Source organism: Anoplophora glabripennis, unplaced genomic scaffold (assembly GCF_000390285.2).
Source record: "Anoplophora glabripennis isolate ALB-LARVAE unplaced genomic scaffold, Agla_2.0 scaffold118, whole genome shotgun sequence".
Classification (NCBI taxonomy): Eukaryota; Metazoa; Arthropoda; class Insecta; order Coleoptera; family Cerambycidae; genus Anoplophora; species Anoplophora glabripennis.
The window spans coordinates 607829-896186 of record NW_019416233.1 but is presented as its reverse complement, the minus strand read 5'-3'; the positions used below and the strand labels follow the sequence as shown (position 1 = coordinate 896186).

The window sequence follows — 288358 nt, the reverse complement described above, 5'->3', positions numbered from 1 at the left end:
CTGGACCAGAGTCGTGGTGGCGGCGCTCCTTGTGGACGATGCCCATGAGCTTCATCCACGCATTGTTCTTGCCCCCGTGGCCCCCCATCCCACTCTGCCACATCGTCATGTCTGCAGATCATCACCAAGAATCCCCCCTGTTGAAAACACTGCTGGTGATTGTCACCAGTAGTCACAACACTCCACTCTCCAAGAAACACTGTAGAAAGACGATCAAGAATGCATTGCTGTACCTCGCAACACACTAATTATTTTATACAATCACTACGTACGGCTATATAGGTAGGTATATTAAATGATGGCTGCGGAAGATACGCTAAATATTTTTGCACTCTAAATCGAACTATTGTAAATGGTAAAACTTTAGCTCTTTATTTAAAACTTTCTACAAACTATTGTAAAATGGAAGATAACTGGATAAAATGTAGCGAAAAAATTTGCGAAACTACCTAACTATCTAAAAAACTACATTGAGCAAGAATTTAAACTTTGTTAAAATTGACCTTTACTATTGTTAACAGTTCTTGTGTGAGCACTACTTGCGCGCGGAACGAATAACTCCCTCTTTTTTCCTGCACTGGATGTTAACTAGAACATCGCGGACCCCCAGAGTCTCCTTCATGAGTTGGTAACTCTTCATCTTCCAGCGCGATCGGTAATTGTTCGTCGCGTCGTTCCAACAGGTGCAAGCGGGTAGTCGTCGAGTTGGGATCAACGAGAGACGCGTCGCGACGCGTTTTGTACACTGAGGTCCGGGCCGGAGGCACGGAGCACGCAGGATAGGGCGCAGGCGCCGCCCACTGCGGACCACCTGGGCCACTGTGATGTTAGATCGCACTGCAGCGGCAACGCATCTCGCCGTTCATTCATCCTGCGGCAATCGGCGTCCACCACTGCCTGCACTAAACGGGATCGTCTTCGGCATCGCCGCCGACGCTTTGCATAACGAGGCGCACGGCGGTCTTCCCCGTTGACACCCGTCGTTTGTATTGGTCCCGTAAGGGACGTTGGAATTAGAGTGCTAAATGCTCAACCAGAACAGCGGCAATTAGCGTACTGCGGATGAAATTAGCGCGCGAAAAATTATCGGAGGAGACAGCGTGACAGGAAACTTTCAAACTGATCGTTAGACAGCTAATACCGACGAGGAAAGATTCGAAACTAAAGGTAGTCAACGTGATTTGGATTGGCATCTAACATCTACCTTCAGATCCGTGAAAATTTAAATATATACACTGTGTCCCAAAATTGAAATTGAAAAAAATAATTTTTGTTCCAATTGGGATTTTAAAAAACCGCTGAAACAGGTCAATTAGTAAAGAAAAATATACTGTGTGTCCCGGTACTTAATATAAATAGATGAGGTCAAAATAATATCAGTTCTTCATATAAATTTTTTTCAAACGGGCCTTCGTTAACAAGTTACGGGCCCGTAAAGGTAAAAATTAAAAAGTTTTATTTACCTACAGTCTCTAAACTATTAACTTCAGCATGATGCAAATTTGGTGATCGATAACACATGCGTATAGCTTGTTTTTAATGTTGTAAGTGAAACTTCATTATGCCCAGAACGCCAGGGACGGACTATGCCCAATAGTTAAAAACGCAGAATTTTCGCATAGATGACGATCACAATCTGCCTGCACCAAAAATATGTTCCCTGAAGAATTTGCCAACGATAACACCGTCTAGATTCAACTCGGTAAAATTAAAAGTTTAAGAAATATTTGTGATTTATGTCACAGTGCACATCAAGCGGCGCCTCCACAATTTTTTGTTGTCCATTTTTAATTGGAAATAATTACTATGATAGAACCGTACATATTTTTAAAATAAGATCCTAGAAAATCTTATTGTCTGCTAATGTAATTTTCACTAACAAAATTTGACAAACACACTTTACGCATAACACAAAATAGAAAAATAAACAAGACTAAGTTAAAGTTAAGTATTCAACTCCAAATATCGATGTCCATTCAGACGTTCCTCAAAAACGTATGCATATACATTAAATTATTACCCACTATTCCTGCCCATACATTAATAGTGGATATTATTACCCACATCGATATTTGGAATTTTTGCAAAATACTTTGCAGCCACTATTAGACGATATTCCATTAGACACCCGAAGAAACGTCGTTTGGTTCATCCACGATAGAGCTCCTCCCCATTTCAATATTGATGTACGAAATTATTTATCCAGTGTGTGTTTAATAATAAATGGATTGGGAGAAGAGGCTGCGGGGATACATGAAAAGTTTAGTGTACTCAACACCAGTACAAATAAGGGATGAATTGCTACAAAGAATTAATTTCCATTATGATAATATTAGAAATACCCCAGAAGTGAATTTTCGTGTACAAACAAGTAACATTCGTAGACCCAGGAAATGTGTAGAGGTAGAAGATGTTCATATTGAAAATGTATTTTGATAGTTTTCTTTCTTTTAAATTATTATTTTTTTAATTTACATTAACTTAATTCTTGTTTTCTTTTTCTATTTTGTATTATGTGTAAAGTCTGTTTGTAAAATTTTGTTAGTGACAATTACATTAGCAGGCAGTAAGAGTTTGTAGGCTCTTATTTTAAAAGTATGTACGGTTTTATAATAGCAATTATGTTCAATTAAAAATTTGAAATGGTGGAGGCGCCTCTCGATGTGCACTTGTGATATGAAATCACAAATATTTTCTAAACTGTTAATTTTACCGAGTTGAACCAACATGGTATTATCGTTGGCAATTTCTCCAGGGAACTTATTTTTTATACAGGCAGATTGCGATCGTCATCTATGCAAAAATCCTGGGTTATTAACCACTGGGCATAGTCCGTCCCTGGCGTTCATTAAAAACAAGCTGTGCGCATGTGTTATCGATCACCAAATTTGCATCATGCTGAAGTTAATAGTTTAGAGACTAAATAAAAATAACTTTTTAATTTTTACCTTTTGAGGGCCCGTAACTTGTTAACGAAGGCCCGTATGAAAAAAAATGTATATGAAGAACTGACATTCTCAAATCTTGAAAGATTATGGTCTCATGTTAAGTCAACATCCAGATCTACTTCTATACTAATCGCGAATGCAGCTAAGAGCTCGCCCTCTGACGGTGACAAGTGATACTAGCGAAACAAGGTAAACATTTCTTCTGTGTGTGACATTTCGTTTTGTATTTTATTTAAAACTGTGTTTAGTGTTCGTTTTTTGAACANATATACATTAAATTATTACCCACTATTCCTGCCCATACATTAATAGTGGATATTATTACTCACATCGATATTTGGAATTTTTGCAAAATACTTTGCAGCCACTATTAGACGATATTCCATTAGACACCCGAAGAAACGTCGTTTGGTTCATCCACGATAGGGCTCCTCCCCATTTCAATATTGATGTACGAAATTATTTATCCAGTGTGTGTTTAATAATAAATGGATTGGGAGAAGAGGCTGCGGGGATACCTGAAAAGTTTAGTGTACTCAACCCCAGTACAAATAAGGGATGAATTGCTACAAAGAATTAATTTCCATTATGATAATATTAGGCATACCCCAGAAGTGCTTTTTCGTGTACAAACAAGTAAAATTCGTAGATTCACGAAATGTGTAGAGGTAGAAAATGTCCATATTGAAAATGTATTTTGATAGTTTTCTTTCTTTTAAATTATTTTTTTTAATTTACATTAACTTAATTCTTGTTTTCTTTTTCAATTTTGTGTTATGTGTAAAGTCTTTTTGTAAAATTTTGTTAGTGACAATTACATTAGCAGGCAGTAAAATTTTGTAGGCTCTTATTTTAAAAATATGTACGGTTTTATAATAGTAATTTTGTTCAATTAATAATTAAAAATGGTGGAGGCGCCTGTCGATGTGCACTTGTGATATGAAATCACAAATAATTTTACCGAGTTGAACCAAGATGGTATTAGCGTTGACAAATTCTTCAGGAAACTTATTTTGGATACAGGCAGATTGCGATCGTCATCTATGCAAAAATCCTGGGTTATTAACCACTGGGCATAGTCCGTCCCAGGCGTTCATCAAAAACAAGCTGTGCGCATGCGTTATCGATCACCAAATTTGCATCATGCTGAAGTTATTAGTTTAGAGACTAAATAAAAATAACTTTTTAATTTTTACCTTTAAGGGCCCTTAACTTGTTAACGAAGGCCCGTATGAAAAAAAATGTATATGAAGAACTGACATTATTTTGACCTCATCTATTTGTACTCGACTTTTTATCAATGTATGTATCAAGTACCAGGACACCCTGTATATACAACATTACAGACCTTTTCTTTGAATAGGATGATCTATCTCAGCCAACTTCAACTTGTCGAAGTCCTCAATTCACAGAACTCTGAAGTCTCAAAAGTGCCATCCTTACAAAGCTAACGTCTTACAAGAACTATGGGCAGATGACACAGACAGAAGATTACAGTTTTGCGATTAGTTTATTTGAAAGACAACCCAACTTAAAAAATCATTATTTCTTTGAGGGCAATTTGACAGGCGACATTTATTTGGATTTTTTGCGTTTTCAGCTGATTCCAGACCTGGAATTAATTTTTCCTAACCCTAATGACCACAATATGCCTGCTGGTGATGTCTGGTTCCAACAAGATGGTGCCCCTCCACATTTTCTCCTCGATGTAAGAAATTACCTTATTGAAGTTTTCCTAAATCGATGGATGGGCAGAAGAGGGTCGCTTTAAGCTCACCACGCTCTCCTGACTTAACCCCACCAGATTTTTTTTGTGGGGTTATCTAAAAAGCAAAGTGTATGTGAACAGACCAGATACTATCAAAGGATTGAAAAATCGTATCTGAGAAACGTAACACCAAATGTTATTCAAAATGTAATTGATAACTCTGAACACTAAATAACAAAATTGTGTCCTGAAGTTACGGACCGTATTTAGGAAAAACACTGTATAGTTTAGAAACGAAGTACATCTGCAAAATGGCTGTTTTATAGAAATAAGGACTAAAATTAAATCTTGACTTCAAAAACCATTTAAAATCAAGTGAGAATGATCTGTACTCAAATCCCAAAAGATTATGGTCTCATGTTAAGTCAACATCCAGATCTACTTCTATACTATATGAGTAATAATGATATATAGGTAAATAATCCTTCTGATATTGATGCTTTTGCTAATTATTTTTCTGTAACTTTTACCCTTTCATACTACAAAGGTGTTAATTCAAACAAATTCAAGAAAAAAAAATCTAAAAAATTTTATCAACTGAGGTGAAACAATTTTCTTCGATATCAATTAATGCAAAATATATGTACAAACAATTTCACTAATAACCTCTTATATAGGTTTTCACTTGATGTTAAAAATTTCTGTTCATATCAACCTTATAACGTACTAAACTATGGATACTATGTTATTAGTAGAAATCGGAAATGTTAGGGCGGCAATAATGTGGTACAGGGTTGGCTGCAGTCCGGTTGAAGTTTTTAATATAGATGCTATTTTTACTAATGGTGGCGAAACATCAACTACTTTACATTTTAGTAATCCCACTATGTGCGTCATTGTACAATAACATGTACATGTCTGCCTCTGATCTGAAGCTTCGCATCGATCACTTTATTCGATATGTATCTAGCGCCAGCCTAATCCCTGCCCTGTCTGCCTGGTCGGTGAATAATCCAGGTTTTTTGCTGAGGGACGTTGGCCGTAGATTTCATTGTCGTTTGTGTATGTGTGAGTGAGTTTAGTTTATTTTNTCTTCAAATTATATCGAAAACTATTCGCGAATGCAGCTAAGAGCTCGCCCTCTGACGGTGACAAGTGATACTAGCGAAACAAGGTAAACATTTCTTCTGTGTGTGACATTTCGTTTTGTATTTTATTTAAAACTGTGTTTAGTGTTCGTTTTTTGAACAACGTTATTTTAAGAAAATAGTGTGAGGAAAACTTCAGCAATTATGGATAGAAAGAAGAAATTATCAAACTGCAGAATTAAGTTTTCATTGAACCATTGAAGAAATTTTCAAAATATTATTGCCGATAGATAATACTCCTTGAATTTCATGAGGGTTGTTAATAAGGGCACTAGTTTGCAGACATAATATAAATTTCTAAATTTAAATTAACTTTGTCCAATTTTCCCATATAGTACCACATGATCAGCGTTCAAAACTGCCCCTCCTTCTGATATACAAAGAGAGTTTTCGTTAGCAATATATGTAAATAGGAAATGTATTCCACAACGGATAAGTTCATAGTTATAACCTAATAAAATGTATATTAAATTGTGATGCTAGAAACAAATAAAGTAGACATAAATATTTGCCTTAAAATTTATTTATAAAATATTTGAAACCTATACTTAAAATAACACAAAAGTCAAATAACCGCAGATTGATAACAAAATTACTAATAATAATGGCAAATAAGACAAATGTTCAAATGAATGTGTAAACACGAATGGCAATGTCAAAATTACCTTGTCTCGGAGCTTACTGCTTTCGCCGCTTGGTGCGCTTGCATCTTAAAAATTATCGCGGATATGAGTAATAATGATATATAGGTAAATAATCCTTCTGATATTGATGCTTTTGCTAATTATTTTTCTGTAACTTTTACCCTTTCATACTACAAAGGTGTTAATTCAAACAAATTCAAGAAAAAAAAATCTAAAAAATTTTATCAACTGAGGTGAAACAATTTTCTTCGATATCAATTAATGCAAAATATATGTACAAACAATTTCACTAATAACCTCTTATATAGGTTTTCACTTGATGTTAAAAATTTCTGTTCATATCAACCTTATAACGTACTAAACTATGGATACTATGTTATTAGTAGAAATCGGAAATGTTAGGGCGGCAATAATGTGGTACAGGGTTGGCTGCAGTCCGGTTGAAGTTTTTAATATAGATGCTATTTTTACTAATGGTGGCGAAACATCAACTACTTTACATTTTAGTAATCCCACTATGTGCGTCATTGTACAATAACATGTACATGTCTGCCTCTGATCTGAAGCTTCGCATCGATCACTTTATTCGATATGTATCTAGCGCCAGCCTAATCCCTGCCCTGTCTGCCTGGTCGGTGAATAATCCAGGTTTTTTGCTGAGGGACGTTGGCCGTAGATTTCATTGTCGTTTGTGTATGTGTGAGTGAGTTTGATGCTTCGCTTGGTCATCTTTTTATGGCAGTAAATAGAATTGTGTATTGCGAGCATAAAACGGCACACAGCTTGACCACAGATTTAGTTTATTTTTGCTATTTATTTAATTGTCGCCACAAAGTTTCCGATGCCTAGTTATTAGAGAAAATGTCTTATTAATAAAAATTTTACGGTAAATGTGGGGAAAGGTGACAAACACCCCATCGTCAATATTTTTGTTTGTTTTGGTTATTTATACAAACAATGTTAATTTGTGTACACAAGCTTGGCGAATGTTTGTTACAATTTGTATTAACAATATTTACATTTCAGTGAACGTAAATAAATATTGAATTAGCTTTATACTTAGTGACCAAAAATTAATTAAATGACAAGTAGATATATGATATGATTTGAATCTGAACAACTATCTAAACGTCTAAAATATGTATTAAAACCATTTTCACTTACATTTAACGTTTTAATAAAAGTATTTGACATATACCTATACCGTCACATGAAAAGAATATATGTAGACTAGACTATTTGTTCATATCTACCTCATCGTTACAACTTTCTTACAACAAAGCATTTATCAAACACTATTCAAGTACATAAAAATCACTTACCAAAATGTGGATTGACGAAGAAATCACAGTCATGTAAATTGTCACAGGCAACTTCATTCTGGTTCATTCCTAAAAAAATAGGTATTAACCATTCTGTGATAATAATAATACATAAAAAGTCTTAGTATGGGATAATGTTTCAGAATGTAGTTTATTATACAAGCAGTACGTATTAGAGAAATATTATTTGGGCAATTGAACATATTTGAAGACGTATGACGTCTGAAAAGTAGAAAAATATTAATATAAAAAACATAAAATTATTAATAATCTGAATGACCTATTCGCAACATTTTTTCTTTCATATTATTTACTCCACACACATATACATACACTGCACTAAAAACTTTTTACTTTCCATATTGACCTATATTTAACACCTAATTTTATTAAATCGTTTGTGTTTGTATAGTCTTTCCGAAGTCAGTTGAACATGTATAAAAACGCCTAGCAATAAAATTTAATGAGTTTAATAGTCGCCTCTAAAAAGTTTTGTGCTGAAGGTAAAAAATTATAATAATTTGTATATTATAATCTGTAGAAAATTTTTGTTATATGTTCATTTGGCCAACAACATATTTTAATTACTTACGCCCTCAAACAATTTTATTATGTATATTGATTGTAAATTTCGTTTTGTTCCATTTCAAAAGGTCTCCAAAATGCCATGTTGTAATAATAGTAAACAAAATATCCCTCCTATTTCTTTTGTAATACGAATGATTAATAGGAGCTGCCTATAATAAATTAAAATTACCTGAATCACACCATATTGCGCATTGCTGCACTGCACTGCTAGGCAATTTGTCAACCACTTGCCAACAACTGAAATTTATTGCCCAGTCGCCCAGTGCGGCTGTGTTATACGCCGTTTGTCCGCGCGCGTATTCTTCAACTGCGCGTAAACATTTCTACCGTTTCCACGTTTAGTTCGATCAGACCTGTATATGGGTACGGCTAAATAAATATGTGAAGTTTTTCAAATATTTCAATTCCGAGTTGCTGCGTTAGCGACCGAACCTGGTACATACTGCCATCCTCTTGGTTCTTCAATTGAGATCGGAAAGACTATACTACAGACTCATAAATAAACAGAATCCTGGAATTATCTGAATATCTCAGTGTAGAGACAAAGTAGAGGCACTAGAAATTATTCCGGTATTTTTTTTAGTAACTTAATCATCCAGGAAATTTGCGAAATAACAAGACATAATTTTAACGTTTAAGTTCAGCTGTTTCACTTTCAGAGGTACTTTAGTTACATAATTTTTACTGGTGTGTTGGATGAAAGATAATTATTGTAATACCAAACCATGTTCCTAAATTTGTTAGTTTTAATTAAAACTTATGCCTTGTGAAATTTTTTTGTAAACAACAAACTCGAAATTAGACGTTAATTTTTGACCAGCATTTTGTAATTCCTATTAGGTACGAAAACAATAATATTATATATAAGATTTATAGCGAAATACAATCTTGACAATTGAAAATGAAGCTGTAGGTATATAAAACGTTTTCCCATTATTTATTACTGTTGCTTTGAATCTACTAATTTTCTTTTTCCATTTTTCCACTTTTGTATTATTATTTGTTCGTAAAGCTGATTCAAATACTTTCAAAAAATTTTAATAAGTCAAAAATATGCTCTTTGGTTGAAAAAGGAAGTCGATTAATTGATATAGGGGAGTTATTTACTTATTTATTGTAAAAGGAAGTCGATTAATTGAAATAGGGGAGTTATTTACTTATTTATTGTTGTTGTATGTAGTGTTGATTCATTTGCTCTATATTTTTTGCTGTGAATATTTTCAATAAATGTGAAAATCTTAGTGAAATCTGTTTAAAAGTTTCAACGGCAAATTTTTATTACCATTTACATAAAAAAGTGGTCGAGAATTGACATGCTTTATAAAACAGAAAAGTTAACGAAAAAGCTTATCTTACTTTAATAGCGTTTAGTTAATGGTTACGTAAAAAGTACAAAAATTGACAGTATAGTATTAACTTTCAAATGCTAAAGTCACTAATATACAGGGTGTATCATAATACAATCCATAACACTCCGGGCATTTTCGAACGGGTACGTCAGTCACTCAGACCAGGAAACTGGAAGCTTGCTTGCAATACCGTAGCTGGAGGCTAGTTTCAACAACTGTTGTGATTTTTTTTACGATGTTACCACTTTCTTTCAGCATAAAACGCCATTTATCTTGAAACGGTTCGTGTTAGAGCTTTTGAAGACGGGTACCTTTTTGTGTTGAAAACATTGCTTTCAAAATGCCAGTTTTCCCAGTGTATAAATTAGAAGCAAAAGAACCTCAAGCAATCCTAAAATCTCCGCCACTGTCATATGAATAAAAATTGAATTAGCGCTCAATCTCATTTTTATTTTACGATGCAAAATCAAATTCATATAATAATTGCTTTCCATGTAATTATTTCGTGCTAAACATTATTGTGGCCTAGTAAATGAAGATGCGGTATATTGAAAATTTATTAAAGTTGAAAGTAATTGCGCCATTTGTTAAACATTTCAAAGGTACCTATTTGAATACGTTCTGAAGGTAATCGTTTCAGCAGAAGGTTTAGAAATAAAAATATTTATATTTTCTTTAACCACTGTTTATACTAAAAGAGTGCGTTGATTTTTATATTTAAAACATTACTTCGTAGTATAGGTTAAATATTTCTGCATTACTAATGCCACAACTAGCTGATAACGAGGAATCAGGTTAGGTTTTCCGGAAAGTGTGAGTGTTCTACATCAAATGACGAATAATGCATCACGAGGAACTTACTTTAAAGTGACTATAGCAGTTCTATTTTTAGTACCTTTAAGCTTGTGTCCAGTAGATACCATTTGTTTTATATAAACCCCATTGCGCATATAAATTACATAACATCCTGGTAGCGTGTTGTCAACTAAACTCAAAACCGCAGGAAACCCTTCTAAAACGCTAATGAATCAGATGAAAGCTGTGCCGAAGGTATACGAAGTGAAAATAAACGAACGACGAACGTTTGGCCAAGTTGGCTGCCACGAGCTACCTACGCGAAATACCCTGATATCGTGTTTGTAACATGCATTGCCTGGAACCCCTTTTATACTAATTACCTCACAGACCCTCCTGATTATCACACATCAAATATTATGTTTTACTTTCCAATTCATAGTATTTTTTGAACCGCAACATATTTTTATAGTATTCCAGTTGCAACCCCATAAATCATAAATCGTTTTAGAGATTTTTCCTTTTCTTCTAATGAGGTAAAAAGTCAATATAGCGTCCGTAAGAAAAACAAAAGTTAACTAAGTAATACTGAGAGCAAAAATCAATTCATCAAATCGTTTAATATCAGACTACACATTTTTGTTCCAAAATTTTGAAAAATAAGTGAAATGCGACCAAAAAATCGATTTTCATCGAATATCTTCGGAACTATTTGGAATTTTCTTAAAAACGAATCCGTAATAGCCATAAAATTCTGCACATTTGTGCCTATTTAATCATTTCTGTAACTCTTAAAATAAGAAAGATACTTGTACAGGACAATTAAAAAGTTATAAGCCTACATACGGGATTTGTACTAAAATAAGATTACGTCCCTAAGGCCTTAACCTAGCAATTTTGAAAGTTTTTCTCAAAAACATTTTGGTGTGATGCACGATGGGTAACACAAGACGGTTATCATTATTTCCAATTAAAGAAATTGTTACTTGTTCCAAGTTCTTGCCGAAAGGCTTTTCTTGAGGAGGTTATTATGCAGATATAATTTATTCTACTTTTATTTTGACTTTCTCTTTGCTTCTTATGACCAAAATTTATTTTAGAGTTACTAGATAAAAGTAAACGACGAATTGACGATGTGCAAAATTTTCAAAATATAAAAAATAGTTGATATTAAATAAATAAGGAACCCAACCTTTGGTTTATGAAGAACATAAATACCTAGTAATATAATTTATAGAGAAAACACAATTCTTTGGCAAATTAATTCGAATGCTCTTTGTGTAGAATAAACCAACTAATGCAGACGGTATTTAACCTAACTTATCCATGCCAAGTCGAGTGATTTGCATGAACGTGTGTAACAAGCTTTAGGTTTTACAGCGCGCGGAATAATCACCTGATTTGTGAACAAAACTGAACAGTTGCAATTCATAAATAAAGCTTGTTTAAAATATAATGTAACGTTAAATAATACTGACAGAAATACTATTACAAATAACTTTTTAATAATGAAAGAACAGACAAATATCCATCCATATACAAAAGTTAAAAATCGTTAAAACTGCCTTGTTTTCACCAGCAGTAATATACAGAGTGTCCCTTTACTAATGGTACATGGAGCAGCAGCGGATTCTACACACTAAAATATTAGGATTTAACCAAACTTAGGATTTAACCAAACTTATTTTAGTCCAAAAGTTGATACTTTAAAAGATACAGTGCGTCACAGCAATAAATTTGTTATTTGTTTTCATTATGTTTAAATGTTGCACAAATTTTGGGAACCGCAGGTTTTCTTGGGGGAGACGAATTAGAGTGCGTCATTTGCGACACTTTGCATGTTTTTAAAATGTCTTAACTTTTTTACTCCTCGGTGTATCTGCCTGAATACTAAATTATGCTTGTTACATACTTGTGGCAACAAATCACAGTATTTGAATTTGTTATTTGATTGGTGTTAAACTAAATACTTTACATAAAATTCTATATCTGATTTCAATTTACTAATTTCTACTTCTCCCTGTAATATGAAGCTCCCAAAGGCGTTAGCAATGTACCTACCTACCTATAATTGATTTTATGGATTGTGGTATTGTGTACATTTCAAATTATTCAAGTCGGTTAACTAATTTTACTGCCTAATTATACCCCTCTGTTGTTCGTTAAACTTCAGAATTAATTCGAAATATCTAAGGATTGCTACTTTTGGAATGTAACTAGCTGTTTCAGTAACCAAGCGAGTTGAACTTATTCATTGTAGTTACTCCAATGAAAAGTTAACTTCTTTGTAACTCTGAAAGGAATGACAAAAAAAACGGCGATATAGGTCAATTGTCGATGTCGGGAAGAAATCATTTCAAATGTTTTTTTTCCTCTAGAGACAACTGTGTTTTAAAAATTATTTAATTTTTCAATGAGGCAAATTGGAAGAAATCAATGGCTTCAAATTAATTTACGTAATAAATAAAGGGGGAGTTATGCATGCTGTTTTATCTCATGGACGATGAAACGAAATTCTCTCAATAAGTCTTTCGATATCCGTATTTATATAAAAGTCGTATAAGAAACCAATTGCTAAACAATATACTTAGTTAATATTCAGAAATTTTAAGTACACACAGTTATTTTCAATATCACTATCACGTCCAGTCGTCAAAAGATTTCGAAATATAATCAGAAAAACATTACGAACAATCTGTAATAAAAAAACTGACAGGTTAGCGGAGTAAGCTACTTCTACTTACCTACCTTTATGAAAAATACAATTCCCAGTAGACTGCATCAGTTATGGTAACAAATTAAATTTCACTTGTCCCTTTTCAATTAGAAATGTTTCTCTAAACTTCAATAATATCTATTCACTGCACACACAAGCTTTTTTAAAAAACATTCACAATAGAAACAGGTTGCAGATTCCGTTGATATTTGTAGGTACGTTCTGTACAAAGTTGCTTGTGATGCTGACATCTATATTCGAAATATCTAATTTAATATAAAGTTTGCTTCTGTTGGTTCGGTTACTGCAATAAAATCTTTGCCTGTTTTATCGTCAACGATGATGTCACTGTTTTTGGCGTGTAAGGCAGCCATCTTTGATCACACGCGTGCGCGCAACTTGTCAGAAAGTGCAGTATAACCGGGATCTGTCACTAACAGAATTGTGTAAAAAAATTGAGTTTGTGGTTGTCTTTCATCAGTATTCAAGTGTTAGGTTAAAATAATGTCTAAGCCGGAGCAAGTGCTTCAAATTGAACCTCAAAATGAACTCAGATTCAGAGGTGAGACTCTTGGAAATATATATATTGACGTATTCCATACCCACCAATAATAAATACTGGCCTTCCAAGCACACACCAAGAAATCTATTTCAAGATTTTTGACGTTTCAGGAAAGGGTTCGTCCAAAACTACAGTATCTACCCAGTCTACATGATATAAAAATCATTAGAGACTTCATAAGTGCAACAAGATTTTTTTCTAGATTGATGCACATTTTGAATAGTAACGTCGGTTTCCATAATTTAGATTTTTGCTATTTTACTAGTATAATAACTTACAACTGGGTTATTGTAATATTTGGAAGCAAAGTCCTTTAATTATTTATATGTCTTACCTTGAAACATAACAATTACGAGTCATCTATAAGTTATAAGTATGAACATAACTAAACACACTAGTGAAGCGATTAACCTCAATACTTATCAGTCCAATTGTACTATCATGGTTTTTTCAGAGGTATTAGTAAAAAATATTAGGATTTTACTTTCCAGCTTTGTAAATATGAATTGATAATAAAGTTAAAATCTTTAAAGGGTATTGCTTTAACGATATGTTTTGAGAATTAATTATTAGAATTAATAAAAATGAAAGTAAACGACTACTAGGTATTATACTATTAAAATTTTTCATGTTACATAAAATTAGAGTATGTGGGTATCGTATATAAATAGATTCAATGTGAACGGACACTGTGAAATCTAATTTTATTAATAGTATTTTAAAATTATTTATGCTTTATAAATATTTCAAATAATGTAAAACACAATTACCCCATTTACTTTTTTATTTTATGATTTAATTTTAACTATCGTTTAGTAGTCACATTCTGAGTGATTTGTTTAACTACTTGTCTCAATGTCTTGAATTTTTTAATGAAATGTGTACATAGCCACTGAAGTGAAGTAATGATTTATGAATTTAAGTTTGTACATGTGAGTTTCATGGAAGATATGTTCCCTCAAAAACAATCTAATTAGAAACTCACTGCAGTACTAAATTATTTGCAAATAAATTGTTGGGTATATGTTTTAATATGATTTGCATGAATTGTTGAATATCTCAAAGTATTTTTAAAATATCGAAGAAAAGTACCTATGTACTAATGGTAAACTATTTACAAAAATTGTGTCACTTTTATAAACTCCAACAATATCTACACTTGTTTTAAAATAATACACATTATACCCTAAATTTCACAAGCAGAGAAATAAAAAATATATACATCGCTATACAGTACCACAGATTTCAATTGCATAACATTTTCATCTGTTTTCGTATTCAAAACTGTAGTTGATATTTATTTTTCGAAGAGATTTAACAGATTGAGTCTGTATTTTTTCTCTTGTCAATGTAAAATTTTAGGCAAAAATAGTTTCATACGATAATAACCCTGATCCTTTTGTCACAACCTTGTTTAATTTTTCTATTATTTTGCAAGTGGTAAAACATCGAAATAACCAGAGGAAAAGCTAAAACTAGCAATATTCAGTTATCTTTATGCTTAATAGGAATTTCAATTGTAATAATAATCTAATTGTTTCATAATTATTATTAACAGCTGTGATTGTTATTAATAAAGCTGTTTTATTATTACTTTGCAATAGTAGGAACAAATATGTTCTTATCTATTTAATAACGATTATAATTTAACGTAAATTCCATGTTATCTTCTTTTTTTATTCATATTAATTGTAAAAATTTTGATTTGTTTAATTTGTTTATTTTTGTTTTTACTCAATTTTTACAAGATATTTTCTTGCCTGAATATTACAGCAAATTTTCATGAGCTGTATGGGTCTTTAAATATGTAGACTTTATATTTGAGGGATATATACGTAAAAGATAATGATTTCTATTTTCAGGTCCATTTAACGCTCCCGTCACTTCGTATATGAAACTGACAAATCCATCGGACAAGAGGGTTATGTTTAAAATTAAAACCACAGCTCCGAAAAAGTACTGTGTACGTCCTAACTCGGGTGTTTTAGAACCCAACAGTAATATAGAAATAGCAAGTAAGTTACGGTTTATTAAACGTAATTTTGTCTTTATTTTATCGAAGTTCCTGTTTCATATATCGACAAATTATTCATTATTTTAGGATCCAATTAAATCAAATGGAACTATACATATATTTCAAATTACAGCTTCACGAAGCGTAGGTATAAATGTTTACTAGCATTCGCTTGTTCCAGTTTGCCTACAACCATTCTTATTTGATCCTGCAGAGAAGAATAAACATAAATTTATGGTGCAGACTGTGTTTGCGCCAGACGGCGAGATCAATCTAGAACAGCTATGGAAGGTTCTTAGCCCAGAACAACTCATGGATTCAAAGTTGAAGTGTGTGTTTGAGATGCCAGTAGAACAGAACGAATCTCAAGAAGATGCCACTAAATCTAGTCCTAAATTCACAACTACTACTGAGGCCAATAATTCTGTGGTCACGGAACTACAGAAGGCCGCCCAGGAGGTTAGTCTCGACGAATTTTTTAATTAACCGTGTTTTTTATGTGCTTATTAGATTATTCACTTTCTGCAGAGTTTGGCTGTCATTACAATAATTTATCGGTATATAGAAAAAATATGAAGCAATTTAATTTAATTTATATTCATGACATAGTCTGTTATTTTTATGAAAAATTCTTGAAATCTAAAAAAAGTAAAACCTCAAAAAGTTGCAACTTTAACCCTAACAGTAAATGTTCTGGAAAATTCAGATTAATTTTACACTTTTACAGTTTCATTAAAAAAAAATTAAGGTGTTCTATTTCAAATAAAAAAGCTTTTGCATTTTGAAATTATAAACAAAAAATTGAACTGTACATAATTTTTTTTATATATATTAATTATGAAAGACAAAGCATCTATTGATCTAATTACGCCAAAAATGGGGTTTGCTTCTACCATATGAAAAAGTTATTAAAATTCTTGTAGGCAATTTTTTCTTGTAAAATGTCGAATAATTCCGAACCAACTGTTTCTAGACGTAGGATATTGAAATTTTGTACTTTTAAAAAAAATCATATAGGTCTAGACTGTTCCATTTAAAAAGTTGATATCAACTTCCACTCTACGGGAAATTGAAAAAAAGTTGAGAATAGTTTAGTTAAAATCATCAAAAACCCAGGCCTACTAACTGTTTCATTTCTATTATCATTGGTTCTCTACAAGGTGTTTTGAAGAAGTATGTCTCAAATTCAAGAGATGACACATCAGAAATTATGATTTACTGATATTGACTATGACCCTTTTGTCATTTCATTTTTATATATAGAGTAAAAAAGTTCACACTAATTAGGTCCATTAAAAAGTGGCCTCCGTCAAAATTGAAAATTGCTGTGAATATGTTTTGACCGGTTTGGGGGTGGGATTAAGGGTGTGAATGGTGTGACAGTATGTTCATGGGATTCTCCTTCTTTTTCTTCTTCATCTAGTGGTTGGTCCTTCAAATAAAAAGTCCCATAGCACTGCGGCCTAATTAGGCCTATTGTGCTTCCCACTACTAGTCCTATTCAGCAAGTAGATTTGTCCTTTTTACAAAGTCATGGGATTACTTTCCTTGCAAATGTGTGACATTGCTGTCTACATTGCGTTTTTACACGTGCCTGATATGCTAAAAAATGGAGTAATAGTGGCCAAAAACAGACAAAGTAACCATCTGACGGGGTTTTTATGGTTGGAACTTATACTCGTATCCACAGCAATTCAGTTCAGATTTGATGGAAACCACTTTTTAATGTAATATCACGGTCCCTTGAATGTTGTTATAACCAAACTTCGTCTAGAACAAGGGTCAATTTACGACATATCTTGTATGAGTTTTTTTCCTAGAATGACTTGAGAAATCAGCCCTTCAAGATATATTTGATTATTATTCTACTTTACTTACAGCAAACTGCATTTTTCCAGAAAACAGTGTATTTTCAGTCATTCAAAAACTAACCATAACAAAATATTTTCTAAAATAACAATGAGAAAGATTGTAATTAGTGATCTTCATCAAACAAGTTAAAATTAACAATATTGACTTATTTAACATGACAACTTTTAAATCACGCTGTTTGTAGAGAGTGACCCAGAACTGATGATTGGCCGACATTACGGGAAAATATATATATATATTAAAAGTACCTTGTTTTCCGCAATTCTGATAAAATCAGTAACAGACTTGATCAAACCAGTGTTTTACTCCTTTTCTATTTTAGTGCTTTTGAACGGGAAGAGATATCAAAAAACTGTTTTAATATATGTTGTTGAGAAAAATGAGAACTTTCATATGGTGTAAAAAAAAATGTAAGAAAATTATTTCGATGACATCACAGCCCTTAGAAATGAAGTTTTAAGTTAAATACAGAGCTTTCTTAAATGTTTACAAGCCTCGTGACCAACAAACTTAGGCAACCAACTTTGTAAAGCCGGTACTGGTAGCGAAAAATCCGTAAATAATACTAATGATTCGTTTACATTGAACAATGACAAACTGTTACGTTTACGCTCGAGATAATGCGATTGCTGATTGGTTGAATAGAATCTCGTGAAAAATTACACAAATCACAGCCGGTGAAACTAAATGTTTTATTTTACTGTAATCTTGATCGTATTGTTTTAATAATTTTTAATTCTACCGCAATTTAATTGCCAGCATACAGGAAAAAAATTACGATTCAAAACAAAATTTCTGGTCACGTGGCTTATAATCATCATGATCATAATGATGCTACAAGAATCCCCGCTTGCTGTTTCGTATTTGTTACTTCCGTTTTCCTGTAATGGCGGTCGACCATCTGCTCTGGGTCGCTCGATCTTCGTGCCGTACACAGTACAAATCATGTAAAATCGGTGTCGCTTCAGGTACAACAACTAAGAGAAGAGGAAAGTCAGCTGAGGCAGGAGAATTTACAGCTGAAAGAGGAAATTTTACAGTTAAAACAGCACGTGGCCTCTGGCACGACTGCCAACAGATATGCGCCGCCGGTACAGGAGGAAACTATCCCGATGTTATTTATTGCTTTCTCTGTAATTGTGGGCTTTATAGGCATTATACTGGGCAAATTCGTACTCTGAGAACGTCCACAAAGTCTTGGCACTCAGACATGTACCATGCCCAAAACTCCACTATATTGTATATTTATTACAGTTAATTCAGTATAATTATCTACTGTAACATAAATAAAATTTTTGTGGCCCATTCTTCAACCAACCCAGTATGATTTTAAGTGGTTGTTCCCAACCACCGGCACGAATTTATTTATGGTCTTATAACTGTGGCATTTTAATTTCTTCTTATAAATATCGAGGTAATACACTAAAGACTAGGTTGGCCTTTCTACAGAGTGTTTCATATAATATTATTTCGAGGTTATTCGTTTAAAATAAGGAATGTAGTAGATGTGTTTTGTTAGGGTTTTTCTGGGTTTTGTTTATTGTATATAAAAATCTGATGTACGAAAGTGTGAGAAATATTGTTATTTGAAACATCCTGTACATATTTTTAAAATTTCTTTAGAAATACAAACTGATAACTTCTATGGCAGTTTTACTTACTATTACCTGTTTTAAATATTTCAAGCGCCATGTTTCTTTTGTATTTCATGTGTATACAGTGACGGTTTAGATTTATGATAGAGGTTGTTGTAACTGTAGGAAAATATATATATTTGAAGCTGGGTGGAGTTTTTAAAATTTGTGTATATCTTCGAACTATCTCTGTATACCTCTCCGTGTTAATCAACTTTCTGGATCTTTCGTCCTACTAAAGGATCGCTATATACAGGGCATCCCAAAAGTATGAAAACCCTAGAATAACTCGGAAGTAAAGGGCTATACAGAAAAACGTTTTATACAAAAGTTTCAAGATTTTTTCTGAGCTATTCAATGATGACCTTGAATTTGAAGGTCATTTCAAGGTCAAGGCCATTTTTTTCAAATGTGAACCCCTACTTTTTATCACCATTCGAAAGAGTGCAGAATTTTACGTCTGAATATGGCTTTGATCATGACCTTGAGATCATGGTTATTTCAAAGTAGAGGTCAATCTTTGTGAGGGTAACCCATATTTTTTATTGTGGGGTTGGCTTCATGACTTTTATTTTTTAAACCACTTCAGAGGTAATGACCTTGAAATGACCGTCAAGACCAAGGTCAAATTCAAGGTCATCATTGAATAGCCCGGAAAAAAAATGCGTTTTTCCGTATAACCCTTTACTTCCAAGTTATTCTGACGTTTCCATACTTTTGGGATACCCTGTATAACTATGTAATGGCTAAGGAGTACCGTTTAATTTCATATCATAGGAAAGTAGGTTAACAGAGCATTTTTTAAGTTGATATATGTGGTAAAAGTGATCATATTTTATAACTGTTAGTAAGGGTAAAGCACTTGCCAAGGTTCATCGATAATGTACGACACACTTGAGTGACAGTAATGATGCATTTTGTTTTTTAAATCTAGTTTTAGGTACATATTCATGATAGTGTGGTGCTGTTACTCGATCATCCTGCATATTCCGTTGATATTGAAGATAAGGCCCATTTTAACACATGTTTTTCTACATTTAGTACGACCGTTGTTTTACTTCATTTTTTAATGTGGTTAGATTTAGGGAAAGGAAAGACAATGAATAACAATGTAGTAAAAACAACTTGGCTTGGTGCAAATTGTTCATATGTATTATATTTTAACACTTGTAATGTTTTATGCTGTTAGCCTGGTAAGTGTAACTTCATTAAATAAACTATACTTCAATAATTTCTTCTATATTGCCTCCTGTTTTCGTGCGCTAAAGTAGAGGAACAGGGAAAATTGGGGAGTACAGGAAAACCACTTCTCGAGCGATCAATAACAGCCCCACAACAAAAAGTGGAAGTTTTGAAAGACAAGACATATTTACATTTTTAGGGTAACTGAATCCGAATCCAGGGTCCGTTTGTTCTGATCAGGTCTGCTAAACGCTCAAATTATAAACTCAAAATATTGAAACCGAGAAAACAAAAGAAATCCATTTCGCAAATCTTTTGACAACAAAATAGTTCAATACCACACAAGTGAGTAATAATCGTTATTACATGTGATAATGTACACGAAATATACAGGGTAGGCCATTTTAATCCCTCCACCGGGATATCTCTGCCCGGTAAAATTTAGCGAAAAATGTTTCGTACAAAAATTACTGGCTCCGAGAGGGACATGACCTATGAAGGTCGTTTTCAAGGTCAACTTTGTTTTTTTAGATAGGATCCCCTATTTTTGACCCCGGATTCGGAAAGAGAGAAATTCTATGTACAGATGATGTACTCGTATCATATGTGGATCATGTAAAGGTCAATTTTATTTTTTCCTCAATCTTTGCACCCAAATGCCGTACCAAAGGTAAATTTTAGCAAAAAATGTTTCAAATAAAAGTTGCTCAACTCAGGAAGACGTGTAATGGTGACCTTCTGATCTTGGGCGTGACTCTGTCATTTCAAGGTCAACTTTAGTTTTTTTACAGGAAGCACATAGTTTTGACCTCGGACCAAATCTGCATAATTATTTATGTTTGGTGTTCAAAAGAACATTTTTTTGTATACGTGGGTACACATGTACACATTTTAAGTATTACATCAAAAGTGCCAGCCTGACACCGGACGGCCTAACCGTTGCAAGCAACAAAAAAACAATGTGCAATGCGGGATATGGTTCCCGGAAGAGGACCACGGCAGATTGGCTCCAAGGACCAGATACCTGCAAACGACTCCACACCAAAAAGACTCCAGTGAACGCTCGCCCCGAAAACATATCTTTTTTTCTACACTTAGTTTTCAATAAAAATACCACTGAGAGAGAATTTTGTTTTGCTGTACACCAAAAGCAATCCTCATATATTTAAAATTTCAACGTCAAGTGTCGCAAATACAGGAATTTCCAATTCACTGCGAGATTGCAAGCCCTACCGCTAGCCAATATTTTGTGTTAATGCAGGCAATAGCTCTACTGGAATCATAGTGTTTACATGTAGTGTTTATCTCTCTACACAGTTTACAAACTTAGAAGGGATATTTGAAGAGTTAAATTGTGTGGAAACTTAGTTGGCAGAAATTTTTTTTGCAAATATACTATTAAGTAATATTTTCTAAACACCTATTGACTTTTCATATTAGGACGAAAACTGTTTTGGAACCCCCGACTCCACCGATAGCTTTGCCTCTGTTTTCAAGTGTTGGTTCATGTCTATTTGGAAATCACTGTACAAAAGATTAGCTTCTATTTCATCAGCTTATCCATACATTACCATATCCATTAATTCATCGTTACTGTAATTGCGGGCCATTTTTTGCGAATACACAGCATTTGTTGATACACCACAAGCACAATATCCATTCACAAAAAAAAAAAGAAAACAAAGGTTAAAGTTAAAGAATCTAGAAAAAATAAATGACTTCTTAAATATTTAGGACAAAAAGCAGACAATGTCCCTTTTCGGACCAGAATTATTTAGTTCTTTTTATGCAGTATGTGAGCCAGGGATGATTCCAGAGGTTCTCAATAAGTTTTAACAATTCTAACGTATTCTGCAGTTTCAACGATTTTGATTATAGAAAATGCTTTTTTTTGTGAATTCTATCCTCTAAAATTATACTTATTTGTCTTAAGTAAATAATTTTCTTTAGTTTACGAAAAATTTCAGAAAAATGTTATATTTTTTTTTCTATTTTAAAATTTCTTGATCAAAATAATCTAAGATTATTATCAGATTATCGAAAATAAAATTTCGTTTCATATTTACTATAATATTTCATATTTACTATATAAATAAAAAAAAATGTAATGTAATAGATTAGATATTAAATATTTTTCAAAAATTTGATACACAATAATTTTATTTAAGAATTGACCAGAAATAAAAAAAAAATTGTATATTTCCCGTATTTAGTTGTGGAATAAAAGGGCAAATACAGCAAAATATTAATCACTAGTAGTAATAGAGAGAAGGAACAAATACATTTTTACAGGCATGTTTTTATTATTATTATATACTTTAGCTCTTTACACTTCTTTAGTTAAATGCTTGCATCTGTGAGATTCCTGGATTAAATAATGTACAATTTTATACACATGAAATAATTATTTATACAAACACGGCACAGCCACATTTTTGGAAAAAACGCATTTTCTGCGAACTTACAAAAAGAAAATTTTTAATTGCAAAAAAAATACTTAAATGCTAACTGAATCATGGAACATTGAATATACCTTAATTAATCTAATAAATAATATCTGTTTTATGCTACATTGGGTGGAGCTTGGTTTTGTTGTTGATGCTGTTGCTGGTTAATTTGTTGTTGCTGATTAATTTGCTGTGGCTGTTGATTGTTCTGCTGTGGCTGCTGATATGTCTGTCCTGGTTGTTGGACCATAGGCGGTTGATTCTGTACGGGTTGCTGTACGTTTTGCTGAGGCTGTTGTGTATTTTGCTGCTGATTAGCGGCCTGCTGGTGATTTACTTGTTGATTTTGCCCACCAGGTGGCGGCTGGTTTACTTGTTGATTTTGGTAATTTATTTGGCCACCAGGTGGCGGTTGGTTGACTTGTTGATTTTGGTAATTTGTTTGACCACCAGGTGGCGGTTGATTGACTTGTTGATTTTGGTAATTGGCTTGACCCTGCTGTGGGCGTACCTCATTTGTGTTCAAATCGTGCTGAGAAATTGGCCCCTTACAAAAAAAAACACATTCTTTAAAATATTGATACATCAGACCTCGGCACCTTGGAAACATGACAGAGGATTTGAGGTGTTACACACTTGGTGTAAACGCCGCGTTCCAACTGATATCGCAACGACTATACCATCAAGATTGTGTTGTAAAGAAAATATGTTTTTTATATTTTTATCCAGTTAAATAAAAACATTCCTTATAATTTTTTAAAAATATTTTTACTCCATTTTTTATTATGAAGTGTATAAAACGATTTGATAAATATGAACCTACTTGATAAATTTGCCTTTATTATTTGTCATGTGTCCCAAATTTGCCGACATCTACCTATTATTAATAATTTTTATATCATAGACTAGGAAAGGAAACATTTTGAAATTTATTAATTACTGGGTGTGATTTTAATGTTGAAAAGTCTTGGGAATGATAATACAAGAGGCGTCTCATCAGGTGGGTCATGAAAAAAGTATAGCGTCATTGTTTTTTATCAACAAATATGTCAAAAATTCGTCATTTTTCGTTCTACGCGTTATTATAGAAAAACTATTAATCTTAGCAAAAAATGTTCAATAGACGATTTGATCTAGAGAAATTCATCTTTAAAATGAGACTTTATAAGTTAAAATTGCTTTATAAACAGAAAAGTTATTGCAAAATGAAACGGAAAAAGTGCTTTTTCTTTAATTGTTAATAACTTTTTAAATAATTAATAAAATCTTACCAAACTTTCCCAAAATGTAAGTTTTTATATCCTTAAGAGATGTGCAAACGATGGGCTCAATCGGTCAAATAGTTTTTGCAAAATACCATTTATTTATCCCATTTTTGCAAAAAAGGCCCATTTTCAAATGACTATTCCGGGAGCAGGGTTATGACTAAAACATTATTTTTAGGCTCATTTTCTTCGAAGGGACACCAAGTATCCTCTAGTTAAAAAAAAACTATATAACTTCTTTCAAAAGTTAAAAACTGTTGTTATTTTATTTGTTTATTGGGGAAAAAAGTGCCTTTTATTTGTTAACAATTATATACAACTAAATTTGAAAAAAAAAAAATTTTAACTAGAGTAGACTTGGTATCCCTTCGAAGAAAATGAGCCCAAAAATAATGTTTTAGTCATAACCCTGCCCCCGGAATAGTCATTTGAAAATGGGCCTTTTTTGCAAAAATAGGATAAATGGAAGTTTGCAAAATTGACCGATCGAGCCCATCTTTTGCACATCTCTTAAGGATATAAAAACTCACATTTTGGGAAAGTTTGGTAAGATTTTGTTAATTATTTAAAAAGTTATTAACAATTAAAGAAAAAGCACTTTTTCCGTTTAATTTTGCAATAAATTTTTTGTTTATAAAGCAATTTTAACTTATTATCTCATTTTAAAGATGAGTTTCTCTAGATCAAATCGTCAGTTGAACATTTTTTGCTAAGATTAAGTAATAGTTTTTTTACAATAACGCGTAGAACGAAAAATGACGAATTTTTGACGTATTTGTTGATAAAAAAACAATGACGCTATACTTTTTTCATGACCCACGAGATGAGACGCCTCTTGTCCCCAAGACTTTCCAACAATAAAACCACGCCCGGTAATTTTCACAATATCTCAATGATTTTCCACCTTTCTATCAACTGATTTATCAATTAAATTTATTTTTGTTCCTTTTTCTCTTTCATATTTCCTATATCGTATTATTGCAAAGAAATACTTCGAAACCGACGATTTCAGGCGTCGAAGAGGAAACAAAATTTTATTTCATTTATAGGCAGAACCTTATTTTCTTCACTTGCTCTTTCTCACCCGCAAACTTATTCCCGTTGACCTATACTTTCATTAGACGCCATGACATACAGAGTAACGGTTAATGCAGTACAAAAGAAAATAATTAAAAAAATAAATATGAACTCTATGAAAACGTAACTAATTCTACATTTTTTGTTGGACTTTCTACAAATTTTAAAAACTTTTCTGCTATTTTTAAGATAAAGAAAAACTGTTATTTCAAAAATCTGTTTACTTTGCTCTATATCGGATTAAAAACAAAATCCCAACTTAAAAAACAACCTACAGAATCAAAATAAGATTAACGATGAGCGATTTGGAGAAAACTGAATTACTGGACAATAACGGCTGAAAATATAAAAAAAAAGTTTCACTTACGGTCTGTGGAGGACTTTGCGGAACTCGTCCGTCGTTAACCTGTCCTTGAGGAGGAACAGCATTAGGGTGATATCCACCCGAAGGGACCTGCTGGTATCCGCCAGGAACTTGCTGATTTGGAGGAGCTTGTTGATGGCCTCCTGGAGGAACCGGCTGATATCCTGCTGGAGGGGGAGGTTGATACCCTTGGGGAGCTTGATAACCCCCTGGTGGTGGTTGTTGGTACCCTCCATGTGGTACTTGTTGGTAACCTCCAGGCGGTACCTGTTGGTATCCTCCAGGTGGCACTTGTTGATATCCGCCTGGCGGTACCTGTTGGTATCCACCTGGGGGTACTTGTTGGTACCCACCTGGCGGAATCTGATAAGCTCCGGGGTGACCTTGATATATTTGATTGGCTGCTTCGTGTTGCCTTATATATTCGGCCAATTCCTCGTCGGTATATGGCTTTTGTTCGTCGAGGGATTGCCATCCATTATCTTGATTGAAATCTCTTGAATGCGTTTGAGACCAGAATTCGTTGTAATCGATGAATCCATCATGGTTTGTATCCATCTCCTTAAATACACTTTCTCTCATACGTTCCATTTCTTCAATACGTTCTCTCATATCGTCTTCTGGTGCTCCTTGTTGATACATCTTGTCGAGTTCCTTTATAAAAAGGGATTTGACTTCGTCTTGATCCCATAGGCCGTTTCCATCGAGGTCATGTAACATGAAAAAGGTTTTGGGGTCGAAGTCTTGTTGCATTTGATCCTGTTCCTCCCAAACTTCTTCCAGTTGAGCTTTATGTCCAGGTTGGTGTAATTTTTCGTGCTTCTTATGTTTTTGTTCCATTTCCTTCAGTTTAAGAAATATTTAAAAAAAAATGATAGTTTCTACAAATTTAACTCAAGATGTGCTATGTACAAGCTGAACTTATTAATTTTGACAAAAAAATAAGGCGATTCAAATGATTGTAGAACGAAAAGGTTTAATGCGTGGCTCAAAATTTTACGTCAATTTATAGATGATAAAACATAAATAATAAATTAAATAACACATGGTAACTGGTGTTTTCATACCTGATATTCTTTTTCCAATTTTTCCCTTTCTGCACCATTAGTATGATTGAGTTTTTCCTGTTTCTTATACTCTTTTTCTAGCTCGTACTGCTTGAATTGCTCCTTTCGTTTCTTATCAACTTCAGCCAAATCAGCAGTGGTTTTAGCAATAAGTTTTTTTAAATCCTCGATTTCAAATGTATGTGGATTGTCATGATCTAAATGGTGATGAACAGGATCTTCATCGATAGAGTTGGGGTCTTCCAATTTTTTCTTCTGCTCGGCAAGCTCTTTCAACCGCTCCAATTCTATTCTTTTAATTTCATCTAATCTAGTTCTCACATGATGTGACACAAATTCAAGTTCTTCGGCAATCTTACCAGATTTAATTTCGTTTTCATCAGCCTTTTCAAGTTTCTGTCTAAAATCGGGGTCAGATTCCAGAGCATTAACTACTTCTTTGAGATATCTGTGATATTCCATGTAGTCTTCTAGACCATTTATGTTGGAATCTTCTTCATTTGCATCAGCCTCTTTTTTATTTTGTGTTACTGGTGGAGCAAAACATGTCTGCAGAATAGCCAATAATAAAGTAAATCCAATAAATTTCTGCATGTTAAACCTAAAATATGTTAAAAATAGAAATGGATGCCTTTTATTATTATCGTATATATCAAACAGTTACAAGAACGAATGTAGAACTAAGTTTTAACAAAATTTACCTACCTAGTAGAAAATATCACGTACATTCGCGAACATTTATCTAATAAACTGAATTACGTGGTGAAAACCAGCGGTCAAAGAGTTCAAAGAAATACGGGGAATTTCCTTGTTGACAATTAGGAAATATAAACAATTTCTGAATTAGGTAGATACTTGCCTGATAAATATGTATTACGGTTTTGTTCGGTTTTCCCACTTGTTCTTATATTACGTATCTATTAATTTTGCAAAATATAAATTTTTACACTAACACCATTACAAATTACAAATCGTAGTAAAAAAATTTAAATTTATTTTATTTACTAATTTTGATAAAATGATATCTTTCAAGTCAAGGAACACGTCAACTTTGTCACAGCACGGAATACAAATCTTTTTTAAACAGATTAGAAGGAGACAAAAAATGACACGTTTGTTTAAAATAAACTCCATTTCCATAGGGTTTTTTTCACAGGGTTTTTTTTTCACGAGTGAAGTCGTATGTTGTTCTTGTAGTAATCTATGGTTTTTTTGTAGTATGTTTAGTGTGAGAGAATGGAAAGATTTGGAATAGAAAACTACCATATGACAATTAAGATCAAAAGTGATACAAATAGTAATTACAAGTCAGATATTCACCAATATTCAGTCGTAAAAAAAGACTTCTATAATTTTAATATTCTAAATAAATAGCATTGTTTAAATATTGTATATATTTAAACAATGTAAATAGTAAGGAAAGTTAAATTTGAATTGGGGTGAAGGCTAATAAAAGAAGAAGAAGAAACGCTTGTTTCCTGTGGTTTAGGTCAGGGATTAGAGATCGATTCAAACATAGATAAGCGAGATAACTAGATTCAAACATAGATAAAATATTCAAAGTTGAAGATAANTGTGAGAGAATGGAAAGATTTGGAATAGAAAACTACCATATGACAATTAAGATCAAAAGTGATACAAATAGTAATTACAAGTCAGATATTCACCAATATTCAGTCGTAAAAAAAGACTTCTATAATTTTAATATTCTAAATAAATAGCATTGTTTAAATATTGTATATATTTAAACAATGTAAATAGTAAGGAAAGTTAAATTTGAATTGGGGTGAAGGCTAATAAAAGAAGAAGAAGAAACGCTTGTTTCCTGTGGTTTAGGTCAGGGATTAGAGATCGATTCAAACATAGATAAGCGAGATAACTAGATTCAAACATAGATAAAATATTCAAAATTGAAGATAAAATAATACGTTGACATCCATAAAAACTATGAAAAACATACAATTAATAAGAAATATGGATATTCTTCTAGGGATATACGAAATTAATTTTTAAATGATCTAAACATGAGCCACAAGTTGTAAAAAAGTTCAAGTTTAGGAAAAAACTGTATTTAGTTTTTTTAAATTGTCGTGTGGACTCCTTAGTATAATAAACAAGGACAGCTACAATGGTATTGAAATAAAGCAACGAATACGCTTGATTTTGGGTGGTATACACACTACACACACTAGCCAATCACTCGACTGTTTATGGAATATGAAACTGAGTCGACGTTCGATCTCGATCTTTGAATTTGAAACATCGATTCAAAACATAGGTGAAAATTTCGATATCCGCACAGTGTCTTTTGCTTCACAGAAATGACCCGTTAGATGCCCTATTCGAGCATCGGCAACTATGTTTGTTTGAGTTATCGCGCATAGAAACGGCGTAAATCAGATTGGAAAGTTAATTACTCAACTTCGTATTTCAAAAATTAATATGTGCGAATTGAAATAAAATAATATATTATAAAAAGACACCTTTTTATTTCATTAAGAACGACTCTACAGATAATAATTTCAAGTACTAATATTCAAATTGATTCAAGACGTGTTCGAAGTAATTGGAAGAGAACACAGCTTAAAAAATTTTGCGGTTTTGCCATTTGCGGCAAACTGTTTACAGTACAACAAAAATAAAAAATATGTTTTTTTACTTATTTATTTACGAACAACATACCACTAAATTGTACTTAAAAAAATCATAAAAATCATATCCTACAGAATTACGAAATTAAATGTAATATCACAAATGTACGTAAAATACTCAAAGTACTTTATGTCTAATTACAACGTTAAGTGTATGCTATTTTTTCCCTAGCTTATTGTTAGCATGTCTTCTAGGGGTCCATCTAAGGGCACTGCTGTCTACGCAAAGTCTGGGCCTCTTGTACTGGCTGGACTTTATATGCTCGTCCACCAGTTTTGGGGTAACGCAAATTACATGCTGCCCTTTCCAGTACTTCACCATATTCATACTTTGCAAAGTGGATATTATGTCTGTCTGTGTGATACTGGTCATTTGACTGAAAATGTAAATAATAATTTTACCGTAGACGCGATTTGTTACATTTTCCTTACCTTAAATCTTTAATGGACAAAGTTCCCCTGAAGTCCCTCAAAATTTCTAAAAGAACCCAACTCCAATAACTGCGATAACTCAGTTTGCCCAGATCACTTAGTGGTTGTTCGGGACTACCGACGGTGCCCTCGAGCCTGGATAATTCGTAACTAAATGCGATTAGTAGCTTCCCATAACCTTGCCTCTGATACGGCGGAAGAGTTAAAATGCATGCTACATTGTTTCCATCGGGGGATTCTTTTTCCTAAAATATGGTGCAAATTCAGTCGTAACCAACACGAAATGGAAATATAATGCAATACCTTGGAGAAATAACCAACAATATGAGCCCCTTGTTTGTCTACTTCACACAGTATGTAGAATAGAAAAGGTTCCACATCAAAGTACAAGGTTTTGTGATCTAGGAATAACTTGGCCAATAGACAAAGGTTCTGACAATAAACCTAAAAATATTACCAAAAAATGTTATTTTGTACACCAGACTTAGAATTATCCTTCCGAGATCAGAAGGTGTCCCAGAAATACCAGATTTGACAGTATATTAAGTCAAATCTACGATTTTACTAAAACCGTAACTTGCGAAGGCAAAAGATGTTGCTTCTGATGGGTGTTAAAATGTTGGCACCTATTTCTGGGGCACCCTACATATCTATACTGTACCAAATTCACATTAATTCTGCCAGACACTAATTTTTTAGTTATTTATTTCATTGACCTTAATTTGATTTGACAAAAACCTATTTATTCAGTATTACTGTGGCCTTTAGTGTTCTTATTATGGTGGTTTATTCTTTACGTGTTCTTACAAGTATTCAAAATGGCCTAAATGCATAGTAATGCAGAATTAATGATTATTTTAATTTATGGGGAAGCGAGGCAGTGGTTCAACAAGGCTGTGAAATGAATGAGACTGGAGTCACGAGCATTCATATTACGTTGTAGCAAACGAGGAATAAATTTTTAAATATTGTGGAAGAAAATCGAGGCATATCGATAAATCCTTTGGTGTACCAATTAACAAGTGTGGCACATGTTATGCAAAACAGAGAATTTATTATCCAATTGTTTACAATTTCAAGTAGTATACAGTTTAATTTAACACATTAACCCAATATTAACCTCTACGTATACAACAGGTAAAAGTGCGAACATCAAATGGTTATCGATTAAACATGGCGGAGTCTACACTCAAACAATCAAATGTAAGTAATATTTACTCATTTTATCGACAAATACAATAAAACTATGGAACACTGGGTCAATGACACTTATTGGTACATATTAAGACTAATAACTTATTAATCATGAAAACATGACCTTTTAACATTTTATGTATAATTCTGGATTATTGTTTATTTGATTTGTATTTACTTACCTTATGATCTTTTCCATCTACTTCATATACTGACAATGTTCCCTTTCTATAAATTTCTTTTCCGACAGGTTGTCTCTGGGTACACTCGCTCTAAAATAATAATTGATTTAAAACAACTCTACCTTTACTTTATTCTAGGTAATTTACCATATGATACCGGTAACTTTTCTCCAAACGCATGTATTTCAGGCAATATTCGCAAATCCAAAGTTTACTTTGCCTCCCATAATCTTCAGGATACGGACTAAAATACCAAGTGTCAATTTCAAACCGTCCAATTTGTATCTTATCAATGTATTTTACTTTAGTAATTTGTTCATGTTCTTTTTCTAGCGCTGCTGTTGTTGGGTCCATTTCAGCATAAGTTTTTTGAATGTGGTTAATTTCATCATGTCTACGTTTCTGGTTGCGTGTTATTTTTCTATCGGAATTGTCGGCGAGAAGGTCTGTTATTACGGGTCTGTCTCTCCAAACTTTCATATCCACAGCTCCTTTCTGACCACTCTCCGACATGTTAAATCTGGAAGACATAATGCGGCCTCTGGGAACCTGCCAAAAATAAATAATGATAGACTTAATAAAGCTTAGTTTAAACTTCTAAAAATTAAAAAGTGGTTGTTGACAACAAACCCATTCATCCAATCTACGGTTATAACCTTCATAATGCACATAATACTCATATTGACGTTCCAAATCATTATATCTTGACTGTATGATCTCGGCAGGATCTGAAAATAAAAAAAGTGTTATGAAAGTAACAAAATAAACAAACGTTTGAGGTTATGCTAAACTTACGCCAAGAATCATCGGATCTTCGTACTAAATAATGCTCCCCAATATCTAGGGGCTGTTCTTCTGCACTTTCACTGTCCTCGTCTTGCTGCAAACTAGGTTTGCTCTCACTTTCTGACTTTTTACGCATTATTTCAGGAGAAGCTTCTTCACTTTTATCAAAGTCGGCCATGTTAAAATTATAATTTTGCGTCACTGGTCACTGATCTAAACAATAGGAGCAGAGCAGTCAGAGCACCATAGATTAAGACATAAGAGAGCATAAGCTAAACCACCCTTCGACTATACAATAGAAAATAGAACAGAATACAAAACTGATAAGGCGTATTCATTGGAACTGCACGCTAAGAAACACGCGCCATTATTCCATGGCTAGAAATTGACCTCAATGATTTGGGATCGAGGGGGATTATCCCTCTTTATCCTGCCTCATCTCGTGAAGGCCTGGACAGCCTTCGTAGGTGCCGGTGTAGGCGCTTTGTGGGACCTCCTTTTGTCCTGGCTGGGCCCCGCCGGCTAGGGCCCTTTCTTCTGGCGCTCTTCTTGCTTCGCCGGCTCGTCTGTGTAAACCCCGGGGGTGGTGTCATGTTTATGGTTGGGTAGGGTGGTGCGGCTATGCAGCCTGGGCTAAGAAACAGAAGTCGGTGAAAGCAATGTCCAGCTCGTTTGAAGTTAGTATTTAGTAAATATCAGTTCTTTCAGGGATATAAATCATACATTACAGGTATCGGAATATTTTTTCGTGAAATTTGCCTTCAAATTTAACTTAAGAACTAAATATCCTTGATATTTAGTTTTTAAACAATTTTTTAGATGCAGTTGTTATTCTTTTCTACATATAATAAATATATTAAATATTTTGAAATATTTAATTTGAATATACCGTAACTATAGTAAGTATTTCTTGAATATTTAAGGTTCTGGAAAATTTGAACGGAAAAGCATACGATTTGATTAATTAAGTTTATTTAGTTGATAATATATATTTATAAATAGTTAAATGTAAAGAGTTATACAAATAATCAATAAGTTTCGTTGTACTTTAAACTAAAAATCATAAAGAGGAACGAACTAAATACCTAATTATTCAATTATTAATTTTAGTTATGGTGTTTCTTGCACGAGGGTATAGAGTAATGTGTGATAATCTTAGGTCATCCTTTTCTCCTTTCTGTTTCGCATTAACCGGCTTAAACGTAGTTCCAATTGTAACTGGATATGTCGATGCATTTATTAGACGAGGTGGTACAGGTTTTAACTGTTTTTCTGGAAATACATGAGCCTTATTCGATTTTATTGCATTGGATTTCCCTTTCCTTCTGTAGTAAAATACTTCACCTACTAAGGTTATCATTGCCAGAGCCAGTCCAAATAAAGTTGCGATGAAGACTCCACCTGAAATAAATATTTTGCACTTTATTGTACTTCATTATGTTAAATAATATTGCTTAAAGATATGTTGATTACCAACAAAAATAGTTATAAAGTTCTAAAAGAATGATTTACCTAAACTCTCAAGAGTAATACCCTCGTTGTCATCAGTGCTAGGACATTGGCCTTTAGAAGAATGATTCCAATATTTTGTACGTAGATCCTCAAAAAACCTTTGTTTCTGTAAAATTAGTATCCTAAAAAATGTTAAATTAATTTTGTGTTCATTTTTGTCATTATTATTTTTATTAGTTTTATTCTTATCAAATGAAGGCACGCGCATGTTCTTAGATACCAGATATCTAATGCTAAAAAATAACTCCATAGATAAACTAGTAATCCATCATAATTATTGTAGATTATTATTTATTGCTAGTTTGTTTATGCAATTATTTCTTTAGCATACCTACGTAGATATTTGGTGCCACCTCATTTGATATGAATCTGAAATAGTAGTAGCTGATAATTTTACTTTTAAAGTAAAGTTAATTTTATAATTATAATAAATAATAATAATAATAATAATATCTCTACTCCTCATTCTAACTACGAGAATTAGCCCATAAGTCGGAGACTTGTGCGGGAGAGGAGGCGGCATATTATTATTATGCAGGCCGCATTTGCGCCCAGGAACGACTTATGTTGGTAGGCCCCAACCACCATTCAGTGCAGGAATGAGGGAAACCTGGAAAACCTCATTAATTAGGGGGGTGGTCAAATGCCAACCGGTATCAATCTCTCACATTGACCCAACCCAACATTCTTCCACCCTACCATACCTGCACAGAGGGTGCCAATCCTACGTACAAGCATAGCTAATCTACAGTCTACCAGCCGCGGGAATCGAACCCGGGCAGAAATTTGCACACGATTTAAGTACTGACGCCTTAACCCGTGCGGCTATCGACCGATTATAGTTAATAATGTTACTTAATAGTATGATTATATATCAATAAGTTCTGGATTCTTAAAACTATTATAAATAATACCTATGTAATTTATGTGTGAAAGTCTTTATCCACTTTTATATGAATTTTAATTCTAGAAGCCTTAGTTAAGTTTTTTCTGCATTGATCTGAATACATTTTTATTTTCCATATTCTTAAAATTTGCAAGCTTAATGTTTGATATATTCTTCTAAAATCTCTTCAAGCTTACTAGGAGAGTCTATCTTGGAATTCACTGACTTATTGTGCATGTCGTTAGTAACAGTTCTGTTGGGGTTTCTTCAATATCCTGAGGTGACAAAAGTGTTGCTTTCACATATTTCTATCTTTTCTCCATTGGAAAAGCACAGTAACATAGTTTTCTATCTGCATAACTTGCACCTCACATTGGTACTTCTATTGCGGTGCTTGTTAAAATATTGGATGAATGTACCAGCATATTCAAATTTGCAGAGATAGTTACAAGGGCCATGGGCGTAGCTGGGGGGGGGGGGGCAGGAGTGTTCACGGCCCACCCCACAAAGCCCAGTGCCCACCCCACAAAGCCCAGTGCCCACCCCAGAAAAAAAAGATCTAATATGTATTACCATATTTGTCATATCGACAACTGCGTGACTTTTTTTAGAATCAAATCAAATTTTATATCGGTTAAGTGGTTGATTGCGAGATTTCTTTTTAGGGGCCTCCATAGAACTTGCAGCCCTGGGCCCACCCCAAACAAAAATTGTAGCTACGCCCATGACAAGGGCTTATACACGCTTTTTCCCATCAGGATAACTTTTGCGGGATTCTAGATTGTGTCAATGCCTTGTTGGAGTGGAATAAAAGGATGAATTTGATCTGAAGTTTGGTCACAGTAATGTGATGGCTAAAGAATGTACGTTGGCCATATGTACTACGACACAAGACATGTCTCTCAGCTGCCTTCTGCTAGGAGCCTTAAGAAGTGTCATCAACTCCAGCTATATTCTAATGTAATGGCGTTTCAAGATTATAAAATGTATTCCACAACTTATTTGGAAAGCCTACCTTAAAGCCAAGTTTTTTCATCACAAAGCTTATTTTAAAGTACAGTAAATAAATAAACAATATGTACTTTTTGCAATTGTTAAACTGACAATTAATAATATTAATAACAAACTTTCTAATAAATAGTCTTACGTTTTGCTTAAGTCATCCTGTAAGTGACTGCCCTGCTGTACCGCCACTGCATAAGGTTTTTCAGCGAATACCTCTCCAACTTCCGTAAGGTTGCAGTTCCTGCTGATCTCGTACTTGATCTCGCTTGAATCGTGTATAAAGGCGTAATCGGCGTCTAAATGCTCATTTACATTTCGAAATCCTGCCTCAGGCGTTGCCACAGGATTCGAGTCGTTTATAGCTAGCAAAATGTGACCGTACTGTTCCTTTATGGGATAATCCCATACGCGGTATCTAGTGTCATCTGTTGATGCGTTTAATGTTAACTCTTTCCACATCCTAAAAAAGTATTGTTTTTTTAAGAATATCGTAATTATTTGTGATTAAGTCGATCCCTACGTATCCAAAGGGATACAAAATAAATCAATTTTGATCGAATTAACTTTTAGTGCAATCAAATTTTGGTATTTTTTATCTTTTTGGTAGCTGAAGAATATAGAAGAATATAGACTTACTTTTTTACTCTCTTTCTGGATATTTTGCTACACTATGAATTACAAAAATTAGAAAATCTCTATATCTACACAGGGATGAATCGAGGGGTTGTTTGTAACAAATTTGTATACTCATTAGCTTTGTTTGTATAAATGCCTTGCTTTGATCCAAAAGTAATGTCAGTTTTTCCAGCACGTACTATACAAAGAAAATAATTTTCTCACCTATAAAGCGTGTCTTCCGCAAATTTCATATTGATAAAGTATTGATGTGTATTCGAATTTTTAACGACGGTGTAATTTATTCTCGACTGACGGGCTAGTTGTTCCAGTGACTGGACAGGAGCCTTAAAATGCATAAATAAAGATACATTAAAATGGAAATACTTAATTATTTCAAGGATATGTTTTTTGAAGTAACAATTAGATATACCTTACTTATTAATAAATGAATATTTAACGTGATATACATTTATTATCGAGAACACTGTAATTATTTTATAAAACTTTAGAGATAGTACATTTTACAGATAATGTAAAGTGACATATTTTTGCAAATATTATATTTCCGAAGTAGCTGTGCGATTTTTCAGTGTGACCCATTTTTCAAAAATACATCACTGGCCAAACATAAATTTACAAATGGTTTACATATTTTCTTTTATAAAGTTAACATATACCTACCTAGGAAAATGTTGGTTAAAATATAAAAGATTTATAAAGCAGAAAAGGTAAGCTTCTGCCCCGTTAAAAAGAATTACACCTTCCTCTACCATTCCTCAATACCGTTCTATGTATAAAGATGCTCTAAATGATGCGGTCACTCATAAAACATAAATAGCCATCCATGTATAGACATACACATGATGTACAGACGTGAAATATCCACATATTCCTTAATCTTCGACACACGACGCACGCATATATTTATCTTTTCATATTAAATAAGATTCATTTGTTGAGAAATCTAAACAAAGTGCCGTTTGTTTAATTTTTGATGAATATCTGATGACAAGTTAAGACATGTTTACGAATCTACTGATATGCACATCCACATGATACGACATTTCACTGTAGATTACTTCACATAATACTGCATTTGTTTGCATCATATGACAAGTATTTGGCAAGTAACCACATCATTTTGAATTGGCTTAAGATGGTAAATTTGATTTGTCCGGGGGACCGCAAGTGCTCTATTTCTTAACTTTGGGATAAGTTGAGAAATATGCCAGTTCCTGATCTATGAACTTATTCATTTTTAAAATAATTTGTATGTTTTCAATCGTAGTCCTGATTAATTTAAAAGCATCTGATTCAGCTCTACGTACCTGCATGCGTTCTACTGTCAAAAACGCAGCCAAGTTTGCGGTGAATGTCGCCAACATGAGGACCACGAACAGCCAGTAAGCGGCTACCAAAGTTCTACCAGAAAGAGCTTTTGGAGCTTCACCCCCACCTTGAGGTGTGAAGGAAGTTAAAGCGAACCAAAAACTTTCTTTTAGTGTAAATTCTCTGAAAAACAATTGAAAGGATAATCCAAAAGCATCTACGTTAAAAAATGTTGCAATTTACTTAAATGTCAATGACCTGCATGACTTTTAGAAGAGAACATTTTTACTTTTAATCGAAAATATCGAAAATTTTATGTTATACAAATTTTATAGCTGGATTGAAACTGGAATTAAAAGATTTATTAAACGTTCTGAATCTTCAAAACTTATTATTATTATTGGAAAAGAGTAAAAAATTGCTCCTATTAAAATTACATCTTTCATAGTTATTCTTCCATCATTTCAAATTTCCGTACCAAGGTACATTTTCTGGTTTATTTGGTAAAAAAAGTTACTACCTGCAAGGGTATGGATAAGCCTTCTTGTTGTTCCTGGCACTATAGGGAGAATATTTATCCAGAAACCATACCATAAATCCTGTCACAATAAGAGCAGCTACAATGCTCAACCAAACTTCTAACTTAAGTACGGTCATAAACTTAAACAGAGAAGTTTTCCTGACTGGTTTTCTTATGACTGAAATAATATAATCTAAATATAAAATGCAGAGTTTAATTTCTTGAACTTCTACCTATTGTAATTCCAGTTTGTTCATAATAAGGTGCTACAAAATCTACAACTTCTTCTCTGTCTGCCGTCATGATTATTGCAGCCACTGCCAAATCTGTTTGCTAAAATTAAGAAAATATAGAATGTTCATATTTGTAATAACTTGATACATTTGCTTGCTAGAAATCAGAGTAGCTAAAAGTTTTTGTGTTTCTTTTCCCAAATATGTAAAGTTTAAATGAAATATTGTTTACTAAATGTCACTTTTAACATTTGTAACCGATATCAACAGAAATGGAAAAAATAGCCCCACACTAAACAAATATGCTCATTTTTTTACAGGTGAATTTACAATATTAGTTCTTGTTTTATTGTGAGAGAGCCTTCCCAGATTTTTCTCTTTGTGTTCATTTTTAATAGTCTTTAAGTATTGTTGAAATGCGAATTTGATATAGTCACAATTTACAGAATGAAATAAATGAGTACCATTCATTTTTTTCTCTGAATTGTATGTTAAGTATGAAAAATCAGATTCACATCGAAAATGCATTCAAGATGAAACTGCCAACAAAAATAAAGACAATTACTTCTTTTAGAACAAGACTACAAGAAACAAATTATACGCGATGGTTAGGTTCTCTACCAAATAATGAAATGCTGTAGATTAAAATAAAATACTTTTTTGTCAAATTTGTTTAGTTGGTTCGACATGTAGTCTAATCAAAACAAGATCCATCAGTTTCATTGAAATATGTCTTTTATAAAGAACATGGTCAGCAAATACATCGCAAATTGTGACTCGTGCATGAAAATATGAATAGAAATTTAAGAAACTAACTGATTAATTTTTTTAGTAGTTAAAGTGCATTCGTACACAGCAAGAAATACCAATGTCGTTATAAGAAACACATTTTGTTTCACAGAACCATCCAAAGTTGTATTCTTAACTTAGTTTTAAATAAATTCAGAATTATTCATATCAAAATTAATGGATTTTTTAGTTTACAAAGTTTTTTGCTTACCCCTGAAGCCAAGTCTCCAATAACTCCATTCCACGTACCATTAACTTTTTTGCCGAAATCGCCATTTTTCGGTTCAACAAATTCAAAATCAAAATCTAACTCTTCGGCTATTTTCTTGGCAAAATCTACACAGTACCCAGTCCAATACCACTCTTCAGTCTCTGGGTCTTGTTCCTTGTACGACCACGGTATGGCCTAAAAAACTTTCACATTTGAATTTACCAACCTCCTAAGACATCTTTGATATCGCGACTTAGTTTACAATTCTATCAATTTCCGCAAACCACCAAAAAAGCAACATCAACTATGCAGAGACTTCATTAGAACATATTTTCAGCAAAACCATACGAGTTCTAAATAGTACTTACATGCGTTATTCCAATTCTATAAAATGGCCTTATCGGATTCACAGTCTTGCCTTGCTGAAGTTCCATAACATCATTTAAATATCTTAGTACTACCTCATAGCTTTCGTTACGACCAATTTTGATAGTTCCTTCAACTTTAACACTTACAATAGAATTATTTTTATATAGCTGGTTTCTCGAAATTTTGTTCTCAAAAATTTCTTCAAAGCTCAACTTTGTCTGATTGTCATAGGCGGTAGCATTGCACCTAATATCATTAGTATGTTTCTGTCCATCTTTGACTAACGCCTCCAAACTTTTAACTATTACAGACAGAACTTTCTTAAAAAATTCTTCTTGTAAATTAAAGCTGTCTGGACAGTAACAAAAATCTTTCCTATTCAGTAAATTGCAGCACATGTTTTTGTCTAAAGTTAGTAAATTTATTGATTTGTTGTACATCAGTTTCTCTTCAAAATTATCATAGTTGAAATCGAGAAAAACTAAATTCCATCTGTCCGGTCGCGTTACTAACTCTTCATCTAGTACCTAAAAGAACAGAGTGTTTAGCGAGCACTAGAGGGTAAGGAGTATTTATTACAATTTTCAAAAGTCTATTCATATTTTGGGTATTGGCCACCAAGGCAAAATTGTTTGGATATGGTCGGATTTCTCTCAGCTTTTTCGCAGTAATCTTGTCAAGTGTTTCTAAAATCATCATCCTCAGTCTCGTAGAATCAATCCAATAGTAAAGCGCTTGATCTACATCTAAAAAATTGCTAAGGTAACAATTGGTACTCCAAATCTTGTGTCAAAAAAATATAGTCATAGGTAAACAATCCAGTCGTAGTAGGAGACTATATTGAATATAATTTTAATAGTACCTACTTTGTGCTTTATTTATTTATCTTATCTGGACTTAGGAACCGTACCACGATGAAGAATTTGTGAATTATATTATTATCATTTACGTTATAATTTTTATCAAAACCATACAGTAGTACAATGACCTATGTATATATATTATTGCATATGCATTTGGGACTAATTTAGATAAGGGCAGCTAATAAACAACAGGGTCTGGTTAACAAAATGCGTTTTACATATTTTTCGACACTTCATTTTTGTGCTTTATTACTTCACTTAAAAGGTACTAAGCTAATTTAAATCAAATCAAAAAGTCTTCCTAAATTTTTTATCTGGTGAAGTCATATTATATGCTCTTTCATATCACGTTTACAAAACTTAAATTATGTGTAAAATAGCAGTCATTTACAAAAACTTTTTAAATTTATTTTCGTGAAGGAAATAATCTTCATTTTTCGAGATTAAACAAGTTCAAAATTTTTTTGTCATCTGTGGATATCATTGCAAGTCCATAAAATTTTATTTGGAGATAGCATGGATATTTTAATAGATAATATTTAAGTAATATCGATTATATAAAACCGTATAGTAGGCGAGCAATTTTCTTACATTGTGGGTTATCAAATATGAGAGACACATCAGTGGAATTCCTAAAGTCTAAATATTTATCAAGTAACAATAGAGCAGGACTTATTGAAACATCAACTTCGACGTATGGTATTCCAACATCTGATGCTAAGTTCCTAGCCACGTCATTCGAAGACCATGTTATGTCCAAAATCAATGTTACTCCAATGGAAATTGCGTTGCAAACTGGAAAGGAGAAAATGAGTAAATTTTATTTATTTGAATCAAAAACTCGATAAAATACAACATATTGGTCAAGAGTTTTTCTTGTAGGTGCTATCTTACACTTGTCGGAACCGATAGCAAGCAGCAATAGCGTTATTATTAAAGAATGGATACTTTACCAGGGCAAGAAAGTGAAGAATAAGAAAATAAATGTACCGTTAACAAAATAACATGGTTCATTAACACATACTGTGCTATGAAAAAGTTAACTTCAAATATTTATTTTATCATATTCGTGTACAGATTTTTTCAGAATTTGTTATCTCTCATTGTAGAAATTTTCTATTGAATTTTAAAAAAACTAATCCTAGTATTTTTCATTATGTAATACCAATATTGTCATGGTAACTGCTAGTGAATATTTTAAAGCTTACTCATTTCCGACTATTTAAAGCGTACCTAATTTTGTTTATGATGAATGTTTACTATGAATATTTTTTTTAACACTGCTATATTATACAATTTAAATATAACAAAAATAATTAAGAACATTTCTATAATAACCTGAGTGTTAGTTCGGAAATTTATCTGATTTGATAGCCAATACTTTCTCCTTTGCTTGTCCCCGTTGTTTTTATTCTCGGCAAATGAGACCGCAGCAGTATTAGACTGAGGTTTTTAATAATTTTACATTGATGGTTTTTAATAACATTCATGGTTTAACTGTTTTTAGTTCTTCAGTAATGACCTACATTTAAATCAGCAATTTCTCTTCTGGCAATTGTTTGGCAATCCGCTTGAATTCAAGGAGTACTTTTTTAAAACTGAAGCTGTGACTTTTTACTGTCAAATTTTTCATGTTTTAACTAGATATTGTTTGGATCTGCAATTTTATTAGGACAGCTCATTACTAAACCGGAGACAACTGAATGTCGCAACCTCTTTTTCGTTTTTGCCTCTCTATTGTCGAAAACCGCTACTATTACTACTACCAAAAATGGGAAGGTATAATTAGAATAGCTACAGGCAACCATGTATTATTTAATTAATAGAACTGATAATTCATCCACGTATAAAGTTTGCAACAAGACTTTTTTTACTATTTAATTTTATGAGCAAATATAATTTTTTATAAAATTCTACAATAAATAACTAGGTATCCGTAAAAAAGAAAAAGAAAACTACCACTGAGCAATTATTAGAGATATTGTAACAAACCCAAACTACTTTAGGACAAATATTCATTAAATTTCTTTGCACAGGAGAGATTATTTATTGAAACAGGTTTATGTTAATTGTACTACCATATCCTCATATTGCCTGTATGTTCTTGTAAAGTTTCTCTTATTTATATTCAGTACATTTTTCTAAGTTCTTAGTAAAACAAAATATTCCGACGCTATACAGTTCTAAGGAACTCTTATTTTATAATTAGCGATCTCGTTAAATGTATCTAGACATATAGGAATATTATTTTACATAATAAATGAAAAATTAAGTATATTTACACGTTCCTACATACTAATTATTACCAATATATTGCAGTCGTAAATAAAAACAATTAACATTTACATAGGTATGTGTGCTTAATGCAGACCAACAAAACTAATTACAGTTTATTTCATGGTATTTTTACTTGCATAAAATAGGATGCGGTAACGCATGAATTACGAAACAAAATAGTTATATCGTTCATATTTCACTTTCAATTCCAATTTTTTTTTTAATTGGTACTTACTGTTATCGACGTCTGCCTTCTCATCAATTATATCGATAAAGGTAGTTTCAAACCTTAGGTTGGTGTTCAAAGTACTAATACCTTTGTTATACCACTCTACTATCCTCTCTTGCCCTTCTTCTTTCAACAGAACTGGAAATGATAATCATAATTATTGTATGGAATTTAAGATACAGGTAGTACTCCAAAGATAATTGAATATGTAGAAAATCGGGTTTAGTTTTTAATTTCGGCCTTCAACCGAAGTTATATTAATTTAAAAAAATACCTACTTAATAAGGCGACATTTCAGGTCATTACCTGTTGAAGGAAAACAAGCTATATCGATGTATTTAAGAAATGTATTTTGTTTTGTTTTTGTGACGGAAAGGAAAAGAGCTTTAAAAGACAAGTGGCAGGTATGCCAGTATTTGTATACTTTATAATTTGGATTTAGTAGTTTCAATAAATTAAGAATAGGCATTAGACAATTACTCGTGTATTTCTATTAGATAATGGTGTTAGGAGAAACACTGCGGTCACTTCGTCAAGCATACTCGTATATTATTTTAACAGTGGTTTCGAGATATATCGCTCTCTTCTTCAGATGAGAAACTGGAGCTTTCTGGTCGATATTTATATTTGTCTGTGTTTTTCGGTTTATGGAATTCTGGTGCATGGTACTGAAGTTACTGGTACTGTAGTATACCAGACCTAGATTCTTAGGATTGAATCGATTTCCAATTCCTAGTACTTCTAAGTCTTCGTCTCGGTTGAAACTATCTGGATGTTTCTGATTTTCTGTTGTTTCTCTGTAGTCTTGGCAAACATCTTCTCTCTCATTAGAATTCTGATATTACTTGCAATTAGATTCACTATTTTTGTACGTTGTTATTCTTTAAATGTGCTTCTTTAACCTCGTACAAGTATGTCTACAATGTTTTGATGCATGTAAGAGGAATTGTGTATACACCAGATCCTTGGATTTGTATATAAAAATCCATGTTTAAATAACTCAAAAATCTGATAATTCTCTTTTATAACTTGTAAATAAGCGAGTTAATAATTATACAGAGACAAAAACCATAGCTTTTTTAAATGCAGGTTTGTAATTAAAAATTTTTTATATCATTCATTGATTGCTTCTCACTCTTAACAAATTATTCAGAACATTAATATAATATTATCAATCTATTTATTATACAGGATGGAACTGTCATAGATGTGATTTAACTAAGCTTATTTCAGTTTAAAGTTGCTTCGTTAGCATAAAAAGCGTTATAATTCGCAAAGGATTTAAGACCTATGAAATAACGCTTTATCCGATTTAAATAAAATTTAGTATAACAATATGCCTTTAACATTGCAACTGAAGTAATTGCATATAGAGAAATAGCAAAAATTTGCTATTTCTAAAGAAATATAATCATATTTTGTAGAAAGGCAATCATTTTCGATATTAATTTGACGAAACATGGAAATTATATAGGTACCTACGTTTAGTCACCACAATCTGTAAAATGCGACTATCAAATTTCGAACTATGTGATTATTCTTATTCGATGAAGTTACAAGAAACAAATTTTACGTATTTTTATAGTACACAGGTTGCTCATTGTTATTTACCCTTCACCATCAGTATTTATCATAAATTACAAATAATTAATTACAGTTTTCAGAACTGGGACACGTTTTTGTTTAATCCTAAAAAATTGTCGATTGCCGATTTTATTGCCACTTAGCAATAAAGTTACTTAAGTAAGCAATAATTATTAAATATTATATCTGAATTATATCTGAACTTAGAATCATATATTCTGTAGGTAATACTTCATTTTGTCAGATCTGATTGTTTTATAACAATCCGAATATTATATTCGGAATATACAGGGTGATTCAGAACTTATCCAAAAAAAAAAAATTCTGGATGTACAGGGGACCCTTACAAATACAATTTTGTAAAGAAATAATAAAATCATTTGACATACCCGATGTTACAACAATTGTTCAAAATTTTATCCACTAACGTGTAAACACATTTGGGTCCGTCTTACTTTCTACGAACTATCACAAATGATGTCTTGCTTCACCATAGCACAAATGCTTCACCATAATACAAATGTTGTCTTGCTTCACCATAAATTAAAACGATATTCATCAACTCTGAGTTGCTATACACGCAAACCATGTTTGACATTAACTACTAAAAAACTGTTGTAAACACCACAGATAACAGGTAAAAACTACCGCAACGACGGATTTCAGTATTAGGAGTCACATGGCTCTCCATTGTATTGTGAATGACGCTAGAGATTACAGTTGTCCAGCTATGTAGTGGTTGAATGTACTATAACTTCAATATTTTTTTTCTCGGAAACTATAAGGATTTTACAAAAATTTTTTTTACGTTATTAACTCCATTTCTCATGCCGCATCTAATCCCAATTTTTTTTGGATAAGTTGTGAATCACCCTGTAGATGTATGTATGTTAGTACTTTTTTTTAATCGCCAGCAATTTCTAGGTAGCTACAACAAATATTAGGTCAAATTAGGTAAACATTTTTCTGCCACTTTACTTCTTATTACAACAATATTGTAAAAGAAAATGTTTACGATTACTATGGTTGGCAATACCTATACTGTAGTATCCATTATTTACTTGATGTTTTATAAATGTTGCGACCACCAATGAAATTAACCTGGTGACCTGAGCCTTACAAAAGTTTTATATTTGAGGTCGACAGTTTATTGAAAATATTGTGAAAAGTTACTTTCTTTCAGAGAAAATCGTATTGTGTATCTCTATGCTGAAAGTACTTACATGTATATTAATTATAAATGAGAATAGTACGAGAAAAATTAATTAATATGTATTTATTTATAGTAGTTATAGTGTTAATGATTATACTAATTTTAATTTTATTTTAAGTGCAAAGTTGAGATAGGAAAAAAAGAAAAGTGAATATACCCATATACATATATTATCATATCTTGTAAAACAGAATAGGCACATAATAAGACTGAGAACAAATCTGATGATAGAAATAGTTTCATGAGACGACTAAGAACTTCCTAAGATTGAAACATCAAATCTTTTTTCATGGTTTTTGTCAAACATGAATATCTCAAAAACTTGTTCTATGCTGTGTTTACTAATCTAATATAGATAGTGAGGACGCCATAGAGTTGTAACCTTTTCAATTTTTTTAAAGTAGCTCAAGCTACTGCATATGAAACAATGTACTGTATATGCGTTTTATGTAGATATGTAATCATACTGCACTCCCAAATCTTTTTCCTTTTTAATTTAATTCTAAGTAACATTTTATCATCCATTTTTTAACTATAAATATTTTTATCTCTCCCGTTGCAAAGCATAATCAAACATTTAACAGTATTAAAATGCTATTAGTACTGCATCGATATATAGCGTCTTTATGGACAACATCAACAACAAAGGACCTAAATCTGAGCCTTGTGGAACTCTAAACTTAGTATTACATTCTGACTATTCTATGATAGACTTCCTAATATGGTGTATCTAATTTCCATCTCTATAATGTAAATATGGCCCGGAAAATTTTAATTAATTTTTGTTAAACCCAAGTGAAATAACATCTAATCTATCGACAGCGTTTTTACAGTCTGTATATACATATAACTTTCAGTTTACAGCTCGTTTTCCATATTATTTGACATATCGTCAGAAATTGTAAATAGTTTGGTATTGACCATTGGTACTGACCATGACTGGTAATAATGACCAAATGAGTAGATATTCTGTCTAAATTAAAAATATTGTAATTATTCTTTTAATACAATGAAGCGGAAGCTGTATCTAGTCTGTCATATGGAAATATATAAGTCACCTTTAACTTGCTATTAAAGTACTTACATTATTATCTGTATAAACATGAGATTTTGAATAGGATAAAAATAAAGTAATTAATATTTCAATTTTAGTAACAACTTCCTTTGAATTCATTGCTTGAACAATTTTAATGATTGGCAGAGTGTTTCACAAAATAATTATGTATTACATAAATAAGTTAGATGTTTATATATATGCACGTAAAATTAGTGAAGGATGAAGCTATGCAAATAATTATAGGTATAAATAATATAATTTCATATAAAAATTATGTTCTATGTGAAACGAAATTATTAAAAATTATTTGCTCTCTATTTCAACTATTAGCTGAACTCGCTGCTTTTACAATGTATTTAGTCGTCCCAAGATTTACATGATAATTATAATGTAATACTTTTACTTTAAAATAGTGTCTAATACCAAAACCATACTACTAAATTAAATGACAGATAAAAAAAGCGAAGCAAAATTAACGAATTCCATGACGAGGGTTTATTTATTTCTCCCGATTCCCATTTTTTCATAACGATCCAGCTATTTGAGCAAAATGAAAACGATTTTCAGAGTCGGGCGTAAAGTCCGAGTCCGACTAGTGACTAGTTGGGTTCAAACAGATGTAGGAATTCGATTCAGTGACCCCAAAAGTATAAAGATATGTTAGTTACACTTCATTACTAAACGTAGAAAAGTGTAATCTTAGCAATTTGCGCTACTTTTTTGAGGTTAGGCACGAATTCTGAGTAGTTGAAGTTATATTGGTATCAGAATTGGTTTCAGCGATCCCAAAAACATAAATTTTGGTGGTTAGAGTGTGTTATTCATCGTAGAATCGTATTATTTCAACGATTTGAAGTATTTTTAAGGTTAGGGATGAACAGTGACCAGATGGGGTTTAACGAATATTGAATTCGAAATCAGCAACCCCAAAAACGTATAGATATGGCGTTTCAGTCTACAATATTGCTCATTAAACAGAATTTTCCATGATTGCGGACGCCATATTGAAACTGCCATGATGTTTTTTTTAAATGACCAGACGGCATTCGATAGAATTTTTAAATACGAAGCTTTTGACACGTCGAACGTCAATCTTGATGCATTTTTATTCTGGGCAGCCCACTGTGCCCGTTGACGTGAAACACCCGAGTATTTTACAAATACTAGTGAGTATAGTAAAACAGCAAAGGTAATAATACATAACTGATAGTGTAGGTATGTTAATATATCATACTATTGTCAATTATCGCTAGTACTATCATTACTAATGTTGTCATTAAATTCGTTGATATTATTTATACCTTTTTTAAACATTAAAAATATGTTTTCTCGATTATTTCTTATGTTCCGTGGATAAACAGTAGACCAATGACAAAAAGACAAAAAATATGTTGTTTTTAAAAAAATCTATTTTTCTTAACAATTCGCAGCCTCAAGATATGTAAAGTTTCAATCGGGCACTTTTCTGTACCTAGTTTTTATGAAACTATGTTTGACTAACCAAAAATCTCGCACTGAAATAGCAGACAAATAATAAAAATAAAAAAAATATACACTAAGATGACGTTTCAAAAATGAAACTGTCTTGGTTTTTAAGATTTTTGGTTATGCTGAAACAGTTTCATAAAAACAACTGTTGATAGGTCTTCTTGCTTTTGCTGCAAGAGTTTGTTTAATTAGTTTTTTACATTTTTTCACTGTGCAAAATTCCAAAAAGAGAAATAATGGCGCCGTGTGCTTCTGTGAACGATGGGTAAATATAATTATTGTAAAGCCGACTTTGTAATTAGTAGGAAATTTTGCGTAGATCTTATTAGGAAGTATTTTCAACATTTTTTACATGTGAATAAATATCATATTATTCAAATATGTAAGTATTATTTTACATTTACATACAGTTTCGTACGTTTAGAGAGCTTCCCAATCCTATGCTTCTCTGTTATTTCGAATTATGCAAAACCTTTTCCAGTAAATTTTTTACGTTACATCGCGATGTTGACTGGGATATCTGAGGGTCCTGTACCTTCTTATATATCCATCAAAGAAAGAGAGTTTGTTAATAGATAGCGTTTTTTTTTAAAGTTCATCATCACGTTCAGTTCTCGAGGTCATTAAAGTCAAAAGTGGGATCACCACGCGCTTACATGCGTTTCAAACTAAAAATTGCATCACTCTGGCAAGCAAAATAGTTCTTAGGATATACAATTTTTACAGCACATTTTTTGTTCCGTTGCATTTAAACGGTAGGGAATGAAAGTGTATTATTTTTAATTTCGTGCAAGAACCTTGTCCGACGATTGATTGTGTACAAGCCTCAGAGATAAATACAACACCGCCAGGAAAACGTTCTAGTTTGCCACTCGGTAAATGAAACGGCATTTTACAATAATATACTGTTGATAGGTATGCTGCCGAATAGTGGTAACCATAACTTTTAATGAGATGGTGCGTTGATTTTCGCGCAATGTGTGGTGGCTTTATTAAACATCAGGAATATTATGGAATTGTCGTCACTTGAAATACTGTAAGTGCATCAATAAACATACTTAACATTACTTTTTCTATATGATCAAAGTGTTTTCGACTTTTTTTGCTAATATTGGCTCCAGTAAATTTAAATTGCGGGGAAATAATTTTTAATATAACTTTCAAAAATATTTTGTCTCTACTACAGTCTATTATTTTTAAGTGATTGTGATTCCATTTTAAATATTAATAATAGAAAAATATGGAGAAGCATCAAATTTTGCGGTCAAATAAGTGTGGATATTGCTGTATAGTGATTCTATTTTATTTATTAAATTTCAAAATAGGTAAAATTAAATAAGTTAAAATATCCCCTTTAATGTGCAGTGTGACAAGATACAAAAAAAACTATTTTTAGCATATTTTCAAATAATCTCAAATTTAATTTTCAACAATTATACTCAATTAAATACAAAATTATACATTTGCTGTGTGATTTATTGTAATATCCATCCAAATGTAATAATGTACTTAATTAAATTTAAAAAGATACAGGGTGTTAATTTCCAAAAAATATTTTTATTTTTTTTTTAAATAATTTCACAATTAGTAAGTGAAATAATTTGAAATTGGGCACATATATTTACGTAAACGTTGTACAAAATCTGAGGCTTTTTCCTAAAATTTACATGTTCCAGTAGGGTATCTGTGGCATATTTTTCTAAATAAAATAGTACGCCACTGCTTTACAGTAACAACCATGATATTTTCAGATTCATCTTCCAATTGTCTACAAATTACTACTCTTTATGTTTTTCGAAAAAATCCCGATTTTCGAGTAAAACTTAAAAAACCAACTGAAATCACTTTTACTTAAATGACATGACAAGCACTCATTCGGTTATTTATTCGAATAAAGAAATTTATAACATTAGTCATCATTTTAATGATTTTATTTGAGTAAATGCTCAAAAATACCTCCATTTGCAAGAACACAGGCCCGACATCTGTTTAGTAACGAAAATGTAATTTGTTCGAAATTTATTGTTGCTTGAATCTGATGAAAAGCATTATTTATTCTTTCTTCTAACTGCTCAGAATGTCGAAGTTGTTATCGCAGCAGCCCACTATGTAATTTTAAAAAGCATTATAGGTACTCGAATATCGAAGTGTGTTCTTAGTTCGTTTTTTAAGTTTTACTCGAAAATCTGGCTTTTGTAGAAAATTGAAAGACGAATCCAAAATTATCATGATTGTTACCGTATATCAGTGTCGTACTATTTTATTTAGAAAAATATGCCACTAATATCCTGTATTTCCGCCACTGGAGCATGCAGATTTTAGGAAAAGCCTTCAGATTTTGGACAATGTTTACATAAATACATGTGTCAAATTTCAAATTATTTCACTTACTAGTTTTGAAATTATTAAAAAAAAATTAAAATATTTAACACCCTATATCTTTTTAACGAAACGTCCTAGATAAAAACTTTATAGGAGAGACTCCCCTTAAAATTCACGAAAGAATACGAAGATTCATTTTTGGCCACCGTGAATCACCCTGTATATGAGAAAAGTATTTGCTAGTACAGAAATTGAAATCATGTCAAGGTTTTTATTAAAATAATATTTCAAATTTAATAATTTTAGCGCTAAATTGCTAGAACAGTTTCTTGTACGTTGTATTTAGCTGTAAGTTAAAGGGGTTAAGTTTTCCTGGAATACTTAATACCTAAAGCACGCTTAAAAACAGGTAATTATACTAATTATAATTCTGAAAACAATTTAAATACGTACCTAATTGGATAGCTGGATGTAATTCATGCGTCCATTTGAGTTAATTTTTATTTTTTTAGTCACTATAACAATTGCGAACATATATCACATTTCAAATATCATGTTACAGATAACGTCACAGCACCAGCAGCGGTAAGATTAACTAGATTTTATCTACAAAATGTGTACCCACTTTGTATCTGTTTTTGAATGTTAGTTGAAAGGGAAATTTCTATTGTAAAAATTTGTTGTTTTTTTTTTCGATTTTTAAAAGATCTAAATTTAAAATAAGGCGCATAACATTTTTATGGAAAAGATAATAGTTTGGACTTGTCATTGGAATCCATATCTTTAAGGATTTTTGAGATATTTGCTTTTAAAAATTGAATGCAAACGCTACTTCTTGATATTGTGCCAATTTATATTACAATTTGGAAAATAATTTTGTATTAATACAACACCCAACAACTTTTTTCAAATTGTCGAATGTCAATAATTCGTGAACAAGTGTTTTCTAAATCGTCGGATAGGGAGGATGATGTGCGTTAACCACAACGCCTTGCAGACCTGAATCCTCTGTTTCTCGAAACGCATTAGATCATTATGATAAACAATTCAAAAAGCAGCAGAGGACTTAAAACGATGTCCCATTTTTTAGATTATACAAACTTTTAAAGTTTCAAATGAAATGGTAATCATGCTGAAAACTAATTATCATGTGTCTTCAGTATATCAAGAGGATTTAGGTCGGAGGAACGTTTAGTAAGGTTTTAGATACACACTAATTTTATATATATAAAATCAGTGTAATTTGTAAAGTTATATTTTTGAAAATTATCCTTAAATATACTTTTGTGTAGGTACAGAATCAAATAAATTTTACACAAGATTTTACCATTGGATATGAAACACGTTATTGACCTTGTCACAGCAGAATTGAATTAACTAATCCGCTTGAACTTGTCTATGACATCAGTAGACAACAGCAGTTGACACTTTTTTACAAATAGCCTAAATAGGTGCAATCATCGAACAAAAAACAAATTGGTTGTTCATGGTCTAGATGAAACCATTTAATATTTTGTTTAGAGAAACTAACGTATGATTTCTATAGTTTACTTCTGCTATGGAATATCTCGATGGTTCATTACATACATCTTTTAAAATTTTATAAGATTTAATTTTGTCCGAGTGTCAGATGAATTGATGCTTAGAAAAAATATACAAGACCGCACAAAACACTCCATTTGAATGGAAAACTGGTACAGGGTAGTCCTCTGTATTTTTACTAAAAATAAGGGTGTCCTTTTATATAACTCTATCTGAAATGAATAATAATAAATGAATTTGATCTAGTATAGTATTTTTTGCGATATCTTGAAAGTCTTTCGAGATACTTTATTCATATTTTAAACTTAGAATCAGAGTATCACTAATTTATTATTCGAATTCCATGCCGCAAAAGGGGTGACTATTACTGTTTCATTCTTATTTAAAATTTTGCAAAATATTGACCACTATTATACTATTAGAGGATAAAAGGTACATCTTATTTTAATTTTGATTAATGGAGCATTTTTCGAGAAAAAGTTTGGAGTACAATAATAAATTTTACAATACCGATGATGCGTTGAAATGTAATACATTTAAAATAATTTCCATAAAACAAATACTTTGATTCTGTTGTCGTTTAAAAATATTTAGAATATTCACAAGATAACGTATTTCAATTTTCAAATATTTTCATGAAAGTTCCACTTCGTTTATTTCCTTCACCTAAAACAACATTAAAACTATTTCTTTTGATAACACTGTTGATAATAGCACTACTTATTTTGTGCAAAATGTTTCGAAATGTATGTATGGCATTTCAACGCATAGGTGGTCGATGTTATAAAATTTTTAAAATTCACACTCAAAATTAAGAACAAATATGTTTTTTTTTCAATAATCTATAGATTAACATTTTTCAAACATTTTTTGGAGTAAAAATAAACAATATGTACATGATACAATGAAACAATGATAGCAACATGTGGGATTTGATTAATACACAAAAAAAGCAAAAGTGGTGTTCCTCTCTTAAATACAGAAAATATGGAAAATTCTATTTTTCAAAACTAGAGGGAGTGCAACATCATATTTCATCCCTGTTTCTTATGTCTATGGCATAGTATAGACAAAAAGAATCACTATGAACCTTCAGTTGATCTTTCACAAATATTCTGCTTCCACCTCTACAAATCAAACTTGGTCTCATGAAACAGTTTGTTAAAGCTTTGGACAAAGATGGTGACTTTGGATATTTAGGAGAGAATATTCCTCAAACCCGTACCGTGTTCAAAGACAAAAAATTTATCACAAACATGAATGATACTGAAAGAGCAGCATGGTTAAGTTTCAAGAAAGTCACTCAACATTTTTTGGGAATCAGAAGGGTGAGGATTACGAGAATTTAGTTGAGGAATTGTTGGAAAACTTCAAACAGTTGGGTTGTCTAATGAACTTGATATTGCATTTATTACACCCTTATCTTGACCACTTCCGGATAACCTCGGGTATTTCAGCGAAGAACAGGGTGAATGGTTTCATCAAGATATCAAGGAAATGGGACATCGATACCAAGGAAGGTGGGATGTTAATATATCAGATTGGTTTACAAGGGAAAACGAGTCTAAAACAGAAAAGAAAAATAAATCCATTGCATAGATCGTTTAAAGATAAAACAGTTCATTACAAAAGGAAGAAGGAGTAAAACAAACATCATTTCTTATCAGGAAACGATGGTCACATCTTTGAATATCCTAATTTCTCTTCGGGCATCAAATGGTGGAAGGACTATCTATCTTGGGGAAGGAATTTCCCAGATTTTAAAGTTACTTTGCACAATATAAAAGTACTGGAGGGTGATTGACTGATTTTAACTTCGGATTCGGCTTTAGCACGTCAAAAACTTTTATCAAGAATACCTTTTTTTCGTATCTTTCACTTTTTGATCCATTTGTCCTCTTGTAAACTCAATCCGCTGACATACTGTAGATATGGTCTTGCTATAACTTCCATTCCTTTTTTTACAATTGCTCCAAATGCTATACCTCCCTAGTGTGGGATTTTTCGTGTTTAAGGGTGGTTTTTCGGTGATTTAAAAAAAACTGAGATGGGGGGGGGGAGTGATGGGCACTTATTTTCAATTTTCCGAAAAAAGTCTATAAAATTTATTGTTTTTTTATGTACAAGACATTCTACCGGAAAAATACCGGAAGACGATATATTACCCCCTTACATATTTATGTATTTGAGAAAGAAAGTTCCTTTGTTCTTCAGATTAATTTCTTAATAAATTGTTAATTATTGATAGTAAGTAAATTGCTGTGAAAATATTTGAAGTAAATGTTCGAATAACCTTGTGGCATTTGCGTATTAATTTGTTCTATTTCATGAACGCTGCCAATTTTTTAAACCTTAATGAAACAGTTTCTCTTACTGCAAATGCAATTCTGCTACTACTGTTGTTAATAAATTAACACTATCCAAAGCCAAATTTATTAGACTGGAAAAATATACTTTCCTGCTGTATAAATTTTTATGTAGGTACATGGAAGGACTTTTGGTACAATTGTGATTTTTACATTATTTATTTTATTATTATTAGTATTCTTTTCACTCTGCACCTACTTAATGAATGTACATATGTCCAGTTGTTTAAGAAATTCTGTCAGCTATTATTATTATTATTATTATTATTATTATTATTATTATTATTGTTATCATCATCATTAATGTCTTCTTTTTATTAGAATTATTGAATAAAGGAATAGGAAAGTCTGTACTGCCATAATAAGGCTCTGGTTTTATTCATTACCACTATGGTAATAAAAAGGAAATTTTAATAAGTCAATAGTTATATAATTACATTTTTTGTTCTACTTTTAAAATATTTTTTATTCTTATGTAAGACTGATTCAGTCTGTACAAGCCAAATCACTGTAACGACAGTCGAGCCTATTTAGCTTTCCCTACTTTCCTCCTCTCTGTTAGTAGAGCAAAATCAAAGTGTTGTCTAGGAAATTACTTTCATATTATATTCTATTTACAGAAACAAATTAAATAGTTTGTACCTGGTGGTAGTGGAATTCCTATGGCATTTTGATGTAACGTATATACAGGGTGATTCAGTTTTAAATGAGCAAACTTCGAGGGTCAGCAGAACAAAAAATAACGCCAGTTTGTTATATAAATTCTTTTATTTTGGGGCTTCGTAAGGTAGATACAAGGTATTTCCAGTTTTCAAAAATATATAAACTTAAGTCAAAAGTACTGGTTTGGTACATGGTTCAGTTATTTTAGTACGTTCTCCGATTGGTGATAATCAAGATCCCACTCCTGAATAAACATAGTATCATATTATTATTATTTATCTGTTGCAGGTAAAATGAGGACACTGATAATTATGGCTCTCTTTGGAGTTCTCGAGGCCCTGCACTGCGACAAGGAATTCAATTATTACGATAGCTACGGGAACGGTTTCGAAGTCATCTGTCAAGGTTTAACCAAAGAATACATTCATCTTCTTGAAAATATCACCATCACCAACGAAATCAGCCTGACCATAGGAAATGCTACATTAACCAACGTATCTGCAAATATTTTCGACAACGTCCACAACATCCGGTATCTTCACTTGGAAAACTCAACTTTCACATTTTCCAGAATGGAACCGGTTTTCAACTATCTCAGGAGACTGGAGCACCTTATTATAATAAATACGCAGTTTTATATAAATAAATATACGTTTATAGGTCTATCACGATTGAAGGAGTTGATACTGGATAACAATAAGCTGGAAGAGGTTGAGGAGGGGTCTTTCCAAAACTTACCTAGTGTAAATTATTTACAAATCACTAATAACAGGATAAGTGACATGAAGAATCTGCCCCTGTGCGAGCTTCGAGATTTACGAGGCCTAAATTTATCGAGAAACATTATATCCGATTTAAGGGAAGTGCATTTTTATTGCAGGAAGTCGGAAAAAACTGTGGATTTCAATTTGAATAACGCAGATTATATCCTAGACGTGAAGAAAAGAGACTATTTTAGTGTATCAGATAATTCTTTTAAACTCACAGTTTTGGATTTAAGTCATAATAACATTTCCAGAATTGAGTTTGCACTGGCAGATTTATCAAATTTGAAGGTGTTAAATTTGGAAGGGAATAGGTTGGTTGGGATTAAACAGAAAGAATTAAATTCGCTTCATAATATAGAGAAAATACATCTTAATGATAACGCATTAAGTGATATCGAAGATAAAGTATTTAGCAACAAAAAAAATTTAAAATATTTAGATTTATGTAGTAATAAGTTAAATTATTTTAGTTTAAACAACACACCTATGTTGGAATACTTAAATTTAGCCAATAATTTGTTAGACGCTGGTAGTTTATACAACATCAATAATACAAAATCGTTGAAGGAGTTAGTTTTAGCTAATAACAAAATTGGAAATATCCATCTACACACATTTAAAAAAATTTCTGCCCTAGAGGTGTTAAATCTGGAGAGCAATAACGTTATTTTAATAGATTATTTATTTGAGTGTCTTATAAATTTAACGCATCTTTCTTTAAGGAATAACAGCATCGAAAGATTACCGCCTCTTCTTTTCAAAAACTTAACTCATCTAAAAGATCTGGACTTATCCTCCAACAGAATTAAATACTTCACGTCAAATTATACATTCAAAGGATTGGGCAATTTAGAAACTCTGAATATTTCCTACAACTTGCTGCAAGAGTTGAATTATGCCGTACTTGAACCTTTAAAAAAATTGAGCGTACTTGATATAGCAGGAAATCAATTGCATTATATTCAATACGATCTAATTATATCCGACCTGCCGCTACTTACGGTTTTAAACATAAAAGAGAACATTTTATCCTGCGACATCCTGTATAAGATTATTAAATTCCTGCGACACAAAGATATTACTTACACGATAAACGAACAATTCGATTATGAGCAGGAAAATGTAGAAGGAATATATTGCAGCACGGAAAAGAGTGTCGTTTCGGAGGGTTTAAGAAACAAGGGCTTATCTGGTGAAAGTTACGCGCTTTTAGTGTTAGGCGTAGCCGTAAGTGTCGTATTAGGAGTTATAGTCATAATTGTCGCCTTGTTCAAAATTCATTTGTTTTTGAGACGGCGAAACTACAGGGTTGACGAATTTGAACTAATAGACGAATAAAATAGACAATTGTAAAAAGTATTGAATGCACTTTTGTGATTTTTGTTTTTAATAAAGTTTTTGTTATAACTGGTATTATTACTTTTTACATTCAGTGAAACCAGAGTTTGATAACCTTTTTCCATCATTTAAAAGTGACATGGAACGTAAAAGTACCTAATAAATAAATAATAATTGCAAGCAACTGAAAGTTGAATACTATATTTTTATTTTACTAATATGAAATACAATATGAATAAAAGACAATACTCAAGGACAATGCAAACATTTTTCAAGAGTGAAAACTAAAGATTGTAATCTCCATTTTCAATGGGATTGGGAATTGACAGAGACGACTAATGACATCATCAATTATATTTTTTTCCAGAAACATACCTACATTTTTTTCCTCTTTTTTCTAATAACCTTTTATTAGAGAAATTTCTCTGTATTACCTCTCGTTTAAATATAAAATGCATAAATGTCACAAAGTACTTGTCATTACTCAATACGAACGTCAAACGTATAACTTTTGTGCTTACAAAATGTTTTCTTATTCAGAAAAAGTTGATGTTTCTAATTTACATCGAGTCACAAAAAAATTCAAAAGGAGCTGTAGAGTTATATCGAGAAAGGTATCCAGAGCGTCCCATTCCTGATCATAGAACCACAGACAATATAGCGCATGACGATAGCTATTTTGTCTGTCATAGAACCTTTACAAGATTGGAGGCGACCTTGCGACGAAATGAAGATGCATTTTCTATACGGAAAAAATCAAGTAATTGACCGAAAGGTAAGAAACAATGTTAATACAGCTAGACTGTTACAGTATTTCGAACAAAATACACGAAATGACTCAGGCGAAGATTGGACATGTTTCTTGAAATGAGAGGAAGTCATATAAATAATAGATTGTAATATGTATGCAGTATGAAAGCGTTTGCCTCATTTTTTAAATTTAGTTATTGTTATCATCATCTTTTGTTTTAACTGTGTTAAAGAATTATCGAGTTTAATCCTTTTATTTATTCTTAATGACATTTATGCACTTTAAACAACAAACATTCAATTACTTTTCAACGATTACTTGATCCTTCCCCCGCTAATCTGATTTTTAGGTGGAATTTCTTTTGAGACTCTTTAGGACCAACTTTTAAATGGGAAGTAATACAGAAAAATTTATCTAATAAAAGTTTATTAGAAAAAATAGAGCTTTTTCTGACCTTGCGAATTTGAATTAAATTGAATTTGAAGTTGTTTTATGCAAAATTAAGAATACATGTCAAAAAGTAAGTGCTAATCTCGATCTCCGGTTTAAAATTGTAGCAAAAATAAGTCAACACTTTCCAAAGCTCACTTATTCCTAAGAATACGATAATACAGGCTTGGTAAATTTTAACTGATAGTTATAAAAAGTGATTATGATTTTTGTTTCTTATTAAGTTTTTGTCATGTTTGTACTTATTACCCTTTTACATTCACTCAGCCAATAAGCCAAACCATTTACTTAAGTTTAATTACGTTTTTCCACTGTTTAAAAGTGATATGGGAAATAAAACTGAAATAATGATAATGATATAGAAGTCAGTGTTGCTTAATTATGTATTTTTTTTGGTAAAACAACAAATCAAAACTGTAAGTATCTAATTGTAGTTATGGAGATAAAGTGTTCAGAGTTTGAATCTATACAATATTTATCAAATTGTTTGATAAGTTTGTATAATTCGTTAAATTGTCTTGGAGATACGATAAAATTTATTAGATATTAAATTCACCCCTTCCCTGAAAACGGACATATAAATGCCTAAATTTCAGGAGAAACAGTTCGATCGTCTCAAAGCAACATTAGATTCCTATTTAGTCCTGCAGGCTGTGCCATGATTGTTTCTACCTTCAACCATTCTTGTATTTCAGACACTAAAAGGATTTGAATCCTTCTAGGAAAAAATGTTTGATTTACCTACATTGAAGACATTTGAAGTCAATCTTTAAAGTTTGTAACCTCTCTACTTTATTCTGCACGTTAAAAGTAAATATGGTATTTTATAACAATTTTTGTTACTTTGCTATAATCTAAAAGGTAAATTATTATTATTTAGAAGTACCCATAATAACTAAATATCATAAATATGTAGGTGTATAAGTATAAAAAACTCTATTCTGTCAGTGAGTAATAGTGTAAGAAAATAAACTGGTAACTTACCTATTTTAACTGGATTCTGAGAAACTACACAAGTAACGGAAATTAAAAAGAACAGGCGATCCATATCTTAAAAAATCAGTATGAACACTAACGTCTTTCTTGGGCACAACTATGTCATTTCGAATAAATAATAATATGTACCTACCTACCTTGCAGGCTTCATGCCATCACGAAACATTGAATAATACATGAGCCCTCATATAACTTCAGCCCTAATGTGGTGTAATTTAGAGTCGGCATTGCTTGCTCATTCATAAACAATGTTTATGAAGCATTGATTTCAATAGATTTTCCTCGAGTGATTTATGATATTTAAATATATGTTACCATCGGGTTTTTTAGTTCGAAGAGTTATAATTTAGACATACAACTTTCATGAAATTGGTTGTTTGTATCGAATATAAATTTGTTTATCACTCTATCAAGAGAAATAAGTGTTTAATGTTTTGTTAACTAGAAATTAAGTGAAATTTATTGATTGGCATAATTTTACATATAAGGTAAAGAGAATAAGGTTTGTAAGATCAATATTTTCGACCAATGAATAAATTACTATTTAATTAAATACATACATACATTTGTTAAACAAGTGATAAGAAGAATAAATAGACTATTTTTATAATAAAATGAAGAAGGAACGTGACACGTTTGGTATACATACCATAATAAAAAGGGTTCTACAAATATATCCCAGTCTATGCATTGTAATGGGCGTCATGTTGATAATGCAATTGATATTATTGATGCATTTGCAGATTTCTTCTCTAAATCTTATTTACCGTCATCTTCTAACAGCAATAATTCATATTCCAGCAATAACATTAATAATATCGTACATATTATTAAATCCATTTAATTAAACCCAAAAAGACTACTGGTCCGGCGTTTCTGATAAGAGACTGTGCTCAGATTTTTTCTCGACCCTTAAAAAAATTATTCAACTTATGCCTAACTGAGTGTCGGTTACCTGATTTGTGGAAGCGTTCAAAAGTGTGTACAATTTTTAAAAAGGGTTGAGGGTTGCTTTCGCTTTACAGCAAGAATACCACGCTCTCTCAACGGTACAAATAAACTATTTTTATTGAAAACTAAGCTTGTGTAGAAAAAGTGATGTTGACGGTTTGAGGGTTTGCTGGAGAGTGCCCTGTGGTTGAAGTCGGTCGTAGGTATCTTAGTAGTCGGTGGCAGAAGTCCCTGGTCCTGGCGCCACTTTGCAGGGGTCGGCTTCCGGGAACCCAGTGGTGGGGTTTAATTTAGCATTACTAATTTTCGTCCTACATCCATTATATGTAATTTTTGGAAAGTTTTTATAATATTACTTCATGACTGTATTTATTATAACATCTCTAATATGTTGACACCCTGTCAGCATGGTTTTATGAGAGAACGTTATACTGTCACTAACTTGATCAGCATTACGCAATTTATAGCCGATTTTATAGACAATAATTTACAAATTGATGTCATATATACGGACTTCAGCAAGGCGTTTGATAGGCTTGATCACTCAATTTTAATCCAGAAGCTTGATATGTTTGGCATATCAGGGGCCTTAAGGAATTTCTTCAAATCTTATTTAGACAACAGAGAACAGTATATAGTTAATGGGTATATGGGTATAAATCGATTGAGTATGTCGCTACATCAGGAGTTCCTCAAGGTTCCATTCTGGATCTTTACTATTCCTTATATTCATTAACGATTTAGTTAACAACTTAGATCTAAATTTTCTTCCTTATGCCGATGATGTGAATATATACAGCTCAGTTCGCAACATTAATGACTGTATTCAGCTTCAACGAAACCTTCTTAATATAAAATCTTGGTGTAATAATAACAGACTAATGTTAAATACGGAAAAATGTAATGTCGTGTCTTTCTCCAACAAGTTCAATCGCATTATGTTTAATTACAGCATTGATAATGACGTTTTGTCAAGATCGAGAACATTTGGAAACCTGGGCGTTGGATTTGATGAAAAACTATCATTTAATAATCATATTGATACTGTTGTTTGCGAAGCTAATAGAGGATATGGATCTATAGTTCGCAACTATCGTGATTTTTTAAGCTTGGATGTCATAAAGCTTCTTTACTTTAGCTACGTTCGACTAGTTCGACTTCTGTAATCTCTTCAACGTTCTATGCAACTACAAATCACACAACGCGAGTATTTGGGAGTCATTCGATCCGAAATTTCTCCAGTTTGACACTCTTTACCCCAAAAAGATGGGTATTTAAAATAAATAATCTCTTGCAGCAAAAAAATTGCCAAAAGGGTTACTGTCAAGAATTCTGAAAGCAAAAAAGAACTGTTTGATTCTTGCGGTAAACAAAGTGTTTTTTCGCGATTATTGTAATTTATTTATTTTCTATACCACATATTCTTCTATCTCTACCACTTGGAATAAATAAACAAATTGTAGTTGTAACAACTTATCTCTTAATATCTTGTTATTAATTATTCTCACATCCAAATTACTGTAGTTGTGTTGCCAGTTATAGAAATGAACTAGTGAGTTTTGTTTGTTTGCCCAAATTTTTATTATATTTGCAATACCAATTGCTTATTATTTTTTAATTATGTTATTACATTTTACTAATAAATATAGATACATCCGTTCTGTCGTATGCAATAATAAACTGATTGATCATCAGCAGAGCTTTTGTTGCCAAGATTGATATTAAAAACGCAAAGACGCATTTGATCTCTTGATTTACATATGCATGTGCACCGGATTCATTAGCATTGCATATACAATATTTTTCAGAGGCGATGTGGGTAATTGGTATCACTTATTTGATATTGGACATAATAAAAAATAAATCATTTTTAGATAAATCATTCAATTACGAACAAACAATTTTTTTGTAAGTGTGGACAAACAAAAGCAGATCTGGAGTAGGAAAAAGAGTATCTTTATTACCTAAACTAATCTTAAAACTTATTTTACACTTCTACCAATAAACTATAAGTTCATTGTAATATAAAAATATTGAATTTCAATTAAACATACAATTATAACAATAAATAATCAACACTGCTAGGATTTCTAGCGATATGTTTGTTGTACCATTTAATTATTTCAACGAAGTCATTTGTGACCGTCTGGAGTGCGAGTCTCATACTGGTGCTGTTTACCACCGCTGTTTCCCCCTTTCTTCCCTGAACTTGCTGCCTTGCTATGCTGGCCTTTAGATCCTTTGATCTGCTGATGTCCTTTCTTCTCCACTACACTGTGGCCTCCAACTTTTTTGGCTGATTTCGCGTGAGCTCTTTCAGACTTCCCTTTCTACAAAAGAAAATTGTACATCAGTGAAGATACTTTCACGATTTTCATAGACGGACACAAAACAAAGCATTAGAAACATTAATTATTAATAACAAAATAATATTGAATAAAAAAACTGTTTCAATGATAAATAATCAGGTTTGGCAGTATACAAAGTTGGTTGAAAATATCAAGAAAATTAATGTAGATGACTAATTCAATAGTTGCATATGATCTCGTCACTATTTCTTGTCTATCTTCATCAGTTTTTGAGACACCTTGAAATTTCATCATTACACAGATTTAGAAAAAATTGTGAAAATTACAAATAGATGAAAAAGCGTGGTAAACGTAAACCATTCACTCGATATTTTCGTGAAGCGACGGCGGAATCAATAATAAATATACCAAAAATAAAATCATTTCAAACTCTTTGTTTATTTACTTTGTATAGTCAGTCATACTGTCTCAGTGGCTACAGCTCATTCAGTCTACTCGCTAAAATTTATTTATAACTTACTTCACATACTCCGGATATTTTTAACTTTATGAGTTTCCAGGATTTATGGTACAATAAAAAGTAAAATACATATCAGTGCTTCTGTTTCAAATTTAGAACAAATATTTGAGCAAGGTTTCGATATATCTTTAATGATTCATATTTAAGTCAAAAGAAAATAAATACGTGTCCCTATCAGAAAATTAACACTTCTTAAACATTTCTGTGTTTTTCTAAGAGCGAGTTAAAGAGAAAATATGATTTTATTTACATTTTTTGAAGACTTTAGTTAGTAATATCGATATTGTGGAGGATAGATCACAGAACAAAATTAAACTACTTTGAGATGCCGACAAAATATTCCCATTGCACAAATTAATAGAATGAGACAGAGATCATGACAAAAAAGGAGTTAGTCATGATTGCTAAAAGTTAGTTGCAAACAGCAAAAAATGTCACAATACTGTGAAATATCAGTTCTAGTTTTTGGATGACTATATCATTTCCGTTCAATGGTAGCTAAATAAGCGAAAACAATATATGAAGTAAAGGTTCAATAGCTTAAAACAATATCGAAAGTAGAAAAGTGGCATATAATGTACTATGTGAATTAATAGAATTTCATGTATGTTGCAATTGTGCTGATAATATAGGTAAGGAAAGCACGTTTTAAGTTTATAATTTTCTAAGATTTTTAATTAGTTTAACTAAAATATGAACGAAACGAAACCATATACAAAACAAAGACAAATTAAAGACTCCTTTTTAATTTTTTTTTTCAATTTTTGGCAAAATTAACTAAGACTAAGACTTTTTAAATCGTGACAGTTATCCAAAAATTTGAGGAAGTGATTATGGTCCAAGAATTTAGTTATGTCAATTTTGATTCTTGCATCGTTATAATTAATTCTCAAAATATTGAGAGAGCGAGAATAATTTATTTTTAATTGAAATTGTAGTAATGAGGTTTTAATTATTTTTTAATAGGATATTACTGCCGTGGAAGATTTTGAAGAATTTTGCATAGATGCCTGTTATTTTATTTTTGGCCATTCTGTACGCCATTGCCAGCTGGGAAACATGTTTTGGGGCATCCTGTATAAACACTTACCTTACGGCTACTGCCTTGTTTCTTCGCTGAGGTTTTAGCTGAGTGTTTTTCGTGTCCCTTACCAAATACTTTATATTCACCGCTCTTGTGGGAATTGCTGAAAAAACTGTCGTGATTTTTCTTTTCGTCTTTGTGATATTTTTCCCTGAATCCCTAAAACAAGAGAAATTTAGTTATCGGAACGTATGTCAGGAAGGTCGAATATTATGATTTTAAATTTTATACTTCTGTGTTAATTTTATTTTAACATTATTGGATATATTAATTTGACCTAAAACAGTTTTTACAGAAAAATGACCAAAAATTGAAACATGTATGTATTTTAATAACAAGCTTATTTTTATTTAAATTTGTCAGTGTAATTTTTATACGACTTTAATTATGTTGTAATTATTGCAAATTGCAAGCTCTTGATCAATCAATGAAAGATAGGAAGTCTGTAACAAATTTGGATTGCTTTTATTCGAATTAATTATCTAGAATTTATTCAAAACTAAGGGTGTGTTAAAAACTATTTTTTTTTACATAAATGAATGTTTAAATATGTACAGAATGATTTTAAAATATGTAGCCAAATCGAAATAAAATATACATGTACATACTTAAGAATAGAGTTTCCTACTAAAATTATATCCAACACAACACAAAAAAGTAAGATATTTACCTTCTTAAGATTATTTTTCTTGTGATCGGAGCTCTCTTCATATTTAAGACCCTGAGCGGAACCACCACCAGACTTTTTATATGATTTGTGGGTACCCTGAGTGTGAAATTTTGTTTTCTTGCCGCCTCCTTCCTCATCTTCTACACTTTGAAGTTCTTTATAGTCAATCCCTTTTCTTCCCTTTACCTCATTATGTTTCGATCTCTTTCCGGATTTTTTGGTGTGTTTATGGTCACTGTACTTTTTCCCTATAAATTAAATTATACATTTTAATACACGATTTCGATTTCGAAGCTAAAATGGGTAAATAGATATTTTAAGTAAAACTCTAAATACCAAATCAATCCAGGCAAGACTACAGGGATATAAACGAAACAAATTTTAATAAAACCAAAAGTTGGTGAATGTAATGGTTTCTTTCTTAGTGGTTAGTTTGTAAAGAATGAGCAAAACTTTTGCAAACTAGGTACTTATTTAATGACCGTAGCAGGTTCCCTATGAATTTTAGTTTATTGAAAAACATATTCAGATATTTGTATTAGTTTCTGACAGAAACATTTTCACGTGAAATATTTTTAGTGAAAGTAAAGCAATGAGGAAGTATCTGTTTTATATGAAAATAGGAACTGTAAGTTTAAGGCTAAGGATAAAAGAAAAAGTTTATATAGGCACTGGGAGAAGAAATCTCTTCTATGCAGATTACAATGGATCCTAGGAAGTAGCTTTTTCTTCAAATATCTCTCAAAATCGTTCGAGATTGCACAATAAATTGTTCTTTGTAATTGGAAAGTGAAAAACACAATTTACTTATTTATACTCTGTCTTAAATTCTTCGTTTATGGGTTTTATCAAGTATTATTATTTTAATTAGTATAATAAATTATCAAATTCAGTATTTTTCTAAAAATGTTTTTAAATAATTAATACTCCTGGCATGTAACATGTTTCTATAAATTTTACTCCCAAACAGTGTAATCTATAAAATCAACCAAGAGCATATTTTTTATTACATAATTGTCTATAAAATTTTAAGTTGTTGCGTCAATTAGTGGAAAAGTTTTAATATAAAAGAGTTAAAGTAAAATTTAGCCACGAGTCTTTCATTTCGGGACGCTCTTAACCAAAATAGAATGCGATGTCAAAAAAAGCTCGCATAGGTATTTTAATTTTTACGAGTGATATCTACTTCCAGTAATTCCACCACTGGTTGAAGAATTTGCAAGTTTTGTGTTTCCAAAGCGAAGTGCTCTGATCAAGTTTTTCCTTAAAATAATGTGTTCTCTCACCAGGTGAAGTTTCCGGATGAAAACCTGAAACATCCTGTATATTACACTAGATTTACCAATAGAATACTGCATTTATCTAGGAGCAAAAAATTCCGCAAACAAGTACCTATTCATACAAGCTAACTGAATCGTGTAAGTCGTTCCAAAAGATCTAATTAAAATGCGATAAAAATATTAATAATTGCGTATCGAAAAAAGAGCCTCACTGCTCTAAACAATTTTTTCTTCAGATTCCTCGAATCCACTATACCGACAGTGATGTAATATTTTCAATTCGCCACATTTTCATTTTAAAGAAAAAACTGTGTGATGCAAAACTGATTTTGAAGCAATACAATACCAGCTGTAATCAATTCAGATTTCTACGGTTTAGTAAAATTAAAGCGATACGTTTGTGTAATGCGACATTTACTCACCACTTTTGTTGTCTACCCCACCCCCGCTGGATTGGTGGGAATCTGCTTCAAAATCTAAGTGGTGCGTGTCTGCATCTGCAGTACATATTACTGCCAGTACCACGGCTAGAAACTGGAACAGAAAAATAAAAATTAATAGTAGGTCTACATCAGGGTACACATGACATAAGTTTTCTTTGGTTATTCAATATACAGGCCTGGAGTACAGGTCTGAGAGATAGTACGAACATTTTTACGATCATGTCGCCAATACTTTTGAATGGGTACTAATGTGGTTTGAAACTTTTTAAAGTGTGCGGTATATAGTGATGTGTTTTTTTATTTTGCATTTGTCTGATCCTTTTGGTGCAACGGTTTGTTTAATTAATTTTTAAATTTTTTTCACAGGTCTCAAAGAAGCTTTTTGATGTACCTTCTAACGGACTCTGGTAATTCTTTTACTAAGAAAAAACTTATCTTTGTAAGAATAAAAATCGAAGCAGAACCTTGACTCCATGTTAAGATAAAATGCTCGATTTCACGTGAATAAAATCAAGCATCTACTCACACAAAGCAACTGCTTCAACATTTTGGAAGTGGTACTCGAGCAGACTCTAATCGTATGTAAATATTCAGTGATACGACTGTCTGTTAATTATAGAGATTATGCTGCGATTTTTATGTAAATACCTGCAAGAAATTATAAAGAACACAAGGAGACAAATCCATAACAACAAAAATGTGGAATGGATGGCATCTTACTGTTTGGGAGATCAGGAGATAACATGGGGAACATAGGTGTAGGGCCTTAAGTCCAGTATGGATAAAAACCTATTTAATAGGTCCCAATGTGTCTCAATCAATCACTCTACGTCATATTTTGTTCACGTTACGTCAGGTATACCGCAGGGCTCTCATCTGAGACCATTGCTCTTTTCTTTGTTTATTAATGATATTGGCTCCTGTTTTCGCTAAATTCTCAAGAATTTATCTATTGCTGATTGTCTCAATATTCAATCTTATGTCAACCGTTTCGCCAATTATTGTAACTATAACAAATTGTTCTTGAATATTAATAAATGTCATATTGTATTATATAATTCCATGGTCCGATCTCATATTGAGTTTGTAACTTTAGTGTGGAATCCTCAATTTCTTAAATATATCGAACGTTTAGAAAATATCCAACAAAAGTTTGACACCTGCTAGCAATGCTAGCAAACCAATATGAAGTTTCATTGATCCATAGCAATTTGGACCAAAAACTTATTGCTGTTTAGTTGCTTTGAGAAAATTAAGAATGTGATTCTAAGTAAAAGTTTTGCTTTTACTCCTACCTTTTCCTAAAAGTAAATGCTTCTATCACCTATTTTGAGCAAATGCTCAATTTTTTTTTCATATTAGTAATTATTGTTTCATTATCATCGGTAAAACTTTAATGAATTGAATGAATCTTGAACAGTTTTGGTAAAATTCTTATTCAGTTTTTAGTTAGGAAACAGTATATATAAGTAACTCACGACTCGTATTCAGTTTGAAAGAACATTCGCGATGTTGACGATGTTGAAGGTTTCTGTAGAAAATAGTAATAAAGACGGTTGAAAAATATAACAACATTAAACAATTCCTATTATTTAATGATGTAGAAATAATTTGAATACTTATTTCCTCCTACTGTGTCTCTATCGGATTATTTATCATTAAATGTCCAAATTAAAATTGATAGCAGCGTTAGAAACAAATCGTTTTTGACTTCCCGTAAAATATCTTGTATATAATACGAAAACAGGATCAGGCTTTTTAATTAATGGGAATACACATTCATTAAGTTTGATCGATATTGGAGATGAAATCTGTAGCAAGACCAGAAGCTAAAATGTTTCCTGTTGATTACCCATCTGGTACGCGTGGGATTGCCATTTAAATAGCTTTATGTTTTATTTTTCCCTTCACACCACAGTGTCGCCTCTTGGTTTAAAATGTTAAAAGAAATATATAATATAGATAATAAATTCCTAAAATGACACATTGACAACATATAATTATGAAAGATTACTTGAAATGCAGATTAATTAGACATTATTAAAAATCACTAGTTTATTAGTACGAACAAAAGAAATAGTTTTCATTTCTCCATCACCTTTTGTTAAAACAATAATACGGAAAAGTGCACATTGTATCTAAGAAAGAAAGTATGTATTGGGTTTATTGATTATAACATACAATTATTGTACTTTACAAATAAATTCTACTTGAAGATATATTTACATATATTTATAGTTAACTGTATATATTTGCTGGTAGATATACGTAGTTTCTAGGCAGCTATCTACAAGATTTGTCAATATACATAGCAGAACTGTGTACTATACACAGAACACAAACACAAGGACCTTGTTAGGCACATTAAATTTGCAAAATTAACTCATCGTAGTGCACGGGGATATTTCCTTAAAAAATTTTCCTTTCCAGTGTGGAAGAAAGTCCTTATATAAAAACAGTACACAAAACTTAAACAATTTTTTCTTATCCGATCATTCTTTAATGAAAAAAATGGCATACTGTTTATAAACTTCGAATTTCCATTAACAGATTAATTCACTCACATACTTTTCGTATGAAGATTTCGTGAGTTAGTAAAATATCTCTAAACAGTTCCAAATGCCATTGAGTTTTTACATTCCTAGAGTGTCCTTATTTAACCCTTTAGGCGCGAAACATGAAAAGTAAACATTGTTTACAATTATTGTGAAGGTCAACATAAATTTAATTTCAGGTTAACAAAACTGAGCCCGCAAAATTAAGTTTTTCCAATTCTTCCAATATTTAATAATATTTAGAATCTTACCGTATTCCGTTAATGAAAAATCCGGACACGACTTCGTTGAACATTACATGTTAAGTTGGCGTCATGTATTTGAATTAAATCCACACCGATTGTTAATAAAAAGTTTGGAGAAACCTGTTTGCCAAAGCTAATGTTATTAATAGTTTATTGAATATTTTAGTCAGGTTTCTTAAATAATTTCATTCTCGTACAAACATTCCTATTTTAAGTCCTATATATTGTATTTAACAAATGAAACCATTTTATTTGGGCTACTTTCAAAAAGTCATTCTTATATTAATATTGCCGTCTATATATTATTATTAAACGAATATCAATTTACATAAAACTGTTCAAATGTGATGAGCATTTTTGATATATTTGAAAGAAACAAGTATAAGATAAATCAAACAGTATCTAATATTATTAAAATACTTTTATTTTATATAATTTCAAATATTTTTGCTCAGCAATTTCGCAGAAATAAATCTAATTTCAAGTAAAGAAGCAGATAATAATAAAATTTAAATTAATAAGAAGCCGCTTGAATTTCACGAGATCATGTAGCATAAGATTAAAGATTAAGGTTTGAAAAAGAAATATACGGGTAATCACTTATTCGTGATAATTAATTATAGTTTTAATTTTTTTTCCTTCTCAAGAATATTTGTCGCATGAAAAGATGCTGGTGAAATTATGAAGTATGTCATCATCGTTTGCGAAAACAAAGAAACATTATAAGGTATTTCACACTTTACTGTGTTCACGGATTACAGTTTACACTCCAACTTTTTTTCGTGTATTCCAAATTAAATATTCACCTTATCCGGAAATCATTCTTGCAACAACATTGTTTGTAAGTAGGACAATTTTTTACAAGTCGGATTTCCTGCGATTACAGTCAGTTATCGTGAGTAATTTCTGCTTAAGACCAAGAGATTTGCAGAGGTAGGTTTCCTGACATAAAATCAGCTAATTAGTTTAGAAAAACATGTTTTTGTATCGTACAAGTTACATACATTTTTAGAGGAAATATATTGAAGTTTAAACTTAAACATATTGTAATACAAGAGAAAGCAGGAATGTGAAATAATTGAGATCACACAAAGTACCTATAAAAATCCGTACAGTTTTTTTGTAACGCCAACACACCAAAGCTTATATGTATATACGTATATATATCAAAGACAAAAATTGTTATACATATTACACATAAATTATATTTTAAAATTACTGCAACTGAGGTTAGAGGTGTGCACTGACCTTTAATTCGCAATCTCTACCAATCGCAGTATGCTGTACTCTATGTGTGAAGCCTTTAATTTTTAGTCCACTGCTCATCTCGCTTCTAAATTGAGTTTAAAAATATCTTTAAATCATAGAAATTGCTTCTAGCCTTTTTTTTATAAAAGGATGAAAGTAACTTACGGTATATTATATAGAAATTTTGAAAAAAATACACAGATTTTATTTTTTCCATAATAATTCATCCATTATTATCACCTGAAAATGAGTTCCGATGCAATGTGGTTATCTGATACGACTACAAATTTCGAAATATAACAGGTGTATGATTAATGCGTCCATTTAATTAAAATGTTTTGCCGTTAACGAATTTAAGAGAAAATTGGCAAATCCAGCTGTTATACGATCAACATATCATATCAAAGCATATACATAGGAATTAAATGTTAACTCATCGTAACGATACTTTAACATCAAACACGAAACAAACCAATTGAATCTAATATTCAAACGGTGAAAACAAAAATCAGTAGTTGAATAATCGTTATTTTATGATGTCCGTTAAGTGAACATTAAGCATTTTCAGTTTTTTCGACTTTTTTCGGTTAAATATCGCTTTGATAAAAAGCTAGGAATTTGTAAGTGTTATTGGATCAACTTGAAAGTATTGGAGCGAAAGTTAAAATTTAATAATTATTTGCTTTAAACAGTTTCTTTTAGTAGTAGGTACCTTATAAAGTAAATGAATATTAAATACTACAGCTACGCTTTATATTAACTCAATATTACAGTTTTTTTATTGAACTAAATTGCGGATAAATATTTTTAAGACACTTACAACATACCTCATGGAATTCTTCAGCAATAAAACACTTTTTCTTTTAATTTTAATATTAGTTAAAATGAATGTAACTATGAGATAATTTCCTAATTTTTAAATTATGTTGCTACGATGCTTTGATTTAATAATTTCCTTCTGTGCCAAGTAAAAATATCTTTTTCACATTATATATTTTGTTTTGCTGCCAGCGTACATAGCCTCTAGTTCAACTGTTGCATTTTAATCATGAATTTTTAATATTGAGAAAAAATGCTCGGTTTTTACGACATCATGGTAAAATAAAGTACGGACCTGTAATGTACGATTTACTTTCGAACATTAGAACAAAATATGCTTTTTGTGTATATACTGATATAAAAAAATATTAGTTAATTAATAAACATCTCTAATGAAAAAAATGCTATTTCCGAGATGAAATCTGAGTTTTTTTTCGTCTGGTCTAATAGCGTCCTGCTGTATTTAAAAAAATAATAGATCTTTTAATTTATTTTTTTCTCTAATATGTTTAGAAAATAACTGTCTAATTACTTACTGAAATGACTCTGTTTTTTGTTGTACAACCTGTTAATTCTGTGTCTACTGTTTCGCCTTTAGTTAACCATCACCCAACTTCTTTATAATAACTGCCCCCCCCCCCCCGGTCATCTTCCCCCTCTCCCCACGAACGGCGCTCATGCTTATAAGCCAGTGGCAGACTTTTTTATTTACGTAAAGGATTTTTATAACTAAATATAAAGGCATGGCGTTGAAATAGAAATGCTTCTTTCTCTATGATAAAACGTTCAATTCGCTATAGAAATAATCCAAGTAGGCAATTTATTAGACTCAAAAATTAATTTGCCGTGGAAATGAGATCAGAAGGAGTATATACTTTTTCCATTTATTCAAAACATATAGTATTTTGCAATAATAAACAGTAATCGACAGAGCTGTTTATATTATTAATCGTTTATTTATGTTATACGTAACATCAAACAGGTGTAGATGTAGATCACAAACACAAATATTATTATTTATGAAACCTATTTAATGAGATGCAATATTTTATTGAAGAAATAAGGTAGTTAATAACTAAATGGTACCTAATTCAAGATACATTTTTAGCATTATCTTAGGTTTTTCATATAGACGATATTTTTAAAAATATATTTAGGAATATTATGACAGTTTGTACAAAATCCAGCTAATTAATCATTCTAGAAGCTGTAATGTCAGTTGTATGTTGGTGGCCATAGTATATGTAGTCAGTAATACAATTATAAAGGAAGTTTTTGGCCTATGATGACAATTTTTGGTCGTCAGTGAACTTGTACTGCACAAATCGTGCACACACTTTTCGGTAGCACAAATGTTCGCCCAAAAGTGATAAATTTATGTTTTTGTGATGTTCAATCCCAATTCAATGAATTTCAATGAAGATTTTGACTGATCTTTGATGAACTCACGCACATTTTTTATGGAATCTGCAGTGATCACGGATTTCGGTTGGGCAACATGATGTCCATCATGTATGTCCTCCTGACCGTTTTTAATCCGCGAAAACTATATTTTCGGAAGCCGACAGACTAATTTTCTGATAACGGAAAAGAACGATATACGAATTATGTGAAGTTAAAAGAATGGATCAAAAACATAAATAGAAACATTATTTAACAGTCCGTTAATGAATAATTTTATAAAGAGCTTGTACCCATAATTACATCATACTAACTCCAATTTTTCGTGTTTTCTTTTAATTTAATCGTTTTTGTGTATCAACGGCAGCTTAGTATCTTTTTATTAAAGACACTGATCTTATTTTTGATTAAATTCAAATATTTTCCATGTTTAAATTTATATTAACATATATTATTCATCTTTGTTTAACATGATTCATATTTAATTTAATTGTATTTAGGCTTTACTAGAAACACATCTTATAAAAAAAGACTGATATCTATTTTGGTTTCTATATACTCTAGTAATAAGTCTAGCAATATTAATTATGTAACTTCTTATTCTTTTATTTTTTTTTAATAAATTGCTACTCAAATTCATTGCATCAATGTAGTTCTTAAACAGACAGTTATACCTGCAATTTGCAATGAGGAATTCTACCGAAAAGGTTGGAAAAACACGTTATTTAAACCTTGTTTTCCAGATTTAAATTGGTTTCACTAAAAACCTTATCAAACATGATTTTGAAACGTAAAAGTTAAAGAACAATAAATATTAAAAACGATCGTTTCACATTACTAATATTAAACTTTTGTTCTTTCATTATCTGAAGCGTGTAAAACTGCGACATTTTTAAGTTGATTGTATGTAAAAACGACACGCTTTTTTCAAATGGTGTTTGGACATCCTAAATTATGTGTTTATACACATTTTCAGCTAAAAATTTTATGATATTTCAAAATATGGTAGATAACCTGTATATGCCATTCCATTTAAACATTTACCTCAAATAACAGTCTTTCATATCAGAAAAGTTACCTATCCATACATACAGGTAATTTGGATTCATCCTTCAACATTAAACTATCAAAAATGATGCTGAAAATATTCTCGTCTGCTTTTTTTAATTAGACTGACATCACCTATGTCTGTCACTTACAATAATGAATTTAAAATATTGCGTGATATTTGAGAAATTTTATTAATCTAGGTGTGTTATCGCCTCTGAAAAACACAGCCATGCCATTTGATTAATTGCAAGCCAGTACGCTATAAGAATATCAAATGACATGTAAAAAACATGCTTTTAGTTTAATTGTAGGCGGGTACGTGACAATAGTATCAAATTGCATGTATTATTCTCCTTTTGACATAGATCAGATGAAATGGTATAGTCCAGAATAGTCAAGTTGGTCATATTACACTAAGAAACAGTTTTGTTAGTGAGTTTAATATACAAATATATTTCAAAAAACACAACAAATGCAATTTTTTGTTTATTTGGAAGTCATGAATTTCTAATTGCATTGTTAATAAACAAAAAAGTATTTTCTATTTTTTAGACTTGAAATCATTAAATGTTCCAAATTGTTACCAAATCTCATTCATTTTACAGAATGTAAAAATGGTGGTCAGAGCTTTTGAGAGAATACAAAATTTTGACAATCAATAAAACAATATTGTTAATAAAAGTAATGAATAAATCGCAAATCATCAGCTACACTAGCAATAGATTATTCTGGTTCCATGATGCTGACTATTAATTTAGCTATTTATTATACCATTCTTTTTTTGTTTGTTATTTATTTAATTATAATTCTTGCACCAAATGTATATAATAAGACGTAATTATTGATTTATACTTTGGGGAAGCAAAAACAAAAATCTGTAACGTTGCAAATGGCAAATATTCAATTGATGTCAATTATACATTTAGTGTAATGTGTTTTATTTATTTATTAATTTTTAAAAAACAGTTAAAACTTATTTTAAGTTCCCATTCCAGATACTAAACATTTTAAAACGTATTGTGGAAGTAATTTATTGAGACCGTCGTTTCGAGTTTTTAAATAAACAAACCTGTGTACTGAAAAAAAGTTTAGTTGTAGAAATAAATAATGAAAATAGTTTAAAAAAGTGAATAACTTTACGTTTTTGTATGGTCAACTTTTACTGAATTGCTGTATTCGTGTATTGTTATTATTTACATGTTTTAATAATATAAAATTTATAATTATTTAAAATACCAGAAGAAAATATTACGCTGCAATATGCGTTCTGCTTGGGATACTAAACTGTGTTATATACCATTTAAAACAAATCATAAACTGTAATTGAAGAAAAAGGTTGGTATGTTTATAATAAAAGGAATACAGGTAAAAGCCTATTTAAAATTTCTCTACAGTTGGTATTTTACAGAATATGCTATTTTATATTGATATACATATTTTATTTTTAACTTTTTGTTTGTTGTAACGTTTCCGGTTTTCTTTACGTTGTAACAAATGTCTCAAATCGTTAAGTTATTAAAATAATTGTCTTAATTATTAGCTTTATTTCTGTATTTTATTGTTTACTTTAAAAAAAATTGCATATGCTTTTAAAACATAAATATTTTTTGACAAGTAGATAGAGCAACAATAGTTAACGTGTCACATGTTAAATGTTTCGAAATCTGTTAAATACACAAATACCTTGTGTATATTTCCGCACCTCTGCCAAAATTGTGTCAATATAAAATTTACAGATGTCACAAATATGCAAACATATGGTGTTCTAAAAATAAATGTAATTAATTTAGACATATTCGGTAACATTATTTCTTATAAAACGGGAACCAAGAGTAAATATAACTGTACTATTAAAAACTACGAGCAATTAAATATATAATTTTAAAATTAAATTGTAACAAGACAACTACAGAGTCTATAATAAAAATAATTATAGTTTTTATGTAATAAGCATTGCTGTAGTTCAAAAGTACGAGGTACTGTTATACAGGAAATAGAATAGGATATTTAAGTACTATTTCTTATTATGGTACAACATTCACAAAGTACTAGATACCTCAACAAACACAGACAGTGACAAATGCCAGTCAAAGTCCTATACCTATAGTTTGGATTTATTTAGAGAATAAGACTATGAGTACTTCATTGAACGAAAAAGTATTTTGAACCAGACTCAGTAGAACGTAAAATTATTTTAAATTCAAAATCATACAAAGTTCTCCTCAATTCGGAAGTTGTCTTTATTATATTTAATCTGTTGCTTTGACATTTTTTTTCTGAGAATAAAGTTTTCCATAGTTTTGTCAGTAAAGTGCAATGCATTTGAAAATTTACACTGAAAACGACATTAAATGTGCTACCTTAAAGTAACAAAAGGAATTCATGAATACAGCTTTATCTAGATAAGCTTCTTATTTGCCGCCAATGTCGTTAGTTTAAATCTTCAGTTATCAAAAACTTATTTCCCATTTTGGTGAATAAACCGTAATAAGTTGGTTTCTTGGTAGTACCAATTATTGGAGTCCAAACATTTGCTTGCACCGCTTTGATAGTTGCGATTATGTTAATGCGGTGATTTGGGGACTTAATTTTAGCACGAACTTTGTTGTATCACATATATGTCGATTAAAACACGTCCCAAATAAATTAAATAAATTGTTAGTTACATAACATAACTGAGTAGTGTAAATATAGAAAATGACTGACTTTTGATTGTAGACACTTAGATGGTGCGGAATAGTAATACAACTGTCGTCGTTGTATTAATTATATTGAGGGTCATTGAATATATGACGTATTGTTGTAAAAATACGTAGTTGCTTCTGATTAATGACAAAATGAAGAAGATATTACATTTTCTGCAGTGAATTATGACATTTAACCAAATGTAGGGCTTTATCTTTTAATAGGTACACAAATATAAATTGCACCCGTTTTTGAAAGTATGAATAATGTATGTTGGCAAAAATAGTCATGACATTTAGTGAAGATTAATCAAAGATTCAAAATTATTAGTGTAGTTAACCTCATCTGTATGCAATTCGAAAAAGTCGATTAAGAATTTTAGATCTTCCATAGCAATTTAGAAAAAGTTCATTTAATTGTTTGTAAGGTTGGTCTACTACTTTGATAAGCGCCAGTGTATTTTTATCAACAATACAGGAACAAGATAAAACAAACCACGAAACATTTGCAACTTGGGGCTAATTAGGAAATAATACTTAATACTTTTACTAGTGGTGGAAATATCTATTTTCAGAATGATTGATTATAGTTGAAGTTAAAATATGAAATTATCAATTATTGCATGGTTACTGTTTAATATAGAGCAATAAATGCCATACAAGTTATTAAATAATTAAGGACAAATAATATTTGTTTTTAATACGTATGTAATACATATAATATTATTGCCGAACATTTCATAAAACAATAATTAAAATATTGTTTGTCTATTACTTTATTGAAATTACGTGAAGCTAAGTTTGTTGTTTATCAAATTGTATAGCTTCATAACTTTTTTAAATTGTATCTAAATGACCACCACTATTGAAACTCCAAATTCAAGCAATTAAAAACAAAACCTTTTTTACATTATGGACCTTTAATCACAAAAGAGTATAGAGCCAACATCGAATGTGATTACATACATTTTCAAGATGTGAAGCAACATAATTCTTCAAAAAAGAGCTTGGTTTACTCATTCCTAATATAAAAATAAATATTCAGGAACACCAAACTAAATAATCCTTAATTCAGAATTCTTCAGACATCAACTCTTTCAATTAAACGAAAAACCGTTTATTTACTTACATGAAGGTGGATATTCTTGTAATAAACCGTTAGGACGCTTTTGCATAAACAATGAAATTTTGATAAGATGTTTATAAAAGTCTGGATATGTAAATGGTGTTTACATTACATCCGTTATTTTTGTACTTGTTTATTTGTACGACATAAACAATAAGAGCATAAAATTTCTTTTCGGAAATTTCGAATCAATCAATAAAATAAAATAAACATATAACTATGAGAAAGGGTTTTGTTCAAGGTTAGAAATTATTTTCTTGCCACAGTTTATCGCAATATTAAAATATTGTTTGTAGTACCTAGTTAGTAATAATTATGTTATGAAATAAATAACAATGAGTTATATTAGATAAACAAGTAAATATTTTGCTTTTAATGACAATGACTGAAAATAAAATATATTGTACAATAAGGTCGCAGGTTTTAAGCAAAATATTATGTTTCAATGTTTACTAAAGAAACATTTTTCTCCCGGTATAATGTATTTTTAGCACGTACTTACTATTTAGGTATTGCTTAGAAGGAATAAACAAAAAATTGACAATCAAAGTAAACTTTGGAATGCTGGAATATGTGACTTGCACCTGTTGAAATAAAATTCTCTCATACATTTACATTCTAAAATGTTACGAACAAATCAGCCCAAAAATATTAAATAGCCACATCTGCGCATGCTATTACATTATTATCATATTATTACTTTAATTTTTAAAAGCAAATATGTGGATAAAACACATTTCTATTGAATAAAACTTATCCTTTAGTTACTACAAGTTGATATTAATCAAAACCAACTTGTTTGATGTAATTTGATAACAATGAACGATAAATTGATTTAAATGCCCAGTAATTAATACAGTTTGCGTTAAAGCAAGTTAAAAGTAATGGGTTAATAGTGCGCAATTATACAATTTTTCGTGAACGGAACTAAATCTTCTTTAAACCATGAAACTGGGAAGCGTCACAATAATTAAAAGTGATGAAACGAAATTGCGATCGCGATTGTAGCAACGGACGTTTTGAAATCGGAGAGGAATAGGAAAAATATTGTAACTCACCAAAATAACCACAAGCTTCATATCGCGCTATGTTACAAGCTCGCGCTCTTGTTTCTTACTGGAGTTATTTCCTCTTCTTCGGTCTGTTGAACGGTGGGGTACAGGTAGAAGCACGTCATCCCAAAACTAGTCTTGCTTTGAAACTGTTAAGGTTAACGATACAATATATAAAGCCCCTTTTACAAGTTATGGTACAATGTATTCCCCTCGGGATCAACAGAAATAGTAAACGAAAATTTGTCCGTCGCAATAAATAATTAGTGTAAATTTTATCGGTAGTACATAATAGAGAAAGCTTTATGGATTTACTTTGCTTTACGGTATTAGGTGTCGAAAAAAATGGGGGCAAAAATTTGCATTCGGAATATGCTACTTATGGGTCGAAACTGATCTGATTTGGTATTTTGCAATATCCTTTTAAAATTATATGGTTTCCTTTATGGTGAAGTAATGAGTTAGAGGAGGTGGTGGCAATATGCAACCCCACTGATAAGTTGCAACAAAAAAGTATTTTAAACGATCGACGGATTCAATAAACAAACCATTTTAAAATAATATTAGGGGTTTATGCGAATAAGAATTTGCAGGTATTAACAAAGTGTCAAAATTGCATAATCAAACTATATAAATGTATTTATTTATTTTTCAAGAAACTAATTGTAGGACAGGATAAAGTAGGTATATAAAATACAATACAATTGTTGTACTTGAGAATATGAAACATATAAAAAAGTAATTTATTTAAAAAACTATGTTTATTTGCCTATCCAAAACAGAGTTGTTGGAGTTATCTTCCTGTTATTTTTCAAAGTTAGTTTTTTTATATGTCAATATTTCTGTAGGTTTCAGTTTATTCAAGTGTTATAGCTGAGAATTTTGAAGAATATATTGCATATTTTTAATGTGAACCACCTAATATATAACCAAACAAAGATTTATCTATTGGGATTTGATAATGCACTATTGTTAATACATAAAGTCGTATCTGTGTCACCTAAATTTTGAAACAATTTGACATAAACTTTTGTATTGTTTCTATTCATATCAACTTAACTGTAAGATTTGTAATAAGCTTTATATGTCCACATCGATTTCCCATTGCAACTCTATAGTGATTACACAATTTTTAACTATTTAAAATTTGGTATTTTTACTAGTTCGTAATTTAATGGGAAGTTTCTTGTTAACAGAACTGCATATCTACTCTAAATGTTGAAGTGTTGAGTTAATTTATTTATATATCATTATTAATAACAAATTTTTAGCTACCGATACATACAGGGTAGCCCATCGAAAACGTACCGCAAGGCATTACAGGGTAGGAAAGAATTTTTCGGCAAAATCCAAAAACAGGTCAAATTTGTTTCTGAGGGGGACAACTTTTGGCTCAAAAAGCATACCAAAATCTTCAACCCCCTAAGTGGGGGTGCTATCCCCTAAATTTTTTCAAATGGGAATGGGGGTCAAGTGGGGGGTCATTAGAAAGGGCTTTTAATTCTCTATACATCGATTCTTACTTTTTGAAAATCGATTCATTATTTTAGAAAATATGCAGCTTTGAAAATACGAACAATATTTTTGACGAGAAATGCGAAAATCGATTTAATTTTACTTCAAAACTTACGGTATTAGTCAAGTAAATGCTGAAAATGTTGTCCGCCAACTTGCATACAATGATACAGGTTGTCTTCAAACCGTTGTCGAACATTCTGGAGCACTTGCGGTGTTACTTCGCGACATACATTAATGATTCGTCCTCGCAGATCTTCCAAGGTATCAGGTGGAGTGCTGTAAACTTTGCTTTTAATGTGCCCCCAGAGAAAGAAATCTAAAGGATTTAAGTCGGGTGACCGAGGGGGCCACTCAATTGCACCTCTTCGTCCTATCCAGCGTCCTGGAAACGTCTCATTTAGGTAATTGCGCACATTGAGCGAGTAATGTGGAGGAGCTCCGTCTTGCTGGAAAATCAGTTCGTGTTCATTGTAAGCAGGGTCGTCCTCTATGATATTTGTTAGAGCTGGGTCGATGACATTTTGTAGTAAATCCAAGTACATATCGCCTGTCAAATTTCCAGGAAGGAAAAAAGGACCTACAATGGAATTTCCAAAAATACCTGCCCATACATTCAACTTCTGGGGGTGTTGGGAGTGTGTCTCATGGAAAATCCTTGGATTGGTATCAGCCCAGTAACGACAATTATGGCGATTCACTAAACCATTCAAGAAGAACGTACACTCGTCCGAAAAACACACATTAAAGAGGAAATTATCGTTTATCGCTCGTTCAGTCATTATTTCGCAAAATTGCAAACGACGATCAAAATCGTCTTCATTTAGCTCTTGCACTAGCCGAATCTTATAAGGATGGAATTTGTATTTTTTTAATATTCGTTGGACACTTGTACGACTCACTCCTGTCGCAGTAGCCAATTGCATTGTACTCAGCGTACTATCCATTGCCACTTGCCCCAATACCGCTATTTCCGTAGGTTCATTTAGTACCGGATTTTCAACCTGCCTCTTTTTGTTATGAACGGAGCCAGTTTCGCGAAATTTGGCCACCAATTCGCGAACAATTTTTCCAGACGCATGTTTCTCAGGATGCCGTTGGTTGAACAGTTCGGCGACCCGATTTCCGCATTCATTGTTTTTGAAAAAAAGCTCAATAATTTCTACTCTTTCTGGAATTGAGTACACCATAATTAATCAATTTAAAAGACTCGGCAGTATTGGTACTCTTCAACTACAAGTCACAAGACAGTTATCTAGCAACTTCTTGTGGCCTATCTAAATACGAAACAAAAAGCGGACAATTTTTTGCTCACCAAAATCAGGCTAAAGAATTCGCAAATCAGAAAAAAAAAAACAGCGAATTCTTTTGAAGGAATTTACCAAGCTAATACCGTAAGTTTTGAAGTAAAATTAAATCGATTTTCGCATTTCTCGTCAAAAATATTGTTCGTATTTTCAAAGCTGCATATTTTCTAAAATAATGGATCGATTTTCAAAAAGTAAGAATCGATGTATAGAGAATTAAAAGCCCTTTCTAATGACCCCCCACTTGACCCCCATTCCCATTTAAAAAAATTTGGGGGATGGCACCCCCACTTAGGGGGTTGAAGATTTTGCTATGCTTTTTGCGCCAAAAGTTGTCCCCCTCAGAAGCAAACTTTACCTGTTTTTGGATTTTGCCGAAAAGTTCATTACTACCCTGTAATGCCTTGCGGTACGTTTTCGATGGGCACAGGGTAGCCCATTTCCAAATAATGTTAATGAACTTTCATCAACTTTGTTGTAGGTTGGTCAATGATAGCTCTACCTGTAGATGCCTGGGCGAAAGCCAAATCGTAACTGATTTACGTCATATTATTCAAGCCTCAACTTCTGTTTATACATGCACGACTGGAAAAAGTTAAAGGAAGTGAAAAATCGAGATAAAAAAACCGTTATGAAGCTTTATCTGTCTACTTTTAAGATCTTTTGACAAAAAATTTTTTAGGGCTGTAATTATCGAGGAATCAAATGAAATAACTCAAAAAAAAATTTTTTCAAATTTTCTTTGGCCCGAGTCCATGGCTCAGGAAAATTACGTAATGATTATTATCAAAATAAAAAGGAGTTTTTCTTACTTTTCGCACAATTTTACAATAGATATCGTTTAAATTTAATTAAACCAACCTTTTTTTAATAGTATTAAATGCAAAGTTGATACCCCAAGCTGAATTTCGTTCTCTATTCACACATTCATAATCATAACATTTATTTTCGTTTTTTTTTAAACTACTTTTTTTGGTAAAAAAGAATTAATCAAAAGTATTTGTAAACAATAATTTTTTTTGTGAGAAACGATAATATATTATTTTCTCAAATGTCCAGCAACTTTTCCAAAAGAAAAAAAACAATCTTTGAACATTTTTTTGGAAATTTTTTTAATTATTCGTTTTTTCTTAAATTTAAACGGTATATAGTGTAAAATTATGGGAAAACCAGAGAAAATTTCCTTTTGATTTTATAAATAAACGTATTCCTTTTCTTCCCAAAACTTTGATCACTTGGAACAGAAAAACAGTTTGATGCAACAACTTGTCAATTTACAAGATTATTGTGGATACATTGCGCTATAAAAATTACTCTCGACATCAGTATTTTCATCAATATTTGTAAATTAGCGGTAGATTTTCTAAAAACGGGCCGTGATAGGTCTTCTTCGTCTTGGATTTACTGTGTAATAATTTATCTATACTAATATTATAAAGAGGAAAGATTTGTATTTTTTATGTATGTATGTTTGGTATGAATAAACTCAAAAACTACTGGACGAATTTCGATAATTCTTTCACCATTAGAATGCTACATTATCCCTGAGTAACATAGGCTATATTTTTTATATCCCAAAATGTTTAAAGTAAATGTCCACCCGTGCGAAGCCGGGACGGGCCGCTAGTTACTGATATATTGATAATTAAAGACAGAATTGTACATTTTTATTGAACCATAAATATTTCGGTAATCAACAGTCGTACGGAGACTTTTCAAAAAGCAAATTGAAGCTGATTAAACATGCTAACTGACTTCTACGTTGAGTTCGAAAAAAACTTGTCGTGGACAGTCCAAAAAAATATTGAAATTTTTTTTCTTTTGATTCCTCGATAACAAGAACGTTTTGTCAAAAGATCTTAAAACTAGAGATTTCACTAACATATAGGCTTTCAAAAATCACCAAAAAATTTATAAAACATTTTTGTTCCCTTAATTTTTTCAAGTACTGTACATGATATTGTTAATCGACATTTTGTTTCTCTAGTTTAATTATTTGATATTGGCAGCATACTTGAATCCGCTTATTATTATTTGAATTAGTAGATGTAATAAAACTTAAGGCATCCTTTTTATATAGCCGATGCAGACGCATAAAACTTTATTTAAGAGACGGAAATATAGTTCATATCAATTATTTATTATTGGATTCATAACTTTCCATTCGTAAAAATTAGGACATTTCCTGAAAAAAATTTCTTTCTAAAATATAAAGAGAACGCTAATGTTATCACGGGCAATTAATTTAAAGTAAATTTTAAATTGCAACAGAAAAACTTTGAAGATTTAAGGAAAAAGGAAGTACCTAATAACCACCGACAAAAATTTGGTTTAAAAACATCATTTAACTAAACGATAATATATCGGTAAACGACGATAACTTTCTGCATTTCCTTTTGGTATCTACGTATTAAAAAATTAAAATATTTACAGTAAATAATATAATTAAATAAACAGAACCTATCATTAGTTGTTGGTCGTTAAGTTTTGAGTAGTTTAATGACCTTGTACTAGTTTTAATAATAACGGTATACAAAATTATTATTACCAGTCTAATTATTTACTGGAATTTTTCATTGAGTTATCGAAAACCGCACATCATTTCATTATAAAAGAAGTAATAGGTAGGTATAATTGCTCTGATGAATTTCATATGCTATACACATACCTATCAAGGTTCATCTTAACGTTCATATACAATACAGTGTGTCCAATTAAGTCGGCACCATATGGGAAACTTTTTATTATTGGTTTTATAAAAAAAAGTTAGTTTAGTATAAAAAGTTCTGCATGGCCTAAAATCCAAAATTAAATAATCAGATTTCAATTGTTTGCAGTCGTATACGAGGTTTGTCGAAAAATGTAAATTTATGTATTTACTTAAGACCTTGTCCGCTATATTTGATAAAGGCACTATTGTTTTTCTCGTTTCCAACAATATCCGTGTGAAGTTTGTTTGTTACCTTCATAATATATGAAAAGCTTAGAACTATCAAATAATATTCTGATGAATATTTTCCAAGAATGATTTATAGTATAGTAATTCCTGCTTAGAACTGTTTTACATCTTCTAGATGTTCAGAATATGGGAGAACCCATATAACTAACTTGAAATAACGATTGAGCTATTGAGAATATTATCACAGAAGCTGTTAGGATATATCTAAAACTTTTATCCCCTTTTAAATAATGGTTGGTTCTAATAATGACATATATCTCTAAACAGTTTATTGTCATGAATTAGGATGTTACAGATTAATTAAAAAAATTGATTTGGTTTTGCGGCTACATAAGGCTTTTGTAATTTAAAATGTGTGAAAATTGTCTGCCAATACTAACTGTACTGTCAAGTTTTAAAAGGATTAAAATGGATAAATGCCAGTCATAAATGACCGAGTAGATGGATTTTCCAGGAAGGAAAAGGTTTTTAAAAGCATCTATCATCAACCCTTATACTGTAGTCAAACACAATTCTGTGAAATGGACTGACTTAAAGCTTTGTGGACGCTCGTGTGTTTCAAAATACCAAAAAGACTCGCGAGAAGTAAATAATTGCTATAATAGCAATTTTTCTAAAATTCTTATCATGCTAGTTTTCATAAATTTTTTATTTACTGACTCGATTGCAAAGCAGCTTTTCTTGATTCAAAGAAATTTACGTATAGAACAGTGAAAACCATACCCTTTGTGAATAAATTGATGAATTAATTGATTAATGCAGGACTTCTTGAATTTATTCATGAATACAAAACAGCTATTTTATACAAATTCAAAACATCCGCAAATGTATGAGATGTTCTATCTAAATTATGCAACCAGTATTTCAAGTAGGAGACTAGATACTGACTGGCTTGGATATGTCTACTTAATTTTCTTATTTGATAACCCAGCAGATTTAATTTTTTTTTTAATTTATCTCCTGATTCCGTTTTTTTTAATTCTGTTATTATGCCCTGATATTGTTTTCATTTTGAAGCATATTTTTTTACCACATATTACATTGATTTTTTTATTGAAATTCAGAGTCTAAGTCTAAAATCGGAATATATAAAAAAATTTTAACTTTGCTTTAAGGTATTACTAGAAAGCATTTCAGTTGACAAATTGTGCACAAGAAATGTGTTAAATATGCAATTAATTTCTGATACAAAATTAAGTAAATATTCCGCAATCATATGCAGCAGTCTTATTTATTTACTATTTCACAACTTCAAAACACCTACTAAATAATTTATTGCAGAACATTTGCAAATAGTGAAAATTAACATTCCAAAACAATTACTAGATGTGCAATTAATTAGGCAACACGTTAAATTGCAATGGTTATAGACATTTATCACGGTATATAAATGTTATACACAGAGACGCTAGTCCAAATCGAAGTGCTTTCGGTATTTTTCTATTTCTGGAGGTGCACAAAATTTGTCCATTCAATCTCTGCGTTGTAACATTGTAGCACAAACACTCATGAGCACTTATCATTATTTTAAGTATTGACTCCATTAAATATGTGCTATGGTGAACCAATCATACACTCTGGCTCTTTTATTTCATGTACAATTTCTTTCCATTATTGCGTAAACTGTACTCATTCTTTCCTACATACCTATTGATAGTTTTCATTTCAATCCATCATCGTTTTTTCTTGTTTATACGCATGCTTATATCTTGCTACATTTTCTTTCTTTACTATCTCATTTACATATTTCATGTACCGAGTTTTTTTCTTTCTCATTTAGGTGATACATTTTTCTTGTCACTTTATTGAACTGCTTTACACTTATGAACTGCTATCGTCTTAGGGTGCTATTTATACAGAATGTATGTGACGTTGAGACAAAAATATATTGAAAGTGACACCTAGTTTTCGCTTAATTGAATAAAAAAAAAACGTCAAAGATATAGACTTTAGATTTCAGTCAGTGTAACTAGGAGCAACCAGTGGCACCGGAATCATGAGAACTCTGAGGAATTTTAACTGCCCATGTTTATTTGACATTAAAGAGATTTTCCGATTTACAGATTTGTATAGGCTATTTCCAGTTAAATCATTTATTGTTCTAGAAATTCCTTTGTATAAAACACCATTCACCGAAAAGGTTCCAAAAACCATTGCAAAGCAACACAATTCGCTTTGCGAGCAGCACGAAAATATGTGAAATCATCGGGGGGTAAAAGAAATATTTGCACCCTACGAATTATACCAATCCCGAACGTTGGTGGAGTTTTACCCCTAATTCCAATATTTGCAGGACTATCGGCGTTGGGAACTATCAACGAAGTGAGAAATGCCAATCAACGAATATATGAAAAGACAAATAATAAATAATTTGAATCTGTATCCCTGGGAAAGAAGGGCGAAGGATTATATTTAAAACCATATCGAACAGGTTTAGGACTTTATTTGAACCCAAGCAATTCAAAAAACTTCTAAAGTCTCTACACCTGTTAGAAGGGGAATCATAAACAAAAATCAATTATTGACTTCAATAATCAGAGATAGGTACCTAATTATGGAAAGGCTAAGGACCTTTCATTTAATTATATATCTGGTTGCTCACAATGCTCATTGTTTCGTTATACTTTAATTGTAGCAAAAAAACTCGAGTGACACAAAGACTAACCGGCAATAGTCTATCCAAATCTGGAAGAGTCTCTTTGAGTTAAAACTCTTCAAATTCATTATAACCACCTTATGTTGTTTCAAACTTCTTCACCTTTCTGAAGATATATAGTTCTTCTTCAGAAGAAACTGTGAAATTGAAGATCAATTTGTCTGGCTGGTGTTTATATAGGATGTGTAACCTGATCCATAACATTGTGGTATATTAGGTACCTTGTAATCTTGATTGTAATTATTACACACAAAGTTAATACCATCTGCAACACTTCATAAGGATGATAGAATAATAATCTACTCCAAGACTCTGGTATATAACATTTCTTAAAAATCAAAGAGCAGAATGACACAGATCAGTGACTATATCACCACTCGCAACCAATATAAAAACCAGTCAGAGGTCATAATCTCCAGTTTTAAGAGTTTTCTATGAAGAAGCAAGCGAGAAGTCTGATCCGACATGAGGCAAATAGCTCGAAAATTTTCGACCTATTACATTGTTTCTTTGACTGTTCTGACGAGAGGAACATATAGCTATTAGATTCTGTACAGACATATATCTTTAATTTGCTGGTGATTGGTGAACCGATTTTTCCAGTATATCTTTGTGATACAATAAATTCTATTTCTCATTTATTTCCCTTCCTATATACTAACACTATCAACTGGTTTTCAAAAATGTTAAACTTTCTTTTGTGGTTACATTTTCCTATTCGTTGCTTCCCATTCCCCTTTATTCTTTCTTACTTCTTAAGTTTGGTTGCCTTATTTTCTTTTGTTATTTGCTAGTACTGAATTAGGCTAAGTATTGGTAATCATCAACAAATATATGTTTAGGTGTCGAAATTCAGTATTTAATTTAAAAAATGTGGTTTGTAATCATGTAAATATACGAGATAATTATTTATTAAATGGCTGGTACACATTTGTTTTCACTAGTTTTTCGGTCCTTTTTTAATAAGAACATTTTTAATTAAATTTATTAGTCGCTACCTTCCCTGACATGAAACAATGTGTTCAGGAACTACCGCAGCTATCACAAAAACTGTCACGTTAATTTCATGTAATTTCACAGTGTTATGTAGCCTAAAAGAAGTAATGAAAAGAAAGGCAATTAATAAAACAACAAAATTTACTACCCAGTGAAAGCTCATTACTGTAGTAAAGTAATTTGCATGGCTTGCTACATTTCATTTGCTATCAGGAATGTGTAATAGATCGCTGTTACTACAATTTTTTATCCCATTTAATAGAAGGGAACGCAATAAATTTTCCCTGTTACATGGACTTTGTTAAACGTTGAAATTTTATTGTAATAAGTACTTGAAGTGGATTCGATAATTTAGATTTACTTATAAGTATGTCAGATAGAACCAGTTTCAATAATTTACATGAAAAAGGAAGAAGAATATTATTCAATAAATCAGTACTTAGTATTATTCTTGCATAATTCTCAGAGTATTTATAATATTTTCAAAAGTTTCCTCATATTTGAAATGAAACTGTCAAAAAGAGTGAATCAACATTGTATTAAAACTAAAATATAATTTATAGTGTGTTTATCTAATTCTAGAGGTGATAAGGTAAATTTTAGACTGAGTAAATAAATTCGTCTAGTTTGCGTGATATCATTGGTACTAATTTCAAAATTATCTGTATCTGCTTCTTCTTATATTAAAATATTAAAAACAAGAGAATAGGGGTAAAGTGGTAAGAAAGAAGTTAGTCCTTTTATTATGGATTATAAATTAAAACGAGTAATTTCCTTTAAATGATTACTAAAACGAATTTGCGCCATCTGTTGGTACACTGTTCACTGAAATTATTTGTTAACAGAAATCTCTTTCGAAGGAGAAATTTCTTGCTAATATTAATATCCTGATGTTAAAATCAATATTGAATTGAAGAATACTTTCACCACAGTGTATGAATTTACCCGTAGATTTAGACGCTGTCGGTTTATAAACTGAAATGTTTCGAAAGGCAAGCTGGTTAAAAGGTAAGTACTGTAAAACTAAAGATTAATCTGTCGAGACTCTATTTATATTCCTGGAGTAGACTGATCACTGATGGTTATAACGTTCCGGTAGGTGTTTTTGTGTAATGACTCGTTAGTGGTTATCGCATAATATACAATTCCACTTGCAATTTAAAATTCAATTCCTTAAAATACAATTTTTAATCAAAAATGGTAAGAATACTTAGTGACCAGAGAACAAAATATACCTAGTTTTTTCAAGTCAGATCTAATGTAATGTTGTTAGTTTGAAGCTGTTGCTTTTTATAATTGGGATATCATTGATTTAAATGTTTATGAGAAAATAAAGTCATGTATAAAAAATATATAACCATGCTATTTGACAAATATTCATATTTAAATTGATTCTTTAAAAGTTGTACAGTAAACAATAATAATTAGTTTTATATTGTTCTATAGGTGGAACGTGAAAGTTTAACAAAAAGACACATTCAGGATAATTTATTAAATTGTTAAACAATACTGCGTATTATACAGTTTTTAAATAATTTATAACTATCTTTCGATAACTGTGATACGAAATCAGATGGACTAGTGACTGTTGTTCTTGGATTTTAAGAAAATATTTACTGCAACAATTTAAAAAATTATCAATAAAATTTTACTGCTTTGCTACATTTGATAAAGTTATGTCGACATAAAATTATATTAATATAGGTTATAATATGTCAACTTACGACTGCTAGAATATTATTAAATTAATTCAAAATTTTTTCAATATGTGCTAAGTTTGTAAGAAAATGATATAAAATTTTAAATTAAACTACTACTCCTATTGCTTGTATATTGTTTAATTAGGGACTAGCATCTATATCTGGTGATTCTTCTGAAGAATCATTTTAACTATTTACTAGATGTTTGGGATGTAAAACAATGATAGACTGAACATGTGACTTGCATAGTAGTTATTTCTCTTAGTATGATGACTTAAAATATATAGGATGTCGATGGAAATACAATAATAGCTTTCTCCGAGTAGGATCAGAATCTAATGAACCCGGCGGCTTTCAGGATAATTTTAACATTCACCGAATTAATATTCAAACAATATTGAAGATCGTTGAAGCTAACAATTGGATTTATATGATCGTAGTGTCCGAAAAACCCGATCTCTCATCAACTATACCATTTAAAGAGAAAGGTATAAATAAAGTTTAACTGTGAAAAATAACGTAGGATAAAGTTGACACCTGTAATTTGCTATATTGTGGATAAATAAAATAAAATAAAACCTCTGTCGAATATTCTGTACATTTGTTGAATAGTTTTTCACATCGTAAATATTTTCTTCCATTTGTCATTGCCTCTATTCATAATAAAATGCTTTTTGGAATACAGATTATAAAATGAATGTTCTAAATCAACTTTTGTAATTTGCATTTATTTCTCAAAATACCGCAAACAACTGTGAAAAATCAGTCGAATCTGCTAAACTGACATCGTTTGGGCAATAACAGCTATTTTGTTGTTTTATAACCAAACTGTGTAATTGTTTGTTTTTTCCTACTTCATAAATTTTATGGTAAATTATGTGCATCTAAAAAACTGTTAAACAAATAGATACAATTCCTGTTTCACTCAAAGAAAGTAACGCAGTCGTAAAAGAGGTCTTTTATTAGATTAATTGATGGGGGAAGTACGAAAAGTTGTGTAATATTTTTTTATGGCCGGTAAAATGTCTTTCTGGAATTGAATTATGTCTCGAGAAAGATGTATAAAGGTTTGTAATTCATTGAAGAGGAAATAAACCTAACTGGTCTTCCTTATGCTAGTGAACTGATTGTCCATCTCATTCTATTGCATACTAATATTTGATATTGAATTTATTAACTTAAAATGATGCTTTAAAATCTTTGATTCTTCATCTTTATGTAATTTAAATTTGTTGCTATCTCTTCTCCTAAGGAAAATGCCGTCGTTGGTTTGATTCTATAGGTGCATTTACATAGTTTTAGTATTGCTTTAATTGTGGGTAGTATATTTTCTGCAAGACCATTGAGACCATTTGACTCATCACGTTTGTACGAGATATCTTTGTAAAACTGATTGGACGATGATTCAATACGTATTGATTCCTAGCATTGGTAACCAGATAGAATAAACTGTTTATCTGTAAATTTAAGATTCATATAATAGAAGATGTTATGTCTGTTAATTCGCTATTTTGCAGATTGTAATAAAATATCACACATTTAATATTTATTCAACCTGTTATTTAAGATACCGAAATTAAGTTCAATTAAAGCTCTAGGTAGACTAAAAGCTCCCTAGAATAGATAATATAAAACAGACGGGATTTTGGAATATTTACTTTTAGGCATAATTTCAACTTTGGCGGAAAACAGAGAAGCAAAAAATTTTGCAACTATACCCATAAGTTTTGTTTTCTTATAATGAAATTAACATAACATCCATTGAATGAAACATATCATATTTGTATTCGGCCTCACCACAGCATAATACGTGATTGTATTGAATGTCTAGCAATGAATTTTCACTGAATACAGGCATATATTAACATTTTGGGATTTAGCCTTTCTATATATATTAATTCATGAAATGTAAAGCAAAACTAAATTTTCGATTCGTAATATTTTACCACGCTTTTCATTGTGCTGCATCAACATTTGCTACAGCTTCAATACGATTAATGTAGAAACATTTCTAAACAATTTAATATGAATGGATACATACATAATTCAGAATTATGCCAAATAAGTAACATATTCTTTTAAAGCAAATATTGTCATAATGAAATAAAATAATTCTCTTGATTAAACCAATAAGTATTTTTCAAATTTGCTATAAATAAAGATAACAACAAATTAAAACACTGGTAAAAACAGCGAAAAGGAACTGCAAATTTTTATTTTTGTAGGTTTATATGCTACTACCATTTAATAATAAAACGAAAATTTTATTCCATTTACCTGAAAATAAATATAACTTTCTTATTTCATATTGCAATCAATTTACTTTTTACTATTTTTTCTGTGGTGGAGGTGTTTTGTAAGAACAATTTCTTAACAAAATATTCTCAATATATTGTCTATTCTGCCCATCATTGGTTGGCTTTAAAAACGTTTATTTACAATTGTGTTAAACTTTGTGACTCATTATCTTTTGAATATAAAGATTATAATATTAGCTATTAATACAGATCCCACATTATTCACATAAAAAGTAGTAATAGACATTTTTTTAATTTTGCTTACTTTCATATCAATATTTTATATCCACTTTCCTTCTTAAAGTACTATGTTTATTCTTATACCAATAATATTGACCATGGGGTCAAAACAAATTGGGGATTCCAAATAGTGTCAATCTATTCAATCCTAAAATAATTTCCAATCTCTTACATGAAGATAGGCAAGTCAAATTTAGGTTTATCAAAATAAATGTGGACAATCGATCGTAATTTACGACTATTACTATTTTCCTGTGCAAAACAAAAGAACCTGCTGGTATTTGTAATAGATATAATTCATAGTACGAACCTTTCAATGAATAGATTCTTTTACAAGGCCTTTATTAAAATATTACAAATATAACATTTCTGTCCCAATTATCACTCAATCCATGAAATTGGCCATTGACATGTAAAGAACACTGTTTATTGTGAAAATTTATGAAGAAATCTTTAATGACTTGGAAAGTGTCCGAAACTATTAGCAATTAGTTATAATGGAATTTGTAATTGCAGCAATGGAATATTTGAGATTATTTAAAAAAGTACAGTATATTTATTTCAATGTAATAAACTCAATAATAACTTTCTATATTTCTTCTAAAACATAATTTAATTTCAGTATTTAATTTTTACATTATAAGTAAATATTTGACTAACTGGGACTGAGATGAGTTACCATTAAAAGAAATGTTTTTTAGTACGTAACTATTTTTTGCCTTCTTCTTCCAGCCCTTATTTTATTATTTTCTAAATACACAGAAAATAACACTGTGTCAGAATGCCTGTCAATGCACTTCTAAAGAAATATTTACATAGAAGTGGCGCAATTAGTTTATTTTGGGCTAACCACAAAAACTTATCCTTTTATTATCCGAACAGCAAACATGGCATTTCTGCTAATTTACACAAGTCCGGTGTTTATGAATGGAAGTATGTATAAACAACTATTTACTATATTACTAGAATAGACACAGAGCACTGAAGTGTAAAGTTCTGACATTGCGACACATTAAATGAAATTGCCCAGAAATGCATGAACACCCCTGGAAATAAACGGTAATTTTAGTTCAACAAACAAAATTAACAGTGGAAAAACTTCTTTGTGGTGCTTACAACCAATTAATATTTACATATTTGATGTTTAAAATTCGTTCATTGAACTTACTTTCATCTGTGAAAACCCAAGATAATAGTACCGAATTTACTATTTAACGTACTAAAGGACAAATTACTTAGATCAAATAGCAAATACGCAGAACGATTGCACAATTGATATTTTTGTATAAGCTATTAATTGACTGCAATTTTTTACTTAAATTTTCATATACCTAGATTATCATCTCGTTTTTCTTCATTGTTTTATCTCTGAAGCTTGGTAGAAAAAGGGCCAATGTCCAAAATTACATTTAACAGCCAATGAGTCTCCTGGACTACCCATGTTACATATTTGCATCGCAAAAAGGGCCAATGTCTTTAAATTATAAAATGGCCTAAGTTCATCTTAGTTTAATAGAAAAAGGGCCAATGTATGGACTTTGGTCCTTGAAATACTTTTAAAACGTTTGACAAACGACCAATGTCTACTGCAATGGACATTGGCCCTTTTTCTACCAAGCTCCAAATTTTAATCTACCTGTGTCACGAATTAATATTCAAAATTAATATTCTCCTCTGTTCCAAATGTGTGATAAATATAATTTATTTCAAAATTGGTTTGATATTTTTCATTGCAAATTGAATTATATTTGTTCTATATTTATCTACTGTTTTGTCTAATGCAATGACATGTATTGTTACTGTTTAATATACATATTTAGGTATCTCATATGATGTAATTTTCGGTTTATACCTACCCTGCAACTGGAGTTTCTGTAGGGTAGTGTATAGTCTAAATAATATAAAGCAAACAACATTTGAAGCAGTAGATCATTTCTCCATGAATCTCTATGATGATATGTCATGTCCCTAACGGACAAATTGCCGCATACATAGACATGTCAAAGAACTTAGCGATGTTACATATTATTATAGCAATGAATGAATCTATATAGGATTTGATAACACTTAACATATCGTCCACCATACTATACTGCCTGACCGTCAATTTTCTTATTATTTCCTTCATTGCTACCATTGCTACTATATGTAATAATTTCCTTCATTGCTAACATAACGTTAAGCTCTGTGAACCAATTTTTAATATTCTTAACTACATATTAGAAACTTATTAAGTGTTGTACTTGGTGCTACTAGTTAAGTAAGAATCGTCTGATAAAATTTCGATTTATTAAACAGCATGAGTTTAAAAAATAAGTTCGGTGGGTGGAAAAAAATAAGGGAACCGTAAGAATGGGAAGTTTATCGAGCGCGTTAAACAAGTCTCCATCAACTGTTTATTTACATTTTTTATGAGTCTGTAAACAGTCAATAATCTGCATGAGCGACCGACGGTATAACCTTCATTAACACATTTGATATAATGTTTTTATTTCAGTTATAAACCATGAAGTTTCACGATTTGAGTATGGATTTAATAGGAATAGGAAATTAAATTTGTTAGATAACATATACAAAAATAAAAATTCAGTATTTAAACCCGGCACGCAAAGTAAGTGTCAGTGCGGTGAAAATGGTTTAACAGTTACAGATCTGAGACTATATGTTTTATTATAAAAATAGTAATACCATTCATACATATTAATATTTTGGTTTAAATATTATTAAATATTATAACGTAGGTACGTATAAGAGTGTATTCCACTGAATGGATGAGAATAAATGTAAGTTAGTGACTAGTGAAAATGGGCAAGTGATCACTTATTTGCACAGTAAACAAGTACTTATAAGAAACTGTTGTGAAATGGACATGTCCGTAAATAAAAGAAATGTGTTTATTTTGGATTCTACTTCATTTCTTCATGGCACAATATAAACAAACGAAGCATATTGAGAAATTCTTTCTCTTAACCAATAAAATTATACAATTATGAATCCAGCCAGGATAGCACAATAGGTTACCTAAACATTACAGAAATTATTGATGCATTCATTTATCTCCAGTCTTAATAGTACGTGTAAAAACAATCAATCATAAGTTATATATATTTTAAATTGTATTGAAAAACGGTTTTTTACGCTTGAGTTGACGTATCCAATCATTTTCGGTTGAATGGATTGTGTTTTTAAGAAATATTGGAATTTAAAGCGAGACAATTCGCTTTCAAGTTACGTGGATTACTGTTCGTTTGTAGTGGGAAACCTTTATATAAATAGTTAGTAAGGGAATTTGCATTAATTTTATTAATTTTTGTGACTCGTGGACTGCAAAATGCTTCTGCAGAGAAGCATTTTATCACAGGTTAGTGACCTAACATGACGTAAACGTAAATTGTGTTATAATGGATGGTGTTTGCAGTGCAGTGAATTTTCTTTTAAAAAAGTGAAAGTTTTAATTCGCATAATTCACTAGTAAGTAATTTTTTATGATTTTAGGTTTGCATTTTACTGGTATTATGCCTAGTAAAAGCGCAATATGACTATGACAAAGAGGAGAAGAAAGAAGTAAAAGAAGAGGAGGAAGATGATCGTGATTACGCAAAAATTTTTGCTGAAGAAACGTCAGCTGCTCTCACTGCAGCAACATCAGACGAGCCTGAAAGTCCCAAACAAGCCGACTTTGTAACTCCAACAGAGTTTGAAACTTTTTTCAAACCAGCTCATAGTTAGTTTGTACCATTAAAATTAATACAATTTAACCGATTATTTATTTGTTTTAGTTTTTGGTGAATCAAATGATAAACCTGTAAAATCCGCCCCTGAGAACAAGAAGAAGGAACACTTACAATCCTATGAAAGTAAAAGAGAGGATTATCCTTCCTATCTGGATGATGGACCTTTGAAAGATTTCTTTGAGGAGTCGGAGAGGAGACAACAAAAACTACAGAAGCAACAATCCAACAAGGATGAGGAAGTAATCCCTCCAGGTCCTAGCTATGTTTCTCAACAGGTACCTGCCAAATACAGTAGTTATGAAGATGATGAAGAAGACAAATCAGCAAGTGCATCTGAAGACGTAAATAATAAGCAGAAAAGCAGTGATGAACCAGATATCGAAGAAGGAATAGTAGAAAAGAACGAAGAAGACTACAAACTGCCGATCCCATTCGCTTTCACTTTTAAATCGAATAAACCTAAAGTGAACTATGATACTGGCAAATCAAGTTCCACTGTGTCGCAGTACCCAACAGCTTCGGGATATGACAAACCAGCTGCGAGTTCTCAAGAAAGAACTAACAAAAAGCAAGAAAGTGCCCCTTATGATGAACAAGAAAGTTCTCCTTACGAAGATATAGTAAATCCTTACGAAAAGGAAGGACCTAATCCTTACGAGGAGCAGGCAAGTACTCCTTATGGAGCCAAAATAGCTACTCCTTATGAGAAGCAAGAAAAATCTAATAAAAAGCAAGTAAATACTCCTTATGATGAGCAAGAAAGTGTTCCTTACGAAGACAGAGTAAATCCTTATGAAAAGGATGGACCCAATCCTTACGAGGAGCTGGCAAGTACTCCTTATGGAAAGCAAGTAAATGCACCTTATGAGAAGCAAGAAAAAACTGATAAAAAACAAGAAAGTGCTCCTTACGACGAGCAGGCCAGTACTCCTTATGGGAAGCAAGTAGATAATGATTATGAAAAGAAAAAAAGCTCTCCCTATGAAAAGTACAGCTTCAAGCCATCGGAAGAATATGCAGCTCAAAACTCGAAATATTATGATTCCAAAGTTAAACCTTATAATCCCACATATAAGAAAAACAGTGAACCAAAACATGAGGGCCAGTCCTCTGAAAATAGCTTCAAGCCATCGGAAGAATATGCAGCTCAAAACTCGAAATATTATGATTCCAAAGTTAAACCTTATAATCCCACATATAAGAAAAGCAGTGAACCAAAACATGAGGGCCAGTCCTCTGAAAATACCCCCAGTCACTTACAGGGAAAAGGTTGCAGAAAAGTAGCATCTAACAACAAAGACGACATGAACTGTTTTATATGCGAAAATCCAAAAACAAATGCAAAATACACCCAGTGTTCGTTCAGCACACAACAGAAACCAGTAGACTATTATGAAGGAAATTCTGCTCAATATTCCATGCAGAATAAACCAGAGCCAAACTCATACAGGTACAAACGAAGCGCTGAAAACGCGGAAAACGATCCCTACACTTATGTAAGGAACAGGGCGAGGAAAGACTCTCACGATGGAGGGATTCCATCAGATTATAGTGCCGGCTTCCAATATGAACCGGAACATTATGATGAAAGTAAACCTGAACTAACATATTCAGAACAACATTCTGAGGAACTTAAGAAGAATCCCGACAATTGTAAGAAAGTTGACAAAGACGGTATGACATGTACTATATGCAAAGACCCCAAATCAGGTGGCAATTTTGAACAATGTTCTTACGCTTCCAAACCAAAAGAAAAGAAATTCGCTTATGTAACGGAAAAGAAGTTTGATAACGATGAACCTGCGGAATCCCAGATTATACCACAGAGCCAAGCAGCAGAAGCAAATGCAAAAGAAAACGCAGATGTAGCTTCCAAAAAAAATGCTGAATTCCTTGAACAGTTTCAAAGCCGTGTAAATGAGGAGAAAGCTCCCAAGAAAGGTAACGAAGAAGGTCGTGAAGACCATCATGCCAAGTCGTCAGAAAAGAAAGAAAAAAAGAATGAGGAGGGCTATGAATTCCCAAGCCATTTCGTTAAAAATGTAGGTTCACCCAATTACGACCACTCTGCTGCTTACAAAGGCGCCAGTTCAGACAATGTAGACACAAAGAAGAAATCGGATTATTTCACAGACTTTGATGAGTACCACTTCAAATATTTCCCCGAATTTTCGAAACAGCAACAAGCCAAACAAGAATCCAGGCAGCAACCCGTACGCGATAAGTATGAAGTCCCAGTTCCTGAAGCGACTAAACAGAACGTAGAATCCGTCTTGGCTGAATTCACCAAAAAAGACCGTTCAAACTGCAAGAAAGCAGAGAAGAAAGGCATGACCTGTTACCTGTGTGTAGATAAAAACAATATTCAGAACGAGGAATGTATGTACGTTCAAGAATCTAAACCTGAAACCAAACACATAGCTTATCACGAAGCTAAAGCAACGGAAAAGGCGAAACCAGCCGAGCCCGAACAAAACGTAACGGAGGCACCCAAACAAGAAACCAAACTAGAACCAGTTGTTACGGAAACCAAAAATAAATACTTCTTTAAAAATGTCCCCAATCCCCCAGCTCCGCTAGGATTAGAAGCAGCTGCTTCCGAACAAGTTAGTACGTTCGTCCGTTACGATCCCGATCGGGAGAAGAGAAGTGCAAATAAAAAAGAAAAGAAGGTGAAGGAAGATAAAGAACCTAAACCCGACGAAAGCGCTTATGAATCAGAAAGGATAGACGATAAGGCAGACCCAACTATAAAGACTCCAGAAGAATTCAACGTCGCCCCTGGAGAAGGAGCTTTTAGCGACGAGACTAAGGCCGTATATAGTAAAGAACTTGGAGTACAATTACCTAAATACATGTTAGAAAAGTCAGAATTCGAAAAAGAGTTTGATGCCTTTTCCGGAGCATTTTAAATTAGACTAAATATTTTTCACTGTGTGATAGTACCAGTAGTAATGATCAACTATCATTGTAATATATTATTATATAATATGTTTCGTTGTTGTTATGTTGTTAAAAAATAAAGTTTTTAAATTTGTTTCCTTTAACGTATAATTGATTAACTTACGTAACAAAATTGCATTCAGTGGAGCAATGACTCCTATTAAGACTACTATTGCAATAAGTTTTTGTGGTAAAATAGAAATCAAAAATTTACGCTATCCTAAGCAGAACTTTTTAATCGCTTTTTGTTTAAGTCGTGTTGTATCAACATATCCACATCTACGATTAGCTGAATAAATTCACCTTACAAGAAAAACTGTTTTTAAATCTTTACATACCATTTTTTTTAAATATATTTCACGTATTTCACGTAATATACTCTAATCATGAAGTGTGGATTGTTAGTACATCAATACGTAGCAAAAAAATTAAAAGAGAAAAGTAGTATCTTCAAATGACTCCGAAACTAGCCTGTTATTGATCAGCGATCTACGTAGAATTCAGAATACTTCATTATGCATTAATGTTAATCATAAACTGATTTTTTTTTCTGTTTTTGTAGACTGTATAATAACGTAACAGTGAATATTTTCTTGTAATAATGAAAAGCTTATTAAACAAATATTCTCAATTTTAACTCTTAACTTTATCCTTTACAAATCCTCCCTAAAAGAAATTCTTACATTTATTAGACTAGGTTTTGTAGGTATAAATATTTACTGAAGCCCAACGAACTTGTATACCTATTGACACAGAGCTGGTATAATAGAAAAATACATAATCTTCTCTGTAGATATACTCGGACTATTTGAAGTTTTCTAAAACATATTGTTTAGGAATTTGTTAATTGAGTCCTCTAGTATCAAAACCCCTTAAATCCGTTTTTGATGAAAAATGAGATATACGCTTCAAAATATTCCTACTAAAATTCCCTATGGATGTGTTCATTCGAATGATTGCAAAAGTCACCTATTATAATATTAGGTGACTTTTCCAATCTTTTTTCACTTTTTCCAAATTATAAAGCAAATGGAAAAAATTCTAAAATTCTAGTACTTACTGATTTAATAACAACTTAATAATTATTTACCTAAACAACAATGATGTGTATTAGAGCAGGATATAGATAAATGTAGAGACAACGCAGTAAATCTTGACTGTGTAAATTCATTGTCTAGTTTCTATGCTGGAATTACCTTTAACTTTATTAACAATTAATTTTATTATACTTATTACTCATGTTCCTTATTTAATAAAGAGAAATTAAATAGTTTTGTTTTGTTTTATATTGCCTAATTCACAGCTACTCGTAATATATCCACGGTTTATTATTAGTGTCATTGTCACATTATATTATTAAAAACTTATTAGTAATTTTATTGGCGTATTATTAATGTTAAATAATTAAGAAATTTTAAAAAATGACCAGTTATCCATAGTTAATTACTTTGTTGTACATTTTGCAGACATCTAATTAGACATCCAGTCAATGCAAAATACACATCATCGGTATATGCGATCAAATATCTTCTTCTCCAACCGCCACAAAACTATGACATTTTTTGACTGTCAGAAATCTCTAAGGTTGACATTTTCTTTACTGAGAAAAAAAATGGTATTTTAGAAACAATAGTTATTTATGGTACTAGTCTGTACGGTATATACAGGGTGGTCCGAATTGTATGCAGGAAACTTCGAGGGTAGATAGATCTCTTTAAAATAATATGTGTTTGCCTGATAAACATAGGTCTGGAACGGCCCCGTTTTAGAGATACAGGGTGTTGAGGTTTTAAAGAAAAATGATTTTTTTGTTTATATATTTATATATACCCTGTATAAGTCACGCTGGGAAATATAATTTCCCCAAGTGACTTATATGACGTAACACACGAGTGTCATCAAAATCTNCATTTTGCAGACATCTAATTAGACATCCAGTCAATGCAAAATACACATCATCGGTATATGCGATCAAATATCTTCTTCTCCAACCGCCACAAAACTATGACATTTTTTGACTGTCAGAAATCTCTAAGGTTGACATTTTCTTTACTGAGAAAAAAAATGGGATTTTAGAAACAATAGTTATTTATGGTACTAGTCTGTACGGTATATATAAGTCACGCTGGGAAATATAATTTCCCAAGTAACTTATATGACGTAACACACGAGTGTCATCAAAATCTTATCCAACACTCTCATAGAATTTGGTTTTAATAATAAATAAAAATAACTTAAAATTTCAAGTGGTCAATGTCAGAAAAAGTAATTTAACGAAATGAATGTATTTTTAAATATTACAAAGGATACGAGTGTCAACCTAAATTGTGTCTGTAACCAAGGGTTGTCAGTAAACAAACAATATTTTTTGAATTGAAAAAATGGAAAATGTGGAATTTCCATCTGAAATTTTAGAAAAAGCTAATGCGGCTACTGCAGGCATCATTCCGGAGAAATCAAAGTCTGTATATAACAAAAAACTGAAAGAATTTCAAGATTGGAAAATCAAGGAAGGGATGAAAGGCGTAAATGAAGATGTCTTGCCGGCTTATTTTTTCAATTTAAGTGAGAAATCAGTTCCATCCACATTGTGGACTAAATATCCCATGTTGAAGTCAACTTTGAGAGTTTACAAGAACATTGACAATATGCTGAGATCAAAATAACACTATTTAGACCAACTTACCTGTATACAAAAGTCAACACCCAACTGGCTAGAGAGGAACATCATATTTGATACATATTTTTGTTTATTTGAATATATTTGTCGGATATGTTGAAAATTATGTACATGGTGTTACTTTTTTGGTGTTCCTACCTCCCAGTCCCATAATTTTTTTATTCGTATGCCTGTGACTGTAAAATATATAATTATACAATATCGCTTTCTATATTGTTGTGAATTTTGATATCTCCTACAGATTTTCTGCAAAATGTACGTCCTTAAATGTATTTAAATACAGAGTGTTTGAGAAATATGTTATATTTAAGGGATCCAAAAATAAATTGGTCCAATTTAAGCCAACGAATCTCTGTTCGTAAGTTGTGCACGTTTTTCCCGGATACCCTGTACTTTCCTAAATTTTATATCGAGAGACGCTGTTATCAAATTATGTTTCCTTCGGTTCTGTTTGTGTGTGCAAATAAATCAAAGCCGATATATTTAACTGATTTATTTTTCTAAATATAAACTGCCTACAACTATGAGTGAATGTGACAGGATTGGTTTAAGGGCAAGACGGGGCCTGAAATATTTGGGCCTATCACATTTTACAATACAATACTTACAATACCTTGACAGCTTTGATAAGTCCGCCGTCTCTTTGGTATATTATTACACATTTTACAAAATAAAATAAATAATTTTCTTTACATTTACGTATTTTCACCTTCGCTGGTTACTTTGTAATCAGCAAAGGTGTTTCGAAATTCCGTACATATTTATTGGATTCGCGTAAAATAAATATATCTTTTAGAATATCTTTTTAAAGGGATTTAGTTTTTGGATAAATATACACGGAATTTAGTGATTCAGAGAACACAAAAGTATGGATGTAGGTAAGTACGTTTTTCTCTGACTAGTTGACAGATAACTTTTTTGAAAATCATTTCTGTCATGTAATTATACGGATTTGGTGCAAATTAAGAACATATCTAACAAAAAAATAATTACACAAAATGGCAACTTGCAATGAAATGTTTCAGCAGTTTGTAATTTCCTTGCAAATTACGTCTTGATATGATAAAAAGTGCATATAAACATAAATCGTAAAAAAACATTTCTTTGGTGTATCTTACTTCGCTAAAATATATAAAATATAATATATTGTAATAAAAAACACATTTGAAATGATTACAGTAAATAAATAACAAAATTCTTCGTAGTATTCTGAGACCAATGTATATCTTACAATACTTATTTGCATCGATTTGTCTAAAACACAAATGAATTTACAAAAACAATTACTACGTGTAACTTATCCTAAAGTATCTACACACTTATCCCACCCTTCTCTCGCACTCTTTTCAAGAAATGTTCAGCCATTTATTCAGTTTTTCAAATTTTCCGCCAGTTCGCACCAGAACTTAAGCGAGGTTCAGATCATGGGTGTTGAAAATGTTTTCTGTCTTCGTTAAACAAGCGCTGCCACTCTCTGTTGGCGAATTCGCTGAGGCCAGGGAGTTTGCTCTAGTCGCCGCCAGGGGGCTTCGGCTGCTTTGTTCCGTGTTTCCGTTCGAATTAACGCCGTTTCCTTGCGCCGGCACGTTGTTGTTAACGTGGTTAACGTGGACGTCGTTGCTGGTGTAATAATAAGCCGTATCTGGAAAAAAATACGTCGTTTACAGACACTGATGGTTCGCAATGTTACTTGCACATGGGATTGTGTAATAGGATTCAAATAAATGACTGAAGGCGAAAGAAACCTGAAAAATTTTAATATTTTGAGGACAATTATTTTTCTCGTAAATAGTTTTTCTGTTATCATGAAAATAAAATATTGGCTACATACTAGATGGACTAATTAGAACAAAAATGATATTTATCTGCTCCCACTGTGATAAATTAATACATTTTTTTTAAGGAGGTAAGTGGTACCGTAGAAGTGGAAGATATTTTATGAACAAATAAATAGAAATATATGATGAACATTACATTTTATTAATTATTATAAATGGATATTTATAGTACAATTATTACATTTAGTAACATTTATAAAATTTGGATAATTATTCCGCTCGCGTTTACTAATTGTCACATTTTTCTCAAAATGATTTGACCACTCCATTTCAGTTACCGGAGGCTCAATATTATCTGACTGATCCATTAAAATAGCACGATGCGGCGTACTACTAGAACCTGGAGTTGAAGTGGCATTGTAAAGGATCCTGTTGGTTATTTCATTTTTGTTACTTAACCTGTCGGTAACATAACTTTCTGCAGTTGTGGCTGATTTCCACCCACCCACCATGTCTCTTGATTGCTAATACATCAACTTATGTATTAGCCAGTAACGTTGCCGATGTTCTTCGGAATGAATGACCTGTATATGTTTCAGGATGTTCTAGTTTAAAAAACTGTGCAATCTTATTAGGAATCATAGAAAGGGTATTCTTGCCGACTGGTTGGTTGTAACATCTACTTGCTTGATAGCGCATGAAAAAGCGTGAAATTTCAGTTTTAATTTCCAATTTAATCTTGATATATTTCTTGAGAATTTCTAGGTGAGAGACAGAACCCAGTCGAGAAGTAATTATAAACGTACGTGACATACCATTTTTAGAATCTGGAATTGTAACTACAATAATGTCATCGAAATTTTTGAAATTGACGTTGTCCAAAGTAAGTTTGCATAACTCATCAGAACGGCATGCTCCTGCAATGCCTAAGATCGTTACTACCTTCATTTAGCAAATATGTGTTATATAGTGCCTGAATGAGAAAATATTTGACTTGTTCTCTTGTAAAAACGTTTAGGTGTATAGCCGTCATTCTTACGATTCAAAAATGCTCTTAGCTTGGGGTATTTTGATATATATCCACGTTCTCCTATATGAAAATAGTTGTCTTAATCATTGAGTATTCACTCCACAAATTCGCCGGTGATTTTAAAATTCTTCACTTCTCCATGAAATATGCTAGCAGTGACATTTCAGAAACACCAGTATTTTTGTTCTGTCCGTAGCGCACTTTCGACTTCTTGGGCAATGAAAATTCGCAGGCAGCATTTGCTGCAGTTTTTATTTGAAAATCACTCGTTTAGAAATAATTCAAAACCAGCTAAATTGCAGCTTTTATGTAGCTTGTTTATAAAGAAATCTTAGAAACAACAAAATCCAAAAAACCAAGGTGACTTTGCAAGATTTCGAATAAAGTCAAAATGAATCGATTAAGAAATGTCAAAAAATAAAACCTAATCTTCATTTCATGAATCATAAAAACTGTGGGAGCAGATAAAATGTTATATACCACGCAGCAGTTAAGTATAATTTACCATTCTCGGACTCTATTGCCAGTCCTCGCTCCGCTCGGGCGCAAGATCGTCCTCGACTGGTAAATAATACTCACCTCTTTTATGGTGTAAATAAATATTTACATTTTCGTAAAATGAAAAAGTTTTCCATCTCTTTGGCTCCATCCACATAAGCGGAATTAGAGTGCTGGCCTTTTTCAATTTTGGTGCATGCATAAAATTTCAATAAAACATTGTAGGAAATAAAAATAGAAACACATAATTGCAAAAGTTCAATGTTGAATCCTTTTTGAATTATCTACAAAAATCGGTTATAATATTTAATTTAAAACAATTACCTATTTCTAGGAATAAGTAACCTAAAATTTCTATGTGGATTTTCAATTTAAAATATTGATATTATTTTGAATCCTATTTTGTAATGGAAATATAACTAATCGTACAAAACTGAACATTACTGTATGAAGTCAATTTTGTGTGTTAATTGCTGGTTAATTTTGTGCAAATGTTAATTCAAAAGTACATTTCGTGATTATTAAAGTAAATGTAAAGATAAAAATCCAAAATTATATTTCCACCACAACCTTAAATGGAATTATGTCCTAATAAAGTCGTTGTTACGTAAATGAAAATTGTGGCAAATCGCCACTAAGTTTCATTCAATACTTGCAGTTACAATACTCACTGTTTACTTACTGAGTAACCCGCTGGATGCGCTTCCATAACCATAGGTACCATAAGCCGCCCCATACTGACTATAAGCCGTACTGTAAGCATAATCAGTTCCTGGTACGACCGTGGTGCCTGCTGAAAAGAGAAAATAATTATTAGAATTGGCCTCGCGTTGTACATGGATCTGTTTCTACTTTGTTTTCGTTTTGGACAATTCCATCAACGCGATATTCGAAATAAATGAAGAAACAGTGGAAATGAGTGATGGTACAAGCCTTAATAATAAAATTCAACTGTTTTTCGGAAATTTTAACTTATTTGGAACCATGACAGATGCAACAACTTTTTTCAAATAAAGCTAATGGACAATTTCACATTTTCTGCTTTGATTTGCTTTTTAATCTACATTCACTTACAAATAGCTACTTTTTTATCGCTTTGTCTAATGACTTACTGTAAAACCTTTAGGACATATACAGGGTTCTTCACGATAAGTGGTCTCATAGACGTTTCAGAGGAACCAATGACAATATGTCTCTGAAATTTTGTTTACGGGGGTTATCAAATTTGTTCTCTTCAATGAAAATAATGCCATCAACGTAGCACTTCCGGTTATACTGGAAGTAGCTGTCAACTTCGTTATTTTAAATGGGACGATTATCGACAAGATAAATTAAAAATGATTCAAAAATGTTGAAGATTCCCTGTACCTTAATCTATCCGTTTTCGAGATAATCGTTATTTTACAAAAAATTTGACAGATGCAAGCGTTTCGAAAATTCCTTATATCTTTCATCGTTCTGGGAGCTTTCACTTGCTTTTCGGAATACACAAAGAACATAAGATGCTCTACCTTAGCCGATCAAAATTACCTGAAGAAAATTATACTAAGTGTCTCATTTTTCACGTTACATTTTGAAAACTTAACACCGACAAAACTTTTTAAAGTCAAATGAAACACCCTGTATTTTTCTGCGACATATTATAGAAAATCAAATTCTCTTTTCACTGATATAGGCATTATAGGGGTTACAGTTTCAATTTTCTCAGATATTTGCGGTTTACATACATTTTCAAGAATATTACGTTAAAATATCATCAAATGTAACTTGAAAGGCAAATATTAGTTTATCATTCAGTATTCTACAAGTATCAAGTACTTTCTCGACAAGAAAACTGTAGAATAATTATTATATTTTGAATTTATTTTAGATCCATGGGACGGACATTCACCATGAATCAATATTAGCTGCATTTCTATGATTTGGTATTTTGCAAAATTTGACATTAATAAAGTGCGTTGTTTCACGTTTGTCGCATCTTTTAAATAATGAGGGGGTATATTTACACAAAAATAATACCTAATAAGATTTCCTTCCATTGGGATACTATTATTAGCAACTGCAAGTACAATAAAGAGGAAATAAGCATTCTTTCATTAAGAAAACAATGAAATGTAAAGTAATCAAAATTTTAAATTATAGTATCCTCTCAACTTCATTCCAAATATCATAAAATTATAATAATGCATTTATTAGTTATTTGAAATTATTTTATTTATTGTCTTTGCTATTCTATAAAAACTTTTACAACATTAAAAATTAGAGAAAAATTCTAAGAAAACCAACCAAAATCATTTCATTAATTGTTCTGTTTCAGTTGCAAAATACCAAATCATAGAAATACAGTTAATAATTTTGATTCACGGTGAATGTTCCATGGATATAAAGAAAATTCAAAATATCTTCATTAGAATAATTAATATGCCACTTACCACTTACAAGAACTTTGTATATTCATACCTATTAGAAGAGACAAACCTTCACTGATTCAGTAAAAATGTTTTTATTTCTTTGTAGTTTTACCTACAGACTTTACAATATAATATTGTAAAGTAATCTTTAAATTCCATATTGCGCTACAAAGTCGTAGAACCAAGTAGATGCAATGTGTTAGTTTCTAAAAGAACCTTGTTCCAATTACTTCATATTACAGTACTTTTTTGTTTTTTTTTAACTAATACGTTATTTGCATGTAATTAATTCTGAAAAAGATTGATTAGGGAATTGCATAGATGAAGTAGTGTATCTAGTTACAATTTTGGACAATATTGAAGACTCAAATTTAACCTTAAGAGATTTAACCCAAAAGAGATTGACTTCTACTTTATTATCGGCACATTTACCTTAAGGAGATTAATAATTTGTCTTTAAATTCATCGTTGCCAGGACATAATTGATTTAAATTTGTATGTGATTTGTTAAATAATTTTTTGTTTAATTAATATTAAATCCTTTTATCCCCATTCACGCCTCCTTAAATCTTCTATATATAGCTTTAAATTGCCATTGTCAGTAGAAGGGTACTTAGGTCTCTTTCATACGAAATTGGTGTTAAATAAATATGTTATACGGGCTATCCAATTTTTGTTTGTATTGACACCTTTAAATTAATTTTCCCAACGTTTTTAAATCTCTGGAGGCAAACCCGTTATCAAAACGCCTAACTTGTCCTGATATTCGTTTCTTGTTATTGGTTCTAAAGCAGCTACATATGAAACCACAAGGACCGACATGGATATCAGATCAGGGGGTTCTTATAACGGGCCCGCCCTCACATGACCTAGACCGAGAACAACAAAGGCAGGTCAAAGATTCCTGTAAGTTTATAACTGGCTACTTAGGCGACGGCGCGGCGTATCAATCGCACAAGTTTAAATTTATTTTGTCTGTTATAAGAGTGACACTACCTGTTGTAGAATAACCAAAACTGGGTAACATTGTGGAATAGTGTTGTGAGGCGCCGTTGGAGGGCTGGAGAACTGTGAGAGCTGCTGGATCCGGCGATCCGGTATGCGATGCGGGTTGGCTTCCGGATTCCGCGGGCAGAGCCAGCGGTAGCCCGGGGGAAGCCCCGTCCACTGCTGCCCCCAGCCCGACCACGCCACTGTACGGCGAACTAGTCTCGGCTACATCATGCAATAACAAAAATATTAGCACACAAACATAAAAAACAAAACGAAAATTAAATTAGGAAAGGATGATCCAATAAAGACGGTTGTGGTGAAATAATGGAGTAATTTTTATTAGATGTCAATCAAAATTGTAAATTTCTTTCAAGAGAAAATAAATTAATAATAAAATATAGTAGAGAGTATAATCGCTAAATGATTGTGAATATACTACAAAGCTGAAAAATATCGATTCTTATTACTTCCCTTAATAAATAATATAATACTTTTAGATATTTATTTGTACACCCATATTTCTTTACAGCATCTCAGTGTAAACTCCATATTAAACACATCTTTATTGAATATTCTATATAATAAATAAATAAAAACATACTACATGCAACACTGCAGAGCTACATTTTTTAGAATACATATTATCTATTATCTTGGATGTAAGAAGGGGGATTTTTTGCTGGAATACCTTCAGTACATGTCACAATAAAGGTGTAGATCCCTATATCTGGGCGAGACCCGGAACATTTTGAAAATTCGGAAAAATATTCAAAAAATTTAAAAAAATACCTATTTCATCTGAGTTTTTTACTTATATCTTGGAACCTATGCAATTTGGAAGAATATTGAAGAGGAAAAAAGTTTTAGAATTGAATTTTGCACATACTGTAAATTAAAAATGTTTTAATTTATTACCGATGTTGCAAAATAGCAATAATTCATGAAAAAAAGGCAAAATAATCAAGTTTTTTGGATAATTTTTTAAAAATATTTTAATTGCTCCGAGGGCATTCTAATTTTGGAAAAAAAAACTTTAGAGTATAATAAAACAACACACCAATTTTCATTAAAATTGGTTCAATAGTTGTCGCAAAATAATTTTTTGAAAAAAATTTTCAAAATGTTGAACAGCCTCAAATAAACCATCTAGATACTTTATTATTTTATTCACATAAAAAAGACCGCTCAACCCTCCAAATGGCTTTTGAAAAATTGAAATCGTTTGATTACGACGGCCACAGTAAATTTTTAAACTCTTTTTTTTTATTTTTAAACAATCAGATTACATTTATCAATTTGCAATTTAGTTTTTTTTTTAAATTATAATTTTAAAGTACTCGGAAAGACGTTTCTAAAAAAAAGTTAAATTCCGTTTATTAGTTCTCGAGATATAAGCGGTCAAAGTTTATCGGCATTTACCGTTAATTTATAAACAATTTAATAATAATCATTTATCCAGTGGCTTCGTTTTTCCTAGTTCTAAACTGGAAAAAATGTTCATATCCATAAGTTCCAGTAGAATATGCAAAATTCAATTCTAAAACTCTTTTTCCTCTTCAACATTCTTCCAAAATGCATAGGTTCCAAGATATAAGTAAAAACCTCAGATAAAATAGGTATTTTTAAAAATATTTTAAAATTTTTGCAATTTTGAAATTGTTGCGGACCTCGCCCAGATCTAGGGATCTACACTTTTCTTATGTGAGTCGTACTGAAGGTAATCCATAAAAAATTAGCACATCCACCTCAAAACAGATCCGTCCTGGTCTAAATAAAAATAATACATAATAAAAATTTAAAACTACTTTTTCAAAAACCAAATGACATCTACACGAAACTGTTAGCTACCGCTGAGCAGAATGAGTAACCTAAGACTAAGGTGGTCGAAGTAACTAATTACGTGTAATCGTTTAAGATTATTATTTGTATAACGAATTTTATCACAAAGTAGGTATGTCGTAAGTAACGGCGTCTTTGCATCTAACTAGTTGATATTCACAAAAATGGAGCTCGTAGATCTATCATTGTCAGTTCATTAGCCGACAGCTAGGCTGGAATTAGTTGTTATTCGCTGTTTTGTAGAACTACATGTGTGATTATTTCATACAAGCGTAAATATTAGTACATGCAATGATTATAAATTGTGATATACAGATGGTAGCTGTATTAATGTAAAATTGGCGAAAAAAGAAGATTAAGAAATAGTTCGTGCTGGGGAGGTTTTATTAATTTTAATTTTAATTATGCATAGATGAAAAGGATGGTTCTTAAAGGAATAAGATTCAAATAAATTCATAATAAGTTTGCATCTGAGATGCTCTCTGAACACGGCAAGAAAAAAGCTCCAAAAGTATATTTGTAAATCCGCTATCCCAAATTGTCACTAACTGCTTTAAATTAGAGGAAATAATGGTAATATAAAATCCAACTTTGTATTAAATAAGCCGAAGTACGATATGACTATTACATTATTTTTTATTAGTCAACTCCTCTTCAATCTTGAATAATTAAATATGTACTTACATACGAGTATATGAATTGTTTTAGAATATTTGTTAAAAATTTTATACCCCACAAATTCTTATAGTTATAACGTATTTTAATATTATATTCATAAGAAGTTAATGTGCACGACAATAAATATTAATATAAAATTTCTAGTGAAATAATAAAGAACCTCCTTCACCTTATTTAGGTGTTGTGCGCTATTCGAAAGGTCATCCGATGAATCCCGTACCCTATCCTTTAAAACGCATTGGCAACTAAGTGAAAAAATGATACAAGCGAATTGAATAAAATAACATGGGAACATAGGAAGGGCAGATTGGAGATACCTAACGAGACATTTTAATTAGAGGATTCAATGCCAAATGATGCAATAAGTAGCTTTAACAATAGCGTGGTAAAAAAACATGCGAAAATAAGTGTAAGGACATGCAAAGTTAAACAGTACAGTGGCGTAGGGTCACTGGGTGCATATTTATGGGGAAAATTGTGCGCACCTCAACCAATTTAAATATGAAATAGGTGTTGGTCAACTTTTTAGTATTTAAGAAGGCGTATTTAGATAATGAAAATTATACGTAGAAAAGTTGACTAAAAAAGGAACAAAACACCCTGTATAACTTCTGTTATCTTGAATTTACCTCAATGAATAGTATTTAAAACTAAAATAGTTAATATAATCGTGAATTAGTGTAATTTCAATAGGAATAACATATCACGGATTGATTTTTTTTTCAAATTATTTTGAAATCTCTCATGTATTCTGATTTTGCAGGGTCTTTGAATAGTGCAAATATAATTAGTTAATAATAGTGTGTAATTAAAGAATTATTAGAACACTACACATTTTTATAATAGCAGAAATTTTTCCCCATTTTCCTAATACTTACCGGAATGGTATGGGGACATTGCTGTATCCATTATCCTACTGGTTTCTATTTTCATTTCGTGCATAGTTATTGGGGCTAACGGGGTCAATGAACTGGTACCTGTGTTTTGATTTGCTTTTCAATATCTTTGTTACATTATATAATTTAATTTACCACCACCAGGATGTGCTCGTTTAATTTATTTAAGTAACGTAAATATAAGTGCTTATAGCAAATCAACCAAGTGCACAAGTGCACAAATTCGTTAGTAATAGGTACAAAGTGTCTTAAAAATACGTTCCATCGTTAGTAAAGAGATTCCTCATCCAGAAATTAGTCAAATTGTTCATGTTAAGGTTTGTTCTATTTTGCCTCGTCACTGGCATCTTTATAATTTTATGAAAAGTAATATATGTGTCATACTGACTTGATAGTATAGTTTTTTAGACAGTTAAATATCTAATAAAATTTTGACAGTTTTTTTAATTCATTCATCTTCTAGATGAGTATAAAATCGGAAAAATATCAGGTGACTTTTATTATGCGTTTATCTGATTTTTTATTTCGACAGTTATCTGTATTTTCAAAACTAAATCTTAAAACTTTAACTAATTTTGGGATGAGAAATTTCCAGAATACACTGTAAATTTTTTCCTTTAGAGCTCAACTGAATACCATTAATTATATTAAGACTAACGCTTTTAAAGCAATAATAACATAGACATCATTAAATGAATCTTTTTGGTTATAATTTATTGGATTTCTAAAAGTAACCACGGTCATACATGTCTAAAAGAGATAAATTTACCAAGTAAAAATATTAAAAATAAGAAACTGACGCAAATTCATGCTTCCATTATCTGTAAAGTCAGTTGTTTTCATAAAAAACTTGAAAACCTTTTTTGCTCTATGCGAAACAAGTCCTGAGTTTCAGCGGGCAAAGCCCATTTATTTTATCCCAATTAGGATGTACTTTTTGGAGGCTTGAAGAGCCTATTAATTGATTGAAAGCAAGACATGCTTACCTAGTGAACCCGGAAGAGGAGGTGTGTAAATATTTTGGGAGGTTGCTTGGCTCATGGTGTTGATGGTATCGTAGATATCCGAGGCAGAACTGACGGTACCGACGCCAGCAAAACCTGCATGCGTGTCGTAGTATCCCGTCTGACCCGTGGTCGTTCCCGCTCCACCCAGTTCCGACAACAGCTTGTGCTCATCCTTGATACTCCATTTACTCGACCAAAGCTGAAAGAAACGATTGCACCTATAAAACAACATCTCTGGAAAAAGCGACATAATTATTAAGACAATGGCGTACGGCAAATTCCTAATTAGTTTTAGCTAAAAACTGCCATCAGGGCAGAACATCGATTCTGCACAGTTTCCTATGGTATCGCAACTACCAAACAAAAATAATTTGCTCGTAGATATGCAATAATCCGTTTAGTTACAAAGCTGCTATCGAGTTCGTTGACCTATTTCTACAATGTCCAATGGGTACATAACATTCTTTTGCTATTCTCTGCCTTTAGTTGTCATCCACTACAAGTAAATTTTAGAAGTTATCCACGTGGTCAGTTCAAATTGATTTGGGTTGTTCTTACGAGGTCTGTTAAAAAAATAACCGAACTTTTTTTTTATACTTTATTATTCATTTTATTTGTCTCCTTCAAAGTACTCCCCTCCTCTATTCACACACATCCCAGCGGTTTCCATTTCGCGAAGCAATCCTGGAAGCTTCATTTGAAATGACATTTAAAATTTGTGACGAATTTGCTTTGATGTCATCACTTTAATGAGCTCACTGTGAATGAAAGAAGGACCTAATGATTCATAATCTTAATATTTTAAATAAATAGTTATGGTCCAGTGACAACAATTTTAAATTTTATGGCATTGTATTATCTTAAGAATTAAGACATTTTCATTGTTGGTTTGATAAATTGTTGATGAAAATTTTGGTACCAAAAAGATATAATTGGGAGTGAATTGATTGAATTTGTCTAGAAATGAAATTCTTTTCATTCCTCTTTAGACGACTTCATTTATGGTTTAACCAATTTGTTGGAATGTAGGCCATATCTAATGCCTGTAAGAATTCCTGAAGTTTAAGAAGAATTGAAATATCTACACCACAAAAATATTCAGAATATTAAGAGGGCTTACTATCACTTCATAGCAGCGTTTCCTCGAGCCAATACCAATTAAATTTTAATGTACGTGCAACTTATTATCTCCTGGGGATCTACTAAAAATTAAATTAGTGTTGAATGTCTGTCCACTTCAGTAAACATATGATAATGTTAACGTTAAAGCTAAATCGGTTGAACTAATGGTTCGACTTACAAGTTAATACACGGCAATATTAGAAGGTATGGCCTGGAGGAAACATTTAAATTGGTGCGTGTTTTGGTTATTAGGAAACTTACCTACACGTAGGATAAAGGCGACTAAATAATAAATAACTACAGGAGGAACAGTATTCGGCCAGATGTTAGGATAAGATAGCTATCGCACAAGTAGTACTTTTAAGTGATTTCTCTTAAAATAGAAGCGGTAATTTAATATTGCATCAGTGGGTGCAATAAATAAACTCGGCAATAAACAACATAAAATCGTAAACACAGTACATTGAAAGTTAATTTTGTTTTAATGAGAGCAATTTACTTACATTTGAATATAGCTGGTCCCCATTATACTGTGATCTCTGCCTTTTTAGGTCATCCTCCGGATGCCCATTTATATCTCTATTTTCATCTGCAACAAAAAAATAACATCAAACGTATTTCGACACACACGAATATTATAATTAAAACATTCTTTTCCCGCAAAAAACGCGTGCTATTACTTTTAATGGCGTTGCCACATTTTAAATTTGTGTGATGCCTCTTTTAATTTGTTTTACTTGTTTAGGCACGGTTGTATTAATGCTCGGTGGTGTCCCCAGTGAGTCATTCCAATCTATTCCGGTTATAGCTGTAGAGTTATTGGAATACGCTGTTAACAGAACTGACTACGATTTAACCAGATTTAAATGAACCCGTTCGAATCTGCGGTGCTCGGGTCTATTAAAATTAACGGTTATTTTATTCTGACATTATTTATTTAATTTGAAATATAATATTTTGGATTTACAGTAATTGTCATTTATTACCTCCAGTCAATACAAATTATGTACCTAAGTAAACCAAGTAAAATTTTGCTTTATATCCATAAAACGTAAAACAGGATTCAATGTTGTGAGGAGTACGACAATAAAAAAATATACATATAGATATACATAGTTATATAAAAGTGTATTAGTTGCTGCAAACACCTGATTAACATTTTTATGTATCACTGTTCAAAGTTTCAATCAAATTTCACTCAATTTTACTCAATAATGTTTCAATTTCTGGCCACACTAGATTGAGTGAAATTTTCACTCTATTAGTACGAGTACAACTGAGTGAAACTATTGCACCAGAAATGAGTGAGTTTTACTCATGCCCGAATTACTGCTAATTATCAATTGAGTGATTTTTTACTCTATTCTGAGTATATAAAACCAATTTAGAGTTGACTTTTCTCTAATATGATTTAAATTTAACTATTATGGGTCATTTTTTACTTGGTTTTTAATTAACTAAATATTGAGTGTAAAAATAAATCACTCATAAATAATTCATTATAAAGGATATAAAGGATATATAGTGTTGAAATTAATTAGACGCTATACAGCATGTTCTGCAAATGATGAACTTTCAAATTAGAAGAGATATTGTAAAAATAATGTCTCAAAGTGAAACAAAAATACTCTAGGCTTTAAAAATGTTAGAAATAAACAAAATAATGAATTTCATTATAACATTATCATAGCTTCATACAATACAGCTGATAACTATGCTATCGGAAAAAATTAAGGGAAAAAATTATATCATTAATTTTTTACTGATTTTTGTATCTCACTGAAGCTTCAAAACGTTTTTTTTTTTATCTCGATAAGACTCTTTTTCACTGAGATACAGTCTTTCAAAAATCACTACATTTATCAAATATTTTTCATCCTTTAATTTTTTCCAGTAGAGTATAAGACAAAAATAATTGAAAACTCTTAGAAATAATATTTTCTGCAATGCAAGTGGATTTTTTTTTCTAAATTAAAACTGACTAATTAAAAATAGGGCCTTCTGAAATTAAATTTCTGAAATAAACCTAAAAAGAAGTGTGAAAGTTGGGACACATTACTAAACTGTGTCCCACTCGAACGTCTTCCGAGAGACTGGCATCACTCGGTATATGATTTGCAGAGTAAAATTATGTAAAAAAAATTATTATTTATAAATGTTTAAAAGATGTAACAACAAAATTATTGGCAGTGGCGTAAAATTTCATGTAGAATGGATGGAAAGTTTTCCATCCATTCTAATCAAATACTGGCTTTGCAACCCCGTACTGCGATATAATATACCGAAATGTATATTGTGAAATTCGCCATTTACTATAGTCGGACGATATTTTGGGGTAAACTTAGGAAGGCTTTATAGTTCCGGATACAGGGTTCCGGTTAAGCAAAGTCACCCATCTCAAAGCGTATTGTCAAGTCAACCGCACAAGAACAGACTGTGCATTTTCCAACAATGCCCGCATAGAACAGATTTAACCGATTCTTTGTTATTTTGCGCTAATGCGAACTGAGCAAGTCATCAAAGTTTATTCGAATATAATGCGAAATTCTGGGCAATTTCATAGCTTTTGGATTTACTTTGAAGGGGCTAGTATATTCAAATGAGAACTATGACTAATCGAGTGCTCTACACAACTTTAACAATAGTTGTTTCGAAAACAAACATTTTTCCTCCACAATTTTAAAGATTATGACATTTTTAAGTTTTTTCAGACATTTGGCCTATAATATTTAAAAGTATTACATAGTATATCATTTATTTGATGCCAAAGAATGAGCACAACGTATTTAATTTCAGTCATTGTAATAATTATCACAATATAAATTGTAAATTTCACACAACTTCAAGTTGCTCGTCTTACAATTATGTGAATTTTCCTAGTAATGTTTTTCCGTATAATAAATAATGCATAATTTTATAAGTTTTACGAAAATTACAAATAAAAATATTTGAATATTAAATCAGAGATTTCGCAGTGGCATGTTTTCGTTGATCAAATATTGATTTCTAAGTTTATTTTTTATGATAGTGTAAGGGGTTTTGCACTTAAGTGAGCACAAATTTTTCTTGAAAATAGAATTAAGTATGCTAATATAAAAAGTAGCTATCCGTAGATTGCTTTTTTTGGATGGGTGTACCACAGGGTTCAGTCATGGGGCCAGTACTTTAAATGTTTATAAATTAAACAGAAGTTTTAGTATTTACACTGATAACACTTCCGGATTGACATCGAGCACTAATGATAGGAATTTAGAGAAAAATGCGAATACATATTTTACTGAATGACATAACATAATGGTTACTGATTACTATATTTTAAAACATACAAAATAATAAGTTTATAACAATGTTATTTTTCTGTACTGGAGCTTCAATTCAGTAGTAACTAATAATGTTTATGATATAAAATATGTAAAATAATCTACGGACACATACATTATGTTTCATGGGGTGCCCTTTCTGAATGCGAAAAGGGAACCGCTGAGGACGAATGTATCCATAAGGGAATGCAAAACACAACTTTGCAACAGATTTAGCTAGAGTGGCCGGTGCTCTCTTCATTATCTCAACACAACCTATTTAATTGTGTCCACTATTTTCCCTTGTTTATTTCAGCAGAGCAAAGCGAACGCCAAAGTGTGAAGGGGTGGAAACCGAGAGAGATGGGAATAGGCGGACTACGGCGAGGTGGATTAAAATGGTGACCAGAGCTAAAACGTTATTTACTTGGTTATTTTAGATTCAAGCCACAATATCCATTGTTTTAATAACAAGAATTTGAATGGCCTGTCACAATTAAAATTAATAGAGAGCTCTCTCTATTGATTTCATTACGTTTCAAAACAGTTTATTAACTTTACATTCAAATATGGAGAACTCAATTTATATTTCCAAACTATTTTCGAAGCCGTATCAATAATGTCTCTATTGGATATTTATCATTAATTTCATTAAATGCTATCTATAATTTAATCCATTTAACAACGGCGACACAATATAAACGCTTTAGACCAAAACCAAATTCCGAATTTAATTATAAATACTATTTTGTTATCACTACTATTTATTTAACGTTTTGATATTTCCTCGAAAAAATAAGTTAAAATTTTGCTTTTAACTAGATCTGATAGTTTAAATTTGTTTGAATTTGACTTTTTGTATATTAACTAACTTTGATACTCTCTGAATATGAATTAAAATATGCTAAATCAGCCCACTGACATTGACCCTAGTAGGATTATATTCGATGTTAAATACTGATATGATGATGAATCTTTCATATGAGGGTAGGATGCGCAATGGCAAGGCAGTGGGGTGGGGATCTTGGGTTACCTGCTGCCTGCATTTCCATCTCATTCTATAGTTGGTGCGTTTATCTCAAAAATCTTATGTACTATTAAACCAGGGCGAACCTGTCGAAATATCCTACTTCTTGGATGTAAGAGGGGGCAAGCTAATTTTTGCTGGAATACCTTCACTACAATTCACATAATAAAAGTGTACACCCCTAGATCTGAACGAGGTCCGGAACATTTTCAAAATTGCAAAAATGTTTTAAACATTTTAAAGATACTTATTTTATCTGTTTTTTACTTACATCTTTTTTCAATTTTTCAAAAACTATTTGAAAGGCTGTGCGGGCTTTTATATGTGAAAAAGTTTTCAAGTATCTAGATGCTTTATTTAAGGCTGTGCAACATTTTGAAAATTCGAAAAAATTTTTTCAAAATTTTTTTCAAAAAATTATTTTGCGAAAACTATCTAACCGATTTTAATGAAATTTGGTGTGTTGTTTTATTATACTCTAAAGTTTTTTTTTACCAAAATTAGAATGCCCTCGGAACAATTAAAATATTTTTAAAGAAGTACCTATCCAAAAAACTTAATTATTTTGCCTCCTTTTCATCAATTATTGCTATTTTGCATCATCGGTAATAAATTTAAACATTTTTAACAGTATATTGTGCAAAATTCAAATCTGAAACTTTTTGCCTCTTCAATATTCTTCCAAAATGCATAGGTTACCAGATATAAGTAAAAAAAACTCAGGTAAAATAGGTATTTTTAAAAATTTTGTGAGTTGTACTGAACGTAATCCAGAAAAGAAATGCTTGTCCCCTCTCACATCCACCTCAAAACAGATCCAGATCAGACAATTTGAAGGTTAAGAAACTGTGAAAAATTGACCCAAAGCGGTAGAGAAAATGTAATTCAATGAAAATATGTAGTCTAGAAGCAGTTTTTAACGTGTTATTTCCGATAGGTGTTCGTGCTCAATCATTAAATTACCGCGTTTTTCTAGCGAATCACTGGAATTATCGATCGATTACTAGTCGAGCAAATAATGAGAATGTCAACATATTAATCAAAACAGTAAATAAATATCTGTCAGTGGGTGGAAGGAGCCTAGAAAGGGCAACGTTTCCCAGTATGTCTCCGTACTGTAGCCGCTGGAGCGTATTGTTGTTACAATACAAGCTAAGTTAGTGATTAACCATCACTCATCCTGTGACGTCATTGTTCGGTGATTAATTGATTAACAGATTATAAAGTAGGAACAGGATTAGCGTCTATAGACATTACACGCCGACTGAGTGTAGACCCATTCTGCTCGATCTTGACATATTAATTACTTAATTAAAAATTAAAACGAGATTGTCATCAAATTGCCAGCCGTTTAGTTATTAGTTCTCGGCGTATTTTGGTTTGCATAAAATAATTTTCCAGAACATTAAACATATCTTGAAAGCTGTAATCGATATTTGTAATACGTACCACTTTACTGTTATAAATCCAATTAGCCTATTTTTAAACGCTACCACTGTTTTTATTAACAGGAACACTCTGGTCGTTAAGTGAAAAACGGTGGTAATAATAAACACACGGTTGCGCCATCAGTACCTAGAAGAACCAAAATGTCCTTTCATTAAAATACTTCTACCACGAGAACGTTGCGTGTTCTTAATTAACCAAATCTCCTGCATTGAACATGTAATAAGTAAATAATAGTAATAATACATCCGTTGATTCAGTCACCAAAAATTGCGTTAATGAGCTTATAAAGCCATCAGAAGCATGAGGATAGATGGTTCTTCTCTTAGAAAATACATTACGCACCAGCGTTTGTACTAATGAATACAAAGGTGGATGCAAATACTTATACAAACAGAATGTGCATGAATTTTGTGTTACGAATATTGTGTAATCATGAATAAGGTAGTATTTAATGTTTGTACATAATTTGTTATTATTATTATTCACTAAATACAACCATATTCCTCTCTAGAAACCTAAAACACATCTCTGTGCTGTAGGTATGTAGATCATTAGGAATAATTATTATTAGATAGGAAATGGGGGAATTAATTCCATTTATTTCTACCAAATAATGTAAGTATTCCTAAATTTTCTATAAATGTTGAATGATGTATTTATTATTCTGTCCCATTACTCTCTTTCCTAACTCTATCTGTTGCTTGAACGTAGATTTACTTTATATAATAAGTTCTTGCTTGCCTAGTCTCAACATCATGATGCTAAAATATGAAAAATAGCAATATCTGCTCGCAAACATTGTTTAAATTTATTAATGTGTTCCGTTGTAGAAACAGTTAACGTTGGTTTGGAATTTCAATAGTATTGAGATATTATTATTATTTCATACTGTTAATTTGGTCATTATTACCATATTGGAATTGCTATCTATGAAGCTGTCACATTATGAAGAATTCAGCGTGGATATCACAACAGAAACCAAAAATAGTATACGGACTAAAAAACTTGATCTGAAATTGGGAATTGGGAATAAAAAAATGTGTAAGCTTTTGTCCGCTAAATGTGATTTACGCATTAAGTTTTAAATTCATATTTTCTTAGTTCTTGCTTTAAAGGAAATACATATTATTTATCACACGCTGTGAAATACTTCAACAAGTAAAAATATTTGTAAAACAGTTTAGCCATAGCCTAGTGCCTAGTCACTTCCCCAGTGTGTTTGTTGTGCATAAATTAAACAGGCACTAAAGAATCAAACATAAGTGTTTCCAACCGCTCACCTTTGTTCGGCTTTGACATTTAGATGATGCTCTTTTTACCCTCGTATAATTTTCACCCTAATACTCCGGCCGATGTAGAAGCCTGCTGCATAAGCCAACTAAGTTCTCAACGCACGGTTTCCAGAATTGCTCTTTATTTATAAAAATCCGGGTTGGAAACAAAAGTACGCTCTCAGATTTACAAGTGACTAAATTGACTCAATCTGTGAAAAACTTTGGTGGAATTTCATCCCAGCTCGGCTGTTGCTGGAAGTTATCCTGCCCGCGTAGAGGTTCACGGTCGCCGCTTGTTTGGGCGACTGTACGCCAGGGCGATGTTATTGCGATTATATTGACTGGTCCATGGGGAGTTGGAAGGGAACATTCGAAATAAATCGACTAGTGTTGTATAGTGAAGTCAAGTATTGTTATGCTAGTGATGACCATTTCTGGTCCCTCCGAATCGAATTCAATTTCGTTTAACGAATGAAACAGTTATTCGAACTGTTCGGCCTTCAAACGTAACAATAAATTATATGATTCTCATGTAAAATTAGGAAAATAAAAACCGAACGGGAATACCCGCGGGATCCATTTTGAATTATATAATGCGAATTAAATGCCAACTATTTTTCGTTTGCTGCTTTTGTGCGGATCCATTTCGGGGTATTAATTTCAGTTTTATATTCGCAGTACAGACATTTAATTTAATTGTTCTCGAAATAATGATTCTTTGTCGTTCGGATTCGACCGTAGCCGTTGACACGGAAAGTTCGATGATTCGCAATCGCTTCTACACAAGTCTGTGACATCCTGCTTCTGGAGTACGTTGCAACAGAGGAAATTTGGGAAACGTAAATATTATGGAGCTTACATCAACGAATAATGGTATAATAGAACGTATCCGCCAATTGCCAAACAACGAAAAGCCAAAACGACAGAAAAAATAAGCCAATACAGTCTATTACTAAGCAGTTTTATTCTCTGAATCAGAACCATCTTAATTGTCCAGGAATAATATCTGGAAAGATGATTCTTCAAAAGTATTGTGTATTTAACATTAGAAGAGTCTTTATATTAGTTAAATAACTTTTCTTCTAGTTTATTGTTAGCACCAATACCGTCAATAACGAAAAATTGTAACACCTATTTATTGTGAAGTAACTGATTTCAGTTACAATAACGTTATTTTGGTACAACATAGACAATGGCTTCTCTACTTCTTTATTATAGTTCGAGAGCTTTAATAAGTACCGTTATATTCAAATTAACCCAATGGCGCCTTTAGGAAGCTGCTTGGAATTCATAGAGCTGACCGGAACGAGGAAGCTTAACCGGATCTGGAGCTGGACTTGTTCTTTACCTTAGTCTTGGTCGTTGCAGTGTACGGACCGGCAAACCCCAAACTTGAGAAACTACCAGTTCCTTTACACCAGGCAATTACCACGATCATTAATACGGTCGTTACTTAACAGGAGATTTATCGGTTTCCGACATCGGGAAAATTAATTTTGACTTTTAGGTGTAATTGTTTGAGGATTGTCTTCGTCTTATTTACATGTCGCTGTAATAGTTTCCAGGCTAAGCCAAAGGATCATTGATCGTTCCTAAGAATGAGAGATGTTGTATGAAAGGGTAGGTTAATATTTTTAGCTATCAGCAAACGAGTGGTATGACGTCATAACATCGCTTCCGTGCGTTTTCCTGGAGGGAGAAATTGTTGAAAAGAAGACCTGCTTTTTCTGCAACTTAACTAAATACAATTAAATACAATAAAATAATTACACAGCTCCACAAAAAAATAAAAAGTATCGGATCTGGTATTCAGACCCATGGATTTCCATGTTTTTTTCCGCTGAATACGAATCTACCTTCAGATTTGGCCCAACGGGTTTGAGTTTTCGGGAAAATTAAAAAAACAGGTCGAAATTCACAAAACACTAATTTACAATAGACGAAAGTTATAAAAAATCAAATTATTCTACCAGCTCACTAGACGTATGATTTTTCATTCGTTTAATTCTAATTTATCATCATAGAGCCAGACAAGCTGGTCCAAATTCATTCAAAAACAGAAAATAGATTAAAAACGCCATTTTCATGGCATAATTCGTGTTGCAGAATTCTGGATCCATCTTTTTATCCACCCACCCATTTATGGATTCATACATCTTTCTATCCAGTCGTTCATGCATGAATACGCATATTTATTCATCCACCTGTACCACCTATAAAACCCACCCATACACCCATCTATCCATCTACTTTTTGTACTGAGAGATGAGATAACAGCCTAGAAGATTGAGAATGCAATAAAACTTGTAGAATACTCTACTTTCTAAACAAAAAACGATATCTACAAACCATTCTTATTTTTGTTGCTATAACGTGTTCTTCTTTTCTTTCGTTTGGTCCTTCTATTTCTCATTTCTCTTTTTAACAACCAACAAAAATCGGCCATGGCCATCATGTTTTCATTCCATCTTCTTTGATATCGTTGTTCTATAACCTGATAAAATCGTTCGCCTTGTTCTTCGCTATAGTCTCCAAGATTTTCAGGAAACCAATCCAGATGTGAATGAAGGAAGTGCAACTTGTAGTTTATCAAACATCCCAGATCTTGGAAGTCTTTTATCATATTTGATACAATTTCTTCGTATTTAGGACTCTTCTTGTTTCCTCAAAAAATTGTCGCTACAGGTTTGAAACTAATCCAAGCACTCTTCTCAATGCTACTCATTGTAGTGATGAATGTTGTATCCTTGAACAATGTCCTAATCTGAGGTCCATCGAATATACCTTCTTTCAATTTCGCTTCAGAAGTATTCGGAAATTTTCGACCTATATACAGGGTGTCCCGGAAATGGTGGGCAATCTCTCGGATATGGATAGATAATGAGAAAATAATGTCACAAGTTCATATAAAATTTTTTCCTACGGGCTCACCCTGTAGAGTTATTAGCTCTTGAAGTTGAGAATTAAAAATGGTTTTTTTGCTGTAACTNTGAATCCGAATCTACCTTCAGATTTAGCCCAACGGGTCTGAGTTTTCGGGAAAATTAAAAAAACAGGTCGAAATTCACAAAACACTAATTTACAATAGACGAAAGTTATAAAAAATCAAATTATTCTACCAGCTCACTAGATGTATGATTTTTCACTCGTTTAATTCCAATTTATCATCATAGAGTCAGACAAACTGGTCCAAATTCATTCAAAAACAGAAAATAGATTAAAAACGCCATTTTCATGGCATAATCCGTGTTGCAGATTTATGGATTCAACATCTTTCTATCCAGTCGTTCATGCATGAATACGCATATTTATTCATCCACCTGTACCACCTATAAAACCCACCCATCCACCCATCTATCCATCTACTTTTTGTACTGAGAGATTAGATAACAGCCTAGAAGATTGAAAATGCAATAAAACTTTTAGAATACTCTACTTTCTAAACAAAAGAAAACGATATCTACAAATCATTCTTATTTTTGCTATAACGTGTTCTCTTTTCTTCAAAGGATCTATTCAAAGGCTTACGCTTTCGTTTGGTCCTTCTATTTTTCGTTTCTCTTTTTAACAACCAACAAAAATAGGCCATCATGTTTTCATCCCATCTTCCTTGATATCGTTGTTCTATAACTTCATATCCTGATGAAATCGTTCGCCTTGTTCTTCGCTATAGTCTCCAAAATTTTTAGGAAACCAATCCAGATGTGAATGAAGCAAGTGCAACTTGTAGTTCATCAAACATCCCAGATATTGGAAGTCTTTTATCATTTTTGATACAATTTCCTCGTATTTAGGACTCTTCTTGTTTCCTCAAAAAATTGTCGCTACAGGTTTGAAACTAGTCCAAGCACTCTTCTCAATGCTACTCATTGTAGTGATGAATGTTGCATCCTTGAACAATGTCCTAATCTGAGGTCCATCGAATATACCTTCTTTCAATTCGCTTCAGAAGTATTCGGAAATTTTCGACCTATATACAGGGTGTCCCGGAAATGGTGGACAATCTCTCGGATATGGATAGATAATGAGAAAATAATGTCACAAGTTCATATAAAATTTTTTCTTCCGGGCTCACCCTGTAGAGTTATTAGCTCTTGAAGTTGAGAATTAAAAATGTTTTTTTTGCTGTAACTTTTGTATTTTTCAATAAATTTTGAAAATTTTGTTGCTGGATCTATAATTTTTTAAGCTGCTTTGGATGATAATATGAAATCCTCGATAATAATTATGGGGGCCCGGAGGCAAAGCACCCCCACCAAAATTTCTAGAAAAAAATTTTTGTTCCACTATACCCCAAATTTTCCATCATTTTATAAAAATTTATGGTATTTTACGTAAAAAAGGTATACTTGTTGAATATCCATAAAATAGATATTTTTTGAGATAAACCCGTTTAAAGAGGAAGGTACCATTTCCGGATCGCAAAACTTTCGAACATATTGATCAAAGATTAAGAGAAATTGGTAAAATACGATTACTATTATTAAACAAAATGGATATTAAATAAATTTTAATGTCTTTAGGTCAGTTTGCTCCTGTTACTGCAAACAGAGGAAAATATACTGGACGAAGTTGCTGCTCATCCAACAGTTAGCATTAGGTCATTATCTTCTTTTACCAATGTTCCAAAGACCACTGTTGCAAGAATCTTTAGAGAACAGCTTCTTCCTTTTACCATATCCAAAAAGTGCATGCTCTTAATCCTGATGATTTTCGTGCAAGAGTACAGTTTTCTCAATGGTTTCTTCAGAGACATGAGCAAAATCCTATGTTTACGAGATTAATTCTGTATACTGACGAAGCAAGTTTTGGGAGGAATGGAGTTATTAACTCCCATAATTTACATTATTGGTCTGATGAGAACCCACACGCTATTATTGAAACTAGGCACCAAAGACAATTTTATGTTAATGTTTGGAGTGGAATTATTGGTCCTTACTTATTGGGTCCATTTGTGTTACCCCCTAGACTGAATGGTCAACGTTACCTAGATTTCCTTGTGCATCAATTACCACAACTGTTAGAAGATGTTGATCTTGAAACCAGAAATGCACTGATATTCATGCACGATGGGGCGCCGCCTCACTTTAGTGCTGCAGTAAGGGACCATTTAAACGAGGTATATCCTAATCGCTGGATAGGTCGCGGTGGACCTATTCATTGGCCTGCCCGAACTCCAGATATGAACCCACTTGACTTTTTCTTTTGGGGGCACTTGAAAAATCTTGTTTATTCCACACCTGTAACCACTAGAGAAGAATTAGAAGAAAGGATTTTTTATTGTGCAAATGAAATACGACAAAATCCTGAAATGTTATGGAGAGTGCAACAGTCTTCTGTTAAACGAGCTCGTATTTGTATAAGAGAAGGTGGAACTAATATTGAGAATTTATTATGAATTATATTAGTTACAAAATTTTGATTGTCATGCACTTTTCGTTTAGTTAGTTTAGTTAAGTCCAAATTCTCATAATTTGGAACACTGCTATTGCAAATTATTTGTCCTTTATTCTGATATGTAAAAGCCAACTACGATTAAACCTGTGTTTCTGTTAAATAAAATGTCTCAAATTAAACAGTACCGTTGTCTCTAAACTTGTTTTTCTGCAAACGTCATTAAGGTATAATTTTAACGCATGCTGTCAGTCAATCTCATTTTAGGATACTAGTGTTAAAAGTGAATTATTTTTAGCACTAGTGTTAAAAGTAAGTCATGTGATTTACCTTTAAGGCCACTGTTATAAAATCACACTTTAGAAACTGTCAGTACATGTTAAAAATTATACAAAATTATATTTTATGGATATTCAACAAGTATACCTTTTTTATGTAAAATACTATAAATTTTTATAAAATGATGGAAAATTTGGGGTATAGTGGAACAAAAATTTTTTTTTTCTACAAATTTTGGTGGGGGGTGCTTTGCCCCCGGGCCCCATTTATTGAAAAATACAAAAGTTACAGTAAAAAAAAAAATTTTTAATTCTCAACTTCAAGAGCTAATAACTCTACAGGGTGAGCCCGGAGGAAAAAATTGTATATGAACTTGTGACATTATTTTCTCATTATCTATCCATATCCGAGAGATTGTCCACCATTTCCGGGACACCCTGTATAATAATATTATTAATATATTCTTTCCTCAATCCACTCCAGTACCCATTCTCAGTCAAGTTTGTCGTTTGTCATAAATTAGTCCGCACTTACTGTAAATAATCGCTGACGCATAATTTATCCCGATTAGAAAAAAATTGGAGACATGGATGAGAGCTGCAAACAGGATCAGAGAGCTATATTTACTAAATCCTTTGATTCCCTAATTTTTGAAATTTCGCCTTCCCAGGTAGATTAATTCGGTGTAATTGCTGCGCCCGTATTAACACTTGCCCTGTTCTAATCTAATGACGCGAGGTACTGTAAAAGGCGCCGCTGACGTTAATTTGGCAGTACGAACAAGTGTTCAACAACGGCATCCCAGTCTTTTTGCATTTGCGTAACGGTTGGCAACCCGCAGGAATAGATGTCGACACAGATATTTAGTTCAACATCACACGATGGCGATTTATCACAATTTTAAGCATGCTAATTCCAGAACACATGCGTCTAGCCCTAGTGTTCTCTTTTTATTTCAGTGTGACTGAAGCTGGAATGGCGCATAATCAGTAAATATACAGGGTGTCCCAGAATATGTGAAAATCAATTTTTTATAATAACTTTTAAAGTACTTTGTGTAATTTAATTATTTTCTAATATGAAGGACAACAGATAAGACTCCTTAAAAATTGGCCCATAAAAACAATTTGGCTTATTTGGTTTGCCAGGGACGGAATAGCTGTAGCACAATAATGCAAATTGTTTTTACACCCTTTACGATAAAGGCACATGAAGCTGTAGCACAGTAATATCATTTTTTTGTACCTTGTACGATAAAGCCACAAAAATAATATTTTTAGATATCTTGAACCTTAAACTAAGAAAAGGTACTCTTGGTTGACATCGATAAAATTAACTGTTTTCGAGAAAAAACTATTTTTGTTTAATATAATTTTTATTACATAATTTTGTATGTCGGTTCAACTTGAGCTCCTTCTAATGTTATAGATCTACGAATTACAGATAGTTGGATCGGCCAAGCCACTGTACCTCTTCTTCCTTTCCAACAATTTTCGAAATGCCTGTTTAAGGGTTTTCGAACTGCCAGACTAAAATGGGGTGGTGCCCCATCTTGCATGAACCACATACCATGTCGTATTGCCAAATAAAGTTGCCCAGTTAAGCTTCTAGGCAATACAAATGGTCCAATGAAATGTTACCCGATGATTCCGGCCCATACGTTAATGGGCATGTGGTCCATAAATGCAAATTATGGAAGTTTATGGTTCCATTTTTACAAAATCCGGTTTCGTCCGTGAAGAGAATTGAACCAATGAAATTTGCATTGTTACAGTACCTATCTAAAAGCCAGTTTGAAAATTTCATCCATCGCGGAAAGTCTACAGGAAGAAGTGCATGAACTCTCTGTATGCGATAGAGATGCAATAGTTGCTCTTTAAGGATTCTGAGAACTATAGATTTTGGACAATTAAACTGGGCAGCCAATTTCCGGACACATTTTGAAGGATCTGCTTCTACGGCATTTAGGATATCTTCTTCAGCGACCTCACCGCGATTGATTTGATTTCCACAATTGTGTCTGGCTTTGGAAACGTTCCTAAAATTATTTACAGCAATTTAATTCTACATATGACCTATTCAAAAAGTACGCTAATTCAAGTAATAAATAAATCGTAATTTTTAACAGTATCTCTTAAACGCTGATCCACTCTTTCAAAAGTTTTGCTGTCAGGAATTTTTCCATTTGGAAATCGTTCCTCATAAAGCCTTCTGGCTTCTAAGGCATTACATGATGCAAGTCCATACAATAAATGCATGTCGGCATATTCAGCAAACGTAAATTCCATTACGGCAAATCCGAGGAATAAAAAAAAATAAGGAAAATATCACAAGTTTCGACACACTATCATTAACTGAGACTCAGATAGGTACTGTAATTCTTTTTTAAATCGGTAAATGTCAAAAAAAACAGCACCAAAAAACAAAGGGAAAAACAAGTGCAAATAAAAGTGGCATTTTTTAGATAGGCACAGAAAGAATGCAAATTTCATAGGTTTATTACTCTTTATGGATGTAATAAAAATCATATTAAACAAAAATAGTTTTTTCTCGAAAACAGTTAATTTTATCGATATCAACCAAGAGTACCTTTCTTTTAATTTAAGGTTCCAGCTATTTAAAAATATATTATTTTTGTGGATTTTTCGTACAAGGTGTAAAAAATTGATAATACTGTGCTACAGCTAGTCCGTCCCTGGCAATCCAAAAAATCCAAATTGTTTTCATGGGTCAATTTTTAAAGGGTCTTATCTATTGTCCATCATATTAAAAAATAGTTAAATTACACAAAGTATTTTAAAAGTTGTTCAAAAAAATCGATTTTCAGGGGGCTATGTATCCCCGTAGGGGGACCTCTCCAGGGAAAATTTTTGTAGGAACTTGTCATGTTATTTTAACGCTTCCTTTATGAATCCGAGAGATTACCCACATATTCTACGTCACCCTGTATCATGCTTCAGTATTAAAACTTATCTAGGTTAGAGACAACTGGCAATTTTTGTAAATTTTATTTTAGTTAATTATGCGAAGAAGAGATTCCACTGTACAAAACCACGTTTATTTAATTTTTGAGAGATTAGAACAAAGTAATAGTTTGCTTTTATCTACGCTCGCTGCTTACGAGCTCCTATAACACTGTAATGCATTGTACGATCCTTCCAAATCTGTAAAGGAAGATCCTATCAACACCAAGCAACTCTTTTTGAAAGTAGAAATTCTCAGACACTGGTTAGGTATTGTTTAAATATTACTACTATAAAAAGACTTGTGTATGGGATTCAAAGACCCAAAAAAGACTAAACAAGATTAAAAAAATTAAATATATTCCTAATATTAATCATAATTATCCGACATTTTATAACCCTATTATTAAGGAAATAATTCATGGTATTTATAATAATAACAGCATATATAATTATGAAATGTATGAAAATATATTACAATATTCTGCCTCTTTCAGAAAATATTAAAGAGATATTTCAAACTCAAGTCATTTTCTGAAAATCGCTGTTACAAGTTGCATGTTATAAAATAATTTAACTACTGTTTAAGGAGGTCAAATATTGTAATTTGATAATTAATTATAATAGATAATTAATTATTCAATAATTTTAATCACTAAGTGCACGACCATACGTCCATGTTCTGTCCCAAAGGAGTTTGATTATGGTAAGGGGCAAACGTACTGTTAATGTCATCATCAAACGGCACTCAGGGGTGTTGCACGAACTAAACAGCATTTCCATAAAACCTAATCAGACGTAATCTGATACGCGAAAAAATCAACCCCTAGTACGACGGGTCACAGTTTGGTCCATAAATAACTTCCCTAAATTGCAGTATGAAATTGTCAAAATATAAATTTATAAATCTCACGGTTTGTGCGCAAGGCATATAGACGGACCCATAGCTGCTCACCCTGCGTGAAGGCCTATAATAATGCATGTGTTCGCGACTTGTATACCATCAGACGACAACATTATGTATACTTTGGGTTTTTTATAGGAGCTGTCCTGAAATGAACTAACATCCTCTTTATCAAGTCGTAATAATATCAAATCAATACTGGTTTTGCCCTTTAGTTAGTTATTTTAGGTGGCAGTGGATTTCATTTTTTAAATTAACTACAAGAGTACTTGTTTTTGGAAAATCTGACTTTTTCTTTCTGTTTGATTTGCCATTTACTCCAACACAGAATACAATTAATTAAAATCTTATTAAATAAATCAAATATTAAATGTCAAAGGAACCAGTCATGATGTTTTTGTTTAGAATTAGTTTTGCCTGATCAAATATCTCATATTGAACGACGCAAATAAATAAATAAAATTAAACGGAAAGTGATCTTATGGTTCAGTGGATTTTGACAGAAACTACAGAAAATAAGACTAATTGTTATCAAGAAAATGAGGGAAACTGCAACTAAGTGTATCAATTAATTGTGAAAGATGATACAAAATATTTCTGTAAAAAATCTTTTCGTCTGTCGATATTGAAAGAAGGGGCAATAAAGAGAAAGAAATACTGTCTGTTCTATGTTGTTATGTACCTAGTTCATTTTTATTTGGAAACTTTTATTTGTATAAAGATTTTCAGTTTGGCAAAAATAATTCCAAAAAATGATTTATCTTTATGGTGCAAAGGTTTATTTTAATATTAAATTATTGGCGATAAAATAGCCCTTTAAACAAAAAATGAAAGATCCAGATTAAGACATTAGTCTGCAACAATGATCACATTTCGAGAAAAAAAATTAGAAGTCATTGAAAACAAAACCAATTAGATAGTAAAGCAAAATTCAGAACCTGTAAAGTTAAAACTTTTGCTATATTTAAATAAGTGACAATCAAAACTATAGCAGAAACATACAGCAGTGTCGGACTGGCGTAAAATTAAAAAATAAATACTTTTTCCGTCAGCTTTATGAACCCAATTTCGAACAACCAAAAGTGTCACTTTTTAGAAGTCATATTATTTTATGTCCACAAATGCCTCAAAATTTAATTACATTACGTCTGTCACAATCAGACAAAATGAATCAGTGGTTTTGACATAAATGTGGATGTGAAGTTTTCAAACATGTAAAACAATATGACATCTAAAAAGTGACTGTAAATCTAACATTAACAAAGAGAACCCAAACCAATAATAATATTAATATATTAAGGGAAGAATGCAAGGCAATGCCAAAACCCGCAACTTCAGCTTCGCCAGCTTGTTGTAGCAACAGATTGATTCAGAACAATGCAACTTTTTGGTCCCAATACATAATAATATATAATGCATAACAGTTTTATTAACTACGTTGTTTTTTAAGATACTGACTTGAAATTTTCCTGTAATTCTGAAAATAAAAGAAATGCCACGACAGATAAAGTTTTTTATGCACGTGTATATCCAAATGTATTGTTCTTTAGATGTTTGTTGATTTTGTGCTTGGTTTACGAGGTACAGCAACTTCCTTGGATAAGCGATATCTCTTAAGTAACGAACTAATTGTAAGATTTACAAAAATATCCTTGGATAATTCCGATCCGGATTTGTTTCTGGATATAATCTATCAAACAAATTAGTTTTGCAATTCGACTTAAAAAAAGAAAATGGAGGTATATGTTTGCTTTAGTACAAAGTATGTCGTTTAACTTGTAAGATAATGTGAATGAAGGTTAAAATCACAAACATATGTGAACATTTATTCTTAAATAACGATAAAATGTCTCCAAAATCCTTCAATTCGAAATAAAAAACGTATGATTCTCAAAAAAATCGGAATTTAGCGTTAACATTTATTTTCAATCCCACCCAAAAAATGTCCAAAATGTCATCTTTCAATTTTCTTTATTTATTCTTCTTGAATTCAGAAATATGTAGCCCGAAAGTTTCTGTATTTGTTTGAAATATTTGTTTTTAAATATTGAGCACGAAGAATAATATTTTCTGACGTGTGAGACTACTTCTGCCCTTAGACTTTTGTTTAGGGTAAAAAAAAGAGTTTGGTTTTATTAACGGGCAAATATTTTTATTTTTGCATCAGACATTTGCTTAAAAGTATTTAGACGTGAAAATTATCTGTTGATGACAACCGTCCTCCATTCGGTTTCGGCAACGCAAAGTATCGTAAGCATATGCACAGTCGGACGGTTCGGCAGGGGTCTGGCGGCGGTTCATTTGGGCGGCTGTGGGGGTTTCGCGGTCGCGTAGCAACGCGTGTGATGTCTTCATAATCCGCCACCGGCGCTGATTGGTCAGAGCGACGGTGGAAGGCCGCACTCGCTTGTTTCACGCTGATGCGATTTACACTAAATGCAATCGAGCTCTACTTGTGGATTTCCTATTCATAAAGCCAACTTCCTCACTCGACAAGTTTTTTCATTTTGGACTCTATAACGTCGCGGGTTACGCTTATTAGCATCGGGATCGATACTCAGCCCGGTTGATGGGATCTCGGAATATGATTAGCAGCTTTTGCCGAAGAAGGATCATGCCGACTTGGCAGAGATTGTTGGATAAAATGTACGTTGACTTCATATATACGGAGTACGAGTTCTTGTTCATGATTTTTTTAAATCAAAGGAACATTTCTTACATTTCTTCAAACCTTCACATGGTAAATAATTTTTCAGATTAAATCATATTCGCAAACAAATTTTGTTTAGCTAACAATTGTTGAAATAAAAAAAACTATGTAAATAAAATACAACAACCTACAAACGTAGTTGCCAAACTAAACTAGGATATACCTACAGGTATGTTGCATGCGATTTTTGTCTTTATTTAGTTTTTTTCTAGTACCTACATTATATACCGAACATAGGCTTTTATACCAAAGACAATATGTGGATTAGTTGGGTCTAGATCTAATGATATTCAGCTGAACACCATACAATGGCCCTAACGATCTTGGTTTTTATTCTACTTAGTTTTCCTTCAATTGGAAAATGTATGAAATATTAAAATTCTGAATCTAACAACATTTAAAAGTAATATTTAGCGCCGATATTCTTAGTACCGGACCAAATAATCAAATGGTTAGACTATGAACAATTTCACACTTGTTAGTCACAGTCTAATCAATAGATCAGTTAACCAAGTCTTTATCCACACTCAAAATACTAAGTACTGCAGGAAACAACTACTCTACGGACTATATGCCTCGACTAGCATTGAATTACACCAGCCATACTGGGTGTCAGTGTTTCAAATGGGATACTGATATAAAAAGCTTACCATGGTCGTCTATTCGTTTTCTCTTTATACTATTGCCGTTGGGGTCGTGCTGTAAACCAAGGATTCCATTAATACTATACGCTCCAGATCTGGGTTCGCTTAACTGGGTGGCGGGCGCGTGCGCAATCACAGATACAGGTCCTCCAGTCGCCGACGATCCTGCGTTGCTCGTCGCGATGTGGTGGGCGTGTTTTGCCTTTTCAGCGGCTTTATTTCTTACAATCCTGAAAAACAAAATAAAAAAATGTACGAGAGTATCTTTTCTAAGCAGTTTTAACTTAATACAAAAAAAAAACGTAAGCAGATGTATTTTCAAAACTATAGAGTTTATGGTGGCCAGTAGAGAGCCTCCATAATATAAAACACCCTGTACCATGACTTATAAATATATTTGAAAATATACATCAAAAGTTTATATATACAGGGTGCCTCACGATGACGGCCCATTAGAATTATTTCAGAGACTACTTTGATTTGAATTTTGAAAATTTGGAATACCGGATTTTCGGGCATGCCCTTGCCAACTAAAATAATGGCGTCCACGTACCACTTCCGGTTATACCGGAAGTCGCCATCAACTTGCTTATTTTAAATGGAACACCCTATATATTATTGCTATTTTGGATTCTACGTGTTATTTTAGGTGTACTTTTATGAAGTTTCCCTATTCCTGAAATTAACCGTTTTCGAGATATTTTTTTTTTTTCAAAAAAATAGAGAGAAACTGTGACTACCTTCAAACCATGTGTATTTTATAGTAAGAAAGATAAAGCAACAATATTAATACGGGGGATAGCTAGACCCCTACGCTTTCCATCCATACTTTCAAAGTGGCTTAGTTGCATATAGGATGCTAGAAATTTAATGCCGAGTTAACTTCAAACCTTCATAAGTCGGTTTTTTTAAATGGAACACCCTGTATGTTCCCCCTATATTCTGATACACAATTTTATTCTCTTTCGAACGGTATCAGGGTTCTCTATACCTATCTCTTCCTAGTTTTTAAGTTATCTACTATTTTTTGTGTAATCACCTAAAATCATGTAATTTCTTGCGAGGATAGCTGTGGAATTTTTAACAAAACTTCAAAACAAACAACTAAACTGTCAATTTGTTGTTAGTCTCTTGCAGTGACAGTTTAATTTAGTGTTTATATGAAATGGAAAACAATGCAAATTCAAATTCTCATATTTTAAATTTATTATTCATTCACGGACGTTGCAATGGGATTATAATCAGAGCATGTACAGTTTTTAATGATACATATCCAAATTTTCCACCGATGAGCAGAAAAATGTTAAGAATAATTTTTCTGAATAATTCTATTGGGTCGTCATCGTGACCCCCTGTATATAATACATGATTTCAATAAACATGTTCTTAATTTAGTCTAAATTATTTATGTCAGAATAAGATATTAATAAATAAGCAAAACCGCTAATTGTTTCTAATAAATTTATTGTACTTATTTACATATTTCGTAATTTGAATTAAGTATACTCATAATCGATATGTACAGGGTGAAGTTTGTACTGATTTTGTCAACGTTGATGAGGAAGACAAGATGCTTCAAGGTTTATATTACTCAGAGATATATTTAATTTAATAATTACTTTAGTGCATATTAACTATACTTATTAAAAAAGAATGTTCAATGAAAAAATGGGTTAAATGATAATTGAAAAGGATAAAATTAAGGGTACAGCTATGTGGTACAAACGATTTATGTCGGTAATGAATATAAACATCGAAACTATCTTGTTTTCCAAGTTAGCGATGATAAAACAGTAACAGACTTGATTGAACTAGTGTCTTTTTCTACACAGATCATTTGAAGGGAATGAGATATCAAAATTTTGTTATTAAGGGTTGTTGAGAAAAATGAGAACTTGCCCAAGATGTAAAAAAGTAGGGTTTTTTAAATTATCGTAAAAATAAGCTTTATTTAATACAAAAAGAGTGAATTCTCGAGCGGCTTTTGCCTGACCCTGGGACAATTTATTTGTAACGCTGTTTTGCACATCCTACTTTGTTAATTGTAAAGAGCAACTTAATATCAATTTTTTGAAATTTTTCTTCTTCAATACGTTTCTTTGGATCAGTTAGAACCTACATTTACGATATTATCTTCTAAGATAAACGTTTAGTAATTAATCGAAATTATTTGGAAAAAAAAGGAATTAAATTAATTAACAAATACCTGGGGAGCTACAATTTCATGGTTAATCGAATCGGCCTTTGGCACACATGTTAATCATTAGATTTACCGTATATTCCATAAATTTCATCAACATCTACCGCTTTTTGCAATAATAATGCGCAATTTTCAAAAACTGATTTATCCACGTTCGACCATTATTTTACAGTTAAAAAATTGGTGAAATATGACTTTAGGTGCCTTAAATTGTAGGTAATTTAATTGCTCACAACATAAAATAACTAATTTTCCGATAGGTTGTCTAGATTTTCATGGGCACTAAAAACAGTGAAGAAACATGTAGTTTTGCCACTTATTTGCATTTTTTAAGTTCAAACTCTGATTGAACTGGACTAATAGTAGAGGTCAACCATCAGTTCTGAGTAATCAGTTCTCCATGTAATGTAAAATAAAAACAAAGGTTCTCTTTTAATTTTCACTTTAAATAGGATTTATGGAGGAATATATTTTCTATCCATGTGTGTGACCTTGCTATATGTTGTGCCTCGAGCTCTATAACGGCGTTTTTTCAGTCCATCCGTTTCTGTTGAGTGAATAGCCGAATTAAAAATTGGTTTGCGCCAGACCCGATCGCACGCGACCGGGCACGTGTGCGGAGGAGCAACACGCGTACACGGCCTAACACTTCTTTCAAAACTTATTTATCTGCAATCCCCACAACACGACGCTCCGCACTTTTAATGCATCAACTTAAAGACACCATAAATCTAATTTAAAAGCTATTAGGTACGGTCCAAGCCCGTCTCCATTGCGAATTAACCTCTTTTCGAATACGGAGGTGCATCGGTACAACGTTGCCCGCTTATTGTTCATAACCGCTGAACTGGAATACATCATCAATTATTATTGTCTTCGATTTAGACTAGGAGTTACCAGTACAACAACGAAAAAAGTAGCCTGTCTTAAATAAATTACTGTACCGGCTGAGTTTTATAAACTCGCTGCTAATACGAGGAAGTTAATTAAAGGTTGCGAGCCGTTTTAATAAATTATTTGCGGTATTGTTTTGTTTCTTCCAGGGCACTCTTAGAACTTGATATATGTTGGTGTCCAATAAATGACTATTGTACAAGTTATTTATTAGATATTTAGTTGGCCATGCGCTTTAAATCACAATCAGCTCGAAACCAATCTCCTTCATGCATGTAGATCGCAATAAACCTATATCATTTGAATTTATAATTAATATAAAATGCTGGCAAATTGTGGTACATGATTGGTAAATTGGCTTTCAAATGTAATGGATTTGCCGCATTACCTTAATGAAATACTCGGTCGAGACATTCCTGGAATAAGTAAGATTGAAGTGACAGTAAATATTAATATATATGAATATATAATGAGTTGAGTGCGTCGATTTTTGTTATGTTCGAATTTCAATTATTCAGTGTGTCGGTTTGCCCATATATAGTTATTTGTATAGATCTTTTGCACAGAAATTCGTAATAGATTTGTGTCTTTTTATTTTTTCACATCACATTTGCAAATTATATGTATTAATTTTTAGCCAAAATATATGTTGTCTTTAAATTTGAGGTTATGGAGCATCACAAAGAAGTTTTTTTCCACAAAACTCGACACAACATCTGAAACTGCTATTAATCTTCTTCAAAATCTGTTTTCAATCGTACTAGTTTCTCTTTTATCTTTGTTGAAGTTGATTACTTTGGCATTCGGAAATTTCACTGTAAAGGGCTATGGGGTTCAGGGGTCTGCTGTGTTTGGAAATTCGATCTCCAGAAATACGGGGTTATAGTCTATGGTCTTAGAGTTTTTTTTGCGATGAAATTCGATTTCGCAGTTTTGTGTTGTTAGAGAATTACCCCAGCTTTCTAATTGGATCCGCCATCTTGAATTTCGAAAGTAAAATACTACGTTTGCATCTTAATAATCTTGAAATTATTTATAGCAGAATCGTGGGAGACCTGAGGGTTGAGAATACGAGTTATAGTGACCATAATTTTAAAAGTTCATGATATGATATTCTTATAGAAAACTGGTTTCTGTATTCCAACACATTTTTTATTTTTATTGAATTTTTAATTCTAACTTTTAATTCGTAATCAGTGACCACTAAAACCTGAGAATACAACGAGAATTTAGGTGTTTATAATGTTCTTTTTTTGAGTGATTACCTGCCACTCAATCGTAGAGGAAATAAGATATTCGAACGGTTCTAAATCGACTTTAACGGGAAAGAGTAGTACTTTGTCATAACAAGTTCTGTGGAGATAGTTACCTTTTTATGTAACATAACCTCAAATGCAGTAAGAAACTGTGTTTTTTTGGTTAGGATATCTTGAAGACCTGACTTGATGGATGAAAATGCTGAAATCGAATTCAAAATATCTTCATTAGAATAATTGTTCTGCATTTTTCTTGTCGAGCAAACACTTGATACTCGTAGAACACTGAATGACAATACCAATATTTGCCTTTGAAGGCACATTTGATGATATTTTAACGTAATATTCTTGAGAATGTAAGTAAACCGCAAATATCTGAGAAAATTGAAACTGTAACCCCTATAAAGCCGATATCGACGAAAAGAGAATTTGATTTTCTATAAAAGATGCAGAAAAATACCCTGTAGTTAAATTTGAATTTAAAATTTTTTATCGGTTTTAAGTTTTCAAAACGTAACGTGAAGAATGAGATACTTAGTATAATTATCTTCAGATATTTTTGATAATGGAAGGTAGAGCATCTTGTGTTCTTTGTGTATTCCGAAAACCAAGTAAAAGCTCCCAGAACGAAGAAAGATATACGAATTTTCGAAACGCTTACACCTGTCAAAATTTTTATAAAATGTCGATTATCTCGAAAACGGTCAGATTTAGGTACAGAGAAGCTTTAACATATTTTTTATTCATTTTTAATTTATCTTGTTGATAATGCAATAATATATAGGAAGTTCCATTTAAAATAACGAAGTTGACAGCTACTTCCGGTATAACCGGAAGTGCTACGTTGATGGCATTATTTTCATTGAAGAGAACGTATCTGACAACCCCCGTAAACAAAATTGCAGAGTCACTTTTTGTGAAGAACTCTGTATAACATAGTTTCTAGTTTAAAATGGATGTTCTGTTTTCTTTACATTTTCCTTTATTATGAGAGTTCTTACAAGCCGTTAGTATTTCTATAGTATTTCAAAAACATTTATTTACATCTATTTCAAATGTGATCTTGGTTTGGATTCCAGACGACTGGTTTTTTTCATCAACCAAAAACTTGCACAAAATTCACTCATACTCCAATTCAATTTAGAATACATTAAGAAAGAAACTCCTTCACTTCGAACTAATATTGACATGTCCTTAAGCAATCGGATTTGATCCTTACTTCATTTGATGCTCTTATATTAGTTTTGGTAAAGAAACAAACACCCTGTAGAAGTTTATTAAAAGGTACCCTTCATCTACCCTTTTGGAAATAAATACATAAATAGTATTATTGGATACTACATTTTTTGAGAAAACGTGATTGAAGAAAAGAGGTAAATAATCGAATCAATTCACACGAGACCCCTATTCCACGGCATCCTCCTCTAAAGTACCCCCCGTAGGTCGCTTCATGTATCGCATAAACATTTTAATGAAGTACACCACTTCTGGTATAATAGCAAGGACCATTTTAATAGACCCGACACATTGTCTGGCAATGACACCGTAGCAGCTGCCGTATGGAGCGGGACAGCGATATTTATCACCAACCAGACAGAGGAAGACGGAAGAAGAGACACGGTGGCAAATATTTTCCGTATTGAAGTGTCAACTATTGTTTGGCGTCCATTGTATCTTCGTTAGATTTGTTAGAAAAAGCCGATTCGTACCCTACTCCGCCTAGGCAATGTAATTCCTAGATAATTTCGGGATTAAGAGTTGTAACAGTCCACCGTAGTAGTAGCAGCTTCACTCTGAATTGATTAGATGCCTTACTTTAGATATTGGAATTTAATGTCGCTAATAGAGAGATTACTGTCATTTCGTCAGGAAATACATACATTATTAATGCCATAATCTTCTAATTCGCCAAACATGGAATATATTATAAACAAGTATAAATTATGCTTGAGAACATGCTTCAGTTTGACACGTTATTTTGCTAACTAGTGGTGCGGTTGGGACTTTCTAATTGTATCGTTTTGTCACAAAACACACCAAAAAGACAGTAGCTTATAGCGTATAGTTTTAGCATTTCTATGATACGCTTTGGGATCGAAGAACATTGACGTTTGATAGGATTTTTAGGAAATAATAGTAGTTAAAATATACATTAAAAAAAATAGTTGGAAAGAGAGATTTGTTTACATTTTGATGAATGATAACTTGTTTTTGATGTTGTTCCTTTTGAATAACCCTTTTTGAACTATTTGGTTGGCATTATCCAGATTAATTAATTAAATTCTATAGTAAATCGTATACTCCAAGAATATTAATTACTCTACTCTGATCTGCATCGAGTCCTTAGAAAACTAGTATTCACAACACCCACATATGTGCAGCTATTTTAGAGACACATCATCAGATCAGTTTTAAATCCAATATACGAATGGGAACAGCTCACAATTTTTTTTACGTCCGGTTATCTTACAACATCGATTAAATGTGAGAGGCTCTTTAAAAAAAGAACATTTCCTAAATCTTCTTGATGGTGTGCCCCTTGAGGTTGCACAGAATACGTACTTTGTGTTTGATGATGTCTTACCACACTATGGACAAAATCTTCGCAATCATTTAAACGAAATGTTTCGTAACCGCTGGATTGGCAGAGGAAGAGACTGGCCAAGTCGTTCCCTCGACCTGAATCCAGTGAACTTTTATTTCTGAGGGTTTATCAAACATTCCAATATTAAATAAACAACATTTATAAGAACGAATTCTTCAAAGCACAGACCAGGTTAAACTGACACTACAGCTTTTCCAGCAGATTGAGTTATTTCTCATTCAAATAGCGCAATATTTAAAATTGGTCAAGTGTCTAACTCAGCTCGATCTAATCCCTAAATCGAAATTTTAAGAGGGTGAAAAAATTTGGAAAGTAATCATTTTATCCAACTATAAAACAACTATAAATTTCGAATATTTAACTTGTGGCAAACCAGAGAGTACCAAAAGTTTGTGTTTAGTTCTGCATGTAAAGTATCAGCATATTTATTCTGTAAATTCATACTTATTACAAACACGTATTAAAAATATTACGTACATCATCGGACGAGTACGTGGGAGAGAATAAAAGCAATGCATTATCGTTATTTGGGGTTGCTTATTAACTGCGACTGCTGCTTATTTATTGAGGGTGATTATTTTTTGTTTTGGCCACAGCACGTGTCTGAGTGATGTCGCGAATTGACTGACACGTGGCGCCAGAAATTGTAATTTCTTATAAATTTTTTATGGTGAATTTGTCAAAACGGCATAATGAACATAGTTATATTATGTTAAATTTACTATATTTTTATCACCACCAACGCAATCGTTGACGCTGAACAGGAAATAATAATCTTGCGACAGTTGCTAAAAACAGACGCTAATTAAAACATTGTTTTTGGTTGAAGCCTAATCGGAAGCAACAATTGGTCGGATACGATTTAATAAAAAAAAGGGGATTATAATATCAAGATCTGTTTACAAGCAAACTTAATGACACTAACAAATTAATTAGGAACTTTGACTGCTATTTCCCGTGCTGATAAACTGGTTTTTAATTTAATTTAGATTTGTTTATAATGGAACAGTTGTTGTGAGCTTATTACACGCCTCACTAAGTGATAAGCAAACATGAACAGTAGTAGGTATCTGATCACAATTACAATGTAATAATTTCAAAGCCACACATTATATTGATAAGTCTAATACATTCAGATAACGCACAGTCGTTCTGGGTGCCAACAGCGATAGTTCCTGTTCTGTCGTCAATGCGGATGGAAATTTTATTCGACTGCTAGTAGGCTAGAGCAATATATGCCTTTATCTGCTTTGTTAAGTATTTCGAACTCGAGATAATTTACTTATCGCATTCTATACTATTGCAATAGTTGAATGGCAATATGGATAAACAAGCTCAAGTATTGAAAAGTTAAGTTACTAAATATTTTTCTACAAAAATCAATACACATTTAAGGATTATTTTAAATAACACTTATTAAACTGAAGTGGATTAATTAATTAAACTTGATTAAATAAATCAACACAAAAAATAAAACAAACACTCGTGATTAATTAAGAAAAACCGAATTATTTTAAAAGCCAATTTATAACCAAGCGTCAAAAATATAACTTGTTATTTCACACAGCATTCCTCCTACGCTAGAGACCGAGGCACGTTTGAATAGAGAACACAATCCCGTCGAAACAAAAATAAAAAATTCCCTTTGTGGCATTATTAATCATAACATCAATGAAGGCAGCTACTTTATAAACAAACGCAGAACCCGCAACTCAAACTAATAAGTCTCATTGCAAATTAGATTACGGATCCAGAGCTTTGTGCTTTACTAATACGGCAGCGGAAAGCTCTGTCGCCCAGTGGAGCATTGCTCGTGCGCTCTTGAGCGAGTAGGATTTGCGCGACGACTCGTCAGCTGGATGTCAGGTCGGTATGGCCACTTAACTGCGGCTTCCTCTGTTCCTGTAATTGTTCCGCTAATTATATTTGTGGATAGAACTATGAGCACTCTGCAAGGTAAATGTCGTTATTGTGATGTATGTAATATGCCTACGTACTTCTGTCGGATACCACTGAGCTATGACAACGTTTTTGAATAATAAATCAAACAAAATGTTACGGTAAAGTATAAGAAGCACCAGATACATTTTTCTTTATATTTACATAAAAATTACCGAGGTATAAATGAGAGGAGTATATTTTTTAGCTCTAATTATAACATAATTCCTGTTTTTAACAGAGAAATGTTCAACTTGTAGGTTGGCAAAATATAATTTCGATTTTTGTATAACACGCAAGTCATAAATTCCCAGTTACAAGTAAGAAATTTTGGATGTATGTATATTATGAGTGTAAATGTTTTTAAGTCATATGATTTTATAGATTGCAACTAAAATGACATTTCCGATGTACATGCTTTCAGAACTCTATTTTGTACTCTGGTTAGGTCTAAAATTGGACCTAGAGATAATCCCTAGAATGATCTAAATCAATTGGAAATTTCATTGGAAACTCAACGCAATATTATATCAATTCGATATTTAATAACCAACAGATGCAAATTAGGTTTATCTGCTCCCACTATAGTAAATAGACTAGTAACACATTGTTTTTAAGGAGGTACCTAAGTGAGGAAATTTACCTCCCTAAGGAAAAAAGCGATTTCAAGTTGCATATTTTATAAACAAATAAATATAAATATTTTATTAATTATTATGAATGAATATTTATAGTAATTGTACAGTTATTACATTTAGTAACATTTATAAAATCTGGATAATTATTCCCCTTGCGCTTACTAATTGCCACATTTTTCTAAAAATAATTTGACTGCTCCATTTCAGTCACCGGAGGCTCAATATTATCTGACTGATCCATTAAAACAGCATGATGCGACGTACTACTAGAACCTGGAGTTGAAGTGTCATTGTAAAGAATCCTGTTGGCTATTTCATTTTTGTTACTTAAACTGTCAGCAACATAACTTTCTGCAATTGTGGCTGATTTCCACCCACCATGTCTCTTGATTGCTAATACATCAACTCCTGTATTAGCCAGTAACGTTGCCGATGTTCTTCGAAATGAATGGCCTGTATATGGTTGTTCTAGTTTCAAAAACTGTGCAATCGTATTAGGAATCATAGAAAGGGTGTTCTTGCCGACTGGTTGGTTGTAACATCTACCTGCTGGATGGCGCATAAAAAAGTATGAAATTTAATTTCCAATCTAATCTTGATATATTTCTTGAGAATTTCTAGGTGAGAAACACACCACAATAGCTACAACAATGTCATCAAAATTTTTGAAATAGACGTTGTCCAAAGTAAGTTTGCATAACTCATCAGAACGGCATGCTCCTGCAATGCCTAAGACCGTCACTACCTTCATTAGCAAATATGTGTTTTCGGGTGCCCGAACGAGAAAATCGTTGACTTCTTCTCGTTTGACTTTTTAGTTGTACCTATGGCCGTCATTCTTACATTTCAAAAATGCTCTCAGCTTGGGGTATTTTGATATAATATGCACGTTCTCTATGAAAATAGTTGACTTAATCACTCCACAAGCTCGCCATTAAATACGCTAACACTGACATTTCAGAAACACCAAAATTTTTGTTCTGGCACCATTCTTTAACACTAATCTTTAATTTATGAACCATAAAGAACTGTAGGAGCAGATAAACTGTTATACACCACGCAGCAGTTAAGTATAATTTACCAGACTCGGAGTCTATTGCCAGCCCTCGCTCTGATCGGGCGCAAAATCGTCCTCAATTGATAAATAATACTTACCTCCTGTAAATAACTATTTTTTAATTACAATATTAGATCAAGCGTATATCACATAAGTTCCTCTATAATCAAGTCCCAGTAAAAATTAACTAAATATTAGTTAAATTTGAATATTATAGGAAACTTATAACTCTTATTGACATCACATGCTCATAATAAGGTAAAAGGTCATTCATTGGGGAGTAAAAGAAACTCGGATTAGAGTAAAATTCGTCAATTCTGCCTTAACAGCTTTATTCATAAAACTACTATTGTGCTCACATTAACTCAGTGAAAATTTCACTCACTCCTGTGTGTGCAGAAATTGATACATTATTGAGTGCAATGTCAGTGAAATTTCACTCAGTTTTATTTACAATGAAACTGTGCCATTCATAATAATAATCTAAATAGATTTTTCTACTAGTTTTAATGTTTATCTTGAGCAATTTTTTGTTTGTTTTGATTGTATTTGCCTTGTTTTGTTTATGTTATTAGTTATTTACATTTACATGGATATGGGGGTAGCTCGTTTATCGTGAGTATTTTTGGTTTGTTGTTTCTGTTAAGACTATGCAATTTTAGTTTTGTTATTTCATTCCATTCATTTTTCATATCATTCCATTTCATTTCATTACATTTCATTTCATTTCATTTCATTTCATTTCATTTCATTTCATTCCATTTCATTTCATTCCATTTCATTTCATTCCATTTTTGTTTTGTTTTCTTGTGTTGTTTTTGTTTTGTTGTTTTGTTTTTGTTTTTTTGTGTTGTTTTTGTTTTGTTTTATAGCATAAAAATGAATTAAATTAATTTGTTGTCTGTTAAATATTTTTTTTATTTAAATTTTAATTTTGAATTATTTTTTATGTTTATGCGCAACTTAATCAAATATCTGAAGGTACAGTCGCCGCAATATGAATAAATTACAACGAACATAGAGAGAATTCAGTGTCATCACGCCGGGAGCGCGGCTGCCATAAAACAAGACAAAAGCGAGTCTTTTGCGTTGAACAGTTAAATAGTGCAGAAACAAAAAGAGCAAAGCAGCAAAACATAAACAACCAAGGAACAGTTCCATGTTATTATCACAAAAGCTGTTGCGGTGGCACAAAAGCCCCGAGCCGTTCGGGCGTGCTTGAAAGCTCAGCGCAGTAAAGTGAGTGGCGCATTAAGCTCGTTCATTGAGCTCAGATTATAGCTTCTTGTCCTATAGCGGGCCATGGCCAACGTGGATGCACTTTATACCTCCTTTACGAGCGGCCATCTTACCCGGAGCTTTTATTGAGCCGGCAGTTTAAGGTTATGCCGCTGCCGGTTTCGCTTCCCTCAGGAATATACTTAAGTGAATATAAAACTCTAATGATCTTCCACGTCCAGAGCTAATGAAATACTGGATACGCCGCGCCACTACTCTGCCGTTATGTATAAATGAAATAAATTTTCTCTGCAGAAAAGGAAAAGGGATTTTCCATGCAATATTCCAATTATTTTGCTTTCTGTAAAAAAAACTAGTTGTATAAATTTAATTGCAAACAATTATATTTCTGTTGAACAAAAAAAAACAAAGATCAAACAGTAACTACATTTTTCTCATTTAAAAATAATTTAATTTTAATAAACTTACCTTATTCCAAAAATGTTTCTTTTAAAAGTTTTGAAGATTTACTTTTGAAATGCTTGTTCGTTAATATCCGAGAATTGTATATGACATCTGATTCAAAGTTAGTATAGTTACAAGAGCGCCAAAAACAACAAAAATCGTCTTCAAACATCTCAANTTAATATCAGAGAATTGTATATGACATCTGATTCAAAGTTAGTATAGTTACAAGAGCGCCAAAAACAATTAAAATCGTCTTCAAACATCTCAATCCCTATGTCAGTGGCATACATAGGAATGTACGACCCTCGTTTTCATTAAACTTTCCCCGTTCATGGATCTTTTCAGAGAAATGAAAAAACGATAAAACACGAAAAGATATTGACCGTGTTTGGGAAACAGAAGATTTTTTCAACAGTAAATTTAACCAATTTTTTGTTTCTTTAATTAATTGATTGTTATAAAACATCATTTAATTGCAGGTATATAGGTTCATTGAATGAAAAGATATTTTCCTAATGCTTTCAATTTGTACAGTCGATCCATCTCTTTAAAATGACAAATTGATTGTTATTAAAAATGTTTTATTCCCCAGATATATCATAAATCAATATCTTATACTTCTGCTACTTTCAGAACACGAAAATTAATATTCTCTTTTTATCAAGATAACAATTTTAAAAAAATGGTATAAAATATATATATATATTTTTTTTATTGAAAGCAACAAATAAGTGCCGTCATCTTCCGTAGATGGAGAATATATTTTTAAGAAAAGGGCGTTACTCATCTCCCTGTACGCCACTGAAGTAGTTAGAGAAATGTTTACAGATTATTTTTTTTGCTCCCTTACAATATGGTAAATTTGAACTAGATATCATACACCATTTTTTAGATATTAATAAAAAAAAATCATTTAACATCCTCTAACTTTAAAAATAAGTTTTTCTGGACAAGGGTAAGTTGTTTTAAATTCAATTGTTTCTATCTGAAATTGTTGTATGGACTCTATTTTCTGGGATATTATGTTTGGGATAGAAACCTAGTGTAACAAACTAAATTGCTTATTAAGATACTCGCATAATATACATTATTCCTAAGAATACTAGTAATTTTTGTATCACCGCAATCTATAATATCCTAACAATTTTCAAGATTGATCTTTTCCAAAGTAAAATTTGATCAGTCAATCAAGATTCATTGAAGACATGAAATTCAAACATTTAACTTCAAAAAAAGTTTGACAGCTTTGGATATTTCATATTCAAACAATAGTTATTTACACCATAAAGGAGGTATCTGCTACCACAATTCTTTATGGTTCATGAAATAAAGATTAGGTTTTATTTTTTGATATTTCTTAATCAATATATATTGACATTATTCGAAATCTTGCAAAGTCGCATTCGTTGTTTAGATTTTATCGGTTCTAAGGTGTTTATAAACAAAGCTTCATAAAAATTGCAATTTTGCTGGTGTGAATTATAATTTCTAAATGAGTGATTTGCAAATAGAAAGTGCAGCAAAGGCTGTCTGCGAATTTTTATTGACGAGAAGCCGAAACTGCGCTACGGACGAGCATATAGAAATTTCAAAGAATGGTGCCAGGACAAAAATACTGGTGTTTCTGAAATGTCACTGCTGCATATTTCATGGGGAAGACAATATTAAGTTAACTATTTTCATAGAAGAGAACGTGGATATATCAAAATATCCCAAGTTGAGAGCATTTTTGAAACGTAAGAATGACGGCTATACACCTAAAGAGTCAAACGTCAAAGGAGCATGCAGTTCTGATGAGTTATGCAAACTTACTTTGGACAACGTCAATTCCAAAAATTTCGATGACATTATTGTAGTTACAATTCCAAATTCTAAAAATGGTATGTCACGTAGGTACGTTTACAATTCTGGTATGGGTTCTATTTCTCACCTAGAAATTCTTAAGAAATATATCAAGAGTAGATTGGAAATTAAAACTAAAATTTCACGTTTTTTATGCGCTATCAAGCAGGTAGATGTTACAACCATCCAGTCGGCAAGAATATCCTTTCTATGAATCCTAATAAGGTTGTACAGTTTTGAAACTAGAATATACTGAAACATATACAGGCCATTGATTCCGAAGAACATCGGCAACGTTACTGGCTAATACAGGAGTTGATGCATTTGGCAGGTAAGTTACCTCACTTACCTCCCGTTGTCCATAGCAACTTCCACTTCTACGGTAAAATCCACTTACCTCCTTAAAAACAATGTATTAATAGTCTATTTACTATAGTGGGAACAGATAAAACACTCTTGAATTTTTCGTGGAATCTTTCACGGTTAAAATTTTAAAAATTCTGTTTGATAATGTTAGCAACTAGGGACACTGTTAATTGCGGAAAGTTTTACACAAAATAATTTAGGTGTTATATGCAAGAAATCTGGTCAAAAACATCCTGCCATCTTAGAGTTTAAGGATCTCTAATTCATAATACAGTTTTAGTGATAGATTCACTTTGTACAATCAGCAAACAAACAGAATAAAGTTATTAAAAGGCACTTGCGATCCAATCTTATAAATAATTCTCCCAAAGCGCTCACGCAAACAGCCCAGCAACAAATTTCGGCCGAATAATTTGACGACGTTATCAGCGACGCTGACACTAATAGGAGCAGAAGTGCCAACCCCAAATATCTGCGGGGGTGCGGTATCTTTAAGCATATTATCTCACCGAGCGAGTTGTCAGTATACGCCCTAGCCAGATGGTTGCAGTATTCAGAATTACTTACATCCCATTGCCTTACTCCGACGTTTCTAGAGGCTGCTGTGGCGCCCCCCCGGGACCTATACAACTTCATATGTTAGCGAGGATTTTTAGAGGATTGTAATTTTATTTGCAGAATCATCGTGGAAATACCAAGGGGCTTATCTACCCCTAACTGCTTGTTTCTAGATTTATTTCCATTTAATCGTGCTAAAAACAGGCTTATTGCAATGTAAGTATAGTGTAAGGTCGTATGTGCATATTACCTGTAGAAGCGGTAGTGCTGAAAATGGGAAGATAATGAAGAGGAACAGTTTGTATTAAAATATTTCTCACAGAATTATAATAATGATGAAAATTAACATATAATAGAAACTTCAAGACCAGATACCAGTTCAAAGAAAATTGCATTTTCCATAAATTTTCCAATACATGCTAACAAATTGCTTTCCGTCAAGTAAACAAGTATAAACACATCAGAAATGATACTGTGAATTTAAGTTTTGCGAAATTGTAATTTCTGTTTTTGGAGCTGGTAAGTAAATACATAAATGATTATTAAATTCGTTCGTATAAGGAATAAGGAGATAAAAGTATAACGCTTTTTCTTAAAACAATCTTAAGGACGATATCTGGTCATGAAACAAAACTTTCAATCAATAAGTACCTACTCAAAAACTATTCAGGATTAGTTACATTAGAGTTTCTTGATGGCTGGTTTCATACAAAATTTGAAGAAAAAATAGTTTCGGATTTAAAACTGATGAAGTGATTTCAATTGTCAAGGAGGTTCAATAATTGTCTGTTCTTTTACAGAATTGAATGAAATATTTCCAATTAACTTTTCCATTAAACATTTTGAACTTCTAGGAGCATTTTTTTGAGAATACATTTTACTAGTAAATGCCCAAAATGACAACTGAAGGCACGTAATTATAGAAAGGATAAACCTGTCCACCTGATAATCTTTGAATTAAATAAATAAAAATTTGTACAACTTCTTCACTATTAACAATGCTCCTAGCATTGTATTGGATTTTTGGACATTTAATTGCGAATGTTCTAATTGGAAATGACCCATCAGTTATGTACAAAATATTATTTTTTAGCACCAAATTATGTTGGTAATTGAAACCCAACAAACTTACAGCAATTCACATTAATGATTAGTTTGTATTCAAATTTTATGTGGGGAAACTGTATTAAAATTCTATCTTCAGTTATTCTTGAGTAATAAATCAAAGACAATGTTTTATTTCCAATCTTAATAGATCATAGAGTCCTTAGGAAAAAATATTCTTGTTTCTTTGGACAATCTGAATTACCTCTAAATTATTGTTTTAACTTCGCTGTTACATCCTGTATAATTGTTAAATTCCAAAATAAATGTACTTGGTGAACAAGCAACTATCCGTTCTAAAATTTAAGTTTTTGCCCATAAAAATACTGCCAATTGCCGCATAATCACGTAGTGGAATTATTCATCCACTCTGTCTACTAGAAATAAATTGCAACTTAAACAAACAATTAGCGTTAAGTAAGGTGCATCAAATTTCAACCCTCCTCTCTCCAGGGTCAAAAATTATTTTCAGTCGGCCGCCTCTTTTCAATTCGACTAGCGACATACGGTGTTTTCAGTACCGACGATGCACATACTGTTGTAACATGGCTATTGAAGTGTTCTGATATCATTAAGTGCTTCATCATGCAAAATCATGTGTTCAATTTCATTATTAATGGAGCAGATTACTTATTCCAAAATTACCCCACCATTTGTCTTGCATTTAATCGTTGGACATGTTGAATCAATGTTTTTGATTCTAAGGGTGGATGTATAGTAGTAGTACATAGTAAAATTTTAATATTGTAGCTGAAAGTATTTTTTTTTAAGTTGGCACAAAGGTCTTTTTAACATAATTCTGCATTTGTAATTATTTTTCAGATAGGAACTTTTATTAAAATTATTGTATTATTTAACATCCACTAACTTGGTAGATAAAAATGGTATAAATAAGATTTAAAAACAGATTGTAGCTAAACTGTTTATATTTTAAGAATTCATATCGCACATATCTCTGACCTTCAATTTCAACTAATATTTTTAAAGCCACGTGCCACTAGAACAGAACAAATTCGGAAAGTATTGGCCTTCAATATGAAATCATGTTTGTCATACGGTTATAAAAGGTAATGCATATTTATTTACTCGCCAGAGTTTCCCGATCGTCCGTACCGATGAAACGGAATCATTCTGGATTCATTGGCAAGGGTGATCGGCAATTTGAAACGACTTTTAACTTTGGATAGAGGCGAACTTAAGGTAGAGTAAAGAAGGAGTACGAAGCCGTCGTGCCGGCGGCAGGGGACTTTGACAACGAAAGGGACCGGGGTTGAGAATGAACAGGAGAAAATCAATAAGAGAAGAAAGCCGGTTCCGGAACGCTCGGCTGATTCTCAGATTCGTGAAATCGAGCTCAAACCGATATCCGCTTCGCTCGGCGATGCTGCAAAATGGAGAGGAACTCCTACTTAGACCCACTGTCAGATTTACATAAGGCAAAGACCAACGGTAACGTACTTTTGTTTACATACTTTTGGGAACTTCGGTAAATCTGATTATGGCGTTAAGTGTCTTAATAATAACTGAATAAAAAGCTGTGGATTTTAAAATTAAAAAAAATGCATTTAACTGTAAAAATTATAAAAAAACTGGTGTGTTGTATAAAAATGTTTATTTCATCACATTCAGAATTCTGGTAGTCGATGTTTCATTATTAACATTACTTGATAAAGGATAGAACATAAGTCTAGTTACTTTCTCCTGTAATAAATATTGTTCATAATGTCCATTACATATGCAGAAACATGAATATTTTCTTGCTTGTTCTTGTAAAAATATACACTAGCCACAGAAATTAAGAGATATTAAAAAAATTTCAAAAATTTTGATAATTTTCAAAGAGCTCTTGCAGAAAAATGATCGTGGAGAGAATAAAAAAAGGAAATTGAAGTTTCAAGTGTCTAGTTTTCGGATCTGGAGTTTAAAATTGTTTAGCGTCCGCAGTTTTTGAGTACCTAATCATAAGAAAATCAACGAAAAAAAAAATTATAAATTTTGGCTTTTCTTTAAAAAATTTGTTCGAAAATATTGTTGGTAATTTCATCATAAAACCCTTTTAGATAATTTAATTCTCTTCAATTTGAGCGGTTCCGGAGCATTGTACGATGATTTGTTGCCGAGTTATTGTCGATCAAAGCAAAAAAATCATTTTTGAGTTTGGCAATCAATTAATTACTCGGGAAATAATGGTCGTACAGAAAATCCAAGCAGGGTTTTGAAAACTGCAAAGTTTTCTCTAGAAGTCGTAATTACTGGTTTTTGATAGGTCGTTTTAAAGAAAAGCAAAAATTGGCATTTTTTTTGTTGATTTTCTTATGATTACTCAAAAACTGCTAATGCAAAAAAAATTAAATTTCGAAAACTAGACACTTCAAGCTTCAGTTTCTTTTTTTTATTCTCTCCAAGTTACAGCTCTTTGAAAATCACCCAAAATTTTGTGAATTTTTTAATATCCCTTAATTTCTGTGACTAGTGTATTATACACTGAAATAAATGGTAAAATCACATAATAATTACGTATTTTTAGAGAATTACATACGTATTTTTTTTTCTTCCATAATATCTAGTGTAAATTGAATTTAAAATGTATTTATACTTAAATTATGTAAATTTACATTCTAAAAATGTTATAATCCATAATATATTACGCATACAATGAAATACAATGTGTTTTTAAAAAGAATATTTAAATATCCCTATGAAAAATATAAAATTAATTAAAATCTGATAAATCACCTAATATTTCATGTAAAGCTTTCCCATACATGCGTATACAGTGTGTCCGCGGTTAGGGTGAATAAGAGGAAAAACTTTTTTATTTCACATTTCGGAAAAAAGGCACACTTGATAAAAAGTATAGTAAGAACATAATTTTGGAAAAAATGTATGTATAATAAAACATTATTCGATCTTCATCATCATAGTTTTTCTTTTGCCTAGGTGTTTTCCCCAGTGATCCGGTTCTCAAAAATTTTTGCACTACTTTATGAAAGGCGACTACACCAATGCACACCTGGCTATTTTCATTGAAATCTTGAATTACTTGGCGATAACTGTTATCGCCCTTACCGTAACACTGTATTAGATATATTTTTTGCTGTAAAGGTAGCATGTATCCGATAATTCCGATAATTAATTAATGTTGGGAATTTTTAACGAAGTACAGTGAAGAATAAAATGTGTAAAATTTTATTCACAACTTCCTATTTGAAATAAAAAGTTTTTTGTCTTATTCACCCTAAACGTAAATATTTGTAAATAATCAAAGTAGGCCAATTTGGAATTATGTCGTATATTTTAATTTGGAACAACTTTTCCTAGTGATACTTTCCAGAAATATTAAAAATGAAGGTAGTTTAGTCTCGTGACATTTTCAGATTTTTTTATTTTCTGGACACCCCAAACCATGAAATGTTAAGTTTCACCATGGCAACATTTTATCAAGTATACCTTTTTTCCGTAGAATGTAAAATAAAAATGGTTTTCCTCTTATTCACCTTAACAGAGGACATACTGTATATGGCGAAATGCAATTTTATAGTGTCTGTTTGAACAATGGTAAGTACTTAAGACAATATGTGTATATGTTCTATTTGCAAATTTAAATATTGTACAGTCTAAAAATATAAAAATCGTCAATAAATGTTTACATCGATATTAGAAAGGTGGGTAGTTTTCTTCTTCTTGTTAGATATACATAGTTACAAATTATCTTAAATGTTGTTTTGTTTTCCAAACATTAAAGAAGATACATGGTTCCCTTTTGCGTACCTTCAAAACATCACATTAATGCAGACATCTATACAGAATTCAGCCATACTTTTAAGGTTCCATTTTTATAATTTTTGGCAATGAACATAAAAAACCCTAAAAATCTGAAAACAACATTGTAACTAATCCAAAAATTCTTCTTGAAAATTCATCAGTATCTAAAACAAACAATGTGTCTGTATCAGAAAGAAAAGTGTTCAATTTCTTGAACAAATTAAAAGAAGCAGAAGTTGATAATACAATTAGACATATTTATTCGTATTTTTGGATATGTAGTTGATAATATTCATAAACACCCATGTGTGTTATGTAAATATTATGTAAAATAATAATAAAATAACTCTTAAAATCACAGGATATGTTATGATATTTATTGCCATGTGCAAATAAATATTACAATACTGATTATGTCATTTTACTAGATACAATTTTATATTTAAAATAACACATAACTGATAATGTTATATTCCCGTAAATGTAATTTACAAAAAACGCGTTATTAATTATCGTTGATTACAAATTACCAACGTTATATTATTTAATTTTGCATTGTACGACTTTTCAGTGTAGATAGTAGAATAGTAATATTATTATTATACATTAAGTCTTGCAGAATATAATCAGCATTCCTTGGTTTTGCATAAAAAATTGTTGAAACAAAATATAGCGCAATTCGGCGTAAACAAAAGTAACAGTTTGACTGTAACCTTGATCGTTATTAAAATTATTTAATATCCTTAAATATTTACACATACACTTTATAGATGTTATCTCCGTGAAACGTTAATTGGTTCTGAAGTATAACATCACATTACGAAATCTGCTTATGGTTATAGATGAGTCCAATCAATTTGGTATTTCTCTTTTCGAGCGCATGCAAATTTTATTCAAATTACCCCAGTTACACTGTTACTCTAACCGTATATGGCCTATCTACTTTAAATCTAAATCAATCAATCCGTGCCTTAGGAGCATATCTGTCCGCGTTATTAAGACTACGGAGATAATAACACACCGAGCCACGTAGCAATCATACTTCCATTTGTTAACCGTAACTAAGCGCCTCGTAGCTAGGGAGAAGTTATAAAATCACCACTTGATCGAAACCCCTTAAGAATTCGCCACACCCCTGGTCGTTACTCGAGCGAATCGTAAGGCATCCACTTGCCTTCTGAATGTACATGCCGAGGGTTGAATTCCGCCGCTATTTAAAGTTTTTCCAAACTGGATTACGCCGGATATAATTGAGGATTAACGTTGGATTGTGGTGCTCCGCCAAGGAAAATATGCAAATCGGATTTATATGGGGGATTATCGGGTATTTTCGGTTGGAATTATGGTGGTGATTTGAAAGTGGCAACGGCAAAAATCTGCGAGCAAAATAGGGGCAGAAAATATTTTTTAAATATACCGATCATATTGGGATGATCCAGAAGATTGAAACGTTCTATCGTTCCTGTAAAGTAATACAAAAATACAGCGTCAATTAGAAAAAAAAACAGGCATTTCCGACAAATCTCTTTGTTTGAATTCGCCCCTTTTGACAAACGATTTTATGTTCCCGAGGATCATCTGACTTTGATGAAGACCGTTTGAATATTTTGCTCAATGATGACTCACATCAATCAACACCAGGAATTGACCAGTATGTTGAACTTTGGCCAGTGGAATAGTACGCCATTTGCATTAAATGGAGTGTTGACTGTTGCCACATATTTTGCACGAAAACAACAAAAATCAGTATACAGACATTTATGTCTTTTTGCTGGCTCCTCAACAATATCGACCGTTTTTGTCACAGATTGTTCCGGCTGATGAGAAAATGGTGCCTTTTCGTCAACACCAAGAAGAGAAAGGAATAGCTTCATCCTAACACAAAGACAACCCTCCGAGAAAAAACTGGATCTATGCATGTAAGTTGACATTCATTGGATGAGACCGTGTAGGAGCTGTTTTTTTTTTAATGCTACAGAAGAATTTAACCATTACTGTTGAGGTTTATTGCCAACAACTCCGTTGTCTTGTGACGGCAATCCAAGAAAAAAACCAGGGATACATCATTAAGTGATTTTGCAACATGATAATGCCTGTCCTCATATTGATAACTTCGTAAATGTGGCTATTCAGGGGCTTGTTTGTGAGGGAGCTCTATTTTTCTGATTTTGCTTTTCGAACTTCCATTTTTTTCGTCTTCTTTCGAATAATCTTCTAGGAAAGCTTCAAAATTCCTAATTTCTAAACCCCAGATTTCTTCAGATGTGGACTAGAAAAATTACCGTTTGTTGGGGGGTAATCGTATACAGTGGATATCCTTGATCAAGTATTTTGCGCAATAGTTCATGTATTTTGTTTATTATGTATCCTTTTAACATTATAACGAAAATGTAACTATTATCAGCTTATTTACTGTCTTGCTTCAAAAAAGTATATATTAATGGATTTAACCCTGATTCCTCAGTCACATAGACAAATGTTACGTAATTTCATACATATTCGTTAGTAGTTCTGGCATCATTTCCTAAAGCAGTTCTTGCATAATACTGAAACCTAGGTTTTACTTAATATATGTAAAATTATAGTTACTTACACCATAAAGGAGGTAAGTATTATTTACCAGTCGAGAACGATTTTGCGCCCAAGCGGAGCGAGGACTGGCAATAGAGTCCGAGACTGGTAAAATTATACTTAACTGTAAAAAATAACTGAAATAAAGATTAAGTTTTATTTTTTGACATTTCTTAATCAATTCATTTACATCCTTAAAAACAATGTATTAACAGTCTATTTAATATAGTGGGTAAACATTTTCTATTAGTTCAGTATATTCAGCATTTGTTTTCATGTTTGTTGAATTATTAGTTCAAGATTCGAATAATTTTCAGCGAACACAACATTTCTATCCATCCTTTTAAATTTTTCGAATACTAAATGTTCGTACACGAAAATATTTTTCAAAAACTACTGAAGTTAGAAAAGTTATTTTTGTTTTTGCCTAATTGTTTATTGTCTAATGAAACATCACTGTATTAATATAGTTCCAGTTTTGTTTCGTTACTTTGTAAGAGGCTGATGTAAGATATCGATACTCTTTTTATTATAATTTTTATTTTATTTAAAAGAAATCAAAACATAAAAAACAATTTTAATATTGTTCTATCCAAACAGGAATTTTTGTGTCTTGTAAAATTTCGGTGAATGTATTAGTCTTTACGTAGAGTATGATTTCATCATTTTCATTTAATTTTTTAAATAATAAACTTCTGTTATTCAGATATTAATTATAGTATTAATCGCCATTTTAATTATTCTTACCGGTTTCAGGACACCATGTATATTCACTAATAAAAAGTATTTTTTAAAGATATTTTTCTATCCGCATGTATCAAATAATTATTTGAAGAAACCTTTCAAGAAATATAGCAGTATAAGTAAAATTTGACCTTTTAGATGGACCCACTGGTCCACGAATGTAAACAAATTAATTATGTTGATATTAACCCTTGTGAGACATTTGACAGGTATTATTTTAGTTTTATATGAGGAAAATTTTCTTTATGGACAATTTACTAACACAAATGACGATCATAAAGGCTTGAACAAAGAACAGAATCTGTTTAATTAATGGTAAGTTTCATTTGCGCGTGATGTATCTGATATTGTCCAAGACATTCCTGAACATTAACTTCCACTCTGCCATGTATTCTTTTGAATAAAGTTGATTACCCTATGCCATACCGTGGAGGCCGTTTGTGTTTGGGCTGAAAGGGAAAACCTTTTACCTTCCTCCAATAAAAAGTTAAGATAATGACATTTGAGTCAGATATGGTCGCAAAAAGCAAGACGGCGATCGTTACAGAAGTTGGAAAAACAGCATTTCTGAATCTCCGCCGTTCTAATTGCGATGACATAAAAACACCGCGCGCCAAGCTATTGTTTGGAGTAGTCTTCCGCTGTTTCTACTCAGCATGGCGTCATGTCCGTTTCCGGCTTCCCCGCGCCCCCCCTCCGCTCGCCCGGAGAATTTATCATTTGTTTTATTGGACCGGCCGTGATGACATTAACCATTAAGAGATGGCCAAAAGAAAGACTATAAATTCTGGTAGTACGTACAAGGTTAAGTGGCAGTCAATTTATACATCTGCCATCTTTTATTTTATAAAATTCCCTCGACCAGCAAAAAGTAGCCACGCGGGTGTTTTTATGTTGTTAGGAGTTTTAGGTATTCAACCAATTTCTGCAATCGGAGGAAGAAGCGGTTTGTCAAAATAAATGTTGCAAGACTTATCTGTACGTTCCAGAATTAGTAACGCTTGGCAGTTGCTTCGCTATTTGATTTGGAATGTGCAGTTTTTACCGCTGTAATAGTCTTATTTTCTTTTTATGTAATAGCTTTATATGCTTTTTGTTGGGGCCGATTTCGGTAACAGCAATTTTAGAAATATGGTAAAAGTCCGGTAAACATGTAATTTTTTGTAACCGGAAATAATGTCTGTAATAAGAAAAAGGAATTGAACATTTTTAGAATAATTTGGAGAAAACATTCCAAGTAATAATCTGACTCCAAAGAAATTATATTTTAATTAGAGCTAGAGAGATATAAGAAATCATTTTTTAAAGAAATTTAAGAGAAAGCTTCATTTGAATACAATTTTAAATCGATCTAGAAAAAAATGTAAGTGCTACTTAATACAATAAGCGATAAAATACAACGTTAGATCACTATTATTTTGAAAATATTTTTAATTTTATTTTAAAAATTACAACATCCAACAGTTTATTTTTTTAGTTTTTATTGCAGGATGAGGTAACAATGAAAATACACTAAATCACAGCAAATAAAATAACACACAAACAAGAACTAACCTAAAAACACTTTTTGAATACCGACAGTGGTTGTGTTAAATATATCAGGCTGTCTACTTATTAAATTGTAGTTAGTACAATACTGAAATAATGGAGACATGCTCAAAACATTATTTCGAGGGACAGGAAGATGGAACGTAGCAACAGAGCGTAACAAGAACCTAGCTAACCCTAACTTTTGCAAAATGTTAGAATCATCAGTTTCATTGTTCAATAGTTTAAACAAGAAAATAATTGAATAGCATTGCCTACGAACCTTTAAACTTTTAAAACAGTGTCTCTGAAGCAAAAAGTCATGAGGTATACCAATCCCAGGGTAGATGCCATCAGATTTGAAAGACAACACTTCCAGGAAACGTCTTTGAACAACTTCCAGCTTGACAGATTGTGTCTGATAATACGGATTCCATACTACAGAGGCATACTCTAACTTTGTCCTTAAATACGCGTAATATAGGATTTTTAATGTTACAGGATTAGCAAAGTCCCTACTATATCGAGCTATAAAACCATACATACGATTAGACTTGACAACTATATGCGCATTGAAGGATATACGCTTGTCAAATATTACACCTAAATCAGATGCAGTTTCTGTTCTCTGAATGACGATATCGTTTACCCTGTAATCATAACTGATTAGGTCTTTTTTGAGGGAATAGGACATTACATTACATTTTGCGACATTGATCTCAAGATGATTTAAACTGCACCATTATTCTACAACACGTTTTAAGTTATTATATAACCGAACACAGTCAGCGTCAGATTGGATCTCACAATAAATTTTCAGGTCATCTGCATAAAGAAGGCATTGCACATCTAATATACTAACAATATCATTTATAAAAATATTAAAGAATAAAGGGCCCAAGTTGCTTCCCTGAGGCACTCCAGATGAAGCAACGTATTCAGTAAATTTAAAACCATTGAACATGACATACTGTTTTCTATCCATCAGATAAGAAGTGAACAGGTTGATTAAGTTTAACGACAAACCACACGATAATAATTTCCTTAACAGCATGCCATGATCAAGTCTGTCAAATGCCTTGGACATGTCAGTATATACGACATCGACCTGAGACTGTTTGTCTAAGATTTCGGAGATGAATTGGGTAACATTAACTAAACTGGTGGTAGTAGCACGGCCCTTCATAAACCCATACTGATGTATAGTCAACGTTCTGCTGACATGATGATATAAACGATTGTGTAAAAGAATTTTAAAAACTTTGCAAAAATTAGAAATAATAGATATAGGTCTGAAATTCATTATATTAGTTTTTATAACCATTTTCTCTTTGTTGATATTTGTGATTGCAATTCTCCAGAAAAAAATACACACTAGTGAGTATAAGCATTTGCATTTTGATAGTTTGCTAATTTATGAACTAACTTATAAACTATAACTATTTTAGTTCGCATTTAACAGTACTTACGAAAATCTATACCCATTTATCGTCCATCCTCAATGAAGGAACTCGATTAATATTGTTTTAGAATGGGAACTTTGGCCTTATAAGTATAATAACACCCTAAAATTTTTGCTGACAGTTTGCGAACGCCCCGTATAGTTCAATTTCAGAATAAAGCAGAGTGGGTTAATTTATAAATAGCAGTCAGTCCAGTATAATAATCGAAGTGAACATAAAGAGCCACTCAACACAATCCATTTGAAACAATCGCGCAATCATAGCCACCCCCCTATTATAATGCGTAGATAACATCGAGTAGGCCAGGCGTGCTAGGGGCTGATTTGACACATTTAATTTGACCGGCCGTCCCAGCGGGCCAGTCCATTACTACATATCACAACCCCTGGCTCCTGATTATTAAAATAACAGATGTGATTTAGCTTAATTTCTGCAGCACGCCGCGACGGCGACAGGAGTAAAAAATCTTTATCTGCCCCTGCTGCATTCTTCTGCAGCACGTTTTACATGACTTGTGCTTTATGATAAAGAAATCAAAGTATTCGTTTGAAAAGAAATTTGTTTTAAAACCTATTCAAACCACAGTAGACATTTATTATAAAAAAATTACCCCCCTCCCCCCACACACACCCCCACAGTGGCGTCACGAACATAAAGGGGCTGAAAATTTTCCAGACAGACATATCTTTGAAATACGTTCATATACATACATATGAATAAGGAAATATTTTGCATTCGGCAAATGAACGTTGGAATTTTGTTAAGGTCTGTTCTTCTTGCATTGAAGATAAAGAGCTATGAATTGATACTAAACCTGTTTCACCTTCTTTTGAAAAGCAACATCTATTTTGTCATGATAAAACTCTAGAATGGTTAGAGAATGAAGATCAAACCAACGAACAAAGACAAATTGTATACAGGGTGTTCCTAAATAAGTGTCGCAACGGAAAACTGTACATTTCTCTTGAAAAGAGAAACATATTTTTCCTCTTCCATTTTTCTCTCCGGGTTTTCGTTTTCGAGATACACGATGTCAAAACTTTTTTCAGATTTTTGCCAATATCTTAGAAACCGTTTGAACTACAGGACTGAGCTTTTGTACACACATTACCACTATTAATAGCTACCTGTGTCAAATGTTGTTGAATTTCGTTAAACTTGTTAATTATTACTATCACTATCTATCTTTTGAATTACAAAAGATTTTCGAAACGTTAGCAAAATGTTTGTTTTTGTTCATAAAATGTAATTTTTCTTGAAAACGGTTGACTTTAGAGCAATGAACCAAGAGAACTCTTTTTGTGTAAAATTCATTGGCGCTTCAGAATTTGCTGTCAAATGTGGTGTAAAAGTTATGGGGGGAAAAACCCTTACGATACCTTAAAATCTCCACCACTGGCATGTTCAATGAATTCGAGAAGGGTGCAAAAAAGTAGCTATTAACAGTGGTAATGCGTGTACAAAAATTCAGTCCTGTAGTTCAAACGGTTCCTAAGATATTGGCAAAAAATTTAAAAAAAAATGAAAGTTTTGACACCGTGTATCTCGAAAACGAAAGCCCTGAGAGAAAAATGGAAGAGGAAAAGAATGTTTCTTTTTACAAGAGCAATATACAGTGTTCCGTTGCGACACTTATTTAGGAACACCCTGTATACATATTTCTTTACATATAAATGATGACGTGTGTCTTCCTTTTGAAGTAGACAACAATATTATATTTACACATTGGAAGGACAAGAATACTTGATTGATCTTATTTTCATAAATTGCATTATAAGCTATTGGCATTTCTAGATTCTTAAAATTAAACCAATATTAAAGCTTTATTTCCAAGGCAAGACTTTGATGTTAATTCACTACGGTCTTATAGTTGGTGTCGGGGGATGATTTCCTCATTTTTTGTTGTTGAATGTCTTGAAAAACAGCGGGTGTAAAAACGTCGCATCTTGTGATCAAAGTGCACAACGCATTTCGTGTGTTTTATGATACCATTCGTTCTTTCATAACTGTTCGATGCTTATATTGTGTCCAAACACCTCCAGCCAAATTAATTATTACATTTTTTGTTAGAAATTTGAAACACAAAGTGACAAAAAGTCTACAGGGATTGCAAGAGATCCATCCTGAAGCGTATGAAATCCATGAACACTGATGTATTCAGGGTTTCTTGGAGTTCTGCATAAATCTAGACTGTTTATTGATGGTGGTGCCTTGCATTTATAACTTTTCAGCTCAAAATCTAATTAATCTGGTTGAAGATACAACGTTTCACTTACAAGATATTCAACAAACAAATGGAAAACGTTCCCGACCATCTTGTAATTTTCTTTAACGTTCTGCTACTGCTAAGCAGAAAGTGTCTGCGGGAGCATACAGACGCTACTCAAAATGGTGAAAATACTGGTAATCAAGTTGCAACTTACCTATTAATTGATGAAACACTAGGTACGTTATCTTGAGAACAAATCCCTTCTGCTAAAAGCCTATCACGAATTTCCCATGCGAACATGGTGGGGTTTTCTCTCTTGTAGTTCGCTATGGCGTCGACTACTGGTGGAGTCGCCACTTTCGGTTTCGATCCACCGATGACACCAGCCTTAAAGCTACCCGTTTCATAGTATCTGGAACCAAAAACGTTCAATCTATTAAATATTAGAAGTTCTTACTGGGCTGTATTAAAACAATTCATTCTACGAGAAGCTGTCAAATGTGAAATAGTGCTAGATGTAGATTCAGAAGCAATGCGAAAATGCAATGATGAAATACCTCATTTGCTTTTAATGTATTTAAAGGTGTCTATCAAAAAAGTAGCAAGGATTTAGTTTTAATGTCACCAACACTCATTTTAATGGAACCTGAGTTATTTTTTATAAGCTATTTTGAGCGTAGTACAGAGTCACCAATATTAATGATTCGTTTACAGTGAACAATAGCAAACGACGCTCGAGATAATGCGAGGGGTAGATACATTGTAACAGCGATGTTGCAAGTCTTTCAGGATTGATTCCTTTCGTCAAAACAAACAAAAAAAATATGAGTAATGCCTTTGAATCATAAAAAAATGGACGTGAAACAGTTTTGTTCAATTATTCAAGAATTAGGTATTGAAGATTGAACTCCAAAGTTAGTACAGTGTAGATTATTTTTATAGTTGCGTCGATATTAGAAAGGATTTGGGGAAGTATTCGACATATTTCTCAATGAATCATCTTTTACGTATTTGAATTCAATAACACCTCTTGCGTATATTTTAGTAGAAGTAAAAGTTAAAAAACCAAAACAATGTTAGGACTAATTGATAAATGTCAATTATTTTGCTATTTTCTCAACAATTGAACATAGGAAGTTATCGAAAAGTTAATTACATCCTGATTACGTTTCATTTAACTTTGCATAAAGGTTATTAGTACATTTGCTTATGTTGCTGATAACTAAGGCTGTCAGAGAGAGCCGCAATTCAATGGCGTGCCAAGCGGGTCAACCGAGATATGCGTCAGCCACTGCCTCAGACTGCTTTTCACGTTCCCGTCACAATAGTATATTGTTGCTTTGTTATCGTGCGGATGTTGCGTAATTAGTTCCTATCTGTGTTTATGGTGGTGTATTGTCGACAATTTAATTTGTTGTTTTTTAATAGAAAATGCGTACGCCTATGTCTCGCGGTTCAGTTCTGATACTGATAACAATTTTGCTAATGTTTTCATAATTTCTTGAAGATTGTGAAGGGTGATTTTTACGAAAACAACTCAAAAAGCGTTTATTGGAAGTTTAAATTTGTAAGAGACGATTTTCGGCGATATCGAATAACTTTTTTTTAATTCGCTCAGATGCCACCTAATTCCGACACCACAGATTAATTGTTCAAAATTACTATTATTTTATCATATTGGCTTGGTCAACTGGGAGAGTAAATCATTGACATGCCCTAGTTGTTCTCGAGCAAGGCTCTGCGGGGGCGGATCCTTATGTTCATTTCGGTTTTATCGCTAGTTCTACGCATACGGAGATAAACGCTATTCATAATATGGTGTTCCATTGAGACGTTCCGTAATGGCTTCTGTAACTGTTCACATCCAATGCTTTAGTAGCGGCTCCGCAAAAGCTTAGTTGCAATGTAGGTAAGTCTGTAACTGGCCACGTCATAACAACCCAAAAAAGCACAGTACTTTAAAACCGACAAAGGACGTGAAAGTCTTAAAACTTATACATAATTTGATCCTGCAGAAGAAAATGTGCGTCGTTAAGTTTGCAAACAAACCAATTATACAGGTAACTTTATTTTTTCTATCAATGACAGCGGCAATTATCCCAATGACGATAACGAATATATTTTTGTTTTATTACAGTTAATCCTATCGTGCCGCAAAGCGAAACATTAGAATAAAGCGATAATGGCACAGATACCGGAGTTATTTTATTAGCGCAGAGATAAGAGTGATAGGGACAGCCGAAGCCCGCCGAGGATAATGAAGAAGAACAAACAAATTGAAGCGGTTTTGTTTCTTATAATTAGTTACCCGCTGCTCGTAAAATGACTTAAAGCTTAGCGTCCTTTCGGTATTACCGCCTCCTGATTCTATCTCGTTCACCTAACAAACCTGTATAATTAGGACTTTGTGCTTAGATTATTAAGTTGGAGGAGACGTTTACAATGCGGATCAATTTCAATGACAATGGTTTTCTAAAGTAATGGGTACGCTACCGAGGTATATTGATACAGCCGTTTGTCACGGAACCGGCAATTAAACTTGAAATGAAATTCTGATTCTCAAATAGCTATTCATGCTTTCTAAACCGATTTAAATGGATAAAGATAGACTGAAACGTATTGTCTCCGAGTACCGGGACAGGCAAGGTGTATCGGGGAGGCGAAGACCCACTTCCAAAGCTGCCGAGGCAGCAATTTCGAATAAGTTGTGGAGGGTGCCGGAAAATCTATTAACGGCAGAGAAATTAATATTCCAAAGATTTTCCAATAATTAGATTAACATTAGACAACAGCAGATTTTATTATTATATAATCCTTGTTGTTGTTGCCGTTATGAAATGGTTGTCAATAACTATATATAGATTGTTGGTAGTCAGTCGTGGGAATTAATGCCAAAACTCAAAGAAAACGCAGTAATTTTTTCTTTGTCGACGTTTCATCAGCTTTATTTTGACATCTTCAGGCCACTACTTCAAAATTACATATGAAAGGTAATTTTTAAATTCTAAAATTATTTTAAAATTGATCTGAAGCTTCGCATCGATCAATTTATTCGATATCTAATGCCTGGTCTGTCGGCCTGACGCGCAGGTGAACAATGCAGTTTTTTTGCTGAGAGACGTTGGTCGTCATTGTCATTTGTGCGTGTGTGAGTGAGTTTGACGCTTTGTTTGGTCGAGTGTATGGCACGTGTTTTTATGATAGTCAGTAGCATTGTATATTGTGAGTACGGCCACAGATTTAACGTAGTTCTACTACTACAACTAGTATTGCCGCTTAGTATCATAATACACGAGTAGATTATTTCTGTTTATTTATTTGATTATCGCCACAAAGTTTACGATGTCTAATAATAAATTATACCTACTTACTGTATTCTAGAAAGACTTTCTGCCTTTTCTATTTTGTGAGGTAAGTAGATTTTTTTCCTGTACTCTGATATAAATCTATTGAAATTTTAAAATGATTCTTCTTTCAAATAAAATAAAGGGAAATGCAATAAAAATGATGTACCAAAATACAAGTAGAAAGTAGATAACAGGTGTTGTGGTATTCTTAGTGGTAATAGTTATAAAAGAATCCCTCTTTGGTGGAACACACTATATGTATTCTGATTCATTTAATTTCTGTTACTATTTAATAGTATTATTAGCTCCAATTCTATTTAAAATCGCGCGATATAATAATATTCGGTTCTTTCAGATGAAAGACTCTATGTCAAATTGAAAGGTAAAAACTGCTTAAAAATTACTTACTATAAACAGTAAATGATACCCAGTCTTGTATTAAAAATTTACTTTGGATGACCACGTATGGAAATTGCTTGAAGAATTAAATAAAATATAAAACATTTCTACAAAAACGACGGTAACGCACCGCGAGGAAGTATGAAAAATATTATTTCCGTCACCCGAAATACACCTAAATAAGCTCTATTATGTCTGAGACATGTGTTAGCAGTTCACATATGTTAGTGTGAAAGAAAATTTACAATGCCGCCTTGATGTTCTTGACACATGTAGAATATTAGACTGATGATCTCTGGTGGTAAATATGCCAGCGGTACTCGCGAAATTTGTAGCCGCAACTAACGACGTCTACCTTCTTTATATCGGATAGAGTTTATTTTCATCGAGTCGCAAGTGAAACGTCATCTAATTAGTGTTTAGTTATGGATGAGTAAATCCCCCGGTAAGGTTTATTAGTTATTTTATGATCATTTACTCCCAAAGCAAATTATTAATTTGAGTGAGAGTGTGTTTGTGTATAATTTATTTTAATAAGACACGCGCTGACTTATACTGCACAACTGTTAAAGATACTTTTGCGGCATTTAATGTAGGCTGTTTACGCAGGATAATCCTAAACGGACATCTTGGTCGGGTAATTATATGAATATGAGAATTGCAGAGATACTCCTAAAAGCCCCATTCCCAACGTTAATATATCCGCACAAAGATGACTATAAATGAAATATTAGAAAAATGCATATTATGCAAGTGTTGGTTTATATGGAAAATGTAGACGGAATTTAATAAAAATTACAGCAGTAAATTGAAAGAAACAATTTAATTTTGACTAAATGCTTCTTATAAGAATTTTGTTCGGACTGAAAATAATATCGGTTAAGTCGTTAACCTGCCAAGTTTTGGGCATTAAAAATATCAAAAAAAATTGTAACCATTATCACAATTCAGATGCATTATGAAGAGAGATCCTTATGTTCTATATACGATATATGAAAAAAAAAAATTCAAACTACCTCCTTTATAAAATTTTGTTAAATGACCTCTGAACAGGTATTTCAAAATTAACTTTTTGAATTACTTAAATCACGTTTAACCAGTAGAAGAAATTTTTAGCTGTTAACGGTGTACCACGGGGTTCTGTTCTGGGACCACTATTAATTAATATATTTATAAATAGAATAACTGATGTGTAAATGTACCTTGTTTGTCTCATTCTTATGATTTGAACATTTTCGCCACTATGACAAAATTTTAGAAGGCAACTACAAAAATACATCACACTAATGCCATAAAGTGGAACCTTATGTCCCTTACTTGTAATTTGTCTCCTTTAATTTTTGATTGCAATTTAAATAATATAAACTTACAAACTAACTGACTAACTTTTCCTCGAATATTGAACACTTGGTTTCATTGTGAGAAGCAAACTAGACGATGATTATGGTATTCATATAAATAAGCCAGAAAATATTCAACAAAGAATATTAAAACTGCTGCATTTTAAAACTTTTCCGTCCGTTTATCAATCCGTGTAGTCTTCTCGAATCATTTTCTTTTTCATTTTTGAAAAATTTACGACCGCTATTATATCAAGTCTTAATAAAATCAATACATGATCTTTTTGTAATAGTCAACTTTCTCAAAAATTTTTTTCTCAACTATCTACCTTGAAAACATAAATGTTAATATTTTTAAGTAATCAGTCCCCAAAATGAAAACATTTGGCGTCGCTGGTAAGGCCCCAATCAATAAGACGGACCCACAACGGAAATCTGCTTTCTGTCAGCGTCGAACTGATCCCGCTAATGCATCGTTGCAAAATATTGTTACTTCCCCAGGGTGCATGCAAACCCCTTTATGACATCATTCCGGCTAATATACGATAACTGAATTGCTGCAGAAATTTGATTCAGTTATGTGTGTGGGTTCGGCGTGACGAATTTATATTTTGCATCAGCCACCGTCAGCTAACGAGAATTCCCCGTAATGGTATTACATCATTTAATAATTATGGGGGATGCGCCGTTTTTAATTGGATCTAGCCCGATATTTTGGGGAGAGCACGCGGCTTATTTATATCAACTACTAATAAAACCGCCGTCATTTATTTCCATGGCACAGGGCGATGTTCGAATGCGGAATATAACGCTCATACTCGTATCACTCTTTAAAGTTTTCTTTTTGAAGACATCTACTGTTGACTTTTCAAGATATAAATTTACATTAATTAGGTACATAAACTGTTATGAAATTTAAAAAAATATGCGCACTTAGTTGGTAGTCCGAGGAAGAGCTTTTTTTGACGAATCCTTTATGGTTTTATCCCTTCCCGCAGACTTTCCCCCGGCCACGAACCCCTCTTCCGGTGGTGCTCAGCATGCAGCGACTAACACGATCAAGCGACCTGCTGGTAATGTTTTCCCGTTTTTTAGTGGGCGCTTCCCAAAAAGATGAGCTTTATTCTATATGACCAAGGACCACATGGGGACGATGCATTTATCATTTGTACGACCGCCGTCGCCACAAAAACAAACTTATGTCGTCCATTGTACGAAGCTGTTCAGCGCGATCATTATTCCATATCCTCGTGTTGCAAAAAGTCGGTTGAAATTAAATCAAACTAATCTGACAGCCTACACAGAGTTCAATGAAGCACCGACATTAGAGCTTTCCACTACACAACATCAGCAAAGAGAAATTTTGCGCTAATCTTTCTATTCTTTTTTGAGACTATCTTTACTTCTACTATAAAGCATTCACCAATTGATTAATTAGTTGGATAGAAGCTCAACTAATTTGATTTTCTACAAGTAACCATCGGATACTAACAGGTTTAAACGCTAGTCATTTTTCACGGCTTAAACATAATATGTGACAAGGTCACTCATTCATCAAAATCGCCATAATAGAAAGACAGGTGAAATATACAACTGTAGCCAAATCGCGCATCTGGTTCTCATATTTTATAACAGTTCATCCACCGTGTACGGAAGCAATATATTAATTTTTATTTAGTAATGAATGAGCGTTCATGTTGAAAGCAACAGTAAAACAATCAATTGTCGCAATAAAGTCGGATTGGAATGTTTTCCGTATGAGCCACCGAGCATTAAAGTATTAATATAAATATTACTGTCGATTCTCCACACACACACGTCAAAATACATAATAAAAGCTCTTAATCTATTAGTGCGTACGTCATTTTAATAGTGCTTTGTGCGTGGAAAAATTCAATAGCCCAGTAGAGTAGGCACGTGTCTTCAAAAAACTACACGAAAACTGCATATTGCCGCCAATCGTCGCAGATGACTGTCGTATTGTTGTCGTTGGCTCTAATGTAGGTATAGCAAAATAATTTCAAGGGTAAGGGTTCTGTTTACTATTATACAGTGTGTATCAGCCAAATGAAATAAATTCGATAATAAATAAATAGGGGCGTGTTCGAAAAAACGCTCGGACACGTCGATTGGTTAAAACTTTTTATGCAGAGTGTGTCATGTAACAGTGGTCAATACCAACAGAACTGTGGTAGTTGTAGACGGACTTGAAAAACTGTACTTCAATTTTTTATTCAAGCCACACTTCGAATCAAACTTTCTTTCTCCCTGAATGTACTGTTTCTATTACTTATACCGAAATAGTAACGATATCCTGTTCAAGTGGAATGTTATGATCTGTAGAGTTTCACAGTAGCGACCTTATACTTATATATTACCTAGAGAGAATCTTCGACACACAGCCGTGCGACACCCTCAGCTGCCTGGAAATGTCGCAGGGCCGGACTCCGTTGTGGGCCAGTTCGACTATCCTCTGTCTGACCACATCCGGTAGTGGCCTACCGTTCACGAACACTCCACCCAGTTGGTTTACGCCTCCATGACCTGCAAACAAACATAAACAATTGAAATATTGCTATTAATCAAAATTACACAACCACGCGCTCGGTGTTGGTCTCACTGCACACCGAGGCGAAAATTATACCCTTCAGTGTGAGCCGGTGGTTTTTCTGCTCAACATGCAGCGAACCGAATTGGATATGATCTATAAATTCTTGCTTTGAAGGAGATAAGGTCAACGGCATATTTGTGTTATTGGAAGGATTCGTTTCGACATGCGTCACTTTTATAGTCTATTAATTCAAAGTGAAAAAAACGTATTCGTTATACAGGGTGTTTCAGAAATACCTCCTGTAAATACAGGGAGTGATAGTAGTTGTGTATGTGTTGTTTATGAGACATTCATCAATAAGTTTTGACATAAGCCCACTTAGAGAAAAGTCACTTATTTTATACAACGTAATATTGTAAGAGTTTAATTAAAAGCCTTTTTTCTCGAAAACCGTCCACATTAGGAAGTTCTAACAAGAGTACATTATGTTTATAAAATAAAATTGTACATCTGAAATTGGAGCCTGAATGGTAAAAAACATAATCTTAAAAAAATTAAAACTGAAAATGTAATAGGAATGTAGCATAACTAACGACCTCTATGAAATATACAAAAAATAATTAGACCAGCGTATTTGGCATCCTTAAAAACTCTAGAATACCAAATTTCATAAAAATATTTCGCACCGTTTGGAAATTTTCGTAAAAATTCTATTTAAAAAATTTTATTTTGTCGCTCTGCATCTCGAAAACAAGAAGAGATAGACATATAGTTCATAAGACAAAAAAAATTCTTAGATATTTTTTGTTGTACTATCACCCCCTGTATTTACGGGAGGTCTTTCTGAAACACCCTATATAAAGGTCCAGGTAGTAAATTCAATATTCCGATATCCACCCCACTATATTCTTATGAATTCAGAAAAAAATGCGAACGGTTTTAACATAAATTATATCTTGAAAGAAAAAAACAGTTTCAATAATAATAATGGAAATAATGATTTAAAAAAAAATGTGTTAAAATATTACCTTCTAGGATTCGACTCTTATTGAAACAAAATCCAGTGTCTTGGAAGTATATGAATTTTTCATTAGTAAAGCATATTTTCTGTGTGAGATGTGACAAAATGTTATTAAGAAGAGAATGAAATCCAGAGTATGTCTAAAATTTCAACGTCCTAGGCTTACTTTGATATTGGTACTTATTTCAGATAATTTTGTTAGTATATACATTATCAAATTTGAATGTCAATAATTTGATTCGCAATTTTATTATTTGTGCAAGGGCATAGAAATTTGGCGAATGGTCCTTTATGAACGAGAAAAATCTGAAATCAAACAAAAAGTCAAAGTAGACCCAACACATCAATTAATAATAATAATAATAATAATAATAATAATAATAATAATAATAATAATAATAATAATAATAATAATAATAATAATTAATAAATAATAATAATAATAAATACACTTAGGTATTCAGTTTTTTATTAGTTTTTCTCAATAATATCTTGTCATAGCTCATACAGAAATGTCATTTTACTAGTGAGAAAATAATATATTTCCAAATTTCCAAGTTTTACTAGATTCTACGAATTTGATATGATTTTATTTTCCTTTTGACTTTGTTCCCTAAGTTATGCAACAACTTTTGTTAACACTCATTATTAGTTTTGCTCAGTATTTTAAATTTACAACCTGGCAAGTTTGTGCTAGGTTGTAAACGTTAATAAAATGAAATTTGCTGCAATCAAGCCATTGTATTATGGAAAATTAAAACGGCACACAAGTATAAAATTAATAATTAAATATTTGTTTTTTCTTATTGTTTTAATTGAATTACTCAGTGAGCAAACCCTGACGAGATACTACGTGCAGATGCTGGAGATACCCCCCTTCTTATCTAATAAACTGATTAAATGTGATAGATTTGCGAGGTGTGCTATAGGAGTTCTATTCAAGTTATTGTGCTATAAAGAAAAAGCATATTTCATTTAAGTAATAGGCAACACGCCTTCTCTAACCAGCGCTGCACACAATGGAACAAACTTTATTGTAATAATGAATCATTTGTTATATTGACCCGATTTTATGAAATAAAATCTAATTTTAATAAGTCATTATTGTTGTAAAGCGCGCTGTTACGTGTTAGAACCGCAGTAAATGCCGGGCAGTACACATAAATCTTTTTATATTATTATAATTTTTAAAATATTTTGTTGCCACAGGTACTGGTATTTTATTTTTAACATATAAGTTCCTGGATTTGCGTCTAAAAGTGACCTACATGTTCCAAAGTTACAAATGGCATTCCTCAATTCGAATGTCGAAGTTATAAAGAGTATTCCTTAATCAAAATTTACCCAAAAAGTTCACATCAAGATAACCTATTGTTGTTAACAAAGTTCTTTTTAATATATTTTCCACACTAATTCATTAATCAGTATCAGTACTAAAGATACAACACAGTTCTGGCTATTGATAACTCATATTTATAAACAGTACCAAAAATTGCGTAGAACCTACTTCTTTGTAGCTATTCTGATAAAAAATGTCAAATTTTCTTTGATTTTTAGGCAGTGTAAGGTTTAACCCAAAATAACACGTTTTTGAAGGAAACTGGAAAGCATTAAATAAGAAAGAAGCCATATATTAAACACTAGAGATCTGTTTAAAAACTGTAACAAGTTGTGGGTAATAAAAAGAAAGGAAAAAATGTATAAAGAAAGAATATTATTGTGTTATTTACTATACTACATATTTAACACATAGGATGAACGTAAAGCATCTTATATAGTTATCTTTACTCTTTAGAAACGTTTATAGTGTGTAAACATACACATCATAGTATTCTTTGTTGCGTTATATTTGGTAATAAATAGTATGTAGTTATATAAATTTACTCGAAAACCATGCTTTCAGCAACAGTTTTTAGGAACAATATTTTTTCAATCTTCCATACTGTATATGCAAAACCTATACTTCACCAGAGATAGGGAAAATCGTTTTTTTTTCGAAATAGTCTTGAAAAAAATGTGTACTAAATTTGGTACTGATTAGATATTTAACAAAGAATTGGCAAAAAATAGGAAAAATGAAAAAGTTGAAGAAAATTGAAAAAACCTGGGATAAATTACTTACTAAAATATTGTCCAGACATATTTTGCAAGAATAAACCCTGCTGAGTATGAAAATAATATATTTTAACAAAATTTATATAATATTTATATAAACTTATATACCTACTTGATATCGAAATACTATACCTAAAATTAGTGAAGGTCAAGAAAAAATTAACAAAAGGTGAATATATATTTTTTAAAACAACAAAAAGAAACAACATTTTTATTTTTCATGCGTATACAAAGAAAATAATCAAAATTTCAGTTCTCTACAACTAAAAAATAACATAGAAAGTAATTTTTAACAAAATTTCTAGATAAAAACAAACTAACAAAACGAGCTTATAAAAACAATATTCTGAAAATTCATATAAAACAGAATCATCACATTCCATATATTATGCTGCTTCTGATTTCAGACCAAAATCCTCTACGTCATTCTGATCATCCTCAAAATCTTCATGAGTTACTTCTAGAAGCGAAATTGGTCTAACAATTTTTTTTTATTAAAATTTCTAAATGCTATTACAATAATACATTATTTATATTGGCAAACGCAGTGATTAGGAATCTTTATATCCTAGATTTAAGCCAAATTTTTCGAAAGATCTCTTGGACTTCAACTGCTTTCGATCATTCTACATATCTACTATAAAATTTAAAATATCACGAAATTCTCCTAACTATCTTGGTTTGAAGCTTTTCAATCATCTGCCAGAAGAACTAAAGCGAATCCAGTTTTTTAAAAGTTTTAAATGTAAATTAAAGTTATTTTTAGTGGGCAAGTGTATTTATTCTGTAGATGAATTTCTGTAATCTTAGGTTAAGTAATATTGACTATTCATATATATGTGTACACATGTCTTAAAGGAAAATAAATGCATTATTATTATTATTATTACCTCAGCAGATCATTCAAACTACGTATCTTCGTATAAGGATTGGAATTAGCATCTGGTTTATTTCAATTTTTTATGCCAATTTTGATCAAGGAATATCCTATAGAAGTTTGACAGTCGAATTAAGAAACAACCTGTAAATGATTGTATTTCTTATATCCTGTGTCATAAATTTCCAAAATAGTAATCTTTGCCTCTGTTTGGCAAAGATTTTCTTCTTCACATGGTTTGGTAACATCAAGTAAGGTATATCCACTTGTCATCTTTTTGTTTAACAACGTAAATCAGCCAAACCATATGCAAGTAATTTATCGAAAGAGTTGCATTGTAAAATTTAAAAGAAAAAAGCTGAGGAATAATAAAAATGTGTTAAAAGTTTATTGTGACTATATTTAACTGTCCTCAGTTTAATACCACTAATGAAGGCTCAATAATCGATTAAGGAAATAAAATGCTTACTTTTTAACTCATGAAAATTTTTGGTAACAGTAAATTATACCGAGATTCGTAATTGGCTCACTATATTTGACCATAATACAGACTTTCCAATATCGGATGTAATTACTTAACAACACCGAATTGTAATAATATTTTTTAACTCTCCGGACTCCTAAAAACGTTCACTAATCCATAGAATTAATGATCTGAAACGTTCTGATTATTTTTTAGTTACATGTTATTACTGTATTTCTTTAATTAGTGCTATTTAAGCAAGTTAATAAGGAAAATAAGAGAATAAGACATTTTACGACCTAAAAACGGAATTACACATTTGTTTGATAAATATTTAAGTGAAACAGTGTACAAAAACGTCCATAAAATTCGCATACTTGCGGCCGAATTGCGCAACATAACGGCACAGTTTTCGAAGTGTACTTCATTTACAATTGCAGCAACTGAAGAGAAATAGGCAAAAACGATTTTGTTACAAAAGAAATAATAACACTCCACCGCAACACGTTTTGTGGATACGAGTATAGGTCACACTAACGGAAGCAACTGACTGAAAATGAGGCTGATATCTATCTAATTTTTGCGCCGTTTTATGTATTCGCTACCTACATGCTCTGTTCTATGCATCTACATGTTAATTAAAAGCTATCGGCGCTGCGGCTAGCGAAATAAATCCCATGAAAAAATGATAAGCACCTCCATAAAACCTAACTATTTTAATTGGTGTGCTTTATACCTAAGCGCTTGGCTACTTAAGCTTTAGTATCAATTCGAACCTATCCGGGAATGTTACACATAACTTTATGACCACGTCGTTAAAGTTTTTTTATTATTATTAGCTAGTTCTTTTAATTAGGACTAATATTTCCATGTAAATTATTAATAAATTGTTAGCTTCGGTCAAACTGCAACTATTAATGTACATTATATTTCCATAAAACTCATAATTAGAGCATAGAAATAGTATAGTCTAGTTTTATATCGCTCAATTGAATTTATGTTTAAAGAGAATTTAATTAGCGCAATACTGAACATTTTAAGTGATCATAGTCTCTACATGGGCTCTACCATTGGGAAAGTTCTATTTATACAAGAATTCTGTCGAATTTTAGAGAATACTATATTTTTTGAACATACTGAGATCATGAGGTCAGTGAAAAATGTTCCTACATCGAGAGAAACTAGACTTGAGAAATAGCGTCATGAATTAAAAATGTCTTAAAGAGTTAAACTTTTAAATCTTTTTAATTTAACTTAATTTAATATTATCTTTAACTTTAACTTTTAAGAGTTAAACTCTAAATCTTAAGGAGTTAATATTTTGTCATAATGGTTCTAAATAAAGTCAGAAAAACTATAAATAGAATCTCTCAAATAAAAGACTTACTATAATTAATATTAGATAAAACATATAGTTGCAAAAGTGTTCATATATTATGATCATTTTATGTGGTACTACAGGACAGGATCATCCAAAACTGATGGTTGGCCTCCATTCGAGGAAAACGGAAAGAGAAAATAGGAAACCGCAAGCATGATGATATTAGTAGATAGTATTCGACTTAAAATTCAAATTTGGTAAATCCAGTAAGTTACTATCCCAAAGGTTATGACGTCTTCGAAATTACACATATTTTTTACATAATATGATGCAGTTCTCGTTGTTTCGACAAATTTTATCTAAAATGTTATTAGATTTTCTCTCCCGTTTAAAATATATATGATAATATATATACAAAAAAAATGGTTAGATCAAATCGTTTACAGCATACCTATTCTTGTAGTACCTACCTATTGCTCTTTTCTATTTTCTAAATAGATATAACTATTTCAAATTACACTATCTCATTATACAATAAGATAGTATATATTTGGTATGGAAGATATAAAATTATAGACTTACTTTCTTACCTAGAAACGAGGGAAAAAATAATTTTTCCAATTTCTCTATAGAAAACGTGCCCAGTTGCCCATATTATGTATATATTTATCTTGTTCAACCAATTGCTTCTGGGTAGAATAGTAAACAATAACGACGTGGAATTAAATATATTTTTGTGTACAAGTATTCTTTCAGATATCTGCATATCAATTAGTTCTTTCACAACAACCGTTATTATTAAAAAATAAAGGATTAAGTATTCTGTGTATAATACTTAATCACATATTAGATTTTCAATTAAATTCAATGAAATGGTGCAGAACTATAAAATTATAGTAAAATCAGATACTAGATGTTGCAAAGCTATCACACTTTCCTATTTATTATAAAAAATATTGAAAAATAAATAAAATAATCCTCAACGTAATTTTGTATTAGAGCAGTTTCTTTTGTTTAGAAAATAAATTTTTATTATACTTTTTCTGTTTATGGCGATATACAGGGTATGCCACTTTAAATGTACCAGACTCGTACAAATGTTACAGAATTAAATTTTTTCGATTTTTTTTCTATTTAGTGCTTTTTTCTTTATATTATAACGAAAAAAGTTAAAATTACATTTTATTTTCAAAAAATAAACCAGTAGTGGTAAATACACTACGTCACACTACGAAGCAATGAATCAGTAGGTAAGATAGAGAACCACAAGCGATATTTTTAGACTCTTGCTGTCTTCTTATGTCGTATCAACTGGAATATATGAATAACGACAAACTCAAATGCTACTAAGTAGTAAAAATGCAGTAAAAAGTCAAATAATGACAGTTGCAGTCAGTTAAAACAGATTTAAGTTCTATATAATGTAAGGTACCTACTAAAGTTTTGAACAATTTTTCAGTAACTATTTTGTCAGTTATAAAAAGAATGTTTAGAAGTTTTTCAAAAACAAACTTCAAGATATAAACTTTAATATATATTTTATATAATTTTAAACCCCTACATGAACGTGGTTTTACTTATAATATTTTGGAAAATTTGTAAATTTCTAAATATTTGAACATGCTTGAACTTAAAACTCGTGCTCGAATTTTCTACTATTTTTACTTTTATTCTGATGTCCTCTTCTACTTCAGATGAATCCTTTCATTGAAATTAGAATAACAGATTGATTATTGTTTATTTTCAATTTGATATTATGACTTGAAAGGAAATTAGTTATGTTTTGTGTAACAAAATTTATTTTATTGTTAGTTTGTTCATACGTTGAAGTTTGTTTATATTTATCGTTTTTTCACTGATGATGGCATAATAGCCGAAACTAGTTGGAAAGAATTTAAACCTTTGTATTGAATTAAAAATGAGTCTAGTTTACCCATTCACATTTACAACCATTCAGTATTAAAAAAGTCTTTCTCATTTTTTTGCTCAATTGGATATTTCTGCCTCACTGAAAAAAAAAATGTAAATAAGCAACGCCTTGCGCGAAAAATATCAGTCGAAAGGTTTATTTTATAAACTTAGTTTTGCCTAAACAGAAATATCATTCATAGAGTAGATATGATACATGCGATTTAAAATATTCCTTAAATTTTGATGGTTATAGGTTGAATATTTTTAATGACAGGGCAAGTAATAACAGAATAAATATTATATGATATCTTATACCTCTATAAAAGGTAGATAAACACAAAAATAATTGTCACATCTGAACAGAAGAAGAATTATTTACTTTCTTTGCAAAATTTTGCATTATAAATATTAGTTTAATTTGAACTAATTTCAAGTATTTGACGCAATGATTAAGCGAACAACAATATAAATTCGACAATGACGAACTAAATCAAGGATTCATACACTTACTAACTGCTGCAACCGCCGAGCTATTGCATGACTGTGCAAAATGTTGGGTTTCAATGATAAATTATTTGACCCTTTCCCGAGTCTACCCTACACAGATTTGCTACTGTAGCGAAATGACTTACCACCATTAGCAAACCGGATCCTGGTTTAACTTCATTAAAACACCATCTAATTCCTCCACGAAACAATTTGTTTTATTTGCAAATATGGATGGCTACAACCCAACGTTGCCGGGGAATTTTTCAATGCGCCGTCATGCTGCCGTGTAAAATTACTATCGATAAAAATCTGTGATAAATACCAACAACTTTGCGTATATGTTGATGTTGATATGTAATAATTTTGGTCGTTAGAACGTTTTACTATTATGCTTTGCAAGTAAAAGGCAATTTAGCCGGCGAATAGCCTGCAATTTTTTTCCCGTAAGACTCACGATTCGCTTTGGGCTATGTATTAAAAACATTTATGCTACTGAATATTTTTTATGCTCATTGTGACTGTAACTTGTTCGTTGTATGTATTAGTAGACATTGTATAGTTATCGAGACCAATCACCGTTGTTGACAAATAATTAGGTTGTCTTTCTAATGTCGCTCTTTGTTTTAAAACATGCCTATCTATTGCTAATTTGTTAATCTAAATGTGACAGGTACAATAATCTATTACAGTTATCAATAACCGCAAAAAAAGAATGAAAAATTAAGCACGTTTCTTAACATAATGTATACAAATCGCATTAGTTACTTCTACTTATTTTTCACCTAATCTATTCGGATGAGCCAAAACAGTTTATTTCGTATATATAGATCAAATAATTAAACTATGACAACATATTTAAAAAGTAACAACGCACTGTGAAAAGAAAATATACAAAATACAGTAACTATTATGTACGTTAATTTTATTTGTATTTTTTTCTGTATATAAATAATTGCAAATTTTTGTCAGTGTATTATTTTAAAGTTCTTCGCAACATTCACTTTAAATGTTTTAAAACATTTGTTAAATTTCAAAGAATTACGTTAACTTTGAGGTAATAATTACAATTTTTAAAATATTTCTTAATACATGCTTATTTATTGCAATAAAAATGAAACGTTATATAATAAACGAGTCTAACAATTTTGGTCGTTTCTGAAAAACTTATATTTAAAACGTAACTTTCTATACAGCTTATGGAAGCAGCAAGTGGCCTTGTTTTCAACCGTTCTCTCAATTTTGTTTAATATCTTTCGCATACACACACAAACTTGATAAAGAGAACAACGAAATTTATAATCTTTTAACTGAATTGTAGAATTGATAATTTAACAATTTTCTCGATTAATCAACTTTCAGACAGATTTATTACCTTTTTATAACTTAATTGTTATTAATTTCATATACAGACTTTTAATGTTTTTGAATAGGTATCTTTTGAGAAATTGCCTTGTTTTGATAAGATCCGATATTTTAATAAATAACGGACATAAAGAAACAATGAAATGTACTTGTATAAAATATACTTCCGCTACGTTCTGAAAGTGTTTTTTAATGTTACTTTGGATATTGTTTTCTAATGAATTGATGTCGACCAAAATATAGCGTTCGGAAGCAGTTTTATCACCCACTGACAACTGCTGATCTTTCAAAAGTCGCGTGTCGGTCACGTGTCCTGGTAATCCCCTGTTTTAAAAAAGTTAAGAGCTTAAGAAACGAGAATTAATACCCGGGGGAAAGTAACTATGGACATCAAACAATCCTTACGGTTAAATTTCTGTAGTTATTTAAATATATTAAAATCCACATTTAGGTACATTATTAAACCTTGTTGAAACATGATATTTAAAAGAACTTGTTGAATATGCAAAATAATTTGCTAACTGAAATAAATACTTACAATTCAATAAATGTAACTGAAAAACATAAAGTTCATCTACTTTTCTAATATTGCACATTTGGATTATGCTTTTTAAAATTTCTTTACCCTTTTTCTACGGAAATCTTAAATTGTGGAACCAAATCAGAATCTATGGAGAAATATTTTGTGCTATGAAGTTTTCTGGAAGAAATCTATAGGTAGATATCATGATGAAATAAAATATTTAATTGTTTCATTATAGTCACTGATAACAATCTAATGTTACTTACAGAACTTTTAACAATTCTAATTGGTTCCCTGATAGTACGTCAATCTGTGAAAAAACTCCATCATTTTAATTGAACGTATTTTGGACTGTATCGTGAATGAAATATATCAATTTGATAAGCAAAGCTAAACATTAAACGGAACAGTAATTAAATGTTCTATTGAATCCAGTCACTGTAGCCAAACGGTATAATATTATTAAAATTCAATATACATATTTATTTGGTTGCAACCGAGCATCATTTTTCCGCGCGTTTTAGCAGTTTTCGGTGCAAATGCAAATGAGGCGAGCGCCGAACATCGAACCGAATCGATACAGCCGAAATAGAAACGCGAGCAAATAAAACCGCTGGCGGATTTTAAGCCATAAAAATGCACGAATAATTTATGTCAAAATCAGCGTTGTATTCAATTGCGAGCCAGTAAATCAGGTTTATAGCCAGCGGTAATTAGTATAAGTCCGTAATTGATTGTTTGAAACTTAATGCTGATTTATTACAAATATGCTATCGAAGCTTTTTAAGTCCGCGTTCACCGCTCGTACATTAATAACTATAAAGGGACATACAATAGAGAGACACGGTGAAAATAAATAAAAAGGGGTATTTATCATTATTTACGCAGTTTGCAGTGCTACTGGTCATAAACAACATTGTGATCTGAAACCACCGGGTATGATTTATCTCCGTGTATTAAGAATACCGGTGGCACCTCGCGGACTAAAAAGACAACATACCACAGTTATGTTAAATGTAGAAGTGAAAATAAGAAATATAGGCAAGGTGCATTTACCTTAGAAAGGGTACTCACCGCAGGAATAAGGGATTACTTTAGAAATATAGACGTAAACAAATAACACAAAAATCACAGTATCATTGTGAAACAATCAATTCTCTATTTGGCTGACTATGGTTGGTATCATTAAGTCAATAAATTATTGACTCTAATCCATCAGACGAGTCTAACTTGATCAAAAGAGGAAAATCTAAGAAATGAATCAAAAGTACAAGTTCAACTAAACTTTCTGAGGAACTGATGTCTTCAGGAATCAGTTACGTACAGTGACACTTTAACAGACCCGGGTATATGCCTTAGATATAGAATGTATGCAGTATGACAACAGAAGCAACCTATCATCTCCCATGCGTCAGTATGAAGCTTTGGACCACGAAAGATACGTTATTTAAGGAAAAGAAAATTGGATCCAGAATAGTCAATTTGTGTCCAGGCGAATAGCAACCAGAATACTTGGTTAGATCAAAGAAAATAAACAACCTCTAAAGAGATATATTGAAGGTATTAAACCAAGGCTGGAATCCACATGGTGATTGTATTGTCCCAAAAAACTGAAAAAATAGCAATGTTAGTTATATCACTATTAGGCCAGTTGCCATAAATGGAATTTGTATAATAGAAAACCTGATTTAAACATTTAATAAAGAATACAGAGAATTTAGTGGTGAGATACTCGTATTAATAAATTGGTATCTAAATCTAAAGATTAAGAGTATATACTACAAGAATGCATTCCCCTATGTTAACAATTTATATATTATGTGTTTCTACTGTGCAATGTCTGTACTGACTGCACTATATACCTCTGAAAATAGTTTAGTATGCATACCCTCTCTTTCTCGAATCATAAGATTAATTCTGAAAAATGTTACATTGCAATGGGGATAGCTAAACAATTTGATTGTTCTAAATTGATGAGAATCAACAAATATTTGTTAACTTTGGTTGACTATGAACGATTTGCTTCTATAGATACAAACAAATATTTTATGCAGCAATGTATTTTAACATTATTGAAAACATATCTAGAAAAAATATTTGAAACCTTCTGTTCCAACGAAACTTTTCTTTCTCTTATTGAGACACTACTTATATAGGGATTATAGGAGAATATGTGAGTGGAAAAATGTTTATGATTTGGAAGTATAACAAATGTGCAATATGGTGCGACATCTAAATATGCTCGATTTTCTAAGGTCCGGCAAGTTTCCAGCCAATGTAATGTAAATGAAAAATATATTTGTCGACCCCTCGAAACTTAAAAAAGATAATTTGGTATGGACCTTCTAGGTTCGCCATAAATATGCAGCTGAAGCAGTATAGGTTTTTACTAGGTTTGTATTAACAGCATATCTGATTACTTCATGACTTATGTTTACTGAACTTGAAGAAGACCAAGTCATTGAAACAAAACATTGTTCCAACATCTTTTTTTTAAGAACCAAATATTTCTATGTTCAATTTATCTGTATATCAAAATCAACAGAAACAGATACAGACAGTCTAGGATGTTACAAACCATCAGTCTAACTACAACCTCTCTTAAGCTAAAGTAAATGGCAAAATTTTGGTTGATTTAATCATAAATTATTCTAAATATATCCGTACTATAGGTAATACTGTTTGCAAAAGTATTCGTAGTTATGTATTTATTGTTTTTATAATTTGGAGGGGTAAAATAGTTTTAAACGTTTTCTACATATGTTTTAGGACAGATAACATCAACCACACATGTTACATTTTAATTTATATTCGCTTAACTTGAAAAGAAAACTACTTATAAGTAAATATCAAGTTACTGTGAATGTTTGTTTATTAAAGCACCAAATAGAAATGAAAACTCTATCAAAATTAATTTTAAGAACAGAAAAACGATGAAACGAATATAAGGAGAGCCTAAGTACATTATAAAAACATATATTGAATATACGCTATATCCTATTATATTTCATCAAGGCTCAATCTATCCGCTCTCGGGCCAAAAAGAGATGTTATCGAAACTTCGGCAAGTGGCCAGATGTCCGCCGATGAGAGATACGATTCGGAGAGCCCGGATTATATCGGATGGATCAAGTGATCAACACATTACCCGTTCTAATACCGCAAACTGAACAACGCTGATATTCGTTCGAAATTAGCCGCGTTGAGGGCGGTACCGGTGTCGCCATTCAACCGTAATCGGATTATTGCAATTCCGGCGGCTTTGAATAAAACGGCTCTGCTACACTGTCAGTCTACAGTTCGGTAATACCGATTACAGCGAGATTATGGTCTTTAGACTCCTATATACACAATAGTGAATTGTGCGACGCGTATTTTTAATATCATGTAAATACTTGAGACGACGTTGGTATTTAGTTCAAGTTATTTTATTTTCTTATTCATGTCGTAGTTTTGCATTCATCAAAGTGGCTTGTACGTAGCAACTAAGGCCCGAGGTTGTAGTTGAGGATTTCTAATAAATTTAAATAGTATTATCGAGATCTATGGTCGTTTTTCTTCATTTTAAAATGCTGCTTTGCATCGCATTAAGTGATAATTGGATATATGATAAAAACTTTTATTAAACATGTTTAGATGTTGTGCATCTTTGAGAAATTGTTGGTAGCATATTAGTTCGCTACGAAAAGCAGTTTCTGACATCCAAATGTAGGTACCAGCAGTTTAAAAAATTCAGCTTTATAAACGTTAGTCATTTAGTTAAACTTTATAAATATAAATCATCCATCAAAATAAACAGCGAATATTATAATTGAAATTGCCCATTCCTGCTGCACATTTGGGGTAAGATTAGGGTAGGTAATGTTAATTATTGCTAACATACATATGGGAGTTATAAATTTTACGAAACTTGAAACAGTAGCCTTGTTTTATCTATCTAAGTTCTCCGTAAAGCTCACCTAATTGACCAATCACTGTTCAAAATATTCAGAAGTTGAGTTAAGATCTCAGGTAAATAAAACAAGTCCACTCTTTAATTTTGCTTTTTATGCAAACTGTTTCCCTTATTCCGACTACTCCAGAAAAGTTTTCCTTTGCTAGACTCTTTAATAAGTAATTCTGAAACAGTAAAAATTTGATTTTAGGTTACTATTTCTTGGTATGGACATTTTCCTTGGTTTTATCTTGGCAAATATCAACCTGGAACTAAATTTTATTAATCATCATATTATATGCCAACCTGCCTCAAACAATTATACATACAGGGTGTAAAAAACATGTGTCACAAACTTATAAGGACCAATATGTGGAAAAAAGTCTTACGAAACATTTTGCGTTTACACCATATTTTTATTATGTACAAACAAACACAAACAAGGTAATTTATGAAGACAAAAAGTTAAATAAGATGTTCAATGTCCATTTCACAGCAGCCACAACATCTCCGCTCCAAAGATTTTCGAACTCCTTCAAAAATTATCACAGTGACTCGGATTTGGTGACATCTACACGTTACTGCAGCTCCTTGAGATCGTTTACGTACACTAAAGTTTCTAGATTTCCACAAAGATAGAAATCAAGGGATTTAAATCGGGCGAGCCTGTAGGCCGTGATACAAGTCCGCCCATTCATCCCCATATTGGTCCAAAAGTTCCATGCAAATGCTCTTTAATGCAAATTGAAAAATGCGATAAGCAAAAAAGATAATAAAAATGTGTAAATGCTACAAAAATGGTTACTTCTCCGTAATTCTGAAACTGACCATGTGACAACAACAACAACAACACCAGCAACAGTAGCAGTAACAGTAACAACTAAAGCAGACCTCTTTAATCTATTATAAGAGTATTCCTTCATAAGTATAAGAACAACCACAACAACAACACCAGCAGCAGCAATAACCTGTACAACATCAGCAGCAGCACCAGTAACAACTAAAGTAGACTTCTTTAATTTATTGTAAGAGTATTCCTCACTAAGTAGAAGAACAACAACAACTACTACTACTACTACTACTACTACTACTACTACATCAGCAGCAGGAACAACGACAGCAATAAATCTACAACAGCAGACTTCTCTGCATATTTTAGGACATACTATCCCACCTTTCCGATACATTTTTAACACCCTGTATAATGTGAACATAACTATTACCTCTAAATAGCTATACAAATGTTAAATAAATTGTAACTTATTCTCATAGTTTTGAGGCTCTATCTAGTGAGCGAATGGTAGTGAAGATTAAGGGTTTTAGATTTTGTCTTACTTTTCTAACATTGAACTGACGATTAATAAATTGTGTATCCACCACGTTTTTGCATACCGTTATTTCAACTGACTGTGCGACTGAGGTTTAGAGCAATTATTAGCATTATATTTTTGTATTGTATTATACTTACTCCAAAAGATCTTAATTTATTCACTGGAACCGATTCATGTCATCATGGGTGTAAACATTAAATATCATTGTATTTTATACAATATCATTGGATTATATTTTGTTATATTGAAATTTTGTATAAAAACGTACTTGAAAAATATGGATTTTTAATTCTGTCTTGAATCAACAATACGCAATATTCAGTAGAGATCATAGATAAAATTTAAGGAAACATGGTATGTACTTTATAAATAGTGTTTTTGTATTTTGTACACTTATTTCAATATATGGAAAAAATATCCTGAACAATAAAAAAACTGGTTATTCACTCCAAAATTAAATAACATATATTTTAAACCAACAGACTACAATGGGTCTTTTAATTCCAGTGATACATATTTGAATTTTTTCTTTTTTGTTATAAATTTTGAATTTGTACTTATACTTAATCTTGAGAGGTTAAGTTAATCCGGGACAAGCTTAGGTTTGATTTGGATTAACTTAATACCTTTCAAAGATACATAAAGGATTTGTATTTCACTCTTCGCAGAATAAAAATTATTCCTTGAAATTGGAAACTGAAACAGTATTTCTAATCCATGAAATGTAAAAGATCAATACCTATACATCAAAAAAATATTTGTGGTATTCAGTTTGCAATTTTGTAATCTTTTACAAGGGAGTATTTCATTCATTCATTAATTCATTGAAATTCCTTTTGTACATGCGTATCTAGTAAGCATCCTTTAAGTGGAATTGACAATAACTTTGAGAGCCACTTTTCACAATACACAAAGCTGCTTCAGGTATAACAGCGGGACAATTGACTAGACCCATCGAAAGTAACACTATTTTAAAAGTTTTTAAAAACGATTTATCGATTGAGTTACAACCCAGCAGATGGCAAAATTCTTACAAAAATATAATATACATTCTTCTGCGTCAGCACGCCCAGCGCCCAGCACTTTTAAGTGTCCCTTAAGAATTTCGCTTTCCGAATGTATAAGCTTATCTCTGGGATTGTTATTGTCAATTTCAATAAACAGCCCAGAGTAATTGTATAACAAGTGGAGATGAAGTCCTTTTATGAAGGGGTTCCCATCTAATTCGCAGTTATCAGTGTCAGGGTACCGCCCTAAAACACTCAACAGACACATGTTATGATACTTATCTACTTATCGGGTTACCTATCGCGTGGGGGAGCGTATCTAGATCTAGAACACTTGTTCCCGGCTTTGTTGCTTCTAGCTGCACAATAAACACCTAAAAATCTGTTCTGACGTATTGACAGTGTCAATTTTTGAAGTAAGCGACTGACAATTTTCATCCCGCGTTATTGTATTTCCAATTGTTGCCTCGTGAGATCATCGCTTTTGGTGTTATTTTACTTTTTGCGCTTATTCTATTTAGCTGTATTATAAGATACTTGCAGTCCTTTGACAGTAGCCTTCTTGTATCAAAATAATGAAATCCGCTTTACTGTATACTACTTACGAATAGAAATGTCTGTTTCTCCAGTTCATTTTTTTTACAGAAAACGATATACCTGGTTAAACGTGCTGTAAGGTAACCATTTCTGAGAAAAATGTTTTTTAAGTTACTGGCACATAAATGTATTCTAGGTATTTTTATTTATTCGTTGGGTATTCTGCCTGCAGTGAAGAAACTAAAAATTAACAAAATAAACCCTGACCCAAAAATGCACAAGATAATTTAAAACAAAACGTCATAATCAATTCTGAAAACGAAAACTCATTATTTTTCGAAATTTTTTGAAATGCGCGATATATAGTAATGTATATTTTTTATTTGCCTTTTTTTTTAGAGATTTTTGGTTAGGAAAATTTTTCTTCATAAAAATAATATATAATTTATTGTTTTTTACAGGTAGCGAAAAATCCAAAAAAGAACAAATGAAAACTGTGCCACGAAAAAGTAACTTCAAATAATATGTATATACGTAAATAATAAATTAGAAATAAAATTATTATTTAACAAATAATATCGTAATAAATAATAAATAAGTAATAATTATGAGCATCGGTTATCAATTTTGGGGAATTGTCAGTCAGATGCCATGCAGAAACAATCCCGATAAAAAACAAAAATATATCGCAATTTTTTTTTACTTATCTGAATTATTGATATAGGTTAGTTTGCGGTGACAGTATTTTTTTTTTCAACCCCCGGCCAGGGATGAAAAAAGATAAAATAAAAGGATTGTTCAAGATAATTCAAAAGGGGAAAGAGCTAGAAAAAAATTCTTATAAAAGTTGTAGGGCATAAAATTCTAAATAAAAATGGTCTATTGACTTTTTCTTGTACTATTAAAATTAACAGAGTTAGGGAGACTAGGAGTTAAGGGATGATTTCAGAAATTTAAAAAATCATAGCAGAAAAATGAATTAATCTTATAATTCTTTTTTCAATCTACTCTAAAAAATGTAAACTTTATTTTCAGAGAAATAGATGATTTTTAATTTTTAATAAAAAGTTATACCTAATAGTTTCCATTTTTTAATCGTTAATTTTTGTGATTTAACACTAAAAAAAATTTTTTCTATGCCATTCAACTGATTACTTAAAATAATGAAAAGTTGCTTTCGAAATTTTGTTTTACGTCAAAAATAAAAAACCACTTTCGCTTTGTGAAATTGTTGACTTTTTTATAAAAAATTAAAAAATATACCTATTGCTCTGTTAAGATAGTTTAAATTTTTTAGAATATATTGAAAAAAATAATTATTCAGTTTTCAGATTTTTTAAATTTCTGAAATCATCCCTTAATTTCTATTCTCTCTAACTCTGTTAATTTTAATAGTACAAGAAAAAGCCAAGAGACTATTTTTATGTGGAATTTTATGCTCTACAACTTTTATAAGAAATTTTTTTTCTGTCTCTTACCCCTTTTGAGTTATCTTGAAACATCCCTTTATTTGATCTTTTTTTACCCCTGGCCGAGGGTTGAAAAAAAAATTACTTTCACTTAGACCAAAATTGCGATTTATAGACCCATTTAATTGGATTATTAATCAATTTATATTTGCTATAAAATCAGATTTTTTTTTAATAATCAACATTTCTCTCAGTAACTTAAATAAGGCTATGTTTTGTTTTCTATTATTTGCAAGAAAATTGTCTACGTGTTTCGAATACCCTAGCGAAAGAATTTATTTAATTTCAGTTTTTGTTTATTTCGACAGAAAATTCATTTCAACGTTTTTGGTCAAATCAAAATTACTTTTTTTCAAAACAATTGTATCAATCAATATTCTTCATTAAATTGATCCTAAGACTGTGCATGTTGGGAAACTTACAGCTTCTTCAAAACTGCAAATTATAGACCNATTGATATAGGTTAGTTTGCGGTGACAGTATTTTTGTTCAACCCCCGGCCAGGGATGAAAAAAGATAAAATAAAAGGATTGTTCAAGATAATTCAAAAGGGGAAAGAGCTAGAAAAAAATTCTTATAAAAGTTGTAGGGCATAAAATTCTAAATAAAAATGGTCTATTAACTTTTTCTTGTACTATTAAAATTAACAGAGTTAGGGAGACTAGGAGTTAAGGGATGATTTCAGAAATTTAAAAAATCATAGCTGAAAAATGAATGAATCTTATAATTCTTTTTTCAATCTACTCTAAAAAATGTAAACTTTATTTTCAGAGAAATAGATATGTTTTTCAATTTTTAATAAAAAAGTTATACTTAATAGTTTCCATTTTTTAATCGTTAATTTTTGTGATTTAACAATAAAAAAAATTTTTTCTATGTCATTCGACTGATTACTTAAAATAATGAAAAGTTGCTTTCGAAATTTTGTTTTACGTCAAAAATAAAAAACCACGTTCGCTTTGTGAAATTGTGGCTTGTTTATAAAAAATAAAAAAATATATCTATTGCTATGTTAAGATAGTTTAAATTTTTTAGAATATATTGAAAAAAATAATTATTCAGTTTTCTGATTTTTTAAATTTCTGAAATCATCCCTTAATTTCTAGTCTCTCTAACTCTGTTAATTTTAATAGTACAAGAAAAAGTCAAGCGACTATTTTTATGTAGAATTTTATGCTCTACAACTTTTATAAGAAATTTTTTTCTACCTCTTACCCCTTTTGAGTTATCTTGAAAAATCCCTTTATTTGATCTTTTTTCACCCCTGGCCGAGGGTTGAAAAAAAATTACTCTCACTTAGACCAAAATTGCGACTTAAAGACCCATTTAATTAAATTATAAATCAATTTAAATTTGCTATAAAATCAGATTTTTTTTTAAATAATCAACATTTCTCTCATAACTGCAGTAACTTAAATAAGGCTATGTTTTTTTTTCTGTTATTTGCAAGAAAATTGTCTACGTGTTTCGAATACCCTAGCGAAAGAATTTATTTAATTTCAGTTTTTGTTTATTTCGACAGAAAATTCATTTCAACGTTTTTGGTCAAATCAAAATTACTTTTTTTCAAAACAATTGTATCAATCAATATTCTTCATTAAATTGATCCTAAGACTGTGCATGTTGGGAAACTTACAGCTTCTTCAAAACTGCAAATTATAAACAGCCAAGATTTTTTTAATTGTGGATGTTTGAAAAATACTATTAGTATTTTTTTATCAGAAATTGAAAAGAAAAATGTTGCAAAAGCAACAATTACAATTATACAGCAAGTTATACTTTGCAAAATTTTCTGGTTCCTAGAGGTTCCTTCAAAAATATTTGAAACCCATTTGTATTTTTTTGTTACTGTAATCATCGCAATAGTAATTTTTAATCATTGTCCTTGAAATACCTTATACATATATAAATTCAAATTCTTTTTACAGTTGGTACCCCTCTAGCTTCCTTTAATTTTATTACTATTTCGATAGTAATATGTTCTTCAATCTATTTTGCTGTTTATCTGTAAGCCCCAAATAAACTAAAATTGGTAAATTATGCAAAAAATTATATAAATCGTGTAAACATATCTTTTACTAGTAAACAAACTAAAGTGCATTTGTAACAAGCTAAATGTCGTTAACAAGATAATCCCATTTCAGGGTAAATACTGGGTTTTGACAAAAAGCTAGAAGTTATTTTATACACAGGAAGTAAAAGTACCATAATAAGGATCATTGAATTTTTCCTTACATGTGTAATATTCCATCATGTTCTGGTTGTAGCGGTAGGCCGTGGTAAGGTCCATGGCCCTCCCTGTTGCTCTTAGAGATAGCAGCGAAGTCAAGCTTGATGTATCCAGTTTGAAGAAATGTCACTAATTCCCACACACTCAGTATATACCAAACAATTTCAAAACCTTCGTCAGTCCGTCGGTCTTGAGGCACCCCACGCTCATGTCATGCTGTTGATACTTCCGTCTTATCACTACCACTAGAATTTTTCGCACTGCTAAAAAGTTTAAATTTCTACGTTTATTACAGGAACATCATTATTTACTTTGAAACATAGTAGGCGAGGTTAAGGGCGCGCAATTGTTTATATGCACAAGTGACGAGGCGCGGATGACTAGATATGAAGGACCGACGCTTTCCGTCGGATGATGGTAGACGCTGGAGCCGCGTACGCGTTGAGAACAGGACTAGTGAGTCAGATAAGCGGGTCCTGTCAGTCAGGAGGCGGAGTCAGGATTGTCACAGCGGTTTGGAAGCTAACTTTGGATGTGATAGAATACTAGGATATACCTATGGGGTGGGCAAAGGCAAAAGGTGTTAGATTTGTCCGGTACAGGGTGGATAATGGATTCAATTTTTTGAATGAGCTCTGCTCATATTTTCTGGCCTACAAGTTTTATAACGCAGCTTCGTGCTTATGGATCGGAAATGTAGTCAAAATAAGTCGTTAGTTTGAAAAGAATTGGCAGGCTTTGTTACTTAATTGAATTAGAACAAAAGATTTCTATTTTACGCAAATTATAGCGTTTTCGCGTCCACATGAACGCTGATTTGAACGCGAGATACACTGAGAGAAGTTTTCTTGCAACGCGGATTGTTTAAACTTAATGCTAGAGTCACACATGTTCGCATGGTTGCTATACACGTTAAAAACTGTCGGTGTTATGATCATTAAATGATGAATTTCTTCAGAATTATTTTCCAGATACATTTTTAATACGTCGCTGATGACGAGCACTGTCTATACTTGACTTTTTTTAATAGTTCTTTCTAATTTATTATAAACTGGATAAAATCCTAGATCTTTTCAATGTCTACACTCACTTCTATTTTATTATAACGGATCTATTTCTTGACTGAATGAATCTACAGTTTTTAAAAAATGTGTTCAATAAAATAACTTTACATTAGTATAAAAACTGTTTGATTATGTTTTTCCTATTTTTTTCATAAGTTTTTAATTCGACATTAGCTCGAGCATGGAATAAATATTGTTGAATCGTATACAAATACGATTTATTTTTGCGGGTGGTAAATATTTTAATTCTTAACGATATTTCTCCATATATAAACTCTATAACCGCATATCGACGTCATCCGTACTAGCTTAAAAATTAGTCCCATTCGCCATCTGAGCACCAGGATGTGCCGCTCGCCCCGAATTGAGTTCACGAAAGCGCGAACAGTGGATTTTTCCGGCGTTGCTCCGGCTAACCTAATCTGAGGTCTACATTAGGGTCGGTCGGACGCATTAAGGGTGGAATGAAAGCGCCTGCGTCCACTGGCCCACCCCTCACCCATCATTGGTAGATCGGGAGTGTGTAATTGACGCCTGCGCTTCAATCAAATTTAATTTTAGCAAAGATTGCTCTGATCTTTGCTCTCTCATTTAATTTTCAGGCGTCGGGAAGCTCGCTGCCGATAGTGGGATGGCGCAGCAGGCGTGCATCGCGCTGTCCTCGATTGCCGCGTGGGAAGATACCGCGCGGACAAATAAAATTTTGAGATTTTGGATTCTGACTTTTCTTTTAATTTCCACATTCTGCTTACGAAGTGTTATGTTTTTAAGTTATAGAATATATTTAAAGAAAATTATTTTTAATAGACATATTTTACAAATTCATCAATAGCATTTGTTTTACAGGTCTGGTAGGCTGAATGTTTAGTCTCGAAAAGTCTAAAAACGTAGTAGATATTTTTTCCAAAACTAAATCAGAGTTTATAATAATTTCGAGGACTCAACTATACAGATGTGTTCATATAGCATTCTACCCTTTGCTTTTTATGTACAAAAATAATTTTAATCATGGTGTTAGGAAATTTTTTTGTATCTTTTTGTATGGGGTTGTTATTATAGTAAGGAAGTTTCTTCTTAATAAAAATCTGAAGATCTGTTTAGTTCATTTAATGACAAAAAAGCGTAAATATGCACTGGTTTGATAACAATCTCCACCTTATTCATTGTAATCCAAAATGCGCAAACTTCAAAGCGAATATGCAACATATATATGTCATTGTAATAAAGAAAAGGTGAGGGCTCCAACCAGACGACAAATATACAGGGTATTTCATTAAAGAAATGACACAAAATTGGTTTATATTTCCTAAATGTAATTGTTTTCTCTATGTTATATGTTTTCTAGATAGAAAATAAAAAAGAATAAGGGGGCAGAATGTTATGTGAATATCTCTGTACACAATGCTTCGAGTTGAGTAATTCTCATTCAATATTCATTCATAAAATTCAACTTTTGGTATACGAAGACATAGAAATTAGCTATAACAGCAACAAACCTACTTTTCCACATCTGCAAATGAACTCTACATATACCTAACGCGCAAAATAATATTTAGATTGTAACTTCTCGTTCTGCATTTATATTTTTAAATAAATAATTAGATTATCTTGAACGTTTCAAAAAGGCTCAACGTTATTTTGTAAATTATTTTTTAATGAAACCACAGAAACATAAAAACATCCTTTTGATATGAGTAAAAATGTAGCTACAGCACAAATACTTGCCTTAAGACATGGATGTACGTACAACGATCATATATGCCTACACAGTGTTGTGTGTAGGCGAAAATTGTATTAAAAGTCCGTCGGACATGTCTTTTGTTATTATTTGAATTTATGAACACACAGACATGAACGTACACACATCTTTGTGTGCGTGGAGGCAAAGAGTCGACATTTTATCGATATAGTGCTTTATTGTTTAATTTTCTTGTCTTACATTAGGTGTGACAGATTTACGTATTACATAGACGCACGCTACTGTTAATAAATTTATTTAATCGTCACCACCAGACAAAGTGTTTACAAGAAAGATGATTGACATCTTGCACATGTGCTCGAACGAGATGATCGTGCTGGTATTAAGACGTATCGGTATATGAAGGCATCTAAAGAATTTTTATTTGATTTTTTAAATTTTCTTCTTCTGATTTTTTATATTTTCGCTTTTTCTTTAATTTTATTGTATCATTTCAGTTAGCTTTTCTTTTTTTATATTTGTCGGGATTATTTATATACACGTGTCACTTTCTGACATTGTACATTTTGTGTAACAGCTTTTATTTTTTAAAACAAAAGAAAACTATCTGTCTTGGTACCTACTTGTTGTTGCTATTCACTGTAACAAAATAATTTGCAAAATATATTAGCTAATTATGTTTTTTTTTTTAATTTATCTCTGCTAAGGGTAGAGTAAAACTTAACTTGCACTTGTACTGTATCACGCATATGATTAAATAGATCCTTTTTTTACTTATTTTTAAAGGGTTGCAGAAAGACACGGACGCAAATCGAATTATTTTTCTCGTAAATAAAAGTCGGGTTCATAAAAACGATTTTAAGTGCATCGTATGTTCTTTCCTTTCCAAAAATGTTTTCGCATCCCCAGCTTTATACAATTTGGTCCTTTGTAGAGATCAAAGCAAGGCTCACTTTGTATAATACATGCATATATAATCCGAAATACCGCATATACAGAAGCCTATGCGGATTTGCTTTCTGGTAGTTAAATATTCAGTACGTATATTCGCTACATTTTGAAGTCATACTTATTATCGCCACAAATTTGTATGCAAACGCGTTAATTTTTTAAAACGCTGGGGGTTCACATGCAGTGGGAAATATTTTTACTAATACGTAAAAAAATATTTAAAAGTGTCAGAAAAATTTCGTTTTGTGAAATCTATAATGATTAAATTATTATCGTCCATAAAGCTATGCCTCAAATTCAACGTAACAATTTTTCTCCTTTAAATAATCGTTTCTTTTTTTTAATACAAGATCTATCAGGCACCACTATTAAATTCACTTTGAATCCGACTGGATTTTGACTCCATATTTGAATAATAACTTAATTTTTACATTGTCACATACACTCACTCACAAACCAACTATAAAACTATCGTCGAATTAAGAAATGTCATGATTGGGATACCGTGTCCCTACCTACTCATTCATAAATGAAGGGCTTCTTTCTCATACATTGATTCATTGTATCATATTTCTTTCTTGCAATATCAATTACTTCATCACCTTATACGATTCAACGTGCCTATCAAATATTTCTGTAAAAAGTGTCAGTGATATCATGCTACTGTATAATTATGATTGGTATTTCTTTGTATGTCTAGGAAGGTAGTTTAAAGTTTCAGGTGAACTTACTTGATGAAATTTAATCTGACTTGTTTCTGATATACATTTTTTCACGCCTATCTATTTCCATAAGTTTAATAATAATTTTTGAGACAGGTAGTCGATTCGAACGGCGGTTGTGAGAGTAATATTGGGTTTAGAGATCAAATCACAGCTTTTGCAGTAAACTAATTGACAGTTTCGCTGATGTATATTAAACAACATAAAAGTAGATTCTATTTAATAGCTCCGTTTCTTCATAGTTAATTATGGTTGTCAGTCAGTTGCTGCATCAAAATAAATTTAATGAATTGACTTACAGTTCTTACTGAACCATTATTTGTATCAAGCAAAATATTGTAATATAGATTAATAATAGAATAGTAACTTAGTGATTAGCAGAATTATTTCTCAGCAGCTATGTCTGTATATCGGTATGAAAACAAATACATGTGTGGCACAAAAAATGTGTCTGAGCACCTACATAAATATATTTATTCCCATTATTCGATACCACGTATCAGTTTCGATCTGGGGTATCGGTGTCACATGGGAGTCGTCCTCTGACCATAAGTCCACGTACTCAAAGCTACCAGTTGCTACTGATACTGTTTCCAATTATTTAAAGAATTTGCATATCGTCCTATTTACCACCATAATTTCACATCACTTGTGAAAGATGTTTACTATTTCTACAATTTGATTCTTTAACCCGCTCAAATTTTTATTTTTTTCTCATTTATGTGCTTTACTTTAGGTAATGTACAATTTTGTTTCATTAAAAAACATTTTTTTCTTTGAAACTTAGCAAGATATTCCATTGAAATGTCATAAGAGGGTTTTTCCTTTCGCAAAAATCGCAAAGGTTTGATTCAAAAATTTAATGTTATTTCATTCTGTTATATTTAAACTGACTCTAATTTTTTTAATGCGACTTCGTCGCTTAGTGTAAACCACGCTTAAGACCGTGAGTTATCTGCGACGTTTTCATTAATGAAAATGCACAATAAAAAGCCGCTGCAGCGAATACCTACCGATGATTAATGAGATTGTCAGTCGACATTTTGAAGTGAATTTGTCCCGCGATCACTCTCGTCTCTCCCGGGAATTGGTCGCGCGCCTAACACTGATTACCCCCCGTATTTGCATACACATAGCCGGCCTGTCACCGTTCTCTTTGACAGATAATGATTATAAATTCCTTTATTTCTACATCGAGAATTGTACAAATTACCCTGATTTCTGTTCCCTAAGAACCCATATTTAATAAAGGATAAATACTGAGCTGGTATAACTGTTATAAATGCGGCTGCTTAGAGTAATATGAAGGCGCAAAGCATTGTGCATGGGAGATATAGGATTTTTTTAAAGACATAATTGATATGCTATTCGTGACATTACCATTTGGTATATTAGAAAGCTGGATTACAAATTGGGCTGCTTAAATTATTATTTACGTTATTTAGGTATAAAAATGAACTGATAAGTTAAATTCAAATATATTAAAAAATCTATACACAGGACGTTTCAGATGGTCAAGTAATTTAAGTGTTACCGAGTGTAAATTTTTATGCAAAAATACTAGCATTTGCTGGAAAACACTTTCATTAAAGTAAAAAAATGTATATACACGTTTTTAGATGATCAAAACGCGAAGCTGCCGACTTATTGCAATTTAATATGAAAAATAAGGCAAAATAAGCCATAATGTTAATAATTGACAAGAATAATGTCATATAGATAGGTATAATTGATATTTAACATCATTATTCAGTACTTGATCTTCCATTCGTTTCAAAACGTTGATATATAAAATGTAACCTAAATAAAGTAAACAAAATGGCACAAAATAGAATTTTATGGAATCATTAAACCAGTGAATTAAATATAAATTAATTTTGACGTCACATGGTGTTTAGAGGGCGAAAATAAAGACCCTCTAATGTAATAATGGCAATTCATTCAGGCGTGCGACACGTCTCTTATTCATTTGACTAAATAATTCACTAAAGAAAAATGCCATTAACTGATTGCAATAATACGTCTACATAAAATAATATTTATTCAATAAGCTCCCGACGTTTTTCCATTTTCAGATTTGACTTTATTCTAATGACATGTGATGTTAATATTTCACGTCTAAGTAATAGAACGCGATAGAAAGTCCCCAATAATAGATAATTTGTGAAAAATATAATTAATTGAAACATAGTTTTTAAATAATTCATTACTGACGTCAGTAATCGTAATTATCAATTTATCAATTATAGATTTATAATTTCAACAAGAACAAACAAAGCTTTCATGATTTAAAAAAACTCACGTGTTTATTACTCTACTTTGAGAAATAAAACCATACAATTAGCGTTGTACAATAATGCTGTAGAGATAATTAATATTTGCTAGTGGCAATTACAAATGTAATTAGTTGTAATAAAGCTTTATTTGTATAAACACCATAATTTCTAACAACACATCTACTGAACAAATCGCAAAAAAACAAGCACCTACTAGACTAATAATAAAATATGGTTTTGCCACGGTTGAAGGGAGATTCAGCTCATAATTTACACGTTGCCCTTTTCGTTAAAGGTCGACACTTTATTAAAACTGTATAAAGTTTTAAATATAAAGCATCCCCTTTATGATTCCTTTGCATATGTGCAGAAGTTGCATCTTTAAGCAATATATTACGAAAGTGGATAACCTAACATCTTATTTTTTACATATACCTAAATAACATACCTATGTTGTGGCACTCAAGCAGCTGAAAAAGTTCACAAATTTCTGTATTGTCACGGGGTAAAACTTCACTATTATTTTCTTGATTATTGTTATTGTTGTCAGTATATTGTTTGCAACCATCGACGTCACTGGTTCCAAACAAGAAATCATTCAAGTCGTAATCGTCATCAAATATGTATTTTGACACTACTTTGCGTTTCTTGATTTCTTGTTTAGGAGTATTGTTGTTCTCATCACACAAAAACGTGTCCGCTATCAAAGATTTTAAGTCTATACTGGACTTTTTGCGTTTTCTACCCATAACTACACATAAACTTAACAGTTTTCATTTTTAAAAATGCTACCTCGAAACAGTGTTTTCTACAACCTTTTTACTTTACAATAAAAAGGATAATAAAAAAATTTCGTAGGTCTAATGATAAGCTGTTTTCGTTAATATCGTTTAAAACACGGTACTACCGAAAACAACAAGTAGCACGAAAGTAAATCTGAATCTGTAGACAGGATGGCACGCCATAAAGAAAAAGTTATTGCAGCAAAAACCGTAGTCACATATGTGGAAAATGCCAATATTTCAATGAGACATACAATGTCACTTTGGTCGGCATAACATCTGAAAGACTTCTTGTTCATTTTGGCTTCATAAACCTTTTATTATTCTAGAAATAGTACATTGTCGCGAAGTGTTGTAAATTATAAAATTCGTTAGTAATCAGTATCTTGAATTGATTGATGACTGTAAGCAAAACGCAAATGGTATTTTCGATAAAAATGAGTCGCCTTCTTCGGTTTTTGAAAAACAAATCATACAGTGATAACAAGATTTGATTAATTAATTAATTAATTAATTAAGTAATTAATTAATTAAAAAAATAATCGCAACAAATACCTAGATGTAAAATAAAATGTGTGTCTAAATGTTATAGAAATATTTTTAAATGCACAAAAGTTTCTTCTAAATCGCTCATATAAAATCAACGTTTAAAAAATGAATGAGATACAATAACTCCAATGCATTTTATGAACATTATCACTACTTTTATGGTTTGTCTATAGCACCGTTATATAATGTCAGTTTGGTAACAATTACTTTCCCTTAATATTCATGGTGTTCATTTCAATTGTATTACAACCATTGTTATTACGGCTTTCATATTTCCTATTATGGCTATATTTATAATAATCGTAGTATTCCCTCAACACGCTTTCAGTAAATTCAAAAATTTTATAATATACTTGATACCTAATCTAAGAAACTAACAGAAACGGTATTTAAAGTTTTAGAATAGGTATTTAAGAAAAGAAGATCTTTGAATATACAGGGTGTCAGGAGTCTGGCTGCAACTATTCAAATTACATTTTCTTGGATATTTTAAGAGAAACGATAAATTTTTTAGAGAAATTACATGTTCAAGTAAAGCTTATTTTAAGTGATATCTTCAGGAGAACAATAAAAAAATATGGTACTATGTAAAGGCTGAAGAATGATAGTGATGCGAATATTGTAAAGTATTAAGATGAAAACTGAACGACCACATTAAATATTTCCGTCATAGTAAAAATTTGTACTAGCTGCCATAACAAGGAGATGAGATTGTAGGAATAGATAAAAAGTTAACAAAACTCTTTTTCCGTTTGTTGTAATAGCAGTGCAACATTTTTCAAATCTATTTAATGCAGATATTTTGTTATGCTAAATCAATTTCTACAAGATTTCAAATAATGTCAAAATCAATTGATTAAGAAATGTCAAAACATAAAACCATAAAGAACTATGGGAGCAGATAAAATGTTATACACCACGCAGCAGTTAAGTATAATGTACCAGTCTCGGACTCTATTTCTAGCCCTCGCTCCGCTCGGGGGCAAAATTGTTCTCGACTGGAAAATAATCGTTACCTCATTTATGGTGTAAATAACTATTATTGCCTTAGAGACAAAAGTTACTTTTATTCCACGAAATTAAGGACTAAAACAATATTTTTGATTCACGTACTTAATAAAAAAGTATTAGACTTTGTTGGGATAATAATGGATTAAAATATTTATATTGAAAACATTTGGGTCTGTCAATCTATGCATGAATACTTTTTTATTTAAAATTATTGGAATTTCTTTAATATTAAAGAAGAATTTTACCTTGGAAAACTAGTATCCAGTTATAAAAAAAAATTAATATAAATTATAAAATTAATAAAAAAATATTCTTTCTTTTATGAGATTATTTTTTTATTGAGTTCTTTTCGGCATTTCGTTGCTTGCTGTTTCTTTCTGAAAACAAATGCTAATTACTCATTAATAAAATAGCGTTTGCCTATTACTGTTATAGTTGTGAATTAGAGACCTGATTTTACTAACATCTAAAGATTTACATATGCCTTTTCTTACTGTGAAAGTGGGTTTTGAAATAGGGAGCTACGAATAAGAAAAAAAAAACACCGATGCCTATGATTATAAATTAGAGTTAGAAGACGCGGGAGGAAGCGAAACGTGCGTCTCAAGTATGCGTGAGGATTAATCAAAATCTAATTCTGCGCTACTCGAAAATCGGGGATGACGAATGTGGAAGGAAGCGCTGAATATTTTCCAGCATGGATGCGTGTGGTCTCCACGCTCCTTGGAGAGGGCCCGGTACTGCCAAGAGGCAACGGCGTGTGACCCATGCCCGTGCCCGTGCCCAATGAACAAATTTAACACTGCTGCCTTTGATTCCGCGGATGTTTTACTGATTCATTGCACTTTATTAGTTGTCTGGTTGCTCCCGCAGATGAACCCTCTCGGTGGCATTACGTAGTGATTTAATACACCGCCGTCTAAGACTAAGAATAGGAGACAATGGTATTATTGTGATATTAATAGGTGTACTCTTCGCTGGCCGCCATAATTACCAGAGGAATTCCAAGGTAGAAATTTCTTCCGTGTTCGAAACTTAATTACCCAATGTTGGCAATAATGCGGTCTCGATTACCCACTTGTTTCTAACGATTTCGCTACAATGGCACTGTCAAAGTCGTATCATACGAAACGAATCTATTAACGGCTTGCGTTTGCTTTAAATTAATTTTAACTCTACGTTAACAGCTCAACGAGAATATTACGTAAATGTTTTGAACTTTGTTGGAAAACATCTGGAAATATTTTAAAGTTGATTCGTGTTTGAGTTCGTGTTGAGAGAGATTTGCAGTTTTTATGCGAAAAAGATGGCGGGTACGAATTCTTGAAAACATTTTTACGAATTTCGTTGATTTGTGCCAGAACTCAGAACTGACAGATACTTAGAAGAATTATTCCAATAGCATAGCCAGAATCATTGATATTGCATACTATAGCGACAACAATAAATACAGGGTGGTCCCGAGGCAATTGGCCAAAATTCATGGGTAGATTATTAGATTAGAAATTAAAAAATATTATTTTCGCTTTTTTTTTCATTTATTTCTTAATAAATGCAAATATCCACACAAAATTTTGAGGTTTGGGGATTTTTGGGTCGAGGAATTGATACTGTTCACATTTTTGATATAGTTCATAGAGGGCGCTAGCTGCAGTAGATTTAATGTCTTAAAAACAACATAACTTTTTTATACTTTAAGATGTCTCATTTTTGGTCTCAAATTCTTATTTTCCAACTTTTTTTTACACAAAAAATGTATAGGTACTTTTTGATAGTAGTGTCTCGCATCGTTTTCGAGATATTTGGCTCTGAACTTCCATGCGGTTGCATTAAATTACAATTAAGTACCTACAGATATTATTAATTTAGCAGTAAAGTTTCTTAAGTAGAATTCGGACGAAAATCAAATAATTGACGTTTTCCACTTGTCTTATTAATATCATTTGTATGCTAATTTCTATTAAGTATTATTCGTACCTACCTAATTACAATTTAAATTGTATAGGTACTCGTATACATAAATGTGAGATAGAAAACCGAGATTTTCGTTTTTGGAGTTACATGAAATCAGTTGTTTATGGAGACACTATAATCACCTGAGAAGAACTTTAGCAGTAGATTTTAAATGCTGCAGTCATTTCGCTTTAAGGATTTATAGTTTAAAATAAGACAATCTTTTAATAAGAGCGTTGATAAATGTATTGAAGTTAGAGGTGGACATTTTGAGCAATTATTGTCAAAAAGACATATTTTTTACTAATGTTTAGATACTATTTTACTGTTCACTACAATTTTTAATTCTAAATAATCCCTTGTTTTTGACACATTTCTAAATTATTTTAATTATTTCAACTATTAGCATTGGAAGTTCGAAAGCCAAATATCTCGGAAATAATGCGAGACAGTTACTTTCATTAAGTTTATCTTTTTTTGTGTAAAAAAGTTGGAAAATAAGAATTTGATACCAAAGATGAGATACCTTAAAGTACAAAAAAGTTATGTCTTTTTCAACACATTCAATCTGCAGCAGCTGGCGCCCTCTATGAAGTATAACCAAAATGTGGACAAATTTCAATTCTTCTACCCAAAGAACCCCAAACTCCAAAATTTGTGTAGATATTTGCATTTATTAAGAAATAAGTGGAAATTAACTAAAATAATATTTTACATTTAACACCCCGTATCTCTTTAACCATCAACTTTTGGACTAAGGTAAGTTCGGCTAAATCGCAATATTTTTGCTTTGGGAATCTACTCATGAATCTTGGCCCATTACCTCAGGACCACCCTTTATACAGGGTGTTCTTAAAAGGTCTTTACAACGCTCCACCGTATACAGTGCGGTTCAAAAAAAGTCGATTTAGCTAAACACCTTAGTTAAAAGTTGCTCCGTTTAGGCAGTATACGAGCCTGAAGTTGCAATTTTGAAATCGTTTTTTTATTTATAAATTTAAAACGCCTTAAGCGATTTTGCTAAAATTTGGCAAGTTGACGCCGCTGTATAGGACAATAAACCTCATATCAAAATTATGAAAAATATCAATCCATTGGCGTAAAACTTGGGTTTTTTTAGTAATTACACCTTCTACGATTCTACGCCAATGGAAGAAAAAAAATTAAATATAAAATTTAGGAATAAGTAAATTATTTACTATAAAAAAGGTACTCTTGATAAGACTCGATTATTCTCATGATTTTTTCGAAATTTGTAATTTTAATCATTGGCAACAATTTTGACACAAACATTAAATTAGGAAAAAATTACTTACAATTGTTCCTGATTTTCTTTAAACAAAAATGATACTTCTTAACGAACATCCTTATTACTTTTAAGACAACTAAATTATTGCTAAGATTCAAAAGTTTCTCATTTACTTAATAGTTTGAATTAAATCATTTATGCAGAATATACCGATATGTTATTAGTTTCTGGATATAGTGAAGGAAATTGATGAGAAAATTCTCTACCTGGTATTGTCTGATTGACTTTTTTCTTAAATTGACCTTTGAAACATAAATTTAAATTATTTGATTACTTTTCTAATCTAATTTCGTTTCGACTGCAAAACAAAACTGAGATTTTATTTTTACATTGATGTCTTTTTTGAGCAATGTCATCTCCATTTTTAAGGATTTAATTGTTTAAAGATTCAAGAAATTTACGTAAAAATGTGATTGATTCAGTGAGAATTATAATCTTTGACAAAATCTTACACATGCAGATTTATTTTACTGTATGGTTTAACCAGTTGCAATCCTTCAACTTTACAAAAAACTAGCTATTAATTTTGATTGCATTCATTATACAGGGTATTTCGGAATAACGTATCAAAGAATAAAGCAATATTTTCCTATAGATCATGGACTTATCACTTTTTATCTGTGAGACACAGGACATCAAAGATGACTTTTTTTAAATAAAATTTAAGCCACATCTTTTTAGAAAAATAATGTTTTGTGTTGAAACTAGGTACAAGTAAGTTCCAAAGTCAACGTTGTTAGTTTTAAAATCTGCAAGGGGATGCTACATTCTATCTCTTCCAGTAAAATTTTTTAATACAACTTATTTTGAAATTACTTTTTTGCAGTGTGTTATACTCGTATCCTTATTCATTCTACACAGAAAGGTACTTTTGTTAAAATCGCTAAAAACGTACCGTTTTTGAGAAAACGGAATTGTTCCAAAGTCAATCACCTTCTGTTCTTCAATATACCAAGTGTCCAGAAGCGAAAATAGACTGATTTAGAATAAGAGACCATAGTACAATTTTGATTTCTTTAAAAGTTGATGACCTTCAAAAAAATGATTTCATTTATTAAACGCTGTTTTGATTTGACAACTAAAATGTCGATATGTTTGTTTAATTAATAAATAATCTTATTTGTGCGTTACTTTTCGTTATTTCGCGTTATTATATATTCCTTGATTTTATTCAGAAAGAAAATTCGTTTTAACTGCAAAGAAATCTTTCGTGTACATGAGTAATATTCAAATAGGTCTTAAAATAATGAAATTCTTGAAACCAAACTTTTGTTCACATATTTTTAGATAAGTACCTAAATATCAGTTTCTATTGAATTACTTTAATATTTTCCAGTTAAATTACTCGTTAAATTCGGTTGTCAAAAACTCAACAATTTATGGCAGAACTGAAAGAATTTACCGCTTATTCAAGTCATTGTTATTAGCGTATGCTTCTGTTTGCATTTGATATAGGTATATCTGAACACCAGATATCCATTTTTTATACAATTTTTATACATAACTATTGCGGCGTCTATTGTTGAAAAGAAAAGCTCAAAGAACTAAAAGGTATTATAGTAAATCCTGCGAAATCACCTTAAAAGCATAAATAATTGTACAGCCGAGAAATCAATAGAACTAGCATATAAACCAGTTTTTGTGGGCTTTGAATTTGCTTTATATTTGATTTGATATTAAATTTAGCAAAAAGTCGGCATTATATAATGTTTAATTAAAATTATAAATAATTCGAATTGTAGGATACTTTCCGACATCATCTCTTCGCTATCATTTTGCCTGTAACCGTCCCTAAACAACGTATATTTCGACTATGCCATCATAATACAAAACTGATTGGCCTCTTATAAGACCAGGTCTACATCAATTTATGCATTAACTTTAATTTCCATAAGGAATAGGCGCAGGAGAGAACCCTCGATCCTGGTCGGGACGAGCTTCGTCTGAAGATGAGACAATCTGCAGGATTCCCGAGAAAGAGATTGATATTGTAATCTGCTTAGTAAAAATTGCCTGCCCCGGAGTGTGTACATATTATCATACTATTACGACACGTCAACGGATGATATATGGTGCAACTACCGAGCAGTCGACCAGAAAAATAATGTGCTTCATGGGCGCGCGTTGTGGAGCGTATTTTTCTGTCGTATCTCTTTAATTACGTTATGATTAACTGTTCTTAGAAACGGGTTTACAGTTTGCTTGTGACAACATAACGGGGTTTATCTAAAATGTCGAAAAGGCCTAGTCTTTTAGGGGATTTTTTTTTCGAAAATATTGAAACAGACGCTGTCGCATCCCGAACAAAACCGAGGTATTCGCGGCCCCTTTATTGTAGTAAATAGCTACAACAAACCCTATATATTTTTATATCACCGCTCAAGCTCTAACAAATGGCATTATTACATCGTCTCCATGGTAACATATGTCAAAATTGCTATAGTCTATTGTTCAAATGGCATACTATACATAGGTATATTTTTTTATCACTTCTGGAAGATATTTTTTTCTGCGTTCAGCTGTATAAGGAAGTCTAGGAAACAGCAAAAAAGATGAACCTTACTTCTAGTTTTTCTTGGTTACTGTAAGTATTTATGTTATAATTAGTTATAGATAGATATGTAGGTATAAAATGTCAATTATTTTGACAAACCGTTATTTAGAAACGTCAAAATTCAGTTGTTTCCGCAGCTGGCTATCATTTTTCAGAATAAAGCTACTGAAACTCACTTTATTTGACGTTGATAATCCGCACGCTTTTCGTGCGAGGCCAATTATGACAGCTCTAATAATTATAAGTTTATGAAATTAGAAAAACTGGAAAAAACGGAATAATTGGTAAAAATTTAACTTTTTTATAATCCAGAATATAAAGGAGTCTAGCTACTGTATTTTTCAATATAATTAATATATTATTAAACAGTATTTTCTTTTCTACTCCAGTTTTATGGCTTACAGCCTACTGGTCAAGAATTGGAAATTCGTATTATGCATTTTTAGAAAAAAATTTCTCCATTTCTAATACCATAATTACATACAAGGTGTTTGCTTCCCTAGTACCATTTAAAAAAAGACGATTCTGTATAGCGACATAAATTAATTAGGTACCTATAATAAAAATCGAAACAAATTATTTTCTTACTATTTGAGGTTTATTTCCGCAAAAAATATATGGAAAACTAATTTATTTCGGTGTATTAAATTTTTCCAATTTTTTCAGTTTTTTAAATGACTTGCTTTCTGTTTCTTTCCGTGTGAAATTCATTATAGCCTTTGGCTGATACTCCGTATACATTTACTTTAACCAATTTTATGTAAGTGCTATATCAATGTTTTTAAATTCTATTCGGATTCGTATTTACAAAATCTAACATTGAGAAACTGAAATGACAAATTTTTTCTCAATTCCGATTTGGGGACACACGTTTCTATTTTTTAATTTTCAGAAACTGGCGTGGTTTGCGTAACGATTTCCCAATGGTTCATAAATTCGTTTCAATTGTGACAAAAATAGTTTCATACTTGAGTTCTTGACACTGTTATTTTTGTAACCATTACTTATTACAACAGTATTATAATTCGAGAAACCGCCGATAATTGTTGGTAACATTTTTCTTAGGGGACGTGATTCGATAAATGCGCCTACATCTCGGATAGACGGCAAGCATGAATTCCGAAAATTCTTCAATAATTCGAATAACAGTTGCCGTCCACGGAAGAATATGACATTTGTACGGGCACCTCGGCGTTATGCAAGAATGCAGAATACGGGGAACGTGCAATATATCCGCCGACAAACGTTGACCGCGGCGGAATTAATATTATTAGGATTATTTTATTTGAGGATACACTTTTATCTATCACAACCGACACCTATGCTGTTATTACGGCAGTTCATGTCTTGTACCGAAGCCGAACTTTATTCCTCGTTCTAGGCCATTGCTTCTGAAAATAGCGTTTGTCCGTCGTAAGTACACGCTGGCAAAGTATTACATGTAATAATATATATTCCATTTACTTGGCCGTTGATGCACCAGCCATAAATAATATCTTTATTAGGGGGTTTCAATTGCTACTCAAATGTGCTGTTATTGACTTATTCACCTTTTAGGTATTCACGGAAGGCACAACTTAACGTTATGTTAAATATGTACCCTCGGACTTATCTTCGTTCTTTCATAAGATGAAGTAAACTATTTCCTGTACATACCCTCTGACGAACAAGAATGTACCTTTCATTTATATTTTTCTTGAAAATGTTTTCACGGAATCTCAAACTCACGAAAAGCGACAATTCAAGAAAATCTTAAAGTGATTTTAATATTTTTGTAGGTGTGTACTAGAATATCTATATCTTAACGATTCCACTCATCAAAATAAATAAAAAATATACAGGGTGATTCGAAATTTAGTACAAAGAGTTTAGAGGCGTATATTTAAGGTCAAAATAGACTTTTTTTCTTATAATCGTGGGTCCAAAAATGATTAGTTTTCGACATACAAGGTTTTTATTTTTAAACAGTTGTATTATCACTAGTCAGCAGTAATTTTCTCGAGAACTGTTAAAATTCAAGATCATTGCATTACTGATTAGATGGTTAAAATAAATTTTAAAATTTGTCACAATAAATAGTTAATAAGAGAGAGATTTCGACCAAGTATACCTTTTTTGCTTAAAATTGATAGGATAATAAACGCACTAATACGAAACGTCAATATCGAGGGTAGCAAAAAAGTTAGGGACAATTTTAAGGGTAGGTGTAGGTACCCTTATAGATGGCGCCCTTTAGAAGCAGAGTAAAAAGCAATGACACATTTAAATTTAGCATCCTAAAAAAATCCTATACCTCAAGTTTTGTGCCTACATTCAAATCTGTTTAGAAATTATTCCTAAAAATCGAAAAATATTAAAAACTTTAGCACCCTATATATCGAAAACAAAGCATCCATGTTTATAGGAAAAAAGTCTTATTTTGACCCGTAAATTCTTTGTACTGAATTTTGAGTTACCCTGTATATATTTTGATAAAACTATTCCCTACAATCTTTCAAATGTTGATATCAAACACAATCACTTAATCAATAACTCCACATTGTAGCTGAAGATACAGGTTTCATTCTCGCAATGTAATTATTCTCTTATAACAGCTACCTATACATATATTATTAAATTTAAACAGCGTGTAGGAATTAGGAGGGTTTTGGTATGTTTCAAACATCATAATAAATCATCTGATTGCAAAAAATCTCCTACAAAATTACAATAGACCATATCAATGTCCATAATTTTTTCTTGGTATAACGGACTATTAGAGAATTAAGTGCCTAAAGAACATTGGTTATCAATTGGGGTATATTTTTCTTAAAAATGTAGACTTTGAACTTCAAAATCCTTTATTTACTTTTTCTCTAGCCAATATTTATAAAAAAATACGAATTCAAAAAAGTAATTCTTCGAAAAAAGTTTGTTTAAACAAATTTTTAATAAAAAAATAAATTTTTTTATTCAAACCTAATTACATCATTCGATTTCTCGGAATATTTTATCCCAGTTTTGATATAAATACGCAGTTTTCGTTAACAAATAAAGAATATATAAAGGTTCAAAGTTGGCAAAATGACCTTTATGGTGGCCCACCCCAAGTGTGATCTTTGAGGGTTAATTATGAACTTATGGCAATAACTTTAAATTGCATCGACTTCCGTATTAGTAGAAAATCCAATACGTTGGCCTCCAAAATTCCCCGATTTATAGCCCATTAACTTTTATTTATAGAAGCTAAAAATGATGTTTATGAAGGAATGTTATAATTTACAGCAATTAAAACAAAATATGAGAAATGTAGGTAATGAGGTAATTAGAGATACGCCATTGAATTTTACTCTATTGAGCGTCAAAAGAAGACTAGAAATGTAGCTGGAAAATCTAATGTAGAGATTTGAGCGATTTAGATATGTCTGCAATAAAATTCTTTTTACCACTGTCTATTTCTGTATTCAGAATTATTTTTGTTTTGTTTGGTCTTATTGTTGTTAATAAGTATTTTAATATAATTCCTTTTCGCTATCAAATTACCTTTACAGTTTTTTTATGTTATATTTAGATATACTTATTGAAATTAATTTGAAATTGAAATTAATTAATTAATTAATTAATAATAATAATAATAAATAAAAATTAATTAATTAATCAATTTAATTAATAAATTAATTAATTAATTGAAATAATGTTAATTAATTATGTATAGCAGTAAAAATGAATATCTTCTTTTCCGCAGCACCACCAAAAAGTTAATAACAGACTTTATAATTTCTTTAAATACTAAATTATATGTAGGTACTTGCATTAGTAAAAAATTTCTGCTTTATAACTTAGGAAACGAAGAACTTATTTAGCGTTGATCTACGGAATATAATTTCAACACTTAAATTAACTTTTCGTGTTAAACTAAACAACAAACATGTTTTAATTCAATATCTACGCATTCCCTATATACATTTAATAAATAATTCATTACATTTTTAAACTCCTTACTTATTAAGTAGATTATTACAAATCTTAATTATTAGTTTAAAATAATCAATGAAACTTTTAGAATGTTGATATTACGAATCTGAAAATTTTCCTCGGCTACGGCGACGGCTTGTTTGGCCGAATGTGCGGCAACGGCATTAGGCAGCTGGCGTCCTCTAGTGGTGTATCAGTGGAACTGCGCACCGTGAAATATGAATAGCCTCACGCCGTCTCTTCTAAACAGCTCCTATTTCCCGACAAAATCCGCAGCAGATAGATAGATAGCATTTCCACTCGCCGATACGAAACAATGTTGTGTCTTTTGTTCGGCATTCGAAAGTATTAATTTGGAGTGAACTACATAGTACCTACACAGAATTAATAGCAATTATTTTAGCGGAGTGATTAACCTGGTTCTGCTTGGCACTCTATGATTATTATACGATTTTAACAAGAAAATTACACATAAAACAACTACAACTAGCATTTAGAGGATGAATTTACATGAACTATTAGTAATTACTTCATTAGACACATTCGTGTGGTATTATATCAATGAGTAAGTAATTGCCTATATTTCTCCGCTCGTTTAAATATTCCATCTTTGTTTCTGGATTAGCATAAGTCCGCATTTAATCTGGCAGGTAAAATTCAAATTGTCTTTAGGGTAATATTTCAGACCATTTTAATTACTCCTTGGAAATATATTAATGAAACAAATACATAATTTTGCATAAGTTGATCGGTATTTGTATTTAATTACTGATTGTTGTCTATACATTACATAATTTATGTTTCTCCCACACCTCAAACATGGCCACCAAGCAACAAACTAGACCAAATGAACCTTTTGAAACACCTGCGAAGTTGAATTGAAGACAAATTATTTTCGGAATTTGAGAAAAGTTGGTTAGATGGTCAGATTTTTGAAAATATACCTTCCATCAATCGATAAATGTGAGAGTTAAAAAATATTCTTAAAATGTCACACTCCAGTATTTTTGTACATAATTTATTTATTTAAGATAATAAATGTATATCAACTTACTGTTTACGTCAACTATGCCTTTTTGGTCATTTTCACCCAACGTAATGTCCTTAGACTTACCTAGAAAAGAAAAAAGAGTATTTTTATAACAGTTATACTTACTTATTTCATAGTGCAATAAATCTTTTTAACGAGAAAGAATTTAATGTACCGAACTGTTCTTTTTTTAATTAGTGTAATTTTTAGTAAAGGAATATATAAATATTTATGTCCACTTCGAGCAATTATAATTATAAAGAAAGTGTGAAGAGAAAATCGCTTGCTTTTAAACAATTTGCAAAGAGAGAAACTTTAAAACAATGTTTTATGTACTTATTTTGGTTTAATTGAAAGAATAGTTGCGATTTATGTAACTTTTACGCTTTTGTGCATTAATAATATATTTGGTTTACAACAATTACGTTTCCGCAATTTTATATTTTATTTACTACTTTCTAGATTTTTGTTTGATAGCGTGATTTCTTTCATGGTACATGGTTCAGACCCAAATCTTTACGTTTTTTAAGATAAATAAGTCGATTTGATCGTACAGTTGCGCAATTAACAAAATACTGACTTTTGAATAATAACTTTAATTTTTGAATTCAATATAAACGAAATCTGTGACATTCCATAGTAGAATAGACCATAAAAGTGATGTGCATAAAAATTAAATAGCTAAATCCCCTTTTAGATCTAACAAATCTAACATAAAACTAGTAATTTTGTCTTAAATTATCCAATTTATTCAGTTATTCAGAGTTTTAGAAATTTATCTTCAAAATATCCTTTATCATAATAAATTGACTACTGTTTCATATGTACACTATAAAAAAATTTTACTCAAATTCCACTCAATAATGTGTCAATTTCTGTCCGATTTGAGTCCGACTGTCTGATTGAGTGAAATTTTCACTCTATTAGTATGAGTACAACTGAGTGAAACTATTGCATCAGAAATGAGCGAGTTTTACTCAAATCCTGCCAACTATCAGTTGAGCGACTTTTGACTCTGAGTATATAAAACCAATTTGAGTTGACTGAAAACCGTCGCCACCGGCTAAGGCCTGTTCTCCTGGCGATCACACTTTTCTGGAACGTTTAACGGACTAGTGAAAGTACTCAGTTTTAGTTTAAATATAATCACAAATGAGTAAAATGAACAAAATGCCCAATATTGAGTGAAAATGTACTCAATAATTTCACTAAATGAATACACTCCGAACCTTTATTGCTTTCACTCACACCGATTTTTTTTCAGTGTAAGCCAAAGTTTAAGATTTATTGAGAACCCCAAAACTATTTAAATAGTTCCAATAAACATATGTCCATATGTCCCAAAGTCTTTTGTTTTCGAGGTACAGTATATCAAAGGTAACTTTTTTAAAGAAATTTTACCATGCCCCGATATGTAATAGTTATAGTATATCCGGAAAATTAACGAACTAGGAACTTTTTCAATTCTTTTTGTGTTCCCAATCACCTCTTACCGTCTAGCCAAAATGCAATGAAAATTAGAATGGTAATCATTTTAAATATTAATGAAAATAGAGCTATGTTTGTGTTAGTAAGTACTATAGTAGAAAATAGACTAAACAAAGAAGTCAATCATGCAGTCAAACCGTCCTTCAACTATGCGTAAGGTACTTGAAGAATCTGATATCCAAAAACGTATGTCATGAAATTATTAACGATAATTTGACGTGCATTGACATTGCACGCTTTATAGTTTATCTGATTAAAGATCGAAAAGAGATTTAATGTGAGGCAAGACCTAATGAACCGATATAAACTTTCTAATGAGTTTTTTGGATGTATTTAAAAAAATATCGTCACACTTGATTACAATATAAAGTACTTGTGTATAAGGAAGATCCATTAAATAACGGTAGCATGTTTAACTTTAAAAAAATAACACTCAGATATGTTCCACAATTAATAAACATTAAATTCAGTAACCTAAATACAAGGTAAATGAAACATAGACACCACGAGCAATACGGACTGCTACACAGACTGAATTTAACGTCAAAACTGCTTTGACACTGCGCTATTTCGCCTGGTCAGTATTTTTAATTGAATTAGAGAGGTTCGCTGTTAAGACTCCTAAATCAATTTAGTTAAAAATTTTGTCAGCTCAGTGTGGTGCTAAAATTATAACGTTATTAAGTCCATCTCCCTGTTAAAGCTTCCCACGATTACCGCCGCACCCGCTGAGCAGTTACACTAATTCAAAATTTCCTCCTGTCTTTTTGGAGTTATTGAGAAACGCGGTGGCCGTACATTTCCAAGGCATACTTTGCCGACTGATAAAGTGACCAGTTGCCATGAACAGAACTAAGCTTTCCAGTTTATTATAAAGTATTATCGTGCGGGATTTTACTGCAAATGTAAAATTATGTACCTGTAATGTGTGAATAATAGAGGATGTGACGTGTTTGCATTTAACATATCGGGTTATATAAACAAAGCAAGTAAAAATAGGTATGGAATTCCTTATGCGGTTGCTCCTTACTTAGGCCCCAGTTAAGTTTTGTAAAATTTATCACCAAATACTCGATACACTTTTTTAAATTTGTACCGTCAGGTATTTTCCATTTTATTGAGTGTTTTTCATTGCTAATTTTTTACGTACTTCACAGTTTAGTGTCCAAACTTTGCTATCATGTACAAGTCTCTCATTTCTTTCTGGATTCAAACACTGAAATCAGAATCCTTAGTCCACGGTCTGAAGACTGACAAATTTCTTTTGGGTTCTTCTTCTTCTTCTAGTGGTTGGTCCTAATAAGTCCCATTGCACTGCGGCCTAATTAGGCCTATTGTGCGTCCCACTACTAGTCCTATTCAGCAAGTAGATTTGTCCTCTTTACAAAGTCCAAAAGCTTCCTTGCTGACACTTCTCTCAGTTCCTTGGGTTCCAAATAGGGTCTCCCAAGGAGCGCCATTCTGCTATGTGAAAATCCCGGGCACTCGCCCAAGATATGCAGAGAAGTTTCATCCGCCGATTCACATCCTCGGCAGATCGGACTGGCTTATGTAGATGTTTCCTAAAGTGACAGTGTCCCGTTATGAGTCCTGTCACTCTCCTGAGCCGGATTCTGTTCAAGCTCAGTAGTTCATTCGCTCTTTCCTTCGAAGGATACTCCATGAGCTCCTTAAAATGGCTATGTCCTGGCCTTGAAGTCCAGTATTTCCTGTGTTCTGTGTCAGTCCATTTGCCCAGAGCCCGTCTGACCACACTGGGAGATGTGCCACAGAAGGGCTCCGGGCCAATGAACTCTGTCTCGAATCCCTTCCTAGCAAGTTCATCCGCTTTCTCATTTCCACAAATGCCTTTGTGCCCTGGCACCCAACACAGTCTGACTGTATTGTTGGTGGCCAGTTCAGTTCAGCACTTGTAAACAATCCCACACCAGTTTTGGGTTAATTCTCCTGAAAGTCCCAAAGCACTGCAACCAATTACACTCCCTCCTTTCTGTTTCTTCGTTAAGCAGATTTATGCTTTGTTGAAAATCCAAAAATCTGATATTTCCCTTAATTTTTTCGTATTTAAGAAAGGTTTACAAATAACACGGATTCATCTTCCCGGTATCAACTTCAACGTATCCAAACCTCAACTCATTTCATGATGTTGAGATGCTTCTTCAATCGACAACATTCTATTAAAAGTCATATGATTTTTGTGAGACTGATTTCATTGGCTTGAACCTCTCCTGGTCTTGAGTCCCAATGTTCACCGTGCACCCATTCTCGCAAAGTATGTCTTCTTGGCGGTACCATATGCTTTGGTCCTAGATAAACCATCTGAGATCTCATTCCCTCAAGTTCTTCTGGTTTTCAATTTGCTTCGGTGACTTTATGTACTGGCATTGTCAACACTGATTTCAATTTTTTCCACATGCATCATTTTATCTTAGAAATAGTTATTTACACCATAAAGGAGGTAGATATTATTTACCAGTCGAGGACGATTTTGCGCCCGAGCGGAGCGAGGTCTTGCAATAGAGTCCGAGACTGGTAAATTATACTTAACTGCTGCGTGGTGTATAACATTTTATATGCTCCCACAGTTCTTTATGGTTCATGAAATAAAAATTAAGTTTTATTTTTTGACATTTCTTAATCAATTCATTTTGACATTATTCGAAATCTTGCAAAGTCTCCTTGGTTGTTTGGATTTTTTTGTTTATAAGGTGTTTATAAGCAAAGCGAATTTTTATTGCCCGAAAAGTCGAAATTACGGTACGGACGAGCATATAGAAATTTCAAAGAATGGTGCCAAAACAAAAATAATGGTGTTTCTGAATTGTCACTGCTATCATACTTCGTGGAGACGTCAAGAACTTTAAAGTCACCGGCGAGTTTGTGGAGTGAATACTTAACGATTGAATTGAAAATAGAGCATCCTGAAACATATACAGGCCATTCATTCCGAATGACATCGGCAACGTTACTGGCTAATACAGGAGTTGATGTATTAGCAATCAAGTGACACGGTTGGTGGAAATCAGCCACAATTACAGAAGGTTATGTTTCTGGCAGTTTAAGTAACAAGAATGAAATAGTCAACAGGATTCTTTATAATGACACTTCAATTCCAGATTCTAGTAGTACGAAGCATCATGCTGTTTTAATGGATCAGTCAGATAATATTGAGCCTCTGGTGACTGAAATCGAGCGGTCAAATCATTTTGAGAAAAATGTGTCAATTAGTAAATGCGAGGAAAATAATTATCCAGATTTTGTAAATGTTACTAAATGTAATAACTATACAATTATTATAAATATTCATTCATAATAATTAATAAAATGTAATGTTCATCAAATGTTTCTATTTATTTGTTCATAAAATATGCATTTATAACTAGAAATCGCTTTTTCCCTAGGGAGGTAAGTTACTTCACTTACCTTCCGTTGCCCATAGCAACTTCCAATTCTGCGGTAAAATCTACTTACCTCCTTAAAAACGATGTATTTAATAATCTATTTACTATAGTGGGAGCAGATGAAAATATTAATGAATCGTTTTGAAACCTATCATTGTGATTTATTTAAGGAATATTTGAAGACCACCAAATCCAAACGAAGATCAATCTTAAGTTCTCATAATCAGTGCAAAGCCAGATACGCCCATAAAATAAATATAGCAAAAGTAATCTAATTTTACCATCAATACTATAATTTCAAGAATAAAATGATAATCCAAGATTTCCTTTTTGGTATTTTAGTATCATGGTAAAAGTTATATTTGGCGTTTTTCTCCAAATTGTACAAAGTGGATTTATCTGGTTTTGATCCACATTTTATAGAAAGATGTTTTAAGACTATAAAACACACTGTATGACCAAAGCGGAGAATAGACTTTTTATTTCCACATAATTTTCTCAATTAATTATTTTTATTTTAACATATAAAAAATTTATAATTAATTCTGTAAACACATATATTAAAATCGAATTTCTAAGATTTACGGGTTCTGCAGTTTTACCGCGGTTCACTCGCCTCCTTCGAGGAAACGAACTGGTCGCAATAAATTTATGTATCCAGAATTATAATTATAAACTATAAACGTCCAGATCGGTCAGTTTAGTTAGCGCTGTACCCCATGGCAGGGCATATGTCTGTACATACGGAGTGTGTACGGCGAGGTGTTAGGTGGAGGCAGAGCAGCGTGTTCACTTTCTCGCGATTAGTATGACCTGTGACCCCTGTTTTAACGCCCTCAGAGTGGCGGAATCTGACACGCGATCACCAGCTCCACAGACCGGCTCTATTCGTTTACACCTTGTTCTTCGATTGTACCTTTTGATTGCAGTACGCGAACACTTTAAGGAAATGTTATTGAGTTGCGATACGCCGCTTTTAAACCTTATAATGGCAATTTGTTCACGATCCGAGCACTTGTATGATGTGTATCGCCCGCTCGTAGGGAGTACCGCTGGGATGAAAAATGAGGAGTATTTAATTTTGCTCATAGTCTAACCAGTTCGAGGCTCCTTGCAACTCTCCTCTTGTTGATCGTTTATTTTACCTCGTAGCAGATGTTGCCTTTTTCTATTTGAAAAGCTCTTTGTCATATCGTGTGGAAATGTCAGTTCTTGTTCCCATAAAAGGTCTTTCTGGTAGAAAATATGAAACGAGAAATCTCTCAAAGCATTCTTGTTTGTTTTTTTTTTGCAGATAAACCAAATTCATTTCAACTGAGAAGGTAGGATGAGCAGTGGCAATGTCGTGGAGTGGGGAATGAAATTTAAATGGATTAACTGCTGCCACCATTTCCACCTCATTCTACATCAACTGCTCTTTCTTTTTGATTTGCGAATTTCATGACTGAAATTAAATTTGTCCAGTTTGTAGTGAGTTATCTTCATAGACAGAGTGTCAGAAAGCGAATGGACTATACTAGAAGGGTTGTTCTCTTGGACGAAAATTTTAGATTTAGATCTAGTTACCCTGTATGATTTTGCTTCCAACAAATTTAGCGGAGTTAAAAATTTGTATTTATTTCATTTTTGTATTTATTTCATTTGTATTTATTTCATTTTTTTTAAATAACACGTTGAATCCGAATCTGTCGCTAGTTAGAAATCACGAAAAATCGTTATTTGAGAAAAATCACCCAAAAAAATACGAAAAATCGCTTAAAAACAGTGATATCGAAATTACACCGGATAAAAGTGGTTATAGCATCAAAATACATAAGAATAAGATTGGGACTGGCCGAAAAAATGTCTTCATTGCGAAGGAATTACCTCAGGTCCAGGAAGACTTACTAGTATTCGACACGATAAAACACATAAGGTTAAGACTTTATCCGGTCCAAATAAATTTTTTCGAAACATTACTGATGCTCATTAGTCGGCATTTCCGCGATTTTTTGGGATTTTTAGCCACTTTTATCGACTCTTTGATATCTTGTTTGTGCTGAAGTAAAACTAATGATGGATTCGGTGTAATTTTTCCTTTCAAATATATTTTGATTTTTTTTTAAAGACAATTCCGTTATTCTTAAAGATAATTCAATAAAGTTCGGTGTAGGAATGTATTTGTGATAGCCAAAAATGAAAATATGCTCATTTCTTACATAAAACCGAGCGGTCGCTAAGAATACCTGAACAATCTTTTGTTGTCATACCATATTTTTGCTGTTGGTACAGATTTTGAGAATCCCTGAATAAAGTAGGAAAGGCTACTTACTGCATGTTTATAAAAAGGATTCGCTATCAGTTACTAAATAAATTTAATCGACTTTTTGGTCTGGATTATATCCGAAGTAATTATTGAACTTTCTCGATGTTTCGTCGTTTTTATTACGACTTCCTCAGGAATTTTGCACAATATACTGTAAGTTAAAAATGTTTAAATTTATTACTGATGTTGGAAAATAGCAATAATTGATGAAAAAAAGGCAAAATAATCAAGTTTTTTTGGATAATTTTTTTTAAATATTTTAATTGCTCCGAGGGCATTCTAATTTTGGTAAAAAAAACTTTAGAGTATAATAAAACAACACACTAAATTTAATTAAAATCGTTAGTATAGTTTTCGCAAAATAATTTTTTGAAAAAAATTTTGAAAAAAAATTTTCGAATTTTTAAAATGTTGCACAGCCTCAAATAAAGCATCTAGAAACTTGAAAATGGTTGATTAGGACGGCCACAGTAAATTTTTAAAGTTAACACTCTTTTTTTTATTTGTAAACAATTAGATTACATTTATCAATTTGCAATTTAGTTTTTTTTTCAAAAATTATAATTTTAAAGTACCTACTAATAAATAATTTATAAAATAAATAAATAAATAATAATAAGTGATAAAAAATAAATTAATAAATAAATAAATTTATAAATAAATAAATAAATAATTTTAAAGTACCTACTAAAGTACCTACTCACATCCACCTCAAAACAGATCCACCTTGGTCTACTATTGTTTTAAGTCTTAGAACAGTTTTACAACTAAAATTTGATTTGTTGTCTAAGCATAGCTCTCAATTTCGATATGCATGATATTACATTATAACAAACATTATATAAAGCTTTTGTTTTCCTCACCATACATCTAATTAAAGAGATATTAATATAAATATGAAATTAATTCTATAACTAGTGAATACAATACACTTGCTAATGATAAATTTTTAATTAAAAAAATTAATTGCATATTATTTTGAGGCCATTGGAAAGAAAACCCGCGTGATTCTATTTTCATATTACCCATTGTGGTTACTAAAATCATATTATTTACATTCAATGTCAACAGACCCATAGTGAAAAAAACGTGAGGTGAACAATACTCTTTAATATAACGTGTGAAAACGCTTTTGCTTTTTCCGAGCTAAAATCATGCATAACCTCACCTTAACCTTATATTTTAGTTCCCATGGAACAATGGTCCTAGAGTTATATCGTAGATTTAAAGAGTAAGCTGTTTATATAACCTTTGTGAAGCGCTAAGAAACAAAAGTGTAAGTATTTAAACCACCTCGCTTTAATTGAAATTTCCTTAGTCGAAGATTGTTGAGTTAACTTTAAGAAATCTAGAAAATTGTGATTTATTGTAATTACATTATGAGCCATTATCAAAATTCAAAATGTTATGCGTATTTGACATTTATGACGCGACTAATACAAGGCAGTTTTAGCTCGCTAGTCGTAAGTAATTTATTATGCATGAGATTCAATTCAAATTATCTGAAATTAGATCGTCATGAATCTGTTGGATATCTGGTCTCACATCTAATTCTGTTCGATACCTTTGAAGCGGAGAAAAATTTATGTGTCATATTTTCCTCTGAATCGCTACCTACAGCGATGTACTCCCAGGAACGAATTTATTATATTGCGTTTATTATTTACGTTCAATTGAATACCAAATATGCGTAGATCGGTTGCTTAAAGTGAGCCTTAATGTTGCAGAAGCTAATAAATAGCAGTCGCATGCATATTGCGGTCAATGTTTCTCTAAAAATGAGATGTTATGGTGTGGTAGTACTTGAATCTTAACTCATCATACAATTTTTCGTTCGCCATGGACATAGGGGTGGAGGGGGCACAGAGAAGCGACATCCTTTGTAAACAAAATTAAATTAGTAAGACTGGGTTGAGTATTTGCATTTTTCAGGAAAAATCAATTTCAAAGGTAAGTACCCACTGTTACATTTTGTATTCTAATCAAAGTATATATCAATATAGAATATATTTCAGTAGAATTCAATGCCAGAACTGTAAATGTTGGGAAAATGATGTTTGCGTAGACGTAGGAAGGTGATGAAGAACTACTTTAGAGGGTTCTTTAATATTTTGGATGCATAATAAAATATATTAATTGAGATATATTCCTAAACTAATTTCAATAGTGTATTGTGGTTCCCTGTCCCGAGGATGAAACATATAGGATCACTGCTACTATGTCTAAATATTAAGGACCACCCACCATCCCTACATAGCTTTTATCAAATGATCCGTATACAAAATATGTGTTTAATTAAGTAAAATCATTATAAAATGAATTATTCCGACTACAAACATTATTATGTATGTATACAATATCCACTGTCCAATTAGTTCACGTGTATGATAATTACCTATTACTATTTAACATTTTTATTAAGTAGCTCACAAAAAACACAATGCGACCATTAGAAATTGGTAACGGCGCTAAAGTAAAAGGTAACAAAACAACGGTATCCCAACGACTAAAGTTCTTTTGTAAAGTGCATTTTATTTTTAGCTGGCAGCTATCCGATCTCACCCGATAACAATTTAATTGTGCCTTCCTTTTTCGATTTAAACTGTGTACGCATTTACATGCGTGCATAAACTTTCTACGGCATAAGATTGAGCAATTGTACACTTTTTGAAGGTAACTGTACCGCGAGATACTTAGAGAAATTGTTTTGCCCGAAAAAAACTTCGACGGTAATTATTTGGGTTTAGATTGCTTTTTCTTTGTACAAATACTTGAGCTGTATCTTAAGGTTTTCATTGCATTACTATTAAGAGAAACGATATAGATTGTTGTATTTTGAACAAATAATGAAGTTTCTCTTGATTGTATTTTTAATGCAAATATATTATCCCGAAATTGTTTTTAATACCTATGCAAGCAAGTATTTGATTATTTGAAATCGTTGTAAGTAAATGTTTCCTGTAAAACTGATTTATTTGTGAAATATTTTAGTAAATATTGTTATTTTGGTTTGAACAAGTATTAAAATTAAATAAACCACTGAAACTCATCCTCATTCTTGGAGCAATTCTCAAATAATCCAACAGTCAGTTTATTTTCGCATATTTTCTTTAGTCAAAAGTCTTCACTGTTTAAATGGAAATCGGTCTCTCAGTGATTCACAGAGGAGAGAGAAACGATAAAAAATAAACAAATTAATCCTAAACAATTTACTTATCACTTGCATCTGAAACTGGCCATAAGTACAAGCGGCAGTGCCAGGTTATCACGATTCGTTCGTAGTTCGTGTTGTCATTTGCATTTGGATCTGTAACTGAATAAATACCAGGCATTGAGTTATCAGAATATCGTTTGTTTTTGCTAATTTATGTCGTAGTTATGTCGACATATTTTATATGTTGTGTTTTCTCATTCCGAGCTACTTTGGTTTATAAAGATACGAGCCGGGCATAAATTTTGCCGGACGATTTATATTTTATTAAAAGCGGTACGAATTCAATGCTTTTTCACTTGCATAATTTAAGGATTTTTATAAGCGCGATAGGGAAATTTGACCCACTTCTATCTTATGCTGATGGATAACATTGGCATGCAAGAGATACACATACTTCAGCTGCTAAAGAAATACTGATTGCTGCTCTTTGCATACGCTTCTAGGAAAAATGGATACGTTATTCGCTGACGTTTTAAGAAACAATGGACGTACATGAACTAAACTGTCAGTGAATGGCTTTTTTTTATCAATTCTTATTGATTTTACAAATAAAGCATTGCGAAGAGATTGATTTTGTCACATGCATTCTTCTACTTAAATCGAAAATTTTGTTGATAGATAGGGTCTTGCTTTCAATCAGGATACATATGCCAATCACCACATCTAACACAGAATCATTTTATTTTGTAAATACCATATTTATTTACTAGGGTAAATGTAATTTTACAAAATTGGCTAAACGTAAAGTATCCATGCATATCTATACTCGAATGGCCATAATTTTGGTACTATTTTTGTACCTATTTAAGAATGACGAAATATCTTTAGAAAGCAACCACTCCATTTGTCTAGTAAATAATATTATGGTAGGTAATACAGTTTTTATGAATAAAATCTTGATAAAACACTAGACTGGACAAACGTTTTCTATTTCGTGGAATATTAATGTCTATATTATGCCATTTTTTTATCGCAAATTACTTCCAAGCACCTACACCTTTGTATGTATATTTTTATCTATTTAGGTTATATTTTTACGAGAATAGTTAGCAAATACAATTATTTTTCTAACTCAGTCAGAAGGCCACTTTCAATTTTAGTAAAATTTATTGTCATTAATGCCTAAGATACCGGTCTGTTGTATAATAATAACAATATGCATAAAAATAGGGAAAGTAAACAGTATTATTTTTTTAAATATTTATTTTGTCTTCTGGAAACAAGTTGAACATTCTTTGTTTTTATATATTTTGAATTGTACTCTACACGAATTGTAAACCGATATCACATGACACTCTATCTCCCTTACTTTTTTCCTTTCTGTTTGAATATATACAGCAAGTGTCAAAGTTTTAGGAAATTTTCTTGCTATTTCAGAGAAATACTCTAAAAAACAATTGAATGGCGTGTTTCTAAAATATAATTTCGAAACCGCCTCTTTTATCTCATTACAAACATATATGTCACATGTTTGCTTTGACAATCTGTATAATATTTAACTTAAAGCTCAGAACAATAGATGAAATCAATATTCCTATGAAATCAATTCATATTTAATTTTTTTTAATTGTTTGTTTTATGTATTTCTTTGAGATTATAACAAAATTCCTCTCTGTAGTTCTCTTACTTTTATACCTAAAATATATGTGTACCAATTAATATTTTCTGCCGATTTTAGAAATTGGATATTGCATTTTGGAGATAACATTTGTAATTTCAAATAGAACAGTCAAATTTTTATATATTTGGATGTTATGATTTCTTAAAATTACAGTGATATCGGATTTAATAGACCTAACTCAATAGTAACTGAAATATGTTTAAAGGAATTCCTATAAGTTCAAAAGAGTCTACTAAGGCTTTTTCTGACATACAGGGTATTTTATTTTAGAAACACCCTACATACTTACATACTGTTCTGGCTAAGTTGCTCTTTTTATGTATGCGACTTAAAAAAACACGGGTTTGGCAGATATCTCCGAAATTTAATTGCCTTTTTATACTATTTTGGAATTACCAGAAAATTTACTAGAAATTTGATCCATACAGAAAGCAATCTTTTGATTTTATTGTACTTGAATCATCTACTAAATCAGGCATTCTCCAGGGAAGCGTTTTAGACCCTCTTCTATTTATACTCTACACAAACGATTTAAAAAGAATTCATATCTATATTTTTCACAGCATTTGAAGATGACAATAGTATTGTAAGTGCTAAAAATGCAGTTAGATTTTTTTACATAGACAAATATAATATCCTATCCTTTTTACAATGAAACACTTGTAGTTAATCAAAATAAAACACAACGCGACAGAAACACGCAAGGTAAATCTGTTGCACAGGTCACTTCACATGAGTATACCTCATAACCAATGTATACATTGGTTTGTATTAGTATTAGTTATTTATTATTGACCTTTTTATATCATCAGACCAAGGCCAAATTTTAACAAAATAACTTGCCTGTGTTACATGAGGATGTACCTTTTATTTATAGGAAAATCTATGTTGTTTAAAACGTCAGTTCCTCATCTAATTTTAGATGAGAAGTGCATTATTTAAATAACTAGTTTTTCTATATGTGGATAGACCACATATTGACCAATAACATTAACTTTCGAGACCACAACATTGTAATCAACTTTTATCAATGGAGTTTCATGAAAGGTTGTATAAGACTGAAGGGAATATAGTGAAGCAAATGCATAAAAAACGGAAGGAAACTGCTCGCATCTAACAACATGCCCTGAGTCGTGGATACACCGAGCGATAGCTTGTGTGAATGGCGATAAACATTTTTCGGCCCACACGAACTTACTTAAATTAAAAGGTTAATTCTTTATTTCAGTAATAATTTTGTAAAAACTATATGATTCTAATACTACTGTACAATCTTCACTAGAAAATATAAGCGAATAAAACTGCCTACTAGAAAGAAAAAAATGTATATTGTTCTTGTATTATTTGAAGAATTTATAAGGCAAGGAGCTCTACCGTTTGTCGTGCTCTATAAGAGGGACAAAGAAGAGAACGGCTGCAAGTCGCAGTTAAATAACACGCGGTGAAATTGGTAAAGTGTTATGCAATTCAGCACTTGCCCGGGAAACATCATTAAACACTTCACACCCACACCGTAGACCCAGCACGTGCACCGCTTCTAACTAGTAGGTAGAAGACGTATTGTAGGGCGTCCGAAGCACGACTTCTGATATAACTGTAAAATAATCACTAGAAAACCGCTTTCCTTTGACAAAAATTACACATTTCGTGTACTTTTTGCCAACGGCTGCCTGACATGACGGAATGTAGGAAGTATACTCGATTAAGACGGTCGCCTTTGCGGTGTTATTATAAATCAGAACACTTTTTTGGAATCTAGGAAAGCGAACTATTATTATTTCAATTAACTTTGCCGGGCAGTTCCATAGGCTGTTTACGAGATGCCTTTTTTTTTCTGAAGTAAATTCGACCACTGATCCTACTTTCACCTGCAAATAAATACGAGGAGCCTTCGAATTTAAATTATAATTTATTAGTCAATAACTAACAGAAAAATATCAAATTGCATAATGTTTTGATATAAGTAATCCACATTGTACATAAATCGGTCTGAGTGAAAGCAAAGAGATCTGACTGAATCCAATATTGGGCATTTTGATAATTTTACACATTTTTGATAATATTTGAACTAAAACCGATAGTTTCACTCATAAAATTTTAGTTGTATTCATACTAATAGAGGGAAATTTCACTCAATCAGGTGTGGACAAAAATTGATACATTATTGAGTGAAATTGAGTGAAAATAAGTCCAAATTTTCTTACATTGCACCTCTTTATAAACCAGTACTGAGACAAAACCAATACTGGCTATCGATGTACGGATTTCCGAAAAGATTCCGTGAGTTATTCATTGGAATGGAAGTGGTTCGCACAAAGAAACTTCTTTGAAGCTCTCAACGAAAAAAACAAAATTGATCAAGTTCGATTCACATTGAATTTCTACACAAATTCGGAAGTAAAAATTACATTTGTATACACTATAAAAAAAGTTCACTCAAATTTCACTCAATTTTCACTCTATGAGTACAACTGAGTGAAACTATTGCATCAGAAATGAGTGAGTTTTACTCAAATCCGAGTTACTGCTAACTATCAATTGAGCGACTTTTGACTCTATTCTGAGTATATAAAACCAATTTAGAGTTGACTTTTTGGTTAATATGATATAAATTTAACTATTACTGAGTCATTTTTTACTTAGACTTGGTTTTTAATTAACTAAATATTGAGTGCAAAAATAAACCACTCATAAATTAGGATATACAGTGTTGAAATTAATTCACTTTGCGGGACCTCCTCCTGTCCCGAGTAAGATCTGTTCTCCTGGCGATCACGCTTTTCTTGAACATCTAACGGGCCTCTATCAACTGTGGTCGAGATTACAGAAGCAATATGTAAGTGGTGCCATCTTCAAGGTGCCATTCAAATTACTCGAAATTAGTATACATTACTCACTCAGTAATCAGGATATTTACTCTGATTTAGGTAGAAGTGCAACAAATACGAGTGAAAATACTCACTTTTAGTTTAAATATAATCACAAATGAGTAAAATGATCAAAATGCCCAATATTGAAAGAAAATGTACTCAATAATTTCACTTAATCGATTCACTCCGAACCTTTATTGCTTTCACTCTCACCGATTTTTTTACAGTGTAAGAAATGAATTGAACAGAAAGTACCTATCAAGATAGCGGAGTTAGAAGAAAAACATTTTCTGTATCAGCTAAACTTTGACACTTACAGTAATTCATTAGTCGCCACTAACGTTAATTCTCTCTGTGGTTTGAATTTTAATCAACAGATTAGCGTTATCGCGATGGCAATGCACAACAGAAGTCGCGTTTGTAATTTGAATTAAACTTATTGCTACTACGTACGTAATCTCTCCTTAGTAATTTACAGATTCGAAGGAAATTTTCATTGGCAGGTAGCCAACCATTTTCTTCGATTCGGGATACAATCAGTACACTGAAATTGAATTTTATGTACATTATTTGATTCTGTATATCGCGAAGAAAGATATTGTTCCAAGAACTAGGTTTAGAAAATAAGTAGTTGTTTGGATAAAGTCAAAATAAATTGAAAATGGAGGTAAAAGGGTCTCTAAATTTTGCTACGGATTTCATTGAAATTGTGTAATACATACTGGGTTATTTTGTTAAATTTAACCGATAATATTTCGTAGAAATACAAAATTAATGATAAAACTTCAAGAAATTTGAAAGACTGAGATGTTCTGCTCCAAATTAAGTTTATATCTAATAATTTCTTTGGGCCAATGATAAATGGCTTTGGTAGCAAAAATTTTCTGGAAAAAAGTTATCTTCAAAGCTGTAAATTACTCCTAGAAATAAACTGTGGAAAATTCCACAGCGGGTAAATAATTATGTTTCAAGTATTAGATATTTTAATAATACTCATTTAACAGATCTTACTGATTCTGAAGGAACATGATGAATTGCGCTGAAAAGGCCATAATGAGCACATTCCTTCCATATAAGCTTTAATTACTTTTCAAAGGTACTCGTACGATTTCTTAAACAATAAGCGTAATAACCCAAAGTCATAAGCAAAAGCAATAAACTCCAAAGTTCAGTGGGTCAATCAATAAATTACCCATTGATTTTAATTGCCGGTTACCCGTACATATCTCTTCAAAACGAACCACATGGTGCCTACGTTACTTTCAGAACAGTATCTGATATTTTTCAGCGTTACTATTCGAATAGGTGACACAATCTCAGTACGTATTAAGTACAAGATCATTTGATAGCATAGAAAACAATTTCAATAGCTGTAAAAGTGCAATACGGGGCTTATGCAACGCCGTATTATTTTCCTGCATATGCCTGCATATTTACATGACACAGCCAGAAACTTAAGTTGTCTGCGATAACTTATACCGAAAGCTGCAGGAACGCAAGTAATGATAGTCTTATTCGTATAATTTCTAGTAAATAAGCATTGTGACTGTTTGAATTTCCACAACCGGCCTTATACAGACAACAAGCATGTTTGCCACTGCTTACTGCCCGGAATGAGCCCGATTTTATTGTTATAGTTGTGACGATTGACAATGCTTAAGATAAAATGTAATTTTAGATACGTTTCAATTGGACAATATACATTTATTGAATTTCTGTCCGCCTTACGGCTAAGTAATTGTTTTGTCATTATGCGACAATAACATTTCAATAGGCTCTGGACTGCTTTAACTCGTGTACATACTTTATTTAATAGTGTTCCAGTCATTCAATGATTTACATAGAAACTAGACCCAATTTTTTCACATTTTGTCATCATAAATCATACAACATTCATCAATTACTTCTTCTCCAAGTAGATGTATACTACGTACGATATTTGTTGAGATACAATTCCAAGAAAACCCCTGCGTCTCTTTCTTGGCATTAACCGCATTCGGCACCCGAAGTAGAAAGGCACACTGCATACCTACTGTGTTTTGCAGTTACGAAAGCATGTTTCTTCGTAAGTGTATCGTCCTGTTCTATCTCAAAAATATCATATGGTCTGTACCTGCATTAAACTCTTGGTTCCAACGAACTAAATATAAGTGGTTCTTTCACAGCATCTTAAACAAGATAAGTTCTTTACTTGCTAATGAAACTCAGTAAATACAAAGCCAATCAAAAAGGAAAGGCATTTGTTACATTGTAAAAAAATTTCACTCAAATTTCACTCAATTTTACTCAATAATGTATCAATCAATTGAGTGAAATTTTCACCCTATTAGTATGAGTACAACTGAGTGAAACTATTGCATCAGAAACTCTAATCTGAGTATATAAAACCAATTTAGAGCTGACTTTTTCTCTAATATGTTTTAAATTTGGGTTTAAATTTAAATTTGATTTAACTATTAATGAGTCATTTTCTACTCAGATTTGGTTTTTATTTAACTAAATATCGAGTGCAAAAATAAATCTCTTAAGGAGTAATTCTGCAAGTAATCAAAGCAACTACATTTATAAAAATGGGAAGAATACGCACAGTCCTAAGTCGGTATGCTCACATTTTTTGCGAGTAATCTCTTTCGCTTTACCTTACGGGAAAGGGCTTATTTCAAGTTTTTTTATCATAAATTTTTTGTACTCCTAACGGTTTTTGGCGTAATTAAATATTTTATTAGTCATCATCAACCCATTTTCGACACAAATCTAATTTAATTGTCATAAAAAATTTGATTTACTTCACAATAAAAACGAAATAAAACTTAGTAAAGTATGGACACTTTTAATCGAATAGTTTTCATGAGAATCATTGGAAATAATCACCATTTTAATAACAGGTAATAAAAAATAATTATTATACTTATCTCAGAATTCTCCCATTCTGTAAACTGTGATTATCAATTTTGAACCTATGTGATTATCCTTATTTGAAGAGCATTAAATTAGATAAATCGCTGAAAAATTACCGTGGATAGTTTGCAGAATGAAGGAAATCTGAAATATTTTTTTTTAACTGAATTATGCTACTGACTATTTCTAATAATATTCATGGAAGATTGCAAATTTTCAACTTACTTGTAACTCAAATTTGCAACAATTAAATTAGATTCGTATTGAAAATGTTGGAGAAAATGCTTTAGAGTTTTCTGAAAACTCTAGGACCGCCATCTAGCGACTAAACAAATCAACACCATGTTTTATAGTACCCTACACACGTCTATCTTGTATATTTACGAATCACCGTGTGTGTTTACAAATTTTAATTATTATAGCAAAATAAACTGTCAAATAAATATTATATTAGTCAAATTCTTTCTTGTTATGCGGATATTTTATTTAAGTGTTACCAAAATAATATAAATAACAAAATACCAGTGTGATCCTATCTTTATTCTGTCGCTTTTATTAATGTTTTAAATATAATTGTAACATGGCCATTTAAATTTGTTAAGACCATAAACAGTTTTCAAATGTCGTAGACAGTTTTGACTACTAATTAATTACCACAGAGATTAAAATCTAAACAACTTTGTAAGACATTAACTAATAATATATCCAATAAACGTAAGTGTTTGCCTTTTATTATTATTTATACTTAATCTTACATGAGCGTTTATGTATTTCATACAATTATAAACCAATTTATTTTAAAACGGTCATCATCCAATACATCAAATCAGAAAAGGAAATATAACTTTATGAGAACGTACACCGTCAATTAAAATTCACTAATGATCTACCTGTTTTGATTAAATTACGAGTTTTTATGGCTGTATCCGCTGCCGCAAAATATTTTTTATGCAATGATTGTATAACGAATGTTCCTTCTTAAAAAGAAATTAAACAGTAGCTGGTAATTAATTGGCCCAAAAAAAGCTGAACTGGTTTTCTAATTATAAAGTAGGTGTTGTGTGTAGTAAAGAATAGTATTCTTTCATTCATGTGTCGTAGAAATTCTTTTAACCAGAGCTAATTTATTTAATTTATACAAAAAAATCCACTCAAATTCACTGAATTTTATTCAATAATGTGTCGATTTCTGTCCACACCCGATTGAGCGAAATTTTCTCTCTATTAGTATGAGTACAACTAAAATTTTGTGAGTGAAATAATTGCAACAGAAGTGAGTGAGTTTTGACTCTATTCTGAGTACGTGAAACCAATTGAGCTTTTCTCTAATATGATTTAAATTTAACCTATTATTGAGTAATTTGTACTATTAAAATTTCCAAGTAGGCGGCGCACGGCGTCCCAGAACTATGTGGATTCAAGTTTAAAATGTTGTCTCTCGGGCATTTTATTGAATTATATTGAGTTGGGAACTGAGTATCTCATCCGCTGATCTGTGGCAACGATTTTATTTATTCAACATCGGCATGGTCACTTCCTGGCAATATCGCGAATTTACACAATGGCGGGTCATTTACCGCTCGCACTCATCAGGTTATCATTAATTTGTCTACATGCAGGGTATAGTGACATTGAAAATCGAGAGTGCTGTGAGCGGATGTAACATGCAGATCAAGTGTAATGATGGGAAGAGCTGCCATTGTTAACTCGTGGGACAATTCGTATTACACTGCCTTACTGAACAAAAACGCCACCTTAAATCATGGGTGGCGTTGGAAGTTGAAACAAATAAAAAAAGTTATGTGTATTCTAGAAGATAAGACGGGGTTTCCATGGATGTTCCCAGGCCGACTTTGCCGAGGTATTTTATTATTTTATACAGAAGGCAGTAGATGTTATTATAATTAAGGCATATCTGATGGGGTATGAGAGCAGACATTTAATTGCGGTGGACTGCCTGTGTATTCGAGGAACAATCCGTGGGGCCACGACGGAAACTTGGAGGTTAAGTGATGCTTACCAGCAGGAAATGGAAATTGGTTAATTATTTTAGGATATGTGAACCATCTACTTAGGAATGCTTGTTAAAGACTTTTCACGACCTTTCATCAAGACGCTCATGATTTGATGCATAGTACTGGTTGATCTGTGATGGGACCTTTGGACAGTGCAAAATTTCTAAAAGCAACTCTTTTTAGCAGCTGAAAGATCGTTTATTTCTTTTTTTACAATCAAACTGGGGCATTTTTGCCTTTGGATCCGGTCCTTACAAATTTTCCCAAGAGCCACTGCTGCTTGTTTTTCTTTTCGATCATAACAACGTTGCATCAAAGGAAAATTACGATGTGTTGCGATTGAATTGACATTCAAGTTATTTCTTAGGTACCCATTTAATTTTTTCGAAGAAGAACGAAAGGCTGAAGGATAAAACGTGAAAAGACGAAAATATAAACACACAACTTGACTGAACAGTATAGAAAGATAAAGTTGTAAGTATACTGGAAAATTATAAACCCGCATAAAATTTACATTTACATCGAGAGAAATTATTAAGTACATTTTCACTTAATATTGGGCATTTTACTCATTTGTGATTATATTGGAACTAGAACTGAGTACTTTCACTTAAATATAGATACTCCTTAAATATATTCTTAAAGTAAACTCGTATTTAGTGCACTTGTACCTAAATCAGAGTAAATTATTACTACCACCCCCCACACTTTTTCATATCCAGATACATTGTCTTTGTTACCATCGTTCCATTAGGTCTCGTGACTGCGGCGTGGTGGATGACAGTATGGCGTATGGTATGCTTTGAAGTTGGACAAGTAACGGTTTATCTGATTATTTTAGTGAAAGTTGTATTTAAATGCAGTGATTTAATTACAATAATTAAAGACAATATATTAAGTCTCGATTAATATTTGGTTAAATAAACGGATAGTTAAATTGTTATCTATAATTACCAATCGAGACCTAAAATATTGTCTCTAAAACAGATCTGTGTAGAAGGCACTGTGGCAGCTTAGTAGTTCATGACTTTAATACAATGATATTTAAATTAAAATTTAGAGTATATTTATACTCTCAAGTCTGAGTAAAAAATTACTCAATAATAGTTAAATTCAAATCATATTAGAGAAAAATTCAACTCTAAATTGGTTTCATATTCTCAGAATAGAGTCAAAAGTTTGATAGTTAGCAGTAACTCGGGTTTGAGTAAAACTCACTCATGTCTGAAGCAATAGTTTCACTCAATTGTACTCATACTAATAGAGTGAAAATTTCACACATCGTGTGTGGACAGAAATTGATACGTTATTGAGTAAAATTGAGTCAAATTTGAGTGAAATATTACAGTGTACTTTATGGTGTGATATCTCTAATGCTATAAGCTATTCCTAAACACATTTTCATGGAAATATGTCACCGTGTAATTATGCAATGACTAACATCACGTTCTTCGTGAGAACTAATTGGAAACAACATTCTGATTACTTCAAATTGGCAGGTATTAAATCTACAGGATTTATTTTAAAAAATTCAGTTTTGTTAGTACAAAGAATATCACATTAGAGTATTTGTGATACACATGATTCTTAGTGTACTAAACCATTTTTTTATTCTGTACCATGTTTTATTTTTAATACAAGTAACCTACATAAACCCCATCTTTGCTCACATGTCGTTTATGGCCAGCAATTTATGCTGTATTTACACCGTATTGTTAAAATGCACTCTCATTCTAGTTGTTCCGCTTTTTTCGTATAACTACAGTTATGCAAATAAAATAGGTTGAATTAGCTTGCTTCTTATTTGTCCTACTCAATTTTTTTAAGGTAAAAATACAATTTCAAAACGTCTCTTGAAGGTATTATTCTCGAGGTACATTAAAGAAACCGTTGGATATCGCTTTGAATAAAACGTTTTTCATCTCAGCGTAATTGAATACCTCAACAAAAATTAAACAACCTACTTAATTCAACAAATATTTATAGTTACAATTAATTGATAGTGATTTAGCAGGTTTCAATAAATCTAATAAACTGGCGATTAGTACAGATTCAGACGGATTTAATTTATATTCCTTGTATTTTTAACGGTAATTATCCAGACTCGATAAATTAATTGAAATGCTTACATGTGCTCCCCCGATCTGATCTTCTGTAATCAATTTTTATTCTTATTGATTGAACAACTTTCTTAGTACGATCAGGACCAAAACACTTACGCAGCTGCGACTGTTTTGCAGTCTAATTATGATCCTATTTGTCATATATTTAAAAAGTAATGAGTATAATTAGCTTCACGACTAATGAATTATGCATATAATTAGTCAATTTATAATTACTTTCCTTAGATACGTGTACTAAATATAATATCAGCACAATCAACGACGAGAATCGTTACTTCGGCTTACATAAGGACTAAGACAATGATAACGCATTAGCATAGTCGGTTCACACGTTGACGCTGTCAAGGTCATTCCCAGCGTCCATTACTTAATGCATCCCACGCCGCCGTATTGTCGGAATGCAGCAAAAGCTCTGACCTTGACTTGACCCCTGAGCCTCCCGTTTCAGTTTGTTTAGATTACACTCTACTTATGTCAGATATGTCCTAGAATTTTAATACCGTCTTATTCTTTTTAACATGCTATCAGTTACTAGCAGACGACAGATATTAATACTGAATAAAACATGGACAAAAATTACACAGTTTTGTTTATTGCAACTGTCCATTTTGCAAGCAAATTAGTAATGAGGAATTATTCTGTAGTTAAATACAAGTTTATTTAATATTTATCACATATTTCGACTTGTTCGATATTTTTTTTCAGTTTAGTTCATAACACTAAAATAATATAGTTTAAACATCTTTTAAGTTATGTTATAACTTCAGGTGGTTGTCCTCTGGAGAATTTAACACAAAAAAAATCCTTAATCAACTAGTTTCGAAATATAGTCATTATTAGTATTGTTTGTTTCACACAAAAAAATTAGAGGACAATATATTTGCCCTCACGTTCTTATTAATTATAAGCGTTATGCAGCCAAATGATTGTCATTTTTCCTTTTCCCTGATGATGGGATAGTAGCCGAAACTAGTAGGAAAGGAAATTTAGCCTATCGTAACCATTCACACTAATAGCATTTCACGGATAAATGTCACCACATTTTCAATTGAGCCTCTTTCAGCCATTGAACATATTATCCGTTCCAACTACTCTTTATATGTTAATAAATTATACGCATTTCTTATTATAATTGCTAATTAAAGGATATCCGATAGATGTTTAAAATATATCATTTAATTCAATGATGTAAGGACTATAAACGTGTCAATGCATTAATTTATTGATAAAATTTCAAATGTTAAAGCAATTTTCTCCAAAGTTATTGACCAAACAACATCTTCATTAATGAATAAATTACCTCATAATTAAAGCTATTAATTACGTTATATTAATACCTTTCGGATTTCAGCAAGGCGTACCAATCGATCAAATTGATTTATAAAAAAATCATTTGAATATGTCTGGTGTATATTACAGTACAATTTGTCGGTTCCTCGATAGCTTTACAAATTAGTTAATAGAAAGTGACGGAAATAGTAGCTGTTTGTATCTTAATGTGGCGAAGGGTATTTTGAATAAGATTTGTTCCCTTTTTTCATTTGAGCAGGTGATATGATGTTTTTCTTCCTCGTCTTCTTCTTTTTCTGAACACTTTTCGATCATTTGCCATCAGAGTTTAATGTGCTTAACATCATTTACCCATTTTCTCCAAATTCTCCCAAGCTCTCCAACTTTTTAACGATTAGCCATCACAGTGAATCTGGTTATCATCGTTTATCCATTTTCTTCAATCATTCCAATTGGTTCATTGGATTCTTTCCTATTTTTCTACCTATTTTCTTGTACTTGATGTCACCAGATCTTCCACTTTTTACTACTCTTGACCCACTTTCAAATTGTTTCATTTTCGCTTCAATTCAGTAGAACCTGAACAGTCCATACATCGTAAGAAACATGTTCAGATTTTGTTATTGACCATTATTTATGTTTTCTTTCTTTGCAAATGCAGGGAAAATATAAGAGATATTGTCAAAATTCAATTTGAAATTTCTGTATTGTCCCTTTCATTCAGTTTTAGGGGGATCAAAAGAACTGACTAATGGAAAAGGAAAACCCACAACTTGTGGTTTGAAATAAGTAGATGTTAAGAGCAACAGATGTAGCCTTTAACTAAGAATAGCTGCTTATCGCTTATGCTTTTAATAGCTTCATGCGACTTTTTTTTCTAAATTGTGTGAGTAATAATGGTCGTTTCCAAGGCATCCATTTCTTCATTAAATTGGCAGGTGGAATAACAGCCTGTACTATATATAGGTAAAGTCTTATTTATCTCCGCGTTATTCCATAATATTTATCCTATTACCGGAGAGCATTGTTCTAAAATATTTATGCCGTGTATTAACACGTCGTTAAAAACCGCGTAATAATACGAATCTAAAGGAATAACAGCTTGCGTTCCGCTGGTCGGTGTAAATAATGCATCGAAAGTTACTATCTGCGATCAGATTCCATGCATTTGTTCTTCATACGACGGTTGCTTTGTGCTCTCTGTACCATTTTCAGTTTCATTTGTGTATATTATGGTTTATCTGGACGGTAATCTAAAATATATCGCCTGAGACGCCTCTTGCGGCAAGGAGGCGAACTACTAATCTATTCTTACAACAAGTGATTATTAGAAAACCTTCTTATTGACTAACCTGGTTCCATACGAGCCTCTGGCTAACTGTGTCTAAGAGATTTGCTATGTAATTTCTGCGCTGTGATATTTTGCACCTTCTACATAAAGCAGCACTTTATTCCGTCTGCTGTAACTGTAATATACAAACTGCGTTCCAAAATAAACAGCACTCTTCAAAAATAGGTATAGGTGGGGCCATCTATTGGCAATTACATGCGTCGGAAACAAAGATTCTTCACTGATCAAAGTCCATGTCATTTGTGCGCATCGAGACGGGGTTATTGCATCTAAAATGACAGTATGCTCGTATCATAGGTACAAAAATGAGTATCGAACAAAGACCTAATATTAAGTTACATTTTAAACTTGAGAAAACTATTACCGAAACGTTTCAATTGATGGATCAAGTTTATGGTGATGATTGTTTATCCCGTGGCACAGGTCATGAGTGGTTTAGGCAATTTAAAAATGGTCATGAGGACATAAATGATGAGTAACATGTTTGCCAACCGAAATTCGTGATCACCACAGATTTCATCAAAACTGTGGGTGGATACATCAAAGATGAGCCAAAATCTTCATTGAAATTCAGGGAATTGGAATTGAGCGTCTTAAAAAGATCAATTTATCGCATTTTGACTGAACATTCCGACATCCTAATCCAAGTTACAAGTGACATGAGAATGAAATTTCCATGAGCTGCTTTAAATTATTCCTTTTGGTGATGTTTAAAAAAATCTATTGCTTTATTTAAATTATGAATATATGCGCTCCTAAAGGTAGCCTCCGTATAATTATGACCTCCATACAAGTTACATCCTGTATGTCTATAAAATGCTTGAAGGAATTTGTCTTCTTAAAAAATATTTTTAAGGTAGTTATACGTTACGAATCTTTGCAAAGCGTTTTATTAAAACTTTTACCGTAATGTATTTCGTCACTTTACTAGTACAATTTTTTTTGAGAAAAAAAATTTGAAACAAACAACCAGGATGTACGGTTAATATTCATTGTCATGGTTTCTGAAAAAATTTCTATTTACTTTTCCTATATCGATTGATGGGAAATGATGATTGTTGAAAGAAAAATTTGTACACAGGCTCACATTAATTTAATCTAAAGCAGCTCAAGAAATTTCGACAGCAAAACTTATTTGGTATTTAATTCAAAGGATAAATTAGAATAGGGTGTCTAAATTCCAGATTGAATATTATCCATGATTTCATCAATATGTACCTCTTTGAATTATTTCTGACTATTCTTTAGGAGTTTTAAGTCGAAGACATGTTAACTATACCATACACAAGTCAGTTTTTTAACTTTTCTACGGAACGAATCGATTTTATCCGTTTCTATTGAATTCTCAGTCGGTTTTAGATGTAGTCGATAGAAAAAGTAGGCATTAGTAAGTACAATTAAACAATATTTTGGTTTTGTATGATGTAACACATTTAATTAATTATTTTTAAAACTTAAGAAAGTTTAGTTAGAAATGTGGACTAACAAAAAAGTTTCACAAAACGAAATAGAAATTCTTTAATTCGTATTCAATCATTGGACCAGTTTTATATGAATAATTCCATGAAAATGTTGAAAGATGTAAAATAGAAGATTATATTAATCCTAATTAAACAAATAAACCATTAATCACAGAACTCAAGGTAGTTACTTCTGGGAATTGGTTTATTCAGATGTTTTCTCAAAATAAAACTTCTTAATGCAACAAAATATTTAAAGGAAACAAAGCTGTGCAGATTTTTTCCTACCATATAAATATTTTATTTTTTCTTAGGTACAAACGAACTATACTTCTTTTCACGATTTCAACGCTTGAAGAAATATACTGCTTTCTATCAAAAAGACAGTGAAATTGAAACAAATAAATATTTTCCTTCTTCTCGCAATGACTTTTATGAATATGAATCATTTATAAGCTGTTCAAAATCACACGTACTCAGAAAATATCCTTACAGGTAGATATGAAGTTGTGCTAAGACAGGGAACGCATTCCCTCTTTTAACAGACGGTCAAATAATACTAATCTTCAGAAGAAATCAGTCACCACGTAAACTAGTCTTGACAGCACTCACAAAGCCCGTAATTATACAATTTTTGAGCGGCCCATATGGCGCATGCCAATTCCTTCTCCAACTAATTAAACATTTCCGTTTCGCCAAAGGAAAATTAATAACCATCGCTAATGCATCCTTAGATAGATGTTACAGTTTCAATCTACAAAAAAAGCAACATGTGATCCCGGAGAGAATAGACATTGAATGGAGCCTTTACAAAAAACCGTATGACTAATTCGAGAGCGTCAGCAATTTTAAAAGATGATCTGACTATGATAGTATCATGTTTCACGTTAAGGTAGCAGCGAGTGTGACGGCCGTTTCGTCTGTAGCGGCTTACCTTACAAATTCAATTACAATTTTTTGCCGGGCGTAAAAGGTACATAATTATGCTACCGGATTGTCTTTGGTTACACTTTTTTGTCGGTCAATGTAAATTTATTTTCTGTTTTCTACTGTGAGACAGTACTAAAGACTGAAGTTGGATTAAACGGTTTTTGTTGCCCTCAATCCGTAAAATTTTTATTGAAATTTAATACGACGATAGAACGGAGAAAAACATACCTGTGCTGTTAGTAATCTAGGTAGCAGAAAAAATATAAGACCTCTGCTAAACAGAAAGGCGGCTTCTAAGATGCAGGTAACACATACGTTTTTAGAAGGCTGTTATGTACCAAATTTCGCTGTTACAGTACATACAGGGTAGCCCATCGAAAACGTACCGCAAGGCATTACAGGGTAGTAAAGAACTTTTCGGCAAAATCCAAAAACAGGTCAAATTTGTTTCTGAGGGGGATAATTTTTGGCTCAAAAAGCATACCAAAATCTTCAACCCCCTAAGTGGGGGTGCTATTCCCTAAATTTTTTCAAAAGGGAATGGGGGTCAAGTGGAGGGTCATTAAAAAGGGCTTTTAATTCTCTATACATCGATTCTTACTTTTTGAAAATCGATTCATTATTTTAGAAAATATGCAGCTTTGAAAATACGAACAATATTTTTGACGAGAAATGCGAAAATCGATTTAATTTTACTTCAAAACTTACGGTATTAGTCAAGTAAATGCTGAAAATGTTGTCCGCCAACTTGCATACAATGATACAGGTTGTCTTCAAACCGTTGTCGAACATTCTGGAGCACTTGCGGTGTTACTTCGCGACATACATTAATGATTCGTCCTCGCAGATCTTCCAAGGTATCAGGTGGAGTGCTGTAAACTTTGCTTTTAATGTGCCCCCAGAGAAAGAAATCTAAAGGATTTAAGTCGGGTGACCGAGGGGGCCACTCAATTGCACCTCTTCGTCCTATCCAGCGTCCTGGAAACGTCTCATTTAGGTAATTGCGCACATTGAGCGAGTAATGTGGAGGAGCTCCGTCTTGCTGGAAAATCAGTTCGTGTTCATTGTAAGCAGGGTCGTCCTCTATGATATTTGTTAGAGCTGGGTCGATGACATTTTGTAGTAAATCCAAGTACATATCGCCTGTCAAATTTCCAGGAAGGAAAAAAGGACCTACAATGGAATTTCCAAAAATACCTGCCCATACATTCAACTTCTGGGGGTGTTGGGAGTGTGTCTCATGGAAAATCCTTGGATTGGTATCAGCCCAGTAACGACAATTATGGCGATTCACTAAACCATTCAAGAAGAACGTACACTCGTCCGAAAAACACACATTAAAGAGGAAATTATCGTTTATCGCTCGTTCAGTCATTATTTCGCAAAATTGCAAACGACGATCAAAATCGTCTTCATTTAGCTCTTGCACTAGCCGAATCTTATAAGGATGGAATTTGTATTTTTTTAATATTCGTTGGACACTTGTACGACTCACTCCTGTCGCAGTAGCCAATTGCATTGTACTCAGCGTACTATCCATTGCCACTTGCCCCAATACCGCTATTTCCGTAGGTTCATTTAGTACCGGATTTTCAACCTGCCTCTTTTTGTTATGAACGGAGCCAGTTTCGCGAAATTTGGCCACCAATTCGCGAACAATTTTTCCAGACGCATGTTTCTCAGGATGCCGTTGGTTGAACAGTTCGGCGACCCGATTTCCGCATTCATTGTTTTTGAAAAAAAGCTCAATAATTTCTACTCTTTCTGGAATTGAGTACACCATAATTAATCAATTTAAAAGACTCGGCAGTATTGGTACTCTTCAACTACAAGTCACAAGACAGTTATCTAGCAACTTCTTGTGGCCTATCTAAATACGAAACAAAAAGCGGACAATTTTTTGCTCACCAAAATCAGGCTAAAGAATTCGCAAATCAGAAAAAAAAACAGCGAATTCTTTTGAAGGAATTTACCAAGCTAATACCGTAAGTTTTGAAGTAAAATTAAATCGATTTTCGCATTTCTCGTCAAAAATATTGTTCGTATTTTCAAAGCTGCATATTTTCTAAAATAATGGATCGATTTTCAAAAAGTAAGAATCGATGTATAGAGAATTAAAAGCCCTTTCTAATGACCCCCCACTTGACCCCCATTCCCATTTAAAAAAATTTGGGGGATGGCACCCCCACTTAGGGGGTTGAAGATTTTGCTATGCTTTTTGCGCTAAAAGTTGTCCCCCTCAGAAGCAAACTTTACTTGTTTTTGGATTTTGCCGAAAAATTCATTACTACCCTGTAATGCCTTGCGGTACGTTTTCGATGGGCTACCCTGTATATAGCAGCACTTTATGCTGCCATTTATACATAAAATTCAAAATTACTAAAACAATAAGAATAAGAATACGTCAACATTTCGTTTTACCGACCAATTGGTGTAGTTTTTACGAAATTTCGTTTAATTGTAGATATTTTTTTTGTTCAGTTCGTACAAATATTTTCAATATCTGTCTCTAAAATATTTTAACTTTGAATTTTTTATTTAAATTTGGGATTAGATTGAAGTATGGTTAATATTCTAAAATTTTCATTTTTGGCTTTCAGTTGGAACTTGTTATGAAGCTTTTAAAAGATACGCATAGTAGGTAACTGTTGTGGAGGAATTACTTCTCATAAACTATGGAAGATGTCTACAGTAATGTGAATGAAACATGGATAATAATTTGTTGAACTTGTTGGGTTCAATATTAAATTCTTTCCACTATATTGTCGACATTCGTATGAAAATATTGAGAATTAAAAACACCAAGGCCGGCTTTATTGTTATGTTTGATGAAAATAAAGAACAAATCCATTAAACTATCTTGATTTTCCCATGGCAATTACAACAAACGATTTTTAATACCTCAGCAGCCGATAAAGTCTGGAGACTGAGCTCGGGGAAAAATATGGCGCAGTAGGCTGGCATGTACAGAGCGTACAAGTGCCATAACCACAACCAGTATCAATAAAGTAACTCTTAAAATCCAGTAAAGCCATTAGCGGTTCGCATGCGACTTATCTAGAGAGTACCCCGACGTATTCTATCAAAGGACTTCATTTGGCACCCATAAGGGGAATACCATACGTAATTGATAGCCTGATAAAGATGTCGCTACCTGTACTTAGCATTTATCAATATCGCGGATTGATTGGTACACTTCACTTACTATTAGATAATTTATTGGGACGCTGAGAGCTGGCGAGATCTCATCTGCGGGACCGGCTTTATTTTTAGTTCGTACAACAAAACTACTAACGTGTCCATTAGTGGTAATGGAACATTTGTTGTGTTTGTGCCAATCACTTCACTCGTGCTCTCCGTGTATTCCAGTTTCAATTTTGCTGACCTTCCGAGGTGTAGTCTACATATTTCTTGGGGGCTGCGACCTCTGCTCGGACAAACATTTAGAACATACACTACTATCATTTCTTTGAATTATTTTGTTCATTATATTTTAGCAGATCGGTATTCAATGTTGAGTCTGGAGGACACTGTTTTTAAAATTGAAATTAAATTTTGTATTTATAGAAATATATGTTTAATTAGTTAAAATTTTCTGGAAAATACTTGTTTATTTAGACGTATGACAATTATTTTCAGTTAACGTTTGTTTATTTTATCATTATTTCTATCGAGGATAAGGTTAGCTACATTATTATTGTATTATGTCGAGACTCTTGGATAGATCTTGGATAATTAAATATTTTACCATTATACGTTTACATAAAAATGGAAACAATGCCATTGTATACCAACCTATCTTCACCTTAATTGAAATAATATAGTATTTATTACACTATTTTTTTTGAGAAGATTAACTTAGCGCCAGTAAATAATTTCTTTCAGCTGTATTGCCTAATATCAACACATAATTAGGTACCACTATTGCCGATGTCTAAGATTTTAACTAATTTTTACATTGATATATTGCCGCTACTGCTATACCCGTATTATGATAAATTACTCAATTACGAATAAGTCAAGATGGTGACGAGATTAAAATTTGATAAATTGTCGATTTGTCAGAAACGACGAACCCAGATCAACCACCTGGTAGGTGGACCGGCTTCATGACAGACTCTTTAGGTAGAAAACATACGACGTCCAAGTCAGAGGCATTTAAAGTTTGTGAAATAGCAGCTTGTCATCAAATGTACCATCTGGAGCTCACTTAGAGGCAAAGTATTGATGTTGGTCTGAATTATTGGTAACCCAACCTAATTATATAAAGATAATTACTTAATTTTTAATCTACTTAAAATTAATTGGTGTTGTGAAGATTTTCTTGAGTCAGTAAAAGCACATTTTTTAAGGTTTTAGTTCCATTTGCTATATAGCAAGTATTTAAAATCAAAATCGGAAATTGACGGAAATTAAGCTCTCTTTATGTCATTACCTTTAACTTAGAAGAGAATAAAACTAGAAATCTTAAAAGTATAAAGAGCAACTCTTCAAATTTAAACGAATGAAACAGAATATTCAAACTTTACTTATATTGGGTGATGAATTAGGTTCAACTACAAAAAATGTGCTATCAGGATTTACAACATTCAATACACTTTACGAACTTTTAAAAACTCTGCCATTTAACTAGGTCGATGTTATTAAATTTCTATATAATAATATCGAATTATTTAATAAATAGTTTTTACTGTTGTTGCTGGTTAAATATAAAGTAGGATCTGTGCAATATCAAATTGTACACAAAAGATACCAAATTACAATAATTGCATCAGTACTGGAGGTCAAAAATTATTGTTGTTGCTACCGCAGCAATGAAACTAGGATTATAATGAGGTATAAGCTGTCCTACTTATACACAATTTTTTAATCCGATCTGTTGAAATGTTTTTAAACGCTATATATCCATGTTTATCTTGGATGATACCTGTTAATACAAAAGGGTAAAAAATTAACCAAATATGGAAGCTATAATCACTTAAAAACAATATTTAGGGGTGGTTGATCTTGGTAGAGTCAATTACATTGCTCTGGAAAAAGATGCATTTTCAATATTTTCAGCGGAATGTAGAAAATATATCTTCAAAACGTTATATCAGATTTAGATGTCACTGAGCAAGACCACATTTAGCTAAGTATTCAAAGATAGATGTATTACTTTGAACATTTTTTTGTACAATTCAATTTATATCTAAAGCCTTCAACAACTCTCAAATAGACGTAATTTACAAAAGCTTGTCGTAAACTTGATCATTGTTCTAATTTCAAAACTTAATAAATTTAGATTTTCAATTTGTTACTATTTATCTTGGTCAACGATCTGAGCTATTTACATCAACATCTGATGTACCCTAAGGCTCTGTGCTAGGTCCACTGTTTCTCTATCTTTTATTGAAATTGATGTTGCGTTTCTTATATGTTGATGTAATGATAATTTATAACGTTTGTTTAAAATTGCAAACAGCCCTTAAAGAATAAACACCTGGTGTATTAATATATTACTCTCTCATGACACTACTGATCCTGCCACAATAAACCTGTTACATCAGTCTCTTGTTGGATCAAGATTAGAATACTTCTCTGTTATTTGGGATCATAATTAAAACTTGAACATTAAAAAAGTTTTAAGTATTTAATGGTGTTTCTTGTTAGCTGTGCCATTCAATAGGTACTCTTCAATGAGATTTCTTATATTTTCTTTATAAATTTATATAGAATATAATTGACTATCCTTCACTTCTTGGTTTCTAAAATTTAGAGAACCTCATCCTTTACCTGGTTAATGTGTATCTTACTTCCCAAGACACTGTCTTGGCAATACACAACAATTTTCGCTTAATGCAAACAATTAAAGTGTCAAAAGAATTTCCGAAAAGCGAAAGTAGCGCGACAAATAAATTTTGCAAATTTTCTTTGTTTTTCTGAGCCTACGGACTTGGAAACATTTTTTTCAGCTAAGCAATTCCATGGACCAGATAACTTGTTTATTCAGCTTCAACTTCCTTTTTTTAAATTTCGATACGACCATTTTTCATCGAAATATCGGACTTTTAATGGAAAAGGATCCTTTTGTCTTCAATAATCGATATCTTGGCTACAAATGGTCGTACAGAGAATTGAAGGGCAATTTCGAAAACTGGAATAAATTTCCTATAACATGCTGCCCCAATTAATTAAATTAAAATTAAAGTTAATGACCCAAACCAGATTTCGACCCCGATTCACACCGTTTTTTGAGACAAATTTCTAATTAATTTTTGTGCACTCTGTAATCTCTTAAAAAACATTTTTTTTTCAAAACTACTATTTTTTTTTTCATTTTAATCATGATTATGAAGCTCAAAAAACGTGACACTTTAATTTTTTTCAAAAATTTGACTGCTTGAAACAAAGAAACGGTTCGCTAGATCGAGATGAAACTTCACAGGGTTTTTCTGGGTATATCGAACTTTAAAGGTCATGTTTAACATTAGTCATTTCGTGAATATTTCTTATTTAGTCGTCACTTTTCTAAAAAACCATAATTACCCTTTTTTCCTGTTTTTAAAACTCGTGTAAAAGATGAAAAAAAAATTGTTTACAAAAAGTTGCGGCAACATGTTATAGGAAATTTATTTCAGTCTTCGAAACTGTCCGAAAGACAAAAGGATGCTTTTCCATTAAAAGTCCGATATTTCGATTAAAAATGGTCGTATCAAAATTTAAAAAAGGAAATTGAGGCTGAATAAACAAGTTATCTGGTCCATGCAATAGCTTCGCTGAAAAAAATTTTGCCAAGTCCCTGGAAAAAAAAGAAAATAGCTCCTAAAAAATTTCGACCGAAAGATCTAAACACTAGAATCTTAGAGCTTCAAAACGATTTTTTTTAATTCCCGATACGGCCATTTTTCACCTAAATACAGTCTGCCAAAAATCACAGAAATATTTCTGAAAATTTTTTGACCCTTTGATTGTTTGCATTAGAGTATATTAAATTTCATTTAACAATGTAATCTGGGCCTCTATATCTTTTCTCAATACACTCTCTATACTTGGATGGAGGTTATTTCCTATTTAGGTAAATTAGCGGTATTCCAAATAAATCCCGAGGAACATTTCAGGAATCCAGATATTTTCATTATCTAAATTAATTTATTGAGTTATTCCGCTACAACAGCGTGCGAACAATTTAAAAACTTAGAGCCATAAACCTATTTCTCCTCACGTTGCATGAGATTATAAATCTGCTGACCACTTACCAGATAAGTGTTCGGAGTTTTCTTCAGAATTAAAATGATCGTATACGAGCAGACCTAAACAACACTTAGGAATTTTTTAACAAAGTGTAACATACTTATAGTTGCAACACGCATGCTGGATGGAGAACGTTCGTCGTGATCGACGTTATAAAAATGACGATCACGGCTGCACCACGGCTAACCTGATGGCTGATTAGGATTGACGGGCTGTCATAAGCAGCTTTTGATATTGTAATTACTCGACTACCACATTCGTACCACTCTTGTTAGTTGGTGCGATGTGAAATTTAGACGATTTGCATGCTCGTTACCCAACTCCGGTACAGTCCTTTTCGCCACAATAGTCATGTCAGCGCTTAGCTGAGTGTACTTGATCCATAATGGAAATAAAGTTCAAGTTTATTAGTTGCATTGTAATACCAATACCGATACGAAATATGACTTGCTGTTTGATTTAAATATTTGTAACTCCTAATCTAACATTAAAATCTATATTTAATTAGAGGCATTACTTTAATTAATCTAAATACAGTCTGTCTTCATTAACAATTTGTTTTCGCTGAGCCATTAGATGGTAAAGAGCAAGGCAGCCCATGATATTGCAACATGACTCCACTGGAAGTGGAAGAGTGTCAAAGCGATGGATAAGGCAGATAAAAGTCCCGATCGGTCAGGACGATATTGTAGGCAGCGTTTAAGTGATCGTGCGCTATCATTTCTGTATGATCTACCTTCAATCAGTGGGTACAGCCGCTCTTTTTCTAGATACCTAGCCGGCTTACTAGATTTCCGATATAACCCATTTTTACCAGTCGATTATGTCGTAAGTGCATATAGTGGCTTGCAATTTTACAGAAAATCTGCACGGTTCTTGGAAGATCTGGAACTATTTTAAGCAAAAAAGCAGATGTTAGGTCATATTGTCTTTTAGTTCTTTAATTGCATTTGCAATGTCTGATGTCTGAAGTTTTGATTAAATGTAAAGTAACACAATTGTTATAGGCATATTTTATAATTTTTGTAGTGATAAATGGTAGTTAAAACTGATATTCCCATGTGTTTACGAAAAAAGTCAGCTCAATATACAGGGTGTCCCGAAATTCATGCAACAAAATTTGGTCACAGATTCTTAAAACAAATTTAGGGGATCCGTATTTTTTATTCTTGCGAAGTGGCCCCCTCTTTCGGAGTTACAGCCCCCTTAAGTTCGCCCCTAAGAATAATCTTTTTTTATATCTCAGAACTCTGTTGTATGAGAATCACTAAATTTGGTACACAGGGGTTTTATGACATGTGGAATCTGATGTTGCTACGTTTTTTGGCGGGGAACACCCTTAAGACAATTTTTCGTGGGCCCCCTTGTCTTTGGAGCCAAAAAAAAACATCTCAAAAACATTTCGTTTTACGAAACAAATATCAAGGGACAAAAAGTGTCTAAATTCAATGGATTTCTAGCTAACTAATAATTTAAAAAAAAATCAAATTTGGGACCAAATTTTTCTGGTTCCAAATACAAGGGGGGCCCACGAAAAAGTGTTTTAAGGGGGTTTCTCGCGTAGCACTGTGAGATTACACATGTCATAAAAACCCCTGTGTATCAAATTTAGTGATTTTCGTACAACATGGATTTGAGATACCTATAAAAAAGACTTGGGGCAGATTTCAGGGGGCTGTAACTCCGAAAGTGGGGGCCAGTTGGCAAAAAGAAAAAATACGAGTCCCCTAAATTTGTCTTGAGAATCTATGACCAAATTTTGTTGCATGAATTTCGGGACACCCTGTATTGTAATCATATGTGCCACAAGGGTCCGTATTAGGACTCTCGCTATTTATTCTTTTATTAATGACATAGGCTACAAATTTATAATTAATTTTTGTTATATGGAGATGCATTTTAATTATATAAATAAAAAATTGAAAGTTTATAAGACAATCTTCAAGTAAACATTAAAAAATGCTATATCATGTCTTTTACTAAAAAGTGAATACCAACATATCACTACTCAATAAATGACATTCGCATTCCTCGAGTGGACTCATTTAGAGATCTTAGTGCTCTATTTGAGGCGAGATTATCTTTCCCTCTTCATGTAAATGCTCTGAGGCATTGAAATCTCTTGGTTTTGTTGTACGATTTACACGAGATTTTACGTAAAGTGATGCAATTAATATCCTTTATACATCCTATGCAATTTGGGCTTCGAGCCATAATGTCCACGTTGGCTTGAAACATAGTTTAACTGGTTAAATTTTGTCCATATTTTAAGTGAAGGTACTGTATTGTTCCAAACTTAAAGTTTATTTTGCAATCTTATTAAAGAGATGATGTGCCAAAATCTGTTGCAGTTACAATCTTTGGATCATAGAAAGCTTCTCAAGACTAAATATTCTTTGTATTTTGATAAAGAATATCAATTTTAAAAATCAACATAGATGTTACATCCTGTATCAAAGTTTTACTCTTTTAATAACTTATTAATTCGTAATAAGTTACCAATTTAGAAGAAATATACAGGGTGTATCTAAATAACACCGAAAAAATATAAGGGGCGATTCTCTGATGAAAATTAATAGGGGTCTTTGGTATAATTTTTTTTTTAAAAACTTTATAGGAAAAACTCCCCTTAAAATGCCCCAAAGAATACGAGGTTTCATTATTGGCCACCGTTTGTAAATCACCCTGTATAACATCTAATATATTTTGCAATCAAAACGATTCTATTCGCGAATGTTCAATGTAAAATTATTCGAACAGACACTGAAGAGACTAGAAGGAGATAGTTTAGCAAAAAGGAACAAATCTTGCCGATTCATCAAGAACAGTAGATCATGAAGTAATGCCATAACTGTTTCGTTCATTCGGTCACTCCTATTAGCAATATCAGATTCACAGTTCAGCTTACCACTCTCTACGTTCTATCTACCATTAAACGAAATTTGCACAACTAAATGCAGCGAAATGGGAGCAGCTCTTAAAATACATTCCACCGATCATTTCGACAATAAAATAGATACTAAATTTACGATACGTTTTATGGGTAATATATTAATTTCGAAAATTTTATATAGGTACAGAATTTATAGCGTAAACGGGGCACCACACCTGACTGCCTTAGCACGACTGCTTTAAAAATGAGCTCGTTGACGAAAAAATAGTTAATTTACGAACGGTCGCACAGGGTAATGATATGCATCTGAACTAACAGATTTCTTTGATCTGATTAGTTCGTAAACATGAGCTGAAACTAGACAAATAGGACTGTATTAATAAAACGATAATAATCTTTAGTTTGCATAGTTATTTTACATTAATTAATTGAAAATATAGACCATGCATGCACTCTTATGCACTGTCCGCACGATATAATAAACAAGGGGAGGAGTTTTATTATTGGCATCGCCTTTGAAATATTGAACGCAGCACTCTTCCTGTATAATCCTGAACTGGAATTCGTTTCAAAAGTTATGCATTTCCAGTCTGTTTATTTTCAACTTCTGAATTAATATTCAGCAAAATACTGCGGCAAATTGGATGTTTGTAGATAGATAAAAATGCAAAACTAACGTAAAAATTAAAGTAAAAACTCACTATTAGTCCAATTAAATAAGCCTTTAAATCAAAATTTTGGTCAACTTGCCTGAATTTTTGATATGAGTTAGTTTGAGGTATGTTATAACAATAAGTGACAGTAATTTTTTGTTCAACCCCCGGCCAAGGGTGAAAAAAAAAATAAAACAATGGGGTTTTTCAAGATAACTCAAAACGGGTAAGGGCTAGAAAAAAAAGTTTCGTATAAAAGTTGTAAAGCATATAATTCTACATAAAAATGGCATCTTCACTTTTTCTTGTATTATTAAAATTAACAGAGTTAGGGAGGCTGGAAGTTAAGGGAAGAATTCAGAAATTTAAATAAATCATAAGCAGAAAAATAAATGGATTTTGTATTTTTTTTATCTACTCTAAAAAATGTAACTTTTCTTTTCAGAGAAATAGATATATTTTTTAATTTTTAATAAGAAAGTTATAACAATTTCAAATTTGTTGTTCACCCCCCTGAACAGAGATTTTAACGAAAACGTCGAAACAGGTCAATTTAATTTTGTCAATTTGTTTACATAAATCATAATTTTAATTCTTTTTGAGTAAATATGATTTTTTTATAAATAAAAAATATAGTTTTTCTGAAATAAAAAATAAGGGTAGCAACCCCCAAACACGGAATCACTTGCGAATTATTTGTTTTCTATCATAAGTAATTTTCATTCTGTTTCATTTCAAAATATTGATTAGAACCCCAGAAATTTTGAAAAAACTGTTTTGGAGGACGAACTTTGAGGGTGTATTTCACCCCGTAAATATGTTTTTCCGCCGATAAAAAAATACGTGTCTATTTACATTTTTTAGAGTAGATTGAAAAAAATACAAAATTCAGTCGTTTTTCTGCTTGTTATGATTTTTTTAAATTTAAGAAATCTTCCTTTAACGTTTAGCATCCCTAACTCTGTTAATTTTAATAGTACTAGAAAAAGTCAAGATGCCATTTTTATGTAGAATTATATGCTTTACAACTTTTATAAGAAACTTTGTTTTCTAGCCCTTGCCTCTCTTGAGCTATCTTGAAAAACTCGTTTATCTTATCTTTTTTCACCCTTGGCCGAGGGTTGAACAAAAAATTACTGTCACTTATTGTTATAACATATCTCAAACTAACTTATATCAAAAATTCAGGCAAGTTGACGAAAATTTTGATTTAAAGGCTTATTTAATTGGACTATATAGAGTGTGTCTCATAATTAGTGTTCAATAATTTACCACTTGATTCTATTGCCAAAAATGAGAATATTTTTTCATATAAACATGGGTCGAGAAATGGGAGTTACATTCCCCTAAATGAAAACTCCACAAATATTTTTTTTTTAAATATTTCCGAAACGGGTTGAAAGAAAGTTATGAATTTTGCGCTCGAGTAAAATTTGCCCCAAACTTTTTACTTCCATTTAAGTTAGACAAACTGTTAAATAAATCGAAGAAAACAAATTTTTGTTTTCATGGCCTGCTTGCATATTTAATTCCTACCGCACATTTTTGAAAGTGTTTTCTCGAAAACGGATATTACTTTTTTGACATAAAACACCACAATTTTTCCTTCAAAAACACAGATCTATCAAATTTGACTGTTTAAAGGTGAATAGAGCAACATTTAAAAAATTTGGGGCAAATTTTACCCAAAGATCCCCAATTGAGACGCCCCATACGAAAGTTTTTGAAAAACTTAATGATGATCTATTTCGACTTTTAATGAGCGTTCATGGTGTCAAAATTCCTTCAACCCGTTTCGGAAATATTTTAAAAAATAAGATTTCAGGCGTTTGATTAATTTTGTGGAACAATAAAGTAAGAAACAATAACAATATAAAAAACAATTCCGTCAATAAATAAACAAATCATATTTAATATAACAACCGATGAAACTCCTGAAAAGAAATAATCAAATAGTGAAAGAAAATGGAGAGATAAATACAACGCTTCTTTAATTTGGCTCAGTAGTAATAAATAAGTATAATTATACTGAAAACTCGTTGTTGGTATAATGTCCGCTCAATAACACTTGTGTCTCCGGTTATTTTTAACACATGGTGTATTACAATGACGGCGTCATGATGCAGTAATTTAGCAGGTATTTGTGGTTACGTTTAGTTTTTAGCAAATGTGCAATTTAAATCCAACACAGTGATTATAAGAGTAAATATGTTATTTACAAGAAAAACAAGAAGTCATTTACAGTTGCACCGTAATCTTAAATCTTCAGGCCCGATAATAATATGCAATGTAACCGAAGCTATGATTCATTCTTGGTTATAATTAGATCTTGTAGAACTTCTACGGCAGGTTCTCTCAAAATACGTCGACGTTAAGATCGCAGATGATATCGGCGTACTTAACGTACGTTTTTTATTTAATTCACTTGATCCACCACAACGCTAATGTAGGCTTGCCGCTATCCTGAAAACTTGGTTGATCTGCTAGAGTGTGGTACGATTCTTCATATGGCGTAGTTACGATATGTACCCAATAATCATTTTGTCTGTCCCGCAAGCCAGCCAGAAGATTTGTGGGGAGGCTCTGCTCTCGAGGATGGCGTTGCTAATATTTGAGCAACTACAAGCATGTACGCAAGCATTGTATAAATGGATATCCTGCAAATTTGATATTTTCTTCGTGAATTTATGTTCTATGATTTGATCTCTGAGGTAGGTAAGTCCATAGATAAATTGAGACGTTATAATCTTTTCGGAAAGAAATTTATTACGGCTGTGAACGAAATTGCTAAGATAGACTTGCGGTTTTCGTAATAAATTATGGACTACATGTGCATTAGTATGAATTAAGTACTACGAAAAGGATCATTGTTTTGGAACAGTATACCATACTACATGAACAACAAAAATATGAAAAGGAACATCTAAAGTGTCAAAATATTAATTACTACATCACATTCTGGGGACATATTATGTGTTTGAAATTATTACAATCCTGTTAACAAGGTATTCAGCGATACAGTTGTATTTACACGACAGTTGTGTATAACTTAATTACCTTTACGTAAAAATAACGGTTACAATAATTTTTATCGATAATGCAACTTGCGAGACATTAATTACTTTATCAATTAATGCAACTAAAATGAAAATATGAATGTCGGAAGGTTTTGCAATAGTCTCCAGCACCTGAGCTCGTTCTCGTAAAACTAATAACTTCTAACCGGCGTAGGTGGCTGTAATGTACAACCGTGAACATTTGCAGTACATTAAATTAAAACATAAACTGTTGAAACGGCTTAAAAATGGCCGCACGCCTATTGAATTGAAGTGAATATAAGTTTATGTTTAATTAAATATCTTAAAGTGGATTCAGTGGCTCATGAGCAGTCATTAAGATGCTTATTTCATATATTCATAAAACAGGTATGCTTATAACTCGCTATGATTCCTCTTTATTCGCCGAGAAATAGTCGAAAATTGATAAATGGGGATATAAATGTTTGCAGTCGATATAATTGCAAATAAAGCAACATAATAATTATAAATTAGATGCAATTTTTTTCAAATGTTTATATTTAGAAAGATTTTTAAGAAACATATCTGCTCCTGAAGATATAAAACGATTTTGCCGTGTTGCTAATTTTGTGAATGGCTGTTTTCCGACCACTTCAAGAGCAACGTCGGTTTTTGATAAATTGGGGATAACCATCCATCCAGAAAATGTTTCAAGTAATTAATTATACGTGATTTGAAATAACCTGTCGGAAATTTAACTGACAAGTACCTTACGTTCTATTAATAAAATTAGAACGAACTGTGTTAAGTCCACTCTTGACAAAAGTTGCTCAAACAGAAGCGAGACCTGTGACCATTTAAGGAAAACTATCTTTTCTAAAACCACAAACCCAGGACGTCGTCACATCCATCTTAATAATTCGGTACGTCACATTCCACACCATCAGACATACGTTACATGTAATGGGTCTTGTATTTGGACATATTTACCTGTCAAATTTGGAATATGTGGAGCGTTTATTTCGGCCTGACCTGAAAGGCTCTTAGTAGAATATTCTTCCGCATTCTTCATTTCCATTTGTTTCGTAAATGCAATGACTGTCCCACATACATTCATCTTAAAGAGATTGTTTTTGTGTAATGATCATGTAGCTCACTTAAACTTTAAACCTAGACAAATTTTAATGTCTTTAATTGATGCAGGCATTGAAAAGTTCCGTAAAATAGTTCACTGATAAATCTTTAGTTTGATCTACTGAGAAAGAAATAATGTACTGGAATTTATGAGGAAATGGTTAGATGCTGAAAAGTGTTAAGATTCTTTTTGGAGAACAAAAATAATAGTTTCTTGTGGTGATCCTACTTTGACAACATTTCTAGAAATTGGTTAGAACACTATTAATATAGGAGTTTGTATTTCATGATTTAAATTGTGAAATCTTTTGTTACTGATCCTCTTTTCCACTGAAATTAGAAATATTGCAAATTGGGAAGTAAAATTGGGTAGGGGATATACATTTTAGGGAAACTAATCCCCAATCCCAACTAGTTGTTCAAATTAATGGTTACCATACCATATTAACGAATATGAGGGAATTTATCCATTTGAATCAATGTTTTCTATCATTTCGGCGAGCTTAAAGAATAGTATGATTTAGGCTGTAATGTGATCTTATGGTCACATGTAGATGGAATTATGTTAAGGAAAAAAGAAAAGTGGATACCTTATCTAAAAAGAAAAAATTAAAAAAAAATTATCGTTGACAAACAATCGCCCAAACAAGATAAATGGTCCAGTCACTGAAGCCGAAAATAAAGTAAAAACTCCCAAATTTTCTGATAGCATGGATTTTCCTGAAAATTTGCATACAAGCTCGTCTGACCCCCCACTATAGTGTCTAGATGTGTGCCTTTTTCTATTTAGGGGTGAAAACTACCTTTGTACGAAAAAAATGCGAAAATCGCAGACTTGCGTATTTTAAAGATTCAATTCATGTTCAAATATGTTGGGTAAAGTTCCTTTCATGTTTTTAATACATTTTATGAAATTTAATTACTTTTCTACCCTTAGAAATCCTTAAAAATTAACCTTCCATGGCCAAAAAAATAGAATAAAAAAGTTTTTAACAGTTTAAAATATTCTTTTGGTGCATTCACAATGTATTGATTGCATTTCTTTTGTTATTTATTCATTAGAAAGCTTACGACTCATTACAAAGTTGCAACCCTTAAAAACCGTCCCTTATAATAAAATACAATATTATTGAAAGCTTGAGATGTTTTAATGGTATGCATATGTTGAACTATAAACTTTTTATTGATTTTCAAACGATCTATGATATATTGCAACTTTTCAGTCACCCAAAAAACCTTTATGGAAGACCTACCCCTCATAAAAAAACCCTACCCCTTATAGAAAAATTTCCTAAAAATTATATGTGAGTATGATATAATTATTTTTTTTTTAATTTAATTTAATTTATTCTTAATATTTTTTTATTAAATTAATATCAAATAAAAAAATTATATACATTATAAATGGATACGTATGTGCATGTAGATATATTGCTAAAATATTTACTCAAATCAGTTCACAAGTGCTCCAAAATACACAAAGACGATAGTAATTTACCCGCGCCGAAAATTTTACCGAAAAAGTGCGATTAATTTTTTGACCATTACTTTTATAATTTTAAAGCTATAAATTTACTCAAAAAACCATTTTGTAGGGAATTTAAAGCATTTAAGTTCTGTGATTTGTAGTTTTTTTTCCCTTTGTTTTTTTAGCTAAAAAAAAGGGTTCAGGAAAGGCAATCTTGGAGCTTAGTTTTGGGCGTCTAACGGTCATCTTAGTTGAATTTTGTCCTACAAAAATTTAAAAAAAGCAAATTGTTCAGTAAGAAAAAACCTACAATTTCTTATTCTATAATTTTTTTTATAACTTTGTTGGTTTTTGAAATATTTTGAAAAAAGTCGATTTTTTTTAAAATTTAAAAATTTTATACAGAAATGAAAATTTTTTTTAAATTTAGGCTTCTAAAATCGTTCAAATTCCCAGAATCTACTGTTAATACATAAATAAAGTTAATTGCAGAAGGAATATGTTAAATTTTTTTCCGTCAAGTCATTAATTTTAATACCGATTTTTTTTTCTCAAAAATCAAGACAATCATTTTATTTTGATTGAACTTCATTAGTTTTCATGCTAACGACTTCTACCATCACTCAATTTAAAGGTCTTTTCAAGAACTTTAATAGATGTTATATAAGTTTTCCTCGAAAAGCCTTTAATTTTTCCGCTACAGGACGTTGAACGTTTCGATTATAGCTACCTTCGAAATTGACTTCAACTTCTGGGAGTCATAACTAGGGTTCTATACCATCTACAAAAATATAAAAACAAGAATCTCTTTGCTATTTAATTACCTTCAGTTTTGCTCATGTTCATTTTTCTAATAAAACTTGTAGTTTTTGAGATATTCGCGAAAAATGGCTCAAAAACATGCATTTTTTGGGCTAAAAACGAACATGTTTAGGCGCAAATAACTCAAAAAGTATTGACTGTACAAAAAATTCTTATAGAATATTTTTTGCTTAGAATTCGTCCCCCCATCGAATCGTAAGGTTATTTTCAATAAAAAAATTCCCACCCTCCAGAAGGGGTGGCATCCACCCCTAGGGTAAAATCACACATCGGCACTATATAACTTTTGTTTCTTGGGCTATTCCCTAGCTACAGTTCAAGTTTCACCTCAATCCATTCCATCCGAACAAATTGGTAGCCAAAATGCTGTGTGTGACTGGACTATTAACAGTGCTGTTAGTTTTTTGGGTTGTTATGTCATGGCCTACGTATCTGGTCTTACAGCGCATCTTCTTGGTCTTACAATTAGCTAGAAATCTTTGGTTGCCTTCGTTGTTATCGGACTGGGTTCTGTGTAGGTGAACTCGCTATCAGAATCCTCAGTCTCGCTCTGAGGTAGATATCAGTTACTTATTTTAAAGCCACTACCGACGCAAGCACTCCTCTTTGAGTCTCAATTGCGACAAAGCAATACAAAGTAGTCACTGAAGATGTTGACAGTGAAGAACCTCAAAATATGTGGAAGGCTTGGAAATGACAAGTTACAGAGGCCACTATGAAACGTCTCATTGTCTGAGGATCAGTTCCGTCCATAGCGGTCTTAGAATCAATAACTAGAATCAAAATCAATGTCAGGGTGGGCCTAGAGGTTGCCATAGCCTCACAAATCCTGGCCTTAGAACAACATGGGTAGGTCAAAGATTTCTAGCAATTGCTAAAGAAGTTTGTACCTATTTGTGTTTATTTTAGTTGGTTTACTATGGACTGCCATATTGAGTGATTGATAAACATCGCTAAACATGCTTTAAGGTCGGCCAATGTAGTCATAGCTTGCTGACAACTAGCTCTCTCGATTTATACAATTTTCTACAGTATATACTATAAAAATTTAGATACTGCATCTTTATCTTGAATCCATAAGAGGATCAAAAGCTACTTCTAGGACACTATAGTAATTCGAACGTACATTATTTATTGCCCTGTGTGTTGGACGTGACAATATGTTTCACGCATACCTATTGAATTATGATTTTACCGAAATCATACCATAATCTCCCACAATAATTACGAATGCGCGACGTCACAGTTTCCCTGAAAAAATCCCAGTCCACTTCTTCACAGAACACTCGGGTACGTTGGTATGCGGGTTTCAAACTGCGTGTGTAGTTGAACTTAACTACCAGCCAATTGAATAGGAGATCATGTGCAAAGAACCAGAATTTGTAGGTGTAGGTCTAGTGTGCTGTGCGTGATCAGCTGCGGCTTAGCGGCAGTGGGTCTGGTGACCTGGGTCGTTACGGGCGACCTGAAACTCCCCCAGTTATGCAACCGTTGCACTCTTGTGTCAATATTGTTCGCCCATCAGTCAACCCGAGCCGTCACAACCGATCGGAGGCGGCGTAGCAATGTTTATAATTATTACGTGCAATTAGCTATTCAATACGTTCATTACCCATAGCGAGGCATTACCAATGGGTACTGTAATTACATCGTTAATCGCGGAAACCGAGAGGGTACAAAAATGTTGCATTAGATTGGATTCGAGTCATAATTATAGATTTTATATCTGGGTGCATTTACATCGACGGCAAACGATAGTTTACTTGTCAAAGTATGAAACGAAACAGAAAAGTCGCGGTGATGTTGAGGCAAGGCAGGGGATGTTTATGTCTTGTAAATTTAAATAATTAATTACGTAGAGGCGGAAGCAATCTCAGATAGCTCAGCATTAAACTGTTCAATTTTTGTCTAGGCAGCCACATTTTTTACCAAACAATTATTGTCTCACATAAGTTGTAGAAATTTAACCGTATAGACCATATTTATGAATAAGATTCATCAGTTACCTACACAGAAATATTCTACATACAATTACACATAAAACTAAACTATCACTCGATATTCTCCTGAAGACCAAGATCTGGATAAGGTTCTATTAATACAAAGACAAATCTATCTTTATTCGGTTCTGTCATAGAGATCATTGAATCAGTTACTACCTATATAAATTCCAAGTAATTATATGTTCCCTAAAAATAACGCAGGATTTAAATTGTGCGCCAGTTTCATTCCAAAGAGTACAGAGAGTGTGTAGCTGAGATTATTTGACTGAGATTGCCTGGAACTTTCGGTTCTTTTGGGACATCCTTTACAAGTTTTAATCAAATATTCTATTTCATATCGTTAATGTATTTCCCATTGCTTGTTTGATATTAATATAAATCAAATATCATAATTAACATTGATTTAAAGATAATAATCAAACTAGATTTTATTGTTTCTTATTTGGTCTTCACACCTATATATTTTTTAATTAATTCTTCACTAATTCCAAATAAAGGCTAATCGTGATGTTCAAATACATTTCAGTTGATATTTTATTGAATTTTTTGAACAGTGACAGTTGAAAATAAATTAATATGTTTGATGATGCAGTGACTAAATATTAATTAGTAAAAGGTGTGAGTTTATTAACCTGAAAATTTTGTCAGAAATTAATCATGTGCATTTCTCGGTAAAATAAAGTAATAGCTATTTAACTTCTTGAGCTTGTAGAAACGCACCTAACCAAAAATAATAAAAATATAATTGAATGACTACAAAATCATACAAAAATCCAAGCTAACGTGTGTATTCACTTAACGAAATAAGTTCTTGAGACTAATTGTAGCTTAATAAAAATGAGGGAACTGATTTTATATCAGTGACATCATGGATACAATTATCATTAATTTACTATGAACAATAAACAATATCAGTAATTTTCGATGAATTAATTTTTTGATGACATCAACATTAGTCATGAAATAACTTGGGCATTTGCATTTGTTATTTATTTATTCATTCATTTATTTGAAAATACACTGTTCTACAAGTTTGCACTCAATTACAGAACAGCAATACTTATTATGAGTTCTACAAAATATAAGGGAGAATTTTGCAACAAGTTTGTTGGCGCTTTTTCCATATGAAATGTTCGCGATTATCTTAATATTCTCATGGAACAAAGATTGTCGTGAGCAATTTTATAAAGAAATATTTGGGAAAAATATTCACTTCTAGCACTAAGTGATGAAATGGTTTCTAACAAAAGTATAGTAAAGGATTTTCAAACCGTTTATGTTAATAAAACCGCAACTACTTCGTACAATCAATCCCAGTATTTTAAGTGAAAAAGTTAATTTCGGATCGAACATAACACCAAGTCCCAGAACGTGGTTAGTGTTTGCAAGTTTATGTTATTTAAATTATAATTAAAAATTAGAGGGGATAAATGACGTTACACTTTACACCATCTGGATAATTGGTCTAAATTATTCTGGAGGCGCCTACAATCTTCTAAGGTTTTGACAATGGCAAAATCATCAGTATAAAACAAACAAGGTATACCTAATGCATCAGTTATTGTGCACTAGAAGGAGCTAGAAATTCAGCAGATTTAAATCCATTTTAAACTTCGTACTGGTTACTAGTTAATGATTTCAGTAGCTGCAAAAGCGGATTAGAAAAGCCTGTTATAATACTCTTTGTTAGTATTAATTATTATAGTGTAAAGCGCAGATCAAAAATATGGATAAAGAAATTATCAACTTCCATAGGAAATTAGCAGGCAACAATTCTCAAGAGAGATATAGTTATTTTAATCCAAATTCGCTTCACCAGAAAATTGGATATTATATTTTCATCTAGAAATTAAGTAGCAAATATCTGTACGATTTCCGGCGGTAAATGGAATGAGAGAAAAACGCCTCGTTGGATAAAGCATTATTGGAGCTCGATTGCAAAACGTATAGAAATTCCACGATTTCCATGGTGTGTCCTTAATAGAGAATTATGTTCCGTAAACATAATAAACTTTGTAATTATGATTTTACGCTCAGAGCCTTCTGGGAGTAGTTGGTTTTACTATATTTGCAAATGTGGAACTGGAACCATTGAACCTACGTGTCTTACGCGAATTGTGTTTCTCCAGTCAGTTAAAATTATTATGGCTCTCCATTCTAACTGCAAGTACCACTAGGCCAGTTGGCAATTTACAGCGCCAGCTTGGATTGCAGAGTGGACATGTGTAATAGCGTTGCAGACAAGGTGTTTGCTTATAAATGTTGACATGTAAATTATTTACGAACCATTGCTACTCTTATTTGTTTTTGTTCCAAGTCTACAAATTGATTTCTCAATTGACTAAACCGGACTCCCTACACATTAAATAACACCATTCGAATTGATTAACTCCTTAAATCATATTTTTTTAAGTCAGCTCGCAATTAAATACTAATTGGATCAAAAATATACATTTTAATGAATTAATATTTTGCATGAATTAATAGCGTTTTATTCCATTTACGTTTATAATTTCAAATTTGAATATTTTACAGCTATGTTTACTGCTTGACTGAATGATTGCTTAAAATATACGGGGCCTGTTTAGAAAAATAACCGAACTTTTTGAATTGCCCGGTAATTGAGATATTTAGTGTTGTGTGATTGGCAATACGGAGATTGCAAAAGAGGTTAGCATCTCAATTTTATCATGTCATGAAATTTTAACTGAAGAATTAAACATGCATCGAGTCCAATGACGACGAAACCTTCATTCGAAGGATCATATCGGGAGACGAAAGTTTTTTATGGAGCACGTAGGTGTAAATCTTTACAAAGTGTCACTGTCATACCGACTTTCTAAGTTTGTAAGCAATATAAAAATTATTGTTGAATTTGTTAAAGTATTATCAGACGAGGTCACGTTTTGTCTCAATGGTACAGTGAACCGTCAAACTTGCAGGTATTGGAGGCGGGAAAATCCTCATTGGATGGCAGAGACACATCCCCAACACCCACAGAAATTAAATGTGTGGGCTGGAATAGTTAACAACAGAATAGTAGGGCCTTTCTTCTTTGAAGGAACTTACAGCAGAAAGATATTTAGAGTTTTTACAAAATGACCTTGTTCCAGCGCTTGCAGTAATTTTTCCTAACGGTAATGACCCTGATATTCCTGATGACACCATATGGTTTCAGCAAGACGGTGCACCTCCGCACTATGCACGCCCTGTTCGAGATTTTCTGGACAATTGTTTTCCTAGGAGGTGGATCGGCAGACGAGGACCTATAGAATGGCCCGCGAGATCCCCAGATCTTACACCCCTGGACTATTTCTTATGGGGCTACTTAAAATCCAAAGTGTACGTTAATAGACCACATAATTTAGAAGAACTCCAAAATTGTATTATAGATGAAATAGGTGCACAGAGTTACCCCAGAAATAATTCATAATGTGCACGAATTTCTACACAGACTTGCGTATTGTCAAGAAGTCGGTGGGTGGCAATTCGAACACTTAATTTAGGTAGAAAACTTAATGAATTTTATCTGCTTGACATAGGAATTGTTATTTTTTTAATGAATAAAATTAGAACTAGCAAATAGAGCGGAATAACCGAATAATATCTTTGGATTTGCCTGCTTCAAATGGTGTATTCTTCAAAATGAATGAATTGTTTTTTATTTTTTGTTGTTGTGGGGATAAAATTATAATTAGCAATTTCTTTATATTTTTTCTTTATATCATTTGAAGTGAGTTATTGAAATCAAGTTAATTGTTATAATAAATTCTGCTAAATTTTAAATATGAAACCTACACATCTTTATCTATGGCTATAAACTTTCTATAAAATAAATTTTCAGTCAACAATTTTATCCTCTTTTAAGTTACTGTTACAATACTGAAACTTTATATTCCATTATAATTTTGTCAACTTTTAATCCGGTAAGGATTTAATTTTGTTAAGAAGTCAATAACCCTGAATAGAATTTTTTATTCACTGAATATTTTCAGCCTTTCCGATAAGTTAATTCTAAGAATTGTTGGTCTATAAAGTAACGATATAATCAGCACAGTTCACTGCACTGTTACTATTTTGAGAAAAAATATAGTGTTTTAAGAGCTACCAAATATAGGTAATCTCGTTCTTTCAATTTTTTATTTTAATTAGCATGTAATTTGAAAATAAGTAATGGTAAATACAATTTGTAAAAAAATTATAAACTGTGGTTTTAAAAACTATCAAAAAAAATATTTTTTTCGAGGAAATATTTGTTAATAGCGCTAAGTTACTTGTAAGTTGTGAATCAAATATGCTTTGTTGTAACAGCACGTACTCCATTTTTATTCAAACTATCGCATCTCGACTTTTTTAATTGTAGGGGGTTTCTAGGTTAATAGAACACTATAACAATTTTTGTTTACGGGAATAAGGAAGTCGGTTGCCAGTTTTCATTACCGGCGATAAAAACTAAAATAATATGAATATAAAACATCAATATCGTGAGCTTAACGGTTAACACATGACACTATTTTCGATTAAATTCCATTGTTGATACTAATACAGAATAACAACAAAAAGTTAATAGGCGATTAAACAAGAAATCATTCTACTTTCGTTTTGAAATGAATTGTAATTTAATGCTCATTAAATGTATATAATTTTGGAAAGTATCGCTGAAAAATAAAATTCGCTAGACTTATTCAGAAATAATAAATTATCAGACGGTGCTCGGCTTAATTACTCCCCTAACAATCATTTTCAGTCTCGATCGTTTCCTATTAAGAGATTTATGAGACTCATCCCGAAAAAAGAAAAGAGAGACAACATATCATTGTGCGCTAGCACGACCTGTCTAGAATTACAGATCCATGTTAGACAACATTACCCAATTGTGTTGTTGAGAAACCCTCGATATTCACGATACAGCAGAAATTGCTTTGTTTTTCAAACACGCTTCTACCGACAGTTTGAAAGGGCCTGTTGAAACTCGCCAGGCGAATTTTCGTTAAGAAGTATGCTAAATTTAAAGTAAGTAATAGTTTTTGCTAAATAAATTCCAAATATTTGTACATAGAGGTTGGTAGAAGTACTTTCTTCTTCTTTGGAAAGGTAGGTAAAATAAAGTGTAACTGAGAGAACTGTGTAGTAGGATTTCGATTTATTTGAATCTGTTTTGCCTTTGAGAGAAAGGAATCAAATGAACAGTTAAAAAGCAATATAAATTGATTCCTATCCAGTTTAGGTGATATCTGTAGGAAGGTTGACTTCCACATTCACTTATTAGCGCGATCTATAAAAAGCAAAGAAGAGTATTTGTAAAAATTCTTTCAATATACAGGGTTGGCCATTTCTGGATACATAGAATTGTGCGTAAGACAAGAAAATAATTGCTTTTACATTTTCAGACGAGTGCAATCTGCAATGATGTTTTTTTAATGATTGAAGATGCATGAAGAGAATTCATCCCCTGAATATCCAGAATAGTGCAATTTTCAAATTTCTTTGATTATCATTCAGAACTTGCTTAACCATATCTTTCGCATTATACTTGGCTTTATAATGAATAAGCATTGATCAACCTAGTAAATAAAAACTCAAAAATATTGTATTTCTATTACTTTTCGTATTAATATTAGATTCAGTGGAGTAGTTATAGTTATACAGGGTGTTTCTTAATAACGTGCTGATATTTATGGAGGTTATTCTTGGGTCCAGTTTAAGAAAAAAACTTCATATGAACATATGTCCTAAAAGTCTTAACTACAGGGTGCTAAAGTTTTATGAAAAAACATTTTTTTATGATGAACTTTGGTATTGCCCTAGATATTTTTTCAAATTTGGTACACGCCTTCTATTCATCGAGATGCATTTTCTGATGTACAAACAATTTTATTATTTTTGTCAGTGGCGTCTGTACAGGTTTTGTATTGAATATTTTCAGCGCCGGACTGGCCATAAGGAAAAAAGGGATAATTCCCGATGGGCCGCGGCCCGAAAGGGCCGCTTGTCCCAACATTTAATTAGATATATTTCAAAAATTTGAAACTTTTTTAGAATGGAAAGCAAAAAACATTAAAAAATTTTATGTTTTTTTTTGGGACATTTTATTTAAGATTTTATATGTTCGAAGTACAATTTTTCGTTAAGTCTGCTGAAATATTTATTTGTCTTAATAAAGCTTGTGTTTTGTTTTTGCAAAGCATATAATTAAAAGTAACAGGACAGATTGTTCTATGGATTTTTTCTTTTCCATAAAAAGTTATAATTTTTAGTTTTAATACAAAATTTAGTTAAAAAAGGACACAATTTTTTGAAAACTTTACATATGAAATTAATTTATATCAGTGAACGATTTAATACCTGCAAGTTCAAAGTTTTCAGTAAATTGCAGGAAGAAACCCTAGTAAAAATTGAAAAATTGATCTTATCAAAATTGACTTACTAACTTCAGAACATCCAAGTTTTAGAAATAAGCTTTTACTATAATATTATTTTCAGATTTGTCAGATGTATTTTAATCGAAATTGCTGAAATGAGTGAAGTTTCACATGTATGTTATTCTTTTGTATACTATTAGGTTAATACATATGATTTAACAATACGATTTCCTTGGTTTTATTTTCGTACAAATAATTGTGGTTTATTCTAGAATTAAGTTCTTAGATTACAGCTCTCATATTTTCATGTCCTATTTAATATAAAATACAAAATCGTATTCTATGGTTCAAGCTTAATAGATTAGGTAGAATTATCTACTGAAAAAAATATAACAAATCATAAACTAATTGATGGATAAAATAAATAATACATTTAAAAATTTTCAATCTTCTCAACTTTGGAAAACTCGACATAAATAACGACTATTTCAAAACTATACACTAGAAAAAACCGTTTACTTTTTACAATGGCAAGCCAAGTCAGTTTAGAATTTTTTAGGGCCGCTAGTTTGAAAAATTTCCGGGCCGCTTTTTTCTCCCAGTCCGGCGCTGAATATTTTTGAAGAAAAATATGTTACGCCACTGCTTTTTCTTAAGGTAAAAATCATTTCTGAAATCCTCATTCCTTTCTGAGTAAATGTAGTGTCCTGAGTTTTTTTCGTTTGACGTATGGTTTTCGCATAAAAAAAATCATTCATTTGTACGCTGTTATGAAATTGGGTACAGGGTGATTCACTATATTTTGACCCCCCTTTAACTTTTTTGTTTTAAGAGTTACAAAAAAATGTAAAATACGAAAGTTGCACGATTGTGTATTAATATTTCGAAAATGATAGTGGAAAAACAAATGAAGTCCAAACAAAATGGTCGCGGATGTTAACTTTGTTAAGTTAAATGGAATACCCTATATATTTTTACTTATTTGGATGGAACGTTCCCTGTCGAGCATAGACATATAGGGTTTGTTGGATCCATCTCTAACAATAAGCAAGATACTTTTAAAAAACGAAAAAAAGGTTTTTCATTAAGAAAACAATACATCTTGTAATTGTTAGACCTCTTTCAGGCATTTCTGCCTTTTTTTCAATTACGTAAGGATATACAGATTTAGTTATAATATAACGAGCGTTCAAATAAAAACGTGGTCGAAGTTGGCTCTGACACATTGGACGTAGGGAGTAGCTTATAGCGACCAACTTAACCTCATTTCTCAACGAGCTGTATAGCAGCTGTCAGTTTCAATAACGTTAATGACTATATAACTTTATTTTAAAGAATAATCGTGATAACAATAACAAACAATTATAGGAGCTACGGAAAGTGTCCCCCTCCTTGTTATAACAGTAAATTAAAGCAGCTGCTGAAAGTGTCCCCCTCCTTGTTCCAAGCACTTTTCACACTTGTTCCTCAAAGAATTAAAGACATTTTCTAAGATGCTCAGGGTATTGTTAATTTCACGAATCTTGTCTATAAGTCGAGCCTGCAGATGGTTTTAATCAGGAATAGGCAGTTCAAAAATAGTGTTTTTAAGGTAAGGCCACAAAAAGAAATCACACGGCGTAATATCACATGACCTCGGTGGGAATTCATGTTCAGCATTGAGACTTATTAGTCGATTTTGGAAAACTTCCCTCAACATATTCATCGTCTCGCCTGCGTATGTGCCCTTGCGCCATCTTGTTGAAAGTAAAAGTTTGTAATTTCGTTTTCTTCCAGCTGGTTAACAAAAGGAGCGATAATTTCTTCTCTATACCTTTGCGCAGTAAGAGTACCATTAAAAAAATAGGTCCAAAAATCCTTCGATTGAGAGCACACCAAACTCCAATTTTTTGAGCGTGTAGAGGGCCCTCGACAAAAAAGTTATCTGGTTTTTCAGAAGACCACATTCTCATATTCTGTGAGTTTACGTAACCACTTAAATGAAACCAGGCATCATCAGAAAAAAAGGTGATATTATGAAGTTCACCGTAGTTGTTTAAAAACCATTCACAAAATACAGCCCGTCGCAGAAAATCAACTTCATGAAGTTCTTGCTGACAAGTTAAACGATAGGAGAACAAACGCAAATCTTTTTTTAACACTGTGTGGCAGGTACCGACTGATACTCCCACCATTTGTGATAAAACACGTACAGAAGTTCTTGGCGCATTTTCCATTATTTGTTGGACATTTTCTTTTAATTCTTCAGTCCGCTTTTTAGGTCGGCCGCTTCCTTCTTTTCTTGTTACACTGCCCGTTTCACGAAAAACATTAACACAACGCTGAACTGCACTTTGAAAAATTTTGTACTCAACAACGCCGGGAAATTGATTTTGAAATTCTATGAAACATTCCTCATTAGAATACTTCCATATTCCATCAATCTTGCGTCCATTTCTAAAGTAGGACTCTATGATAAACACTTTTTGTTCTTGAGAAAACACCATTTTAAACGCTTTTTAAAACGAAAATATTCAAATTGATAGCGGCGATATAGCGCTTTGACAGATAACGTTTAAGTTCATTTGCTATACGCTACGCCCTACGTCCAAATTTTCAGAACCAACTTGACCACGTTTTTATTTGAACGCTCGTTATAATATAACATATTACAATACATTATTTTTATCAATCCAGGAATTATGTTTGTTATCGTAACCTAACCATAACGTGATTTAGAAAGGAACTAAGGCCGGCTCAAAGCTGCTTATAGTTTCAGTCTTTGAGTTCGCGGTTAATAGACGTGTCGTATAGTACAGATGCATTTAGTCGTTTGACCTTAAAACTTTAAAAATTTTTGCCTCTGGCGCTTTTTTTTTCTTTGTCGCCCACCTAGTAAAAAAGCCACGGGCCTCACCTATTCACAATGTCACGAGCCGTCACTGGGGTATTAGGGTAGATTCTACCCCTAATTAACTTCATCGCGAGCTCAAAGGAATAAAAAATTTGAGCGTATTTTCAAGAGAAACAAATTATAGGTTACGCCAGAACGTTATTGGCACGTAAAACAAATAATAAACAGTGTTTAACAACAGTTTAAAATACTGGCAGTAAAATTAATTTCTAGTACAATAAAATAAAATATATTACACAAAGACATGATTTAGTTGCATATGAAAATATTATTTATATCGCGTTTCCAGATGTCAGCTAATGGCTGCAAACGCAGTAAATGCTATTAGATAAATTTATTCCTAGTCAAAATTAAATACCTACTCGCTTGCCAAATCTGCATAACACAAATTTTGCGCAAACAACCAGCAGGACGTCGGGCGTTATTCGACACATTTATTTAATTATTATATTTGCGACCAAACCCACAGCACATACATAATTACACACAGATCACAGCAACATATCACGCATATCAGCTCGCTAGTAAATTTTATTTTAGCGCACGTTTCCAGGCTTGCCATTGGTGTAACGAGTGTAAATAATTATGAGAAATGCATTGCGGTAGTCGACTAAGCCAAATAGAATAAAACGAACACTTATTGGCAGTGTAGGAGTTGAATTACTAATTAACGGGAATATAAAGTAGAAAGTGGATTCATTTTTTAATTGCGAGATATCTAATATTATATTTATACAATCTCCTCTGTAGGAAATAAGTCAGCGCTGAAATATAATGTTGCCGGTGACTTGATTTTCGTTTGTGAGAGTGGTTTAGCCGTTGTTTTTCGTGACAAATGAAACTGAAAATCCGCGTTCGTTAATGGTTGTAGCATTAATTTAACGTTTGTTTATAACGTCCATGTTTATGTTAAAACGACTTGAGGTAAGGATTAGGTTCCCTTTACCAATCGGCATTTAATTTTGTCGGTCAATTTAGGCGATAGCCAGGAAAAGAGTCAAAACATGAAAAATTTCTTATTTATATTAGTGACACATATATTTTATTTTTAATAAATAATAATAATCCTATGAATATAGGGTGTTAATGATAGGTTTTGCCAAACTTTAATGGCCTATTCTACTGATGAAAATAATCAAGTGTTGCCCTATAAAAATTTTTGATAGGACGTTAAAAGTTTCAAATATTTATGTTATTTTTCTTGTAACTTCACTAGCATAAAAGATTGAGTCATCAAATTTGGGGAATGACATTTTTCCAGTAGGGACTATTTTTTCATGGATAACTTATTCCAAAACGCACTCCAGTGACATAGTTATTGGGGGAGTGGGGGACCTTTAAAAAAAATCGTACGCCACTGGTTTTTTAAATAATTTTAAATGTTTTTAAAATGTACAATTAATTTGTGGTAATAAAATGTCCTTGTAAAGTATTCGTAAAAGATACTTATTATGACAATTCGAAATGGTTTCCCTTGTAAATTTCGCTTCATCGATAAAACCACTGACAAAATTCAATTCTCGGTTGATAGTCATCTTCATTCAATGCATGAACTATTTGAAACTTTTAACACCCTGTATCTCTGTAGGGACGCGTCCTATAAAAAATTTTTGTAGGGCAAAAGTTGATTATCTTTATCACTTATCATTAACACCCTGTATAATGAAAGTATTTCGAAAATTCCAAACTAAATTTCGATTTAAAAGTACATGTGTCTAAAAATGTGCATAGAAAGGATTCATACTATTATTTGCGACAGGTCACTAAGGATCTATTTCGTTTTTACTATTTAATTTAGAAAAACGTAACTAAACATGAAAAGTTTTTTTAAAACTCCAATATTAATGCAACAAAAAGATATAAATATAATACTATAAAATTATGTATTTTCATAAATATTCTTTTATACAGGACAGAAAAATGTCTGCTACATTTCATAGTTTGGTGTATTTTTTTTAAACAAAATAGGTATTTGGGTGATTTAGAATCAAAAGCTCTAACGACGAGAGGGTTTTGAGATTAATCTTCCAAGACACAGAGTTGAATCTTTAGAGAAATTTTACATTCGCTGCAAAATATTATAAAATTTGAGCTAATTAAAAGAAAGCCACCAAATTACTATATAAATATTCTGGGAATTTTTATGCCACTATTGATTTTGAAATTCAATCAGATTAATTTTTAACTGCAATTTGAAGAAAAAAGAAAAGAGCGTTTTTGACAGTGACATTGACTACCTATTAATTTCAGAATAAAATGTAGGTTTTTAAAAAACCTGTGGTTATGTATTTAAATCAGTAATTTTAAAATGTCAGTCAGTTTTCTTTTGTGAAACAAGAAGTAGGAAACTAGTAATTTTAGACTTTTACTTGTTAGAGGCCTAATTTCTAGAGGTTATGACTCATACAGAAGAGACATTTTACAATACAAAATTTGTTTCCGTTATTATTTTGCGTTATAAACTATCACTGCAAAAAATAGTATAATTTCTAAGCAAAATCCCAAATTCTGTAAATATTTCGTTTGTCAGTAAAAAAGATTTTGTGGTAAATTTATATTTAATTTATATATAAATTTTGTGAGTATTTTTGTAATAATGGCATAAAGATTTTCAGAATAATATAAGTAATCCCGTTCTGTAATAAATTTGTAATTTTTTTAACTTTAACAATCAAACGTCATTTTCTATAGTCGAAAATTTACTATACATTAATGATCTAAGACAATATGATAATAATAATAGTAATAATAAGAATAATAATGATGATTATGCGATTTTGAGACTTTAGCTGAACTTCCTGATAATAGATGGCGCAACTAGGATGTGGATTAACATGTTGCAGCTGTCCACCAAATTGTTTATAGTCTTTTATTTTTACGAGGGTTAAATAATGATTTAAAACAAAAATAAACAATACAGTGCAAGTTTTTTGTTACATTACTTCATTTTGTGACAAGATCTGAAAAGATGCCTAGCACCCCATTCTGTCATGTCTTATTTTGCTTGAGTTGATAGTGCCAACAACAGACAATAGTAGCGACCAGTCATTTCAGTGTAAACCTACAATACAATGGATTTAATCGCATCGTCTCCCACTCTTTTTCAAATCTGAAATTGTTTGTGTCTATGGGAATTATGAGAATCGTATAATCGATTATATTTGTCTCTACAGTTGTGAGAAAAGTATGACTAATGTGCAAGCTTTCACAAACTTTTTCATTCCACATGAAATAGTTTAATATTTTTATTACTTTTTATTATTAAAAAAAACACTTAGATATCAAAAAGGAACAAACACCTGTTAAGTACTGTAGGCAATCTTTTGAAAAAAATTGATAAAGAAATGGAAACGACCCTCTTAACCATTAGTCAAGTGCGACATACGAAAATTACGCCAGGAGTTGTGATTTTGCATATTGTCAGCGCCACAATAATATCAAATAATCCGATCTTGTACCTAGGCTAATTACAAAACAAATGTTGCGTTACGATTACAATTAGGGCTGGTTAATTGGCTAGTTAGGCATAAACCGCAACCCCGTGTTAGCCGAGGCGATCCTATCTGCTTTATATCCTTTACGAGGTTTGACGTATATGTCCTTTAAATGCGTTTGACGCATTATCTATTGTCAGCCTTGGTTTAAATTGTTTAAGATTTAAATATTTAACGAAGCACGTTTAGCGTTTAACGTGTTTGCTTTACTCAAAGACACAATCGTGAAAACTAGTTAATTTGAAATGATTGTTTTTATGAACCGTAAATGCCGATAACGTTGAAAGTTAATGGAGACAAATGTCCACACAATTATAATTTTATTAACATATTGATATGCGAATTATGCAGTGGTAGAAACGAGGTTTTAAACGGGTACCGACATGATTTCAGAAATTGTCAGAGACGTTACTGAAGACATTCCAGTTAAAGGACAATGTTAAAAATCGGTCAGTTTCTGCACCACTCTGGAAATTTCCATAGCTATCTTAAATGATTTTCTTTTGAATTCTTTTTACCATAATTTAATATGATGTAAGCTACTACATATTTACAAACGTATCACTACATATTTTTTTTTTTTTTTGACAATGAAAGTCGAAATATTTATACAAAATCGCCGGTGGGCAAACGAACTGAACAAAATGTATAAAACTCCGGGCTTATTAAATACCAATTAAATTAATTGCCGACAAAACACCTGTATGTACACACTAAGTGATTAAATGCTCATTATAGCAAAACCTAAAATTACGCGTTGTGTGTGTGCAAAGGCAAAACTAATCAACGTTAATAGAATCAAAATATGGTGCAGTTTAATTAGGAAACTAGGATACACAATCACATCAATAATTTAAATTTGAGGGATAATAATACACTCATTAAAGTCGAGTTAGTCTCATGCATGCATACTGGCAGCATTTCGTAACAGAATCTAACTGACTATCAGAGAAATATCAATTTATGCTAACTACATACTCATTTTCATAGCCAGCTACTTATAGATGGTGCAATACCTCGTACTCAGTTATTTGCGATTTTCTGTGTATACCATTAATTTTGCAAAAGCTACAAAAATTGCGGTGCAATTGCACAATACGGTATCTAATGCCTTTGTCACGAAATAATCAAATAGTCAATTGATGAAACGTACAATTATAGGAACTTAATTCTATGATTATTCTTTTACAATAAATTAGATGTCGTAGGTTCATTTTTTAACCACAGATTTTTGTAAACGTCGTGCTATAAATTTGAGTGTTTGCTTATTTATTAATAAATGTATAAAAAAATAATAACGCTGAGAACAAATATGTAGATTTAAAAAAAGCAATGACACTCGTAACTAAGAAATCAAATAAGATAAAAAAATACATGACAATTGTTCGAGTCGTCAAACGTATAATAACAAGTTCAATATTTTTAAGAGAAAATGGGATCCACAAGATATATTAAAATGTAAAGCAGGTGTAAAAGTTATTACTTCTGTATTTTAAATCTAAATAAAATACTTCTGTCTTATTATAGAAAACAATATTTAAGTTTATTATTAAATTTAAAATGAACATTTATACACATGTACATAATTTTTTTAAAACCCTGACTTCTACTCTTTACTTCTGTGCTTATCTTCCGAAAAGAGTTAGGATTGTAATCCATTTTTCACTTTTCCAAGATAACCTATATGTTTATGTGTATAAATCCCTTTCTGTTTTAATCTTGAAAAATACAAACAGTAAATATTGTATACTGGCCTACAAAAAATAATCTAAAATATTGTTTGTAAATCAATATTGTGTTCTTAATATTATTTTTTTATACATCTGTACGTATTACTTCAGTGATTGTATTACTATAATTATTATTATAATTACTAATATAAGTAGCATGGCTCATCAAATGGAAAGGTGCACGAATTGAAAAATATGGGTATTTTAGACATAATAAAGTATTATAGTCCAGTCATTGAAGGTAAAATACGGTATAATTTTCCCAAACAGTACCGACTTGCACCAAAATTTGGATTTAGGTTCCACTTACCCTCTACTTCACAGTTGACCCTGTGCCGGGGGCTGCTTTTTATTTTTTAGGGGGTGAACACTAAAATAAAAGTAAAGGGTTTTACAAGCACTTTAAAAAAGGTTCTAAGAGTATTCCCTGAAAAATGCATTGGTTTTTGGTTATTTCACGTTCAAACTTTCAATTTTGGCGTTTGACGAATCAGTACCAACCTTCAGCAAGCTATTACTCCGCCTGCATTGGGTTTACAGACACCATAAATACATCATTCTTTTTATTTTTTGATAAGCTACATTTTGTATAAGAATAATTTTTTTTATAAAATGCTTACTTTTTGAGTTATTCGCGAAAAACCGTATGAAAAAGTGGTTTTCTTGGATAAAAAATTTACACTCACTCGCGAATAAGTCGAAAAGTATTGACTTTCAGAAAAAACTTTATAGAACAAAAGATGCTTAGAATTAGTCAATATTCCCAAAGTTATTTTCAATGTAACATTTTTCACCCCCGAGAAGGGGTGGCATCCACCCTCAGGGTAAAAGCAACCCCCGGTACAAGGTCAACTTTGAAGTAGAGGGTAAGTAAAACCTAAATCCAAATTTTTATGAAAATTGGTGCTGTTTGGTAAAATTATACGGGAAAATGGTCATTGACTAGACTATTAGTTGTGCAAATGTTTACAAACTGGCCCAAAAATTAACCAGATTTATATTGAAAGGGACAAGGACCTTAGAATTAATTTGGCATCTACACAGGATAAATAAATTTTAACTCACCATCACTTGAAGAAGATCCAACGTGGGAACCACCGTCCCCTGAAAAAACTAATTTAATCAATTTTATAAACCTATTTTAGTAAATTTTGAAATTTATTCATAATGGCTATTAGTTGGGCCAGTCTGAATATTTCCTATCGATGATTTTACTATTATTTATGTATTTATCCAACTTTAATTCACTCGATTGGATAAAAATCTTTTATAAAATAAACTAACTCCAGAGTGTATCCAGATATGTATGCATAAACATATAAATAATAATCAAATTGGTTAAAACAAATCAGTGAATAATCTAAGATAATAAACAATAAAATTATTCAATATATAAATAAAAGATTTATAAAATTTATTTATTTATTTTTAAAATAGAAAAGATAAAAAAACATTATAATATTAAGTCTAGGTCCAGTTCTAGGAATTCTGTAGCTTAAATTGAACTGGGCATAAAGCAAACAATACTTTTGTTAACAAGCTTGAATTACAATATTTTGCAATGTGATACAATTCAATTAAATGTCAATAATTGGCCAAGACATTACTTGCAAATATCAAAAACCATAATTGTTAAACATCATACACCGGCAATATGGTCTTGCCCTTTAAGGAGCAATCAATCAAAAAAATTTTCACAAAGAACGATTAAATTGAATCAAAAACAAAAATAAAGCACAAGTGAAGAGCACGCGCACCGTTGTTCAACAAGCACCGGTCGAGAATATTTCTGGCCTTGTTCTGTTCGGGATGATGGCGCATCTTCAAGTTCTTTTGAGGCTGAACATGCAGCATTCGTTATTATTTATGAGGCACAGCACTGTGCGGTGTTCTACCTTCAAATACCGCTGACATATTTCACATATCGTGAATAAACGGTTCGGATTTTCCACGTACATATGCCAAATTCTGTTACTGGTCTCTTTAACCCGTTCTAGTTGCACTTACTTTAAATTTAATCCGCCAGTTTAGAATATTGCTTAGTTATAATTTAAAAAAATATACAGTGTGTCTCCGAATGAAGTACCGTAGAAAATTAAAAGACGAATACGAAAATGTCATGGTTGTTACCGTAAAGCAGTGGCGTACTATTTTATTTAGAAAAATATGCCAAATTTTAGGAAAAGCCCTCAGATTTTGGACAATGTTTACATAAATACATGTGCCCAATTTCAAATTATTTCACTTACCTACTAGTTTTAAAATTATCTAAAAAAATTTAAAATATTTTTTGAAGTTTAACACCTTGTATCTTTTTAAAGAAGCGTCCCAAATAAAAACTTTAAAGGAAAGACTCAACTTAAAATTTAGTATCTTTTCTGAATATTGCATTAATTTTAATCAAATAAATTAACAAATTATTTTCTGATATACCTAATTGTATACCTAAATTTATTTAGGGTTATTAAATAAAAAGGAAAACAACTAATCTAAATTTAGTTGTTATACTGGTTACTTTATAATTGATAATGGGATACAAAGTTCGGCGTAAATTTAACCTGAAATTACCCACGTACTAACTTCCTCTATAATGTTCCTAAAAATCGATCGGGGATCATAAAATTACATGCAATCAATGGTTATTAAATGAGTGATCAATGAGAGGCGATGTAAGTCCACCCACTCCATGAAATTATCTGGAGATTCTGCCCCGTGTAAGATCGTTTTTGGCGTACGAGTACAATTTAAAAATTTAATCTATTGCCTAATTCGTGGTATAGTATTTCAAACCGAACATGATCTGAAAAACGGCAACCCAATCGAACGGTTCGTTTTTAATGGTTCCTCGGTGAAGTTAGGTGGTTGAGTTGGCTGGGTCGCTTTTTATGGCTTTATGGACATCTTGTGGATAATGTATCGACTGGACCAGCGATGTAATCGCTTGTAAATCAGTGCCAATATGATCTTTGCAGAAAACAACAACCATTCTTAAATTGCTATTTCAAGACTAATTCTCTGCAATTTAGAAAACTATAACTGAGATGTGACAGTCAACTAAAACTTTTGGGGTCTGTAGTCGTCGACCACGATGCTTAAGAAAGCATGAAATATAATTGCTACGGCAGGACATGTTTATTAAAATTTTCTTTTAGTCTGTCGCTGAATAAGTATAAGTATAATTAAATTAATTGGAGTACGGTCATTGTAATTTTTAATGTAGTACACGCAAATTTAATATTTTCAAAAATATCTGACAATGGAACCTACTGGAACCTTTACAAAAAGAATCTACACTAACTATATTTACGTAATTGTGAAAATCCTAAAAGGCCTCTGTAAGGTACTTATATTTTTTTGCAACATCTCTCACCACTAGAAAGGAAGGCTCTAATCTTATACAGGGTGTGTTACCAATTGCGATTAAAATAGATAAGTAAGAGTAGGATGATTTTTGATAGTAATTTAAAAAGCTACCTCAAAAAAAAATAAGGGAAAGCATATTTTTTGGTGAATTCATTTTTAAATTCATTTTCGTCAAAGAATAACATTTAAGACAAAATAACCCAAGTAGTGTTATTATAGGAAAATTTTGTATAATATAATGCAACTATTTAAAATGGAAACCAGTTTGAAATTTTAAATTTGCATTAATAATAAGCATACAACTGATGCGCCAGTCAGGTGTATAATTTTTCTATCAGTTGTTAATCTACGCCTAAGATCTAAGTCGCTGCAAGAATTAATAAAATTAGGGAGATTAGTATGCATTTTCCTATGCTCGAAAAATTCCCCGACTTAAAAAATTAATTGCTTGCATTCAGGCAAAGATTGAGACATTACTTTCTTTAATTTTCTTAATATATTCATGCGAAATGACGCAAATTATTTTTCTTGTTTGCATATTGAATGTTTTATTAACATCGAACGTTAGGATAATATATGCTAATAACAAAATTACGTTAAATGTTCACAGTCGGACAGGGTAATGAATTATGGTCGTAAAAAGTAAAATTAGACTTACGTTTCTTCTTGTGTTCCTGTTCCTGTTGATGCATTGCACCTCCTGAGGGGTCTAACATCATGGAGTGCCCCAGGTGCCCCCCATGACCCCCTGGCTGACACTCCATCGTGATCATACTACCCTCAATGATTAGTCCTCACTGAAAAATAGTAACCGATATATAATGACAGATACCAAAGTTAAAGGCTATTAATTTTTAAAGTTGATAAAATGACAGACTTTAGTCTGTGGAGAGTATGTTTCTTTAAGATAAAAATGTGGCTATATTTCAGAACTTAATAAACAGTCGACGTCAGAGATAAATAAAGCATTTTCAAAAGATTCCACTTTCCGATTTCACTATTTATTTCCAAACGTCAGCCATGTCTTCCCAAGTAGTAGTTAATCGGGTAAAGAAACCGATCAGTGACAGTAAAATGTTATCTCCGTGGTACATTATGATCTGGAACTGTCATAGATGTTATGTGTGAGTTACAAGAAAGAAAAGTGAGAATATGTCACGTAAATCATGACGCGGATCTGCAAAACTAACTCGCTTACCATATGGCCTTATTTATAGGTAACCAATACATCTATTCCATTAGACGCATGAATCAGACTTGCTCTTCGGAAGATTTTAATGATCGTTTAGAGGATGATACACTTTAAGCGTAAACTTGTAAATCTAGATTTTATTTCGTTTTGCAAATGTATGTGCAACTAAAGAAAATATTCTAAAATAATTGGAAAGATTATGTGTGCGGAAGAAAGGTTCCAAAGTAATTAGTTGAAAATAAATATACAATTTCGAGTTTCTTAGTCTAAAATTAAATTATGTCATATTTCACATTTTTACTTAACATCTGTTGTATTTTGAAAGTGATTATTTTTCTTACGTTAAGCTTTGCCACTATGTTTATTGATTTTATATTATATTATTTATTAATTCTTTTTTACATAATTTATTAACTGTCTCTTCTTAGCAGAGTCTATTTCCTCTAGTCTAGATGTATTAACAGAATGTGCCTTTGTTCAATATATTAAGATTATTTTTTAAATTTTGTGTTTTCTCAACCTTCAGAAAACTTTCATGTAAAATAATTATCTCCAGAAATGGAACCAATTTATTATAATTATGTTAATTAATGAATCTGATTATTACACTTAGGATATCCTACCTACCAATGCCCCTTTTAAATAAGAGCGTGTTTCCGTCAGTGAAAGTAGGCTTGGTGCGACAATAAAATAGAAGCATTTTACAAAAGATCGTTAATGATTCCAAAGGAGCTCAGCTGTTGCGCCACGCGTTCCCGGATTATCAGATAAAGGTGAGCAACATAAGGTCTAATGAAGAAGCCGACATTTTCTTGACTAGGCGGGAATCAGCCCAACGAAAATGCCATATGTCATTGCTACCCTTTATTACGACTTGAGCGATAAACCCGGGGTTGGACCTTCATTTGCTTTTAGTTTCCTCCGTGTATGATTTGCGGTTTTTTATATCTTACCTGTGGTTTATGGATAATGGAGTATTATATAATGTATAAGCCACGCTCGCCGCATAATTGTTTCCTTTTCCTCTTTGGTTTCAGTTTTTAGCGACGTGTAAGCAATCATTAAAACTTATTTGTTTTAGGAATAGTTTCCTACATGTATTTTTAAAAAAGCAATTCCTTTCAGAGCTAGTGGTTTGAGGTATTCCAGGTGGTGAATAATATTTCATATCTTTTCACTTAAGAGTAATATTTGTATGCCGTATATTGCAGTCTACAACGTTTGAAAATGTATCGCGGTACCAAACCTTAACGGGTATACCATTCAATAAATTGCTGTAAACTGCAATAGGAACGATTCTACAAGTTGAAGAATTGTTGTAAAAGTGAATACATTGAAAATCTTAGCTATAATGAGGATGTTAATGTATACATTCAAAGAGATAGACAATTACAAAAACAGTTTTATGATTGACAATTAAGTTTTAATTAATTTTCAGTCGTCTTGTTACTTTGAAAGACAATTATGTTTATTTCATTGCATATTGTTAATGAAGTCCAAATATAAGCGCGTGATTAAAAGGGGCACCATTTTTTATGTCCTATAGGTAATGAGAATAAATTATCCGGAGTACTATCTAACTGCATGATTAGAATATCTTGTTTTAAGATAGCTACTAAAAAGGAAGCTGCTTAAAAAGCACGAAAAACGATTTATCAGAAATCAGAACAACAAGAAAAAAAGAAAGATAAAATTATGTATTCGTTTTCTTTTATGCCATCGATTTCGTGAAAATTTATTGAATCATATCCTCAAGCAGCAAGATTACAGTGAAAAAAATAGTAAAATATAATTTATAATTAAAAGTAATTGTTAGGTTACAACTAGATCACGAAAAAAACAAAGGTAGAACTATCTGCTAATAACATGAAAACAATAACAATAAAAAAAGTGGAAAATGTTAATATCAAAGTATATGTAGTAGTGTTTTATAAAAGTTTATTTATGATCATATTTTTGACAGAGATTTTTTTAAAAGAAATACATATAGATAGATGAGTTCATTTTCTTTTCATTTTGTCCTGATATGGGTACCTGCCCACATAGAACTGATCCGTCCACATTAGATATGGTTTAACTATGTTATTGTTGCTGCAATACAAAGAAGAGACGCTGTCTCTAAAGTGAAGATGGAAAGAAACATTCGCCAACATTTAATCAAAGTGAGTAAAATGATCTTATTCGCAATCTAGATTTACCAAAAGACGTAGCTAAATATTTAGTTAGAGAACTGAAAAAGAAAAATCATGTAAGTTTTGGGAAATATTTTTCTTCAGATGAGGAGTTTCTGTTAGTGTATTGTTCCGATTTTAGAGACCTAACAAACGAGTTAAAACACAACATTTATAAAGACAACGAGTTGATATTATTCATTACTTCCTCAAAACGGTTCAGAGCATAAATGGCGAATTTCTGGAGGTTTCAAAACCATTACTATTACCATGGGATAGCAATTGAGATCTCCTCATTATCCCTGTTTTGCATTTTCATTGGAAGTAGAGATAGAAGAACCACTATGAGCACAAAAAATTGGTCTAGTCGAGAAGATTCTGCTTCCTCCGCTACACATAAAACGTGGACTATTGAAATAATTCACTAGAGATAAGTTTTCCTCCTCAAACATGTGACAGAAAACCTTTTGGGAAATCACAAAAGCCATAGCAATAAAACCCTAATTGTGGAAATGGTAGAGAGTTTCAGGGAACATAGAGTTTGTGGATTACTTCTCCGATAATTTCAAGATTTCATCAATTCAAAATGGGGAAAAGTATCAAGATAAGTGGAAAGTGAATATGATGGCGAAGTATTATTTCAATGTTGAACACATAATGTAAGGTTGAAGGTAAAAATGGAAAGATAAACCCTCTACATTTTTGAAGACAAAAAAGCTCGTTACAATCGAAGGTGTGGATTAAAAAATAACTAATGAACACTTTTACCCCAAATCGCATAACACCATGGTATGAAACACCCTTTTATATCAATCGAGTGGTCATTTTCTGGAAAATTGTGGTTGCTGGTGCCAAAGTGACTTCAAATTTATTTTCAGCAGATCCGAAATTATGGAGGTAGGGTTATGGAATCCAGTATACAGACCAGTGTCTCCCACGATAGAAGAATACTTAACCACATTCGTAAATAACCCATTTTTATTAAATTTGGGGGGCATTGTCTCGAGAATTGTGAACGCCGGTACCAAACTGACTTCAAGTTCATATTTAGTGGATCCGAAATCATAACAGCAACAGGGTCTGATCAAAATAACAGACCACTTTTTTGTTATGGATAACTGCTTTATTAAGAGTTGTTTCTTTAGCATATCTAGATATTTGTTATTTTTTTTCTTTAGAGAACTCTAGAGTTTATTTATTATTTCGAAGTGAATGTTTACAAATGAAGTGGTCTAAAACTGACAAAATAATTAAAAATCAATTTTCTGTTCTATATTTAAGTAGTTTAGAACCAACAAGAATGCCACACTGATCATCTGAGTGAGGCAAAACAAATTAGACAAACAATTTCGGCTACAAAATTGTAGAAGGGCTGGCGGTGGTCAGTTTTAATTATATTTCTCAAATGAGTTGTATCTATTGGCGTTCTTTCATCACAGCAACGGCTAAGTGGCTGAACTTTTCCCGAGGTATTTATTACACAGTGTAAAGATTGTTGATAATTAAATGCACACGCAAGGCAAATGAATCACGCATATTCATATCTGGTGTCGATAATAATTGAAGGAATTGTGTCTTAATATATCCGCAGTTAATTGAACGCGTTCGAAAATTTAGTTAACCTAAGCTGAGAGCGGCGATAGCAAAATTGATTTATTCGAGTTATTTGAGGAATTCACATAACAATTTCCATTAGTAATTCTTAAATCAATTCGTTTAGAAACCGTCAATAAATCGGACTAATAGAATCGATAAATATGCGCTGATTTATTAATGGACTTCCTATAAATCATGTTAATATAAGCGCATTAATACACCGACATCATTAGACGACAAATGATTTAATATTTACAAATGCCCCGACACTAGACTACTTCTTCGAGCAAAGCAGTGAGAATGAAAACCGTTAACGATGCTATTGTCCATGCATGATTAAACTTCTTTATTACGTTCTCACACCTTGAACGATACCTTTAAATCGAACCGTATCTCTCCGTCTTTATGTGCAGTTGATTTTTTTTATTGGTAGGTATCAGACCGAAAAGTTCGGCCACAAAAAACTCATTCATAAGATAGATAGTAGAGTAAACGGTGCTAAGCATATTATCAGTAAATGTTTTGTTTCGCAAGATTCATGAATAAGTATGAGCTGGTGGAATTAGATGAAAGTGTGCATTGGTATTTGACAAATGACTAGGTAGAACATACAGTAATATCCTTTACTGTCGCGAGATAATTACAACCAATTAATAAATTTCCCTATCTCGTTTCCGTGTATTTATGAAAAAAAATCTCGATCTAATGTCGCCAAGAAATAAGACGCAGGATCTCAAGGCAGATAGAATTCTGTGAAATGTACCATCTTAAGTACAAGAAATAATGACAAATTAAAACCTCCACACTTCTACAGTATTTTAAACTTCATTTTCACTTTCTCTATACTTTTGTTGAAGTACACTAACCAGGACTGAATTTTGGAACACTTCATTAATTATGACGATGTACGTTAGTTGAATGAACTAGAATTTCGTGCTATATCGTCTTGAGAAAATGGATTCAGCTGTTACTTTACTGGGGTTGAAGAGGTACGAAAACTAATCAAAAGAATGTGTTAGAAAGGGATTATCCTTTGTCTAACGTGCTATAAGCATATCTTTTTGTTTACGTCTCTAGTATTATTAGAATCTTAAAAATTCGTTTTAAATTAATATATGAAAATATAAAGGTATTCCATGAAAAAACGGAATTGGTATGTAGATTTCTCTGAAATACGTTGATGATGATGAAGCATGCAAAATAAAACAAGAGTAATAACTGAAAGTGAAACACTGTTTTTGCTACAGTACAAATCCGTTAAAGGTATAATTTGAACGAAAAATAATTGGGAATTTTGACGGATTTGAGTGGTTTCAACTGTCAAAAAGGTATTTCACAAGAAAAGCTTGATCAAATTTAGATTTCAATAAAAAAGCTTTTAAATTTTGAGTTTCTCTTTAATAAAATGCATAGTTTACTAGGAAAAGGTAAAATGTCATAACAATTTTAAGCACAGCTAATCATAGATAAGAGTCAATTAATTTGTTCTAATTCCACAACAATTAAAGGTAAATAATCATGGAAAGGTAAAATCTATTCGTTTAACCACTAGGCTATTGATTATAGGATTTTAAAAGGAACTATGACATTCAAGATATTTTATTACATGAATCGTTCAAATGGTCATTTTAGGTGAAAAAACCGCGGAGTGCTATTAAATTAGAAGGTGGAAATTGGAGCTAGGGGTGAAAATGCACCTCTTTCAGTTTTTTAATTGTAGTTCGAAAACGAAGCAAAATTTCACTACAGTTCATAGGAAAAATTAGAATTAGAAAATTGAATTTATCATCAAAGTGGCTTATTTAAAATATTTAAAATGAAAATTTTAAGCAAAAAATCGTTAATAAACAATTTGAAAAAAGCAAAAAATTCTATTTTTTGATTTTCTTTTTACTTTTTTGCCTCTAGTTTTTTTTTTTGAGTAAAGATAGGTATAGGTATTGCTTCATCAAAAAAAGTAGATAAAATTTCCTTCAAAAAAGAGGCTGTACAGTATTTTTAGATGAGAATTGATATATGGCCAATATTTCGATTTTCGTCGTGTTTGCCCTTATATGTTTTAATTCTCATTTTTTGCAAAAAAAGAAGGATTTGTTCAAGGATTTTCATCACATGACTTGTTCGAAAGGTCATTAAAAATGAAAAATCACGGGGTGCTATTAAATTAGAGGGTTGAAATTTAAGATAGGGGTGAAAATGCACTCTTGCAATTTTTTAAATATAGCACGAAAACGAAGCAAAATTTCGGTATAATTTATAGGAAAAATTTTGTAGAAAATTGAATTTTCCATCGAAATGGCTTATTTAAAATATTCAAAAGAGAAATTTTTTTCAAAGAATCGTTAATAATTTAATTTTAAAAAATGCAAAAAAAATTTTTTGCAAAAAGTCGTTAATAGTTTAATAATTTAAAAAAAAGCAGAAAATAAGATTTTTTTATTTTTTTTTTACTTTTTAGTTCCTTTTAACCCTGTTTTTTTTAAATAATCAATAACCTATACCCTTCATTCAAGTAAATACGAGCAAAATTTTAAATTATTCTGATTCTTGCTCTAACAAAACAACAACTCAAGAGACATAAAGTTTTGTTTAGAAATGGTCTGTTCAAATATGTAAATCATAATTCTCTTTAACGTTACATATTTTTGGACAATTTTCTTCAGACCCTTTCCGATATTGCTCAAATGGCATCAAGTCTGAAGTACATATTTTCATTAGCTCTATGGTTCTTGATCAAGTCCTTAGAAATTATTTTAGAAAAAAATATGTATTCATGTTTTTACAAGAAGAATCAGCTCCAAAACCAGTTAGATTGCACTTTATATTACTTAAAATATTGCTAGCTTTGCCGATGTTTAGAAATATTCCTGGGTTATAAATCAAACACAGCTTTGACCATTTTTATGAAGGTCATTTACATAAATGAGCTTGTATACATTTTCCCAGTTAGTTTTACTGCAACCGGGCATTAAATTTAGTTTTTAAAATTTTATTGCAACTTAGAGAACTCAGGAGTGCATTAAAGTCCACAATAACGCAAAAGAAGTAAACGATGTTTCAGAATTACACTTTAATATCCTTGGTGTTGATGGTTATTATAGAGTCAGTACGTTTAAACAGAGGCCTATACGCAGCTGAATAACGTGAACACCATTATGTAAAATAACCTCTCAATTAAGTTAAAAAATATTCACTGCGGATTGACAAGTAACATTAAGATTCACATCTAAGCATTCCATGTGTAAGTCGACATGCATCTTGTTGCAAAACGCATTCAGAAGGTTAAGTACCCACCATTGCATTCATACGGATAATTGCATAATACGAAACAGTAATTAATATCGCATTTAAATAATCAAAGTCATACGTTTTGTCAGATTTCAATTACGCTTATTGCCTTCGCGTAACTATTTGTTGCAGACGCTACCGCCGATTGGACGTTTATTGCAACTGATTGCCTGATTTTGTTTGCTAGCAACTTGTTTCATTCTCTTAAGGATACATAAAGATGCGTAAGAATTTCAGGAGCTGACGCAAATACTCCATTCGTTTTCTCCGGATGGAAATTTCTTCGCTGTGCTCTTAATATCGATGGGCGTACGTTAAAAGGCATACAGGGATTCACTGTAACTACTTTTTAGTCATTTTTACACTCAAGTTAATATACGGTACCAAAAATGTTAGTATAAAATCAGCAACGATACTTGACCCAAGAAAAACCTACCATTATTCATATTCTTAACACATAACAACTATTAAATTTATAGCTGGTCAATAAATACCAATTTCATGCTCAATCTGAGGGTAGAATATTTCTTTATAAGGGTTATTTTGATTATGTTCCTTTTGTTGCAAATTAAACTATAGGGAATCTCAGGCTGACAGTTGTAATATGTATGTTGGCGTCGACTGTAACATATTACAATTGACATTTACATTTGAATTACTGGTAAACACTTCCCAAGAGACGAATAGAATTACAATTCTTCAATAATAGTTTAAAAGCCCCAAAAGAAAAGAACAATTGAATACTAACGGAAAATCTAAAATTGTATTCCACACAATAAAGTGTTCAACTATAAACATGTGAAAAACATAACAATTTTATTTGCACTATCTCCACTTAAGTAGATAATTTTGAAAAATATTTATATTTTGAAGATGTTTTAGACTAATAATTTACTTCTAATGTGCTATTACTGTTATTTGAACAAAGTATTATTTGATACTTTTTACAGATTGTTACGATTGCACCTTGATGTGTTACAATTTACATCAACCATATGTGATTTGTAACAAGAGCAAGTTTTTCTTTTTTATTCAATTCTAGGTCAGATTTATATTTAGGAAGCTTATAAGCATGTCTAATAAAATTTACATATAACATTTGAAGCACTTTAGTCATCAAGACTACGCATATAATATTTTGTTACAATTGCCAAAGTATTAGCAAATTATTTTTTTAAATTTCGCTTTTATAAATTCCCTCAAAACCTCCAATAAAGTAAGATCTAAAGGTCTAATGTTACAGCGATTTCAAATAGCGAAGTTAAAAACTCTAAGCGATCTACTTATTGTAATTTCAGCTCGTTATTTTTTCCATCAGACAATCGACATGAGCAAAATTTAAATGTTTCAGTAAATAAATAGAGAGATCGGACAGATATATGTAGCTCGAGAAGCAGTATTAAATCGAGGTAATAAATAACATAGGCGAAGCTCTCCTACACAAGCAGAAGTCTATAAGGAACATGCTCCTAGACACGAGGATACTGAACCTAGTTAAATGCAAAAATGGTTTACGAAACATTAATGGCACTGTAAACTATAATATATTTCGCTGTATTAAGAACTGTTGCGCTATAGAATAATGGGACGTAAATCAGACATTTGTTCGTAATTGGAACACGTATTAGTCGATATTTTTTAGTACTGATATTGAGGAAGTGTAATTTAACTAATTCCTTGTATATTACGTTGACTGGAACACAATAGATGCAATAGTAGTATACTTTTATACAGGGCAGTATGAATGTGTGTTTTATATATCATCAAAATTTGGTAAAAAAGGTTTTATTCGAAGTTTTGTATTCTTAAAATGACTTTTCGCAGGTAATTTTCTTCTTCTTTCACTGAACTGTATTTGTAACAAGAAAAATGTCTAAATAAGAAATAAAATGTTAACTACCACTTCAGATATTTTAAAACAAGTTGGTACATTTGCGTCAACTTGTTTTACAACTTTCAAGTATGCGAGATACTCTTAGAATTTTTGTGATTGTGATAAAAGATGTAATGTAAACGCTATCACAAATTAAGATAAGGATTTTGAAATTTAGTTATATTTTTACTGAACACCACGATTTGACAGATTAAAATTCATCAGTTCATCACTGATCTTCCAGTACTTATTAAAAAATAAGCAGTAAACTATCTTATCATTTTTAAAGTTCTGTTCTAAAACAACTATAAACTTTTCACTATCAAATTTCTTCACATTTGAAAGGTTTAAGAAGAAAAAAATAGGAATAGAAATTAATACAAATTTAAGCGAATTACTCTATTCAGTGAGATTTTTCAATATTAGAAAAGACACCTGTTTCCTTGAGTTGAAAAATCAGACTGCTTTAATATTATTAAAGTACAGCGTAATTTTTTTTGTATTGAATTTTCTTTGTAATGTTAATAAAGTTCAACGTTTCCTTAAACAATTATAGGTATATTAAAAATTAAAGATGTATCTGGTAGCACCACATCATTAAAATTGCAATTTTTCCGTTAACAATTAATGTCTGCCAAAGTGTTTCTGTGGTTTAATGATTCGTTATTTTATTCAGTTGCAATGGAAAGAGATTGGTGCCTTTCTAGAGCGGATATGGTAGAGTACAAAAATTCGTAAAGGAACGGTACTAACACATAACTGGGTATACAATATTTGGATCGACTGCCTTAATTTTAACAGACGATGGAATACATTAAAATATGGGTACTTGATATATGTTAACAAATTCTTGACATCCTGTATTTACGAATTTTATTTCAAATATACATGTTTCAAATCTTTTCCCAATTAGCTAACATAATGGTATCCATAAATAATTCTGAGCACCTGTATCTATGTTTATGATATTCGATTGGACAGAGACGAAACGCTATAATTTTTTCAAACTTATTCTGCAACAAATCTCTGTAAAGTTCAATTTTACAAGGCCCATAAAACTTACGATCCGAGCCGTAAAACATGCAAGCTCAATCCTTGCGATACAATAAAGGAGAGGACTATACGATCTAGCAATTAACTTTCGACGAAGCAGTAGGCTTAGCGTTTTCCAGTAAAAGTTGCTTTATTAAACTTAAACTGTATGCATAGTTAGTTTAATGATTATACTCCTATAAATAACAGTGGTCGGTATTCACACATAGTCGTTATGATGACCCTTGCACAGTTAGAGGCTTTTAAAATTCTTCCATTTAACTATTCACCTATTAAAGTCGCTATTGAAAAATGGTGCCCTGCCTTTTGCAATTAACTCCGGCAATACTGCAGCTCGTGAAGCACTTCTATCTCTTCCGGGTAATGGTAAAGTACTGGTATTAAAATATTGTGTATTAGAGCAAATTATATACCTTCAAATAGTATTATCTCCTATCTTTTTAAATATGGAATAATGATCGGCACAATTAGCCCACTTCTTAAATACATGCGCACATATATGGACTAGTTCCATTTCATGTAATTTTCAGTGATTATATATCTTTAGTAACCTGTCAGAAACCGATACTCTCTTTAGACTTTGAAAAATAAATTGAACGCCAGCGTTCCAAAAATAAAAACCTGAGGACTAGTTTCTGTAAATAATTACTGATATTTAATGTAAGTCTGTGCTAGTTTGAGGAAATATACACCAAATACTTTAAAAACAAAAACAAGAAATTCATGTCCGAAGATCAATGATCTAGAACAGAAAATTGTTTTTATTGAATAAAAATACCCCTCTCAACTTTCTCCTACATACAAACGACTTGTGAATCAAAAAGTGGACTTCAAGGTCTTCGTTTAATTGAATTTGTAAAATAAATATAATTTTGAACTTGGTTTCTTTCTTTGTTTTTATGTTGAAACTGTAACTTGTAACTTGTAACTTGTTTGAAACACAAAAACTGCTATATAGAACCGAATATTAGGTTTATTTTCATTATTTATTCAAAAAAAATTAAGATTTTGTTTCTCTTTTATGTTTTATGTAAAATATTACATTTACCCTTTCTTAATTTGGACTCGAGCTCTTTGATTTGAGATCCCCAATATACAAATTTTCTTATAATGTTTCTATTCCCATTATTATTTATATCAGCAAAATATGTCTGGAAAAGTATTTTGTTTAGAGTTTTTATTTCACGTTTCTTCAATATTTCCAGTTTTTTTGATACTTAATTTTTTAACTTACATGCTATATTGTATTTTTTATGTATTAATTGGAACCATCACTAATTATTTTAAAAGGGGAGTATAATTTTGCAATATGAAGAAGAATAATTGGTTATGCATCACCTAAAATACCCCATTAAAATTAATTTTACCGTGCATTCTTGGCATCATTATGAATACTTTGTTTATAGTAATTATCTAATTCCTGTTTCGAAATTAATCATCAGAATCGAGCAATTGGATTTAAGATAGTTACTTAACGAATTAAAATTTTATTACGCATTATGTAAAAACGGCTGAGTTTTAGAAAGCATAAAATATTTGTTTGGAAAATACATATTATTATTTTTGCTTAATGAAGCAATTGCTCGTTTTGGATTTCCGTAATGCAATTAGCGGTGTGGAGCTACGGGAGAAAATCCTGCGCGGGACAAACGAAAAAAAAAACTAATTATAAAACAATGACTTTGCTAAAAACTTCATCAAGCGCAAAGATTATTTGTCGCATTGCGAAACTGTATACGTGAATTATTACTTTTCTACGCCCGAGATTTTTACACTGAACGTTTATACTAAAGGTTAAATCAATTACACAGTACAGTAGATATCGTCCTGGAAACAGGTCCTTCAATTTATTGGTTCCGAATTCTATATTTCATGCATTTTTCGCTGGGTTTTTTCTACAAAAAATATATCTTACAAGTACTCTTGCATTCGTGCACCGTTATAATATCTGTTATTACTTAACAGTAATGGTACCATACCCACCTACTGAATCAATTAATTTGAGGTGAATAGTATTTGTTTTTGCTTGAATATTATTACAGAAAATTGTAATTTATAAGAAAAGACGAAATAAATTCACTTCTCCGTCGTTTCTTCAACATACATTATTTTGAAGTAAAATAATGTTACATCATATGATTATGTAAATCTCTGCAAAAAATTTCAATTGGGTAAGAAATAACTTGATAATCTCAAAGCTACTCTTTTCAGGAGTATGCGTGTCGTGACTTTGCACCAATCGCTTATGCAATTTAAACAATGTTGGAGTTTTAAGCAGTCAGAAAAAGTATTTATAGCACAGTCAATTATATCATTAATGAAATCTATGAAAAGAAGTGGTCCAAGGACCGAGTCTTGGGGCACTCCTGATGTTACAGAAATGTTTTCAGATATAAAACCACGGCATTCAACATATTGTTTTCTTCCTATTAAAAAAGACTTTAATGGAGAACTATAGCCAGAGATGCTATTGAACTTTTTGTGGACTTATTTGGATGGCATGGATTTGGATGACATGAGGTTTCAGCAGGATGGTGCCACCTGCCATACGGCACGTCAAACTATCCAAATACCATTTCTGAATTAAAGGCAGAAATTCGGAGAGTTATCAATGAAATTCAGTTATGGTGCAATAATATTATGATTTTGAATGTTTTTTCAATCAC

The 288358-nt window shown here is 31.9% G+C and overlaps 8 protein-coding genes across 11 annotated transcripts; 3 read left to right on the top strand and 5 right to left on the bottom strand.

Annotated features, from left to right (window-relative positions):
- Window positions 1-13596: 13596 nt before the first annotated feature.
- On the top strand, window positions 13597-20540 carry LOC108908848 (vesicle-associated membrane protein-associated protein B). The gene is made up of 4 exons (XM_018712999.2): window positions 13597-13780; window positions 15643-15795; window positions 15976-16253; window positions 18635-20540. The coding sequence occupies exons 1-4, from the start codon at window positions 13723-13725 to the stop codon at window positions 18845-18847; spliced, it is 702 nt and encodes a 233-aa protein (XP_018568515.1). The 5' UTR covers window positions 13597-13722; the 3' UTR covers window positions 18848-20540.
- A 2221-nt stretch (window positions 20541-22761) lies between these two features.
- Window positions 22762-27761, bottom strand: LOC108908847 (nucleobindin-2). 2 transcript variants are annotated; one of them, XM_018712998.1, is made up of 4 exons: window positions 27562-27761; window positions 26703-27303; window positions 25639-26478; window positions 22762-23476 (listed from the first exon to the last, which is right to left on the bottom strand). In XM_018712998.1, the coding sequence occupies exons 2-4, from the start codon at window positions 27294-27296 to the stop codon at window positions 23045-23047; spliced, it is 1866 nt and encodes a 621-aa protein (XP_018568514.1). In that variant the 5' UTR covers window positions 27297-27303; window positions 27562-27761; the 3' UTR covers window positions 22762-23044. The 2 variants fall into 2 exon arrangements, with proteins under 2 accessions (XP_018568514.1, XP_018568513.1); XM_018712997.1 differs by lacking the exon at window positions 27562-27761 and adding an exon at window positions 27408-27548.
- Window positions 27762-29171: 1410 nt separating this feature from the next.
- Window positions 29172-32137, bottom strand: LOC108908834 (histone acetyltransferase KAT8). The gene is made up of 7 exons (XM_018712980.1): window positions 31957-32137; window positions 31792-31889; window positions 31309-31710; window positions 31162-31251; window positions 30089-30229; window positions 29786-30030; window positions 29172-29730 (listed from the first exon to the last, which is right to left on the bottom strand). Exons 1-7 carry the CDS (start codon window positions 32123-32125, stop codon window positions 29511-29513), a joined length of 1365 nt encoding a protein of 454 aa, XP_018568496.1. The 5' UTR covers window positions 32126-32137; the 3' UTR covers window positions 29172-29510.
- Window positions 32138-33040: 903 nt separating this feature from the next.
- LOC108908833 (ionotropic receptor 25a) lies at window positions 33041-46110 on the bottom strand. The gene is made up of 14 exons (XM_023455459.1): window positions 46053-46110; window positions 42795-42926; window positions 41236-41310; window positions 40874-41077; window positions 39999-40165; window positions 39419-39946; window positions 39051-39245; window positions 38051-38150; window positions 37818-37995; window positions 37297-37480; window positions 36191-36312; window positions 35493-35810; window positions 33460-33581; window positions 33041-33348 (listed from the first exon to the last, which is right to left on the bottom strand). The coding sequence occupies exons 1-14, from the start codon at window positions 46108-46110 to the stop codon at window positions 33041-33043; spliced, it is 2691 nt and encodes an 896-aa protein (XP_023311227.1).
- Window positions 46111-49014: 2904 nt separating this feature from the next.
- LOC108908840 (toll-like receptor 7) lies at window positions 49015-57191 on the top strand. 2 transcript variants are annotated; one of them, XM_018712987.1, is made up of 2 exons: window positions 49015-49166; window positions 55312-57191. In XM_018712987.1, exon 2 carries the CDS (start codon window positions 55317-55319, stop codon window positions 57126-57128), a length of 1812 nt encoding a protein of 603 aa, XP_018568503.1. In that variant the 5' UTR covers window positions 49015-49166; window positions 55312-55316; the 3' UTR covers window positions 57129-57191. The 2 variants fall into 2 exon arrangements, with proteins under 2 accessions (XP_018568503.1, XP_018568504.1); XM_018712988.1 differs by lacking the exon at window positions 49015-49166 and adding an exon at window positions 49396-49455.
- Window positions 57192-62211: 5020 nt separating this feature from the next.
- LOC108908839 (hornerin) lies at window positions 62212-78875 on the bottom strand. The gene is made up of 5 exons (XM_018712986.1): window positions 78769-78875; window positions 66562-66673; window positions 64860-65107; window positions 64196-64348; window positions 62212-62606 (listed from the first exon to the last, which is right to left on the bottom strand). The coding sequence occupies exons 1-5, from the start codon at window positions 78787-78789 to the stop codon at window positions 62409-62411; spliced, it is 732 nt and encodes a 243-aa protein (XP_018568502.1). The 5' UTR covers window positions 78790-78875; the 3' UTR covers window positions 62212-62408.
- Window positions 78876-95763: 16888 nt separating this feature from the next.
- On the top strand, window positions 95764-99078 carry LOC111691922 (uncharacterized protein DDB_G0283697-like). Its single transcript, XM_023455457.1, has 3 exons — window positions 95764-95793; window positions 95928-96156; window positions 96212-99078. The coding sequence occupies exons 1-3, from the start codon at window positions 95764-95766 to the stop codon at window positions 99076-99078; spliced, it is 3126 nt and encodes a 1041-aa protein (XP_023311225.1).
- Window positions 99079-102306: 3228 nt separating this feature from the next.
- On the bottom strand, window positions 102307-275238 carry LOC108908837 (paired box protein Pax-5). Of its 2 annotated transcripts, none has more exons than XM_018712984.1 (11): window positions 275178-275238; window positions 272222-272260; window positions 169872-170037; window positions 162622-162819; window positions 133991-134214; window positions 114545-114630; window positions 112899-113118; window positions 111895-111993; window positions 108503-108721; window positions 105778-105888; window positions 102307-103431 (listed from the first exon to the last, which is right to left on the bottom strand). In XM_018712984.1, the coding sequence occupies exons 1-11, from the start codon at window positions 275236-275238 to the stop codon at window positions 103196-103198; spliced, it is 1659 nt and encodes a 552-aa protein (XP_018568500.1). In that variant the 3' UTR covers window positions 102307-103195. The 2 variants fall into 2 exon arrangements, with proteins under 2 accessions (XP_018568500.1, XP_018568501.1); XM_018712985.1 differs by having other exon boundaries at window positions 103357-103431; window positions 105767-105888.
- Window positions 275239-288358: the final 13120 nt, after the last annotated feature.

What these genes read in the sequence shown, in the direction of transcription:
- LOC108908848 (XM_018712999.2), top strand. Translation starts at nt 13,723, where the DNA reads ATGTCTAAGCCGGAGCAAGTGCTTCAAATTGAACCTCAAAATGAACTC. An exon ending in AAATGAACTCAGATTCAGAG is followed by an intron (nt 13,781 to 15,642) that starts GTGAGACTCTTG and finishes TTCTATTTTCAG; the next exon opens with GTCCATTTAACGCTCCCGTC. An exon ending in TACAGAAGGCCGCCCAGGAG is followed by an intron (nt 16,254 to 18,634) that starts GTTAGTCTCGAC and finishes GTGTCGCTTCAG; the next exon opens with GTACAACAACTAAGAGAAGA.
- LOC108908840 (XM_018712987.1), top strand. Translation starts at nt 55,317, where the DNA reads ATGAGGACACTGATAATTATGGCTCTCTTTGGAGTTCTCGAGGCCCTG.
- LOC108908839 (XM_018712986.1), bottom strand. Translation starts at nt 78,789, where the DNA reads ATGAAGCTTGTGGTTATTTTG. An exon ending in TGGGGTAGACAACAAAAGTG is followed by an intron (nt 65,108 to 66,561) that starts GTGAGTAAATGT and finishes TTTAATTTATAG; the next exon opens with GGAAAAAGTACAGTGACCAT. An exon ending in AACAAGGCAGTAGCCGTAAG is followed by an intron (nt 62,607 to 64,195) that starts GTAAGTGTTTAT and finishes TTTCTTTTGTAG; the next exon opens with AAAGGGAAGTCTGAAAGAGC.
- LOC108908847 (XM_018712997.1), bottom strand. Translation starts at nt 27,430, where the DNA reads ATGTACGTGATATTTTCTACTAG. An exon ending in TACGTGATATTTTCTACTAG is followed by an intron (nt 27,304 to 27,407) that starts GTAGGTAAATTT and finishes AACATATTTTAG; the next exon opens with GTTTAACATGCAGAAATTTA. An exon ending in CGCAAAGTCCTCCACAGACC is followed by an intron (nt 23,477 to 25,638) that starts GTAAGTGAAACT and finishes TTTTTTTGTAAG; the next exon opens with GGGCCAATTTCTCAGCACGA.
- LOC108908834 (XM_018712980.1), bottom strand. Translation starts at nt 32,125, where the DNA reads ATGGCCGACTTTGATAAAAGTGAAGAAGCTTCTCCTGAAATAATGCGT. An exon ending in AAGATCCGATGATTCTTGGC is followed by an intron (nt 31,890 to 31,956) that starts GTAAGTTTAGCA and finishes TTTTATTTTCAG; the next exon opens with ATCCTGCCGAGATCATACAG. An exon ending in TTGTTGGTTATTTCTCCAAG is followed by an intron (nt 30,031 to 30,088) that starts GTATTGCATTAT and finishes ACCATATTTTAG; the next exon opens with GAAAAAGAATCCCCCGATGG.
- LOC111691922 (XM_023455457.1), top strand. Translation starts at nt 95,764, where the DNA reads ATGCTTCTGCAGAGAAGCATTTTATCACAG. An exon ending in AGAGAAGCATTTTATCACAG is followed by an intron (nt 95,794 to 95,927) that starts GTTAGTGACCTA and finishes TTATGATTTTAG; the next exon opens with GTTTGCATTTTACTGGTATT. An exon ending in TTTTTTCAAACCAGCTCATA is followed by an intron (nt 96,157 to 96,211) that starts GTTAGTTTGTAC and finishes TATTTGTTTTAG; the next exon opens with TTTTTGGTGAATCAAATGAT.
- LOC108908833 (XM_023455459.1), bottom strand. Translation starts at nt 46,110, where the DNA reads ATGGATGATAAAATGTTACTTAGAATTAAATTAAAAAGGAAAAAGATT. An exon ending in GCTTATCCATACCCTTGCAG is followed by an intron (nt 37,481 to 37,817) that starts GTAGTAACTTTT and finishes ATTGTTTTTCAG; the next exon opens with AGAATTTACACTAAAAGAAA. An exon ending in GCGGAAGACACGCTTTATAG is followed by an intron (nt 35,811 to 36,190) that starts GTGAGAAAATTA and finishes ATACTTTTTTAG; the next exon opens with GATGTGGAAAGAGTTAACAT.
- LOC108908837 (XM_018712984.1), bottom strand. Translation starts at nt 275,238, where the DNA reads ATGATGTTAGACCCCTCAGGAGGTGCAATGCATCAACAGGAACAGGAA. An exon ending in ACAGGAACACAAGAAGAAAC is followed by an intron (nt 272,261 to 275,177) that starts GTAAGTCTAATT and finishes TAGTTTTTTCAG; the next exon opens with GGGACGGTGGTTCCCACGTT. An exon ending in AAAACGAATAGACGACCATG is followed by an intron (nt 114,631 to 133,990) that starts GTAAGCTTTTTA and finishes TTTTTGTTGCAG; the next exon opens with ATGAAAATAGAGATATAAAT.